Here is a 262,243-nt window from a genome sequence, read left to right as displayed (position 1 = left end):
CTCCTACCAGAACATACAGAGGTCGCCCCCCACCCACCCTCAAGTCAGGGTTTCCAGGGAGCCTCCCTATATCCAACTTAGGGAATATAGTATTTATGTAAATGTCATTTATGTCTGTTGATATGTACAATGTGCTATAGAGTCTATTTTTGCAGCTTTCCTGGTATTAGCCCCTCCCTCAAAAGCTGTAGAGAACGAGGCCCCACCCCCACTCCCCGGCTTCCCCACCCCACTCTGCTGCGGAATGAAGAAAACAGGAGTGTGGAACTGTGATGTGGCTGGTTGAGGGGGGGACTCCCCATCCCAGAGGGGCTGACCTCAGCCTGGGAGGAATGTGCACGAGGGAGGGAGGGAGGGAGGGAGGGAAGGCAAGGGTGGAGCCAGGAGGGGGAGAGCCACAGCGAAAAGTCCAAAGCTCCTGGTGGTGGCCCCTCCTGCCACCCCTCCACCTCAGCTCTGACATGGTCCACTGAAGGGAAGGGCAAGAGGCAAGGAGGGGAGGAACTGATCTTTCCAAAAGGTGGGCCCGGGGGTCCCCTGGACCATGGAGACCAGGCTTGGGGTTTGTGGGTGGGGAATGTCCTGACAGACCCTCAACTTTTTCCCAGATCGCCTGGGGGCAGGTGGTATACTGTTGGGGGAAGTCAGGCTTCCTTCCGGGGGCTCCTCGTGGCAGTGCCTTACCATCCCCTGGCACCAAGCTTCAATCCTCAGAGTCTCATGACCTAGTGCCCATGTGGCCAATGGGGGAAGGTTGCAAGGTGGAGCCGCCAGCCTTGATTGCAAAAGCAGGTGTGAGTAGGGAGCCTGCAATCCCACCCAGCCCAGGATACTGGCATGACCCCCAGCCTTCATCAGATGGGTGTTGGGTGTTCTAGGGCAGCCACCATGCTACCACAGGGAGTCCAGGTGTGGTGCAGAGGGGTGGGCTCGATGGTGAGGCGAGGTGGGCAGGCAAGTGCTGTGACTCGGTGCAATGACCCAGTTATTTCCAAAAGGAAAAGGCAAAGCTTTGCTAGGCTGTACCATCATTGGGCAGTCCACAGGGAGAACCCAGGCAGACCTGTGCTAGTGGGTGTCCCCAGAACAGGGGTTCAAGCAGAAGTAGGGACCCCAGCTTCCTCTCTGGGTTTCAGACCCAAACCAAGACTGCCTTACTCCAGAATCTGACTGTAACACCCGATTACTGACACCCCCCTCCCCCAAACCCAGCATGATGAAATCCATGACTAGGGAGCAGAAAAGTGACCTGTGAGGAGCCTGCTGCCCGATTCTCACTCTTCAAGGGAGGAGATACTATAGCCTATGGGAGCAAGTCACCTGGCTAAAGAGGACCAGAGGCAGCTCAGTCCCTTGAGCTGGGAAGTGAGTCTCCCGTTGTCAGGAAGATGGTGGGGGTTCTGGCGCTGTCTCCTGGTGTGAATACCAGGGCTGTGGTGCAGGGCATAAAAGAATAGAGATTGGGTCCCTGAGTCTGGAGAACTGGAGTCAGTCTGGGCAGACCAGGGACACAGCAGGGGTGACCAGGGGCCTCAGCAGCACTTGCTGCTGGGTAGAAATTGTAACAGTCAAAGAATGTTGTTGGCTTGCGTGAGGCTAAGAGAGGCTGCCCAGGTCCTTAGAGAGAGGCAGCCAGCCCAGGAGCAGGGCAGGGCCTCAGCCTAAAAACCCAGGCTCCTTTCTGAACACCCCTGGACCTTCTCCCACAGCAGCTAGACAGGTAGGCCAGGGACATTAGATCCTAAAGCTCCTGGAGAGATAAGTCTCCCCTTATCTCTGTCTGTGTCTCCTTATCTCTGATTGGATGACATCCAGGCAGTATGTAACAAAACTGCACAGTTGAAGTGCCACAGCACCGTGGCACACAACCATACAAGGCTGGAGGCCCTCTGACCCCTGAGGTCAGTCTTGGAGAGATTGATGCAACATCCAGCCTTTTAAAGTGCTCCCAAGAGTTCAAATGGGGAGTGGTTTTCAGGACAAGCTATACAACCAAATCTAAAGTGCTTCCCAACCTGGGCACCAAAATCAAGTGTAGGAGTCTGCCCTGTCTGAAAACTATCTGCTATACATCTGACCCAGCCCCTGAGAAGCAGAGGTAGGTGAAGCAAGAGTTGAAGGCCATCCTTGACTAATGGTAAGTTCGAAGCCAGCCCAAGGTATAGAAGACCCTGGCCTCCAAACAAACAAAAACCACCCTACAAACCTCCCTCAGGTACTAGGCTCTGGGTTTGGTGGACAGGGTAGTCTTGCCAGCTTGGAAGAGAGTGGGAGTCCATGGGCCATCCACCTTCCCAAAGTCTGCCCCAAGCTCCAGGCTGGCTGGGCTCTGAGGATGGGCCCCCACACTCTCAGCAGAGGCATCTCCTGAGCCTCTCCCTCCTCTCCTCCCCCTTTACTGCCTGGCTGTCATTGCAGCCACTGCAGGGCCAGACAGCTGAGGCCCAATTGGTAAGAAGGTGACAGGCTGGGCCCCAGAAGAGAGGAGAGCTCCTTCCCTGACCTCTGACCCACTGTCCCAGCCAGCTCCTGGGAACTGAGCTTGCTGCTGAGTATGCAGTCATCCCTTAACTGTGGAGGGACAGGTAAGGACCCGGAGTGCCTGGCCCACTGCTCCCTCTGCCTGCTGCACAGACTGTCAGGGATGGTCTCGGCTGATTTCTTCCTGCTTTGCCTTAACTTACGGGCCAGGTTTCTGGAACTACCACCGGGGGCACCCTTCACCTTGAGACCCAGCAGGAGAGGGCCATCTCTACCTGCCCAACCCTTGCTCTCATTCTGCTCCTGCGGAGCAACCGTCTCCAGCCAGTCCCAGCTGCCTGTGCCGGTCACCCGATCCACCCTGTAGCCCTGCAAACTTTATGGTATTCTGGGCGGTGGCTGGCCTGGTGGAGGCGGGGGCTTCTACTTAAAGGAGCCGTCAGAGGGTGCCCTGTGGGCCCTAGCCTGCTTCCCTTCCCCAGGACAAGAGGGGTCAAGGTGGGAGAGACACCCTTGCAGAGTTCTTGGTGGAGTGTGGGAAGGCAGCCGTGTCAGCTCTGCCGTGTCAGCCTCAGAGACTTCTAGAACCTGAGAAGAGGCTCAGGCAAGTGGAAGCAGATGATGAAAGGAAAGGGGTGGGGGTAGGGTGTGTGTGTGGGGGAGATACAAGTCCAGGAACTGGTGTGTATGTGGGGAGGGGGGGATAGAGAGTGAAGGGAGGAGAGATTTTCGACCAACCCAGCAGCTGGTTTTCTTCTTTAATTCACATTGGGACCTTGGATCCTGTGCCCAACTTGTCCTGTGCGCTCCTATAAAGGAGTCAGAGCCTGGTTCCACCTGAGTGTGCCAGGCAAGGCGTCTGGTTCAGTGGAGGGGCTCAAAGACAAGGAAACCTAACATCCTGAAATGGCAGGGACTTTGAGGGCAAATCTCGTTGTTCTACCTGGAGCTTCCAGTGAGCCAGAATGGTCCCCTCACACTGGCCTCAGTCCTCTCTAGGGTCTCAAGCCTGGTGGTAGTCTCTGCATGCCTACCTCCTTCTACCCTCAGGCTACAGAGAGGAATCAGTCACAAAACTGGGCCTGCTGGATTTGGCCTGGGTCTGGATCAGGGTCCTGAGAAAAATAGATGGTGCTTGTCAACAGAAGTGATTGATGCAGCTTTTGTGTTCACTTGCATGTCTGCTTCGCATGTACACATACCTGCCCAGGCGCACATGGGATTCATGTACTGAACAGGCATATGTAATGCTGGTACACACAGCACCACGTGTAAGTACACAGATTTGTATACCTCAACTTACATCTACATAGTGTGACACCTGCTTGCTCGTAGATGTTTAAACATACTGACAGGTACACATGCTCATGGTCACATACATAGGTTCATTTATGTGTGTTCACAAAAGGACCCTCAGAATTATATTCATATCACCCACAGCCTTGGATCCAGTCCCAAAAGTGCCCCTGCATTTCCCTGCCAGTCTATGGGTACACAGCCACCTCCAGAGGCCTCACCCCTTCCTCCCCCTCTCCCTTCAGCAGCTGCTTTGCTCTTTGCACTTGGTGCCCTCTGAAATGACCACAGGATCTGACTCTCTGTTGGCCCTTCGCCCTTTACTGCTTGGGACCTTGTCTACATCATCAGTATCATGTCTCTGCCCCAGGCTGGCATGAAGTGGGTGCATAGTGTTTGTGAATTAATGTCTGTGAGTGTGTGTGCAGAGGGGAGGTTACTGAGGAGGGTGACGTGGTGGGGCGGGTGCCTGCCAAAGCAGGGTGACCCTGAGGGTGTGCCCGGTGTGGGTGTGTCTCTGATTGTGGCCAGGCGGGGCACCCTTGGTGGAGAGGAAACGGTATGCGACCCCCCAGCCTCTATCCCTAGGGGCTGTAATCTGATCCCTTGGGACTCCCCCATGCCCTCCTACCCGCCCTTACCCTCTCTGCTTGGCTGCAGACTCTTCTCTTCCAGATCCTGGGGCAGAGTCCAGGGCTGCTGAAGGCTCCTCCACACACGCCCGCTGAACCCTGAGCGCCCTGAGCTGCCGGCATGGGGCGGGCTGAGGCCGCCGCCATGATCCCAGGCCTGGCCCTTCTCTGGGTAGCAGGGTTAGGGGATGCTGCCCCTCACCTTCCCCGCCTTCGCCTCTCCTTTCAAGGTAGGTGCACCTGGCAGATGGAGGGGCCAGCTTGAGGTGAACAGGAAAAGGACCCAGTATGGAAAGACTTGCCGGTGCCAGTATGTGCATCCTCATTACTTCTTGGGTTGCGGGTATTCTTGGGCCATCTCCAGTTAACCCTGTCCTAGCCTCAGCCCCCAACCTCTCTGCCTACATTCTGCTCATGCTTTCCCAAGGAAGACCCCTACTGTCTCCATAGCAACAGTCCCTGCCTCCGTCTCATCCTCCCCCCCCCCCATCCCAAAGCAATCTATGCCTCTTTAGTAGTTAAGTCCAGGTTTGGGGGCTGTCTTACCCACAAGGGTGGTCCCTGGGCACAGAGTGGCATTTGCTGGCCAACTCCGCTGAATCCAAGCTAGTGATAGGGTGACAGGAAAGGAACCCTCAGCCTGACATTTTAGAGATAGATTCTGTCCTGTCAGTTCATCTTCCCTTTGCATTTCCTAGAACCCTGGTGTCCATAAGCTTGGCCTCCCAGCATGCCAGCCCACTTGTCTACACATGTTTTCCTAAACCTGTTTTCTCCTTTCTGGGGCCGCCCACCCTGTTGTACATGCACTTGGGTGGGCCAGTCTTCATATGTGTAAGCGCACATCCACGTAAGTGTACATGTGTATGTCTTGGGTCACACAAGTAACCTTGGTCTGCAGATAGACAACCAGGCAGGGCCTTGAGGTCGTTCCTGTCGCTGTTACCACAGGCACACACTGAGAGGTGTCTCTCCCTGCAGAATTACAGGCACGGCACAGTGTCCGAACCTTCAGGCTGGAGCGGACCTGCTGTTATGAAGCTTTGCTGGTGGATGAGGAGCGTGGACGCCTGTTTGTGGGTGCTGAGAACCATGTGGCTTCCCTCAGCCTGGACAACATCAGCAAGCGGGCCAAGAAGGTACCAGGGACCCCAACCTTACTCTCAGGAAAAAGCCTTAAGATCCCATTCCAGTCTGTCTAGACTCTAGAGAATCTCAAAGGGGTGGGCAACTGAATGGAGAAAGTCACAAAATAAAGAGTGCCCAAGTCCCTAACCTGTGTTCCCTCCCTATAGCTGGCCTGGCCTGCCCCTGTGGAATGGCGTGAAGAATGCAACTGGGCAGGGAAGGACATTGGTGTGAGTGTGGGCTACTCAAAGGGAAATACGTGGAAGAGGATTGGGGCCCCCATCCCAGGGCTGAGAGAGAGGCTAGCCTGTTATGGCTGGGGTAAGGGCAGAGGGGTCAAGGCGGATGAGGTGGTGAGTCAGGGTGAGAGCTCACATGAATCTTCTCGGGGGGCCTCTGAGTCATGGGGGGAGCTGTGCATATCTGTACTTCCGTATGTGGTCGCCTTGTGAAGGCAGGTTGTCCCAAAAGCCACCCGGGTCCTTGTAACTCATGTTAGTACTTCCCTGGGCTGATGCAGAAGAGAGGAAGGGTGGGGATGCCCCTAGTGACCTGCAACTCCTTCCGGCTATCTTTCTGGGGAAAGCCTGACTGCACACCCTCCCCCCCTCCACCAGACCGAGTGCATGAACTTTGTGAAGCTGCTGCACACCTACAACCACACCCACTTGCTGGCCTGTGGCACAGGGGCCTTCCACCCAACCTGTGCATTTGTGGAGGTGGGCCACCGGCTGGAGGTAAGACCAGGACTAGGCAGTGGAGAGGCAGGAAGGGTGATGAAGGAGGACCTGGCATTAACAACTCCCCTGCCCACCAGGAACCCATGCTCCAACTGGACCTGAGGAAACTTGAAGATGGCAAGGGAAAAAGTCCTTATGACCCAAGGCATCGGGCTGCCTCGGTGCTGGTGGGTGAGTCCAAATGCTGGCACCCAATGTAACTCTAGAACCTTCTAGAAGTTCTAGAATTTCACGTGTCCTGGGGTAGCACCCCTCAGATTCCCGTATAGTCTTGACTCCCTGAGCACCCCGTTCCCCCCCCGCCCCAGAACTCCCTACACACTTTAACTCTGAGAGTTCATAGCTGGCTGAGTGCCCCTTTGCCTCTGTCTGCAGGGGAAGAGCTGTATTCCGGGGTGGCGGCGGACCTTATGGGCCGGGACTTTACCATCTTTCGAAGCCTGGGTCAGAATCCGAGTCTCCGAACAGAGCCCCACGATTCCCGTTGGCTCAATGGTGAGATGCTGGTGGGGCCTTGGGAGGAGGGGACTGCCCTCCTCCAATAGGGAAGGAGCCACAGAATGAGAAAGAAAAGTGCAATGGTGAAGTCTCTCCAAGCATCTACTATAATACCTGAGCCAGAGGGCAGGCAAGAGTCATTGAGCCCATGGATCTCAGAGCAAGGACATGATGAGATACAGTCCAGTGGCCGAGAAAGATGAAAGAACAGAAAAGGAAAAAAGGTGTCTGGGTTGAATAAGGGAAGCTATTGTTGGGAGGAACCATGAGTTATTAATAGCTTCCAGAACACAAGAAAGCCAGCCAACAGAATTGGATGAGCACTCTAGGCCCTGAGGTAAGAGCCAGCAAAGATAAGGCCCAAGCAACTAGTGTTCATAGGAAACGCAGACTCTCAAGGGCTGGAGTCCTTTACTGTGGGACCGCAGGAGAAACTGAAGCAGGAAACAGAGAGTATTTGATCTGCTAGGGAGGAAGATTTGTGAATGAAGATGAAAATAGATACCCAATCTCCCTCTTCCCCTGACAAATTAAGGAAGTGTGGCATGGTCAGGAGCCCTGCAAAGGGGAAAGGGGCAGCCCGCTTGAGCGCGTAGCTATGGTCTCTACTGCCCCCTCGTGGCTGCTTCTTGCCTTGCAGATGCCGATCGTAAGGATGGGTCTTGGAGGCTCTGGTTGTGGGAGCCTACAAAGGGGGCCGGGGTGAGGTGGGGTGGGTGGTCCTTGTCGTGGACCAGGACCAGGACCAGGACCAGGACCAGGACCAGGACCAGGACCAGGACCAGGACCAGGACCAGGACCAGGACCAGGACCAGGACCAGGACCAGGACCAGGACCAGGACCAGGACCAGGACCAGGACCAGGACCAGGACCAGGACCAGGACCAGGACCAGGACCCGCTGATACCATGCCTCCTGTTTTGGCTAGAACCCAAGTTTGTCAAGGTCTTTTGGATCCCAGAGAGTGAGAACCCTGATGACGATAAAATCTATTTCTTCTTCCGCGAGTCTGCTGTGGAAGCAGCACCAGCAATGGGGCGAATGACTGTGTCGCGTGTTGGCCAGATTTGCCGGGTAAGGAGACACTTGGCCAATTCATCCCTTGGCTATCTTTGCCCTTGACCCTTGGCCTGCTATGATCTTATTCTCATCCCTTCTGATCCTGTGAGCAGAATGACCTGGGTGGCCAGCGGAGCTTGGTCAATAAATGGACCACATTTCTGAAGGCGCGGCTTGTGTGCTCAGTACCTGGCATTGAGGGTGACACCCACTTTGACCAACTTCGTGAGTGTCTTGAATGCAGGGTAGCATCAGGGGAGGAGTCAGGGCGCAGGGTCCAGGAGCTCGAGGTGTGTGAGTGCTGCCACGCCACCCTTGTCTTTCTCTGCAGAGGATATTTTCCTTTTGTCCTCCCGAGACCGCCAGACTCCTCTTCTCTATGCTGTCTTCTCCACCTCCAGGTGAGAGGCCGGACACAGTTCCCTTGGGCAGTCAGTTGAGCTTGCTGGGGCTCCTCACTTTGCTCTCTTCATTGCCCGCAGTGGCATCTTCCAGGGCTCTGCTGTGTGCGTGTACAGCATGAACGATGTACGCCGAGCCTTCTTGGGACCTTTTGCTCACAAAGAGGGGCCTACACATCAGTGGGTGTCCTACCAGGGTCGTGTCCCCTACCCAAGACCTGGCATGGTGCGTGGCTAGGGACCACTTGCAGTAATCGACTTCAAAGTCTCAAGGGTGAAGGACTTGACTTGGCCTGGGGGGTTTTGCTGGGGGTGGGGTGCAGTGTGATTTCTTCCTTTTAGTATGGATGGGGAAATGTTACCATCATAAAAGATAGAGCCCCCTCAGCCTAAGGTTCACCAGGGAAAGACTCAGATACTCAGGGCCCTTATCCTATCCCACCTTTCACGTTCCCAGAGGCTTTGAATGGAGGGCTGGCCACAAAAGCCCTGTATCTCTGCTTGTTGTGCCTTGCCTTTCCTAGTGCCCCAGCAAGACGTTTGGCACCTTCAGCTCCACCAAGGACTTCCCAGATGATGTTATCCAGTTTGCTCGGAACCACCCTCTCATGTACAACCCAGTCCTGCCCATGGGGGGGCGCCCTCTCTTCCTACAAGTGGGAGCTGGTTACACCTTCACCCAAATCGCTGCAGACCGAGTAGCAGCTGCTGATGGACACTACGATGTTCTCTTCATTGGTACAGGTCAGGGTCTCATCACAATGGCCCATAGGACAGAGCGCCCCCCTCCAGGTTCCTTGTTCCAGAGGTAGAGTTGTCCCTGGTCAGTCTAATATCTACATCTTTGTCTGGGCTGTGGCCCCTCTTTCTGAAGGCTCCCCTCGTTGTTTCAACCCACAGCTGTGACTTCTTCATGACCCAATCATGATGAAGGTGGAGACGGGGCGTTCACACATGTGCTCGCACACCCACACATTTGCGTGAGCGGGGGAGCACACTCACATATACACATTGCTTGTTAGGGAAAACCAATAGTTACTCTTCCTTTTCACTTCTTCAGATGTGGGCACAGTGTTGAAAGTGATCTCAGTCCCCAAGGGCAGCCGACCTAACTCTGAAGGACTTCTCCTGGAAGAGCTGCAGGTGTTTGAGGTGAGGCCTCATCCCTAGACACCCTAGGACACTTCACCTGAAGCCACTAAGCCCTGATCCGATTGCCCTCCCTCCCTTTCAGGACTCTGCCGCTATCACCAGCATGCAAATCTCCTCTAAAAGGGTGAGTGACTCAACTTGGGGAAAAACTGAACTTGTCCCACCAGCACCCCACTTAAGACAAGTGCTTCTCCTTGGTTTTCAAAGCCCAGAGTTCAGGTCTAGCTTCTCTTTGCTAGAAGACAATGAGACTTCAGTGTTCTCACCTGCCCAATGGGGAAAAGGCTATCTGACTGAAGGGAGCCAGGTAAGGGCTGTCCTCCATCAGACTGGAGACTCTTGTGCCCTCTAGCACCAGCTCTATGTAGCATCACCCAGCGGGGTGGCCCAGATTGCTTTGCATCGCTGCACTGCCCTAGGCCGCGCCTGCGCAGAATGCTGCTTGGCCCGCGATCCTTACTGCGCCTGGGATGGATCAGCCTGCACACGCTTCCAGCCTACTGCCAAGAGGTGGGTTGGTTTGGAGTCTGGATTGGGCTACTGGGAAGGGAGTCTCTGCCGCCAGCAGAGAAGGGCTCCTAAGTTTTAATGCCTCCCTCAGGCGGTTCCGGAGACAAGACATAAGGAATGGCGACCCCAGCACCCTGTGCTCTGGGGGTGAGTACCCCATCAGCTCCTACCCTCGGGCCTTGAAATTGCCACATCTAGCCCTGCCTTGTCTGACTTTTTACATTTTTTTGTCTCAAGACTCCTCTCACTCTGTGCTGCTGGAGAGGAAGGTCTTAGGCGTGGAGAGCGGCAGCGCGTTTCTGGAGTGTGAGCCCCGCTCGCTTCAGGCGCATGTGCAGTGGACCTTCCATCGTGCAGGGGAGGCAGCTCACACCCAGGTGTGCCTCGCTCCACCCTTCCTAACCAGGCCCATTTAAGAGAAGCCATGCCCTGCCTAAGGCGGCCTTTGGCCTGTATCTCCTACCTATGTGAAATCCAGTTCAGTCAGATTCCCTTATCATAGGTCTCTTCCTCTTCTGTCCTTAGCTGCATTCCACAACCTAGTGATGCCCCACTGTGCCCAACTAGACTCCTGACCTACCCTCTACCATCTGGAGAAAGCCCTCAACCCATGCATTGAGGTTTCTAGTGTACCCCATCCCCAACTCAAGTGACTTCTCTCACCTAGATTGACTCCTGAAGGCTACCAATTCCTGTGCACATACCCTTTAAAGTAAGTAAGCAGCTATTTTCCTTGTCCACCTTTGGCTTCCAATGACCCTTTGTTTCTGTTTCTGCCCTCACACATAGGTGCTGGCTGAGGAGCGAGTAGAGCGCACTGCGCGGGGGCTGCTGTTGCGTGGTCTGAGGCGCCAGGACTCTGGTGTCTATCTGTGCATCGCAGTTGAACAAGGCTTTTCACAACCACTGCGTCGCCTGGTGCTGCATGTGCTGAGTGCAGCACAGGCTGAACGACTGGCGCGGGCCGAGGAGGCAGCAGCTCCTGCACCACCAGGCCCTAAACTCTGGTACCGGGACTTTCTGCAGTTGGTGGAGCCGGGCGGTGGTGGAGGTGCAAACTCCCTGCGAATGTGCCGCCCGCAGCCTGGGCCCCACTCTGTGGCAGCAGATTCACGTCGTAAGGGTCGCAACAGGCGGATGCATGTCTCTGAGCTGCGTGCGGAGCGTGGACCACGTAGTGCAGCTCACTGGTGACTTGGCTGTCCTCACAATGGGGACCAGGCTGGATATGACACTCCGAAGAGGGGGCAGACAGATGCCAGGAAGACAAATGAGTTGTGGCTGGGGCACACTGGGGTCCTTGAGCCAACGGAGACACCTAACCTATACATAGGCCCTAGCCAAAGGGTAGCTAATTTATTAACAAGATAACCCATGAATGTAGCCCCAGAATAGTGGCCCAAGTTCAATTCAGGATCTAACCTGGAGGGGACAGAGAAGTGGGACTCGAGTGGACCAGGACTAGAGAGTAGTCTTGGGTGACAGCCCTGGGGAAAGCATTCTCTTTCTTGAGCAGTGAGCAGAGAGCTGTGAACAGATAAGATCGTTGGGTGTGGGGTGAGGCGGGCCAGCTGTACTAAAGTAACACAATAAACACATTATCAGCTGACATTGGAATGGCCCCAGCAGACAACAGATAGTCCTAGAACTTGCTGGGGGTCTCAGGCATCGTCCTAGCGGTCTCAAGGCCTGCATTTTTCGCATCCAAGAATGCTGAAGTGAAGATTAAAACGTGTTAGTAGACGGTTATGCTGGTCCCAGTGAGCCTCTGGGGTGCTGGCATGCACAGTGCTTTAGTGGCAGGGCCAAGCTCTCTGAAGTAAAATCAAACAATACTGGATGTTGTGGGCAAAGATGTATTAACTCACTGAATGAGTGAGGTTTGAGCTGAAAGATAAGAAGGAACCAGTCACAGATGCCTGGTGACAGAACATTCCAGGATAGAAGAACCAGTGCGAAGTCTTGGAGCAGGGGACAAACCCTCCAAGTCTGAGGAACACCAAGGAGGCTGATACAGTAGTATGGCACTATGGATTCCGCATGGTTTGGAAGGTAGACAGTCTTGCTTTGCACCACCGAGAAGTAGAACAGTCTACCCACAGACTAAGGCCTGCAAGCCGGACCAGCACCCTTCAAGAGTGAGCAACGCGTCTCCATGTGGCCTGTTAAGCCCTTGTGGAGAGGGAGGACCAAGACCTCTGTGTCTAAGTGCTTTAGTCACGTCTCTGCATTTTTATTCTCAGTACAGTGGGCTAGGAACCCTTGTTCCCGTTTTACAGAAGGAAAAGCAGAGGCCACTCCTAAAGTTCTTTTTACCTAAGGTTATAGTTTAATACTAGAAATAACAGCTTCTAATCTGTCTGTCCACTGGCTAGCATGGGCGCCCACTTGTAGGGCTGCCAGATCCCTGTAGCACTGGGCTCCAATTGTGCCCCACCCCCACTATCTGGTACTAGGTGGTCACACAGTGGTGGGTGGCTATCTCCCATTCGCTGGAAGATAGCCAGTCTGTGGGAAAAGGGTCTATGGGAGTGAGGGATGGCTGAGTGGACCTGTGCAGGGTTCCTTTTCTATCATACTACATGGTGCATGCTAATCTTTGGGATGAAGGCCCCCAAGTCTAGGTGTATATAGAGTTGGTATGGTTTTCTGAGAAGTTCCTTGTGCCCATGTGCTAGCAGAGGCTTGCTCTTGGCTGAGCCCCATCCCCAAGTAGGTAGTCTAGGCCGGCCCGTCTAGGTCACCCTGCCCCTTTTCGTGGTTTGGAGCTGCCCCCTCTAAATATAGTCCAGGGAAAGTGAGCTCAGGCCTATTTTAAGACCAGGCTGGGAGGCAGCCAGGCCTCTCCCAGAGTCTGAAAGGAGCCACTGCTGCCTGTGTCCAGTTCTGCTACTAGGCACTCTCATTGGGCCCTTGACTACCTACCAACTGCCATGCCTGAGGAGACCCAAGAAGGTAGGAGAGGGTAGCCACTGGGGAGGACAGGGATCTAGTCCTATGGCTCACAGAGAGACCTAGCTTCATGGGGAGACCTCTCAGTCTTTTTGTACCTGTTATCCCTGTGCATGGAGAAAGAATGGACCTGTCATACTTAGAACTCCTCCCTACCTAAGGTGCCTCAGGAAGGGATTCAAAACTCTCCACTTAGGAATGGGTCAACTATATGCTGTGCCCAAGTGGATGTGGGCATCTGGGGAACTCCGAAGCAGTTCAGCGCTTCCTTCAGTGAAAAAGCCAGGATTGGGATGAAGACTGGTTCTGGGAAGCATTTTGACATCTGGCCTAGGGAACTATGAAGTAGACGCCTGCCCTAAGTTTCTCAGCCTGGTCAAGACTGACACTTAGCTAGTCAAGTGCCTTTACCTGCTGGGCATCCTGTCCCCCCTCAATATTTTACACTGCAGAGAAAGGGCCTGCCTTCTACTAAGGGAAGATTACCTTTTTGGGGGGAAGAGGGAGAGACTTAACTGTAACATCTACCATGTGTCCTTTTCTGTAGCAAATAAAATATGTTCAAATATGAAGTATGGGAGAAGCACAGTGAGGAGCAGAGGGGATTTAATGTGACCTGCCGCCCACCATCCAGGCTTAAGGACTGAACCTCTTTTTGTTTGAATTGCTTGTGAGCATGGCAAGAGGCAGCTTCAAGCATGTCATAAAGGCTGAGATGGGAGGACCCAGAGGGCCCAAAGCCATCCTTACGCAGTGCTGTGCTACATTGTTCCCTGGGTTCCTGGCAGGCACCTGGAGTTAGGACAAAACAATACAAAACAACATCCAATAAAAGAACTTGGTGGTGCACACTCAGGAGACAGAGGCAGGAGGATCTCTTGAGTTCAAGGCCAGCCTGGTCTATATGCTGAATTCTAGGCAGCCAGGTCTATATAGTGAGTTCCTGTTTCAAAAATAAATAAATATCCAGTCAAATAACACCAGCAGAAGGTACAGTGATAGTTATTTAGAAATCACAAATATTTTGATAGTAGTTGGAAGGCTGAGGCAGAAGGATCACTTGAGTTAACCAGGTACTCAAAACTAGTCTGGGAACTTTCTGAGACTGTCTTAAACAGGGGAGGTGGGGGGAGGGACGAGATGGCACAGTAATTAAGAACACTTGCTGTACAACCAGAAGATCTGAGTTCAGATCCCAGTAACCATGTAACAAGCCAGGTGTGGTCTTGTGTGCCTTATAACCCCAGTGCTGTGTGAATTGGACAGGAAGATAGGAAGGTCACTGGAGCGTGATGGTTGCTATTGTCAAAAACAAGCAAGCAAGCAAGCAAGCCAAGTAAGCAAGCAAGCAAACACCCAGACAAAACCATAAAAACTAACAAAACCCACTGATTCCTAGACTCAGGAAGAGTCCTGTCTCAAAGGAATAAGGCAGAGTAAGAGTTGGGGCACCCAGTCCTCCTCTCCTCTCTACACACATGCACAAGTGTCTAAACACAAGTAGGCATTCACCATACACATCACTAACACATAGCAAAGCTGGGTAGAGATGCACACATTTAATACCAGTAATAGGTAGGCCGAGGCAAGAGAATTCCAAGTTTAAGGCCATCCTAGCTTAGGCTATGCAATGAGTTCCAGGCCAGCACAGTGAGTCACTCCCTCAAAACAAAACAAAATCTGAAATGAATATAACCATAAAGGAACCATAGTCAGTGACTAAATGGGCAGAACCTGTGAATGGCAATTACACACATGTTGGTCAGGCTCCTGAGGCAGCAATCAAGGCAAGCTGTTTCTCATCTCTCAAATTAGCAAAGATATGTAAAGGTGTGTGCATACAGGGTCTGGGGATGGTTTTGTAAAGTTTGTCTAGCAAGATAGAAGACCTGAGTTCATTTCTCCAGGGCCAGAATGTGTGTGAAGCTCACATTATCATGCTCAGAAGCAAATCGAAAATCAGATGCTGTATGTCAGTCTTTATGTCTGGGAAGTGGACTGCAGATCACGGGGCACACACACACACACACACACACACACACACACATTTTCCCACAGTGGGATGCCTAATGATGCAATGCCGTACTTCCAGGCTCTGGACAGGCCTTTTAGAAGACAGTTTTGATGATGGCTTTAAAGAGAAATATCCGTTCTTTGGGCCCTGTGATTTCCACTTCTGAGAACTGTCCTCAGTAACTTTCAGGAAAGTGGGAAAAAACGTTGCATTTAATGATGGATGTCCTGGGGGTTAATTTCCACAGAGAATTGGAAACTACCTAAATGCCCAGATAGCCTCAGAGGGAGGCCAGAGGGAGGAGCCCTTGAAGTTACATGAAACTGTTATGAAAAAAAGTGGACTCCTGCGGTGCTGTTGAGTGCAAACAGCAGGGCTCCTGAAAGAGAGGCTGAATCACTGTCTGTTAAGGCAGAACAGAGGCCAGGAGAATAAGCAGGCAAGGTGGGGAAATGCCCAAATGTGACCACAGGAGCACATCAAGAGCTCCTATGCACAGACTAAGCCTTTGGAACCCTGGACCCAAACTAAGAGTCATTCCTGAAATTATAGGGAATTTGGAACCAAATGCACGGGTGCAGTTCCCATATGTCCCAAGTCCCTGCAGTCTGAGTTTACCTACAAAGTCAGGACTTGCTTGCTCCAACTGTCCCACTGCCCCTGTAGACACCGTGTTGCCAATGCAGAACCAGAGGAACAGGGGAACACTGGCTCCTAACCACGTGCAGGAGGTGCGTCTGCACCGAGTGGAGTCCATCAGTGACCTACACAGCGGAGGTAAGGGAGCTCGAAAAGGGAGTGAGATGGATGCTGGGGGTACCACCTTCCTGATGGACCGTTTTCCCTGCAGGCTTACTACGGCCCTGTCTGGCTGAAGAGACCCAGACCTGGGAGGAGCTTCTGGGTGTCTTACCACCATCACTATGCACCCAAGCTGGCTGCAGCCCCGTGTGTGGCCGTGGGGGGTTCCTTCTGCTACTGGCACTGCTGGTGTTCACCTGCCTGGCACTGGCCATTGTGGCTGTCTACTTAAGTGGTAGGGACAGGCAAAATGGGACTCCAGGGCAACTGGAAATGAAGCAATAAAGGGTGGGGCATGGGTCAGTGGGCAACCCTGATGCAGGGCTGTGTGGGGATCTGGGGAGGCATGCGGTCTGTCTGACAAGGTCCCACAAATGTCTTCCCACCCCCAGTGCTGCAGAGTGAATCCCTGAGGGTGTTGGCACACACGCTACGCACACAAGAGGAGACTCTGCTCAAATTGCGTCTGGCTAGCCTCAGCCAGCTAAGAAGGCTCAACTCCAGTGAGGCTCGGGCACCCAGCTGAGATGCCATCTGTATGTGAGACTATGAGGGGGGATAAAGGTCATCCCACCGAGGGCCTCATCTACACTGTTCCGTGAGATTTTTGTACAAGCCTGATGTAACTCCACAGCTGCCTGTCTCTTTTGACCTCTTCAGGCCAGGCCTGACCAAACCTTCTGGTGCCAAGGCCCTGCTTTGGATAGCCAAAGGTCAGAGGATGGGGCACCAGTCTTTTCCTGGCACCTCCTGTCAGCACCCTCTGGCCACGCCCAGACAGGAGGTTCAGAAGTCTAGAAATAGCTGTCCCAGTTCAGCCACCCACTCGGCCAAGCCTCCTAGTGGGGGGTCCAGTCTCAGCTCCCGGGCAAGCTAGGCTGAGTTGGGGAACTAAGAGTCCTGCCATGGAGGACAAAGGTGAAGCAGAGACCTAGCTGCGGCCAAACCTGGGATGGGAGATGGGAGGGAGGACAGGCAAAAGACTCAGGACAAAGGCCACAGGGGACTGAGTATTGTTTAATTCTCTCTTATCTTTAATAAATCAGCACACACATCCATTCTAGGCAGCTTTGCCTACCCTATGCCATGGTGGCCAGGTGCCAGACCCCCAAAGGAAGCAGCCCCAGGGGGCAAGGTCTAAAAAACAAAGGGGACAGTCCTTTCTCACTGCCCACCCATCACCTGCAGGACCAGCACACATTTGATTTCACCTGAGACAGGACAGGAAGAGGCCACAGCCACAGGGCTGAGGGCACAAAGGGCTTGAGTCTAAGTGTCCTGATCCCTTGACCCTCCCACATTTGTCTATTTTTGGCTTCATCATTAAAAAAATAAAGTGACAATCACTGGCAGGGACCAGTTCTGCACTATCTTCTGTTAAAAATATGGTATGGGTTGGGTAGCCTTCTCGTTGGCCAGTCTGAGTCACAAGATATCTGCCCGCTTGTCCCTTGCACGACTCCGGGCCTTGGTCCGGGCTTTGAAGGCCGCAGCATTGTACAGGTGCTGTCAGAGAGGCAAAGAAGGGGGCATGGTGAACCAAGAAAGCCCACTCACAGCTCTAGGCCTCCGGGTAACAGAAGGCAAGACAAAGGCACCAAGGTGCAAACCTTTTCAAATCGTGAAATCTTGCAGGCCTTCAGGGCAGCAGCATCCAGTACTAGCACAGGGCCCAGGCCAAAGATGTCACGGAGAAGCTCATTGTTCTGAAAACAAGGCAATTAGCTAAGGCCAGTCTGAAGCAGTCAGGCTAGGTGGCCCTCCCTGTGTGTTCCCTCACCTGGAGGTGATAGTGCATGCCGGAGCCCAGCACATCTTTGAAGGCTGTGTAGATGCGGTGGCGAGCCCAGCTGTCTATGTAGAGCACTTCCAGTCCAAAGCGGATTGTCTCCTCCTCACACTCGCCACCCTGTAGAGTAGAGGACCCATGCCTGGGACTGGCTGCCACGCCTGGGACATGTGTTGAGACAGGGTCTGTGTAGCCCTAGCTGCCCTGCAATTTACTAGCACGCCCCTGCCTCCTAAGTGTTGGGGATACAGATGTGGGCCCCATGCCTAACCCTTGGGGACACATTTTTAAGGGACACTCATATCCTCAAACATACCTCGACAAAGTGCAGCACAGCGCGGAAAATGGAGCGCTGGCGTCGACGGTCAATCTTGGCACGGTATTTATTGCTGTCAGTGGCCAGGGTACGCAGAGAGCAGCAGAGAGCCTCCATGTCCTCATACACGAAGTCCTCCTGTGTGGGAATAATGGAAGGGTTGGGGGGAAGCCTGAGCTCTTCTGGAGCGTAGAGAGGTGTTCCCCAAAGCTTTTCTTCCACTCACTTCCTCCTCTACCTGGCTCCTCCTCTCTCAACCCCTCCTCGGCCTCTCCTCAGCAGTCCACCTCTACTCAGGATCCCCACTATAGCAACTAGCATGTGCATAAGAGTTGGGGTCACCTCCCCTGCAAAATGACCCAAGACTGCTGGGTTTTGTTTGTTTGTGGCATGCTTTGCACACAGCCTGGGACGACCAGTGGTGCCAGCGGGCTCTTCCTATTGTCCCTCGCACCTCAAGGTCCCGGGCAAGCTCAAAGAGCAGGGCGATGGCTTCACCAGCAGCAATCCGCAGGTTCACACTTTCACTGGACAAGAGCTGGGGCAGCCGGGGCAGCTGCCTACAGAAAGGGCAAGCTAAGCTTCACGTATGGGATGAGGGTCCCTTCACAAATTCCCTCTCACTCCCAATAGGCAACAGCCCCTACCTGTCAAGGATATGGTTGATGTGGGTACTAGGACAGATGGTGAGCAGCAGTGCCCAGGCCTGCAGGGCAGCACAGAGCAGGCCATGTAGGCTGGCAGGAACCAGAGAAGCAGCAGAGCCACTAGTGCCACAGGAGCAGCTGAAAACACCTTCCAAGCAGGCCAAGCAAGAGACCAGGTCCTAGGAGCACAGGAGACAGACGTGGCTCACAGACAGAGCTACTGAGCAAAGCTGCTCTACCATCTGGGTCCAAAGTCCACTTACCTGGACATCGGTGGCAGCCACATAACAGCCCAAGCCAAGAGCAGAAGCACACTGTTGGAAAGAGGACAAAGCTAGGCCACCATGGGTCAACACCAGGAACATCATATGAGTAGAGAATCTGAAGATAGGTAGAACATGACCCCTTGGCTGGGGATGAGGGACCGACGCCACGGAAATACTCACATGGAGCCGGGCAGTGGGGCTTGCCGAACCGTCACTGAGCACCGAGATTAGCAGGGGCTGCAGGCTATGGAACAGCTCCTCGCCCTTGGGTCCAGGGCCCAACTGCACACAGAGCAGGCCTAGCACAGCAGCAGCCAGGGCCTGTTCTTCACCCTTCCCTACAGGATGCTTTCCAGTTAGCGCATGCAGCAAGCGTCAACACCTGCCTAGCTAGGGTTCCCCAAGTGCCCAGGACTTGACCTTTCTTAAGGCACTTTTCCAGGGCATCCGCCAGAGTGAGGCTGCGCTCCAGCAAAAAGTCCGGAAGTAGGCGGGAGGCCAGGGCCAGGCGCAGGCTCTCCAGAGCTCCTTGCCGGGTCTTGGCACTGGGAGGTGAAAAAGGGTTCATGTGGGTGACAGCGCCCTTGGTTCCATTTGTCATCGGCTGAACAGGGCCCCAAGTGTAGAAGTTGGCCAGCAGCCAGAGGTACCTCTTGTCAGTCAGGCAGTCCACGTAATCCTTCAGCTTTTCCTCCAGGTGTTCCTGCTGGCTCTGTTCATCCACAGCTTCCCCACCTGCAAAGCCAGCCGGTCATCACTGGACCCTGCTCTTGTCCAGTGGAGCCCTCATTGAGCCCCTCTCAAACTTCAACTTGCTCTCACCCAGGCAGTCCTCTGTGGCGGTGCTGAGAAGGCTGGGACATTCACTGGTGGTGCTCCGGGCCTCGCTGGCCGCTTCGTCCTCACTGGAACCAGAGTCAGCTTGAGTACTGCTCCTGGCACCTGGGGAACATAAAATCCCTATCTGACCAGCATCCACTGGTGAGGGATGGCGCAGGGTACCTCATTTAACTTCATGATTGCTATCCCATCTCAGAGATGAGCAAACCAAGGCCTGTGACCTGGGATTTGAATTAGAAAGCAGGAAAAAAAAAAAAGGACGAAAGTTTATCTGCTAGAGAACACAGGAACTAGGCCTACCCAGGGTCAACTTGGCAGACTCAGTAAATGGGGACCACAGGATGGCACAGCCTTTTTTTTCTCTCCTAGATGGCCTTTGCTGTCTTGGAACTAGCTCTGTAGCCCAGGCTGTCCTTGAATTCACAGAGATCCTCCTGCCTCTACCTCTCCAGTGCTAGGATTAAAGATGTGCGCTATCACTGCTTGGTGGTCATGGTCGGCTTTAAAGACAGTAGAAACCATAGTGGCAGAAGGGACTAGGATGAGTCCTAGCGAGACCTGTGGCCCACTCTGGTTTATAGTCTAAGGGTGAAGGTTAATGTAAAAGATAAGGTTAGGGATCAGTTTATAGTTCTAGACAGACTCAGGGGTTTAAACTGAGCCAAGGTCTTGTATTCTCCACTGGGCTATACCATTAGCACCCCTGCCCCTCTTCATTTTAGCCGACGTATAACTGGATCAGTTGCCCAGCCTCTAAAGTATGGAGGACAAAGTTCACCTCTCAGGAGCAGCAGGTAAAGGCAAGTAACCTGCAATGTAACAGAGGCTACAGGTCAGGACACTCACTACGGTATCAACTCTGGGAACAGCCGAGACCCAGGTCCCAGTGGGTCCCAGCTGGGCACTTCATGTTTCAAATATATTGTTTTCTGAGCTTCCTTTGGTCCACTCAGGACCACCAACTTTAGGTATAGACACAATGGTGCCTCTTAGCCTTGGAAGACCAGAAGTCCTTGACCGTGTGAGCATTTGAAAAAGTAAACGTCGGGACTCTCAGTGTCAGAAGGGCAGAATAGACCGTGTGTGAATTCTATCCAGGGCTGAGGACTGGCTTTGAATAGGGTAGCTTCTATGGAAGGTGCCCTGGACAGGTTCTGACCCAGTAGCAGTCCTTACATCTTGCTTATAGAAAAAAGTTCAGCCCACACATTGATTTCTGTTCACCTCTTCTTTTATGATCCTACTTGTCAAAACCGCCCAGACGTTCTCATTTGCTGCACTGTATTGTGGTCCCTCTGGTTGCCAGGGCTTTGCGCAACAGGTTCTCTACACGAGGCTCTTTTACCTTCTTACGACTCATCCAGAAGCTCTCCTCACAGGGCCTGCCATGATTCTGAGACCACTCAGTAAATGCTTTCAGTACTAGTCCTTGTGTAACTGTCACCACCCTATTAAATGTCCCCAGACCCAAGCCACATTAGGGTGGCAGTCAGGTAAAAAAAAAAAAAAAAAAATATATATATATATATATATATATATATATATATATATATATACTCGGCAGGCACTCTTTCTCAGCAGTTACTTGTTTACCACCACAGGGCATGCTTCTGGTTGAGGCTGATAAGAAGTCTCCAAACTACTTCGGGCTCTTGGATATCCACCTGGTCTCCAATTGATAGGGCCTCAATTCTGTATCTTTCCAATCACACTTCCCCGTTTTACAGAACGGACAAGGTCTTTGCTAACTTCCTTGTGCAGCCTACCAAATGCACTAGTATTTGGCAAAAGGGCAGGCTTCACGCTCTTTCTAGTGTGGTTGTCTACCCCAGTGGCGATGGGAAAACCTAGGACCTTAATGTTGGTCAAATCACCGTTGCGGCGCGGGATTTCGAAAAACAGCTGGCAATGAGCTCAAGTGAGGCGCACACGTGGCCAATGCCAGCTGGGGCACGTGCGAGCCTTAGCAGAGTTCTGGGAGGTTACGCTGGGCTGATCTGGGAAGATTCGTCAACTCAGGACCCTCAATGACACCGAAAGGGAACCATAGAACACCCCCGCACTACTGAACTATTCTGCTGGAGCCCCCGGACTCACCTCCTCCACGGCGCTGACCGCCCTTGCGGAGCGCATTGCCCTTACGAGCGCGAGGCATTCCTGGAACCAGAAATTGGGGACACGGGAAGGGGGCGCGGGGTCAGGGACCCGGAGGGCGGGGACTCCAAACCAGCGAAACGCCGGCCCGTGTGCTGAGCTGAGACTGGCGAAGACGACTGGAGCCACACGCCGCGCGCGCCACCATCTTCGTGAGGCGCCCCGCCCTGTCAAATGGGTCGCTGGGAAGGTGAGTTCCCGGCCACCAAGTTCAGATCCACATCCACGCGGCCGAAACTACTAACCCCAGGCGTCAGCGTACACATATTAGCACCGCCCGAGTTGCGCGCAGTGCACGACGGTAGTAGTAGTCCATTCCGGAGACAAATAAGCCGACGCCGCTCCTGCTAAACTATGTACCCACAATGCCCTGCGTACTCACTTTGCCCCTCCTTCCCCTACCCCCGCCCGCGCGGCATCTGGGTTCATAGTTAACTCAGTAGTTTCCTTCCTCGCTAGAAGCATCTGTAGGCCCTGATAACGAAGCACCTGTTTTGAGGTGCCAGGGTTTGACGCTAGGCAGAATAGTGAGGACAGACAAACTTCAAGTAATGAAAGAGTGACTTTAATGGATAAGAATAAAGATAATAGCTTAGCATTTAACAGATCTTAGCTTAATTTTGGGTTGTGTGTTTGTTGGGAGAAGTGTACTGGTTGTCTGCCCCTAGATAGAACTTCTCTATAGATACGCTGGGGAATAGGAATGAAGCCCCGGGCTAGTAACCTTAAATGCCTGGAACTAACCCTACAGCTTCTTTATTGCTTTAAGTCAGATGATCTCAGAGGGCTGAGGCCAGTTTTCTATTAGGCCCTATCTATTCCCCAGGAATTCCTATGGAAGGTTGTGTTGGTGGAAGTAGGATATGTACTTGGGAAAGTTCCATAAGCTAAACAAAGCATAAACAGGAATTCCTCTAGGACTGGGAAAGTGGCAACAGGGTCAAGAAGCAAAGGCTGGAACTCCTCTTATTTTGTTTCCTTGGGCTCAGGTTTAGGCTCCAGGCAGGTAGGACCAGACCAGCCCGAGTAACAACGGCATCTGAAGGACTTCCAAACTCCAAGACTGTCATCGGGCTGCAGATGTAGAAAGGCTTCCATTTGTCCTGGGTCTTTCCGGGCACACCGACCATGGCCATGGCATCGCTGGTGACTGCAGGCCATGACAGCCTTGGTCACATTGATTACATAGGGACCTAAAGTACCCACTAGGTAGTCATGGAGATGCCAGCACTCTTCCTATAGAGAGAAAAAGATAGGTCAGTGCTCCTTTTTTATGACTTGGCTTCTCCCCTATCTTGGGTCTCCAGTATGTGCATGGTGAAGAAGCAGTGCTCACCTCAGAGCTAGAGAAGCTCAGGTCCCCCCAGAGCACCACTCCAGCTGTTCCCAGTGCTGCACTCACACCAATCGTCTGCATCAGGTCGTCCTGCAGGCAGAGAGCTGTTAAGCCAAAGTTCAACTGGCCAGATCCATCAGGGCCCAACTTTACCATGACACCGTGTGGTTTACTGCTATGATTCTGCCTCTAGAGTAGAGGAGTCCTTTTAACAGAGCCTCTAAGTAATTTCTTAGGACTTCCATTCAGAGAATAACTGTCCTTAGACCAGGTACCACTGAGATCTCCCAGCACACAACCATACCTCCCTACTTCAGGACAGGGTCTTTTTGTCGCTTTGATTTTCAAGACAGGGTTTCTCTGTGTAGCCCTAGCTGTCCTGGAACTTGCTCTGTAGACCAGGCTGGCCTCGAACTCACAGAGATCTGCCTGCCTCTGCCTCCCGAGTGCTGGGATTAAAGGTGTGCACCACCACCGCCCGGCTGAGGACAGGGTCTTTTTAAAAACCTCTAGATCATGACGACCTCCAAGTCCCTTTGGAAAAGTTTTCTCCTCAGACCTTTCTAGGGCAGGGCTGTTTCTCTGGACTCAGATCCAGACCTCAGCTTCTACTTACCAGAGACAAGAATTTCCCAGAGCTCCGGTGTGTGAGGCGAGCATAAGCCAGAACAGGTAGAGGATGCACGTGCCCAATAAGGGCTACACGGAAGGCTTCCTCCAGGCGGTGTTGTACAAAGGTCTGACGGTAGGCAGGTGGCAGTCTGGGTGGGAGGTAGATGCTAGGGAAGAGAGCACTGGAGGCAGCCCAGAGCCAATGCAGCTGGGTGTTTCGGGTAATGACAGCTGCGTGGCAGTGGCCTGTGTAGTTGGAAGCCATATTATGCCAGCCATTGCCACAGGCCGGGTATCGATAAAAGCCCCAGAGCCCATGCGGGCGAAGCATCTGGCCCAGCTGCAGTGTGTATTCCATCAGTGCACGGGCAGCCCGCTCAAAGTGAGTGTGAGCTTTGTAGAGCTGTTCCTGAGGGTCCAAGTCAGGGAACATCTGCTGTGCCCAAGCCCAAGAGGCTGCCTGGTAGACTTGTCGATGGGGGCCCCAGTTCCCAGCCCAGAGTGGGTACCATTCTTCCCAGTCCAACACTGCCAAGCCAGCAAAGCTAGATCCTAGGCTGTGGACGATCTGGTGGGCAGCTTGTGCCAAGTGGTGGTCTAGGGACACAGCCTGAGGGATTCCCCCATTGTGGGCTGTGCCTCTAGGTCCAAAGTAAGGATAAAGACCAAACTGGTTCTTGTAGAAGATGGAGATGTTTTGGCCATGAAAATGCTGGCCATGGTTGGCTATGATGCCGAGGGCATCAAGAGGCAGATGCACACCAAAGTGGGCCTTACATCTTGCTGAGGGTACATTCCATAGCACAGAAAAGGGATGCTCAGGGACTTGCAGCAAAGCCTGGCCATGCACCAAGCACAGGGTTAACCCCACCACCAGGGTTAGGCCTAGCTGCATGGTCATGCCACAGAGATGGACACCTGCAGGAAAGAGCGGGTACAGGCTTAGAGTCCATGGCCAAAGACATGCTGCCTTTTGCACAGCAAGAAAAACCATTAAAGCTTCCCTTGTTGCTCTCCTCAGGGAATGGGGCAGAGCTGGGGTGGTGGTGGTGGTAAATATGGCCTCCAAATATTCCATGGGTCTCCCAGAGAACCCATACCCTTAGCATCCTGGGCTGCTCCCCTCCAGGGTCCTCCATCTCTGTCAGGTCACCATCATGTTCTCTGAGGCCTTGCAGACTCATGGCTGTCATAAATCCCCTTTCTTCCCCTGCCCACACTGTCTGTCTCAGGAACACTTGGTTTTTGCCTACTTGCTTCCCTGGCTTAATCCATATTCAGCACTTAGGTCTCTAACATCAGTTCTCTCCCAGATCCCTGAGGGAAGTGAGGGTACCTGGGCTCCTAGCATGAGCCCTGTTATTTTCCTCATCCCTGTCTGTCTACAGATTCCTCATTACCCATGTCCAGTGCAGGACCTGACACAGTGGAAGTGCTCCATGAGTGATAATGAGTGAGGGGAAGGGGAAAGGAGGCACAAAAGACAGTATTACCTCATCAAGGGCTCTTGGGCTAAGTTGGGTAGTAAGGTTTCTGTCAGACACAGGGGATCTGGGATGGGGGTTAACAATAAATTGTCACAGTCATACCTAATGGAAGCCTTTATTTAGCCACACTGACAGCTCCGAGCCAAAGCTCCGGAGCCACCTCCTGGCCCACTGGTACCCAGGAAAGATACACAGGCTAAGGTTGTCCCCAGGGGGTGGAGAATGGCCAGTGGACTGAGGCTGGCTCTGTTCTGGGCAATCCAGTGTCCCAGAGAGACAGGGCCATCAGATGTCTTTTTCCATCCAGAATATAGGGCACCCCTTCAGATCTCGATATCGTGTCTCTAGCGGGTTTTGAGGAAGGGGCTCAGGTGAAGGAGGCGGTGGGGTGGTCAGAGACTGGGGTAGGGGAGGAGGTGGCGGCAATGGGAGTCCCTTAGAGCTCCTTGGGACAACTTGAGCAGCTAGGATAGGCCCTTTGCAGGGTGGCTGGGGGCAGGGTGGCTTAGAGAAGGCACGGAGGACAGTGGTGGGCAGCCGACGGCTGGTGAAGACCAAACCCTGCACAGGCTCACCCAGTTGGTAGCCCAGATGGGCGTAGAAGTATATCTGGTCATGAGTGGTAAGGTGCAGCCGTCTGAAACCCCGGGCTCGGGCAAAGGCCTCCAAGCCCTCCATGAGGCGGCGACCAAAGCCACGGCCCCTCAAAGCCCGGGCTACCACCACTGTCTCCACTAAGAGGCTGTGGGGATGGTCCAGTACCCGTGATAAGCGGGCATGGCCCACCACAATAGGGGCTGCTCCAGGTACGGGCTGAGGACTTAGCAGCATCAGGCAGAGGGGGAAGGCATCTGAGGACTGGCCCAGAGAGTGGAGACGGGAGGCACGGCTGCGGGGCCACTGGTCATTGATGAGGTCGGCACAAGCACTCATGAGCTCAGGTCGGCAGTGTACAGGCTCCAGGGTCAATTCAGCCAGCTTGGGGACTGGGATCTCCTTTGCCTGGTGTTGAGGATCCAGGGTAAGCTCAGCTGGGCCAGGACTGAGGCTCATCTCTGGGTGGCATGTGGAATCCAGGGTCAGCTCAGCTAGCCTGGGACTCAGCGACAGCTCTGGCTGGCGTGCAGGATCCAGGGTTAGCTTGGTCAGGTTGAATCTCAGGGTCAACTCTGGCTGGCATGCAGGATCTAGAGTCAGCTTTGCTGGGCTGGCACTCAGGATCAGCTCCATCCGGTGCACAGGGTCTAAGGTAGGGGTCAGCTCTTGACTACAGGTAGGATCCAGGCTCAGCTGTGTCAGGCAGGAAGCCAAGGTCACTTTCTGTTAGGTTTCAGATGGCTTAGTGCCTGGCTGGAGGGTAAGGCCACAGTCTCCAGGCAGTGGCATCTCCTTATATAAGAGCATAACAGCCATGCTAGACTATGTCAGGAAGACACAGTTGGGGCAGGGAAGGACTGATTAGTGGAGGGGAGACATGCATCCTGGAATTGGGGGACTGTGTGCTTCACCTTGTCCCACATGCACTTGAAAGTACAGGCAAGTATTTGAAAATCTGGAGGAGAGCCAGCCCTACACTTGTGAGGAGGACTCATGGAGACTAGGTGAGTGTCCTGCCCCAACACTGGAGGGAAGGTGGTGGTGATGGGAAGTGCTGAAGGCTGGGCTGGAACCCAGAAGCTCTGACTGCAAATCTCTTATCATTTGCCACACCTTACCATGCCAGGCTAACCAACTTAGCTCACTTGCTTTTTTGAGTTTGCTTAGGCTTATGCACTCCCCCCACCCCCAACCCCCCACCCCCCACCCCCGTATGTAGCCTGTGTTTGCCTCCAAGTAGTGACCTAAGTGCCTCAGCCTCCTAGCAGGCCAGGACTGTAGCTTGCTGGCCTTGGCAGTGCAAAACAGACATCATACCTTTAGCTTGCCCTCACCTGAGTTCTCCTTTTCAGAAGACCCTCCTACAAGCCCCTGTGCCCTACATGTCAGCTGTCCTCCAGCTCTGAGCTTTTTCAGCTATCTGTGCCACACCCACTGGCTGTCAAATGGTTCCTGGGACACCCACACCCACCCCAAACAGGCTCAGCTTCCCCTCCCTCTACTGTCTTTCTTCGTCAGGGCACAGAGCCCATGGCCCTCCGCCCCAATTCTGTCCAAGTCAGGACACTCTGGACTTGGACCCACCTGTCCCTATACATGGGGCTCTGATGCCACCGTCCTGGAGCTTGGCCCATCGCACATAATGTGGCTTTTGCAAGTCTGCTTGCCTCTGGTCTGAATTTCATAGTCACCCTGATAAGGACCATGGCTTCCTTCCTAAATCTACAGGTGTCCAACGGCTACTAGGTTGGGGACCCAGGCCTCCATGCTGAAGCTCCACTGTTTTTTTTGTTTGTTTTTTGAGACAAGGTTTCTATGTGTAACTGACCTGGCTGTCCTGGAACTCACTGTAGGCCACTTGAACTCACAGAGATCCGCCTGCCTCTGCCTCTAGTGCTGGGGTTAAAGGTGTGGGCCTCAATGCACCAGCTATAAACCCCATTGTTTACCTACCTTATTCTAGGATCTGCTGGCAGGCGGGTCTATGTTGGGGAATTTCTTACAGTGGGTGACAGCTGGGTCCCTCTCCTTTACTCAATTACTCTAGAACATTCCTCCTGACTCCCTTTCCCAACTTTCCCTAAGCCTGAGGACAGCCTTCTTCCCCACACCCCACAAACCCCACACACAGGGCTTTAAGCCTCTTACCTGCCTCAGTTGGCTCAGCAGATGCAACACCCCCTCCCCAGCTCCCACACCTTCTAAGTAAGGTCTGGAAGGAGGAACTTCAGGGTCCGCCCCTAGCTCAGAGCACTAGGGTTCCCCAGAAAGGTTTAACCCCTTCATTGCGGACCCCAGCACTGTAGGTGGAGCGAAGCTCCTGGTCTTCAGGGAGGGTCTGCACCTGCCCCTTGTGGGACACGGGCTGTATATCTTTTGAGAGTGGGGTTTTTAAAAAGCCTGATTATGGGTGGGTGTGGCTCGGCAAGCTCTAAGGGAAAGGGCAACACCGGGATGATTTGAGGAGCGACACAGTAACTTGGGGACCACAGGCGCGGGGAGGATAAACGGGCAGCATGTGAGAAGTGAGGGTGATACTGACATGTTAAAGCCGAGTTCCGGGATGCTCTGCGTCCTGCCTGCGCACGGTTGGGTAACTTGCTGTCTCTGGCTCCAACTCCTCCGCTGGTCCCAGCAGTACGGAGTACTCACTGCAGTCTTCGCAGGAGACAGCTCACCTCCTCCTAAGTTCTCAGTGCCCGGAATGTCACTACCTAGACACCCCGCCCCTGGTTCTGAGCGTCACAACAGAACTAGTGTGGGCCCATTCTGACCCTGGCTTCTTCCCTTCCGGTGGCGACTAGGTAGTTTCCTTTCGTTGGCTCCGCCTCCTCTTGGCTCGACCTCCGGCTTCTAGCGCTTGCCTGTGTTCAGCTCCGCCTGCACGTCTCCCAGCTCCAAGCTCAAAGAAATAGGAGTCTCATTTTGTTTCCGCTCTAGTAGCGTCCGTCTCCAGTCCTAGTGGGTCGGTGGAAATGGTCTGATCAGGTGGAACTTTCTCATGGTCATGGGAAGCAGTCGTCTTCAGACAACACAATCGGGTGAAAGTATAGAGACTTTCCGAGACTTTCGAGTGCCTTCTGGGTTTCTGAGACCTGCCTATTTTAGGAGCTAATTAAACAGCTAAGTAATATAGGACAGCTTTGTTTGCTGGGTTGAGTAATGCTAATACTCTGAGCAGATTCAGGGATTCTGTAGAGTGATACTAGTATGTTCCCCCAGCCCTCTTAGGGCACCATCGATATGCAGTAGGTGTGCAAGATTCTATCTTTGGAGCTAGGTAGCCTAGATTTCAATATGCATCTCTCCTGGTTGTTTGGTTTGGTTTGAGACAGCGTCTCTCCATGTATCCTGGAGCTCAATATGTAGACCAGGCTGGCCTTGCCTCCCGTGAGTGCTGGGATCAAAGGTGTGCATCATCAATGCCTGACCTTGCTTGTCACTTCTTTCTGGGCAACATTGGACAGGAAGTACACACCCTCAGTGGCTGGGAATATAGTTTAGTGTTAGAGCACTTGCCTAGTGTTCGTGAGGTCCTAAATTCAATTCCCAGCAGAGCAAAAGAGTAAGTTAATAAAAAGTGCTCCTGCTTCCCTGCATGTCAATTGTAAAGACTGAATGAGTTAGCCCACTTCTAGTGGCAAATGGCAGCTTTTGTGTCTGCAGACTCATAGATTCTGGAGGAACTGCCTATAATCCTGCTTATGATTAGGTCCTTATAGGCACAGAATTGATAGTGCCTGCCCTAAATTCTGATTCACTATATGACTATCCCCGTGACTGTGCCTGTCTGTGTGCATGTGGCCATGACCGTGGTTGAGTGTACTCCTGACTGTGACTTGTGGGCATGTGATTGTATTTGAGGAAGTCATAGGTAGGTCCTGGGTGTGTCAGGTGTTCAGTGTGGTGCAGCTAATCACCATATACCGTGCTTGTCACACCACTTGCCGCTCCATCCACGGTAGCATCGACACTTGAATTTCCTAGCCATCTGCACCCGATCCTTAAGTGAGAGGGTACCCTTGAGGCTTGGGGGCCTGCCATCATGTGTTGGCTCAATGGAGAAACTGGCAGGGTTGAGGGTGAGGAAAACCTCAGGATGACTGGGATGGCGGACACAGCGTCCATGGCCGGAACACAGCGCTTCACTGCACAAAAGAGCTGCACTGGTCACGTTCACGATGAAGGGCCCAAGTGTGGAATCCATATATGCTTTAACAGCCTGGCATGATTCCTGAGTGGGAAGAAGAGCGTAAGCAAGACCACAGCGATGTGCTTGCCTGGTGCTTAGCCAGGACATCAGAGGTAGAGAGAGGAAGCCAGTCTCTCCTCATCCTTACCCTACTCCCAGGCCTCCACTTACCTTGGTACTTGTTTTTTCTGACTGCATCCAGAGCACTGCTCCTGCGGCTCCCTGGGCTGCGCTCTCCCCCAGGGTGTGCTCCAGCTCCTCCTGGGAAGGAGATTGCACAGTTGTATGACGCCTACTGTCCTTCCTCCCTGCAGGAACTGCTGTAACATTCATTACTGGATGGGACAAATAATCTCTAACCTTCACCTGAGGCCGCTCTAGTGTTGGTGGCCAGGGGCAAGCCTGTTCCCTGTTCTGAATCTCTCATGCTTCACACAGAATTTAGCATAAAGTAGTTGTTCTGTGTGTTGGGGAATGAATGGACAAAACACTGGAATATTTAAGTCAGTAGTAAAACAATTTGGACAAAGCCCCAAGAACCTCCCCAACGTTTCCCAAAGATAGTAATACCCTAATACCCTGAAGTTAAGTGGACTCAGTTGTTGGACCTATTACCATATTACCTAACAAGGAAGGTTGTCAAGGTCACAGAGGACTCACCAGGGGCAGAAGATAATCTGTTGTTTCATAGAAGATCTGGACGTAGGGGAATATAGGCACATGGGGGTCTCTGGAAGCCATAGCTACACGGAACGCCTCTTGCACAAGGTGTCGAACATACATCTGTGACTTCCCTGTACCCATCAGTGCTGCAGGCAAGTAAATACTGGGGTAAAGGGCATAGCTCTGGTTCCACAGCCACCCTAGCTGGTCATTCTGGTCACGGATGCTTTGTGAACACTGGCCTGTGTAGTTGGGACTCAGAAAGTCGTAGCTGTAGCAGTCAGGGAAGCGATAGTAGCCCCAGAGGCCACGAGGACGCAGTACCTGCCCCAGTTGGAGGGTGCCTGCCATCCAGGCCTGTGCAGCTTCCTGGAACTGGTCTTGGGCTACTGTCTCCACTAAAGTTTCTGGCCAGTCAGGGTGCTCTGCCCGGACCAGTTCCAGTGAGCGCTGCCGATAAATGTCCTTGCTGTCCCAGTTGAAGGCCCATCGTGGGCGCCAATCCTCCCAATCAATGACTGCCAGTCCCGAGAAGTCAGGTTCAGGTATGGCAGCCTGGATGTCCTGGAATGTGTGAGCAAGGTGGGTAACCAGGCTGGCATTCTGGGGCAGACCACCAAATACGGGTTCCCCGGTGGGGGTATAGTAGGGGTAGGTGCCCAACTCCTTCTTGTAGAAAATAGTCATGTTAGGGCCTTGGAAACTCTGCTCCTTGTTGGCAACCACATCGAAGACAGTGACATCCACATCCACTCCATAATCTTTCAGGCAGGAATGAGTGTCTCCGTTCCAAACAGTGATGAACGGCCGGTTGGATACCATGGAACCTCTGGAGCCTTGGGCCAACTCGAGCAAGGTCAGGAAGAGAGTACAGATGCGAAGCAGGTGGGCTGCGGTGGCAGGGGATGGGTCTGGGGAAACCTGGCCAAAGGAGGCAGAGTTCAAGGCTTATCTCAAACTTTCCGACCCCCACTTGAAGTAGCTGGGTCCAGTCCCTTGGTCATAATTTTGTCCCTGCTGAGACTTCAGTTGGACATTGACCTGCAGGGCCCAGCAAGGTCAGAGAGCAGAACAGAGGCTTAGAAAGGACATTGCCATGAAAGGTACAAGGGAGTTGCCTCTGTGGCCAGGAACCCGCCATCTACTTCCCCCAAGCTTTGCCTTGGCCTGACCTTACCACTTTCCCCGCAAGGGCCAGAGGAACCATTACATCTGTACTGAAAGAGGAGCTGAGAGCTGGGCCCTCAGTCCCAGGCCGACCTGGTGAGGCTTTTCTGTTTCTTCCACCAGAAAAACTGGCAGCCATCGGGAAAAGGGGTGCTCAAGTGACCAAAACCAGCCCAGCCCTGGGAACCCTCCAGACGCCCACTCGTCCCTGCTGACCTCAGGACTGAAGGGCTTCATTCTCCAAACTTTCTGAGCATGCTGTGTAAGCCCAAGCATGGCTCAGCTGGATTCTGTCCCACAAGCTGGTCCTAGTTGCACCAGCTTAGAGAGGCTGCTGCTGCCGCTCAGGGAAATTCCCAGCTTTTGGAGATAGTCACCCCACTCAGCCCATAGGCTGGCCTTGGCATGGGGCGGGGCTCGGGCTGGACTAGCAACAGCCCCTCCTACTCAGACAACACTTGGGGAGGTCTTTGTGTGGACAGCGGCACACTGAACTGGGCAAGCAAATGTGTGGTCCTGCAGTGTGGTCTCTGAGAACTACTTGCTTCTAGAGTACTTTCTCCACATCACTGAGACATTTTAGGCCCTAGGCACTTTTGTTTTTGTGGGACCCCTCCTCATTAGAACAAGTTGGGTTTTTGTTTGTTTTTGCCTTAGGCAGGCAAGAAAGGTCAGAGACACATCTTCATACGTTGTACAAAAATATTACTCCAACAGTTTGTTTTGCTTGTTTATTTTGGACTGGGAACAGGATCGGGGATCTCATGCTTGCTAGCCGAGTGCTCTCTCACAGAGTTCCATCCATAATCCCTTCAAAAAGGCATTTTAAAATATAAGAAGGGCCAGTAAAGGTACCTGCAGCTAAATCTGGTCACTTGAGTTCAATCCCTGGGACACACACGTTACAGCTCTTACGACTGCCACCCAAGCACATGCCCACACGGACATATAAGAAAATGTAAAATGCTACCTTAAAAAAGTGTGGAAAGCAATAAAGAAACACACTGAATTGACCTTTGGCTTTTATGCCACACACACACACACACACACACACACACACACACACACACACACGAGTACACAAGCCAAACCAAAACCAAACCAAACCAAACCAAAAACCTTTTATGGATTTCTAGACAGGACTCTAAGTCCTGTCTGTGCCTAATAGTTAAACTGAGACCTTGCTGTTTGGTGATCTCGAGACCCTGGATATGAGGGGTGTATTAGTGAATACATGCATAAGTAACATGTGTGTTCATGCATTTGTGAGTTACTAGTTCACTGAATCACAGGGTGCTTACTGAGATTTATGCTGGGTGCTCAGGCCTGGACTTGTCTGACAAGTTTGGGAAAGTAGGAGAGGGAGGACATGGCCCTGCCCAGGATAAAATGTTGTCTGGGCCTGCAGCTGTGTCTGATCCTGACTCACTGAACTTAATGACCACTAGGCTCTGGCATTCACAGTGGGGCTACCATATGGGCATGGTCTCTCTGACCATGCATGCTTAGAGCCTTTGATCAACCCCACGTTCTTACCCTGACCCTTCCTCTAGCCCTCAGAGTCTTTGGTGTCATGTGACTTTTTCTTTTTTCTTTTTTTAATGTTTTGTTTGTTTGTTTGTTTGTTTTGTTTTTGTTTTTCGAGACAGGGTTTCTCTGTGTAGCCCTGGCTGTCCTGGAACTCACTCTGTAGACCAGGCTGGCCTCGAACTCAGAAATCCGCCTGCCTCTGCCTCCCAAGTGCTGGGATTAAAGGCGTGCGCCACCACCACCCGGCCATGTGACTTTTTCTAATGAAGTGTGAACAAACTTCTGTTCATTCCAGACAGACTTCTGACAACAGGTGAGAGAATTGATTCTAAGTATAGCTTGGTGAATCAATGAGGTGTTGAGGGGGACACATTACTGGAGGAACATAGGGGGCTACTTATAGAAGCATGGGAGAATCAAAGACAGCTGCATCACCAAAAGGCCTACCTTAGCGCTGGAACAATTCACAAAAACTATAGCCTTGGTATCGCTTGTCAACTTGTAGGTAGCACCTCTTCAGCAATTATTGACTGCTTTTTAGTTTTGGAGAGGGGCCTAGTGAATCTTACATTTTAAAAATAATTTTAGAAAAAAAAAAAATATATATATATATAAAGAGAATTTAGCTGCTCTTCCAGAGGACTAGAGTTCAGTTCTCAGCACCTATGCCAAGTGGTTTACAGTTAGTTCCAGAGTCTCTGACATCTTCTTCTGGCACAGAGGTGACATATATTCACAAATTTATACAAACAGGTCAGTGGAAGGACTGTGAAAGCCAGTCCTCCCCTGTCACCCCGATTCTGGGTCGCTTAGGTCACCAGGCCTCACATGCCTTTACCCTCTGAGCCATTTTGCCCACCCAAGTCTTTAACCGCTTGAGCCTCCGGAGCACTGGAAGTTTCCTTAGCTTCCTGAGGTATTTATTTGTTTGAGACAGGGCTTCTCTGTCCTGGAACTCAGGAACCAGGCTGGCCTCAAACTCAGAGATTCACCAGCCTCTGCTTCCAGGGTCCTGGGATCAAAGGCCTGTGCTGCTGCCACCATCACCACTCAGCATCTTTCTGAGTTTTATGTGCTTTGCTCAGCCTTCTTGGAGGGAATGTTTCAAGTTAGAGGAAGTAGCCACATCCTTTCTTCCCCTGGGGTTTCAGGGAGAGAAATGTGAAGTGGTGGACATGGTTTGCACCAAGAAGGATTTCATAGCTAGGTGGGCACAGGTCACAGCCTTGTGGGACAGATTACAGGCATGGAGAAGGTGCTGATGTTTCTTCTGTCCCCACGTGCCCACTCTTGGGCTAACAGTTGTGTGTATCCATACATGTTGGGGAGTCAAGAGGTCTCCCTAGTCCTTGCCATCCTTTGCTAAACTCCATTGCTTTTGGTCTTCTTCAGATTTTAAATTAAGTCTGGTGTGCACAGGCCTGTAATCCCAGTGCATGGGAAGTAGAGGCAGCTGGATCTCTGAGTTCAAGATCAGATTCATCTACACATAGTGAGTGCTAAGCCAGCTAGGGCTGCATAGTGAGACTCTTGTCTCAAAGTTTTTGTTAGATTTATTTACTTATTTTTCTCAGGACAGGGTTTCTTTGTGTAACAGCCCTGACTGTCCTGGAACTCACTTTAAGGACCAGGCTGGCCTCAAACTCTGAGAGATCTACCTGCCTCTGCCTCCCATGTGCTGGGATCAACCTGGCTTTATTTATGGGTTTGTATGCATGCTCGTGGATGCCACAAGGTGTGTATGGAGACCAGAGGACAATTCTAGGGAGTCAGTTAGCTTTGTTCCTGGGATTAAACTCAGGTCACCAGGCTTGATGGCAAATGCCTTTTACCTATTCTTCCTGTCTCCTGGCTGTTTTTTGTTTGTTTGTTTGTTTTTTTTTTAAGACAGAGACTCATAAAAAGTTCAGGCTGGTCTCCTGGCCAAGGCTGGGTTTGAATTCCTGATCCTCTCTCCCTCCTACACATTACATGGTTGCTGGCTGCCCTCACTCACTTTCTGGTTCCGATGAGTGAATTCAGGACCTAGTGAGAGTACTTACAGAGCCACTAAATTTCCCAAGGGCAGGACTAAGGGAGTCAGACTGACACCCTAGTGGTTCTGAGTGAAGGATGATGAGGTAACACCTGTCAGAGGCAGGCCTGACAAAGCAGCTCAGAGCTGCTCCAAATGCCTCGACTACTGTTTCTTTCCTTTGGAATGCCCATTAGAGACAGACAGAGAGAGAGAGAGAGAGAGAGAGAGAGAGAGAGAGAGAGAGAGAGAGAGAGTGTGTGTGTGTGTCAATCCCAGGCAAGTGCTCTATCACTGGCACATACACACACACACACACACACACACACACACACATTCTGGCTCTAAAGCTGACCTCTGAGGATGACCCTTCTCCCCAGATTTGGATAGTTCCCAACAGCACCACGCACCCACATAGTGACAGACTGAAGCTCAAGATTGACTCTCAATCCCCTGCCAGGCTTCTTACCTGCCAGACCCAAGAGAAGGGTGTGACCCAGACAGGGAGAGGAGGAAGTCTGCTGCCCTTGGGAGCAGGGAACAGAAATGCCTGCTGCAGGAACATCAGGGAAGAGCATGTCCCCTTTCTCTGTGTGGTTGAGACAAGGAAGCTGGCACTGGCCCTGCCTGGGGTACTGGGGCAGGCAGCAGATACATAGCTACTCTATCAGTCATACAATGGTGGCCCGACTCTATTTCTATCAAGATAAACTGGAGTTGGTGTTAGGGTAGAGTATGAATCCTACTCTAGTGAGGCCCTGGCCCAGCACAACTGCACTAGGTAGCTCTTCTTCCCTAGGCCCCAGAGAACACATCCCTGAGAAATTCCAGGATATGCGTTCAGAGTTGAGCTCCCCCTGATGGACAGCCCTGAACTCCCACACACATTTACCCCGAAGCAGAAAAAAACAAGAAGCACAGGAGTTGTTTCATATTTAATTTACAAAAGAGACCCCAAAATTATAAACTATCCAGGAGCAGGGAGTAGAGTCAGGCCTTCCCTGGCCTAGCTGTATTCTCTGTCTTCTCTGGCAAGATGAGGGCATCTCAGGGGATGTTTCTCTCCCCCTTAGAACAGGGGGGTGATAAGTGGTAATGGATGCTCTTGCTAGGCATCCTGGGGGCACTGCCCACTCCAGACTCATTTGTCTAAACCCTAACAGGTTCCTCATGCCAAGGAGATCCTTGCACCAGAGGCCACCTGGAATGATATCCAGGGTGGAGATCCCTTATAAGGTCCAGGTGAGAGCCATAGCTACCAAACCCAGCAGACTGGTGAGGTGGGATCCAGCCCAGGCTTTGCTGGCATTTCCAGCTGCCCGCTTATAGTTCCGTTGGCACTGCTCGCCACCCCAGCCCAGATAGCACTGGCAGCGAAAGTGCGTCTGCAGGTAGTTGAGGTCGGCTTCGCTGAGCTCTCCCTCAGGTCGAAGTTGGGGTTCATTGGGCGTACGGCCAGGCACTAGGCGGAAGCTGCTGGCACTGAGGTGCAGGAAGGTATTGGCGCTGGGGTTGCGGCGCACACAGCGCCCATGGCCATGGCACTGGGTCCAACTGCAATACTGGGTGGCCCAGGACACATTGACTATGTAGGGGACCAGCAGCTGCGTTAGGTAATTCTTGAGGTACTGGCAGGTCTCCTGGAGGAAGAGGCCAAGAAGTGAACATCTGATGTTAGTTGCCTTTGTCCAAAGCCCTGGTAGAAACTGTCTATACTGTGGTGATAGCACCCCTTCCTTTTGGTAGTGGTGGAGTTGGAACCCTAGACTAGGCAACTCTACTGAGGCACATCCCGGCACACTTATTTGTATACACGTGTGAACATCATATACACAGAGTTCCTGAGCCTTTACAGTCCCCTGTCCCTAGTAGAAGCAGGGTTGAGACAGACTGGAGCCCAGCTGTGTAGATGAGGAAGGGTGGAACTCCAGCTGTTCAGGACAGCATTTCCTCTTCCTGGGAACAGGGTGGGGTTGCCCTTCTTTCTTGGGTCCGGCGACAAAGCCTCTATGCTTAGTCAATAAGCTATACTCAGTCTGTATACCTAGTGAGGGCGGAAGCCAAAGTATACATTTCCCAGCAGTTCTGGCAGCCCAGGTGGGTCTCCCTTACCATACTTGAAGCATACACTGAGTCGCCCCAGAAGATGACACCAGCTGAGCCCAGGGCGGCACTCTCACCGATGGTAGAGATGAGGTCCATCTGTGTGGGAAGGGATGATTACTGAGGAAGACTGACACCAGACAGTATCACAGGAGACTCAGAACAAACCTGCTCTAACCTGCTCTGACCTTAGGACAGCTCTATCCTTACCTTGGACCTTAGTCTCCAAAGCCAAGAGCCCACGCATGAGCCCACGCAGGGCTACACATTTTGAATCCAAAGTTAGAACGACTGACTTAGTTTTGTGTACTTTTCATGGACTTTCTAGAGGCCCTTGGCTAATTCTCAGCACCTCTGGGCCTCAGTCTTATCTACAGAATGGGGGTAACATCACCCTTCCACAAGATTAAAACAGACGTAGAATAACACTTTTGGTCCCTGATAACTCAAGCACTCAGTGGCTCCTGGAGGAAGGAAGAACACGTACCTGGCTAAGTCCTGTGAGTCCTCGGGTGTATGTGGGACGTGTGAAGACATACACAGGGAGGGCATGGTTTGCATGGTGGGTGTGAGCCACACGAAGGGCTTCCTGAACACGGAAACTGACAAAGTTTCGGCTGTGTATAGAGGAAGCCAGTGTCTCGTCCAGGTACACAGAGGGAAAGAGAGCTGTGCTCTCAGCCCAGAGCCAGGCCAGCTGGTCGTTCCGGGCCACCTCCACATCGGGACAGCGGCCTGTGTAGGTCTCCCAGTTCTGTACATAATCATGATTGTAGCAGTCAGGAAAGAGGTAGAAGCCCCACAGGTGCTGAGGTCTGACTGCCTTGACGTAACGGAGTGTGTTCAACATGAACTGCCGAGCAGCGAACTCAAACTCATACTGTGCCTGCTTCACTATTCGGTCTGATGGCCAGTCAGGGTGTCGACTGGCCACCAGCTGGCGTGAAAACTGTCGGTACACATCCTTCTCCTGCCAGTTTCGAACCCATACAGGCCGCCATTCCTCCCAGTCAATGACTGCCAGCCCCCCAGGCTCCTGGGTTTGAATGTAGCGTTCCACAGATGCCTTCAGCCTGGGCAGGTGTGCACAGAGACTACCGTTCTGAGGCACACCGCCATGCACAGACATCCCAGCTGCATCAAAACGTGGATACAGGCCTAGCCGGTCGTAGTAGAAGGTGGTGATATTCTGGTTGAAAAACCCCTCATTGGGGGTAGCCTCCACATCGAAGGCACTAAGGTCCAGTGGCACTTTGTGGCGTGGGGCACATTCTTGTGTGGGCACATTCCATGCTACCACAAAGGCTCGGCCAGTGAAGATGGGCGGCGCTGTGGGCTTAAGCTCCGCGGCCCATGCTACCTCCAGCACTAGGGCCAGTGTGATGATGGGACCCAGTCCTGCCCGCATGCTGGGGGCTACAGGAAGTGTCACCTGCCTGGTAGCAGCTCAGGAACTGAAGAAAGTATGGGAGAGAACAATTCAGTCTAGAGAATTCCAGAGACCAAGACTAAGTCCATGTACATTAATCCCACATAAGCTCCTGAAACCCATACTGTGTGGCACACTGTGTTCCTGCTCAGACTTCCAAGGCTATAACCGGTTTGAGAGATAGCAGGATGCTGAAGGGTAGGGAGAGACCTTAGGGACTCTACCAAAACCACAGAGTTCTTTCTAGAGCAGGGAGCTGCCTGTGGTTGGGCAAGGCAATCCTTTAGGGAACAGAGGTACGAGGGAGACACTGAAGCCTACTTTCCATGAAGTCAGGCCCGAAACTTCTTCGAATTGCACTTTATTTGGAGTTGAGTGGGTCCCCCTATGGACAAACGATCCCACCTCCTTTAGGTCTGTATCCCTTTGAAAAAAGGGACCGATTAGGCTACTGACTCACTACTAGAGTCACTTACATGCCTGTATGGTAATACAGTAAATAGTTTTAGAACACCCTGAACCCAAGTTCCACCCTATACTACCCCATGTCCCCCACCCCCATTACGAACTCAGAATTGATTCTGAAAAGGGACAGCATTTGGGAACAACACATACAGAAGCTGGGAAGCTATTAGGAACACTGCAGAGAAATTGGTATCTGTGCAATATGCGCCAAGCAGAAAATGAGACCGTCAGGACTTAGTCTTGGGCGCCGACACTCTCTTAGGCTAGGAGGAGACGCCCGGGGGACAAAGGGGCAGTGGACTTCCCACCGCGGTGCTCGCAGACCGGCCCTTTCAACCACAGTCACCAAGAATCTGTGCGAGCACTCGAGACCGGCCCACACCCTTACCTCCCAGCACAAGGGGTCCGGGGCAGATAGTATTCCACTCCGGTCTTTGTGCGGGACCCCGCCCCCGCCCCGCACGTGGGGCCAGAGTTCAGCCGGGTGGGGGTGGGGTTCCTGGGTCAGTTATGAGGGCGCCCCTAGAGATTCAGAGCCCAGCTCACAGGGGGAGAGTCACCAGGCTTGCAACGCCCGCCCTCACCTCGCACCAGGCGCCACCAGGACCCACGCCAGGGCCGCCGCCATCCTGGTACCAGCCAAGCCCGCTCCGGCCCTTCGCCCAAGCACTGCCCCAGCTCGAGCCTCTGTTGGCTCCGCCCCGAGACCCGCGGGCCCTTTAAGAAGCCTGCCTCAGAGGGAGGACGACAGGGTGGATGGGAGGATTTGCCACCTCGCAGGGAAGGTGTGTTCGCCTTCCTTTCTGCCAGTGCTGCATTTCGAGTTCGAGGACCCTTAGATCTTCTGTAGAGGAACACAGTCATCTATCTGAGATTTAAAACCTCCTGGAATAGGCATCCCCTCTGGTCTTAGCCACGAGAGCTAACCAGCATTACCCCCACAATCTGTCGTCAGTGGAACAATCCACTCTTTGCAGCTGGCCTCTTAAAGGGATAGAATATTGGATGGGGCGGGCGCGCGGAATGAGTGGGTGGCGGTGGTAATGGCATTTGGAATAAAGGCTTATAGCTGAAGTCTTGACTGGAGGTAGCTGCGGATTCAATCCTACCTGTCTGAATATGAACTCCAGCAGTGTGGGCCCTTTGTCTAGTGTAAGAGATTTTGACCCGAGTGGATCCAGAACCTCTTGGAACATTAATGACCCGCCTTCTCTGAGCCCAGGTTCCCTCAGCTAGTCTGCGGTCAGAAGGAAGCCCCGCCCCCTGCCCATCTAGAGGGGGCCTAGTACGGCCACTGAGCACTCCTTTGGCAAAGCAGACGCAGTGGTTGTCCTGGTGACCAGGGGGTGGGTCGCTGCCTTGCCAAAGGGACTAAAAAGTTCAGTCGGGCCAAAGTGAAAAGTGGTCTAGCCACTTTTCACCGGATCCACGCCAGGACATGCCAATCCACTGGATTTTCCCCGGACCAGTCTGCGACGAGGTGAAGGTGGGATGGGGGGACGCACTCAACTCCAAATAACTGCAATTTGCAGACGTTTCAGGCCTGACTTCATGGAAAGTAAGGCTTCAGTGTCTCTCTACTACCTCCACTCCATATTCTGAACCTTTCTGCCTTGCAATCCCCTTCTGCCTTGCAATCCCCCCCCAGTGGGGACTAGGCTTAGAGCTGTACCCTCGCCTCTTAGATCTGTTCTCCAATGCACGATTCAACTCTCCAAAAGCCCGCCCCTAGCCGCCAGCCCCTTTCCCGCCAGCAAACCTGGAAGCTAGAGAGCGCCGCAGGAGTGAGCGCATTTATGGCAGCACGGATTAGCTTTATGCGGTGTACTCTGGGCTCACCTGAGTGGGAGTCCGTCGGCCCCGTAGGTCGGCGGCCTCCCTCCTTTCTGAGAAAAGCCTCTCCAGCCAGGTTCCTTGCGCCAGCTGCTGCCCTCTGGGCAGTCTGCTGGGGATTTGATAAACCCCATTCCTTCCCACCCACTCCCGCCTCCCATCCCTGCCCTTTCTCCTCACTTCCTGCTGCCCTCTGGGCCGGAAAAGGGCCAGGAACGGGGGGGGGGGGGGGGGGGGGGGGGGCGGGAGGAGAGCCCCTTGACCCTGTTTCCCTTGGTGGCTGGCTGTCCTTTGCAACCTTCCTCTGAGTAGGATCTGGTCCCCACGAGTTGTGCCAGGTGATAGGAAGGATATGGACCTAGGAATCAAGGACTCATCTTTCTTGAAGTTTCGAATTGTCCTAGAATCCAGTAGGGTGTGAGGGGGCCCCAGTGGCTGGCCGTATTCATGGGAGTCACAGAAATCTGCTGGTTTCACTAATGGTTCCCTAGAGCAGGTGCCAAAGAAGAAACTATCTTGCGTGAGGGGAAAACCGGTGGGGTGGGGGTGGTGGGTTCTTCCAGTAGCTGAGTCAGTTTTGTTTCCATTGAGAGCGGAAGTATCCGAAGTGTGACAAAGACAATGTGACAATGTGTTGATGCCTGTGGCTGTGTGATATGGGGTCGGGGAGACTGTGTGTCCCTGTGGGAGAGGAAGCTCACAACAGGAATTCCTGGAAGATCTCTTTGGAGGTCCAGGCAAATTTGCCTGCTCTCAAGTCAACCTAAACTGACTACCCCTCACAACCCAAGGGGCTCACCTCCCCAATGCTAGGGAGTCCCTCTGTTGATAGAAACCTGAATGGGAACTGGGTGTATAGCCTAGGCTGTGGCCCTACCCAGGAGCATCCCTGAAATCACTGTGTTTGCTTCACAAGGGACAAAAGTCTAGGAAGCTCCAAGGGTGGGGACTACTGGGAAAACAAAGGCCAGGCGAGACTGTCCAGGGCAGGGACACTTCCTTAGGCTGCCAGCAGGAAGGAAGTGAGCCCAGCCCAGCCGGATGGAGTAGGAAACACTGCCCTGACTCTTCTATTGTTCATAGCTTTGGGCCTAGCTAGGTAGGTTCAGAACAGGGAGTTCCCCAAGTAGGATGGTGGTGGGGAGATAGGATTCTGCCTGATATGAGGAGCCTTGGCTCCTGGATAGGAGGCCCTCAACAGGGGCCTAACTCCTGGCTTATTACAGGGGATGGCAGTTGGTTTACAGAACTGCAAGTCTATGCTGAACAGGATAATCCTACTCAAGACTTTTTTTTTTTTTTTTTTTTTTGGTTTTTCGAGACAGGGTTTCTCTGTATAGCCTTGGCTGTCCTGGAGCTCACTCTATAGACCAGGCTGGCCTCGAACTCAGAAATCTGCCTGCCTCTGCCTCCTAAGTGCTGGGATTAAAGGTGTGTGCCACCACTGCCTGGCCCTACTCAAGACTTGACAAGTTCCAGCTCTGAGCAACTTGAAGGCCGACTGCCCTGACCCTGGTGGATGAACTCCACCTTCCTATTGTAAAGTTTTTTTTTTTGTTGTTGTTTTGTTTCTGTTTTTTTTTTTTTTTAACTTCTTGAGTTTATTATGGTCAAAGGCTAGGCGAGCAGAGAATCCGCCTGTAGCAGACCTTGAGAAATGTAGGCAGGATGTCCACGGGCAGCAGAAAGCTGTGGAAGGGTTGGGCAGAGCCTTACAACAGAAGCTGCAGCAGAAGCCTGAGCTCTCCCTTCTGATGATTGGGAAGTCAGGTGAGTCTGGAAAGAGGCTGAGGACATGGTGGGAAATGTCCAAGTATAGCTGGGCCTTTGAGGTCTATGGGCTTATAGGCTGTAACCTCACTTCAGATAATCTAGTACTGTTGGGACCAGAACCATCCCAAAACTATGTGTGGCTACACTCACCCCTTAGGCAAGGCAGCTAGCTAGGGCAATCTCCAGAAGGATCCCGAGTCCCAATACAGTCCCATATACAGGTGAGTGGCCCTCTGCATCTTGAGAGGGCTGGAGACGGTGTGTGAACACAGCCACCTGTTGGCCGTGGCTGGTATTGCTACAGGCAGTGTTCGGTCTCACTGCCTTCTAGCGGGGGTTTTGCTAGCTTTACCAGATCAGCTCAAGTGGAAGTCTAGAAACTGGATGTTAAAGCCTCACTGGAAGCCACTCTCATGTGCAGGGTCTACAAATAATTTTTATTGAAATTGAACAAATAACACAACAGTCTTCCTATGCTGGGTATTACTCCCCAAGCCATTTCCCACACTCTAGAAGCACAGAGCTTCCACAAATAAGTATTTTTTTTAAAGCCATCTCTGTATAGAAATCAGACTCTGCCCCAACATTATCATAGTCTAGACTATTTACAAGCCTTCACATTTTAATTATGCCTTTTATGTATTTTTCCCCTCCTTTCTAGCCTTACCAAGGAGCTCCAGTACTTTCCCTTAACAGACCCTGAAGGGGTAAAGATACTGTAGGAGAAGGGGGGATGGGCTCCTCATAGCTACTGGTACCAGCCCCAGTTGTTTCATACCACTGGGCGGTGGACCGACTCTCCCCTACAACTGGGGATTTGTGGGACTGGTGCAAAGACAAGGGAGACGACGGAATATGTGATTTGGGGCAAGTCCCCACAGGTACAGGCATCCGTAGCCTGTCCTGACCCCGGCCTGTACCCTCTCAACTTGAGGGCAACTGGTTGAAATCAAGAGAGATCAGTCCAGCCCTGGGTGAAAGGAGAAACCTCCCACACTGGTCCTCATTCTTATTTAACAGACAGCCAAGTGTCCAGCTTAGAGTGGGAGCGCGTGGCAGGTAGGCAGGAAGGATGAGGCTGGCACAGGTCTCCAGGCTGTCCGATACAGGAGGAATCGAGGTAGCAAACGGCTGAAATGCTCTACTAGGGGTGAGGGGAGTGAGGGGAGGAAGTTCCCACTTGGGTAGAGCCCCTACAGCCCAGGGGCTGGAAGAAGGCAGACTCTGCTTGTAAAGTGCTGTAGCTTCTATAAGGGCCGGGCCCTAGGCAAGCTTGGAAGAAAGCAGGTCAGGCAAGTAACTAGGAACCAGGCCTTCCTGACCAGCGTGTGTCCTGCCATGCTTCTTGCTCAAGTGGCTGGGGGAGACAGGCTGGTAATTCTGTTATTAGCCCTCACCAGCCACCAACCACTTATTGTTCAGACATAAACCAATACCAGTTAACACTGAGGGACTGTCCCTCTTACAACAGAAGGTTCTGGGCCAACGGAGTTTAGTTTATTCAGGGTTGTGGCACCAGCCTGGACTCCTGAATGGAAGCTACACCTTGATCCTGGGAGTTTCTTGCTGGGGCAGTGGGTGCTTGTGTCTGCCATGCCACAGGCTCATACTTCATAGAGAATCACAGGGAAATCCACATGGATTCGGGGAGGATCCAGCTTCACGATGCCCTGCCATGGAAACAGAGGCTAGTGAAGATCAGCTCTGGGCCTCTATGCTAAGAGCCTTCCTGTTATTCCCAGCTTTTCCCCAAGAAAGCCCCATCTGTATCTACGATGACATACTGATGTTGGCTTTATGTTCATTGATTGCTCAGCCCCTCACCTGAGGAATCAGATTCTTATGTACCCGCCTCAGCTTGGCTCGCTTCTGCCCATTCTTGGTGACGATCGTCTCCTCATAGAATTCGTGAGCCAGATCCCCATCCTCATCATAGAACATGGAGCTGTGTAGAGAAGGGAACAGGCTGGGTTGGAGCCTTACATCTGGCCCTGGCAATGCCACAGACCACAGGGAAACGTGCTGAACCCCAACAGAAGAGGCATGGTGTCAATGTCTGTGGAAGAACATACACCTGAAGAACTCTCTGCTTGGTGCTTGGAAGGAAGCAGCCAGTTTGGCAATGTCACTGTTGCCCTGTCATGCCAACAGGACATCTTGTCAGAACACCCTGTCTAGGCAACTAAAGCTAGTTCTCATCACTGGTCTGTTCCACAAAGGTAATTTTAGTAGCAGGCCCTTCACCTAGGACTTATAAAGTGAGTGGGGTAGTGGCCTGGGCATACTGGTCTCACTTCTAAAGACACTGCTGGTCCAGGGCCAAAGACCAAGATCATGGATGTCTGAGCCAGGAAGGCTGTACTCTTAAGTCATTCCCAAGTGGCCGGTACTGTCTAATCGACACTGTTGGGTCTCTCTGGTATTCATGGTCAAAATTCCATCACAGGGAGTGCCAGTTCCTAGGAGCCCACTAGGCCCAGGGCATTTTGTGTGAGCACCCGGGAAAAAAAAAAGAGAGTTAGGTTAGTGCTCCAGATCTAGAAAGCCCAACTGGTTGAGGGCCCTTTTTTGTTGTTGTTGTGGCCCCACCTTCAACAACGAAGCCTATCTCTGCTTTTCCAGACACTATTCTTGGAGGTCCAACTTCACAGTGAGGAAGGCAAGACACCTAAACAGGAGGTCATTTTCCCTTAGATTCATCTAAGGCTTAGAAGAACAGAAGGAGCATAAATGCCTTTAATTAGCAGGCTGAGTTGGATGAAACGAAGGTCTTACTTAAGACTCTCAGAGGCCGTCTTAGCTGTATTATGGAGGAGCTACTCCCTAAGAGACAAGCCTCAGCCAATTCTCTAAAAGGACCATCTGGGCGGTCAAGAGCTGAATGCCGCTTGGTTTTGTTTTCCCTTCTCCTTGCTTTGACTGAGATCCCAAATATGACAGTCCTTCTGATTCAAATGCGGGGGGGGCGGGGGGGGCGTTTCTCATTCCCGGATGTCCTCCCAAAGGCAGATACCCATGCCCTTACCCGCGGCGCGTGAATACGAAGGGAGGCACTGCTCGGGCTCGAGACCGCACCAAAGACTGCTCAGCGCCTGCCGCGTCTGGGCCGCCGCCCCCCGTAGTAGAGGCAAAGGGCCAGAGGCCCCGAGCTTTGGAGCCGCTGGCGCCCATGTCAGCGCCGCCGGCGCATGGCGGACCCGGCGGCCGCTCCGCTCTCACAGCGCGGCGGGCGCAACCATGCCCTGCCCCAGCTTCCACTCGCAGGTGCCGCCGCCGCCGCCTTCCGCAGGCTCTGCTGTCTCCACGGAAACCTCACTTCCGCTTCCGCACGCCTTGCACGGTGCCTCCTCTGACTGGCTGAAGGTCTCGTCATTCTGTGGTGTGGAGCCAATGGCCACTCTCAGAGGCTGAACACCCCAGGATGCGCTGCCTCCAGGTCCCAGAAGCCTATGGGTCCCAAGGGTCAGCTGGGACAGCTCCCTCCCAGAAAGGCGGAGGTAGTGTTGTTGTTGACTTTAAGGTCGGACGGGGTATAATTGTTCCAACGTCCCTGACGCCGCCCAAAACTCGGGCCCAGTAGCAATAGTCAATTAGGTCACCCCTCCACCCACAAAGGGACCTTAGGCCTGTCCCAAGCTAAGGTGCATTTAGCTTGTTTTCACAACTGTGTCTTTGTAGTTGTCACACTTGCTCGCAAAGAAATTAAAGAACTTGCTAAGTGTCAGTTATCTTTTGCTTTTTTTTTTTTTTTTTTTGGAGACAGGGTCTCACTAGCCTTAGCTAGCCTGGAACTTGCCATGTATAAAAAGGCTGGCCTCAAACACACATATCTACTTGCCTCTGCCACAGGGGGGCAAGAACTTTTTGGTCAATCTCTTATGACTATATTTGAGGTCTGAAGGAACCTAAATTAAGTGTTGTAAACTCACCAGATACCATACTTCAGGAAAAGAATTGTTATCAGCTCTACCCTTGTAGCATGTCAAGTGTGGTACCCACAAGTAGTTACTTGGTGAAGGGGTTATTGCTATGGTGTCTTGAGTTGGTGTGTGAAAACGTGGTTTCCCTGTGCAGTAACTGTAGCTTATTCTTGTACATGACCCACCATGACCCAAGCCCCCAAGGTTTGAAAGACACCTGAATCCATAGGCATACATTTCCTAAACATATTGGTCCCACTGTGACCTTGGAAAGGATGCTTTCTGGATGTGTCAATCATTGTTGGCAGTCACTCTCATTAGGCGTTACCCTGTGGGCCCACAATTACAGAGTCCAAAACCAGAAATGCTCTTACATCTTTATTCAGCCAATTCCCTCAGGCATCAAGCCCTGATGATGACTGTTGCACCCCCATCCCCTTCCCCACAGGACGCATTCAGTTGAGGCCACAAAACATTACATACATTCATACACTTCCACCAAAATATGACGGAGAATCTGGCTTTGGCAAACAAGAAGAGGGTCTGGTCCAGCAACCTTTCCCTTAGGGGCAGCACTGACCCAATGCAGTTGTACTGGCCAGCCCTCCCTGACCCCAGGGTGTATGTTAAGTCAGAAGGCACCGTAAGAGGGAAACCCAGACTCTACCTTAATTGCTTATATTATTCTGAGCAGCTGCCTTTGGCTCTGATAGGGCTATCCTGAGACCTATTCATGACCCAAAACAATCTTTCTCCATAGGTAAGGGTCCTCACCCGTGAAAACAACCTTGTTCTGTCTGTGGAGTCTTAAGATTATCACAGCTGCGACCCTGATGAAAGACTGGAGCAGCTACCCAGAGTTTGACCCAGTACGTAAGGGCAGAGGAATGCAAATCCATGCCCTGCCGTATCCACTGGTAGAGGGCCAGCTCCTTCTCTGTTCTCTGGGCTCATCCCCATCAGCAGAGGAGGACCTCCATGCACACGCACTCCTCAGACCCCACGGGCCCTGTCACACTCACACGGCACGCTCTTCGCACTGCCTGTTCTCCTCCTGTCACTCAGAGCAACCTAAGGTCACCCCAAAGGACAGGCGTGCAGGGCCTCCTGGATCTTCTGGCGACAACGAGAATACTTCTGCAGGATCTGGCGAAGGTGTTCCTCTTCTTCCCGCTGCAGGATTCGTAAGAAATTGTGCAGTTCAGGCATGCTGAAGGCATCCCACTGAAAAGAGTAGAGGAGAGATACATGGGCTGCAGCAATGTATGGCTAAGTTAGCAGACCCTCCTCAAGAGACTGGTCCATGATGGTCCCATGAGCCGGACTGGGCTCCTGACATTACCTTCCTTTTCATTCCCCTCCTCATTTTGTTACTGATTATCTTATGTATATGGGTCATGCATCACGTGTATGCATGTTTCCACATAGAGGTCAGAAGGAGGTATCAGATCCCCTGGAATTAGAGTTACAGATGGCCGTGAGCTACCATCTGGGTGCTTGGCATCAAACCCATGTCTTCTGTAAGAGCAACATGTACTCTTAACCACTAAGCCAACTCCTTTTTTTGGTTGTTGCTGTTTAAAGGTTTTATAATCTATGTACATTGGTGTTCTGCCTGCATGTATGTCTGTGTGAGGGTATCAGATCCCTTGGAACTAGAATTACAGACAATTATAAGCTGCCATGTGGATACGGGAATTGAACCCCAGGTATTGAACCCAGGTCCTTCGGAAGAGCAGCCAGTACTCTTAACCACTGACCCATCTCCCCAGCCCCGCTAAGTCCCCTAATTTTTTGTTGTTTTTGGAGTCATGGTCTTGTCACATATCAAAGGCTGGCCTTGAACTTGCTATGTAGCCCAAGTTAGTCTCAAACTTGTGATTCTCCTGCTTCTATTTCCTGAATGCTGGGATTACAAGTATTTATCACTATGCTAGGCTCGGTGTTAGGCTCCTGACAAAACAGTCTGTGCTGGGATCCTTATGAGCATTCTGCATAGAAAACAGATCCTACAAAACAGTTGCCTCGTAAAGAGAAATATCTCTATCTGTTGTTAGTTGTTAGGTGCTCTCTCCTGCATATTCTCATTCTCTCATTCCCTCCTTCCTTTCTTCCCTCCCTCCCTCCAATGGGCTATGATTCAAACCTAGGGTCTCATAAATGTTAGCAAGTTACCTTTTACCTTTCCTTTGCCACTAAGCTCCATTTCCAGACAGCCTCCTTTATTCACGCCCCCCCCCCCCTTTTTTTTTTTTTGCTGCCAAGCTTTGTGCTGAGCATCTGTTCTTGCCATTGAGCCACAACTAACCCCCTAGATAAAAAGTCGCCTTTTTCCCCCCTTCATTACTGGGAATTGCACTGTGCTGTCTAGTTTTCGGTTAACTTGACACAAGCTAAAGTTATCTGAAAGTAGGAAATCTTAATTGAAAAGAAAAATGCCTCCAAACGATCTGGCTGTAAGGCATTTTCTTAATTAGTGACTGACAGGGGACGGCCCAGCCCATTGTGTAAGGGGCCATCCCTGGACTGGTGGTCATGGGTTCTATAAGAAAGCAGGCTGAGCAATTCAGTAAGCAGCTCCACCATGGCCTCCACTTCAGCTCCTGCCTTCAGGTTTCTGTCTGGTTTGAGTTCCTGCCCCAACTTCCTTCAATGATGACCTAACTAAGACATGAACCAAGGGCAAAGCACTTACCACTCAACTATAGCCCCAGCCTTTTTACTTTTGAGACTGGCCTTTAAGTCACTCTGTAGCCCAGGAAGTCTTTGAACTAGTGATCCTCCTGCTTCGGCATACCAAGTAGTTGAGATTACAGGACAGTGTCACTAGGCCTTGCTAGGAAGGGTGTTTTGTTTCTGAGATACGATCTTGCTTCTGTAGTCCAGCCTGGTCTTGAACTTTAGGCAGTCCTCCTGCTTTAGCTTCCCAAGGAGATGAGATTACAAGCCTGTGCCACTGGTTCTAGCTGGTAACCTTAATGTTTCAAAGCGGCCTTTTTTCCCAGGTTACACGTGTGAAGGTTTTCTCCTTTTCTTTTCTTCTTCTTCTTCTTTTTTTTTTTTTTTTAAAGATTTGTTTTAGGGGTTCGAGAGATAGTTCAGTGGTTAAGAGCATTAGTTGCTCTTGTAGAGGATCAGAGTTCAATTCCCAGCACCAACATGGTGGGTTCCAATCATCTGTTACTCTGTTCCAGGGGAGCCAACACCTTCTTCTGAATTCTATGGGCATGTGTGCACATATGTACACATATATACATGCAGGCAAAACATTCATACACAAAGTCTTAAAAAAAATCTGTTTTATGTGTATAAGTGTTTTGCCTACAGGTAGGTATGTCCACTGTGTGCATGGTCTGAAATTATGGACAGTTGTAAGCTTCTACATGGGTCTATTAATCAAATCCAGGTCCTCTGCATAAACAATATGTGCTTTTAACCACTGAGCCATCTTTTCTGCCCTATTGTCCTAGTTTTGTGTGTGTGTGTGTGTGTGTGTGTGTGTGTGTGTGTGTCAGAGTGGGGTTACATGCACATAACTACAGGTACCCTCTGAGGCCAGAAGAGGAAGTCAAATCCTTTGGAGCTGGAGTTGCAGGGAGCTACTTGACATGGGTGCTTCAAACAGAACGTGAGTCCTTGGGAAAAGCAGCAAGCACTCTGAACTGTGGAGCCATCTCTGAGCCCACAGTTAGCCCATGCAGTCTGAACCTGTCTTGGCTTGCCATGAGTTAGTCAAGTCTTCAATCTTTGGAGGATTTTTCAACACCAGGAAACAACAAAGCCCTAAGACAATTCTTCCTAGCTTGTGTGGTGTTTTGTTTTTTTATTTTTTATTTTTTTTTTGTAGCCCAGACTGACTTCAAACTCAGAGCAATCCTCCAGTCTCATTCTCCCAAGTACAGTGATTATAACATGAATCACTACATTTAGCTTCCTCCTAGTTTCTTGGTATAGGCTCTAGACCTTGGCTTGAGAATCCTGGAAGCCTAAACTTCCATTGGAGGACCTGCATATTCTTGGAGAGGCTTTGCAGAGCCTGCCCTCTAGCCCAGTTTCTCCTGAAATTCTCACCATAGCTTCACCCCACTAGCTTTGTCTAGTGATAAGAAAATAAGAAAGACTGTGTACTCACATTCACCTCTCCAGAGTCATTCTCCTTCAGAACAAAGCTCAGGGCTTTTTCACTGGGCCCTGCAAGAAGCCGTAGCTTCAAGGGCTGCTCATCATCTGACAGTTTCCGGAAGTATGCTGGCGGTGGGTGGGGAGGGAGAAAATAAACAATTAAGAGACAGACTCAGATGCCTCCGCCCCTGAATGCACAGATACCCCTTACATAGGGAGAGTTGAGAATGGAAACCTACCTTGGCCATGACGTTCAGTTCGTTCAAAGAGTGCAAACTTGCGAGGGTCATCTACTACCATGAATTTGCGAAGCAGGGCCTCAATGACCTCACGAGCCCGTGTTCGTGATAGAACGTGCAGATGCTTAACAGCATCCTTAGGCAAGTAAAAAGAGGTGCGGCGCCTCACAGCTGTGCTCCGCCCGGTGCCCCTCCGGGCATCCTGTAAGGAAGGTGGTTTCTTGCTGGAAGGCACTGAAACAGGGCGTACCAGTTTCAGCTGAACCTTGATGAAGCCTGTGTAGGAGCCATCCTTATTCTAAGAAGAGAGAAAGAAGAACCACAACATGTCAGGAAGTTCTACTGGACATGGAAAAGGTTAGGTTGAGCCTTCCTGGGGCAGGGCAAAGCCAGGTATGCATAGATCGCTGCTTGGGCCCACCCAAGAATACTTGGCTCCGACTCTGGACATCTGGCACAAAGCTGGGCTTCTATTCCATAGACACTCCTGAGCAGCCAACTCACCAAGCTCATGAAGAGGTTGCTGTTGATCTGGCCATTGTAATCCTTGATTTTCTGCTCAGTCTCAGCTTGAGAAAGATCAGGTGTCTCCCGCTCTACAGCCTCATCCTAGAAGACAGGCCAGCATGGATACAAGGCTCTTGAAAAGCCCAAGGCTTTTTTTGTCGGGGGTGGGAGGGGGGGGAGGGGGGTGGGAGGGAAGCCTTCCAGCTTGGAACTTGATTTTGGTCCTGTCACCAAACCCATACATCCTGAAGCCATCACTGCTTCTGGTTTTGCATGCTATAGATGGAGACAACAAAGAAAGGTAGAATCATTTGGCTTTCTGCTGTCTGGGGCCACCTCAGCACTGGTTGTGGCCACTAACAACATTACAGAAACAGACAAATGAAGGCACATGACAAGGGGCCAGGAAAACATGAAGGCGTGAAGAACTATTAGGGAAAAGTCTTGTTTAAAGTAAAACCACTTTGGGGGATAAAGTTTAGCTCAGTAATAGAGTACTTGCCTAGTATGTACAAGGCCCTTCGATCTCTGGTACCCTCTCCCCGACCCCCAAAATTAAAACCACATCTCCACTGCATAGTTGAACCCAGAACACTAGTTGGTCAGTTTGTTCAGGATCAGGAAGCCCACTCTCCCACTCTGTACAGAACAGAATGTGACCCACTACAGGGTCGGAAGTATGTCAGCTGACACAGATCAGCAGTCCAACTATCAATAGACAGGAAGGGAAAGGTCATCCCTATAACATAAGATGCCTTAGTGTGTTTTCTGGGGCTGGCAATATCACATCTCATATAGTGAAGAAATCCTGGGGACATTTACCCCTTGACTCAAGCTATACAAAAGGCATCTTCAAGCCAGGTTCTAATCTGCCAGAGGTATATAGGCAACTTCCTGGCAGAGCCTGTCCTACCAGTAGTAAGCAGGTAAGCTTCTGCTCTTCCCCTTGCTGTCTGAAGATTTAGCCCAGAGACAAAGTTCTTCAGGGACTAGACTTTTGCTTGGAGGGTGGAGTTCGGCTCAGGGCAGCCAGGACTCTGAATTGAGTTTCCTCTACCAAACTCACTTGACCTCACTGCTGAATCTTACTTCCTGTTGGCTTCAGAAAGGCCGTAGCTGGAATGCAATTGGAACAAACACAGCCGAGATCACCACTAGGCAGTGCCTTGTCCCAGGAGAATTCTCATAAGGTCTCTGCTGGGGATTGAACCTGCGGCCTCACACATGCTCAATTGCCTAACCACATTCCCAGCCCTTGTGCTGTTACTTTATTTACTCTTTGGGAATTCTCAGCTCCCTTTTTCTTTTTTCTTCTTCTTTTTTGGGTCCTTAATGGTTGGAAGCCAGGCCATTCATCATGCATGCTAGCTAACTCTACAACTGAGTTAGCCACAAACTTCAGCTGCTTTAAAACAATTCTTTTCTTTATATGCCTTTCAACTGGCCAATATCTTTTGTTGTGGTTTGGTTTTTTTTTTTTTTTTTTTCACCTCTCCATAATAGAAGATGACTCAGGGTGAGTGGTATGGAGACAATCCCAGGGCCCCTGCATTGAATCTAAAGTCTGGACTAAGGTTTTGGAGGTGTCAAGTAGCAGCCCACCTGTAAGAAATTTGTATCAAATCTCACCTACAGTATCACAGACAATTCCATTTTCTTGGCTCAAATAAGGAGTTCTAGTTCACTGCTGCTAAGTTTTCTAACCCTCAGTCTCTGGCTCACTTTCCTGATTCTCTGGCCTCTGTGCTGTTCTGAGGGATTCTGGCTCCAGAACAAGTTATCCAAGCTTGGTGGCCACAACCATGATATTCCCAGAAAAGTCTGATAATTTGGGCACATCTAGACTTTTCGAAGACGTTCAGCTGCCCTGGTACCACACTTTCAGGGCATTTTACAGTCCACCTGCTCCCTATGGGAAAAATGCCCCTAACGCTTAAAGTCTAAAGCAAGGCCCTCTTCCTATAGTCCCCAAACCCCTCTGCACAGTTCCACCCTGGAGGGAAGAAAGATAGGGAAATTGTCTATATTCCAGCAGCTGGTGTCAAGGAGTTGGGGACTTTGCTGGCTGATCCAAGACCGCATACGACATGGACAGAGTCCCCTCCCAAACTAACTTCTCACTTCCCGGTGGACTCCTCCTCCACTTCCTTATTTCCCCCAGGGAGGGAGTGGGAGCGCCCAAATGTGAAAGGAAGACGCCGGTTTGAATTGCGAGGCTGGCTTTAGTCATGGGTGAATAACGCCCGCCTGTGGTCCACCCTTCAAGCTTCAGAGTTGTTTCCCCTGGCTCAACCGGTCTGTGACTGCAAGGGCAGGGTAGCCTGGGTACTCAGTACCATCGCGCTGGAACCCGGCTTCTACTCGGGACAGAGACCCCTACATACGTTTCCCCGTTTTTGTCTATACCCGCCGAGAGGCTCGCGATGGAGAGGCGGGGAGGCTGCCCATCAACTAACTCTCCAGGCCGCAACTTACCGGGGAGGGGCGGGGTTCCAGCGACCGCCCCTCACCCGCCGGCGGCACCCCCGGGCTCCCACCTGGTCCCGGCGCGGCCTGCGGACCAGCGAGGTACGCGCCGTGAAGTACTGCTCGAGCTCCGAGTCCGAGTCCTCTTGGCTGCAGTAGCCACTGCTGGTCGTGCTGCTCCAGGTCATTTCGAAGGAAGGTGTTTCAGCCTCGCCCATCGCCTTGCCCGCCCGATCCCTAGTCCACTGCGTGGAGAGCCTCCAACCACCGCCTCGGGCGCGTGCGTGCGTGCGAGCGTGTCAGTACGCGCTTGCGCCGAGGCCAGCGCCGCGCGGCAACCGTTAGGACTGAAACGTAGACAGCCCAACTCCGGCTTTGGTGTCAAGGGGGGGGGGGGTGGGGACGTCGAGGGGCGGGGACACCACGCTACAGCTCGAGGAATGACCTCATCGCGGAGGCATCTCAACTCGGCTCCGCCCCTGAGGTCCCGCCTCCCAGCGGGCCAAGGCGTGTGCGCATGTGCACCAAGGTTGCCTCAGGGCCGGAAGCGGGGTGTGAGAGGTGCGCGAGCACCCAGCCAGGGCGCGCCTTCGCGGCCAGTGGTTTGTGGGCTGTAGATTTGGCGTGGAGTCGGCGCCTGACAAACTCGCGAGCAAAACTAGCTTTTCCCATGCCGGGAAATCGATAATTGGGATGTTCTCTGTGCACGGCGTCGGGATTAACCCCGAACACCTCCGCTGAGCCCCGGCTTTCCTCCCGGCCCGCCCTCCCCCGACCCCGCGCTCACCACGTTCGTGTCCCGCTCTAGTGCAGAATCCCAGCCCAGGTCCCGGGGCCCGCAGCAGTCCAGGCAGACGAGCGCGCGACAACGGTAATGGCAGGTGAACTTGCAGTCTGCAGAAAGGGCTGGCCGTGAGGCGGGGGAGTTCGGCGAAGTGACTCGCTGACTGAGGTGACTGAAGTCACTGAAGTGACTCTGCCCGACAGATTTTTGGGCTTGACTGGCCTTTCCTCAAGCCGGGTTACCGCCCACTGCTACACCGATCCTAGAGTCCTGGGTTAGGCACCTCTGGACACTTGCTGGAATGCTTCAGGCGGTTAGAGAACCAAGCATGCTTAACCCTTGTGCTTGCCTTCCGCAGAGCTACTACTTAGCTTTGCCATTAACTTGAAAACAAAAGGCATTTAATTTACGACTTCCTGTATTCGTCCTCTGTCCCGGTTGGGTTTCAGACTCGCGACAAACGGCAGAGGTGCCTATGTAACGTATCAAAGCAGACCTGGCCTCCGGATTCTCCTAGCATCCCTTAGTCCATACGTGTTGCAGGATATAGCTAGCATAGGCCGCCCTTTACCCTGAACTTTTCAGCCCAGGGACTGGGCTTCCCCTCCTCCAAAGGCTCTTACCTATATAATCCAGACAAATGTCCTCACTCCCCCCCACCCCCGTCTCTGTCTCTGTCTCTCTCTGTGTGTCTGTCTGTCTGTCTCCGTGTCTTTCTGTCTTTGCATTTCTTTGTCCCTGCGTGCACATTCTCTTTCTCCCCATTCCACCCTGTCTGCATGGCGACTTCCCTAGCCTCCTTCCTTGGGATCGGTGAACCTGCTGCCCACAATAAACCTCCTTTCATACTCTCGATTCTGCTTGAATTGGTCTATTTCTTCGAAAAAAAAACAAAAAAAACAAAAAAAACCAAAAACCCTATTGGTCTCCACTTGTTTACACAAGTCTTTTTTTTTTTTTTTTTTTTTTTTTGAAAGAATCTCATGGAGTTCAGGTTAGCCCCAGATGGTAATCTTGAACTTGGGGATCCTCCTGCCTCCAACAGCTCCAGTGCTAGCTAGGATTATTGGCACTTGCCACAATGTCCAGTGGACAGGTCTAACGTTTTGTATTCTGTTTCCATTATCAGGATTGTTAAGTCCCTCAGTTTCTGCTTGCCCCCGGTGACTCGCAGGGATAGCGCCTTCTGGCCAGCTTCCCTTCTCCCTTCTCTGTGGCTCCTTGCCAGCGGCCCCTTCCTTAGTTCTGTCACGGTTCAGGTCTTGTAGTTGATGTCCAGGTTTCTCACCTGGGTACTGTCCCACTCTGTCTACACTCATCTGATCCAGATCCGAGACAGCACTGGTTCCCCTCAGACCAAACCCTACGTGTAGTGCCGCCACTTTAATGTCTAATGGAGATTTCAGATGAACATGACCAAAATGCCATTTTTTCCCACTTCGCTTCACCCCAGGGTTCCTGTCTCAACAAGTTCTCACGGTAAGCCCAGTTTGAAGCTAAACCCTACATTTATCTTTGATTTCTTATCTCCCAAACCGTCTTGCTACTTAGACAGGAACTTCAGAGCAACTTTCTTTCTGTGTGTCAGTGTTGAAATGTCACAGCCCCTGCTTCCGTGTGGCATTCTGTCACAGACTGCTGTGCTAGCTGAATTTGGGACATACTCATGTAGTGAATGAGATGATCTCGAGGCATGCACAGGGCTATAGGACCATCCTTAGGTTCCTATATAGCCCAAAGCACTGATTCTCAACTTAAAACTATACATCAGAACTTGGGAGGCAGGGGCAGGTGGGTCTCTTGTCACAGCCTGGTCTGCATAGAGCGTTCTAGGCTACCTAGTGAAATTTTGTCTTAAAAACCAACCAACCAAACAAACAAACAAAGTCTCTTGTCACAGCCTGGTCTGCATAGAGCGTTCTAGGCTACCTAGTGAAATTTTGTCTTAAAAACCAACCAACCAACCAACCAACCAAACAAACAAACAAACACAAACAAACAAACCAACAAACCAAACAAACCAACCAACCAACCAACCAACCAACCAAAAAACCAGAATGCCTAAACTCCACTTTCAGCAATGGATTCAACAAGTCTGAGGGGAGAGGTAGGTGCGAGGAGACTGGAAGGTATAAATTGTCCTGGGTTATTCTGTTTGCTGGTAATTCTTAGGACAGAAGGACCACTCACTGTGCGTGTGGCTGTACCCCATGTTTTAGCCTCTGCATCTTTGACCTAAAACAACCTTGACAGAAGTTTCAATAAATTCCTACTTACAAGGAGCCTAGCCAAGGTTCTAACTTTTTCTGGTCCCCTATATGTGGGAGAAGTCACCCAGGAATCTAGAGGGGAACACAGCGAACCAATCATTGGGAAGAGGCGGGCCTCGGAATGTAGGCTCAGAGCACTGTAGGCACAAAGGCTTTTCAAGAACGGCCCAAGCACTTTAAAGACAAACTTGGAACCAACAGCACCTTGTTATTCACAGACAACTAACTCTGCCCTACTGTACACGGACAGAGTGTGACAAGTGATAAACCATTTTCTCAAGCACTCTCCCTGATGGGGCAAGGTAAGCAGATCTGGTCTGCAGGATCGTCACTACTGACCAGCCCTCCACTGCGGCTTGACCCGCAACTATGGTGCTGCCTTTGACCTCCCGTTCGCCGCTACTCACGCGCGCATTGTAGGCCCTTGCGCACGACGCCCCAGATGAAGTCTCCACAGAGGTCGCACCACGTGTGCGTGGTGGGCCCTGCAGGCTGGAAGCGGTGGCCACGACCCGGGACGTGCTGCTGTGACGGATTGCGTGTTGTGCCCGGCGCGATGCGCAGAGCGTTGGCACGCTCCAGCCGGGTACGGCCTGGACCGATGCGCCCGGACGGTGCCAGCTCGCGTAGTTCAATGAGTTCTGGCTCCGCCGACATGGCCCGGTCAGGCCGGTGCTGTAGCGGACTAGCAGCTAGTGAGTACCGAGCGGGCGAGGCCGCGGGGCGGGCCGCGACTTCGGCACCGCCCCCAGGATCAAGGCAGGGCGGCGGGAAAGAGCCGAGGAGGACGCGCTGGAAACCCGGGCGAGCAGACCTTGTGGACTTGTGGGCGGGACACGGCACAAGGGTGGACCCTTTCAAAGAGCCCCTTCCCAGTCTTTCCGTCCAGTCTTTGCCCCATCGCCCCTTCTCCCCCGCCCCCAAGGATGACTGTAAAGCGCCGCACTGATGCGTTTCATGAGTCCTCTTTATTGTGAGAAAGGAAGAGGGTCTCCACATCCGGCCCTTGCTTACCACCGGCGCCCTCCCACCCCCCATTCTGTCTGCCAGTTTGCTGATGCTGTGGCCTGGTCCTCTACGTATTCTCTGGGTGGGGCAGGAAGTGAAGAGCCTTCGCTTGTGTGTAGTGGTTTGCAGCTCTACTTGACTCAGCTGTGCTCCTCACCAGGGAAATTGAGGTCTGACAGGGGCCAGGCAAGAATCCCTGAAGCTCAGAGTCACATTCTGGGTGTGCTCTTCTGACGGCTTTCAGCAGCTACAGCCTTCACTTGGCTCTGTCACCTTGGGCTGCTAGAACACATGTCTTTCCGTGCTTCTCCCAGTGCTTGACTTGACAATCTCTGCAGCGGGGTGGGTTGTATGACAATGACACGGGTTGTGGGAGGACCCAGGGTCGGAGCTTAGGAAGAACTAAGGTCCCGGGATCCCCTCACCTGCAGCAATACCACGCATTCTGGCATCTGGAGCAGCGCTTGGAGGCCTCTGCATTGCAGTAGGCACAGCGAGGCCTCTCCGGAGCTACTGCCTCTAGGACATCCAGCCTGTAGGTTTCAGCCCACCTGGGGGAGGAGTCAAAAAGATCTGAATGGACCTGGCAGGTAAGCGCACAGAAGCACTGGGAGACCTTCCCCTTCTTCGCCCTATGCACGTGACTTCAGCCACTCAGTGGACTTTACCTCTGTGCTTGTTGACGAAGATCCTTCTCGGAGAGGCTGAAGACATGCTGAAGCTGGTGCTTGGCAATAGCCTGCCACTTGCCTCTGTTCTCTCGCTCCAGCCGATCCCAGATTTCCGGGATCTAAAAGAGCGTCATGGAGACAGGGAAGAAGGAACTGGAAAGGTAGACTGGCCCCAAGCATCTAATTTTTTCAGGGCTTACCTGTTCTAACACTAGGTCCTTCTTAGGGGGCTGGGTTTCAACCAGGGACAGGTGGGCCAGGAAACCCTTCAGATCAGCAAGGTTGGGCAGCTGGTCAAGCAGCGTGTCAGTGAGGAAGGCCTGAAGCTGCAAGGTATCCAGGGAAGGCCATTGAGGAACTGTTCCTAGCCGGAGGGCCAAGAGACAGGAAGTCCTCAAGTTGGGCTGAGAGTACTTGGAGGGTTTGCATCTTAGCAGCTCCCCTGAAGCCCAAGTTGTAGAAAACAGACAGGGACAGGCAAAGATGCTATGTGGGGGTGGGGCAGGGTGGGGTGGGGCAGTGCTGATGGGGAGGGTCTTTGAGTTCTCCACCTTAAGCAGCTGTCCCTTGGCAAAGCTTGTAAGGCAGTACCGGGCTCGGGCCTCAGGGCTGAGCAGTAGATTGTACAGGGCGATCCATACTTGCCCATCCAGCTTGTTCAGCTTTTGCTGCTCTGAAGGGGCCACTGTCTGCCATCGGCCACTCTCAAAATGCTGCAGCTTGCCTGGGGAGGAGAACCAGCTTACTGGATGCAGGAGTTGTATTCTCTTTGAGAGTGTGTTGTCCAGAGGACTGTCCACTGCCTAGCAAGGTCAGAAAGCCTGGGCCACCAGACTTGTTGGAACAAGGTTGAGTTTTCAATAAATGACTCACAGGACTTGTCTGCCTCAGAGTTGAAATCTAGTCCCGTCTCCGGTAAGGCACCCCAGTATCCTCAATGTGTACGCTGTACACTTCCATTGATCCTGAAGGATGTTCTAGAAACGGCCAGTTACGTCTTAGGCTAAGTGGGGAGAGCCTTACCTCCTTCTCGCCGTCTCCAGGGACTGTGTTCCAGCAGTTCCACCAGGAGGCAGGGCAAGTTGTGAGTTGTAAGCATTCGGTTCAGTGTGCTCAGGGAAAGGCTAGGGGCAGGATAGAAGGACTGTCAGCAGAGGCTATGGGCCAGGACTCACAGCCCGTTATTGTGTGCCCCAGCCCTGGAGGGTGGCCCACCTATCCACGCAATCTGTGATGTAGCGAAGCACGGAGAGGGCTTTCAGGGAGATCTCAAATTCCATCATCTCTGCCTGCTTCTGCAGCTCCTGATGGTAGGGGTTGGGGGCACAGGCACACAGTATTCACTCTGCCTGTGGAGGCCGGAGAGAGCTCACATCGAGATTTTGCTAAGTCCAGGAAACCTTAGCTTACTTGCATAGGGGTACTGTCCAGGGACCGTTCTTCTTCAGACAGGTCACCACCGCCTTTCCGGGCCACTAGCAGTATCAGCTTGCGGTGGCAATAGTCTACTAGGTCCAAGACCTGGTCATCTGCAGACTCACACACCTCCTGGGGGGGGGGTTCAGGGAGGAAATTTTCTGGGGTTTGATGCCCTCCCTGACAGACATATCTCACCAGGCTCTGGCCTGCAGAGTAGCCTCTTGGAGGGAGAGTGACTCACCTTGTGGAAGAACACCGTCTCTAGGAGATTGATGATGGAAGCCTCATGATGTACCTGTCGAAGAGGACAGAGCTGGGCTGAGAGGGAGAGATGGGTTGTACGATATCTCTCCTGGCTCAGGACGCTGAGGGCCCAGCTCACCACCATGTATATGGGGAAGGTGTTCTGAGGCTTGAAGTCCTCCAGCCGGCACAGCACGGGGAAGACCTTCTGTTTCCACATCTCCACCGCGATCAGCTCCTCCACCAGCGTTGGGATCTGCGAAGGGCAGGGGAGAGCAGGGGTTAAATGGACCTGCCTTGGCCTCCCAGCTCTTGTCCTGGCTTTAGACCAGCTTAAGTCTCCAACTCTCTTGGGTTTCCACTGAATGACCTTCACGGTCCTTTTGCATCGTACCCCACCCTCCATCCAGGTATCTCCTGCTTTAGGGCTGCTCTCCTCTTCCTGTCCAAACTTTCTCTGGTCTTTGTCACTTGGCTTCACTCCTACTGAGGACCTTTACTGTGCCCTGTTCCTAGGCCAACCCCTGCTACCTAGCTCTACTTTTCTCTTGCAGGGGGAACTAGCACTGCCCCTGGCCCATCCTCCAGCCAGGCAGCTAGCTTCCTGGCTTCTACTTTCTCCTCCTTCCCCATTTGGAAAGCCTCACTTCCTTCTTAGGATCTCTTTGGCCTTACAGTCAACTCAGGCTCATGTCAGCACTTGAGCACTTCCCCTGGAGCCTAGGATCCATGATGGTCTCCCTAATTAACCCTTGCATCCACTAAGGGTACAATAGGAAATGTAGCCAGGTACAATGAGGCATGCCTGCAGCCCCGACACTTGGGAGGCAGAAGCAGGAAAATTATGATCCATTAGCCATTAGCCCATAAGATCAACACCTTATCTCAAAATAAAACAAACATATTAGCCGGGCAGTGGTGGTGCACGCCTTTAATCCCAGCACTTGGGAGGCAGAGACAGGCGGATTTCTGAGTTCGAGGCCAGCCTGGTCTACAGAGTGAGTTCCAGGACAGCTATACAGAGAAACCCTGTCTCGAAAAACCAAAAAACAAACAAACAAACATATTTTCTTAGGAATGACAGGTATACCAGGCCAGAAGAAAGAACAGGTGCCCAGTGTCCCCAGGAAGTACAGTAGGAAGGCAGAAATCCCGCCTGGGACCTGGACGTACCTTCCCATGGGTGACCAGCAGTTCCTGGATGGGCTCAGCCTGGCTGACAGTTGCATCAAGGATGGCCTGCATGTTCAGCTTCTCCAGGTTCTCATGCTGTTTATTCCACCTGCCCCCGAAGGGATGTGTGTACACTGGGTGTCCAGATGTGCAACGGGAGTGAGGATGGGGCTGGATCCTACTAGAAGCCTATCATGATCCTGTCCTGGGGCCAGAGGGGCATCGGGTCCACACCCTTATAACTCAGAGAGCTTTGCCTACCCACCTGGAGACCCCTCCACACTAATAACCCCTTCTCCAATGTCAGTTTCAAGCTCCTCCACTAAACAACCAGGTGACTCCCCCTGTTGCAGCTGCCTCACCCTTCAGATCCCATCTCCCGAAGCTGGAAGCTGCACAGTCCCCGCACCAGCACCTCCGCCTCCCCAGGCAGCAGCAACTCCAGGTCACCCATGCCAGGGGCCAAGATTCCTCTGGTTTCAGGAATCAGTCGGAATACGGGAAACTGAAACACTTAGGACCACAGAGTCCACCGGCGGGTACCAAAGTCTTGGGACAGGACAGTTGCTAAGCCGTTGAAGCGTGGGAGTCCTCGTCGCCATGGAAACCAGGGAGCTTGGCGCCTGCGTAGTTTTGTCCCGATGCCACTCTTGCCACGCCCACTTCACCGCCAATAAGCAGCCCCAGACGGGAGACCCGCTGGCCACACCTCCCCAGGGCTTGCACAGCTGTGAATTAACTCGGATCCTCACCAACTCCGGCAGCTGCACTGTCTTAGCCCCTTGATAGGGCAGTTACAGCGGTCTCAGCAGCCGAGTCTTTCATTTTTTTGTTTTACTTTATGACACAGGCTGGCAGGGAACTTCCTATTTATACCAAACTGGCCTTCAAGTCAAAGAGCTCCATCGGCCTCTGCTTTGTCTCTTTAGTGCTGAAATTAAGGCATGCGCTACCATGCTCGGGCCAGCAGCCATGAGTTCTAATGATGTACACCTAACATTCCTCCCTCGAGGATGGCGCTGGCACCCAAAATACTAGACCACAGCCAGCTGCTCTGAAGAACCTACTTCTCACCCTCTCCTACCCCTGTGCTTCAATTTTTGTCCCTCTCTCTTTTATTTTAAAACTATGTTTGTGTGTGAGCCATCTCCCTAGTACCCCCTCCTTTTTCTTTGAAACAGGGTCTCAAAGCCAAGACCAACAAGGAGCTCACTGTAGAGCCAGGGCTGGTTTAAAATTTTCCTTCTTGGTCAGCTTCTCAAGTGTTGGGGATTCAGGCGAGTCCCACCGTACTTATTTTCCACGTTCCAACCTCATGGGCTTTCCCTGAGTTCCTCATACAGGCTTTTTGAGATAGGGTCTGACTATGTCACCCAGGCTGGCTTTAACTCTATATAGTCCAAGCTGTCCTTAAACTTGAAGCAATTCTCTTGTGTCAACCTCCTTAGTGTTAGCATTACAAGCAATGCACCACCACATTGGCCCTCGCCTTATTTCTTCTGGAATAGTCTTATTTCTTCAAGGTTCAGCTCAAGTCACGCAGATCTTCCTTGGCAATCTAATACACAACAATTTTTGCTCTTGTCCCAGTATATTATGTCCATCTTACCTGATTCTAGTTCTTTCAGTTTACAGGCCAGAGCTGTGCTTGTAGCAGAGTACCTGACTGTCTAGCACGCACAACGCCTCCCCAGGACTGCATATGTGGCTGTGGGAACATAAACCTATAATCCTAATACTCAGGAGACCAAGGCAGGAGAATCAGAAGTTCAAGCCAGGAAATTCCAGACCAGTCTGTACTATATAAAAGCCTGCCTCAGTTCCACCCTGTATTCACCACCAATGAGACAAAAAACAAACAAAAAACCATTAAAAAAAATCTAGGTGTGGGGCTGGAGAGATGGCTCAGCGGTTAAGAACACCAACTGCTCTTCCAGAGGTCCTGAGTTCAATTCCCAGCAACCACATGGTGGCTCACAACCATCTGTAATGGGGTCTGGTGCCCTCTTCTGGTGTGTCTGAAGAGAGCAATGGTGGTGTGCTCATATGCATAAAATAAAAAAATAAATCTTAAAAAAAAAAAAAAAATCTAGGTGTGGCTTAATCCCAGCACCTGGATGTAAAGGTAGTCAGCTCTCTGAGTAGGCCAGCCTGGGCTACGATGTAGCGAATCCCAGGACAGCCACAGTTACACAGTACGACCCTGTCTCAAAAAAATCAACTTCCTCCCCCTCCCCCTCCCCCTCCCCCATAAAAACCAAAACAACCCAAACCAAACAAACAAAAAGCCAAAACCCTTGGCTTGTTTAATTGACATTTCTTTCCACTAGATGGCGCTCTGGCCAGCCCTGGCCAGTTGACATGGCTTTCACATTCACTGGTCTCTAGTTGTTGGCTGAGGCAGTACTCAATATTCCAGAGGATGAAACGCATGACTTTTATTTACAAAACTGAGGCCCACCCTCCAGACCATATGTACTAGCCTACTGGTCTAGCCCCCGTGGACTAATGAGGGCTTGCTAGGGGCAAGTAGCCATAGTAACACGCTCCAGTCAGCCGGCCTCACTTCCAGCAGATGATGATGTTGGGGTCATTTTCTAGTCGCTCGTCCAGCTCATGGTAGCTCATGCCTAGGGGGTGTAAGCAAGGCAAGGTCAGCAGCCCTGGCATGGGCAGTCAGCCCTCCTCTCCCCTCCCCTAGCCTGCCCTGCCTGTCCACCTGTCTTGCAGCAGATCTCATCATAGCTGTGGCAGCCTGTGTAAAGCCGGGCAGGGTGGCTCCGCTCCTCCCGAGACACTCGGACTGGATATTTCTGTAGTCTCCGGATGAGGTTCTTCATAAGCCCAAACTGGATCAGCTTCCTGAGTGATTGCGGGGGAGGGAGTAGTGATTGATATTCCAGACGTGCTAACCCTTTGGTGCGTTATGGGCTAGACAGGTCTCCAAACTCCCCATCTGTCCAGACCACATACTTCTACTCTCAGGGAATCCCCTGTTTCCTACTTGACTCGAGACTCTTCCAGAGAGACCCAGGACAGTCCAACCCGCCATGCCTGAGAATGCCTGTCTGACCTTTCATCAACATGTTGTAACTGCTGGGGGTGGCGGCCGATGAGATCTCGCACGGTGGTCCCAGGGCTCAGGCTGCAGTATAGCTGGAACACATCTCGGAGACTGGCCCTTCTGTGCCCTGTAGGTAACAGGGTTAATCCTACGAGGTCCTGTCCTTCCTAGATGAGCCCCCCACCCCCACCCCCAGAGACTGCCATTACCTTGTTTGGTGACGTAGGACAGACATGCCTCCTGCAGGGACTTGTCATCAACTAGGTCCTGGACTTTTGGCGTTGGGCAATACACATTGGAATACTAGAACACAGCAGGGGTCACAAGGGCCTGAGCGATGTGCTTGGGAGTCTGGCTTGATCAGGCCCAGCCATATAGTTCACATTTTACTCAACTGCATCCCAGACTCACCTACCTGGAGGATGGATACCAGTGTCACAACACCATAGTACCTAGGGGGAAAGAGCTCTGCTTAGCTTCCAGACTCCAAGCCTTCCCTCCCTCACTCTCGGTGTCCTTTGGCTCTCCCTGGGCTAGGGGCTCCATAATAGTCATTAGCTGTGTCTTCTTCACTCACAGCAGGTTCTGAATGGCAATGCGCACCAGGTTGAGCTCCACATCTGCCTCAGCGGAGATCTTCTGGACATGGCGAAATCCATCAATGTAGGGCAGGATCTGTACAGAGCAAGGCAGGGTCAGCAAGGGCTGACCCAGGGCTAAGATTGTGGACAGATCAAGGAGGTAATCCCTAAAAGAGGGCTAGTATACCTGCTGTGTGGTGAGGTCCCACTGCGAGCTGAAGAAATCTTCTTTGTCCTTTGTAAAGACAGGCACATCGTACTCCTGTGCGACGGGAGGGTCAGGCCGCTGCTCAATCACCTTCAAGTGGATGGTGTTGGATTCATCTGCAGGGGACCCCACCCGCATCCTCAGTGCCGTCTTTCCCAAAGAACCCTCAATGACTATCTAAATCTCCCAGCATTAACTGAGGTGGATCGTGGATGGATCATTATTCCTCTTTTATGGAGCGAGAAACTGAGGTCCAGAGAGGAGGATGGATGTAGCCAAGAAGCAGAACTGAAAAGTTCTGCTGGCTGCTCCCCCAACCCCAGCAACACTATACCCTGGACCCTCAGATGTCACTGTGTCAACCCATGGCTATTTTTGCCCACCAACTTATTCAAGAATCCTCTCCTCCTCCTGCTCCAGTGGCTGTATTCATCTGACATCCTGGCAGAGGCGGGCATACCGATGGGTAGAGTGCACCGGCCAGAGGCATTTAGTTCTTCCAGTAAGATGGTCATGATGGGCACTAGCTTCTGCTTGCTCTCCTCGGTGGACACAAAGCTGCTTTCAAGCTGGATAGAACATGGACAGCATAGGGAGTGAGGAGACCCCAAGCTACCGGCTGGCAGCACTCTGAGCTAGTTGCTGGAGCCTGGGGATTAGAGACCCAGGAACTCTCTTCCCAACTGTTCCCACCGCGCACCCACCCATGCCCATCTTGCTGCAGACCTCCAGTGTGGTCAAGTAGCCAGCCAGCTTTTTAACAATGGGTTCGAGAGCACAAGTCTTAGCTTGCGCGTCACACACGAAGCCCAGGTTGAAGAGGAGAGCATTGCGGCTGTACTTCTTGTGTTCGATGCACACGGGACAGCCAATCAGCTTCTTCTCCATGGCTGTGCTGGATGGGTAGAACAGAGTCAGCCTGCTCCCCCCCCCCCCCCAAGCCAGGCTGGGACCCCTTTGCTCCCACCCAACTAAGGCCTCACACAGTGATGAGCTTGTTCTGTAGCTCGGGCTTGGTGATGATGTACACTTGGACAGTGTCAAACAGCTCTCGGGAGATGAAGTCCTCGGGGACCTGGAGAAGGCGCGGCGAGAGGTCACTCAGTGGACATTGGGACTGGGTGGTTTTTACATCTCACCCAGGCACAGGTCCCTCTACTGCTTTCTTTTCCTCATCCACCCCGTAGATTATTGTGCACCCAAACACATGCTAGGTTTTGGCAAGCTTCCTTGACTTCTCACTATTCCAACCACCTGGAATACCCTTTCTACACTCACCTGACTTTTACATATCATATGCCTCAGTTCAGTGTTTCTCTTGGGTCATCTAAATCTTCATGAGACCTAGCACCTCCCTGAAACCTAGAGCCCAATTCAGTTGTAGGGACAAAACTCTTCCCCCACACTAGAAACCAGAGACCTGGGTCTGTGTACCCTCAAGGAATCTGTGAATGGGATGGCATGCGTGGATGAACCACAACCCCTCCAGGGGGCCAGCTGAGCTCCAGAGAGCATCCCTCCCCTCGCCTAGTCCCGGGACTGTGGAAAGCACCTGATAGGTAATTTTGGGTCCCAGCGTTGGGTGGAACTCGCTGAAAAATATGCATTCGATGCGGCAGCTGCTGCCCATGGTGCTGTCTGGACCCAAGTCTGTAATCCTTGTTTTTCGTGTGGTGGTCGCCTCCACCCCTTGGAATACCTGTCAAAAAGAGAAAGAGGCCTGGCTAGGTCACACAGGTTTGTGAGCGAAAACCAAAGGAGCCGTCAACTCAACAGCGCCTGCGCAGGGCGACTCGGGGGGCGTGGCTGCCGCTGGATGGGATGGGAGGGGGCTTGTCCCAGGAAGTCTTGGGTGGGTAGACATCGCACCCGGAAGTGAGGCGCCTCCGTAACGGAGCGGTGGCGCGGCCGACGGGCCCGAGGGTCCAGTTTATTTTGGAAGAAGTCACTGCGTCGAACCTAAGAAGCAGGTGAGGAAGGCAAAATTCTACGGTGGAGGTACAGCGTGCCAGGTGCACATGGGGAGGCAATGTGCAAAGAGATTCACGCTTAGGTAGGAAAGCAGCTGGGAAATACAATTCCCGTAGTGCTCCACGCCTTCCGTTCCGGCTAACGATGACGTGCTGCATTCTGGGACTTGTAGTCTTCCTTCCACTTGGAAGGTGCGATCAGTACCACTTCAAATACAGGTGTTTGACAGGTAAACTCTGCTAAAGTTGGGACTGTTGGTGCCGGCATTGCTCTGCTCCTGTCATAACTTCTCCGGGAAAAGGTGCCATTCCTGCCTTGAATTACTGTCCCCAGTGAGAGGCGTGGACAGTGGGCACTCTTGCCAACACCTACGATGCTTTCAGGCTGTGCAGCTATCGGCTGGGCTGACCATGGCCCTTTCTGTGGAGACGGAGTCGCACATCTACCGAGCTTTGCGCACTGCCTCTGGGGCTGCAGCCCACCTTGTGGCGTTAGGCTTTACCATCTTTGTGGCTGTGCTTGCCAGACCTGGCTCCAGTAAGTAGAATTCATAGTCGACTTATGGTAAGGGAAAAGCCACTTCTCTTGGGGAACAGGGGGCAGTAGGAAATGATGGGCGTAACTCCTGGGAACAGGATTGACTGCCTGAGGAATATTCTCTGTTGAAGGTATTTAACGTCCTGGGTAGAGCAGATCAGTGTGGGGACTCTGCCAGCCTGGCCAAACTTTAGAATCCATGGCTTCTCCTTCTTTGACTTGGTACTTCATTCCTGACTTATGGGGAGGCTGGAGGGAACCGCCAGGGGAGTGGCAAAGCATGCTTTCTGTCCCAGGAAGAGATTAGGGGGTGGGTAAGATGAGCTTGTGACAGGAAGAGGCTCCTATTTTGACACTCCCTTAGGTGATGGATGGGCTGTCCATACCCAGCCCATAGAGACCAGTATGCTGGTTTCTTTTTCCCTCAGATCCATGAGGCATCCTCTTCTCATTCCAGGTCTATTCTCCTGGCACCCCGTTCTTATGTCTCTGGCTGTAAGTAGTGGGCCTGGGTTTCTTTTATGGGGAGAACGTGGGCATGGGTGGTGACCCTCAGAATCCTTGAAGGCATTTAGTGCTAGCTTAGAGGAGCTGCATGTTCCCACTACTACTTCTGACGTATTTCCAAGGCTTGAAAACAGTATTCAAGACCCAGGACAAACAGGTGAAGCTCAACCAAGCACAGAACGGAGGCTTCTCACCTCCAGCTAGGAAGCTGAGAAATGGCTTTTGGAGGTAGCTCTGTCCCTAAAAACCTTAATCTATAGTGATGCATCTAATTATCCCTGAAACAGTGCGCTCATGTGGCCAACTCCTGCCAAGAAATTGTATCCTGCCCCGTGGGAGGGAAACAAAGCTTGTGAATCATTTATAACTGCCACGTCTCAAACCTTGTTTGCTGGGTAATGTAGCAGAGGTGACATTTCAGAAAAGCACCTAGGAAGAAGTCTGGAGCGGCAGCTCTTTTGTGCCACACAGGGCCTTCCACTGTCTCACCAAATGCAGGGTGTTGCCCTTGGGGGAAGGGAAGGGAAGAGGGTTGCACCACTATGGAGGGTTAACTGCTTAGAGTTCACTTGAGTTTCTGTCTCCTCAGTTCTCCTTCCTGATGACAGAGGCACTCCTGATGTTCTCTCCTGAGAGTTCTCTGCTGCGCTCCCTCTCACGGAAGGTCCGAGCACGCTGCCACTGGGTACTACAGCTGTTAGCCCTACTCTGTGCCCTGCTGGGTCTAGGTCTTGTTATCCTCCACAAAGAGCAGCTTGGCAAAGCACACCTGACCACTCGACATGGGCAGGCAGGGCTATTAGCTGTGCTGTGGGCAGGTCTGCAGTGTTCAGGGGGCGTGGGGCTGCTCTACCCCAAGTTGCTGCCCCGATGGCCCCTGGCAAAGCTGAAACTCTACCATGCCACTTCTGGGTTGGTGGGCTACCTGCTGGGCAGTGCCAGCCTCCTGTTGGGCATGTGCTCACTCTGGTTCACTGCCACTGTCACTGGTGGTGCCTGGTACCTGGCTGCATTGTGTCCCATCCTTACCAGCTTGGTAATTATGAACCAAGTGAGCAATGCCTACCTGTACCGCAAGAGGATCCAACCGTGAGCACTTGACAGCTGTCAGGAAGCCTGGATTTGTACCTCAGCATAGGACCAGGAGCTGGGAACCTGCTGGACTCTCACGGCTGACTGGGTGAGGGGACATTTCAGGTACTAGGGCACTCAGGGGTAGATCTGTGACATTTTTGCTCCTCACGCTAGAGTGTCTCCCTTTTCTTGCTGTCAACCCAGGGGGAGCATGGATCATGTGTCTGGATGAAGTTGGGGTTACAACAGTCTCCTCAGCAGCCATACAGCTTATATTTGTACTGGTATGTCCAGAAATCATGGAGAAAAAAACAAAGTAAAATAAACAAGCAAACAAACCCCTGAAAACCTGTTGGGAGCAGCGTAGAGTTGGGGATCGCTGTGAGAGAATGTCAGCTGGGTAAGGTGGGGACCCTCTTCATGTGGGAGTCCTCAGAACCTGCCAGAAAACCTCCTCTGATACCCAGTGCATTAGGAGGCTACATGTGGACTGCACAGCTGTTTCCAGCTACCTGTGCTGGAATCTGGAGACTATGGCCAGTGACAGGAGATGGACTGTGTCTACAGGTGTCACATACAGGGCACAACTTAGGAGTCGAGCCATGGTCAGTTGTGATGGCGTGCGGATCTCTGTGAGCTCCAGGCCACAGTAAGACCCCGTCTCAGAAAGGAAAAAGAAGTGGAATCATGAAGAAGAGAAACTTGCTTTCTGTTTTTGAGACAAGCTTTCAAATCTCCCAAGTGGGCTCTGAACTCAGTATGTGGCCAAGGATGATACTCAACTTTAGATGCGATCCTGCTCCACCTCAGTGCTAGGACTTTAGGTGTATGCATGTACCATGTGTGTACATACATACACACACGTGTACATACATGCCATGTGTGTACACACATACACGTGTACATACATGCCATGTGTGTACATACATACACGTGTACATACATGCCATGTGTGTACATAGCTTGAAATGCTAAGCAATGCTCTATCAACCGAGCTACACCTTCAGCCCCTAGGTTTTGTCTTTTTGAGACACAGATTATAAATATGTGCCACCATGCCCTGCCTAAGCCAGCGCCTAATGATGGAGAGGCCTTCAGCTGTCAGGTCCACTGGCTCAGAGTCTTCCTAATAGACAGAGGAGAGGAAAAAGGAGAAAGGGACTAAGGTGATGGCTCAGGCAAGACTACCCAGCAGCAGGCATGTATTAACAGACAGGAGGTACGGGCAGAGGGATTCTTAGCCAGGTGCCATGGAACTGAGCCCTAGGACCCAGAAAACACATTTAACTTTGCATTTGATAAAGATGAGAGGGCTGCACAGATGGCCTGACGGAGCCCAAGAGCCACACCTCAAAGAACTGCTTTATTGATACTGTGAAGCTGGGCTTGGTGGCCCGCTCAGGTGGTCCTGTAGAAAATACCCGGGAGCTGTGGCAGCCCCGGCTAGGCACGGTTGTCACTGCCACAGCAGAAGGGCACAAGAAACCCTGATGTGAATGCAGTCTGGGGGTGGGCAGGGATGTGCAGACCCACACTGGCTGGGTCCCCAGAACTTTTTTGGCAAATACAAATCCTTGCCTTGGCTCAGGGCTGTTGGCAACCAGTGTCAGATGTAAGGGCTGGCCCAGGAGCTGTGGCACCAGTGTCCCTGCAGTCACTTCCTTGGTGAGGAACTGTACCTGCTGAGGTACAATCTTACTGCAAACGGGGGTCTGCACAGGCTGATGCTCGGAGGCCCCGTACCTGGCATTGTGGTTGACTGGAGTCAGAACCAGGTAGCAACAGGGTCCTGTGTTAGTGTTGTAAGACACAGCAGAAGGCCACAGGACCCCCAGTAGACCCTCCTCCCTCTCCTCAGAGCACTCAGTGCTCTGCAGTAGCTGAGACGGATCAGGGAAGGCATGGGAGCAGAAGAACTGCACTCAAGAGTGGTCTAGAGTAGGGGAGCTGCCTCCAAGGTGATGAGACTGGATTCTGAGACAGGCCCCATCCCTGGGGGTGTGGAAGCTTGTTCTGAGGGCAGAGGACTGTCCGTTTTTGCTCCAGCCTCCTCTTCGTCGTCGTCCATGCTGGGCCAGGCTGACTGATCCTCCACCCTCTTCAGCCGCTCATTGAGAGCCTTCAGGGCCAGTTGCCTGGAGCCAGAAGAGAAAAGGCAGATTACACTGGGTTTGGGAAACCAACACACTCTGCAACCTTCTTCAACAAGGCCAAATCCTCCTACCAAAGAGGTTTGCCTCCAAAGTCCCACGTTTCCCATCCCCATGCAAGGTCTAAGAGCCTGGATCAGGATCTGCTTTGGCAGCTGGAATGAGGACCCAAGGCCTCTGCAAACCCAAGGCACCCCCAGACTGAGAAGGCTACCTAGATGTTGGCAGCCTGCCTACCAGGCCAGCCACCATGGCCACTTCTGAGTTTGTGAGCTAAAGACAGGTAGAGGTAGTGCTTCTGGGCAGGACTGGCATGTTTTGGTCCTGTATGAGCACAGGCGTCATTTCCTCAGACAGGGTTATTTGACTTTGTGGCACTAGGGATTAAACCTAAGGCCAGCACTCCACCACAGAGCTGTATTCCCAGCCCTTAAAACACACACTTTTTTTTTTTTTTTTTTTTTTTTGAGGCAGGTCCATACTGGCTTCAAGCTAGCTCTGTAGCGCAGGCAGTCCTTGAATCTCCTGTCTCAGCCTCCTGTGTAGCAGGGATCAGAGGACTTTGTCACCAGGCTCGGCTCAGGAAGAGCTCTTTATGAAGCAGCATCAGCTTGTATCACCCTTCCTATGACAATTTTCCTAGCAGGGTTTCCCAAAGCCACCCAGACCTTAGCAGAGTCTTTGTAGGAGAAACAGCCATGTGGGCAGGCCACAGAGCCGGGTCTGTTGTTTCCACAGGGTAGACTTTTAAAGGCATTATTTTGAGAAAAGGTGGGAAAATACCCTTGGAAATTTTCTTTAGGACACCCAAGAAGTCTCAAGCTGTAGAGCCCAGAATTGGCCTGCAGTGTGCCTTGGGTGCTTTCCCACACCTTGATACCAGCTGGAAACTCCTTCAAGGAAGATGTGCCCTACACGTTGAGCTACCCAGCCTCAGTGGAGAACAAGGTTCTGAGTGTTCAGCACTCTGGCCCACAGAAGGTGAAGTGGCCACTCCAGCCGTTGGTTGTGGGTCCTGACGGCCTCCTTGCTACCACAGGTGGACAAGCTGTCCTGTGGCTTTCCAAGACCTAAAGTTTCTACTATGCCAAGGAAAAGGACAGAAAAGGCAGCAGGGAAACAGGCACTAAAAACCTCAACACACCAGGCCTTCCCTGTCACTCCACAGGCTACTCTTGGAGATGTCCTTGCTAGCAGTGACTATGTCACAGGTAAGAGACCTCTGTGGGATTTTTTTCCTCCTTGTAGCCCTTTGTGTCTGAGAGTGGCACGCAGTTGGATAACAGTTGTCTGGTTATCACCCATCCCATATGGGCTAACAACCATCGGACTGGGCCAGAAACCCACCTCTAGGGCCAATCCCCACTCTTCTTTTTCTGTCCACTTTCTTGATCCTGGAGAGGGGTTTTCTGAATGACCAGTCAACTGTCAAAATTCAAGACTTCTCACTGGGGCAAGGGCAAACTCTGGCCCAGTCCCACCTGAACAGCTCTAAGGACAGCTCTGTCCTTAAAAAACTCAGCCCCCAGCCCATTTCCTCTACTAAGTAAGGTCAAGATGGAGTTGTCTTTAGGACACTTCCCCAAAAACTCAAGCTGTCGGGCCCAGAACTAGGCCTGCAGCATGCCCTGGCTGTGTTCCCACACGTACCAGCAGGTGACTCCTTCCAGGAAGGAGTCTACACTCAGCTATACAGCCTCAGTGGAGAAGAAGCTGAGAGAATTCTTCCATTGGGGTCAGGAACCCCTTTCACAGGTGAACAAAAGCAGGAACTTTTGACAAATGCTAAGGAATAAGGCTGCTGAGAAACTTCCTGAACAGTCTCAGGAATTACAGTGGACACAGAGCTGTGGTTCTCCTGGGAGCTGGGAACACTGTAAAGACTCCATAGGTCTCAGAAAATAAGACCTGAATTAGAAAAGCTTCCTCCTGTCCTGACTAAAGTGTCCAGTGAAAAATGCAGTAAAATTACTGATGCTGTATTTGTAGGTAATGCAAAGGTCCCTGACCTGCCTGCTGTGGTCAGTAGCTATGCTCCTGCAGCGGGTCATACAACCTGTCTCTGTTGGTGACACGCCGGGAAGAGGGGTAAATTTAGTAACACCCCAATCATTCTACATTAAGAAGGGAAAGACTTAAGGACAAAGACATCCTTCCCTGTCTCCCATCACAGGAGAAAAAGGGTCAACAGTTTCTGTCTCTCACAGGACCAGTGCTGAGATGTAAGGCAAGACCAAAGGTAACTGGGCATTCTGTAGACAGGCTAACCGGCCCAAGTTGTGAGATACACATACTAGAGCCCAGAAACCTACATACCGAGTTTCCTCCTCAAGGCCAAAACCTGAATCCTTTTTCTGAAGCTGCCCCCAACATCTGCCTGTAGCTCTCCGGCCTAAGTTGAGTAAACACCTCAATAGTTATGTGACCACACCAATAGTCTAGCTAGCCAAGATTTTGAAAAAGTTCCCAGTACCTTCTGCGCTCCGCATCTTGAGGGTCTGTGCCTGGGAGGCTGATAGTGATGGACGAGGGTGCTCCCACATCATAGCGCTTCACTGTCTTCTGGCATATCTTTACTTTCACCAGGAGGCCATGCACCAAGTTCGCTAGCAGCCCCACTACTGGTTGCAGGATCTCAGGGAAGAAGGTGGCAAAAGCAAAATGATCAGCCATGTCCCCTCGGCCCCGGCTATGGCGCTGATAGAAACGAAGATACACCCAACTTGATAGCAGCCCAAAGCCGTAGGAAGCCAGTGCTGGGCTCTGGAGCACTGTGGCCAACCGGAGCAGTAGCAGCAACGCCAGCAATAGCATGGGAACGACGCTGACGCGGACCTGGGGCACTCGCAGAACCACACAGTCTCCCATAGTTTGCTTGAGGGCTACCAGGACACCACCTAGGAAGCCCAGGGCGCCATGGATACGAATAGTGAACAGGTAGACCAAGTTGAAGGAAGCCATGTAGGTGAGGAGGTAGGCGAAGGCCCCCAGAAGCCCCACTGACACATTCACCACCGAGAAGAAGATGAGCAGCTCCAAGGCTCCCCAGAGGGGCTCCAGTAATCGCCCGGCCACAACCACTGTAGTCAGGCTAATGGCCACGTCCCACAGGTGCTGTTCCATGAGCCCATGGGTGGCCAGGGTCCAGATCCAGAAGTTGGGTGGAAAAAGGTAGCCTGGGGTGACGGCCAAGCAGCCCGTGTCCACAGCGAAGGAAAGCAGATAGAGAAATAGTACCACGGCGCACAGTGCCTTCACCACCACGCTGGCGCTGGCCAGGATGGCCCCCAGATGCTGGCGGGCACCGGGTAGGGCGCGTTGCATCTTCCTGGCGGACGTTGGCTTAAGGGAAGGTGAGGAAGGTGGCCTAGGGGCCTCCCCGGGGCCTCGTCCCTGTTCGGCCCCGACGGGAGGCCCGGACCAGGCTACTTCACTGGCTTCTGTTTCGTGTGAAGGCTCTGGTTCCGGTCTGATCCGGCTGTAGTTCCAAAGCGAAGAGAAAGCCTTCTTTCTGGGGACCTGACGTTAGGCCCTGGGTGGCTTGGGCACGCCTGCCTGCCGGTTCCGTCGGTCCAGCGGACAGGCTAGCGATGATCTCAAGGCTGGGCTTCCGCCATCCACTCTGAGACAATGCGATCTACGGGGACTGGTGTCTTGTCCCGGCCCAAGTCAAGCCCGTTTAGCTCCAGCAAGGTTAGGGTTTGACTTGACGGTACCTCCTCCCCTCTCCGGGGCCGACAAACAGGGGCGCCGCGCCTGCGCGCCCCCGCCGGTGGCCGAGGCAGTAAGCCCTCTGAGCGCTTGCCTTCCGGTTCCTCGGCATGCTGGGATACGGAGTCCTTGAGACCTAGCCGACCAGTTTTTTTTTTTCATAGAACCACAAGTCCCAGAAGCCATGCGCCCGACAGGTCCCGTAGAGTGTAGAGGCTAGGGCGCTTGGGAGTTGTAGTTTTCAGTGCTTACTCCTTCAGTTCTTATGAGTTAGGGAAGTGGAGACCAGTATCCCTGATGTAGGAAAGCAAGGCGTTAAGTGGGCGGGTTCAAGAGGCAGCACCGCCTTGGGCCACACACTTGCTCAATTCTTTGGAGGAGATTGGCTCTATTTATGACTTCTACAGGTACAGCAGTGCTTTTTGGAAGCGGGTACATAAGAATGTGAACGGTTCTGATGTGTTGTACCAAGGCGTGTGAACTAACCAGAAACTGTGGTCTGGCAAATGGAGCCTAAGGCCGTTAGAACCCTTGTTCCGTCATTTGTGGTCAATGTGATATTGACCAAGTTCCCCGGTGCAATTTCATGAACCTTAAAAATGATGATGATGGCAGACTCTTCCTATCTTAATGATAAAAGAAGGCAGCTGCTGTAAACGACTTGCCATCTTGTGTTGGGTGTTTGTTCACATTGCCCTTGTTCCAGCGAACTGTACTTGCTACACGAACTTAGGCTTTTCACATAAGGGGGAATAAGGGTGATGGCTGTGCTACTTCAGTGACTCTTCTCCCACTTGATTCCACTGGACAGAGAAATCTCTCCCTTGTGCTGGAGAGATGGTTTAGCGGTTAAGAGCACTGACTGCTCTTCTAGAGGACCCGGGTTCAATTCCCAGCAACCACATGGCAGCTCATAACTGTAACTCCAGTTCCAGGGTTTCTGACTCCTTCACACAGACACGCATGCAGGGAAAACACCAATGAACATTAAATAAAAAAGATTATATGTAAGTCTCTGTATAAGTGCCAGGTTGGTCTAGGCTCAACTTTACGTTATAGTGGCCATCAGCAGGGTGTTTGAGATTTATTTAAAAGTTATTTTATTTACAGGAGTTGTACGTGTGTCTTTGTATGTATATGCTATTAAGTGTGCAGGCCACAGATGCCACAGAATATCGGGAGCTGGATTTCTGAGCCACCAAATGTGGGTGCTGGGGGTACAGGTTCTCTGTAAGAGAACCATGGAGCCATCTCTCCAACCCTGAGATTTTTGTTGTTGTTGTGTATGTGTGTGTGTATATATATATATATGTGTGTGCATATTTTAAAAATATGATTAATTATATGTCAAGGGACTTTATTATAAAATCCCTTTCAGCTACTGATCTCAGTACAACTGCCTGTGTGTTCAAAACTACCTTTCACCTTTTATTTTTGTCTGGGGTTAGGGTTTCTACTGTATGCCATATACCAGTGTTTGCTAAGTTTGACTTAGCAAATCAAAATACAGAGTCACTATGCAGTAGTGGCTCATGCTTTTCAGGTGGATCTCTGTGAGTTGGAGGCCAGCCTGGTCTACAGAGTTAGTTCTAGGACATCAAAGACTACACAACAAACTCCTCTATCTTAGAAAACAAAACCAAAAACCAAAAACAAGACAAAGTAGAGTCAAATGCTCAGTCAGATTTGATTTTTGAATAAACAATTTTCAGGGTAGGTACATCCCATGCCATATTACACACACACAACGAAACAAAACAACTCATACTGATTGGTCCCTAAAGAAGCAAGAATAAATTTATTCAGAGTACAGTAAAAGCACAGATTATAATGATATACTGTCAATACTAATTGTGGGCCACAGGGGTGATAGTAACTGAGTACCAAAAACTCTATTGTTAAAAAAACAGAATCTGGGGCTGGAAAGACGGTTTAGGGGTCAAGAGCACTGGCTGCTCTTCCAGAGGACCCTGGCTCAATTCCCGGCACCCACATGGTGGCTCACAACTGTTTGTAACTCCAGTTTCCAGGGAATCTAACATTCTCACACAGAAATACATGCAGGCAAAACACCAATGCTCATAAAAATCAACCAACCAACCAACCAACCAACCAATCAACCAACCAATCATTAAAAAATGTATTAGAGTCTGGGTGGTGGTGTGTGCCTATAATCCCAGCACTGGGATGGCTGAGGCAGGAGGATCAAAGCCATTTGTGGTGATACAGTGAGGTTGAAGCCAGGCTGGGCTACATGAGACTCTGTTTCAAAAGAAACAAACAAAGGAACAAACAAAAATAACTACAAATCAGAACTTACTGGACTTTATCTGACAATCTTACTCCAAACCACGGGTGTTGTCCCAAGGCACAGGAGCTGATTGGGGATAGGAGAGTAGTTCTGTGAGTGGCTCTAGGTCAGCCCCTGCAGAGGACCAAGGAAAACTTCTCTATGCCTTATCCTGGAATGTCCTTTGTCTTGTTCAGTATCCAAGTTTTTCCTGAAAGACACACCCACTCTCTGTCTCTGTCTCTCTCGTGTGTGTGTGTGTGTGTGTGTGTGTGTGTGTGTGTGTAGCCATGGCAAGGCCTTACTCTTGGCAAACACTCACCCTTGGCTCTCCTATCTACTATTCTTTTTTCTGCTTACCTTCCATGATTCACTTGTCAGTTCTCAGAACTTCAAACAAGGCCTCTTAGCAACCCACCTTAGTAACCCTTCCTCTTGATCTCTAGATTTAGCCAACATCCTGCTAGATAGATGTTTTCAGAACCCCTGGTAACGGCAAGGCTTTGCAAGAATAACTTAGTTAGACCCCACAGCTGCAGCTAGCTTCCTCCACCTGCAAAGCCCTCTTTCCTTTCCTACCCCTCCCCATATCCTGTTTTCAGAGTATAGAACCTGTGTGAACAATAAAGTCTTTGCCAGCTTGATCAGACTTCTTGACTTGCTGTGCCTCATTTTCTCCCGCATCTCAGTCCTCTCCACAGGGTCTAAGGGTCCCACTTGATTGTCCAGCTGGCCTGGACATGTGTGTGTGTGTGAGCGTGTGGTAGCTGGAGATGAATGTTGTATGCTGTACTCTATCACTTTCTACCCTGTAAGGTCTCATCATGCAGCCATGGTGGCCTGGAACTCACTATGTAGACCAGGCTGGTCTCAAACCAACAGATCTACCTGCTTTAGCTTCCTCGGTGCTGGAATTAAAGGAACAGCACCGTTTCCCACCTTATATTTTGAGAAGGGACTCTCCTCACTGAGCCTGGAGCTCATGGGTCCAGTTAGGCTCTTGATGAACTCTGGGGTTCTGCCTATCCCCACTCCTCAGGCCTCCAAACCAGTGCAGCGCTGACAGAGCATTGCAGCGAGCTTTTTGCATGCCTGCTGAGAACCTGAACTGAAGTCTTCATGTTTGCAGAGCAGGCCCTTTCCCGACTGAGACATCTTCTAAGCCCTGCCACTTAAGACTTTGGCTGAACTAATTTTTATTTTATTTTTCAATTTTGAAGAGTCTCATGTAGCCCAGGCTGCCTTAGAACTCCCCATACAGCTAAGGATGGCCGTGAACTCCTGATCCCCCTGCCTCCACTTCCCTCGTGTGGATTATAGGGCAGGCACCACTGCACCCAGCATTCACTGATTTTCTTTAACTCCTCTCACCTGGTGAGATAGAGGCATTTTTCTTCCCCGGCTGCTCATCTGTTCTATGTGAATATACTGGTAACTGTACTTAAGATGATTGTGAGAACTTAGCTGGATAATTTCCAGGATACAGAGTGAATGACTCTCTTGCCTCAAGAGAGTGGAAGAGAGTGAGTATCCAATTCAGGGTTGTCTAATGATGTGGTTTTCTTCCCACGGAGAGAATGCAGGGGTCAGGCTGATGAGATGCCCATTGGGTACAGGCATTGGTAGCCAAGTCTGACTATTGTAAGAACACAGTGGGAGGTAAGAATGCCTGCAGGCTCTCAGTTTTCCTCTGACCCTTATGCTTGTGCTGTGGCACCTCCTGGCAACCAGGCCAGCCTGGCCTATGTAGGAAGACCTAGTCTCCCTTCTCCACAGCTTGATTTATGCAGGGACACACACACACACACACACAGAGAGAGAGAGAGAGAGAGAGAGAGAGAGAGAGAGAGAGAGAGAGAGAGAGAGAGAGAGAGAGAGAGAGATTGTCTGTCAAAAGATTAGCAGGAACTGTCCTGGCCTCTGACCTCCCTGAATCATGATAGAGTCCACACTTGCTGGTGGATGGCCTGATCCTGGCATCCTTGGGTATTTGAGCACTACCACCTGCTGTGTTGCTCCAGGGGAAGAATCTGGTTGTCTGGTCCTGGTCTGATCACAGGGATGGATTTCAGCTTGACTGAGCATCTCTCATTGGTCTTTCTTTTAGAGTCCTGGCCTCGCCTTAGGGCTCTGGGTGGTGGGGTTTTACCCCCCTGACAGCTTCTTTCTTAGAGGCTTATGACTTGATACGAAATAAAGTGCTTCAAGGGCAGGAGCCTCTGAGGAACAGAACTTTGTGGCTTTTCCTCCTAGCAGAGCAGGAGGGTGCCCGGAGGTCAAGGCCACCTGTGGTCATTACTACCCAGTCCTAAACCCAAGGCCCACACAGTAGATGGAAACTGGTTTGAAGTGAAAATATGAACATTATTTAATAACTGATCTTCTGTAATAAACCATTTGAAAATATTTTACAAGGAATCACACACACGGTATTTTACAAAGTTTCTTGACTTTTTTTTTTTGTCGCTGTTGTTTTCCCAACTTGTCTGTACAAAATAGAATAACAACCAAAAGAAAAGAAAAAGGGCAAAGGAAATGGCCCCCAAGTCCCCCAGCCCACAGTGAGGGGACAGCTAGGTCAGGTGGCTGATGAGAGGATTGAACCCAGCTGGGGGTTGGACAACTACCTGATGGGAATTCTTTTGTCTGGTTTAGTTTGTTTTTAAACTTAAAATATATTATTTATTTTTCTGTATATGTTTGTTTCTTTTTTTTGTTTATATTCTCCGATGAGCACCTGACTACACTACAGTTACACACGCGCCCCCACAGGACACAGCTGACATCCAGGCTGGGCACACATCATGGACACCCACCCTGTCAGCAGCACTGGGCATGGACCATACACACACTGAGAAAGCAACAAGCAACATGACATTAGTTAACGAAGCCGTTAATTAATGTATCACCCTCCCCCCTCCTCCCAGTCTGTCTGAGCCTCATGGCTACAACCCTCCCCCCTGCCCTCAGTCCCCTCCTGGCCCCCAGGTTACAATGCCTTTGGGAGAAATGACAGACTAAATGGTATGAAGAGATGTATCCCAGGCCCAGCCTCTGTGTGTGCATGTGTGCAGTATGGTTGGTTAGACACGTGCATGGTACAAGTGTGTGTTCAGCAAGGGAGAGGCAATTTGGTCTCCTAGGGCCAGTGTGTGTGAGTATGAGTGTGTGTGTGAGTGTGTGTATGTGTGTGTGTGTGTGTACACAGAGGGAATTAGGCCCGAGAATGTAAGAACCAGATCGGGGATGGGATGGCCCAGCCAGGAGAGATCAAGTCACCCCTACTAAGGCCAACTACAATGTCTGGCGGGGTTCTTCTGCCAAAGGGGTTCAGGCAGTGATGTGTGGTCCTACTAGGGGCCTGACACTGGTGAGTGATGGTTACAATGAGCACCTGGCAGGGTGAGGGGCACTTGGGGACACTGGTGGCTAGGGGTGAAACAGAGAGGCCTTCCCCCAGCATTTGGCACGGTTTGACATTCAGTTTTAGAGATGGGAGGACCAGCCAGGCTGCATCTCAAGAGTAGAGGCAGAGGTGAGCAGAGATGGATCACACAGGCCAACCCCTTCACTGACCTCTGGCCCTGTCTAAGGCTTTGTGGGTCCCCCATGGTGCGTGTCTGTATGTTCCCTCTCGGGTATGTCTAGTGAGAGTCCGGTTTCCGCTCTCAGAGGTCCAGGTGTATATAGGGTGTGTCTAAACTGAACACCTGCAGGGCTGGGGGTTTGTAGCCTGAAAGGGCCAGAAGCCTATGGGGGGGGAGGTGCCCCCAGAATTTATCTCTCACCACTACCATTTTTCCTTCTACTATTTTTTCCCCAGAGAAGGTAAGTTTGGGTTTGGGTGGGGCCAAAGGGTCAGTTAGAGGTGCCCAGCAGTGGCAGGGTTGCCTACGTAGAGGAAATCTCCAGGCAGGTGGGTCGGTGGAGGCCTGGTTTGGCATCGGTACTAAGTGGCCTCCTGTCCCACCCCACGGGGATGAGTCCAGGGACTGCGGGCACTTGGACAGTTCAAGGGTGAGCTAAATCTTGTGTGCCAAACACCATGGCACCTTACTTTGGGGCTCCCCTGCCCCAAGGCACAGGCTCCGGGGGAAGGGGCCCAGGTCCTTCAGGAGAGAGTGGCCAAGGCTCTAGATCGGGAAACGTGGAATGGGAGGGTGAGCGAAAAGGCTAGGAGGCCAAGGCGGGGGGTATGATGTGTGTGTGTGGGTCGCTCAGAGGCGGCGAGAGGCAGCGAAGGAGTGAACTTGAGGCTGCGGCCGAGGTGGCAGGCCCAGGAGGAGCAACAGCTGCAGGGAAACCAAGACGCCCAGAGACGGAGGGAAGGAGGCTCCGCGGCCACAGTCTGAGGTATCTTCCTGCGGGGAAGGAAGACAAGGAAGCGGTCGGTACCCAGCCGGCGCAGGCTCGCAGATATCACCAGCGTCGCTCCCCGACTCACCGTTGCGTTGTAGTCAAAACAGATGTGCGGACCTCTTCGGTATCGCGGTCTCTGCACCAGCTCACACTGCTCCGGGCCGTCCGCTGGGCATGGGTGGGGAGTCAAGGAGGCGGCGGCAGAGAAGTGGGGGAGGGGGAAGCGAGGGGCAGGAGGGGAGCCAGCGGCGGGGAGGGCAGGGACAGGATACAGTGTGTCTCCTTCTGCAGCAGCCGGCCCGCCTCACACTGGCTGCACAGTGGCTTCTCGGCCACCACGAACAGAAGGTTGGTGTTGGTCAGTCTCTGCGCGTGGAACAGCCTAGAGGGACGATCGGAGGGCGGAACCTTGGATGTTCGCCCCGCCTTGGAGCCATCGCCCCGCCCATGCCCTCTACAGATCACGCCTCTCTAACACGCCCCGCCCCTCGCTCTGCAAGTACCTGCTGCAGTTTCCGCAGTCGATGATGGCGTTATAGGACGCGTTCACCGAGCCGAAGTAGTACTGGGTCTGTTTCATGACGCAGCTGCTCTCGCGCGTCTCGGGGCTGCCCTCGGCTTCTGCCGGGTCTGCGGGGCCCAGACGCCTCAGCCCCGCCCACAGACAATGACACGTCCTCCGCCTCAGCTTGGTGCAGCTCTAAGCTCCACCCTCCCTGTGATGCGAGTGTCTGTTTCCACCCTGGGCTCAGATTTGGGGCTGAGTCTCCCAAGCCCTACTTACCTGCCTGGAACCAGCTGTGATAGATGAGACCATAGAGTAGCTGCTGGAATAAGGACCTGTAGAGCACGGGGCACCGAGTACGGGCGGTCAGCCCGTGACCAGTGCCTTAACTGGCCTCCTTTACCAACCTCTCATCCAGGACTCACCAGGCGGCAGCAGAGGTCCACCAGGCCAAATTAAGGAAATCTGCAATGGTGGGCTGCAGTGGAGAAAGGAGCACGGTCGCCTCTGGTTCTACGCCAACCCCAGCCCTCTCAAATGTTAGAGGTGTGTGTGTGTGTGTGTGTGTGTGTGTGTGTGTGTGTGTGTGTGTGTATACGCGCGCACGTGATTGTAAGTGAGTCTCCTAATGTGGGATCTTACCACAAAGACACCCCGGGGTGCAGCACCCAGGTTGCCAGGAGGTTGAGGGGCACAGGCTGCCTGATAGTCATAGGATTCCTTTCGGGTGTAGAAGGAGTTATTGTACAGTGCCAGCATCAGGTTGGCATCCACCTCACTGAAGAATCTGCCAACCTGGGGATGTAGGGGGAAAGCCATCGTCACAGGGCTGGCAGTGGCATGCTCTAGAAGGCTCTGACCTCCACTGTCCTTCCACTTTCTTCCTGACCCTTACCTGGTCCCACTGGTGGTTCTGGTTTGACAGCACCAGGAATCCTCCATCATCAATTAGGACACAGAGTAGGTCCTAAGTGGTAGGGAAGGGAGACAAAAATGGTGAGGGGACCCACACCAGACTCTTTCAGGTTCTGGCAGTCCAATGGTTCAGAGCAAAGGGCACCACTCCTCTAGGTCTGGTAAGAAGAGGAAGTCAGGGTAGGGGTGTCAAGATTGAAAGGCTAAGGGGCAGGCTAGGAGTCACAGTTGAGACCAAGGAGTCTGGGGATGAGGGAAACTAGCTAGGGTCCAGAGTAGAATCAAAGTGCACGCACCTCGTTGTTAACCTCGCAGTCCATCTCACAGTGGCTGCTGGGGCCGCACTGCTGGGCAGAGAATGGGGGATGTAAGGTGCCTACCACTTTTCCTCATGTATGTTACCCCTCATATGCTGGTTCCCAGGCCATCTGTAGCACCCACTGCCTTCCCATAGGTACTGGAGCCAGTCTGAGTGGCAGGCTTGTTAGGGGTCCTTGGAGACTCCAGAGAGGGCTTACTCCCCTTCCCCTGCCCGAATACCTTCTGAGGTTGGTCCTGACGGGTGCGGTTGCTGGCAAGCACCTTGAACTTTTCAGCCCAAGCCTCTAGGTCCAGTTTGACACCCACCACTGTGGGAGAGAGCAATGGCTATCTGTGCTACCAGCCTGGTCAGTGTCCTGACTATTGCCCCAGACCCACCTCAGTCTTAGCATTCACCTGCTGGCCTCAGTGTGCGACGACCTAGACTGAGCTCCACAGCTGTGCTGACGAGGACGCCTACTGTGTCATTCTCCAGCTCCAGTGGTCTTAACAGGGCTGGGGTGGATGGGTGGAGCAAGCAGTCAGGAGTGACCATATTAGCCACTCCAAAACTGGACCCTACCAAACCAGGGCTGGACCCAGCTTAAGCCTATAGCACCCCATATAGTGCTTGGCATAGCCTTTCTCTTTACATGTCCCTGGTCTCAGTTAAGGCCTCCCACCTGCTGCTGGGCTTTATGGACAGACACTCACAGTCCTGGTGTGGGGGCTTGAAGATATAACCATGGTTATCCAGGCTGCGTCGGTAGAAGCTGGCATTGAAGGGTTCAGGGTTTTCGGTCCAGTCTTCGGCTGCCCTAGAGCACCCAAGACAGGCAGAGCTCAGTGAGCACACAGCCACACACCCATAAGGCAGCTTGTGGCATACAATGGTCTTGGCAGTGCTGAGGCTTCTGGGTAGTGAAATCATGGCAAAGTCCCAGACGGGGAGAGTTGTTGCTGCGTGGGGCTGGTCACTTACTTGTTCGGGAAGACACGCGTGATGCCGCCATCAGTGGCAGCAAATACAGCCAGCAAGCTGTACCTGGGGGCAACAGGAAGAAAGGGTCACAGGCCTGCCTTCTACTGTGCAAGGCCAGGGCCTCTGGGACAACCCCAGCCTCCTGCCACACATAGCCATAGCCTGGGCGGTGGTGCGTACGTGTTGAGATCTTGGTCCCGCCACACACGCTCCACTAACTGCTGAGTAATGCCCGTGTCCAAAATCAAGTTATGCAGAAGGAAGTTATTACCTGGAATGGGACAAGATGGAAAAGTGTCTTATTGTTGCTCCATGGTATCCCTGCTTCTAATCTCCAGGGCTCTGCTGCAAGTCTTCTCTATACCCTTGGTCCAGGCCCTGTCTGTCTCCAGACCCTTCTGTGTGCTGGCCTCCCTCCCTCTCTGTGTCCTGACGCGAGACCCTGCCTACATCCAGATGCCCGGCCATTTACTCACACTGCTTGGAGTCCGGCGTCACTTTCTCCATGAGCTCGATGAAGTTTTTCAGGAACTCGGTGTTGTTGTCTGAGGCATTCAAGTCCTTGCAATACTCTCTGGGGGTGGGGAGGGGCAAGAAGAGCGGGCTTGGGGAGCTGCACAGGGCAGAGGGATCCAGGCTTCCCGACGGGTTGCCTGGACATTGGCTGAGAAGTCCAGGTTGCAGGGAGGGGCATGAATGTTCTCACAGGCTGTGGTCACCATGAGTTTGAAGGCTGCTGGGGCTTAGTTAGGGTAGGTAGAGTAGGCAGGAGGAGGGACTGCTTCCTCCACCCTGGTGGCTTTTCTCTTTCCTGGTCTTGGCCCTGCCATCTCTTGTGTATAGTTGGACCCAGGTGGCACACCCAGGTGGCCCCAGGAAATGCAAATGCCAGTGGCTGGCTCCTCCACCTGTATGTCCTACAAGGTTCCTATGGGCATGAGGTGGGGTTGAGTATCAGTACTTGCTATTGTCAGTGTCTAGGACCCCATTCTGCCTCTTCCTGGCCTTGTGCCTTTGAGCAATGCATTCTGGTTTCCCGGGGCCCCCTTTTTTCATCGTGCCACAGTTGGGGTGTCAGTAGGAGTGTGTGGGTCCTTGGACAGGCTGTTCCTCAAGGTGGGCAGACCCTCACCAGGCTCAGGGTCCAGAAAACATGGGTATGGCAGAACCTCGAGTAGGGTTCTTGGAGAACAAGGACTCTCTGCTGGATGGAGCCATCTCTCCCTTAGTCACTCCCCTGCCACCAGGAATCTCTCCAGTGGCCTAGATGACAGCAACTCTGTGGACCCTTTTAAAAAATGAGCAACTTCCCCAGGCTGTAGGAGGACCAAAAGTTTCGTGTGGGCACCTGGGACTGGATTCATAGCCACAGTGATCCACTGGCCCCCAGTGTCTTTGTAAATTGTACCATTTGTGTGGACACGCCCAGTGACAGCCACACAACTGTGCATAAGATATACCACACACATGAAATATATGTTCACGTCTGTAGGGCACTTCATTCACTCACACACACTTATTCAGTGGTCCCAAAGCAGTCATAAAAATGACATCTCTTCCCTCAGCTGCTTCAGGATTACGCCCCCAGACCATTTCCGATCACTGATGCACACAGGCCACCCCACATGGACACTTGGCCTCTTGCACACGTACACAATGACTCACAGGTACAAACATCTACAGAGAGTCAGAAATTTGTGGGTGCATGCACGCAACGTGCCTACACACAGAGGTTAGGAGTGTCCAGAGCCCCGTGTGGTGCCAGAGAGTGCTCTTATTCAGATCCCAGGTCACGAGAGAGGGCATCAGCACCAGGGGCTATGGCCTCCTCAGATGGTAGGGGCCATGGCCTCCTCAGATGTAGTTCAAGGCAGACTGTGTGCACACTAGGCTGCATGTGTTCACACTGAGTGTGCACTCCTGGGATGGCTCTGGGTCCTGATCCCTCACTTGCCAGAGCAGTTCCTCGACTTCTTGCCCCCTCTCCCATTTCTCCCCCATGCTCAGTTGAGCCACCACACCTAGGATGAGCAGCACTGGCAGTGACCACAGGGGCTCTGGCTGGCTCAGCCCTCAGACCCACACAAACACTGACTGACGCAGGACAACAATGGGGGACGGGTCAGGTATGGGCAGGATGCCACAGACCAGAGCAGCAGCTGCCCAGGGAGGGTGTGCTGGGGGACAGCCAGCCCAAGGTGGAAAAGGCTCCTCCTTCCTGGTTGCCTGGGAGGGCACAGAAGGTAGCAGAGAATCCAAAGCCCACCTGCCCCAGGCCTGGTGGGAGATCGCCTGTGGGCTACTGGCTACTGCTGCCTGGTGCGGCTACATGGCCTGGGTATGTACACAACCGCACATACCGGGCTATGTATTGGGACTGGGAATAACACTGCACAGGACATAGACACACAGAGCTCCAGGCAGCAGTGCAGGAGGTAGGGCCAGGACGGTCAGGGTAGGGGGGGACACCTCAGCAAAGCCACACGCAAGCTACCTGGGAGCAATGAAAACATGTCCTTCAGACTCAAAGCTGCTGGGGAGCAGGAACTCAAAATCTGCAACAGAAACGGGGGGGTTATCCGGCGGGGGCTGGGGAGGCGGGAGGCCAGGGGGCTCAGAGCTGATGGGGCTGGGGGGATAGGTAGGGACAAGGCAGCTTGAGGGAGGGGGGGAGACACTGGCAAAGAGGCAACCCGCCACTTCCGCGATCAGGTTTGAGCCAGAGAGAAGGGAGGGCGAGAAGGGTGTGGGGCCTGTGGAGACTACGGCATCGCAGGAGAAGGGCAGTTATAGCCAATATGTTGCCCGGGCCTGGTCCTCTGTCGGCAGTGAGTCCCTTGGCGTGGCTGTATATGCTTCCATACTTCTGTATAGCACATATACACGGACACACACACACACACATATATATATACACACACTGCTATATATATGTATGGTCTGGGGGAGGCGCCGGTCTTGCTCTTATCACATCCATGATGGAAAAACCGCATGCTGAGCTTCCTTTGCCTCCAAAGAGACTTTGAGGAAGGGAATTGGCTTTTGGCTGCGGGATTTTTTTTAATTTTATTTTTTATTTTTTAAATCTCTCTTTGCCACAGCTGTTTGCATTTTGGTAGGTCTTGCTTTTGTTCTGTGTCAGGCATCAACATGGCCAAACCGGAAGGGTTTCTCACGGGCACTGACAGTCCAACCAGAGACGGGTGTGAGCAGCTGCTGGTGGTGGAGGTATTGCAGTGCATTGTGGAGGTCTGGGGGTGAGGTGTCTTTCCTGGAACAGGATGCTGGGTGATGAGAAACCCACAGGGGACAGGAACTGTTCTGTAGTGTGATGAGACAGGGCTGTTGCTGGGCTCTGCACACTTGCTTCCCTGGCTGGGAGGAGCAGGGGACCCAGGGAAGGTCTAGTGTCCTCGCTTCCAAGGAGTAGACAGGGGAGAATGCCAGGAGTGTCTGGGTGGATGGTCTAACAGCTGGGTCTGTGCCTCAGGCTTATGAGCTACGCATGTGTGTGGAGTGGATACATAAGTGTGTGTACATGTTTGTCTTTGTATGGGTGTGTGCTCACAGACCTGAGAATGTGGCTGCAGGGCTCACTCACTATGGCCCCTCTTTCTGCCCATTTGGACTGGATTACCCTGCTGTGTGCATATTTTATTCTTTTGAGATTAGGTCTGCAGTCTGTATTGGCCTAGGACTCCCTTATACAGCTGAGGATGACTTTGAACTTCTGATTCTCTTGCATACACCTTCAGAATGCTGGGACATGGGCATGCACCATCACACCTGGCTTATGTGATGCTGGAGATTGAACCTGGGACCTTGTAAATGCCAGGTAATGACAAGCACTGTTTTAACTGAGCTGTACCCCCAGCTGTTATGTGCATCTGTCAGGGCCCTTGGCTTGTGTAATTCTGGCAGTCCACCTCCATTTGTTTTAAAAAAAGATGGTCTTGGTTGCCTTGACTAGCCTCCAATTCTTGCCTGAAACTTCTGAGTGCTGGGGTTTTAGGCCTGCACCATACTTGGCCTTCCCTCCTCTAGCCTCACCAACATCCCAAACTCTCTTTTACCACAGAGCTTTAGTCATCCCAAAAGAGGGGTTTTCACTGTTCCCACATACTCCCATGATGCACTGCAAAGTTCTGAACATGGGAAACTAGGGCTGCTTTGAAGCGCTGGGCAGTCACTGGTTGGACTGTTCCTTTCTGATAGGACTATGAGGCAGGATTTGGACACAAGCCAAAGGGGAAGGAATAGGGTGGGAAGAGGGGGAGGAGGAGAAAGAAAAGAAAGGGAGGAGGGAGAAGGAGGGAGAAGGAGGGAGACTATACTCTGTTTGTCATATGACCAAGGCCTTGGAGTTCTAGGGTCAGAGGGTAGGGGGTGGGAGATGGCAAAAAAGACAACTCAAGCCAGTGGGATTGGGGTATGCACCCGACCCTGACCTGTGCTGGCAGGGGTAGCTTATTCCCTTTGTTGGACTAGGCTAGGCAGGGCCCTTGGGTTTCTTGGGGACTTCTCTGCTTCCAGATTGGGGGACAGCCTCATGTAGTTCACCATGACTCACATGGTCAACTGTTCCCTGGAAAGGCAGCAGTCTGCGTATCAAAGGCCTCATCATGTGCCACCCGCTCTAACTCTCACTGTTCTCTGACGAGGCCTGGTGGCTCACTATCCACTGTTCTGGGAATTAACTTGGGGGCCCTTTGCTTTGTCACTAGGCTATTTTTCTCTAGAGTTAGCCCAAGGGTCCTTAGGAAGGCCCCAGGAGCAGCAGGAGCAGCGGCACACACGTTACCTGGGATAGTGGGACAACCTTGTCCTCCTGTGGCCAGGCTGCCTGCTCTTTGTGACTCCCACTAAGGCTTCTGAGCCTTGCCACCTCTCTTCTAGTAAGGCTGTGAGCTCTGGGGCCACACCAGAACCCAGAGGCCTAGGAGCCTTTTAGAGGATGCCTGCTGGGACTTTCCTACCCACAGCTAGAACTTCCTGCCCTGCTGGGTGGCTGGTGGTGAAGCATCCAGCTCTGTTCTCACTGTTGAGTTGTCTTGGAGGGCCAGAGAAATTGGTGAGGCAGGGGGCTTCCCATGGGGTCCCACAAGGACTGCGGAATGGGAGGAAGGAGTCTGGGCCCACACGACCCATTGGAGAACTCTCTGCAGACAGCCCCGGAAGTGGGCTACTGGCTCTAAGAGGGGTGTCAGGATCAGAGGAGAGGCAAGAACTGAGGAGCCAAGGGATGGTGGAAGGGAGCCCCGGAGGGCAGGGGTGTGGCTGGTCCTGGGCAGGAAGGGGGGCAAGCAGGGATGTGGGGTGGGGTGGGAGGGGAGGAGGGAGCACTGGTTCTGAATATACTTGCCCTTCAGTTTGCTGATTGGCACTGGGACAGTCCACCAAGAGAGAAAGCGAGGAAAACAAAAACACAAACACAAAAACAAACAAAAAGGGGGAGGGGAAGGGGAAGGGCACAAACAATATTTTATTCAATGGCTGTTTGAATGAAAATATTGTGTCTCATCATCATACCGAAAGGAAACTTCTTGCAAAAAAAAAAAAAAAAAAAAAAAAAAAAAAACGACATGAGAGAGAAAAGAGAGAGCAAGAAACTCAAAGGAGATGAGCCCCAGTCGGCCAGGCAGGTGGGGGGGCGCCCGGTGGGGCCGGAGCCCCAGCCTCCCTCCCAGTGACCTCTGGCATTGGGCACGCAGGGCCAGGCCTGAGATCCAGGCCTTTCCAGAGAGGCCCATGGTGAGCAGGCATGCACAGGGAGCCACAGGCAGAGGAGTGGGAGAGCTGGAGGAGGGAGGAGAGAGAGAGAGAGAAAGAGAGAGAGAGAGAGAGAGAGAGAGAGAGAGAGAGAAGAAGAAGAAGAAGGAGGAGGAGGAGGAGGAAGAGGAGGAAGAGGAAGAGGAGGAGGAGGAGGAGGAGGAGGAGGAGGAGGAGGAGGAGGAGGAGGAGAGAGAAGGGGTGAAGGAGGGAGGAGCCAAGGGGAGGAAGGAGAAGGGTGTAAAACAAGAGCCAGGGAACAAAGAAGGAGGGAGGAGAGAGGGAAGAATACTGACAAAAGAAAGACTAGAGGAAGGCAGGCAGGGGCTCTAGGTTAGGCAGAAGGGATGGAGGGACTGAGCAGAAGGATGAGGCAAGAGAGAGGGGGTTAGGGTGAAGAAAAGGAGAAAAGAGGAAGAGGAAGAGAGAAATGAGAGGAAGATGGAGGGAGAATGTGACCTGAAGGGGAAGGAGGGAAGAAGAAGGGGAAGGAGGGAAGGAGGAGGGGGAGGAGGAAGAGGAGGAGGAAGAGGAGGACAAAGGACAAGAGACCTTGGGACAGAGGTGGAACCACAGAGGGAGGACCAGGGCAAGGGGAGTAGAAGAGTAGGCTGGGAAGGGGTGTCTTCCAGGAATGTAGCCCCCAGGAGTGTTCAGGGCAGGCAGGCTAAGGAGGGAAGACACGGGATAGGAAAAACCAAAAACAATCCTCAACGGAAACTATGAGAGAATGGTCTAGAACCAAATCTGAGAAAAGGCAAGCATGCAGATTTCCACAGACTTTCGAAGGCTGGTTCCCCAGCCTGTGGGCGCGCCTGAGGCTGGGCAGACTGGGCAGGAGGGGCTGCCTTGCCCACAAGCTCGGCTGGCTATGCTGCCTGGGGCCGGCCAAGGGTGCAGGGGCAGAGGCAGGGGTGCAGGAGGCAGGCAGGGGCCAGGCCACTTACACTTGACCTGCAGGATCTGGTCGCTGAGGTTGGCTTGGAGGTAGTAGGTGCTGTAGGGTGGGAGCACTAGCCCCAGGCTGGGGAAGAGGGGAAGGGAGAGCACAGGTCACTGATGAGGAGAGGTATACCACACTCACCCTTCCTGTCTAGGGCCTCGGAACCAAAGAGGCTCAACTGTAGGGCTGAAACTCCCTTGTAAAACTGTGTATCCTAGGAATTAACACCCTGGAGTCACCAGGGCCCTAAGCCTCTTCTCCCCAACCATCCTGGAGGCTTCCAAACTACTAGTCTCAAAGGGACTCCCCACTGTTCTGTCCACTTCAGCACCCACCTGCCCTGCTATCTCCTGGCTAACAGGAAGCTTTTGAGGGGCAGAACATGAACCCTATGAGAGCCAGGAAACAGTATGGGCTGGTCCTGGGGTGTGACAATGTTCCTGGCGTTTCAGAATGGACCGAGGAGCAGCTGTATAGGACACATTGAAGGCAGTCTTATGTTGAGAGGGTCAAGACTGGCACAGAGGCTGCGGTGCTGATAGTGAGCAGGCCGGGTGTGGTACCCAGGAGACCCTCCCGGTGGGAGGATGTTAGGTGTACTGTCCTGTTCTCAGTCCTGTTCTTCCAGGACCTGCTGCTTGTCACACAGGGGCCAGGGGAGGCCCTGGAGAACCAAACATCTCAGGGTAAATAAACAATAAGGACGAGGGTGCAAGAGGAGAGAGAAGCAACCAGGTTCAAACGTCAGGGTCACTTTCTCCCTTCGTTGTCTGTCCAGCTTTGGCCCACTCACCTGTAGTTGGTACTCCTTATAGGCACCCAGGTGTAGTTCCGAGTCACTTCATCTATGTACCTCTGGGAGAGGAGGCTGCATCAGGTTCTCGGGTGAGCAGGCAGGGGTGGGTGGGTGGGTAGGGATGGGTGCCCACTCTGATGCCCTTGACCCCTGGCCTGTGCCTTCATACCTCATCCAGGGATTTGACCAAGGTTCTGATCTGCTTGTGTCCTTTGTCACCATCAATCATGCTGCGGCGGATCTGCAAGGGCCAAAGGTGTGAACCCCCTGCTCCTGCGCCAGCCATTTTCTCCCTCCTCCCGGCTTTCAGCTCACCTCCTCCTTGTTCTCATCTTCCAGCTCTGCATCCAGGAAGTCCAAGGTCACAGGCTCCCGGAAGTTGGTAGTCTACAGGAAGCCAGATAGAAAATCAGGAGTCCTCGCCTTGGAGGGGTTCCCAGCCCTTGGGGGCCGGGTACTCACTTGTCTCACCTGGGGCTTGAGATTGGGATGTAGCAACACATAGCCGTTCAGGTCGATGGCGAACACGTAGCCATTGGCGCCAAGCTGCAGAGTATAGATTGGGGTCTCAGAGGGCTGTGCAGGGATTTCTTAGACTCCGAGCTGCCCTCCATTCTGTTTCCCATACTGCTTGCCTTTATAGGCTGGGTGTCCCTCATACAGCAGTCCGCACCAAGGTTGACTAGCCCTGTAGGTAGGTGGGCATTCTCCATTTCCCATGGAGGAGCCAGCCCGCCCAGCCTGTGTACCTGCATGAGGCCCACTGCTGGTTGTCCCTATTGCCTGGCTCTCAAATTATGCTTTCCTGTCCCCATTTTAGTGGTGGTGTACAGGAAGGAGAGATTCTTAGGATCCCACAGGCCCTGTGGAAGGCAAGCAGGAAGGAGTGGTATCCAGGGACAAGCCTTTGCCTCTGAGAGTTTCTTATTGTATGTGGGACCTCTCAGGCCAAGTAAAGGTTTCCCAAGGTTTAGGCTTGAAGTTGTCGCACACGTTTAGCACTTGCTCTTGCTTTCATAGCTGAGACCCAAGTTCTCTAACCATAGGCTCTGAGTAGCCAAACAGCCATCCCATCCGTCCTTTCCCTGGCTCCAGTTTCTACCTTCCATTTTCAGGCTCTCATTTGGAAGAGTTCCTTCTGCCTCTGCCCCATCCCCACACCCACCCCCTTCCAGCACACTACTGGGCAGGGCTGAATTTGGCCTGCCACCTGTTGCTATAATTTGTCTGTGAGCCTAAAATGGGTTTTATGGCTTTATTTATGGAGACAGGATCTCTCTGTGTAACCCTGTTTGTCCTGGAATTCCCTCTGTAGATCAAGCTGGCCTCAAACTCAGAGATCCATGTGCCTCTCGGTCTCTTGAGTGCTGGGATTAAAGGAGTGCATCACGACTGCCCAATATGTTTTAAGTTTTGTTTTTTAAATCAAAATAGGGAATTGGAGAAGTGGCTTCGGTTAAGAGAACTAACTGCTCTTCCAGAGTACTGGATTTGATCCTCAGCACCCACACAATAACAGCTCATGAATGTCTGTAACTCTAGTTCCAGGGATCCACTGTCTTCTGGACTCCATAGGTACCAGGCACAGAAAGACATCCAGGCAAAATATCCATACACATTGAATTTTTTAAAAAGTCAAAATAATTATTTTATGATATGAAAATAATATGGAATTCAAATATCAAATAAAACTTTATGGGCCGCTAGGCATGGTGGCACATACCTAAAATTCCAGTACCTGTGAGGCAGAAATACGCAGATCACTGTGAGTTTGAGGCCAGCCTGGTCTATGTAGTGAGTTCCAGGATAGCCAGAACTATATATAGAGACTCTATCTCAAAAAACCAACCAACAAAAATGAAACAAATCTGCATGGGCCATATGTCTATGATTTGTCTGCAGTTGCTCTCACAGTATAGTATCAGTGTGGAAAATGATGTTTAGATCAGCAAGGCCTGAAACAGTCGCAGACTAGTCCTTCACATGAAGTTTGCTGTCCCCAGCTTTGGACCAATCTCCTTGGGAAGTCTTTCTTGATTCTTTGAGTCAAAGGCTTCTGTGAGGGTCTTTCAATTCCCATGTTTCTCCTGCTGAGTCTGGCTTGTGTCACTATAGACAGCAAACCAGGGCAGTGGGGCAGGTGGACACTTACTGTGTAGTTGGGAGTCAGCCTTTTGATGTCATTCAGGGCCACATCAATGCCCATGACACCCAGGATTAGCTGGTTCTGGGCACAAAGGAATGGGACAATACATTACAATGAGTCAAGTCTACAGTGGAACCCCCCGGGGCTAAGGAGTGCATCCTAAGGGCTAAGCTGTTGACACAGATAGCTGCTCTGCCAAGTCTGAGCATGCCCTATCCCTCCTCCATCTCCAGACCTGCTACAGGCATGCCAACCCTCCCCAGATAACCCACTGGGCAATTTACCTTCTTTTCTCCAGGGCCATCCTGTGTCAGGTTGAAAACAGGGAGAGTCCCTGTTACCACCAACCCCAGCCCCTGAAGGGAGAGGAGGATGGGGTCTTCTGTGACCAGCCCTGTCTCCACTCTGAGTGTTCAGAGAAGGGGCTCAGGCACAGGCCACCTGTCATTTTCTTTTACTTGGTCAACACCAATAAAGGACCCCTCAAAGGTCTTGACCATGTGGGTACATCCCTGAGGGAAGGCCACCAGTCCCCTTTCTCTGCCCAGAGGCCTTACCAGCGCATCTTCATACACGTTTGTCCATTGCACTTGCTTGGCGTCCTTGCCTGCCAGTACCATGGGCCTACCCAGCACATCCAAGTATTCCTGGAAGAGGAGAGGTAATAAATGTCCTTCCCAACTCACTTTTCTCTCATCTGCTGCCATGTGCAAAAGCAGCCACCAGGGGTCGCTATTGGCCCATAGCTGGAAAGCACACAGCCACAACCAGAGGGAAGCCAAGGCCTGGGGGTGGGGTGGGAGGGAGGGGTCTCCTCCACAACCTCACCTGTGTGTTGATGCGGATGGCGCCGATGGAAGGGATCTCAAAATAGTAACCTGCGAAGGGCGGAGATGTGGGTTTGACTGACACAGCAAGGCCCGCAGCACAGGGGGTAATGTCTCTTGGGGTACACCTGCAGCTCCCTGTGTATTGTGACTCTCCCCCAACTCCTTTATGTTCCCTGCCTCTGCCCCAGCACAGTGACCAATACTACAGGAGAGGATAGGTTGCAGGGGTCTAAAGAAGCAGCAGAGGTGGGAGTGGTAACACAGATGGGGTGGAGGAAGGCGCCTCACTGGAGGATTTCAGTAACATGAGTTTACCGGAATGCACAGGGAGATGGATTGATCAGCAAATAGACAGAGGAGCAGAAAGGCTGGGAGACAGACAGACAGCGGACATGCAGCCAGATGGGCAGAAAGACGCTTTGTCAGATGGATAGGCAAGACAGCCCACCAAACAGACAAAGCAATGGACAATGGGTATGTATGGAAGGACAGACAGACAGATAGCTGGACATATGGACGGACAGTTGGCAGAAGGATGTAGCAGGTAGATGCCCCGGCAGTGAAGTCCAGTGGTACCTTTGTTAGTACAGGCCATCCACTGCAGGGGTGTGACGTCATAGTTATGCTGTCCCACGGAGAACGTGAACACGCGTACCTGTCGGGGCGACGAGGTTATCGCAGTGGCCACCTGAGGACAGCCCTCTCCTGTCCTGGACCCAGCTCCGGGCAGCCACCCACCAGGGCTGAGCCTCACCGTCCGATTGGGCCAATTATACTTTTCAAAGACATCCTGCACTCGGTCCTCACCCCCATCCGTGAACATCATGATCATCTTATTGCAGTTGGCCCTCGTGATGTTGGACTAGTGAAGGAAGAACACAGAGTCAGGCAGTCCTTGGTCTCTCCCAGGGCCAGGGTGGGGCCTCCTCCCTCACAGCAGATGGTACTGTCTGTTTAAGCTGCCTGTTTACTATTAACAGGGCTATCCATCTTTATCTTCCCATGTCACTAAGCCTGGTCCCTCACCCACCCTTGGCTACCCATTTGCCTGCCCGTGGGGCTCACATTCTGTAGCTGGTCAAAGGCATACTCAAAGCCGGCCTTGTAGCCTGTGGTGCCCTTGGCCACCATGCCCTGCACAGCTTCCTTGAACACCTTCTTGTTACGCACATTGGCCTGCACCAGGTGTGTGAAGCAAGACACAGGCTGCGCCTTCTCGTTGAACTGTGGGGAACAGTGGGGTGGTGAGTGGCCTCAGGCTGGCCACAATGGACAGCTGTTTTACAGGGCTGATGGTTGTCATGGGAGCAGGTTGGATGGGGGGGGAGGGTGAGTGGTACCCAGCCTGCCTGCCACTCACTGAGGCCACGTTCACATAGTCATCATCGGAGAGTGTGTCTAACATCTCACAGACGGATGTCTTCATCAGCTTCAGCGTCAGGCCACTCACACTGCCGCTCCTGGAAACCAGGCAGGGAGGGGGCGCGTACGTGTGGGCTCTCAGGTTTCCCTACCCTTCCTTCATAAGGTTCCCAGGCAGCAGAATCCAGTCCTCGCCCCATCCCACCAGCCTGCAAGGCTCACTCACACATCCACAATAATGACCATGTCCTTGGGTGATGAAGCCCCCTGTATATACCTGTCAGTGAGAAGACTCAGTTAAGGATGGCACTTACGGGACCTGCAGGCTCTTCCTTCTTCCACCCACTTACTGATTCATCTGTTTCTACTGACCACGCCCTATATGGGTTGGAATGGGTCTGGGCACTGGGGAGACCATGCTTAATAAAAAAGACAGTTTTTTCCTTGTGGTGTAAGTGATCTGGCTCCCTCATTAAGTAAACAAAAGGTGGGGGGGGGCAGGTGATCCACAGGGGCAGAAGGCTTCAGTGGATTGTGTCCTCTGTCTTAGAGAGACCCCAGAGAGTCTAGCTGTGTATGAATGGGGACGGGGAGATCATGGAGTAGTGAGAGAGGCAGAGCAGAGGGTCGGGGTGTCTCGGGATCAAATGAGTAGGTGGAGCCGGCCGACCTGACAGGGGCTCTAGCTACCCTTGGAAGCACCCTCACAGGTCTGATCTCTCAGTTCTGAGTGGGTGTGGGGGGACTGGGTAGTGGACGGTATGCGTGGGGGCAGAGGCAGCTGGGCGGCTTGCCTGGGTGATGGGATCCATTTTCCAGTGGCAGCGATGTGTGAAATGAAAATTGGATAGAGCTGGCTGCGCCCTGCTCGGAGGTCTGGATATTGGGAGGGAGGGGAGCAGGCACAAGAGACGGGGAGCTGAGGGGGTATCTCTCCTCGACCCTTCCTCGCTCACTCACCAGGGTCGTCTTCTGACATCGTATAGGTCAATCTTCTTGGGGGCTCTCCATGGTGTGGCTATGGAAAGAGGGTGAAAGGCCTGGAGGAAGGGTCTGACCGGAGCAGACGGGAGTTACGGGGATTGGCTTGCTTCACTGTGCCTCATGCATCTCAGGATGGAGCAAGGGTGCTGGATGGGCCAGGGAGACAGTGGTGCCTACCTGGGTAATAGCGGGTGACTCCCGTGGCACTGCCGAAGACTTGCCACAACAATGTAGGGTCTTGCCTTCGGTTCTCAATGAAGACATTCTCCAGGGCCTCTGTCCAGTTAAGCTCATTGAGGATGACGGTAGCTGGGGGGCAGGGCAGAAAGCTGGGGTGGGGAGGTCGGGGTAGCCCCCGCTAAACCCATCTCCATGACCTTGATGCCCAAGCCTCATATCTCAATGGCCTCCCCTGCTCTCTGCCTGCCCAGGCTTTCTTTGATTTTCCAGTCTTTCACGTGGGGCCATACCAGCTCTCCCAGGAAGATTTTCTTGCTCTCCCTCCTCTAAATCATCAAAGGAATGTCTCAGCCTACCCCTCTGACCAGGCCTCAGTGAGCAAGCAGGGCTGATGTGGTTTGTGGCCTGTGGAGAAGGCCTGCCTGGGTGGCAGGGAACTGTGAGCTGGGCCCCCATCTGGCATGCTGCCTGGAGCCTGCAGCTGGTCCCCAGGGAGCTCACCCACTCAGCATGCACTCCAGGCCGCAGCCACAAGAAAGCAATTAAGGGCCCGCTGATGGGGCTGGAATTATTCAGCTATTAAGGTACCTGATAAGCTGGAAGCCACTCAGCTTCATGATTAATCAACTGGGGCCAGGATCAGGCAGGGGCAGAAGTGGGGGCTGTAGAGGGGAAGGGGTGGGGCCAGGATCCTAGTCTGACACAGACACATGTTCTTGCACACACATGTGCATGTACATTCAGCCTGTACCTTTGGTAGCTATTCCTGCTTCTAATCTCTGTGCTTCCAGCCAAACGTAGGAGCCCCAGCCCCCTACTCCCAAACCCACCTACCTTAGCAACACAATTGCTACCCTGGGCAAGAGGTGCACAGGGGCTCTCCTATGCTACCAGCAGTTACCCATCCTCCCTAACCCCTGTAGTTGTACGTGGGTGACCCCTCCTTTCTGCCAGGCCTACCCCTCTACACACACAGACCAAGGCTGATCTCTACCCTGTTGACCAACCTGGATGGCATTCTTGTCCCATGACTCAGGGTGCCCTGAAGTCTACCTGATGTGTGCGGGCCTATGTTTTTAATCTATACACTGTACCAGGCCACTGTACCCTCTGTGATTCCTATCAGAGATCTCAAGTGACAGCCAGAGAAGGTTCTCTCAGGCCTTTGATTCCCTGAGAACAGATGAGCTGGACCTGATAGCCTCTCAGGCTCTGCCAGTGCCCTGGGGGCCTGACCACCCTCGCCCACCCCCTGCCTTTCCTTTGTGTGCGGGCTCTGCTCTCTCTCTCTCTCTCTCTCTCTCTCTCTCTCTCTCTCTCTCTCTGCTATCTTGCTCCTTATGCTTGGCTTTCATCTCTCTCTGTCTCTGTGGTTCTCCTTAACTGACCACAATATGAACACGAAACCTATTTCTGCCATTGGCTCTGCCTATTGAACAGTGTGTTATGGTCCTGTTTCTGATTTAGAAGCCTAGTGAGTTGAACACTTTCTATTTTTCTTTTTAAGGAAAAATGAAGCGTGGCCCCCAAATGTTTCGTACAATACCATTTGTCCTTGAGTCTGCATGGCATGCCTGCCTATCCCTGGACCTCAGTCTTCCTGTCTGAGAAACTTGGAAGTCCCTCAGGCTGCCAGCAGAGGGGTGACTCTTGCTGCAGGTGGATTGTCCCTGCAGATATCTGTGACCACAAGGACATACCTGCATGACACATTGAAGCAATACCCCCCCACACGCACACACCCCTCACCCACACCACACCCATGCACGCACACTCTCAGATCACACTGAGTTGGGAAATGGGGACCATGCCCCCTCAGGCAGGCGATTACAGATTTAATTAAAAGTGACACAGTAAATAAAAAACATATAAAATGTAATTTGTGTGGGTAGCGAGGGGTGACTGGGGAGGGTGGTGTGGCTCCTGTTTTAATTAGCGTGCCTGACTGTGATAGTGCCTCTCGACTGGCTCAAGCAGGTGGTCTTCAGGAGGCCTGTTGGGGGGTGGTGGCTGACATTGAGGATGGCAGGGGCTTCCTGGAAGACCCTAGGATTCCCCCTTTTCCTGGAGCCTATACAGTAGCTCTGCACCTCTGCCCGGTTTCCCCAGCATCTCGTCACACCTGCCCCAGCTCCACCAAACCCAGCAGATTCTGAGGCTGTCCTATGTGAGGGAGGTGCTCACATGGTTATGTCAGAACCAGGGCCTTCAATCTACTGCTGCTGGAGGAACTTCCTAAGGAATCGGAGCAGTATATGGTGAAGATGCCCAGAGCCAAAAACCAGATGAGGGGCCCAGCAGTAGACTGAAGGTATGATGACTCGTTTCCCCACTGTGCAAAGCTGCCCCGCCCCTGGGACTTGGAATCTCAACCACATTTTCCTGGTCCCACTTCACCACACTCTTGACTATTTCAGGTTAGAAACCATTTCCCACACTTTCAGCTCTGTGCCATTGAGAGGAGTGGGTTAGTCAGGCCTGTGTCTGTTGTCTATGGCAGCTGTCTTGCTACCCTTAATCTCTGTGTCCACCTTATGCTGGCGTTTCCCAGCCCCTCCTAATAAAGTCAGAGAAGGCCAGGGTTGGCAAGAGGCTGTTCTGGGGTTATTCAGCCCAGCAGTGAGAAGCAAGGCATGTATGTATGCATGTATGTATGCATATATGTGTGGGATATGTGTACACACAGGCTTGGGACCATACCAGCAAAGAGGCTGTGTTTCAAGCTCTTCTGAGCGTGGAAGCCTGTATGTGGGTAGGTCAGAGAAATGAACGTGTATGACCTTGGGTGCAGGGGACTGGCTAGAGGTCGGTGGCATTAGCTTTCCGTCTCAGGGAAGTGGGCCCTGCCCAGATGTGGGTGGGAAGGGCTCGTCCCGCCCCCTTACACTTACAGCCTTTGTAGATGTCTGTGGGGATCTGCACAGCCGTGTATGAATAGTTGACTTTGTTCTTGAAGTTTGGGTCCTCGATGAAGTCCAGCCTTAAGGCACTGGTCTTGGATCCCCTCTCCATATCTTCACTCTCAGGGTCATCCTGCAGAAAGCACCCCCACCCGAGTCAGGGCTGGAAAATGGCGAGTGAGTTGGTTAGGCTTGCAGGTGAGGACAGGGAGGGCCAGAGTCCAGGAGACAGGGTCATCTTAAAGGCAGAGGTTATTGCCGGGACAAGAGACAGATGGAGAGACACGGGAGAACATGGGTACAGCATATGGACCCCTCACCAAGAAGGCTTTCCTGGGTGAATTTGCCTGCCTTTGTCCACTGCATCCACCATCCATTTGCCAAACCCCAGCTAAAACCAAAACCAAAATGATCCCATCTCTACATCCTTGAAAGGCAACTGTCAGTGAAGGAGGCAAACAGGAGAGCCAGGTAGGAGTGGGCTGCAGACTTCTGCTTCCAAGGACATGCCTTGTGCAATTGCAGCAAAGCCTTGGCAGCTTTGCACCCCCATCCTCCCCGCCGAGTCCCACTCTTCCCTTGTATACCTAAGGCTCCTTTGGTACCAGACAGTCCCAGCCCCATATGGGGAACCATCTCCCATAGCAGGGTAGAGAAGAATGGGGGCTAGCACAGAGACCAAGCGACCTACAGAAGGAGGGTCCACCATGCCTGCTAGCAGCAGGACTGTAAAAGCCCCCGTTGATTTTCTAAAACAAGCTGCAGCCGCCTGACAGGTGCCAATTACGGTATCTCTCGGCCAGGCAGGCTGGGCATGCGCTGTGCAACCCCACCCCACCCCCAGCCGCCTACTACCACGGGCTGGCAGGAGTGGAGCTGTGGCTACAGAGGCAATGCAGCAGCCCATGGGGGAACAGGCTCCAGTGCAGGTGTGCAAGCAAGGAAGGAAGCTGCTGGAGAAAGTACAGGGGAAGAAGAAAAAGCCAGACAGGGAGGCAAGGGAGACATGTGGAATGCCCCACACACTCTTACACCCTGTTTTCCCACCTCCACCCACAACCCTTTTGACTAAGCTCAACTCAGGCTCCATTCATTCTCTTCCCAATGGGTCTCTGGGATTGCTCCTCTGCTGCTCCATGATGCCCAGACATCTCCCTCCTAGTGTATTTCAACCTCTTGGTCACTGTCCAGGCCATCTCCACCAGGCCACATCCTAGGACACAGCTCTAAAGTGACCCGAGTCTATCCCCCATCGGTCTTCCAAGGGATAGTTTTGGGCAACAGAATTCAAACTGTCTATTGTCCTTCATGCCCTTCACTGGGCACACCCAGCTCCTGCCGGCTTTGGGAGGCTCCTGGAATACCCTTAGATGCTGGGTAAAGCCAGAGTAGGCAGCTGCTGAGCATATGGGCTGGAGTAGGGAACCAGTGGTCTGGGAGGCGTAAGAGGGAGAGGCGTGGGAGAAGAAAGCCCCCCCAAATGTCAGCGGCAGATGAAGGGCACTGAATAAAAATTTAATCTTCCAACTTTCCCAACTAATGTGACATTTGGATTCCATTCTGATAAGCCTTCAGCCCGAGAACTTTCTCCTTCTCTTCCCCCACCCCCACCTTCTGGCTGGCAATTTAAAAGTAAATGGTCTAGAAAGATCTCTAACTGTACCTCTGGCAAAGATTAAAACCAAACAAAACAAAACAACATAACACACCAAGCAGGGGACTTGGTGTGTGTGCGCGCGATGTTATTTATATCAGGCTTGGAGCTTCTGGCCTCACTGACCCTAGCCCAGGCCTGCCTAGAGCAATGCTTCCCTACTGGATAGTTCCAATACCCCTGCAGGGGCTGGGAGGCAGAGCGGTTGGAGCCAGGGTTGGGGTCCTGGATAGAGTTGGGGGCTGCTGGAAGCAGGGAGCAGTGTCTTGGTCAGGATTTGGGTACAAGGCTGTCCAGGGGGGCTCTCAGTGCTAGTCGAACCCAGGAGTTCAGTGCAGTGGGCAACTGTAGTCTCCTGGTTTATATTTAATGTACTGATTGCTAAAATTACAGCCCGCTGCCGAGGGGGGTAAGGAATTAGATTCAGGGTCTAATTAAAGGTTCGCTCTTCATTTGAATTTCAGATTCCAGCTTTAATTTTAGCAACTTCTCCGGGAGCCACAGAGCTCAGCCAAGGGGAAATGCACCTGCTTGAGCCCACCCCCTCCTTCTCGGGGCCCCCCCGCCCCCGCCCTCCCTAAGGCTTCCTAGGCTAACCTAGCACAGTGGCCTCCCGCACAGGTATTCTTTCCAGCCTTCCCACCTCCTGGTGTCACAGACTACCTCTGCTTAGGCCAGGAAAGCCTCCAGGCCTCCAGGCCAGAAAAGGAAATGCTGGACCTTGGGTTTTCTATATCCGCAAGCACAGATCAGTAACACTGCACCAACACTGTTTACAGTTAGGTTCAGCCGCTGCGCTTTGGAGTCAGACACTGGCAAGTTCACGGGACATAAGCTACCCCCAAGTGCTTAAACTCAAGGACACTGTTGGTGTTCTCTGTGGCTCTTTGTCACCCCATAGTCCTTCTTGCTTAGCCTTCTCATGATAGGGACCTCACCACCTTCCAAGCTAACCCAAGCAGACCTGGGGTCATGGGGTATGGAAACAGAATGGTTTAGGTCCAGTGTTGACAATTCTGGGAGATTACCATGGTTGAGCTGAGCCCCATCTGAAAACAGATGTTGGAACTGTGCTGCCTCTGTGTCCGAGGTCACCAAGTGAGGCAGGGGCAAGCAATGATGGTGAAGCCAGGCCTTAGGTCCTCTACACAGCTTGATGCTAAGTTCCCCAAATCACAGGGAAGGGAGCCTCTACTGTCCCAGGGCGGGGCTTAGATGTCACCATGTCTCACTCCCATGTATCCACCCCCAGGAGGCCCTGGGGACTATTCCCCTCTACTCCCATGGTGCTCAGAGAGCCCCTCAAACTGGCACTGAACTGCCTTGATATCCAACACTTTACCACCCTGCCCAGAGAGGGAGATATGGCTTGCTCCACATTGTGATGAAGACACAGCCCTGGAGGGCCAAGGACCTCTAGGGAGTTGTGGGTAATGAGAGGCTGACCAAGTACAACGCAGAATGGCTGAGTTCAGAAAGATAAGCATGGATCCGTAAACACCCACTATACAGCTGAGACTGTTGTGGCCCAGAAGGCCAGGCATGGCTATGGCTGCTCCCTGTCCTCTACAGCAAAGGTGGGGACACTTACCAGTTCGGCGTCAGCCTTGGCGTCATAGTACGTGATGTCTTCCTCCTGGTGACGAGAGAAAAGCTTGAGTGCTCGTAGCTCAGGGGCTCCCAAGATACAACCTAGACTCTGAGGTCCCCAAGCCCTAGAACAGCTCTTTGGATTCCTCTAAGACTGATTCTCTACCCAAAGCCACCCCCCAGGGAAAGTGGGGTGAGTCAGTGCTGCTGGTACCCTTCCCCCACCGCCCCAAGGCCTACTAGCCTCAGGTCCTTCCCACTCTCTGGAAGGATGTTGCGCTCCAGGTTCCCCTGACACAGAGTACCAGGGCCTTGCCCTGCATGCCAGTTGAGGGCAGGGTCAGAGACAGCCTGGCTGAGACAGGAGCAGGGAGTGAGGAAGATAGGAAATCAGGGCAGAGCCTGGGCGACAGCGAAATAATGACTTCACACTGCATCTTCCAATTTCTTCTATTAAAAAGCCTACTCATTACGAGCATGTACTTATTAATTATCTGTGATTTGTTGTGAAATGCAAAGGGGTTTACACAACAGGAGCGGGAATAAACAAAGCTGGGCCCGTATGCCTGCCTGTGGCCCTCACTCACATGTGCCTGCCTGCCTGTCCTGGCCGGTGCCTGCCAGCCTGCCGCCTGGGTTCTTGGCCATCTGCACGTCTAATCACCCGTCGCCCCGGGGACCCGTAACACAAACGGGCTAATTTCATGTTTAATGATCTTTAATCAGAACCGAGTGCGGCTGATAGAGGCCGCCAGAAGGTGAGCCTAGTGTCAGCAAGTGTCACCCGCCCAGAAGGGGCCGTCCCACTTTGCCCTGGTGGGCTCTAGGGCCAGGGCCACTGTCCAAGTCACTCCCCAGGTGCTCCTCAGCCGTTTTTATACTACAAGATCCTTCAGTGTGTTGCCTCAGGGTTTCCTTACACAGCTGGGGCTTTTCTTTGTGGCCTGATCTGTTCCCTAGGACCTGCCTGCAAAGCAGCCTACATAGAGCTAACATTCATTCCATGAGGGGTGGAAGTCACATATGTTACCCTGCCCAACCAAGGCTTAGCTAGAGCATACTGTGTGACATTAGGGTTGCGCTACACTCTCTCTGGGCTTCCCTATGCCTCCAGGGGAGGGTTTGGCCAGATGCTAGGTCTGTGACCAACGATTTTAGTTGGTCAGTATTTGAGAATGTTTAAGGTGACAGTCTCTGGCTGTCTTTTTCAGGGGTTCTGGGGTTACAGACAGGCTGTTGGATGGACACAGTGACTTAACCCAACCATTCTGGATCAGTGACTGAATGCCTGGCACAATGCTGATATCTCAAGAGGTGTCTACTATGTGTGGCATTTCTGGTGACTCAAATGTACAGAGACAGGAGGGCAGGGACAAAGAAGAAGGCTTTGTACCCAGGATTTGACCTGCCCTCCCAATTCATCTCCAAGCCTCATCCAGACTTGCCACCCACCCACCCACCCATCTAGGAAGACAGGCCTGGGTAGGGGGCTGGGGCAGAGCCCAGGCTCCAGGGGGCTCAGCTTTTCCCTATGCCTGGCTCACACAGAAGCACGTAATGAAAGCTGACATTACATCAAACACAATAAGGAGTTTCGGTTGATGAAGATCATTCCTGAACACACAAACCCATTAAACTGAGGGGAAAAAAATATCAATTCAACACACTCGCAGGCGAAAAGAAAATGTGATTTGTTATCTAAAAGGGGGGTTATAAACACGGCTCTGATGCTCTTTCCCGCCGTAATGAAAACAGGCGGGCGCAGTGGGAGGACTGCAGATTACGACCTGGGGCTTCACTTGCCAACTTTTGAGGCAAAGCTTCTGCAAAGACAGGAAAGGGTGTGGGTGGGGGGGTGGCCATTCTCAGGCTGTGAAAGGGGGTCCATCTGTACCCTAGTCATCCTTGGGGTGCCTTGATGCTCACTTGGCCCATCTTTTCAGCAGTTCCAACAATTCTGTTTATTTTTTTTTTCCTGCTGTTTCACAGTCTCAGTGGAAGATACAATGTTGGCAGCATAAAAGCTAAAGTGAAATAGCATCCAGGATTGTCAGGTTCCTGTAGACTATGGGTGGGGCCCAGGTATCTGCAGTCTTTCTGTCCCTTGCTTTGGCAAGGTCACATGTGAAAACACACAGTACACACAGCTGTGATTTCTATTTGTGATGTGATGTGGAGCTGAGAGTGGCAGGTTGAACCATCACAGTGTGTGTGTGTGTGGGGGGGGGGGCAGGTCTTGGGGAAGGAAGGCTTGCATCTGCTTTTACCTGAGCAGCACCAGAGTGTTGGCTTTCATGACTCATGTCCTGAATTAAACAAGGAGGTAGATTATATAGTGAGTGAGCACAGGGGCTACCTGAAGAAGGGTCTGTGATTCAAGTTTTGATCAGCACCTATCAGGGAGTAAATACAGGCTGAGGAAGCTAGGCGTGGTGGCCCTGCACTTGGGAGGCAGAGGCAGGTGGCTGTCTGTGAATTTGAGGCCATCCTGGTCTACATAATGAGTTCTGTGATAGCCAGAGTTACATAGTGAGACCCTGTCTCAAGATAAAATAAAAACGAAGCCATAAAACCGAAGGCACCAGCCAGATAGAGTTGCCCCAGTAGGCCCATGATGATTTTTCAGGATCCACCCCCATGTTCTTGATAAGGCAAGGTAGGATCACGCAGCCTCAATGAGCTTTGCATCCCGATGTCCATTACCCACCATAAAATTTAGAATCAGAAAGAGGACAGAGGACATCAGAGCTGGAGGCCAACCCCACAGCCCACACAAAGGTCTGAGTATGGAAAGGACCCTTGGATGATATGGTAGAGGTGATATCAGTGTTGAAAGCATGTCCTGAAGACTTTATCTGTTCCCTCCTTTAGGGTTTTTTTTTTTTTTTTTTTTTTTTCCTCAAGCTTGGCATAAGGTGGATAAATTGCCTCCCTAACTCCCACACATGACCCCCACCAGGAACCTGCAAACGTAAGTGGCTGGTGAGGAGTAGGGCTCAAATGTATGAGAGTGCATGGCAGAGCCTGAGAGGACATGAAACATGTTTGAAGCTGTGGGGCAGGAGGGTGAGGAAGAGTCTGGGATGTGTGGGATGGGGGCCTGCCATCTAGATTTGGTGTTTTGCAAGGCAGCTGCCAAGGCTGCCCAGACATGACTGTCACCTGCCCACCAGCCCCCTGTGCAGAGCCCAGGCAGCCACCCAACCACCCCGGTGAGGTCGGGTGGCCTTCCTTCCAGGACTTACTGCCAGCTCAGCTCGACCAAAACAAATTTTTTTCCTGAGAGCCGTCTGTTGCTGGCTTGACAGAGACAGGTGGTGAGCTCTATGGCTGGGTTGGACCCTCGGGCCAGGGGGGCCACCTGTCTTGTCCAGCTGGCTCTTCAGGCCTCAGTCCTGGCTTCACAGGTCTCCCTCTAAATTCTGTAGCTAGGGTTACCTCCCCTATCAGACAGGAAGGGCCACTACCTCCACCAGACTCCAAGGCCTCCTATTGTAGGTTGAGACCGAGGGTTTGTCTTCTCCCCCCTCTTTTCCCAACCCATGTCCTGGCCCAGATCCTCCCTGGTGGCGGGTTAGGTGGCAAACAATGTTGGCTCAGTGTGATGTTGGCACCGGGCATAGTCCAGCAGGTGGCCCATCTTCATCTACTGCTAAGTGTTATGGGTACCAGACCACCTGCTGCCCGTCTGTGTAGAGCCATGGGAGGTACTGTCTGTAAATCAGGGCCATGGTCTCTCTAGTATTCCCAAGTCTAAGCTGTGGCTACTGGTTCCTTGACCCCCACTAGGATCAAATGAGTATGATCATGGCCTAGAATTAGAGAGTGTTTTATTCCCCACCTGCCATTCATTGGCCCCTTGATGGTATCTCAGCTCTGATCCTAAGGATTTAAGGATTCCCTAAGTCCCTGCCTAGTGTCGTAGGTATGTATGTGTGTGTGTGTATACAAGTATACCCCAATTATCTGTTCCCTGCTCTGTATTGTCCACACTGGGTGATCCACGCCTTACTAACTATGCAGTGAATTCCTGTCTAGTTCCACAGAGACCAGAACTCTGTGCCCACAACTTCTGGATAACATGTCCTCCATTCAGAAGTAAGAAGACCATTCCTGGTCACTTTGCCACCAGAACACTGGACTGGGCCTAAGGTCAGGTGATAGATGGTACCGACACAGGTTTGGCTGCCCCGAATCTGAAGGAATCATGAGTGAGGCAGACAAACGGGACACTTGCCTAGGTATGTCTATGATAAAAAGGTCCACAAGAAGGCGCTGTGAGCAGTGGGGGAAACAGCCCTCAGGTGGGGCCCCCGAAAAGGGAACCCTGGGCTTTGCCTTATGAATTAGGGGACAAGAATGTTCCTGGGAGAAGGCTGGGCCTGGGAAAGGACCTGAGCTTGAGCTGAGATTGCAACATGGGTTGGCTGTCTCTCCTGAGTGTGGAGGCCGAATGTGAGTCCTTGTTGTTCTTCTCAAGGTCACTGGATTTCAGGGTGGGTTTTATGCTTGCAAGGGACAAACCACATCTTTTCCCCAGCCACGGCTGCTGCATGGCCTGTCATGAACAGCTCTGTTGGTCAGCTCTGCCAGCTCTCCCTAGCAGTGCTGGCTGGCAGGTGGGCTAATGGGCCACCATTAGCAGTAATGCCTTTCAGCCTGGCAGTCACAGCAGCAGCGAATCTTCATGGGAGCAGCAGTGACCTTGCAGTCTGGAAGAAACAGGTGACCACAGGCCCTACACCTGGGGATCCCAGGCATGCGCACCGATGGACTGATCAGCACAGGAAAGAGGACACTGGGCAAACGAAGCCCTGTTCTCTCTGTGGCCAGTGCAGCCTATGGTCACAACCACATCTGTAGCAGCTCAGGTTAAGCAGGACAGTGGTTAGCCAGAACCCATTTCTGCTTCAGCCCAGGGCAGTTACAAGCAAGGCAGGCACGGGAAGAGATGTTCCATAAATCCCTGGCTTGGGACCCATGCAAGCCTGGTGAACACCACCTGGAGGCCATGCTAAGCTGATAGGTAGCACCAAAATCAGCCAGCCAATGGGGAAAAGGGAGCCCCTGCTTGTATCCCGCAAAACTGTGATCCAGTGATATAGAAGTGGGTCCTTGAGCAGTATCTCTCAGTGCCCTTGCATCCCTCTAAGCTCTAGCACTCTTTCAATCATCCCTAGTGCTCCTCCCCGCTTCCTCCGGCCCAGAATAAGTGGGACTGTTGAGATCCATGGACCAGGGGCCTGGGATGACAGCACTGGGAAACACAGGTTGGTTGGTTTTTTTGTTTTTTTGTTTGTTTGTTTTGTTTTTTAACTTTTAAAATGTATTATTTATTTATTTTTTATTTATTTTAGAACCTGGATGAGGAACAGCTGTGGTGGCCTCTTTGTATCCCTCTCTGGGGCTTGGACTGGGAGAGAAGGAAAACCAAATGGAGGGCGGGGTCTGGGTTTATTTCTCAACTCCTGCCTGGTTTAACAGGCCTGCTCATGGGAGAAAACAAGATGATGGTCAGAGGAAAAAATGAGGAAACTGGGGAGAAGCTGAGAGGACAGAGCGAATGACGGGCTAAGAAGAGATCATAGCTGGGGGTGAGCATGCGAGGGGGGGTGAAGGGGATTCCAGGCGGAGATCAGGAGAAACCAAGGCCCAGGGACAGGAAGGAGCCTTGGGACAGGCCTCGGGGTGGTGGAGCATGAGAGGAGGAGCTGAGAGACAAGGCCACGGAAGGATGCAGGAGTGGGCAGATGGGTGGCCTGAGTGTATGAGGAATGCAGAGCTGTGAAGTGGGATAGTCTGGGTGTGACAGCATGGTCTGAGTATCAAGGAAGAACCCCTATCTACCTATCAACTTGTCTGTCTACCTACCTACCTGTCTACCTGTCTATCTGTCTGTCTGTCTATATACCTACCTGCCTATCTACCTTTCCCTCTCTTTTTTGTTTTTGTTCTTTGAAACAGGGTTTCTCTGTGTAGCACTGGATGTCTTGGAACTCACTCTGTAGACCAGGCTGGACTTGAACTCAGAGATCTGCCTGCTTCTGCCTCCCCAGTGCTGGGATTAAAGGTGTGCACCACCCCTACCTGGCATCTTCTTTCTTTCAAGATTTATTTATTTATTTACTATGTGCAAATAAGCATTCTGTCTGCTGGGCGGTGGTGGTGCACGCCTTTAATCCCAGCACTTGGGAGGCAGAGGCAGGTGGATTTCTGAGTTCGAGGCCAGCCTAGTCTACAGAGTGAGTTCCAGGACAGCCAGGGCTATACAGAGAAACCTTGTCTGGGGGGGTGGGGTGGGGTGGGGGAAGCATTCTGTCTGCATGTATGCCTGCAGGCTGAAGGGGGCACCAGATTCCACTGTGAGCCACTGTGTGGTTGCTGAGAATTGAACTCAGGACCTCTGGAAGAGCAGCCAGTGCTCTTAACCTCTGAGCCATCTCTCTAACCCCCGTCTCTTTTTAATTTTTAATTTCAAATGTATGAGTGTTTTGCTTGCATGTATGCCTATATACCACATGCATGCCCGAGGCCCATAGAGGCCAGAAGACGGCACTGGCTCTTCTAGAACTGGAGTTACAGACAGTTGTTGGCTGCCGTGTTCTGAGAATTGAACCTAGATCCTCTGGAAGAGTAACCAGAGCTCTATTAGAGTGCATGCGCACGTGTGCATGTGTGTTTATGTGTATTTATTTGTGTTTGCACTTGTATGTTTCTGTGTTTGTGTGTGTGTAGTACTCCTGCTCTGAGGCAGGTTTAGAGGCCAGAGGACATCCGTGTGGAGTCAGCTCTCCCTTCCTACTTTAATGTGGGCTCTTGGTATCACAGAGGTTTTACCCATGGAGGCATCTCTCTACCCACCCATTGCCATTTTTGAGACAAGGGTCTCATGTAGCCCAGGCTGGCCTTGAACTTGCTATGTAGCTGAGGCTGGCTCGTTATCCTCCTGCTTCCATTTCCTGAGAGCTGTCACTACAGGCTTCCACAATTATGGCTGAGGAGGGACAGGACTGTGATGGAGTTGGGTAAGAAAACGGTTTCTCCTGGTCCTGGGGAGTCCAGCTGGTTTAGGGGGTGGGAGTCAGTAACTCTTTTATTTGTTCATTGAAAATATCATCTTGAGCTAGGGGTACAGCTCATTCATAAAGGGTTTGTCCAGCATGCTCAAGATGCTGGTTTCTGTGAAACAGTGAAATAGAGAAGGAAAGAGAAACGAATTAGCTGTTGTTCCCAATGCCATGCACCCAACCTGTAGTGAAAGAAGCTACAATGAAGGCAAGGCAAAGAGAGGGGAGGGCAGTCTAGGGAGACAGAGCAGGAGGAGCAGGTTTAGGGGCTGGGCCATGGATATGAATACTTGGGAACTGATAGCAGCTGTAAATCTTTATTGCCAATGGGTGATCTCAGCAAGTAGGTGTCACTACCCCACCGGCTTTCTGGAGCACATGGGTCTAGACTAGCTTGGTTTAGAGCCAGAAGGAGGCAAGGTACATCTCACCTCCATCCTACATATTAGTCCCTAGATCCTGGGGCAGCTCTTGGTGCCTCCCTCTGCCTCTCCTCCAGCAAGGAGACTATTGGGAACCACGGCCCAGACCCATGGAGCCTGTTCATTGGTCTGGTTACTGAGGGCACCATGGCCCCTGGTTCCAGGGCTTCCCTGAGTCTGGAAACAGCCTTGTGTTAGTCTACCACTAGCCCAGCAGGAGGGGTCAGGAGTGTACAGCTCCAGCCAGGAATTGGCTGGTATGGCTGCTCTGTTTTGCCCGGCCCTCTGGGCCCTATACCCTGTCCCCTGCACTTGACTCTAAGGTATTTGAGCCTTCAGAATTTTCATTGCTAAAGGAAAGGCTTTGTGACTTTGGCAAGCCAGTCCCTGGGGCCCAGCTAGAGGACATCCTAGGAAGACAGACTGATGTTCACAGTCAGGGAGGACACAGACAATGCTCTGTCTCAGCGCCTCTCTTAGGCAGGACATTCATATCTCAGATGAGTCCTGGTGTCAAGAGGCACCTATGACCCTGGGGCTCTCTAAGGCTCATGGTATCTTCTTGGGAAATGGTCATTTTAGCAAAGCCTTTACTCATCAGCCACCCCAAGACTACTCTGAGCTTATATCTGCATTGCATTCTCCAACACTGAGGGAGAGCAGGATTTTTTTACTGAGGGCTGGACAATAAATTCTGTACTCCATCAGTGCCTCCAGAGTGTGCAGCACACACTGCTTCCTCTGCACGCCATCCTAGCTGAGCTGTCATGCCTTGGGTGCTTGGAGGGTGGGAATGTGGTTCTTTTTTTTTTTTTTTTTTAAATTATATTTGCTTGTTTGTTTGCTGTGTGTGTCTATATGTACATATGCCATAGTTCATGTATGGAGGTCAGAGGGTGGTTGTGGATAGCCCAGGTCTTGTATTTTGATGTTAATTCCACTTTCCAGGGAGGGGCTGCAGAGGAGGAGTGAATCAGTACACAGGTGACTTCTTGTGAACTTTCTGCCCACCTTAATTTGTAAAATAAAGGCTAGAGCCAGTGATTGGACAGAGAAGGGAAGGTGGAGGGAAAAGGTTTGGGGGAGGGGAGAGAGAGAGGAAGACTATGGAAGAGGAAAAGGTGGAAGGACTATGGAGGAGAAGTACATGGCCTGGAAAAACCAAAAGTTATAAGAATCTCATAACTGGGGAATAGAGTAGTGCAATGGTAAATCTGCCCATCTGGGTGTGCGGTTTGTACTCATACTTATTAAGTTGTGTTTTCTTTGAGCAGTTTTATTTGGGTTGGAGATTTACCACAACTGAGGGCCACATGTGGGAGTCAGTCCTCTCCTCCTACCAAGTAGGTCCTGGATCTTGATGTTACTAGGCTAGAAGCAAGCCCCTTTATCCACTGAGCCATCTTGCTGGTCCAACATACGCTGTGGCCCTTACCTTGATGTTGTCCTGCCACCGGTGGGCTTTCTGGAAATTCTCTGCAGCATCAGCCAGTCTCTAAGGGACAAAGCACATGGAAGTCAGAGGCTGAGGCAGGCTGCTTGCCCCCATGTCCACCCCAAATCCTTCTCCATGCCCCATCTTCCCCAGGACCAGTCCGACACAGGACCTCCCTCTTCCTCATGTCATCAGAGCCTCAAAAATCCTAGATAGTACTCAGCTTGTAGGAGGGACACCTCTCCTGGGTCCCCACAGGAGACAGGAGGGCTGCCTGATTGACAGTCTAAGAGGCTTTTCCACAGGACCCCCAGCATTGACCTTGCAGGCCTTCCAGAAGGTGGCATAGACATCCCTCTTGGTCAAGCTCCAGGGCCACCCTCTACCCTCTGTAAGCTACTGGCATCCTTCCCAGGGAGTGTGAAGCCTACAAGTTATTGTCTCATCATGCAACTGTGCCTTGACCACGCTCAGCAGGACGTGTCTACAGTCCACTTCCATTCATTCAGTCTCACTGTCCTCTCCCAGGCTTTCCATAACGCTCCCAGACCTCCACCCACAGGAGCCTTTCCTAACCTTTAATGGTACTTTCAGTGGCCTTTGACAATGAATTCCAGTCCTGAGGGCAGAGTACCCCTGAAAGCATAGCTCTGTGCTTGTCCATACCACACCTGTCACTAAGCAAGCTCAGTGCCAGATTCTTCAGAGATGTAGGCATGTGACAGACCCAGCAGCCTGCTTCTTACAGTGGGGAGAGGTAATGTAATATATATAACCAGGGAGCAACACCAGGGCAGGAGTAGCTGAGGCTCAGTACTGTTGGTATTAGGAACATCACAAAGGCTTATGGTGAAGGCCCTTGGACACCCTCTGGGCTTAAACCTGAAACTCCCATAGATTCTATGCTTCAAGAAGGGCTGAGGTTCCAAGGATGAAACCTTCTTGAAGAACAGAATTCAGTGATGTCTTGAGAACTGCAGTGTGAGGTGGTTTGTATATGCTCAGCCCAGAGAATGGCACTACTTGAAGGTGTAGCCCTATTGCAGTAGGTGTGTCACTGTGGGCGTGGTCCTCATCCTAGCTACCTGGAAGCCAGTATTCTGCTAGCAGCCTTCAGATGAAGATGTAGAACTCTCAACTCCTCCTGCACCATGCCTGCCTGGATGCTGCCATGTTCCCACCTTGATGATAATGGACTAGACCCCTGAACCTGTAAGCCAGCCCAGATTAAATGTTATCCTTATAAAAGTTGCCTTGGGCCGGGCGGTGGTGGTGCACGCCTTTAATCCCAGCACTTGGGAGGCAGAGGCAGGAGGATTTCTGAGTTCGAGGCCAGCCTGGTCTACAGAGTTCCAGGACAGCCCGGGCTATACAGAGAAACCCTGTCTCGAAAAACCAAAAAAAAATAAAATAAAATAAAATAAAATAAAATAAAAAAGTTGCCTTGGTCATGGTGTCTGTTTACAGCAATAAAACCCTAACTAAGACACGGTGATAACCACCATCAGGAACTTGAATCCAGCTTGTCCAGTTTGTGGGTGGACACTGCATGCCAAGCCTTTCCTCTGGCCAGTGATACATGTGGACCCTTTACTGCTTATGTATGCTAACACTGCGAATTCTCTAACAAGAATGTCCTAGGCTTGGGATAGTGATCAACTTGCTTAGGGTACACTGTGAGCCTGGGTTAATCTGTAGCCCACCCCAACTATCACATTCACCTCGCTTAGCCCATGAGGTCCAAAGACCACTTCTTCCTAGAACTCCCTATAGCTGGTGTTCCTCATTTTGGCCCCACTCATCCTATGTCCTGACTCTAGGTTTCTGAGTTGAATCAGAGGACCCCAGTGTCTTGGGTATTCAGGACATCTCATCCCTGTCCTTCAGGCCTGTATGTAGGCCCTAGAGAAGAGGGTCTATTAAAGCCTAACAGAGAGAGGCCCATTTCCCTGGGATGGCCTTCAACCTACCCGAGTTGCCAGATGTCCTCCGGTAACAGGTTCTCTTTTTGTTGCACGGAGGTGTATGTACATGGAATATATGTGCATGAATGTAACTTTAATAAGGCAGGGTTTCTTGCTGATCACAGGGCTGGTTGATTCGATGGGCCTTGCTAGCCAGCTTGTCCAGGGATCCCATCCTCACCTCCTGAGCACTGGGAGCACTGGGAGGCTGCCACACCCACCTAGCTTTTATGTGGGTACTGGGAATTGAACTCTGTTCCTTACATTGTGTGGCAAGTATTTATCCACTAAGCCATCTCTTCAGTCCTGGTATAAACCTTCTCTTGAGACTTCTACTGCTGGCCTTCCACATTGTCATCACTCAAATGACTACTATCCACTGCCCTAATCTGTTGGCCCTGCCCCACAAATTGAGTCTTTCTGAATCTACTTCACACTCAAGACCTGGAGCCTTATCTCAGGGTGTAGATCTGATCATGTAAATACCACGAGCCCTCAAGATCTTCATTTATAAGACATCTGAGGCTTTGCCAGACTCCTGCCTCTTTTTTTTTTTTCTTTTCCCAAATCCTGGATCCTCCTTTTGGCTTGAACCCCTAGGATGGATGCGATCTCCAAATTCATAATCCTGCAGTACCTTTCTGTAAAGGTATGTGTGACATTTTAAGTGGGTATCACATTACACCAGGTGTAAAGCTCTATACTTGGGCTAAAAGATTCACTAAGTCCAGGGAGGTAGCCCCTGAAGGTACACCTCAAAGCAGGAGCCTTGGTAACCATTGCATCTCCCTTCTCTTATCTTCCCTGGGATCCCAGACGTACCTCAGAGTGGGACTTGAAGCTACTTGGGGGCTCTGTAAAGGCCATTGCCTTTCATAGGTGCCATGTCTAAGGCAACATGGGAACCAGATTAGGGTCTCTTAGTACAGAGAAGATGGAGAGTGAACGGGGCTGCAGACCCCAACTGAACCATGGCTCTAAAGAGTCTGCTCCCTTATGCTTCTACTTATGTTCTTCTTTTACCTCTGGCTAGAGTGTGTGTGTACGTGCATGGGTGCGCATGTGCGCGCATGTGCGTGCGTGCGTGTGTGCGTGCGTGTGTGTGCATGCGTGTGTGTGTGTGTGTGTGTGTGTGCACGTGTGCATGCGTGTGTGTGTGTGTGCGCGCGCGCGCGTGTGCGCGTGTGCTTGTCCTTTCACACTCTCAGCACACAGCTTTGACCCTGGGATTCATGGGTCCCAAGAATACGGGGATCCTCAGGCTTCATAAGCTAGCAGACAAGGTAAGGGAGCACCCAGGAGGGAGGGTTCAGTCCTTGGTCTCCTTAAGCTCATGGAGTCTCCTGGGCTCAAAGGCTCGGGTCAGCCTGCTGACTCGTGAATAACAGAGTTGCAGTAGCCACGGCAGAAGGATTACTTTTAATCCTCAGTAACGATCAAGCCATTATTATTTTTTCAGTGTTACAGATCAATCAGTCCATCCCTGGGCGCTGGACGTGTGGAAACTGCTAAATAGGCAGGTCTAGTGGTGTGGGAAGGAAGGGCCAGGCAGTGGGACAGGGTGAAGTGGGCAGGCCCCTGCTGCTCAAGGTCCTATCAGGCCTGAGAGCCAGGGGGTGAGGGGTAGAGGGACCACCCCTGAAGCCCTGGCCTGCATTCAATATGGTTTCCTCAAGCAGTGGTTTTACCTCTCTGGCCCTCCAGATCTTTCTGTGAGCTGTAGGTAGTAACTGATCCACCTGGAGGGTGAGCAGGCTCTCACAGCCCCATTTCTCCAACCTAGCAGCTCTCGTAGGTATCCTGTCCAGTGGAGTTTTTCTTGCAGGCTCTTGTCCACTTGAGGGGTTTCCTCTCTTACCAGTTTCTCTGCCTGATTAGCTACCTTCTCTGGAAGTTTCCTTTAGTCCTTGCCCAGCCTGTGGGCTTCCTGTTATCTCTACCAGGCAGGGCATACATATCCTTGTGTGTATATGGGGGCTATACGCTTAGCACCTTCTGCCTTTGTCCTCAGTCTTTACAAAGCCCACAGCAGTCAGGCCTGCTTTGGGGTAGCCAAAGCAGGGCCTCCCCCTTCTCCAAGACTTACCTTCCTCCCACCTCTCTAGTGCCCTTGGGATGGACCAGGGGCAGGCAGGTTACTCTGGGTCAAGCTGGAGTCTCAGTTTGGTCCTGTCTCCAGGGTGTCTGCTGTATATGGGAAATACATTCTGTTCTTAGCCTGGGCCCTGAGTGATAGTCCCCTGGAAGTGACTCCCTGTTCAGACTCTGGGCTATGCTCTTGATTGTTCCTTAGTCCTGCTACCAGGGCCCTGCTGTTCCCACTCCATGCACTTCTGACTAGATTCCTGTAGCCTGGTTCACCCCCTCCCACGTGACAAATCCCTACTCCTTCTGGGCACCAGAAGATGTTCCCTTATGACACCCAGGGAACCTTCCTTGTGCCTGTCATCTTGATCTCTGAGTTCAGTGAGGGACAGTGCCTGGTTGTTATTAAATTTAGGATAACTCGGATCCTAGCATATAGTGGGCATATAGTAAACATTTGTTGAACCAAGGCCAGATGATCTCTGGACCTGTATAGAGGTCTGGGTGTGAGCTTTGCCTCGTCCAGTCAGGGCTGTGATTCCAGGTCTGTGGTTTGGTCTCTCGGGACCTCTTTTCCTTACCACACCCTGCAGGGTATGGGGTGCCTAGGGGCGTGCTGCTGCTGGGAAGTTGCTGATGGTGTCTTGCTTGGCCTGTGGTGTCCCCATCATGGTCAGCACTGGAGGGAACCATAGTGGGATTCTGAGGAGGGCTCTGTTCACAGCCAAGTCCATCATGATAACAGCAGGCATTTTAGAGGCAATTATCAGAGAGTTTCACTTAACAATCAATTTCCCTCAGCTCTGGGAGCCGTTCTTACAAGAAAAGGCAAGAAAGAAGGGGACAGGCTGTGCGCTGGGCTGGGGACAATACTCTCCTGGTGAGCAGTGGGCCACCAGTCCCTTCAAATTTCAGTAAGTTAAACGCCTTTAGCTTAGGGGGACTGGGAAAGACAATGGTGTGAGATAAATGACCCAGGCCATGGACAACACCTGAAGGGTAGGAGTCTCTTCATCCTGGGCTGGTCTGGTCTTGGGTGTAGTGAGGAGACAAGAGCACTCAGGTAGGCCACCCTCTTAAAAACCCTGCACTCTCCCACAGCACCCCACTTCTTGCCTTTTCTATCCTCTCTCACCCAGGAGCCCCTTAACCCAGAGCTGGTGGCAGAAGGCCCTGGAAGCAACTGCCCATCAAACAGGACTTATTCAATTGTGTAGCCCAGAGGGAAAGGTTTTAGAGAGTTTTGGGTTTTAATTAGTTCTAGCTACTGCTGCTTCCAAGAGGATATGAGAGGCTTAGAGTGAAAGGCCCTGAACTTGTGATGAGCCAGATGTTGGGCTCTGAGATCCAGGGAGAGGCTGGGATGAGCTAGGTGGGAGCTGGGATGGAGAGAGGAGCTCTGAGGTAGAGGCCAGGGCCAGTAAGTCCAGAGCAGAGTGGTAGCACCAGATAGATGCTCTGAGAAACCACAGGAGGGCTGTCAGAATGTTTACAGTCACAGCCTAGCCAGCATGAGACATGCCCAGCACCTACCTAGGCCAAAGTGTCACAGACTAATGCAGTTTAAATGCCAGATGGAAGATTGCGGGGTGCCTAAGACGAGATTCTTTTGTAGCTGAGGGGACTGAGGCAGAGTATCAGTGCCACTGCCACAGCCCGCTGATCAGGGAGTGGTGCATAATGCATCTTCAGGTCTACCTAATACTACAGCCCAGGAGGGTTGGCCTATAAGCCCCTCAGGTCAGGGGCTGATCAGGCCAGGTGGGCCTGGCTGGATAGGCTTACCTGCTGTTCCCTAAGTAGTTCCTTTGTCCTTTACCCAAGAGGAGAGACCAGTAAAGTGGTCCCTCAAAAGTGTCCAGAGCTTACCTGGTGTCACCGGGTCCTGTCCTGATGAGGGTGTGCCCAGCAGTCCCACCAAGTAGCCATGCCCAGCCCAGCCCTCTCCGTTGTCTCCTTCCCCGAGGCCCCCACACTAGATCCATATTGTGCTAGATTCTAAATACAGATTTCCAATTTCCAGAGCTGTTATGGTCTAATGAGTAAATAATATACATATTTAAAACTGTCTAAAAACATATCTGCATAATTAAAATATCTGCATAATAACGAAGCAAGACGCAGCTCAGCACAGAGGGAGTTGGAGACCCAAGGCTGACAATAGGAACAGAAGTGGAGGTTGAGTTGGGGGTCCTGGTTCTGTGTACTTCTCCTCCCTGCCACCCTGGCCTTGAATAAGCAACTGTGTGTCCATTTAAGCACCCCAGCAAGGGAGCAGAAGAAACTCCAGCTCAGACCCATCTCTGCACCTCTTGTGGTCTGAGATTGGGCAAGCACAAATGGACGTACGTGGGCTGTTGGTGCCTTCCTGGCTCAGACCTCTTACTGCAGCACTGAATGAGCTCAGAGCTTTGCACGCACAAGCTCACTGACCATGACCTTCTGAGGGAAGCTCTTGTCCCAATCTTCTACTTTATAGAATCCCAAGGGATGAAGAAAAATGTGCCAGTTTGGACAGAGCAGGCCAGCCAGACCCATAGCTTACATGTGGTGTCCTGTGATGGGGACACATCAGTCTCTCCCTTCATCCATCCAACTCTGCTTCCAACATAAAGATAAAATTGCCACCAGAACAATGGAAAACAAACCCTAAACCTCTCACCCTAATTCCAGCAACCAAAACAGCCAAATAGCAAACACCCTCGGGGAAGGCCAGTGCTGCAGGAAAGGGGCTTGCGGTTGTTGACAGCGACAGCTTTCCTAACCTTTTCCCTCACAGGCCACTCACATACACGGCATGAGTTGCTAAAAATATATAAAGTAGTAAAGTGGATTTGTTTTCTGATAAAAAGGTCAGAACACATGTAACACAGAAAAACTCATCAGAGTGCTTGGTGGTCTCTGCAGGTGTGAAGCTGCTTCTCTACCTCTGGCCTAGGCCCCCAAGGTCCCTGTGGGCCACGTCAGCTTGGTTATCGATGCTCAAACTTCTATGTGGCATCTGGGAGAGACAATATATGTTTCAATTTTCCAGGACAAACGGGAAGATATATAGTGTGGTCTGGGATGGAGATGGGGGCGGGGGTGAAGGCAAGACCATGGCCCTATCTGGTGTCCCCAAGGGGTGAATTTTGGAACACACAAATTTCCCCAGAAAATTACTGGGTCCTTAAAGACTGGGTCCCTAGGGAAGACACATATGTTGCAAAATACATTGTCCTGTAATACGTATGTTGAAAGAAAGAGAGGGAGAGGGAGAGGGAGAAGGGGAGGGAGGGGGAATGGTGCATTTTAACACTAAGAAGAGGAAAGTTATTAGCTCGAAGACGCTTCTTCCGAGGGAGCAGAGGAGGCATGTGTACCCACAGGTGGCCATCAGTTCCACTGGTTTGATTGCTTTAGCTTTAACGGACAATCTGGTCAGCACAGAAAGAGAGGGTTGTGTCACTGGATGGCAGCCAAATGCATCCTCAGGATGAGGAAAGGGAAGTCTGTGGCTTAGCACATATTGTTGGGATTAGCTTGAGTTTCCAAGGCAGGTTCCAGGACCCAGGGGAGAGTAGACCCTCTGAAGAGTTACACACGGCAATGGGCTACCTTAGGAGGGCTGGGGATAGACCTAGACAACCACACAGGGCTCTTGACGGTGTGTGTGTGTGTGTGTGCGCACGCGTGTATGTATGTGTGTGTGTGGTGTATGTGTGGTGTGTGTGGTGTCTCACAGGTCCTTGACCACCTGATCATTATACTATCTCTAAGTATTCTAACCTTAACCCCTAACCTTAACCCCTAATTCTCTAACCCTGACCTAACCCTAACCTTACCCTAACCCTAACCCTAACTTCTAACCCTGCCTAGAGAGTGCCTAGTAAGAAATAAACCACTACATCCAATAAGCAGCCTTAGGTTGGAGTTTGGGTACCAACTTCTGACTTCAGATCCCCGCTGTAGATAAGCATTTTCCACCAAGCAGCACTGAGATTGCATCTCATGCACCCCAAGACTGAAGGGGCTCAGTTCGAGAGGATGTCTATCCCTGCCTAACCCTTTAAGGGTGCCAACGAATGAGAAGCCCTAACGTTGTACTCCCCACCCTGCCTGAACCCCAGCATGGCACCTGTATATCTCTACAGGTGAATTAGTCCATGGTGAGCAGATTTGCTTCCTTTGAGTTCTGACATAGTGTATTCATCCATACTTCTCAACCTTTACCAAGCCACACAGACAGCATCAGGGAGGGCTATCATGGAAGCATGGCATCATCTGAGTTGCCCATGGAGCACACTGGTGCCGTTTGCCCTCTCATCAGGCTACATTTTGAGACAGACAATGCAGGCCTCTCTCTCTCTCTCTCTCTCTCTCTCTCTCTCTCTCTCTCTCTCTCTCTCTCTGTGTGTGTGTGTGTCTGTGTGTGTACACGTGCTTGTGGGTGACAATATTATCTCCCCTTCTCACCCCCAACCCCCACCCTGGAGGCCTGTGTTCCTGAGGCTGCAATTGCTGTCACTTCTCTGGTCTGTTTCTCACCTGTATAACTGGAACCAGAGTCCTTCAAAGTTGTGGGGACATGGACAGAGTGGGTCTAGAAAGAACACCAGATATGGTTTCATTTTGGACACAATCCCCAGGTTCTGGTTTTCCCTTTCCCTTGTCTCTGATGACCGTTCCCTCCATACTCCTCAGTGTACTTGACAGTCTAACCTTGGCCTGATCTGACTTCTGCACCTTGTGCCAATGGGCTGTCCCTCTCTTTGGTACCATCTTCTCTGAGAGCTGTTTATTATCCCCAACACACTGGCCTGATCTCTGACCTGCTGCTGCCATATAAGGAACCCAGAAAAATGTCACCATCTAAGCCTACCAAGCTGTACCATCTCTTCTGATGGCCATCCCAATGATGACCCCTTTTCATCTTGATAAGACTTCCAGAACCCCTAAACCCAACCTCAGACCCCCATAACTAAAGTGTCTGGCATAAATGCATCCATCTCTACAGGCCTATGCCACATTGGCCCCTATGTCTATACCAGTGTTTTCTGAATGATCTGATCACCCTTCCTCCCTGTTGCATTTTTAATTAATTAATTTGTAGTCTCTGAGATAGTGTCTTGCTATGTGGCCCTGGCTAGCTGAAATTCATCACATAAACCAGGCAATCTTCCTGCCTCTGCTCCCTGGGTTGAGATTATGGGCAGGTATATCATCATATTTAGATCCTGTTGTCATTTTTTTTTTCCTCCAACTGAGGGTTTTCCTGTATAGCCCTGGCTGTCCTGGAACTCACTTTGTAGGCCAGGCTGGCCTCAAACTCACAGATCCACCTGGCTCTGTTGTCATTTTTAATAGGGATGTCACTCTTCCACTGTGACTTGAACACTACCCTCCTTCACTTACATTCTACACGCTTGTTTTCTTGGTCCCTGAGCCTGGACTGCCTGTTGTATTTCTTTTAGAATTGGTGTTTACCAATGCCCTTCAGCAAGCCTGGTTCTCTGCGAGGCTAGGCTCCAGATCCTTCTGGGTTCACATCACTGTATATCATGTCTGATTCTATCCCAGATGTTATCCTCTGAGTAGGGACTTGATTCATGAATTTATGTAGTCTCCATACTAGACATGGGTCAGCTCAGCCAAAAGTACTGTGTGACCTCAGGCTTCTATGGTGGTCAGTGGGGTCAGAGATAGACTGGGAGGTTTCCTAAGAGGGCTGTTGACTCAGAGACTCTGGGTTTCTCTGGAACAAAGATGGCAGAGATCAAGTCACAGTGGCACTGATGACAGAACAGAGATCCAAGATGACAGAGAAGGGGCAATAGGCTGAGTCTAAGCACAGTGTCACCTAGCACCATGCAGACAGGATTGCTGATCCTGTCTCTCAGGGAGCCAACCCCTATCTAGACACAACAGGGTCACTTGCTCCTGTCAAGTCAGTGATGAAACAGGGAGGAGAGCCACTGGAATCTGTTGGAATCTGAAGCTGAGTGTGTTTGTCACACATGCCTCATCAGTTCAGGAGTTCAGTCCTTGGGAACCATGGAATCCCTAGGAAGCAGACATCCCATGCCCTGGGTCAGACCACTATATTCTCCTAACACATCCATGATACCCCCCAATGTCTACTCAGATGTCTCTAACAGTCACTGGGGCTCAAGGAAGTGAATGAGAGATCACTGGGTGGGTTAAAGGTGAAGGGTGGTGGCTCCTGAGGAAAGGCACTAATGTGGCTCTCTGCTCTCTTGTCACTAAATGTTTACTGAGCACTTCCTGTATGCTTGGCCTGTGCTAGGCATGTGTAGGCCAGTGACCACAGCTCTGCTGTTGTGTGGTACATCACCAGTAAGTTTTTCATTGCATTCCGCCTAACTTCTCCCAACTGGACTGAACACAGAACTTGCCAGAGGACTCTTACAGTAAGAACTGCCTGAGCTTGAAAACTCACTGGCAGAATTTAGGGTGCTAGGCAGACCTCGTGCTATGGAAAGTATTCCTATCAAGAAGCTGCGCCTGGGCCACCAACTCTAGCTAAAGCCCTCACCCAGCCACTGTGCTCTCTTCTCACGATGTTATTTTTATACTTTTCCCTGAAACCTAGCCTGAGCAGGCCCTTCTCAACTCTATTAACATTAGAAATCTAATCAGTAATCAGGCAGCTCATAATTTTCTGATTAGCTCTGATTAGGCCCAACCTTAGGAGAAGGAGTGGGACAGTGAAGAGGGAGGCGGGGCTGGACAGGCATTGGGATGTGCCTAGGGGGCTCAGGCTGGGCTGAGGGCAGAGGGCAGAGGGCAAAGGACAAGAGCCCCAGTCCCATTCTGCCTGTTAGAGCAGAAGGGGCATGGCATGAAGTCAGGGTCTATGCTGGATCAGAGGGACTGCAGGCTCAGAGAGTAAGGGCCCCAGGGACCTAAGGCTGGTTTGGAGAAAACTTTCAGGACCCTGGATAGAGACATGAAGGCGGGCATGTGGACAGTAGGGTTCAGTTAGATATTGATTGACCTGACACTCACTGTACCTAAGTCCTTCTGAGTTCACAATCCAAGCAAACAGCAGGCAGAGCCTTGAGTGACAGTGACACAGTGTTCAGAGAGCTGCAACATGTAATATGGACCTACGTCACTTTTGCCAAGCACACCACAGAGAAGGCCTTACTAGGTGATCATCATTTTTAATGTGGAGGCCATGAAGTTGGGGCCTACTGGCTCCACAGCACACTGGAGGAGCCAAGGCCTGGAAGGACTGCAAGCCACCATGCCACTGAGGGACAGAAGCTGGGTTTATACTGAGGCATGCTAGACCAGGGCCAGTTTTCTCTTCTACCTCTGCCACCTCTGTTTGCCTCAGGATTAGATGGACATGTAGTATTGACCAAAGCAAACCTCTAGATTTAGCCCTTGTGAGACTTCTCCTTGGCTGGCCATGAAGCCCCTTAATTCACTGTATTTTCCCACAGCCCCAGACCCTTTGGAACTACATACTGGAGCCCTGCTTTAGCTTAGGGTCAGGGTGGCCCTGCACTGGTCCTGTGGTCTGGGATCATGGCCTCTCATAGACTGTAACCATACAGGTGACCTCTGATAAAGTGCACAAACTTCTATTGGCAGAGATGTGTACAGCTAATGCCATGCAAATTGGCACGAAGGCAATCAGTCTGACTCTAAAGGCTGCCCCACCGGCCGCAGGCTGGCTCATTGTCTTTTCTGTCAATTTGCATCTCATTACCCACAAGGCTGTGCTCACAGGAGGTTAAGAAAAGAAAAGAACCAGGCAAGCCCCACCGTGTTCTGCCTTCATCTGGAGCACGACCCATCAATGGGTCAAGGCTGCTCAATACTCTCCCCAGGTAGCCCTGCCACCTCTCCGGTGTCACTGCCATTCCACCAACCCTCCGCTTCTGTCTTCACAGTTGTTACCCGTTACTACCACCACCACCACCACCACCACCACCACCACCACCACCACCACCACCACCATGTTCACAGGCAACATTACCTTTGTTACTGCCACCACCTTTTCTTATTACAGTGTCTTTATTGGTATCTTTCCCATTGCCACCAGCGTCCTCATCACTAACTTCGTCCCTATCTGTCACCGTTATCATCCACCGCAATCGACACTACAACCATCGTCATCATTGCCACCTTTACTGCCAGTGTCACCTCTACCACAGCCACCACTACAACTCTGTGGCGGCCTTCACTTTCACTTCAAGTCTCCTGGTGAGCTGCATCACAGTTACTGACCCCAATGATCCAGTGACCAGACACCTCATCCTCAACCCAAACTGGGCCTGAATACTATATATGAATGCTTATATTTGGTGCCTCAGGAAGGGAGCACTCAAGGCTACAGCTCAGGTCAGGTGTTCATCCACTCAAGTAGAGGCCCTGGGGAGAAGGGACTTAGTTTACACCATGGTTCCAGCAGAACCTGGGGTTCCATTTATTAAAGTGACCAGGATGCAGGATGCTCACCCATGGCATGGAGGGCTGGTGCTGCTGAGTCTGAATTACCTCACCTCTAACATGGAGCTTCTATAAGTTTGATGCAAGACTGAATGAAGGTAAGCCCCAAGGGGGAGCCCCAAGGGGGAGGATGTGATTAGTCTAAGCCAGGATGGCTTTAGGAAGGAGGGTAGCAAATGAAACCCGATGGTCAAGGTGTGGGGGGGGGGTCCAAAGCGGGAGCCTCTGCAGGGACAGAGGTGTGATGTGGAGATGCATGGGAACACAGCAGGGTGAGCAGCTTAGCTAGACCTAGACCTTTGTTCTTCCCTAGGATTAAGGCCCAGGGTGCTAAACCACATGGCCACGCCTCTTCCACAGAGCTGCTCATTTTCATCCACGCCTCGCTCCGCTGGGGCCCAATCCTTCCTCTCAGCTCTATGAACCCAGCTAGTATTCTCGTTCTACAGACAAGGGGACCAAGACTCAGAGAGCGTGAGCCACTTGCCCAAGACTACCCAGCGATGGAATGGCAGAGTCCTAACCAGAGTATGCCTTTCTTTATCCATGCCAGCACCAGCCTCTGACCTCTCTGCCTCCCTGGCAACAAGACTAAGGGATGAAGCTGGACCAAGGTGAAGCCGGGGCTCCCCACAGAGGTCATCCGGAAGAGTGGGAATTGAAGCCATATATTTCCACCCAGGATGTGGCTTTGAGTGGATTCCTGAGACTGCCCACTAGCTTTGGTGGTTACAATGTGGGTACTACCCTGGACATACGGCTGGGCACCAGCTGCCCAGGGGTCATGTTGAGCGCCTTGGCAAAAGTGACAACCAGACAAAGGCCTGGAGGTGGAAGGCAGGGTGGGCACAGCCTGGTTGCCAGGTGGAAACGCCCAGCGTAAAAGCTGCTCTGAATACTGGCTGCGCCCCGCTGCTGCAATCAGCCTCGACACTTGGTTATTATAAGGAGTAAAGGCGGCCGGCGGGACAGCTGGAGCCGTGGCGACAACATTTAAGGCGTTTGTCAGAGCTGTGGGACACGGACTGCCAGGCGCTAATGGCTTCTGTGTGCTGCTGCCAAGTGAGAGGAGGGCGGGCAGGCGGAGGCGGCCTTGCTCCTGCCTGGGCCTCGTGCCTACCTCATGCTGCGTGGCCGCTCTATGACAGGTAGGCCCCACCTGGGCCCTACAGATGCCTAGCAACCGCCACATAGCTCTGGTACCAGCTGGAGAGGGTGGGGTGGTAACCGTGCTGCATATACCTGCCTATTTAGGGCATCTATACCATCTCAACTTCCATTCAGACTTCAGCTCCCCCACCCACTGGCACAAGGGTCCAAGAGTCAGTTCTCCACTATGCCATGCCTAAGGAAGGGACTCCTAAATCCAGGCTGGCTCAGCCTCTGTTTTCTCAGCCCTTTGGGTTGGACTTTGTGTGAGAAATATCCTCCAGGTGAAGACCCCACACTGCATTCACATCCATCCTAACAGAGAGATTTCAGCTTTTCAAGACTCAATTTTCCTTCCCTGTAAAATGGGAAAATAGAAGTATCTATTTTTGATTATATTGCCAAAACAAACAAAAACAAAACAAAACAAAACCCACAAAGGAGCTGGGTGTCAAGCCACATGCCAATAATCCCAGTGCTTAGAGTTTATAGTGAGGGATCTGTGGGGCTGGGAGTGGCCTCAGGAATTCCTGCACCTGGAAGAAAATCTATCAGACTCAGCGCCGGCACTGTGGGCTGCAACAGGTGATGACATCACCGAACCTCAGTGCTGCTCACTAACACCCCAAAGCATATCCATCCTCACCCCATTGTACAGATGAAGCTGAGGCTCAGAAGCACTCAGTTTCCAGTCACAGCTCATTGTGGGCAGAGCAGGGGTTCTCCCAGGGGCTGTGCGGGCATGTCCCTCACCCTCACTGATTAGCTAAAGAGAAACTCTGAAGCTCCTCAGAGGAAGACGGGATCTTCAGCTGGCCATGGGTCAGTAACACGAATAGGGGAACACCGTGGATCCGGGAAGAGACCCAAGGGGCAGGAGATCTTGGTGACCCACGCTCTTTCCTAGGATAGACCAACGCCAGAGGTGGCAAGAGGACCCTGAAGGCCAAGTGTAGAGGCACATGTCTGTAACCCCAGCACTTGGGAGGCAGAGGTAGGAGGAACTCTGAGTTCAAGGCCAGCCTAGTCTACATAGTGAGTTCCAGGACAGTTAGAGCTACATACTGAGAGCGTGTGTTTATAAAAAACAGGAGGAGGGAGCTCTAAAGAAGGTACATAAAGCTTTGTGTTCTATCCATGGTCAGCCAGAAGACCTCTTTCAAGAGTGCTCTGTTGATAGGCACCGCTTGGGACCCTTGTGGCACAAGGGACCGGGACTGGGGTGCACTGCTACAGTTCGGTTGTTGGTCATTGGCCTTGTGGAAGCAGCTGCAATGGTTTGGTCTTTTTACATTTTTATTTTCTGTGTCTGCATGTTTTGTTTGCATCTATGTCTGTGTATCACATGGGTGCAGAACCCACCGGAGCAAGAGAGTGCCTTAGATTTCCTGAAACTGGAGTTACAGACCGCTGTTAGCAGTCATGTGACTGAGAACTGAACCCAGGTCTGGAAGAGCAACAAATGCTCTTATGCACTGAGCCATCTCTCCAGCCCCCAGCAGCTCTGTCTTGATAGAGGCCACCGCCTGCCAGGGCCTTCCCACTGAAGGGACACAGTGGAGTCATGGGCTGGCTTGGGCAGCATAGACCATCTGCGCACATCTATAAAGGGTTTACAGAAAATGCTGTCCTCATCTCACTTCAGAGGAGAAACCAAGGCAAAGGGGGAGCAGTAAGGCTTGCCTGGGACATGCTCATTCTTAGGGTCTGCTTTGCTTCTTTGAACCCACAGAGCTAGGAGCTCTACATGTCAACTCAGCCTCAGCCCGTGTAGAGGCCTCCAGGTCACCTCATTCAGAGCCCACTGCTTTGCCCAGACCACTCCTGGGGTAAGGTCTTTTCCAACTCTCTGGCGCTCTATGTTGCTACCTTACTTCCAAGGCCACCTCCATAGGAAAGGGGGTGACTATGGTCTCTTGGCTCTCCATTGAGGGATGCAAGGGGATGCTGGGTTTGTGGCTAGCTGAGAGTGAGCGAGGGGTTTCATCCTGACTTTGTGGCCCTCGGATTTGCCATCCTGGGGGTGATAGGTTTTGAGTCAGAGAAAGAGGTAGTGTGCACATATGAACATATGTGAATGTGTGCAGACTTGGGGATATGTGCACAGGTGAGCGCGGGAGAGCATACAGCCATGTACATATGCCTGCATGGTATCTGGGTCTTAACATTTGGCCAAACAACTACCATTGTGTGCTTGACTGTTTCTAAGGTGCTGGGGATGGAGGTGAAGGGGTTACTGAGCGCTGGCTCCTAGACACACAGGTCTCAGCCCTTGCCACTGAGGCCCAGCCAAGTGGGCTTTCCTGGCTAGGGCCTGCTTGGTTCTTACCCAGGGGTTCTCTTCTTCAATGCCACCTCAATCTGTCCACCACTTGTCCTCTTCTCTGGCCTTCATCCTAGCCTCTAACCATGTTGTTTTGTGTTATCTTGCTGCAACAAAAGCTACAATGAGGGATATACGAAAAGGTGACCCCGAAGGCTCCTCTTCTTACTGCTAACGGCCAACACCATTTGTGGTGTGTGTTGGGTGCTGGAGACACAGAAAGGGTAAGTGGGATCTGGACCCAACCTCACAGAATTCACAGAACAGGGGAGGAGTTTTCACTTGTCTCCATATCACTCCATCACCATCCCATGAGACCCAAACACCACCCGGGCAAGTTAGACTAGGCTCCCAAGAGAATTGACCTAAATGTCCTCTGGTTAAAATACAAAACCCTGGATATCTCTTTTTTCCCCTTAGCTTTCAGGTGGCCTGTCTGCTCAGTTAGGCCAGGTGCCTGATTCTGGCCCCAGCATCTTATCTCGTCCTTTTTGCCCTGTCTTTATTATTCATATTGTATATGAAAAACCACTCAACGTACTGCCAAATGATCTGAGGAATAGGCCCAATTAAAGCATCTTCCCTCCACCAGTCAGGCAGGCAGCAGAGGCAGCGAGGTGAGGTTGGACTGACTGTAGGGCCCTGTGCCGAGCCACCACCCCGACTAGACAGGCAGGCCAGCATCTGGCAGGCGCAGCCGTCTCCCTGGAAAACGAGAAGCTTCTTATTGAGATAACGAATCGCTCCATTTAGATCCAAATTAACCTCCCCCATTCTCCACTGCGTTTCAGCAGATCGAAACCCCCTCTGCCCGCACAGCTGAGTGCCCAGCCCTCCGCAAGGCCAGGTCACGTGCCTCCCAAAGTCAGGACGGCCTGGGCCAGCCAGGCCAGCAGGCACCCTTCCCACAATGGGTCACGTTTTCCTTCCTTCCTTCCTTTCTTTCTTTCTTTCTGTTTTTTTTTTTTGGGGGGGGGAGGTGGGGTGGGGGTGGAAAGCTTGATGCAGCTGCTGCTCTGAGGAGTGGGAATTTTTATTTTATTTTTTTTAGCTCGTTCTTTGAAATAAGGATGCAATATGGGATCAATTTTTGATGACAGTGAAGTAAGAGAGGAAAATAGTAGCAATTTTCTCTTCTGAACATGCCCTATTTAATGGAAGGATGTCAAGGTGGAGTTTTATACAGAGGAGAGACCGAGTGTTCCCAGGGACACATGGTCAATCAGAAATGCCTGGCACAATCTTGGCTTGAGGGTGGCTGGGAACCCCTCCCTGTTCCTTAGTGTCTTCCATTTAGGGCTACCAGGGGCCCAGAAGTGGGGTAGGGGAAGCCTGCCTTTCTGTCCCTGCTTACCTGGCTCCACAATGGACCCTCCTTGCTTTGTGCTCTGCAGGTCTCATTTTGCATCAGGATTCTAGAGCTGAGACCCCAGGGAATCTTGTGTTAATTAGGGTTATAAAATCCTGCCCAGCTGCTGTTGCCTTTATGTTAAACCTAGGGAGCTGAGCTTTAGCTGGCCTGAGCTTCAGAGTAGGGGGTGGGAAGATGGTAAGGTTCTGGTGGGGACTGAGCTGGCTCGGGATGGGGGTTGGGGGAGGGGCCAAGGAAGAGGCTGTTTACAGAGGCCACTGAAGGTAACTGCCATGCCCCCATTCCTAGTGTCAGGAGAGAACTGCCACCATCAATCCCCCCCGACCCCCCGACCCCCATCCACCAGTGTAAGAGACAATTCGGTGGATTCAGACCACGGCCGTGTGCAGTCACACTGAGGCTCAGGCCCAGATTAGAAATGGACCAGAGGTCAGGGTTTCTACCTCAAAACCCACCTCTTAATTCAATTTCCCTCATTGGAATCTGGGGTTCTCTGAAGCATCTGAATGGTGCCATGGCCGGTACTGGCCTATTCCTCCTGAGGTCTAGTCCGCTATGGCCATGTATCTTCCAAGGCTTCCTTCGCCTTCCAATAGCAGCCCAAGTATACCTGGAGGCCCATGCCCCACAAATATATATCAGATTCACAAAGCCACACCAGGCTATGTGACTTGAAATAGCGCACGGGTATACTAAATCCCGCAGACCTACACGTAGCCGTGGATCCAAAGATATGTACACCCTTCAACCCCCGCCTGCCACCCGTGGACCCACTTGACACAAGCAATTCGTAACCCAAATGTGACCTTCTAGAGATTTTACCATAAGGTCAAAGCAGTGCGGGTACAAAAGGCCTTGCTTCTCCTCCAGAGTACCACACAGAACAGAAACCAAGGGGTGGACAGGCAGGGCAAATCCAAAATGTCTGCAGATTCAAGGAGGGCCCCCAGGGGCCTCTTGTCTCAGCACCTGCCCATCAACAGACTCCGCCCAAAGCCACGCCTCCCACCTCCTTTCCTTCTTTGGCTGTGGCCGGGCCTCTGAAATAATTAGCAATTCTGCTCGACAAAACGCAAGCCCGATGGGATAATAAACTCCAACATCTGTCAGAAGAGCGAGCTCCTATGGAATTGCCAAGAGAAACATTTTTCTCCTCATTCAATTCACATTTAAATCGAAAACAACCCCTGCAAGTCTGCGCCAGGCCTGCGGCGTGGGGCTCCGGGAGCCCACAAGCTGTTCCTGGGCCTGCAAAGAGGCTTGGACGAGTGGCGATCACTCACTCAAATTAACAAATCATTTTATTTAGAAATGAAGAGAATTTGTAAGTGACGGATGGCCTCAGGGCCACTGAGAAGGAGGGAAAGCCAGCCATTGGTCCACCACACAAGGTAGGCAAGCTCTATGCCCCCCGAACAGAAAGGTCTTCTGGGTAGCGTAGGGCATAGGAGCCAGCAGTCTCCACTTTCAGAGCTATAGTATGACAGACAAGCTACGAATCATGTTGCCACTCTATGGGGGTACATGGAGGGCCAGTGGATGCCCTGCGTCCCCAGTTGAGGGTATCTAGCCAGGGCTGGCTCTGCCCCAAAACAAGCCTCTCAGGTCTGCAATTCAAACTTTGGGCTGTAGTAAGTGCTTTGCAGAGAGGCAGGAGCCTCTTCAAGGTTGAATTTGGATATGGAAAAGCATCCCCAATAGGATTATACTCCTGTTACAGGAGCGCCAGAGACTTGAGCCCCAGGCCCAGGGCTGCAGTTCTGCCATTTTTATAATGAAGGGTATACACTTGGATTGTCAGGGGCCTTCCCATGAACAAGAATCTCTGAAAGTGGGCTACCAAATACCAAATAAGGACACACTGATGGAAACAGGGCCCAGACCTTGCTAGCTCCTCCTTCGGGCTCTAACATGCCTCCATCACACCTCCCCTCAGGGCTTGTGAAGTGCCTGCATGTTAGTGAGCTCACAGGACCTAACTCTTCTGTTCTGCCATCTTTCCAACAGGCTCAACAGCCTTCTGTGAGGAGCAGGGGTATTTTTTTTCCCCTTTCGATCACAATGGTCTCAGGGACCAGTAACTATTTCTTCTTAAAATAAACAAATGAATGGATGGGTAGAAGGGCCTTGCCTGCCTAGACAGGCATGAGACAGGGGACACTGAATGTCTGTATCTTGTGATACATTTTCATATCCTTATCTTTTTGCATGGACCGTTCCTTCTGTCCAGAACACTGTTCCTCTCCATCTCATACCTGGGCCTCTTCAGCTCAGTCACCCTTGTTTTGCACCCTTGCTTGCTGTGGCTACAGCCCACTCTGAACAGTCCCCCCACCCCACCCCAGTGCTGGAGACTGAATACAGGACCTCACGCACACTAGACAATCCCTTTGCCACTGTGCTGCAACCCAGGCTCAGACCAGATTTTCTCAAGTCAGCTGGGACCGGGTTCCTCTCTGTTCTCTCATAGGGCCATGGTTGGGCCTCTTGAGATTGAGGGTGTGACCTACCTCTGAATGCTTCCTGGCCAGAAACATCATGTGCTATTAAAACAAATCTGGAAACACCCCTGGAAGGTGGAGGGGTTTGGGGGGGGTGGGGATAAGAAGATGTGGCTGAAGAGGTGCACCATGGGAGGCAAGGTTAGGTCTAGGAAGGCAGAAGGGTTGCTGGAGCCGGTGGTGGGGTCTGGAGGCTCCTGGAAATGGAGCCTATAGGCATTGGTTTTATCTATGTGTGTGTGGTGCCAAACCAGGTTCACCTGGGAACTTGTACAATGCCGGGGTGCTACAGCAGGAACCTTGGAGGGGCTGGACAGTGCTTTTGCTTGGCCCTCCCAGCTCTCTAGACTTTTCTAGCATACTTTGAGAATAAATAAATGAGTGGAGCTTGTCATAATGGGGTTTAGGGAAGACTGAAATCTGCAACAGGGGGAGGAAGAACACTGCCATCCTTGAATTAATGGGCCCCCACAGAAGAGCCAGAAGACGGCAGTATTGCAAGAGGCAAGGCCATATCTTTGCTCCCACTGGCCAGAAAGAGGGACACATAGGCTCCTTTCCTATGACTCTACATCCCTAGAACCACAGAATACCTGTAGAGCAAGCAGGTACTGCCTGGGGCTCAGCAGGACTGGATGGCCTTCATGGGCACACAGTAGGTACTCACCAAGTCTTTAAGAGTGATCTTGGCCTTTCCAAAGAAGCTGCCAGGATTCCAATGCCTGGACTCAATCCCAAGTCTGACATTCAGGGCTCCAATATCCTCTGTCATCTTGCCCTGTGCAACCTCTATAATCCCCTACTGTGTGCCCCTCCCTACCCTTCTGGTTTGTTTTCTTTTCTGGTGTTTGTGGGTGTGTGTGTGTGAGGGCACACCTGTCTTCCTCAACCCTTCGCTGCCTTATTTTTTGAGGTAAGATCTCTTATTGGACCTGAAGCCCGCCAATTGGCTACACTGCTTGGCCAGCAAGCTTCAGGGATCCTCCTGTCTCCCCCTTCCTACTGCCGGGATTACAGATGTGTGCCACCTTGCTTGGCTTTTGACATGGGTGCCAGGGTTCTGAACATAGGTGCTCATGCTTACACAGCAAGCATTTTACCAACTGAACTGTCTCCCTAGCTCCTGTTCATTTATTTATTAGTAATAAATAGCTCAGGCTAGCCTCAGATTCACCAAATAGTTGAGGATGTCTTTAAAAAAAAAAGATATATATATATATATATATACATATATATATATATGTGTGTGTGTGTGTGTGTGTATGTATATATATATACACATATATATATACACACACACATATCTATACATATATACGTATGTACATATATACATGTATACATATATATACATATGTATGTATGTATATAGTATATATTATATATACATATATACATATAATGTATACACTGTAGCTGTCTTCAGACACACCAGAAGAGGGTATCAGATCCCATTACAGATGGTTATGAGCCACCATGTGGTTGCTGGGACTTGAACTCAGGACCTTTGGAAGAGCAGTCAATGCTCTTAACCACTGAGCCATCTCTCCAAACCTGACTTTGAACTTCTAATTGTTTTGCTTCAACATTTCAAGTCCTGGTGTGGCAGGCATTTGCTGCCATACTTGCTTTCTGCCTTTCCTAAATGATCCCCAAGTTTCTTTAACTCCCTATTCCTGTAGAGATATCCCCTTTAGCATTCACTCACAGGCTAGCTGGGGTATTCTCAGGGATCTACTAAGCAGGAGGCACACAGTGTGTCTCGGGAGGGATGTCAAGGGCAGCATAGAAGGCAAGTGAGTGTGCACATGCACACAAGTGTTTGTGTGTGTGTGTGTGTGTGTGATTCTAGCTCCACGGGGCTGACACTTCCATCTCAGACCCTTTTCTGGGACCTCCTGGACTATTGCCATTGCTTCAGATGGGAGTAAGAGAGGGAGGTGGGGGGAGGGTCCTCTAAAGACATTCGATACATTGGTAATGCCTCTGTCCTCTCGTGGCTGGGGCCTGCCTGGCTTGTATTTGGAGTTTCTAGACATCTAGGGACTTATATGGGAGGCCCTCTGCCTTGAGGGCAAAGAGATAAATAACCTATTGGGAGCATCTCAGGGTAATACTTGGATATCCCTGGGTAAATATGTGAGTTTGTGACCCACTCAAACTGCAGAGATGTGGAGAAGTACTAGGAATATGAGTGGAGACTCAATTCCATTTCCTGGGCTAGGGTGAGCTTTTGGGAGAGAGTGCCTACTAAAATTCTCTAGCGATGGGGACAAGGAACCACTTAGGGTTCAGCAAGTACAATCATGGTTTGACCCAAGGATGAGCTTTTAAACAATTCTAATTGTGGAGCAGGGACCTGGAGACATGGTGGCATCTCCCTCTAGAGTCAGCATAGACTAATAGGTCACTTGCCTGGAGAAAGAGCCGGACTATCCCCCTCCAGTCTTGTGATTAAAGATTCTGTTTTGGTTCCCTGATGTCACGAACATGAATCTTCAGCATCCCCGGGGCCTTGATCTTGTGAGCCAAGATCTGACAACGTGCCCCTGAGCTCTAACTTGGGAATTTGACATGTGATGCTTTGGTGACCTCACTGGTGACCTTGAGACTCCTGGTATCAGCCCTGGGCTGTAACTTGCTTGGTGGGTACTCCCTTAGTTTGCAACCCATGGACTCACATATGACCCTGAGGCCACCACAGCTAACAGCACCTTCATGGAGAAGCAGGAGGCTGCTTTACTCAGGGAAGTCCTGGCCAGTTTGATGGGCACATGCTGTGCCTCTGAATGACTATGCAGGATGGAGTGGTGGCACACACAGGCCCCAGAAGCTCCACATTGAACATGGCTAGAAATTATTCCCCTGGCAGAGTTGAGAAGCTATGGCGATGGGCGGGGCAGCCTCCTTGGGGCTAGGGCCTGGTTCCTAGGATCTACCACTGGAGACCCAGACAGTCCTGACCTCCACTCCTTGCCTTCCCCCATCCTGTCTTCTAAGAGGAAAATCACGGGGAAGTAAACCTTGAAGGGAGAAAAGAGAATGTTTTTAATTAAAAGTTTAAAAGGATTCACATCCCGAGGGAATCACAGCAAGAAAAGGCGGGGAGACAAGGGGGGGCAGGGAGCAGAAAAGTAGGCCATGCCAGCTAAGGCTCCAACCAGTTCTTCCAGTTGCCTTGTACACTGCACAGTATCAGTGGGCTTGGACCCTGTGCAGCCTCAGTAGGGGAATGGGTACACAGGGCTCTCAGCTCTGGTGGCTGGCCTGAGACAGTTCTGATTAAAAGCTTAAAGCTGGGCATGATGGCACATTAATACTACTAACACTCAGGAGGCTGAAGCAGAGAGATCACCAACTGGAAGCCAGCCTGAGTTACCTAGGAAGCCCCCGTTTTAAAACAATATCAACATAAAACTAACCAACAACCAATCAGCTTAAACTGAGGTCTTAAACTGTTCCCTCTGCCTAACCCCAGACATTTCTGATTCCCAGGACAATGAAGCTGGTCTGGAGATATCCTGTTTGGCTAAGGGCCTAGGCACAGATTACCCACTGTGGAGTTCTACATGTAGTATCCTGTCCATCGTGGATGGCTCCAAGCATCCTCTAGCTGGGGGCTCATCCACCACCTCTGCCTACTTCCATCCACCTTGCCCTACCACACCCTTATCTATCACATACTGCATTTTGGGCGAACACCACCATGTATTTTACTAGTCTGAGCCCTGCAAGTTGGGCAGTGCCTGGGTAGAAAGGGACTTGGTGAGGTCTGTGTGGTCCCTTTTTCTGGCATGAGATGAGCCCTGATGTCTTCAGACCCCATCCACTGACTTCCACTTACTTAGCAGGCTGGGGGGGGGGTCACTGCTTGTAGGGGGAGCAAAGCTGACCTATGAGATGTCTCCATACCCAGAAGTCTCTCTCTATCCTAATCCTTTCTACCCTTCCCTGGGAGAGAAAAAGGTGAACGGAAAACATGACAGATGTAATAGTTTGCGAAATGAACTAACTACATGGTTGTCACCCAGAGAGATGAGATTAGCAGAGGAAACTTGGATAAAAGGAAGCCCAGGTGTGCAGGTCAGTGGCAGGGAAAGGTCAGTGTCACTGGGACATTGTGGAACTTGGTATTCCTGCCTGAGGCTCAGAGAACGGGGGCAGTGGTCCCCTGAATTAGATCATAGTCACAAATCTGGGGTGCCACTACTGTCCATAGATGGGACACTTACCTCCTGGCTCCAACTCTCCCAAGTGGCTAGGACCCTGAAGCCTATCTAAAAACTGGCTAGAAGCAGAACCCTGAGGTCCCCAGCTCTAGGAGCCAGTAGGGCTGCCAGCCCTGTGACTAGCAGGCAAGACTGTGTGCATTCACTGAAAGTTACGCAAGACACTGGGATTTGAGAGAGTCTATGCTCTCACCACCCCTTGCCCATGAGCATCTGACTGCTACACCCCATAAGCTCTAGGCTTGCCTCTTGGCGAGGAGGCCAGCAAGTATTTGAGGAAGGTGGTTAGGAGAAAGGCAGTTAGTGGCCACTTCCTGACAATGCCTTTGAGTTCTTGAGGGTTTGGTGTCACCATGTAGCCTACCCTTATCTGATATCTCCTACCTTTTATACGTCAGCACCAGGAAGTGTCCCAGACTCCTATCTCTCTACCCTACTGCAGCCAATCCATCGTGCTGCCCCACTTGATTCTAAGATTCTTCCACTATTCCACATAAGGATGTAGGCCTTTAACACCTCTCTTGACACCTGTGATGGTCTTTCCTTTCCCTTGAGTACCCTCATTTCCTGTGAGTCCCTAACTTCTTGTGTTTCAGACTAACCACCTACTTACTTCAGAGCTCAGGCACCTTGCTCTGCTCATCTCTTCCAATGAAGCCATCTTAGACTCAGCTGGGTCGTCTACCATTCTGAGGCTCTTTCTTCTTTCAGAACCGTTTTCCCTGTTCTCTGAGGGGCAAATATAATACCCTAAGTTAACCTATAAGCCCCACCTGCCCAAGGATCAGGTAACCTCCTGGGATGCTGGGAGTTGTAGGTTTTTTTTTTTTTTTTTGGAACATAACAGCAGCTTCATGGGAAAGTACAATGGCCTATGGGTTTGTGTTCATAACCCCTGCAGCACGTGGCTTGGGGCCACTCAGCTGGGAAATTCCAGGAAGTGGTCTTGACCAAAGTCCATCTCTTGGTCAATATTTAATATTTAAAAAGGCTTGCTTCAAATCTGGCTCAGAAATGTGCAATTTTTTTTTCCCTGATGAATCTTAGGATTAATATTTGGAGGTCCCACAAACTGCCTTCTTTTCTCTAGCCTTGGGCTCAGTGCCACCTTTCTGTGCTGCCAAGCAATTGGGATGCCTTTACAGAGAATCTCAAAGTGAAGTGAGGAGACCTCCCTCATCAGGCCCCCAAATGCAAGTTCAGAAAATCCCAAGTCTCTCCTTCCAGGCATCTCCACAGGCACAATTCTGTGGAGTCTCAATCAGAGGGGATGAGTCAGAAAACCCACCTGGTGGCCTCTTCACACCCATCTCACAGGTAAGGAAACCAAGCAGAGAAACAAACCAACTAGAATTCCCTGATGCTGATATGGGTAGGATGCTGATGTGACCTCACCTGCCTCTTTACCCAGGTACCTGGTCCTGCCTCAGAGGACTGTTCCCAGTGAGTCATCTCCAAGACACTTCTGGAAAACCTATCCCTTCGTTGCTCTCTGGTCTTCTGTTCCCATCTCTTTCTGAAACAAGCCTCGGCACTCTCCCTGGGGCAGTGGTTCATTCTCACTGGGCTAGGTCTATATAGTTCCTGTATGGACATCAGCTTCCCTGGCTCATGGCCTCCTGGAGTCCTGGAGCCTCTGCTCCTCATCTTGTTTCTGCCTTACTACCCGTCTGTTCTTCTGGTCACTTGCCTGCTGCTTAGGCCTTTTTTAGGCTGCTGGACCTGGTGACTAGGGGCACACTCAGAAGGAAGGAAGGATCTTGAGGTTATGGGAGGTCAGTGGGACCCTGCACAAAGGGCTGGGGAAACCTGTACTTAGCTTCACAGCCTTGAATACTACATATGCTTAGAAGTCCCAGGTTGTGTACAGGGGAGCCTGCCTTCCCCGTCTCCACCTCATTACACTTAGCATTCCTGTGGACCTGCATGGGTTGTGTGTGAGAAGACATCCATTAACTCACTGACCCTGATCCTGCCAGGTAAAGGCCAGAGCCCTGGTCCCTGGGCGGTGGGAGGATGCAGCCTCATGTCTTCAGCTATCTCCATAGCTGGACTCCAGCTGGTGTTGACACAGCAAGCACAGGGAAACTCCCATCCGCTGAGAAACAGAGTGAGGAAACACAGGGAGGCTGCTACAAAGGGCCAGCGGCTGTGACCAGCCTCCCAAACACCAGTCAGAGGCCTGTGCCAGGAAGGAAGCACTGCAGAGCCTGGACATTGGGAGCCATGGAGATGCAAGTTGGGAATAGGGGTTCCTTATCAAGATCCCAGAAGAGTGAGGGTGAATTGGGTGGGCTGAAGGTCGACTTCTGGTCCCTGAACTTCTGTGCTCCTTTCCCCCTCTCCTTCCCTCTCCCCTGGCTAAATCTTCCTCTTCCTGGGTCCCTTAGGCTTAGCCCCACGTTCCATACTTTGTGACATGCATCACAACACTGTCACTGTCAGCAGATTGTACTCCAGTGTCCCTGGTGACTTAGGACTGGGCCTGCAACAGGTCAAGTTCTCAGTACTCAGTAAATAGAAGCTGAACAAGGTGCCTGCAACACTGGGTATCCTGTGACTTGATGCCACAGTCCCCTGTCCTTCTCACTGCCCCTGTGTCTACCACCCCCAGGGCAGTGACACCAACTTTAGTACCAGCGCTTTCTCCCAAGGGCAGCCACTGTCACCAAGGAGGTGCTGGCTATTGCACAGCTTGAAGCTTAGAAAACAGGGTGAGACTGCTCCCAGAGCATGCTGGGAAAGCAGACCATGCTTAAGGACGCACATGAAGCACTTCAGACATTAGACAGTGAGTCCTGTCCCTAGCTTCACCTCTGCCACATTGCCTCTCCCCTGCAGTGGAAACTGAGGCACAGGCTGCACCCTCTGCTCATGCTCCTTACTGGGCCAGTGCTGGACTAGGCATTGCCGGGATATTCTTTCTTTTTGCCTTTGACAATCCCACCTGTCCTCTAAGGCTCAGTTTAAATTGCCACCTTCTCCAGGCTGTCCTCTTAGACTTCTCAGGCCCATGGTAGCAAATCTGCACACTGACACCCAAAGGTTACTGTCTATCTCCTTGAAATCTGGGGCCCAGAGGGCCAGGATCAGTCTGGCTGGCACACTGCTACCCTCCCCAGCCCTTACACACAATGATTTCAGAACAAAGGGCCACATGCTATTAAAAATCAATTAAATTTCTCAGTTCTGAGATCCTAAATTAGTCTGGCTTGTCCCTGTGGCACCTGTAGGTCCTTTCCCTCTACCTCCTAGGATCTGTCCGTTTGCCAGCTAGGACTCCCTACCCCCATCAGTCCCAGAGGAGTGGGCCCCATAGACAGGAGTCTCCCCCTGAGCTTAGGCCTTGTCTGAGGAGTGGAATAGAGCATCCAGTGTCATTTTCTCCATTTTGCCTTGTTTCTGAGTCAGGGCAATGTTGTTTCCAGACATCCCATACATACAAGCCATCAGCCACTTCTGATAACCCTTTGCCAGGAGAACTCAGCTACAGGGTGTGTGTTTCACCTTTTAGACCTTAGAGGTGCACCCCAACCATCAATCCCTTCCTTTGATTGGCAGATGCTGAAGGATGGCAGTGGCCCTCGTCTTGGCAAGTCCCAGGTAAGCAGAGTGCTGCACAAAGGCCACTTGAGCCTGAGAGGACCAGATCCAAGCAGACAACCTGGCATTTCCAGAGGCCGGATAGGTCTGAGTTAGTTGGGCAGGTAAAGGCCAATGAATGAAGAGACCCTGGAGGAGCCTTGCCTATGCTCCAGCTGTACTATATACCTGCACGGGCCTTCTAACAACCCTGGGGAGACTAGCTCTTGGCTCCACCAGGGTAGCATGGAGTCTTGAAGGATCTCAGGATCTCCTGGCCATCCAACCTGGATGTAAGTAGGGAGGAGGGCTCCATTCTCACATCCACTGGGAATGTCTTTCTCTTGCTCATTCTGACTGACTCCAAGGACAAGGACGCTTGGGTGTGTGTGGAGTGGCCATCAGCTTCTACACACATTCTACTCCTCTGAGGGCCCTTCTCTGACCTCTATCCCTAAATGGTGGTTTAGAAGAAACCTCATTGCCACCTGGGCTCCTGCTACCAGCATTCCTGCCCCACCCTTCTCCCTTCCAGCCACACATATGACAGACATTCCAGAGATGCCCATTTGCTAATCCAGTCCTTCCCTGTCCCCAGGGGCCCCCAGCCGGCTCCTCTGGGTGGCACCTTGCCAGGAAGCGGCACTGTTTGGGTGAGGGGAGAATAATCAGCTGTAAACGCCGCAATCAGGGAGAAAAGGCTGCTCAGGCCCTTGGCGCCCACGCGAGTGCCTAATTGGCTCCACGTGTCTGCAGCTCCTTTCAAGAGCGGGAAAGTGGAAGGGTCAAGATCTCTTAATGTTCATAATGGAAGGGAGGCAGAAGCCACTGCCAGCCCCACATAAACACCTTTTAATTGCTCGGAGAAGGGTGGGCGGAGGCAGCGGGTGCTACAGACTCCCTCGCCTGTCAGCCCGCCATTACTGTGCCTGTTTCAGCTTCCCGGAACTGGAGTCGAACCCCAGAAGCTGTGCTCCAGCAGAACCCAGAAATACATATCTGTTCCACAAATGTTTGCAAAGCTCCCACTAGAGGCCAGGCCTTGGTGGATGACTCTTGGCCTGGATTTCCCAGGAGCAACCTATGTGTTGTCGTCAAGGAATGCACCACTGGGTCTAGCTGAACTGGCCTCTAGCTGCCTCAGTACCCAACCATCATCCCCTTGCTGCCTCTTCCAGGCAGTCTTCCCTATTGCCCCTTTAGAAGAAAGGAAATCTTCCTCTTGCTGAAGCTGCCCTATGGCATCTGCACATTTCTCAGGTCCCTGCTGCCCACTGTCTGTGGGACTTCTGTTCATCACTGTCACATTGCTTGTGTCACCTGACCATGAAAAAGCAGACTATACTTGAAGACACAACTGTTAGAGCGGTGTGCTACTGGCATCTAGTGGGTAGAGGGCAAGGATGCTATCAACCCCCGTCCTCCCCCCAGGGCTTGGAGCAGGCCCCCGCAGCAAGGACTGATCCAGTTCAAGATGCGTCTGGTGCTGGGAGACTCTGCTTTAGGCAAAGCTTTGGAAAGGAAGCAGCAACTGAGTCAAAACTGGGCGGAACCTTCTCTTCCTGACAGAGAGAGTAACCTATCCCTGAGCCCTTGGCCTTTATCTCCTGCCTTTGAACAGCCAGCTCAGAGCTCCATTCCTGAACAGACCCGGCCACACTGCCAACATGCGTCAGCTTAATTGGGTTAAGTGGCCATTAGCGGCAAAAGCAGGGCGACTGTGCACAGAAGAGTTTTTAATTTTACTCTTTAAATGACGCTAATTCTCCTGAGGCCAGTGATGGCGGGGTGCTGCCCACCGGAACCCTCAGATCCAAGGGCTGCACTTCCCTCTGTTCCACCCTTTGTGAACCTTGTAGGGGACTTTGGGAGAAACACTCATTGTCTATGAAAGAAAGTGAGGGGGATGGTGATTTGTCCAGGGTCACTAGGTCATCACAAGTCAAGGCCTTGTCAGAGGAAGCCAATGCCCCCTCTTCTTCCTCAGTACTGGTCTTCTGTAGATGGCTAATGCTACATGGTCATAAAATGGTGACACAAATGAAGGAATTGCCAGTTTGTATGGTCTGAGTTTCTAGGTTCAGGAGTCCCAGCAAGGTCCCTGCCCCAGCTTGTCTGAATTGGAAGGCAAAGGCAAAAGGCTTCCTGGAGCAGGCTGCCGATTTCCACTCTGGTATGCACAGTAACACCTTTGACCTGGGTGCCATGGCCCGAGTGCTCTGGTCCTTCCCATTCTCTGAGAATCAGTGAGCCACAGTCCCTTAGCTTTCTCTATGGGCTTGTCTCTCACTTCATCCAAACCCTTTCCTCTGAGGGTTTGCCACATAGCAAAGGTGCCAAGAATGGGTGGTAAGTAACATAGCACTCAAGGACACGCAATGTCCTTTGTGAACCACAGCCCCTGGAGTTGGGAAACCAGAGGTCCTGGGAAGGAAGGGGCCTCAAGCTCTTACAAGGCCTTGGTTTAATTTATGTTTCTGAGACATGGCCTCTTGATGTTGACAAGTAGTTCTGTACTCTGGGACTCAAGCAATCCTCTTACCGTAGCCTCCTGAGCAACACGCACAACTGGCACAGAGAAGGGAGCTGAAATGCAAAGGTGTGGGCACATGAGGGCAGGAACATGTCCTTTCCTACCGTGCCTTCAGCACCCGCACAGAGATTACCACATAATTGGCCACGTTGATGACAATAGTGGGCGGAAGGGGGCGGGGGACACTAATGAATAAACGACCTTTCCAAGAAAGAGGCTGTGTGCCAAGTCCTCAGTTGAGAGGATGGGGACCTAATAATTATACTTCAACTCTGCCCAAGTTCTTGTGGCATGTCATAGGAACTCGGGCACCTTCTTGTGCCTTCTGGGACCCAAGACCCTAGAAAGCCCTGACACAAAGGCCTCATCTCCTTGGGTAGTTGAAGTTTCAAGACAGGGTTTCCAGAGCAGAAAGATTAGCACTGTTCCTGAACCTGGGGCCACTGCTCGCCTGTGTTTGTTCGTAAGGCCCTGATCTGGCCTGTTTCTAGCTGACTCTTGACTTCAGGTCAAGAGTCATCTGCTTGATGCTGATTGGACCATACTTGACTCTGCTTGATGCTGATTGGACAATACTTGTGGCTAGCATTGCTCAGTTCTCTCTTTGCAAGCCCCAAATTAAGATTCAAGACCGGATCAAGGGATTTTTAAATTGGATTACTGGATGGGGTCCAGGGAGGGAGGAACAATGGAATAGGGGATGAGGGTCAAGACCCCCCCCCCCCAAACTCCTCCTCTCATTTGTGCTCAGGCTGCATACAAATGTGGGAAAGAAGACAAGGATCAGAACTTGATTAAAAGCAAATTTAAAACATAATCAAGTTCAAAGCTGGCTTTGAACAATTAGAACCAAAGGAATAGGCAGTCCTTCTGTCCTCTGGGGAGATATGGAAGCCTGGAATCAGGCTGTAGCAGGAAGATACTGGCCCGGACAAGGCTGGGACAGCTAGGGTTTGTAGCCTTAGTGCAGGCCTCAGGAATGTGGGGGAGCCATTCCTCATGTCCCCTTCTCTAAGATGGAGTAGCATAGGCTTCCTATGGGAGGTGCCATGAGAATGGCTCATGATAGGCTGACCAAGATGGGCGCCTGTTCCCATGATGCTTCTGTTAAAAATCATTCTGTATTTGTCATTGAGTGTGTACCATGGGCTGGCTGGTGTTGCAGCCTTAGAGGAGAGAAGGCATGTATCTGTCCTGTCTCTCAGCCAGGGATGAGTATGTGGGGTACAGGATGAAAGTTGGACCAAGACTCCAGGTCCCTGGCCATCCCCTCTGTAGTTAGAGTTGGCTGTTCCTGTAGTATTGGGGTCAGGGAGACCTCTAGTTGGGCTGACAAGCCGGGTATGGTAATATATGCTAGTCATCTCAGCCCATGAGGCACGAGCAGGAAGACTGGGAGTTTGGGACTAGCCTGAGCTACATACTAAAAACTTATTTAAAATAGAAGTTTGAATAAGGCAACCATGTTCCATAACTTGGAGAGGGGCAGGAAACCTAGGAGGCAGTGTGCAAACTCAGGGGCTGGAATGAGTAAGGGGTAAGGAGACAGAACAAGATGAAAGGGGTCCTATTTGGGAGAGGGAGTGGGATGAGTATGGTGTGCTGGCTGGGTAGACTTGACATGGCTTGGCACTCGTAGGTAGAGACCTTTGACCCCTTCTGTGACAGCCTGTATTCCAACTGACTCCCCATAACTGTGACCAGGAGATTCCCCCAAATCAGATGAGACTAGGCTTTCTAGGCACAGCTACAGGTTTGCTGGGTTCATAATCATAGGGAGATCTTTAGGAACCATTTCCCCTAGACTCAGAGGCTAGCCCCACTACTCTCTTCCATGCACATAGGTCACTTAAGACAAAGGAACTGTGAGGGACAGCAGGGTTCAGCTGCTGGAAAAGGAGACTCATTCTCTATTGGGTCTAAATATGGAGGATCTAGGTTAGCTGTCTTGACTTGACCCTGGCCATAGTTGTGGATGGATGTACTAATTTTTTTTAAAAATTGCTTTATTGAGATTTAATTGACAGCAAATCCAGTCACATTAAACATGCCTTTCAGTGGTTCTTAGTATAATTAGAGTCATGCAACTACCACCATAATCTAAATTTGGAAACTTTCATTACCATCAAAAGAAACCCTGTATTCACCAGCCCTATCCCCTCCCCACTAGCCCATGGCAATCAGTAAGCTAGTTTTCCATTTCTGTGCCTTTGCTGGATATATCATAGGAATGGGATCACACACATGGCCTTTGTCACTGGCTTCTTTCACTTGGTGAGATTCACTTGAGTTTATCCATGCTGTAGGGCACATTAAAACTTTTCCTTCCTTCCTTCTTTCCTTCCTTCCTTCCTTCCTTCCTTCCTTCCTTCCTTCCTTCCTTCTTTCCTTCCTTCCTTCCTTCTTTCCTTCCTTCCTTCCTTCTTTCCTTCCAACCAGATGTTGCTACCTACTACATGGGCTGGGGGCAGCTACAATGGTGCTTCTGATCGAGGGGCAGAATGGATGCCTCTTGCCCATTTATGAATGTCTCTGTAGCTCGTGAGGGGCCCTCCCCACCTGCTGTCCTTGGAGTGAGCAGGGGTCTGATTGCTTTATCAGGCTAGCCTGGCAGGTTTTACTTACCACACATGGAAACCCAGCGTCTGAGAGCTGCTACCTTTCTTAGTGTAAGTGGGAAGATGGAGGCCCGGAACAGGCAGAGAAATATTTAAGATTTGGGCAGAGCAGGAACTCCAGCCTTCCCTGTCTGCAGCTGACTCTGTGCTGTATCCTCATCCTCCCCCCCCCCCCCAGATCCTGCAGCCCACCTAGTGGCAGACTCTACCAACAAACCACTGTTCTGACCTGGTACTCACTCCACCGTCCACAGACAAGCAGGGGACCAAGAGGAATGAGAAAATTCCAGGCGCTGCAGGAGGGAGAGGCAGGACAGCCTAGGTCTGCCAGGTCACTTTGCATGCAGCCAAACCCAATTACAACTGTCACGGCTGCCCACAGCCCCACAGCACAGCCTGCTACTGATTTTCCTGCTGGAATTCAGGGATTCAAGTGCTCTGGTGAGAGAGAGGGTTGGAACACTGCCTTCAGGCAAGAACACTCCACCTTGACTTCCCTTAATGTTCTCAGGCTCCCAACACAGTGGCCTACCTTCAGGGCCTGGACCTTCCTGTCCAGCAGGCTCTCAATGTCCCCTGCCACCTTCTCCACCAATTTCTGTGGTTCATTCTCCTGCACTTCAAACAGGTTCCGATTGTCCTTGTAGATCTAGAAGGAAGCAGAGGTTAAGGGTGAGGCCAGAACGGTCTATCACTCCCATGCCATGGCCTCATCTGCTCCCTGCGTGCATATCTCAGTCCAGCCCTTACCCCTGTAGGACACTGGTTTTGGCCCCAACAAGCACAGAGTCCAGGGTCTTCATGATCCCAGGGGAGGGAACGCAGGCCTGGGCTCTATAGCTTACATCTGGGCTGAGGGTCCAGTGTAGGCTAGTTGGTGGCCAGTGTTGGTGGTTGATGGGAAGTTTGCCTTGTCTGGGCCTCAGGGGCCATGACTTGCACCCACTGTGTGCTATGAGCAGCAGCAGGGAAGGGCAGGCCGGATGCGAGGCAGAAGGCAGGGTGTATGGTGATCGAGGTGGAGCTGAAAAACATATATCATAAACCACATCCCAACATGAGGATGTTCTCACACTCACACCTGTACATATATGTACATATATGTACATATCCACGAACGTATCTCTTATGTGTGCACACTCACAGCTCTCCCCCACATAGCCTCAGGCAGCTGTGCCCCTCTTGTGGGTGCTGCCCTAGGCCATTTGCAGAAACTATGGAGAATTCTAGAAGCCCCTGGGGCTCCTCTGCCATTCAAGGCACAGAATATTGATGGAGATCGAGTAGGGAGAATTAATCTACCCATCTCCTTCCTTAAGAGGCACAGTCTCAGTACACATGCATGTGTTCGTGTAAATTGATGGCTAGTATGTGACATGGCCTGACACTGCCACCTGTGTGCACATGCCAGCGTGTGGGCTTTGGGGTGAGTGAGGCTGGGTCCTCTAGATGCAGCCTGGGAGCATATATGTGAATCCCAGAGGCAGAGTTCTGCAGGCATCTTTGTTCATGCTTGGGGTCTTGGGTATGTGCATCCATATATATGCATTTTACACCTGAGGGTATCTCCAAGCCTGATCTGGTCCGTGCCCCTATTTAAACAATCCCAGGAAGTCTGTACCCCAAGTTGGCTCCTTCACCACTAAAGGTCATAGACCCAGCTACTATGACAGAGCCTTGCCACCAGGCTATGCAGAGGTGGGGACAATGTGGAAACAGGAAGAATTGGTGGTGATGGGCAATAAGGAGGTGACGGAGGCAGGCAGGCAGGGAGTGATAAGGTCGAGAGTGACAGAAGACATGCAGAGATAAGGACTCTGCCATCTGACAAGAGGAGGGGCTGGGGGTTGGAGGCTGCCAGAGCCTCAGCTCTGCTGACTGCCTAGTGCCTGGCAATGCAAGGGTTAAAGCAACACAGAAAGCAGACTCAGGCAATCTTCTCCTCCCGCCATCCCCATCCCTCTCTGCTTCTCTTTTCTTTTTGTCCTTCTCTTAGAACAAAATAATTTGTGATGAAGTCGCTCCTTCCTACAGAGCTGTGGCAATTAGGGAGGTGAGTGGCAGGGCCTGGTTGTACAGCCAGAGAGGACTGAGGCTCTGGGTGGACACCTGGGCAGGTTGTTCCATAGGCCCCATGCTCAGCCTCTGGACCAAGGTCCTCAGATGGTCCTCTGTGACGGAGGCAGAGGAAAGGCAAGTAGAGAGCCAGTACCCTACGTTAGGGAAACGGAGAATCAGACAAAAGAACACAGTTCTGGACAAAGGAAGGAGTAACAAAGCCACATGCGCTATATTCCCTGACATATTTGCCTCAGGTTTGGAGGTTTAAAACACCCCCATTCCCTGCTTTGGAACATAGTCTGGTTGTATTGCAGTCAGGTCTCTACACAGCTGAAACAGCAGCCAGCTTATTTGTGCCAGCAGGGGGCGCAGCTGCCTGGCTTCATCAGGGCCAAGGGATGAAGTTCCAACACATTAGATTCGATTGTCAAGGTCATTCCTAGGCTTTGAGGCTGGTCTGCGCTGGCTTCCTGAAGATTGTGCGTGTCTTTTTGAAAAGCCTGGGAACCCCTTTTTCCGGCTTAGGATAGATACACTTTGACGTGTATCTACATGGCTACTGGGTTGGGGCCAGCAGTGGGAAGAGATCTGGTGTCAGGGCCACACTCCAAGGTCCCAACAGGTGACATGAAGCTGGGAGGCTGAGGTTCTTCTAAAAGTCACTGTTTCTGAATCCCCCGAGTTTGATATATCTGTGAGAATGGGAGTCCTTACAAGCCAACGAACAGCAGCACAGTTTATGTCTTTGGAACCTTGTACCCTTGCCACCACCACTGCTGTTTACTAACCAGGGCTGAGGGAGTAGTTTCAGTCCCCCACCCTGCCCCCACTCTTCTGCTAGATATGCCCGCTGAGAGCTGTTAAAAGACATCAGCTCTCATTCCCGGCTAGCCAACTTCTTTCTCCTGAGTTTTACCCAAATCCTGCCCCACACCCTCAACTCTCTCCCTCAGGCACCCTGTCCTTTTCCCTAACACTTCACTCTCCACCCTGAAGGAGATAACACAGGAGCCCAGACACCAGGGAGCCACTGATAGCACACAGAGACAGCTAGCTCTTTTGCTGTCCCCTCAAGCACCATGTCTGTGTGCAGAGGACACTCAACAAAGGCAGATGCCGGATGCCATGCTTTGGGACATGGGTTTCATCCCTCCGGCTTTGCTTGCAGATTTGTGAGCTTGCAGAGCCCTGCATGCCTCTGCCAGGCTTTCCTCCTATTCTACTTCTATCCAAGGACCTATCACGGGGTCCTTTTGCTGCCTGCTCTGGTGCCTGCATTTGAGGCCTGCATTTGAGGCCTCTTTGGACTATTGCTAGCAGGCCTCAGAAGCCATGCTGTCCCGGCTGTTCTGTCTTCCCATGAGCTCTAAATCCTGTCTAGAGTGAGGAAACGGATTGTAAGGGGTTTCTGGTGTAATGAAGACAGAATCCTAGTGGCTGTGCGAGCTGCCAGCCCAGCCGGTTCCCATTCCCAAATGAACCCTTGGTACGTAGCAACTCCTGAATGGCAGGCCCCTGGTGTCTTATACTTTCAACATTCCTTTGGGCCTGTTCCAGCTGCTTTGTTCCATGGAAGGGCTCTGAGCTCAGTCCTGAGCCCAAGGGAGAACTGAATGAGGTTCAGCAGGTGCTCCTCCTCAGCAGATAGGTCATCTTCACATTGATGTGGTCCAGGGAGCTGATTTCCAGCATGCACCCAGGAGGGAGCCCAGGGAAAGTGCAGTGCTTGGACTGTGCTAGTTAGCTTCCCATCAACACCAGCCCCTAGTCTTGGGACCAGCTGGGACATGGCAGAAAGGCCAGGGCACAGGGTGGAAGGCCTCAGCCACAGCAAGACCATATGACTGTTGGTTTCCTTGTCCCAGAGAATAATTTGGGGAAAAAAAATGCAATAGTTCCCATGGCAACACTGCCTCAGTGGTCCTCACCTTTATCTGAATAGCTGGTTTGATTTGAACAAAGGAGCCAATGGGTACCCGGGCTGCTGCAACTCTAAGCCATCCGTGTTAAGGCTTCATCCCACAGGGGATGGAAGGAAGGTGCTAGGACAGGGAGGCAGACAAAGCCATGTAGACACATGGGGGGAGAGAAGGAGATAGTGGCAGAGGGCCTGAGGAACAGCAGGGATGGTTAAGGCAGGAGGGACAATTTATGGGGTTGTATGGAGTCCCTTATATCATGTGCCTCTACCATCCTCTACCATGCTCTTCCAATCACTATTTTTAAAAATGTGTAAGTGTGTGTGTGCATGTGGAGGCCAGAGGCCAACATCATGTGGCATTTTCAATGGTTTTCCATCTTATTTGGAGGTGTGAGATATCTCTCACTGAACCTGGAACTCAGTGATTTGACTAGACTGGCTAGTCAGCTAGTCCCAGGGATCCTCTAGTCTCTACAAGTGTCCCTAGTGTTAACAAAGGTGCTAGAGTTTAACCTCAGATCCTTGTGCTTATGAGACATCTTCTCAGTCCCTACTTATAGTTGTGACTTGGTGGGGGTACCTTCTTCCCTTTAGGGTATTCTTTGGTCCTTCTGGGGATTTCAAACTTTCTGCCCAACCTCTTGCTTCCCAGGGCAGCTACATAAATGAGAAGTGAGCTTGCAGACCCTTGGATGGGAAACTTGAACACCTGTAGGATGGGAAGAGTCAGCCTCATCCCCAAACGCCAGGAACATTCAAAAAGCTGTCATAGGGGACGAAAGACCTCAGGACAAGTGGCATGGACAGACCCCATCAGGGGTACTTTATAAAGTCTCAGAAAGGTGGCAACAATGGGGCCCTGACCTGAGCCAGCTACTAACCTGCCCAGAGTGAGAAGGTTGAGCAGGAAGAGGGAGGAGGGAAAGAGATGATGGGGCAGGTGCTTTGCATACTTGAACTCACTGATTCACGATGGCCGCCGGAAGACAGTTCATTCTTGTCATCCCCATTCAACAGCCAAAGAGAGGAAAAGCCCCATGGCAGAGCTAGAAACTGAACAGGGCCAGTCTGATCCAAAGCCCTCGCCTTAGGGTACATCACAGTTCTGTCCTCTGCATCAGTCTCTAAATTTGAAGGTAAGACTTTTGAGAAAGGGGGGCATAAGGGTTTGAAGGGATGAACTGGGAGTTTGACCAACCAGAAAGGAGTTTGGGGCAGATGCAATGATACTGAAATGCTGGGGGCAGGTGGGAAGCCAGCCACTCCAGAAGGGAGGGGGGCAGAGGACTGGCAGCCTTAGCTGGATCCTCTAACCAACCACATAACCCTGGGAGTGAAAACAGGCACACTCTTGAGGCTTCTCCGCAGTGAAGGTGAACGGGCCCTAATCTCTGGAAAATTAAATCAGAGAAAAAAATGGAACAAGAAAGATTTGATGCAGGCTTGCCTCGCTTCTGTTTGTCTCCTCAAAGGCCCAGGCTCAGCGTGGGGCCCAGCTAGGTGCTCCAGCATCCCAGCCCCCATTCTGAGCCTGCTCACCTCCCCCCCACCCCCCCTCCGGGTGAGCAGCTGCTCCCTAAACCATTTCTTACCACATCTCTTAGTGTCTGATATAAAACAGCCAAGGTGGGTGTTTTAACTACCCAGCACTTCATGTGTCCATGATCCTAATGGGGAGGACCAGAAGTGGACTGCAAATGGCAGACCAGAATGCCTATGGAAGAGGCTCCTGGAGTCTGCCACAAAGGATCGGTGTTGACTGCCAGACTGGGCTGTGCTAGACATTAGGAAAGCCATGAGTGAAGGTCGTAGATAGCCCAAGACCAGCAAGGAGGCTAGAAGAGTGGAGAGCAGGCAGTGACCAGTTCAGGACCCCTAAGCCAAGCACTCAGAGCCAGAGTGAAGCCTCTGGCCTCACCCCTAGTATGCTGCTTAACCAGGCTGCTATCTTCATCAAGAGTCAGGACATCCCACTAATCACTGTTGAATGGGAAGAGCGATGCATGGCCACGCACCTGGAGTTCTTTCCCACGTAAGCACCTAAGACAGATCTGGTACAGGCCCCACCTTATTGGGACTAAGAGGGTGCCCCACATTAGGTACATGAAAACCCTAACGCAGGGTGTTCTGTGACTGAGAACTCCCCAGGCAGCTTTAGTTGCCAGGAACAGAACTTACAGTTGGACAAGGGCAAGGGGCCACTGGAGCCCTCAGAACACAGTCAGTGCCTGGGCAGGAGCGTGCACCACTCACTAGGCTTTCTCACTTGCTCACAGACTGCCACCATTCCATGATGGGTTGGTTTCATGGTGGGTCATATATGGTGTATTGTCACAATCAGGGCTTGTATACTGTGACATTGGTTGTCACACTGCTAACAAGTGGGTAGAGATTGCTGGGGGAACACTGTCTAGAGGGTAATCAGAGACAGATGTAGCCAGGCCATTACAATCCAGTCTTGCATACAGGGGAGGACTTTCTGCTATAGGTGATACCTTTCTTGTCCCTGCCCTACCTGCGCAGCCCACATTCCTGAGGGGGCATGCCATATTGGTGACATACTCTGCGTGAGCCTGGGCAGGGGAGAAGGGCCCAGTGGCTCTCTGGTTTGGGCCCTAAGAGGCGGCTGCTAAGAGCTTTCATAGGCAAGCTCACCCATCCCCTTCACAAAACTCAAGGAGGGGGGATAAAGTCCCTCCAACCACCCCCAGCAACGCCTCCCTGTTTTTAAAGTTAAAGTTTAGTTGACTGTCATCCATTACTGCAATTAGTACATTATGTCTAATTATGCAATTAGTGTAAAAAGTGCACTTGCCGCTGAGAATGGGAAATTACGCTGCCTCGTTACGCGTAAAATCCATGTCATAAAAAGGCTCAATCTCTTGTTTTTCAAAAGACACAAAACCCAACACAAAACAATAAACCAAAAAATAAAAAAAATCATCCCAGCTCGACTGGGGCCAGTCTAAGAAAATGTCCCTAAGGTGGTTCTAGGGAGGTTCCTCTCCCTGTATGTCCTACCCTACACAGGGATAGAGGAAGCAGAGCCCATTTCTGGGCGTGGCACTGTCTTTGCTTCTCTGAAACAAATGTGGATTTCTAAAGGGGTTTGTTTTCAGTTTGTTTCTTTTTTGAGACAGGATCCTTGCTACTTTGTAGCACAGGCTACGATCTAACTCCTGGTCTTGTTACTTTGGCCTCCTAAGTACTGTGTTTGTAGGCATTTACCAGCCCTTCAATCCTACTCTGACTTTAAAGTCTTGGTAAACCTGATTGTTTACTGAGTCCTGTGTCTCATGTGGAAAAGTCTTGGCTTCCACCACCAACTTCTAACATGAGAAGTCCTTTCTGCAGCGTTCCTAGGGTTACTGTGAACAGAGAAACCTTTCTCACCCCAGGAAAATTAAAGGAACTTTCTTATATCCAAGATTCCCCAATTCCTGGAAGAATCCATTGCTTAGTGAGTAACAAGTTCCTTGTCACAGGAACTAATGCAAGCAAGCCCAGCTGTCAAGGAGGCCAAGGGATCACACAGAGTCACCCCACACGGTGGCTTGGCTCCAGGATACTATAATTAGACAACATATTCCCATGGCCATATGCCTACGTGATACTCAAGTGTGTGGCTAAATTTTACCTACATTCTGGCTCTCTTTGAACTGAGGAGATGTTCTGGGACAGGCAAAAAAGATTAATCTTTGTTTTATGTGTACAGTGTTTTACTTACATGTATGTCTGTGCATCGTGTGTGTGTCTGGTGCCCAGAAGCCAGAAGAGAGTGATCCCCTGGAACTAGAGTTGCAGATGATTGTAAACTGTCATGTGGGCGCTAGGAATTGAACCCAGGTCCTCTGAAAGAGCAAGAAGTCCTCTTAACTACCTAGCCATCTAACTCTTCAGCACTGAGAGAGGTTATGGCTCTCCCTGCCCCACCCCAAATGGCCCAGTCCATGAGGAATGGAGAGAGAGTAGACCTTAGTGTATTTCAATACCAATTTTTTTTCTGGATTTTTTTTGGTTGTTTTTTTTTTGGGGGGGGGTGTTGAGACAGGGTTTCTCTGTGTATTCCTGGCTGTCCTGGAACTCACTCTGTAGACCAGGCTGGCCTCAAATTCAGAAATCCACCTGCCTCTGCCTCCCAAGTGCTGGGATTAAAGGTGTGCACCACCACCGCCCGGCCTCTGGATTTTTCAAGATAGGGTTTCTTTGTGTAGCCTTAGCTATTTGCTCTTATAGACCAGGTTGGCCTCAAACTCAAAGAGATCCGCCTACTTCTGCCTCCTGTGTGCTAGGATTAAAGGAAGGAGCCATCACTGCCCAGCTTCAATATCAAATTCTAATTGGCCAAAGCCACTCATGACCCATATCCAAGGTCACAAGCAATAGCTCCAGTATGGGCCACTTCATGCCTGCTAAGGAGGTCCTGGGTAGCATCCCTGAGTCCTTACCTCCAAGTTCCCACCACTCTTTGACTCAAAATTCTCCACTGGGCTTGGAGGTACATGATGCAGTGATATGGGGACACCATCATGATGAATATTTGCCCAACCTCAAGGGTTGAGCAGATATGTCCTTCTGCTGCTACCACTGCCTAGATGATGTGCACAGAGCAGAGAGCTTGAGACATACTTCAGCATCCCCAGGACACGGGCCCAACAACAGAGCCCATGCAGCTGCACCTACTGCAGTGTGTACCTTTCTGTTTGGAGTGTGCTGAGATGCCAAGAAGGTAGCTGGGGTATAGAAGGAGTGGATTCGGACCCCACTGGAGCAATGCCTATTCTTTAAACTCAATACAGGGGTTCCTTGAAGCCCCAGATGGAGCTTTAATAGCCAGAAAACCAGTCCTGACCCAGCACAGTCATATGACCAGCTGCCAAAGAGACTCTGCAACACCCTGTCTCCCACATTTGGCTTGGGAAAATATCAGCAATTCAAGTCTGAGGTGAACCAAACTTTAGGCAAGATCCAGGGGCTCCTGCTCACACTCCCCTCCCTGAGCTGGGAGCTGCCGGCTGTTGAGGCAGCTGGGAGTGAAGCTGTGCCCAGCATACCAGCTGGCACGGGGGAGTGCGAGTAAACACACCCGCACTTTCCCAACTCATAGAAGTCGCGGGTGACGGCCGGCTGGTGTGGGTGCCCATGTTTATGAGAAACAGATTGTTTGTGTCGGCATCTGTGGCCCCTTGCCACCCACCCTGGCTGCACTTTCTCACATTGCCTTCCCATCCAGTTGGCTCGTATTTTCTTCCCATGGGAATCATATCAGCCACAGAAGGACAATGACAGTGGTGACAAGGTCCTCTGTGTAGCCCCACGGGGCTTGGTGTATAACCCTAAGTCCCTTTAACAATTCCAGGGTTACTACTCCCATTTTACAGTTGAGAAAACCAAGGATCTGGGAGCCAGATATATTGTCCGGAAACTCCAAAGGATGCCCCCATGGCAGGGGGCTTCTCTGAACCATCATCATTGCTAGCCCCTGGGTACATTGCTATTCTCTCGGCTGCCAGATGAGCCAAGTCTGCTCTGTACATCCTCATTCACTTGCATGATCCTGCCTCAGCTTGTCTCTGCATGAGGACCTTGCCCTCAGAGGAAGGAATGAGCTTTCTTTCACTGACAGCCCTAGCAGAGAGACCAGGCCCCATGGCTGCCTTGCTGCCTTGTCTCTTTAACTCTTTCTCTTCTCTGCCTCATTCTTGAGGGGTCTATAAAATGGACTGAAGTGAGGCCTCTCTATGACCTCTTAGGAGCAGAATGCTGGGCAGGGTCTAAGATCTGGGGTGGGCAGATGCTCAATGCGCCTTTGGTGGGCTGGGGAGGGAGGCTTCTAATTATTTCATAGATCCAAGATGTGACCTCATTTAAACTGACAGCTTTGAGAAGGCCCTTAGCTATACAGATCTCATGGGAGACGTCCATTTCTCATCCCCTAAAGTGAGCAGAAATTCACCCTATAAACTCTTGCATGAGATGGGTTGGAGTTTTGGCCTGAAGCATGGTTCTAAAAGCCAGAGAGCAAAGGACAGATCCTGCTTCCTCAGCCTGCATGGCCTCCATGTCACTGGGATGATCCAGCAGAGAGGGCTTAGTGGCACAGGGTCTGGGACAGGTCCCTCAGAGACACCAGAGTGGTTAGAAACAAACCTTGCTCAGAGGGAGTCCCCTAGTTAGGCTTCCTTGTTCATATGCCATCATAACTGGTGACAAGGCTGGCTGCTTTGTTGTCCCAAAGATGAAGAAATTGAAGTGCCACAGGGGTCAGAGTCTGTCCAAAGGTAAAAAAATCTCCCCATCCCTTGTACCTTTGCCCTATGATTTGAATTCCAGCCCTGCTCCCTCGGTGTCACCCAACAGTGACTACATCTGCTACAGCCTTTGTCACGAGAGAGGCTGCCAGGGCTGTGGAGCTGGCTGACTTTGTGAAAACATGAGATCTTCACGTGGTACCAGTGGGCATAAAGGCAGAGATGGCGGTAAGCCCCGGTCGTGGTCCTGTCTCCCTACGCTGCGTCAGGAGGTCCCTCTGGAGTAAGGCCGTCCCCGTGTTCTTGTCTCACACCTGTCTCTACAGACAGCTTCAAACATGCCTGCTGGGGATGGAGAGATTGCTAAGCATTTGCTGCTCTGACTCGGGTTCAATTCCTAGCACTCCTGTGGAAGCTTTAACTATCTGTAACTCCAATTCCAGGAGATCTGCTAGCCTCTTTTGGCCCCCACAGGCACAAGGCATTCACATGGCATACCAATATAAATGCAGACAAAACACCTGTACATATAAAACAATGATTAAAAATTAAGAGAAGAAAAGCACACACGCCAGAGACTATGTCACACTGTTGGCTTTACCTCCTCTCTCAAACCCAGCACCCAGGGAGCCATTTACAGATCCCGCTTCTATCTTGTGTTTACACTCATAGAGGACGCCTGTCGTTGATGGCCCCAGGCCTGTGTAAGGCTCTGTGGGTCTTCCATCCATACCTCAAGAGGTGTTCTGAAGCCACCTTAAAACATGGGCAGTGCTTTAAGCAGTAGAGTTTTGCAGCTTCCAGAGGCCCAGGGCTACCCAAAGGTCACAGCCCTGACTCCTCCCGTGGAACACACCACTGCAGAGGCTCCTAATGATGTGGGGGATCTGACAAGAATAAAGACACGGCATCGTCAACAGTGGCCTCTGAGCTGGGTCCTAGCAGCTTGCCCCCCAAGTCCTCAATGCAGTTGATCACATGGCTCGAGTCTGAGGTAGCAATAAGGCAGTGGGGGTACCAGAGCCAAGCTGGTGCTGCCCATGCAAAGGGTGCTAATGAGTGCACGAGGAGCACCTACATATGATACAGGGAGCACTCACACCTGATAAAAGGAGCATCCACACCTGAGCCACAGTGCTTACTTCCTCTGACAGTAACTCACAGCTCCGTTTTTCACTTTTCTTCCTTTCCTACTCTCAGCTTATAGCTCTTCTTGAGTTTTATGTATCCTTGTAAGTGCCTTTACATCTTCCGCGGAACAAGTTGAAAGCATAAAGAAACCAACAGGACCCAGACACCGGGGCCTTTTGCACATACCAAAGATATGACGAGGACAGGTACACTTGGGGATATGAGTGCACTCAGGACACACACACACACACACACACACCACACCACACACATCACACACCACACACACACACACACACACACACACACCACACCACACACATCACACACCACACACACACACACACACACACACTGGGGGCACAAACCCAGAGGGGACGCACGCACACACTCTCTCTCATCATTCATAGCTTTCCTAAGCCTTCACAGAAAGCTCCCTACTCTGATTCAGAAAAATGCTGGTGCCCATCACTCAAAGATTTCCTGAGCTGGGGCCAGTGAGCTGCAGACCTGCAACTGATGGGTGTTCTCAGCAGGCTCTGCTTCTTCTCCCTTTATTTCACTGCTGGGGGAGAGGGAGGATACCTGACACCTGCGGCTCCAGCTTCTTTCTCTATGAATGTGAGAACTCCAGCAACCGCAGGAGTCAGCATTACCTTCTGTGGGCCTGAGCAGTGTTTGCCATGCAAACCAACTGTGCAAACAGGACTGATAGCCTGGCAGCTGGCAAACACTGGCAGGCCCTCAACCTGAATGGTCATGAACTTCTAAATAAGTGTGCGGTACTCAGGAGAACAGATGCTATGCATGGGCCCCCATTCTATGTGGGCCACCTCCTCGCCCAGCTTTGGGGACAGCTGAAAGGTGTTGATGATTACTGCAGGAATATTGGCAGGGCCAAAGCAAACCTCCATTCTAGCCACTCACTGTGTCACATCCACACAAGCCCCTGTTGCTGTCCCTGCTTTGTAGATGGGACAACTGACACACAGAGAGTAATCGCCTCAATGACCATGAGGTCTAACCATGCATATAGAAAGAGACCCTGGCCCAGACTCAGCCCCATGTCCCCACCAACTAGTCTTCAGGAAACCACTCACCTGCCCCCTCAACCATAGATCTTGGGCCACTTGTCTCAGGCTATGAAAGTCATGACCGCTGTGTCCTGGGTTTGCAAGTCCATCCCGTTTTAAACATCCTGTAGAGAACTGTTCCTCAGAGAGAGCTGAATGAATGATCAACAGAAAGCCAACCTCCTCACATCAAAGAGTCCTTGTTCATCTGCCTGAGGTTGCCCATTTAGATTTACTCAGGATTTCCACTGAAGACTTGGTCTGCTCAGTGGCTCCTCCTATGGGCAGCAGGGGAATTCTGCATAATTTCTAGGCTGAGACCCAGGGGGAGTGACTCTTGAAGTTCTGTTTTTTTTTTCAGAGTGATTGTGGGAAAATCCAACCTCAGACAAGGCCAAGTGTCAGCTTCTGGAGGCGGGTTCAGGGTAGGGAGGGACATTTGTGTCTCCTACCCCTTGCTGAGACCTGGCATGAGGGTGTCTGCCAGTGCAGATTCTCTGGGGACATAATGGGTTACCAGGCAGACTTGGGGCTACAGGCCTGAGTGTCCACATATGCTGTGACTTAGCCCCTTCCATTTTCTCATGGCCTAGACATCTGGCAGATCTCCACAGTGACAGAACCTATGGCTCCCACACCCTCTGTTCAGCAACCCCCAGCCAGAGGGAGGGAGGCCTGAGCTTTTCGCTCAATCAAGGACTCCCTGAGCAAGGAGGTGGTGATGGCCATGATGCCAGGAGGACAAGAGTGGAACAAATTGCCACAATTATGTAAGGCAGCCCCATTTCCTCCTTAGCAGGCACAGGAGAAGAGACAGCCGTGTCCTCCCTTACCTCATTCCCACTGGGCGTTCTGGGAGACCCCCTAAAGTACCCACTAAGAGATGTGCTAAGCAGGGTCTGTGACCTGATCTTCCCAGGAGTGTCAGGGAAGGCTCGTGAGCTAGGCTCAATCAATCACTTGGTTTTCCTGCCTGTACTCTGGGCTGGGCTGTACCCTACACTCTTGCCTCTGCCACCAGAGGACCCTAAGTTCCTCCATTTTGTAGCTGTAGTCTGACCTGTCACACCCACAACTAGAGGTCTGCCCAGGACTATTCCCAGGACTCCCCCGGTTCTGTCCCTAGAGCCAGGGTAAGAGATAGACCATCTGTGTCCTCTGCATGGCCTATAGACTGTTCTGCCCCCAGCCTAAGCTACAGTTACCACTTCCCATCCTAGGACTAGAGATGTCCCAAGCTGGAGTCCCAAGGTGGTGACCACAGACAGCTCTGACTCTTTACTCCTCCCCAGCATAACCTAGGCAGTCCCTGCATAGGACCCTCTGCCGGTTAGACCTGGTATATTCTGCCCTGGAGGATGTCATGCAAAGCAGGCTGAGAAACCCTTCCTGTACAGTGCATTCTCAGCAAGGCTCAATGGAGCCCAGGCTATCTGCTCTTTATGGTTATACTCCTGGCATGTTTAAGGCTGCTAAACTGCAAATTTATTTCCACCATAAACCCAGATAATGGAGGAGCCAGTGTGTGTGTGTGTGTGTTCCCTCCCATGCCTGTGCACTTGCACATAAGCATGGCTATTACACATATGTTGAATGCACACCATGTGGGTGGTACCTAGCAGTATGTACACACTTTTGTGTACATTAGGAGAGTGATGATGTTCCAATGGGTAGCGCATGTCAAACAAATGTCCCAGTGAATGTGTGTCTTCAAGTGCTTGGAAGAACCATTATGCATGTCTCTAGATACACATGTGTGTGTGTGTGGGTCTGTATCCAGGGTCATATGTACATGCTGGGAAAAACGTCTGTGACTGACAGGGGAGGAATCCTTCCTTCCGTGGACAAAGCCTCATGTCCTGGAGTCTTTCTGCTCAAACCCAGGTCTCTTTCCCTTTCTCCCTTTGTCTTAGAGACTAGAGCTCTTCCTTTGCCACATGTTCAGGCCCAGGCAACCCATAATCTCCCACTAAGGATCCAGGCTGCAAAAGAGCCTTATCACAGAAACTCAAGGGCAGGACACAATAAAGAATCTGTTAGCATCCTTCCTACCACCCCCCGTTTCCAGCAAGAGTATCTAGAAACATCATGGAAATGGTTGACTGCTTGCTGGTGGTGGGCTAGAGAAAACCACCTTTCTCTGAACACTACAATTAAGGACTGTTTCCCCCAAAGCAGGGCCCTCTCTAGTCCACAGCTTAGAAGGGGCTCTGTCTCAACTGCAGATGTCACTGAACTTCATGTGTAGGCTTGTTGAACTTTAGAGTGTACTTTTAAAGGCTCCGATGCCCCACTGAGGGGCTTCGCCGAGTCTGATTAAGATAAAGCCTCCACTAACTCATGACAAGCCTGCAATGCAATGAGCCCTGATGACGACATCCGAGACAAGCAGGTAGACACACAGGCAAGTAGGCAGGCAGGAGAGGGGCAGCAGGAATCAGGTCCATATGCTGCTAGTGCCCAGCTAATGGGCTAACAAATTAACAGGTCTCCCCTCTGATGAATGAGCAGCAGGCCAGGAGAGCTGGGGGATGGGCCACCTCCCTTACAGCAAGCCTTAGGCTCAGCCTTGTCTAGTATCTCTGGGTACCCCAGTTCTGACATGCTGAGAGGGATATGAGTTTTGGGTAGAGGCTGAATATAGTCTGTGGGCAAGTGGAAGGCAGAGAGGGCAGCCCACTCCAGGATGTGGACCTGCAGAATTGAAGGAAGGCTCTGTCTGCGGTCCTGCTGTCTGAAAAGCACCTTTAAGACGGAGGGGTAAGGAGAGACACAGACCTCTTCAGACCCTCTTTGCATTGCTTCCAACACACACTGTGGCCTCTTGGCCTTGAAGGAGAAACCGAGCAAGTGGGAGCCCAGTCCCAAGTCATGCTCTCCACACTTGCTACATGGCACCTTGGACTTGGGAACTGGAGGACATAGGGAGAGCCTTCCTTCTGGGTCCTGTGGGTCTGCTCATGCCCTGGAGCTGCTTCTCTTATACAATGACAGGGCTGTAGCCTCTCAAGTGCATGGGCCACAAAGGAATCATGGAGTCGGAGGCACAGGCTGCATGCAGGGGAAAGAACGACTTCCAGAGATATTAAGTCTACATGCAGAAGGTGGTTCAGCAGAAGCAGACCCTCTGGTCTTATCTGGTCTTCTTTGACTGACAGTTGGGCTGAATGGTCCCTTCTAACTTGAGGGCCTTGTGTCTTCCTTTATGCACCTGAAATGGGTGGGACATATTCTGTGATAGGAGACAATATAGGTCCTTTTGAGAGCCTCTGGCCAAGGAAGGGAACCTCAACCCAGGACCCAGGCTGTCCATGGGCTCCTTGTGCAAACAGCCCCAAGCCCCTGCCTGCACCCTCACCTCCTGCCTGCCTGCCTGCCCGCCGCCCTCTGCACTCCCCGTGTAAACAGAACCCGCCCGCACTCTCTCCCAGGGGCTGCTAATTCCTCGCCAGAACTGCTCGGACGTGAAATTGGAGTGAGACAATGTGTGTTTAAGGAAATGAATCTCGAATCTTAAGAGGCTCGGGGAGCCCGCCCTGCACCCCCATCACTTCACCCACCCACCCACCCAGAGCTGGAAAAGGCATACTTGGCATCCTGGAAGAGAAAGGCGGAGGTGACATCCAGTGCCAAATTAACAGCCGCCACAGCCAAATATTGTACTTGCTTCCAATTTTCTTTTATTTTTTGAAAGAAAAGGCTTTTACAAAGTGAGAGAGGCTGTTGGAACACTAAGGCTGATGACGGGTTTTAACTGGCATGCCACCCTGCGCATGCCCGGCTCAGAGCCTTCCTTTTCTCTAGCACATCAAGGTTTCCCTTTGCATGGCCACACCCATAAGGCACGAGTCCTTCTGTTCCCACCCCTCTACACCAGCCATAGGCTGATGCTGCAGGAATACTCAGCCAGTGCACCAAACATGGACATGGGATGTACCTATGAGCCATCTTCAGGCCTGCACAGGGCTCTTTCAAACAAGGAATGTGCCCGGGGTGCTTGGATCTGCCTTGTTCACAAGGCGTCAACCAAAGGAACCCATCTATGGCCTTGGCAAGGGCTCTTTGACCAATCTGGGGTAGCCTTCAGTGTCTTTACCATGGACAGTCACCTGTCTGAGGTGGCCTCGTCACGATTGTTCTTCTCCTTACCAGGGGCTCTTTCTAAGCATAGCTCCCCAGCTGCCTAATGATCTTTTACTCTTTGGTCACTTTGTTGAATAAATGTCACTAGTGCCAGTCCAGCCTGCCCCCATCAGCCATTAATTAATTAACCCACTGAGAACAGGCTTCACAGATTTCTCCACTTGCCCAGTACACAACACTATTTCTTTCCCAGACTCCTTGCCTGAAGACTCAGAACACTTTTTTTCTTTGAGTCAGGGTCTTTCTTCATAGCCCAGGCCCTCAGGAACTCACCACTCTATCTGCCTCCTACTTAATGAGATTACAGGGGCCCCAGACAACTTTGGCTTTATTGGCAAGGCAGACTTGACTCATGTCTCCCATTTCCTCAGACCCAGATTGCCCTTGGTGTTGGTTTACCTGTATGACAAGACTCCCACCTAGACAGCCAACAAAGCTCCGCCCTGACCCATGTGTGTGCAGCCCAGAGCTCACAACATGCTCCACTACCACTCTCAGGTCTCACTGCATCCTGGGAACTGGAGGTGTGGCAGTGCCCTGCTGAAATGTGTGCCACTGCCTGAGAGGACCCTATGGGCTTGCCTGAAGGCTCAGAGCTGGTGAGCAACAATCCAGAATGTGGGGCGGAGTTACATGTCAGGTCAAGTTCTTCTTGTCCGCCCTCTCGGCCCCCAGCTATGCCAGGGGCACTGATGCTGAGCGATTTCCTTTGAGTCCATGCCCACGTAGAAGGGAGCAGCTCCCTTGAGCTCTGGGTAATATCAGAAAGGACAAAGGCTTGGTCCTCCGGCCTCAGCTGGGGACATCTCTGAGGGCTCAGTCCATTCTAGGTGGAACCAGTTCAGGCTTTGGTCAAGAGTACATCACAGTCAAACCTCTTCAGCTGCCCAATCAACCCTGCTTCATTTGCCAAGTAAGTAATCTGTGCAGACCAGCTCCACCTCAGGTTCTAACTCCAGGGAACTGGCCCATCATAGCTGGTGGCAGAAGGCAGATCCAATAGCGGGCACTGTCTAACTGTCAAAGAGAACCTCACTGTGGAGGTAGGTAGGGCACTAACAATTCTGGCATGTGACAGGGACAACTGATCAAATGCTCACCCATCGTGAACAGAGGTGGGACACTTACGAATGGGAGCGATATTTCAGGTGGCTGAGGCGCTCAGGGGAGTGTAATTATAAGGACTGTGGAATGGGATGCTGTTGCTGTAGGCTATTGCTACTTTGGAGAGACAATCAAAGACTGAGTGCGATTAATCATGAATTTAAGGTGAAATGTGAAAGTCAGAAGCCCCTTTGGCAGGATATAAAAAGACTCTCTCATCTCTTGCAGCCAAAGGCAGAGGAGCTGAGGGTCAGGCACGAGGCTTAATTATAAGAGTCAAGGATCCTGAGGGGGTCACCGTCACAATCCCACCAGGTTGGTGACACAACAGCCAGGACCCTGATTAGAGTCCTGAGTCGTGGAATGGGGGCATCTGAGTCACTGCACTTAGGAACCTTGAGGTCCCATAAACTCTGCACCTATAGAAGAGACACCCTACCATTCCACAAAAAGCTGAGATTTCCCATGACGGACTTGGAAAGGCCTATATTCTTGTCTAGGAGTTAATTTCCAAGGAATATGTCCCAAACAAAGGCTTTTCTCTCTTCCTTTGATCCTTCTACACATCACTTCGTACCCAATGCACGCTCTCTCCCATCCTCACTATCATGCTTCTCACCAGAAGTATTCTTCTCTCTGCCCTAGCTGTCTCCAGAGCCTTCCTAACAGCCTAATAGTCTGTCTATCCCACCAGGTCCTTTTAACCTCTCTGTGACATATACATGTATATGCCTGCATGCACACACGTGCACACGCACAGGGTCTATAGTGTGTTACATGCTTTGGTCTCTTGACATTCAAATATCACCTGAATCGGGCAGAGACTTGGACTGCCAAACCCTTGGCCAGTCAACAGAGGCTGGAGAACTGTGGGCTGTGGGACCTCCGCATCCCTTCCCTAAGCCAGTGTTTCATATCTCCCAGCCCCAAACCAAGGTCACACACCCTTCAGAGAGGTTTGATTACGAGGCCTTTGTCCAGGCAAAATAAAATAAAATAAAATAAAATAAAATAAAACTCTAAGAATTTTATGATAGGAATTCACCAGTCCACGGTCTCAGGGAAGAGGATTGAAAATCCATCTGATTCTGATGATGACGACGATGATGATAATTCTTCCTTTTCTCCTCTTTCTGTGATGAAGATTGACCCCATGCCCTTGTGCATGGGAGACAAGGGCCCTACCACTGAGCCATACAGTCTTAGTTCTCTCTTTACTTTGTTTTTCCTCAAAGACAGGGTTACTCTGTGTTGCCCTTATTGCCCTGGAACTCACTCCATAGACCAGGCTGGCCTTGAACCTGGTCTTGTGCACTACCAGGTACGTGTACCACCACACCCACCCCTTCCCTTTACTTTTTGGGACTCAGTCTCATTAAGTTGCCCAGGCTGGCCTTGAACTTGTGATTCTCTCATCTCAGCCTCCCAAGTAACTGGGATTGTAGGCCTGAGCCACCAGGTATAACTATCTTTCTGGTTGCTGTACCCATGCTTTCTGTAACTGCTGGTTGAACAAGCCAGAGGGCTGTCAAGGGGCTCTGGCACCTTAGAGGAACTAGCTTACACCGGGTTAGATGGATTTCATGGAGCAAGTCTTGAGTTTAGACATGCAGAGGTACATGGAAAGATGTTGCAGAAAGAGGGAATTGTGAGGTGGGGGTGGATAAGAAGCCCTGGTTTGGGGTGATGAGTCAGGCAAGAGGGGTGTGACCTGTGTGAAGGTCGTGGTGGACACAGCCAGGTTCAGGTCCTGCGTCTGTTTCAGAGCCTCCCCCTTTACTGAGTCCCATATCCATCCCCCCACCCCACCCTCAGGTTCCGGTGCCTGCGCTGAATGGCCAATGAGGCCATCTGATTGGCTCATCAAGGGCAAATAATAGCTTTTGCTGAATTCAGCTGCAGCCAATCAGAGGCAATCAAGCACACAAGAGGCCTGATGGGCCATACGGGCGGGCGCACCCACAGGCACCAGAGCTGGCCCCTCCGCCTGGCTGTGGAACCCTCCCCCAATCCTCACGTGTTTGAGAACTAGGGTGGGGGGTGGGAGGTACAGTGTCCAGGAGGAAAAAAAGAAAGAAAGAAAGAAAGAAAGAAAGAAAGAAAGAAAGAAAGAAAGAAAGAAAGAAAGAAAAAGAGGAAGGGGCCCAGCTGGACTCCGGAGCATGATCTTGGCACCTGCTGTGCCTGAGAACTGGAAAAACTGTTAGCTGCTGTGGTAACTTGGGAAGAAGACACTTTCCAGCCCAGCACAAGGCAGCCTGACTTTCAGGCCCCACAGCAGCCTCCCAGTGTCACAGTGACTCCCTCGGTGTCAGTACAGAGTCCTTGCCTCTTCCCTAAGGAGAGCGGAGCCTCCAATCAGGCCCCAGGAAAGCAATTTTTCAATCTTCAACTGCAAACACTAATACCGCTGAAGCTAATTTTACAGATTTCCACTTCCAGGCCTTGCCTTTGTCCCAGAATCCCTTAGCCTGGGAGATTAGCAGTTTAGAGACTGGAAAAAAAAAAAAAAAAAAAAAAAAAAAAAAAAAAAAAAAAGTATTTTAAAATTCAGCATAAAACTCTCTCTTACACTCAGTGAGCTAAAAAAAAAATTCTTTTTTTTTTAATTGGAAAGGAGCCTGTTAGTGAGGGGAGGAGCCAGGTCCAGTTCCTGCTGGCAATGGACTACCAGCAGGAGGAGGAGGGATGCTTTCGGAACCCTTGGACCAGACCCTACGCTCAAACCAGCAGCTGTAGATAAGGAGAAAGAGTTGGAAGACCTGCTTGTGGAAAGCCTTTCTGGCAGCACTCTGAGGCCCTCAGCTTGAGCTGTGCATGTGCCCCCTCTGAAGTCTCCCAGGATCTCCCTGATCCCAATCCAGAAGCCTTTCCAGCTGTAAAAATGGGCTTCTGGCATCAGGGCTAAGACAGGCCAGTGGCCCGCTGCCCATTTTACCAATAAAAGTTGATTTCACTCCAAAGCAGACCCTTTCTGGGCCTCAGTTTCCCCAATAAATCGAAGTTCAATGCCCCTGACCATGTCCATCCAGTGCACATGAAGTTCATTAATGTATACTGAAAGCCCCACACCCGGGCCAATGCCAACACAGACAGGCACAGGATGCTCTTAGCAGAGCTCATTCTGTGAGTACCCCTCTATTGCATCTCTTGCAGATGAACAGCGTAATCACTCCACTCTCCGGGGGCCACAAGCTCAGAAACGTCCTAATGAAAAATAAATGTATTTACAGGGAGACGTCAAAGCCGCCAGGACCAGTCAAAGTAATATGCCTGCGACTGGCGCGTGGACTTTTATTTCTTCCCCCTCCACGCTCCAGAGCTGCTCCTGCGGCGTGGAGAGATAAATATTTTAAATAGCGACACTTTGGCAATGTATGGTTATGCAAGACAAGGAATAATTAGAAAATAAATTACTTTTTTTAAACACAGTGTTACAAACATCGGGCGCATCAGATTACTGCTTTATGCAGGCTGAGGCAGCGTGGTTTGAGGAGGCCAGCGCAGCAAGGACCCCAGGGAAGATCTTAGCCTGTCCCTGAAGCCCCCAGATGGAAACGCTCCTCCCTCCCCGCTCTGGGAGGCTCCCAGAATTGAGCTGAAGACCACACTTGGCAGCTTCCAGAAAATCTCGGCAATGGAAAGGCTTCCTCCGGCGTCTCACCAGCAGTAGGCACAGACTAAAAATAGTTTAATCTCCTTGAAAGCAAAAGGAGCAATCAGCAAAACAGACACTCGGGCCTGCATGCCCACTCCTCCTTGTGCTCCGCTCCATCCAGCCCAGCCTGTCCCCAGAGCCAAGCATTGTCAACTTTTGACAGATTCCAACAGGGCAGGGTTTCAAAGCCCATTCACCCTCCCACCAGTGCTGTCGTGGAGGAGTACCACCGACCAGTACCTCCTCTTGTCATCAGCCCAGAACATTATGTGTTGTTTAAAATTCGAGACACCCTAGGAAAGAATCAGGGCATGTACTGTTAACCTGGCTTTCTAGGTGAAGAAACTGAGGCATGGAGGGATGCACTCACCAGAGAAGGTCCTGTGCAAAGGCGAAGGGCTTGGCAGACAGGAGGTGGTGGCTTTTAATAAGCACTGAACCAAAGTCTCCATGCTTAGTTCCCATAAAGCAGAGGGCAAGAAAAGGCAAGGACTTACTGGGCGGGGGAGAGGAGAAGTTCACAGGATGGACCAGCTCTCTTCACGGCTGAGTGCATCTGTCACACAGATGTATCTCACCTACAGCAACTTAGCACAGCAGTTTGACTACATCATTTTCACCCATTGACCTGGGATGCGATCTGGATCTAGTGTTCTGGCCCCAGCTTGCTGTGTGACTGAGAGCCTGTCTTGACCCTCTCTGGACCCCAATTCCCCAGAAGGACAGTTCCCCAATGTCGTGACAGGATTCATCAGGACTCTTGCTGTCCTCCTAGGCCCACTCTTACATTTGTCTCTCCTCACATAGTCCCACCTATTTTGACTCTGTCCACCTGTCCTTCCTTCACAGCTGAACACCCCGTACCAGAGGCATGGAGCACAGCAGTGGCTTCTACATCACTACCCAATTTTGCAGGAGAAAAACCAAAAACAGGGAGAGACTGTTCAAATACCCCCAATCTATCAAGAAGAGGTCAGAATAGGCGCAGCACAGTAGAGCCTGGCCTCTCATTGCTGGGCTGGGGAAGTCACTCAGTGCTGGAGCACTTGTGTAGCACAGATGAGGCTCTGGGTTTTATTCCCAGTCACACACACACACACACACACACACACACACACACACACACACACATACACCCTCAACAAACAACACTCAGCCCTGCCTCTTTAGAGGTCTAAAATGCTTCTGTCCCTTCTTCCATCTTTTACAGAATAAAGCTAGGACAAAAAGCAATAAAGTTTGCTCTGGCAGGTGGTCCAGCCAGCCTAGCCTCTGGAAATGCCATCAGAGAAATTGGAAGTGAAGGCTCTTTTCCTTCTAAACATCTTTCCTTGTAACCAGCAGTTGCCTGCAAAAACTCATTTCATTATCTTAGCTCTGAGCTTTTCAAGAACAGCCTGCGGCTCCACCTAGCCGGCCCAGCCCTCTGGGTGAGAGTGAGGAGTGTCTCCCTTCGGTTCCTGGAACCCTTTACCTTGCTCCCACTTGCCCTTGGGTGGTGGGTGCTCCAGTTTAGCTGTATCTTCAGCTCTTGCCTCTGTAGCTCCATGCCTCTCTGGACTGCCTCTACACACTTGTAGCTTAGTTCTCTTACCTGAGACAACATCACTTCCTTCCTTGTCTCATCATGGTTCCAAGGGCTGAGACAACCTTCCCTTTTACAGATGAGGGAACTGAGGCTTGTGTCATCACCTGATCTGAGTGGCTGATGTTGGTTGGACCGCCCTTAAGACCCTACCTAACCTCAATTCTTCAGCTTCCAGGTGAGCTCAGTATCAACAGGCAGAGCTGGCAATGGGGAAGGCTCCCGGAAGGCAGAACTGTTCAGATAAGGGATGGCTCTGGGTGGGGTTCAGAGAATCAGGGTGCACTGGAAAAAAGAATCCGTCCTGGGTCGCTCAGAACCAGCTGAGGCTTTGGGAAGTGCCTCAAAGGGTAATGGCCTCCTGGCTGTGGAAGCCTTATTTGCTAGATTATAGTTACAAAGGTGTTGGGCACTTGGGGCTTCCCAAGAATAGCTGATGACTTGCCATTCAAGGCAGAAAGTGCTCTTTCAGGAAAGCCCCACCCACTGAGTGCATGAACCAGGCCTGTCAGGGCTCTCTCTGCAAGTAGGGAACTTAGACTCAGGGTGCTGGACCACAGGTAGGGAGAAAAGCAAGTAGTCCAAATGTCTCTCTGAAGCTGGCACTGCCGTGCGCCTCTCTTTGTCCTCTCTAACCAACTTTGATCTCGGAAGCTTCAGTTCTGCCAGAACTGGGGGAATCCCAGTACTGGGGAACTCTGAGGCCCAAGTGGGATATTGTAAGAATCTTCTCTGGGACAGGGATGGGGGGACCTGCAGCCCAGGATGGCAATTTGACCAGATTTCACTCAATGAACAAGTCCCTCCACCACACCCAGAGCTCCTGCACACAGCATTTGGTGGTACTTTGACTTGGCATCTCTAGGGTTGTGTCAGTGCCATAATCCTATATCATGTGATCTCCCATGTCTGCTTAAAGATATACAGAGCAAGGGACACCCCAACATGGAGCAGAGGGAACATGCGCCTCAGAACCAGAGACCAATGAAGCACAGGGAGAGTATGCAAGATATGCTATAAAGTATGAACACTGGGGCTGGACTAACAAGTGTGTGTTTGTGCATGAGAATTGGGTTCCTGCTGATGGAGAAAGAATTCTCTAGAAGGAAAGAAAGAAGAATTCAATTAGCCTCTGGGTTGCTATACTGGAACCAGTCCATTGTGGCTTCACATTCAAAGATGCACTGAAGGACAGATACAGGTGTAATTATTGATGTTGTGCCAACTTGGGTGAATGTATATATGTATGTATGTGTATGTATGTATGTATGTATGTATGTATGTGTGTATGTATGTATGTGTATATATGTGTGTATGTATGTGTATGTGTGTATGTATGTATATGTATGTGTATATGTATGTATGTATGTATATGTATGTGTATATATGTGTATGTATGTGTGTATGTATGTATGTGTATGTGTGTGTGTATGTATGTATGTGTGTGTATGTATGTGTATGTATGTGTGTATGTATGTATGTGTATGTATGTGTGTATGTATGTGTATGTATGTGTGTATGTATGTATGTGTGTATATATGTATATGTATGTGTGTATGAATGTATGTGTGTATGTATGTGTATGTATGTATGTGTATGTGTGTATGTATGTGTATGTATGTATGTGTGTATGTATGTATGTGTATGTATGTATGTGTATGTATGTATGTGTATGTATGTATGTGTGTATGTATGTGTGTATGTATGTGTATGTGTCTATGAATGTATGTGTATGTGTGTGTATGTATGTATGTGTATGTATGTATGTGTGTATGTATGTGTATGTGTGTGTATGTATGTGTATGTATGTATGTGTATGTGTGTATGTATGTGTATGTATGTATGTGTGTGTGTATGTATGTGTATGTATGTATGTGTATGTATGTATGTGTGTATGTATGTATGTGTATGTGTGTGTATGTATGTGTATGTATGTATGTGTGTGTGTATGTATGTGTATGTATGTATGTGTGTGTGTATGTATGTGTATGTATGTATGTGTGTGTGTATGTATGTGTATGTATGTATGTGTATGTATGTATGTGTGTATGTATGTATGTGTATGTGTGTGTATGTATGTGTATGTATGTATGTGTATGTATGTATGTGTGTATGTATGTGTGTATGTATGTGTGTATGTATGTGTATGTGTCTATGAATGTATGTGTATGTGTGTGTATGTATGTATGTGTATGTATGTATGTGTGTATGTATGTGTATGTGTGTATGTATGTGTGTATGTATGTATGTGTGTATGTGTATGTATATGTGTATATGTCTGTGTATGTCTGTGTGTATATATGTATGTATGTGTATGTATGTGTGTATGTATGTATGTATGTATGTATAATTTCCTACTCCTGATCACAAAGGGCCTAGAGGCAGTAGTAACACACAATAGCAGTAAGCACACACAGTACCCAGATCTTAATGTCTAAATATTCTCCAATAAATGGTGTAGTGCAGAGTCCAAGTTTGGGACAGAATAAACACAAGATGTGCGTTGATCATCTTGTGATAACAGAAATTAAAATAAGGGCTTGTGCAAGGATAAGGGCACTCCCAAAGAGCACAGGAGTCAACCTAAAAGAGCTCCAAAGTGAGAGCAATCTGCACAATAAAACTATTAACAAAGCTGAGCAATAATGGCACTGGTGTGTGCCTTTAAGGCAGGCAGGTCTCTGAGTTTGAGGCCAGCCTGGTCTACAGAGTATGTACCGGGACAGCCAGGGCTACACAGAGAAACCTTGTCTCAAGAAACAAACAAACACCAAAACCAAAACCTAATACCGATACTATTGAGTCATATCTATAGACTCCAAAGAGCATCCAGGAGTCCACACTGAAATAAATAACTGAGAAAATAAACAGAGGAAAGGAGACAGCTCTTCCTTACAGAAGAATCCCGGCTAATACATGCAGAAGGAATGAGAGACGTAGAGACGCGCCATCTGAGCACTCCAGTAATAACCGCTTCAGGCAAGCCGCAGCAATGGGACGCTAAAGCTGACAGGCGGAAGTTTGAGAGAAATGGGATATTTGCACAGCCTCAAAGTATGTCCTCCAAGAAAGGTTTTTTAAATTATAAATGAAAAAATAGCAAGCTTGCTATGGAGGAAGCACACATATACCCCCTCCCCCATAACCAAGAGACCAGGCCTAACACCACCAGTACCAAGGCAGCCAGACACACGCAGCCCTAGGACAGCATGCTGAAAGGACATACATCTTGGGTCTTCTTTAAAATGTAATTCCTCGGTCTAATTATGACAAATCTTCAGAGGTAAAAATGGGGGCGGGGGGACTAAATCAAATGACTGAGGAATAGGTGTTTGTTTTGTTTTGTTTTTTTTCTTAGATGACGATAATATCATTGAATAATAACCAATGATAGGTTTTGCTATGTACCCTAGGTTGGCCTCCAAGTCCCCATCCTCCTGCCTCAGCCTATCAAATGTGGGGATTGCAGGTGTGAGTTACCACACCTAGCTTAGGCTAGTACTTTTTTTTTTTTTTTTTTAAGTGTTAAAACAGGGGCTAGGGCTAGAGAGGTGGCTCAGTGGTTAAGGCCTCTTCAGAGGACTTGGGTTCAGTTCCCAACACCTGCATGGTGGCTCACAACCATTCATTCAGTTCTAGGGGGTCCCATGCTCTCCTCTGATCGCCACAGGTACCAAGAACACACGAAGTGCACATACATACATGCAGGTAAAAACCTCCAGACACACAATGTTTTTTTTTAAATAGTAAGATAAGGAAAGATAGGCTGGAGAGATGGCTCAGTGGTTAAGAGCACTGGCTGCTCTTCCAGAAGTCCTGAGTTCAATTCCCAGCAGCCACATGGCAGCTCACATCTATCCACAACTCTAGTACCAGGGCACCTGACGTACCTCACATGGACATACATGCAGGCAAGACACCAGTGCACTTGAAGTAAAAATAAAGTAAAAAAAATAAGGAAGGTGAAGTAAAGACGTAGAATCTTCTACAGATTAGAAGAGATTAAAGAAACACAACAGCTAAATATAATGGGCTGTCTTAAATTTGGTCCTGGAAGAGAAAAAGACGATGATAAAACCTAGTAAAGCTGTCCAGCAGGCCCTCACTGCGGCAGCGGCCCTGCCTCAGCGGTCAGCGTCGGGTTGCGGTTTGTGCCGTGGATCTTCAAGGCAACTGGAAAAACTGGGGAAACCATCAGAGCGTTTTTTGCACTATCTCTCCAACTCCTCCGGTAAGTATTTCTTTTCTTTCTTTTCTTTCTTTCTTTCTTTTTTTTTTTCAAAATAAAAAGGTTTTCTAAAAAAAGGGACACTACTGGGAGTTGGCAGACACAGCAGCAACAACGAAACAAGAACAAGAGGTTATTTTTTAAAAGGTGCAAAAAGCCTTCCGAGAAACTTAAACCACGGTGGTAAGAGGTAAAGCGTGATAGCAAGATTAGAACACACAACTGAGAAATCGCCAGACAAAGGTACAGACACAGAAAATCAGAGAGGAGGAGGAGGAAGAGGAGAGGAGTGGAGTAAAGAATGGAGGAGGGGGAGGGGGAGGGGAAAGGGAGGGGAGGAGAGGAGGGAAAGGGAGAAAGAGAAGAGGGAGAAGGGAGACAAGGGAGGGAGAGGGAAGGGGGAGAGGAAGAGAAGGGAGGAGAGGTGGGGGGAGAAAAGAGGAGGGGAAGGGAGGAGGGGAGGGGAACCTCAGAGGGAGAGAAGTGTCTGAGTTAAAGAGTCTCAAAAAACAAAATAATTAAAGTACAAAGAAAAGGAATGAAAGAAAAGAGTAAAAGAAACCATTTTTAAAAACCTCAAAAAACCCAGAGTTGGGATGCAGGCCTTTAATCTTAGCACTCAGGAGACCAACCAAGGCAGGTGGATCTCCAAGTTCAAGGCCAGCCTGGTCTACAGAGTGAGTTCTAAGACAGCCAGGGCTACACAGAGAAACTCTGTATTGAAAAACCAAAAACAAACAAAAGAAAAAAAAAAAAAAAACCCACTTCCCCAAGGCGAAGGACATGAGTATGCAGTTTGTAAGTGTAAGAATGAAAGAAAATACCATTAAGGTGAGTGTGGAATTGTTTGAAGACCCTATAGAGGGGACATTTTATCTTTCTGGTTAAAGAAACAAAACAGGTCAGGACTCTGAATGCTTTGAGACTTGGTCTCAGGAGGCTGGAAGGAACTGCCTGAATACATTGGAGGTGAAGGGCTTCCAGCTGGACTCTAACCCACCTCTGACTCCTGTGCTGGGTACAGGGGCAGGAAGGCTGAGATGGGCAAGCCAAGAGCCAGGTTCCTTTGAACCTTTCTCAGGAAAGCAATGAAAACATTCTCTGCCAGATAAAGAAAAGAAAAAAAAAAAAAATCAAGAAATCAAGGAAGAAGAGAGAAGTCACAGGACCCAGTAAAAAGTGAACTAGAGAAGTCAAGAAAATCCCAGGGACCAAGGCCTATGAACAGTGTTGAGAGTTGCCAGCTTGGAAAACAGCCATTCTTCATTGGAGTAAGCTGGAAGGCCTCAGACAAGACCTTCTTGTTCACAGAAGACTAAGCACATAAGAAATAAACCCCCAACAGTTGTCACCTTTAGAAACAACTAAAAAATTGTATGTGCTATGATGTACAGTTCTGGACAGCATTTGAGAGGTCAGGACAAGGTCAGCAGTGAGTTTGAATCTAACTGTTTCATACGGTAACACTGGAGGGCCAGGACTGGGAGTGGGGCAAGTTCTCATCTTCCACAGTGGGGTGCCTGTGGTAATATCTAAAACTGAACAACTATACAGGAGCCGTGTAAGTATGTCATTCTGGGATATGGAGCTAGGAGAGTAGAAGTGTAAGCCTCTGGGGAGTTGAAAATGCAGAGGGGCTGCAGTGCTAACACAGCTTGTCTGTGTAACTGCTGCATTACACCAGGTGCCTTGTAATGCAGACTTAAAAACCTTAAATTTTGAAATCCATCTAGAAATGTCAGGGGGGTGGAGAAGGCAGAGAAGTGAAGGAAAGAAGACGGCAAATAATACAGGTAGAAGGATGAGAGATAGGAAATTACTTTGACCTTAGTTCTGGCCTCAGGACAGGGGCTACAAAAGGGGAGGAGCCAACCATTTTCCTCAGTCTGAAAGTGAAGGCAACTTGACGTTTTAATTCTCTCATCCACAGACATAGACTAGGCTCTGCAGTCCAAAAGATCAATTTGGTGTTTGTCACCTCTGTTCTGGGGGTTCCTTGCCTACTTTTCTTCAATGTTGGAAGTAGTCAGAAAGGGATAGCAGCCACAGGAGTGATCTGGCAGATAACGCCACCCATCTCAAGGGGCTGAGGACACCCCAGGTCTCTCACAATTGTTGGAGCTTATACCAAAGTCAAGCGGTTGATCTCATCTGGACTCCTAGGCAATCCTGCCTGGGAAGGGCTGGGGAAGGACAGTGGCTATCTGGGAAGCAGGACTGAGTTTGTTAACCCCCACAGCACTTGCGGGATGCAAATTCTATGTTTCTATACGTGTAACGTATAGGAAATGGACAAATTCACCACCCCTCAACTTCATGACCTCTTATTCAGAGGACAGAGTAGACGCTCAGGTCCTGGGACAAGAGGACCAGTATTCGGCCTGTACTGGTAGGGCCTTAGGCTAAGTTCAGGCTCAGATGAGCAGTTAGGAAAAAACTAGGAGCACTGAGTTCTTCAGACACTGACATGTTGGGTGGGCTCAATTCTCCCAACAGACCATGTTTCAAAGGAACAGGAATTGTGGCTACTCCAGAGCCCTGTCATTGTCCTAGCCTTTATGAGGCCTGGACTCTTCCATGCCCTTATATGTGTTAGTGGCACCACAGCTGCTTCATGGACCCTGCACAGCTGCTGATGCCCCAGGATGTTGGCATTGTCCCAAATAGTAACCTTTTCACATCACATGGTCGCTGGTGGTTCATAAGGGGCTCAAGGGAAGAGGAACTCCCCTGAGTCAGCTCCTTGGCTAGATATGACCTCTAAAAATCTTTATTACTATCATTATTATTATTATGCATTATTATTATGAATTATTATCACAACTATTATTATTGTATGTATTGATTCATGTATGAGAGTACAAGTACATGTATGTCATGACATATGTATGAAAGTAAGAGGACAACCCCAGGCACTAGACCTCACTTTCCATCTTGCTCAAGCTGTAGTCTCTTTGTTCTTCATTGCTGGGTATGCCAGGCTAGCTGGCCAGCCATCCCCCAGGATTCTCCCATTTCTGCATCCAATCTCACTGAGATTACACATCTACTCTACTGTACCCGGCTTTACATGGTGTCTGAGAATTCAAACTCAGCTCTTGGTGCTTGTTTTTACCCACTGAGCTATCTTCCCAGCTCTGATCCTTTCATGGCTCCGTGATGAGTTTCTATAGAGGCCTTGTGGGTGGATATGGGAGATGTGTCCTACCCAAGATGCTAGTCTGAGGTGGGAAATCACATCTAGTGAGGCAGCTCATTCAGCTTCCTGAGAACCCCTAGTTTGCACCCCCAAAAGCTAAAGCCTGAGGAGTAAACAGTGTACAGGCTCCTGGGGGGTCTTAATCAGAAATAGAAGTTGCCAAACCCTCCTTTGATGCAAAGCAGTGAGTTTTCAGGGCCCAATTTCCCATCCACCCCCAGAGTAGACTTCAGACCCCACCACCTCCTTCCCCCAGAGCATCTCCCCCTCCTCTCAGCAATGGAGACAATTTACATAATGCATGGCATGGCGTGTGAGCACAATAATGGCTGGAAAGCAGGGTGCCCTAGAGTGGCTCCCCTAGTGGCACCTAGGGAGGGAAAATACCTGCTCCCACACCACTGCCTCCTCCCTCCAGGAGCTGGCCTGCGAGGCTGCTGAGAAGCAGGACTCAGTGCTCAGCAGCTGCCAAGAAAGGATGTACCCAGCCCGAGACAGGGACCGAAGCAACCTCAGGACAAAGCTGCACACTGGAGGAAATTTCCAAAGTACTCCAGTTTGGAACACAAATCCACCCAGCCATGCTCCTGGAGTCCACGCCCCTGCTGGGTTCAGGCCCTGCGTGCTGATCCTTCCTGGAAGAGGCCACTCCTCCAGGCAGGAAGCTTTAGCTAGGCTGCCATGGAACCAGGCTGCAGCTGCCCAGGAGGCGGTCACGTTCAAACACAAAGGCATCGATGGAAGGGGGAGAATACATAAAAATTACTGGCATGGTAATTGCTTTTTATATAAATGTTCCTTTTAAAAGTTTTCCCCAGTGGTAAAGTCCCTCTTTAAAAAAGAATAAATTCACTGCACACCAATTTATTCCACGCCTATAGATGGAGCATAATGAAAGCTCTTCTGTCAACACCTGATCAAGAGGCAAGTGGTTGCCTCTTGACCCAGCTACCCAGTCTGACTACGCAATGATGCGCTGGAATACTGGGGTGGGGTTGGGGGATCTTTGAGGAGTGAGGGCAGGAGTTAGCATTGAGCCCAGACTGTAGGACTCTGGTACAGGGTTCACCAGTGTCTCAGGAGCTGTGCTCGAATGGGAGGTGCAAAGCAGAGCAGCTACAACCATAGGAATAAGGGTGGGGCTACGGTTGATGGGAAATGTAAGGGCCCTCCTTTTGCAGGGACAGGATAGCACAGGCATCAACACAGGGAAAGCATGATAGGCTGGTACAGCCGACTGAAGAATTGCCCAGCAATGCCTGCCGACTAAAGGGCCCTCTACACACAGAACCTGAGAGAGGCACAGAATTGAGAGGCACAGAACCTGTCCCCTCTGACCAGCCACAGTTCCATGGGGACAAGGTCCAGCCTTTGTACTGGATCAAGGACATCAAACACTACCCCACACCAAGTCCCTGATCTCCACTGTGGGGTCATTTTATCCTGGGCACAGACAACTGATGCCATCCTGTCCCACTGCAAGGAAGATGCACATAGTATCAGGGAATGACTGGGTTGGGGTGAGGGGCGGGAAGCATGTGTGTAATGTGTGTTCCTCAGCCACAGCTGAGACTTCTCAGCTTGGATAACGAATCAGCTAAGTAGTTCTCACCTGCTTAGGTGACAGAACTCTTGGCATCTGCCTCCTCCAGTCCCACCCTGCCCTGTGTTATGCCTGCACACACTTCCACAGGCAGCTCTCAGAGCCACACATTGATCCATATGCACCCTCTTGCCTGGTCACACTTGCCGTGTGGGATACACGCAGGCATGGCCACTCCCTTCTATGGATACACAAACACTCCTTTGTTCATGCTTCCCATGTAGCACTCACATACAGGTGTCTGTTCAATATGAACATGCATGCACGCTCACATTCCTGCTCCTCAGCAGCCTGCATATTTTATCCTCTCTTCCATACACAGGGGTTAACCCAGGTGCCACTTCACGCTGGTTTCAGCATGAAGGCACTGTTTCTCAGAGAGTCACCAGGGCTCATGGCCTTCCCAGTTGTTCGGGTGGATTCTGGAAGGCTTAGGCATAACCCTACCCTCTCACCATGGTTTCTTTATTCCATATGATGAAATCACAAGACTGGGCCTTCCAGAGGCGCCTGGCAGCCTGTGTACATTAAAGATGCAAAAGCTGATGGGAGTGGGAAGTCTTAAGCAGCGTGGGCTTTGGCACTGATCTAGAGGGCTTCCTGGAAGAGGAGAGCTGTGATCTGTGTTTAAATCAGCAGAGAGGTAGAGTTGGTGAATGAGGAAGGATAGCAAGTAGATTTGGGAGAGAGTCCAGTGAGGTTAGGGGCAGGCACAGGGCAGCTGGGAGGCCCGAAGGCCTAAGCAAAGCTTTCTGCTACCTCTACATGGAGCTTCCTTAACTAAGACTGCACACCACTCCATGCTCCCTCGCTTCAGACAGATGCCAGCACCCCTGTGCAGCCAGCTCTTCTCCAGCATGCCTCTCCCAGCTGGTGTCCATTTCCCCATAGAAAGCACTCAGGGGCTCCCATATGTAGATTTGGTTCTGGCAGCCCCATACAAGCCTGCCTCTCCCAGGGCAGCTAGCACTGACTTTGCTTCCCTCATGTAGGGTCTACATGGTGTGCAAGGCCTTGTGGGACATTCAGAGCCCAGATGTCTCCTCAGTCTTTAGATGTCTCCTTTTGCTTATCCATCCACAGAATAGTCAGTCGATCATCTGTTCTCACAGCTACATGGTACCTGCATGCATAGCATATACGGTAGTCATGTATGAACATAGCCTGTTTCTCATCCTGCTGTGTACCCGGAAGCTAGGCACCCAAGCCTAAGTGCCAGTCATGTGGTTATCTGGCTTATGAAAAGCCAAGGATAGACAAGGACAGAGCCTTAGGGGTCTACTCAGGATCCAGCTATTTCAGTCTCCTTCCTTTGTGTGAAATAATAGGTCAGCCAGCCTTCAGAATCTCCAGGTCCCAAGGCCAGAGAGACATGTAGGGAAGACCACATCTGTGGCAACCCCTTCTCCAAACATGATATCTCTATACATACAAAGAGGACAGCTGTACTCGGGAGAGGTGGAGAGAGGACACCTCCATTTTCAGCCGGGTAGTGGGCAACGTTGCCTGTGCTACCCCTGGGGCCGGCTGTGGTTTGTCAAAACCAATTACTTCTCTGCTTCTGCCAAGTGCTTGAGGCTCCATGAATCTGAGTCAAGTGTCCCCATGGCTGCCACTGATCCAGCAATGGATAAGAAAGGAATGGGGAGGAATATAGACTGGGCCAACTGTCCCCCATGGCCCAAGATGGAAATCCATAGGCCTTCTATTGCATCTTCCATCTCCCACCCCAGATCCCCAAGATCAGCCCCCAGCTCTAGACTCAGCAGCCCAGTCACTCTTCAAAGATGAGTGCGGAAGCTGGGGGAGGGGTGAAGAGCAGAGTCCCTGGCTACTTTCCAGAGTACAAGCTACAAGGACGGGCCCGTCATAGAAGCTGAGCCTTGTTGTCCTGTCACAAAGCCAGCCTCTCTGGGGATCTCTGAAGGGAGCCTGTGTGTTCACCAGAACATTTACCCCATGTATGTGTGTGTTGAGAGGTGTCTTGCTTTATAGATAGGCATTGGGTAGGCATTCCTTATCAGTAGGCATCTCCAGAATTCCCGAGACAACAGAACTGAGGGGTTTTCATTTCAGGGAAATGCTGTCTACCTGGAAAGGTTTTGCTCATGTCTTTCAAGACTACCTCTTTCTTAAGATGAGGGACCCCAGCCAGGAGTCCCTGAGATCCCTAGAGAGTCTGCCTAAAGAACCCCTGATCCTAGCTGTGGCCTGATCAACCTCCCCATTCCTGGGGACTATGCCAGAGCCTGGTGGCTGTGTACTGTTCCCAGTCTATGCCAGGCAAGCTGCCATACTCTCTTATAGGGTGTGGGAGGCAAGTGGGTGACTTGTTGGCTAACTGGATAAATCAAGTCAGCGTCTTCTGGGATGTAAGGGTCCCTCCCCTTAACTGCTGCTATCTCCTCCCCATGGTGTCTCTATACTTGGCTCCTAGGCTTCTGGCCAAGAACACCACTACCCTTCATTTGCTCATAGATGCTATTTATTCCGGCCCTACCCAAGTTTGGTGGCCGTATGCCTTTCTCAGTAAAACGTTTCCAAAATATGTCATGATCAGCTGGGATGAGAAAACCAATTTTCAAAAGCAGAGAGGACATTTTGATATCCGATTAAAAAAAAAAAAAAACAAAATGCTGTGACCAACTCTTGGGACTGCAATCAATTTGTTCTGGACATACAGAAGGAAGACACCCCTTTTTTCAGGGCTCCCTCATACCTTTCCTGGCTCTGCTCCCTCAGGCTCCTAATATCCCATGAAGATAGACTGGATCTTCATTTCCCAGGGGGAAGTAGAAGCGCACAGTCCAGTCCTGTCACCAGCCCACATTACCCTTCAGTTGCTGCTCGTGGCATAGACCCTAGGTTCGATTCTAAACTCTGCCTGTGTGATCCCAGGACAGGGTCTGCCTTCAGAAGACACTAACCACCTAACATGTCTCTTTTACTCCAAGCTATTCCTCGTGCCCTAGAACTGACCTTGGATGTGCTCCACAGCAACCTCTTGTCAAAAGCTAGAAGCCAGAGGCCCCTCTCCCTAAGCATGTATCACTGACTGATCCCTTCTAAGAATGTTCTTCACAACCCTTCAGTGTCTATGGGCTCCCCACAACCTGGGCAGTACCTTCCTGCAGACATGTCCAGAATCCTAGATGCCATCTAGCAGGCTCCCTGCCTCTGCCTTTCCTTGTTGAGACTCCAGGGGTAAAGAGCAGGTACATGTTTGTGCCCAGGCCCCTTCTGGGTTTTCCTATCACTGAATCTTCCACCTGTCAAGACAGTTCTGACATGGCGCCCTCATGATCCCAGAAGAAGGAAGAGGAGGAAGGGAAGGAAGGAGAAAGGTATAGTGCCAGTCCAGCCTTGGCAGACTTTCAAGAGCTGCCAGGGTCTCAGGAACTTAGGTTGATGGCGCTTGAGGCAGAGGTTAACAACACAGAAATCCTACCTAGGGCAGGTGTCCTGGGGCACCCTGCAGCTTACTTCATGCCCTCTCTAGTGTGTTGGTTGAAAGGGTAGGTAGATTGGCTTGGCTGGCCCATAGGCTGCAATCGATGAGACAGCTTTTAGAAAAAATTTTCAAATCTGGGAACGTTTTCCATTAAGTCTCGTTGGAGAGTATGCATTTCAGGGTGGAGCAGAAGAGAAGCTATCCAACACTGTGCATTCCCCACTCAGGAAAGCATGCTCGACTTCATGATGTCGGAGGTGGGAGTGGGGAGGGGGAGAGTTGCTACACCAAAGGTAGGAAACGGAAAGGAAGAGGTAGGGAAAAGGCCAGGTCCAGACAGGGCTTGGCCAGGCTCTGATGCACCCGCCTCTCTGTAACCAATTACACTCGAGCAGCGGCCTCATCACGTTTCAGACGCCCTCCCAGGAGCCCCCCCTCAGCCCCATGCATCCCCGCTGGGTGCCGAGCAAGAGGACCATATGGAGGGAATAATAAGACAATTAACTTTCCATTAAAGAATAATATATGTGGGTTTTTAGGGAGGCAAGCGACAGCAATCCCTACCCAGCGGCATACTTCACACCCGAGCCCCTTACCACCTCCCATAACTACGACGCGCCTCACATCATCATCATCTGTGCTCCGAGACAGGAGGGTGTCACAGGGCCCCAACGGGAGGCAGGCGGCTCAATGGAGGGGTGGGGTCTGCGTTATAAGCAAGTGTAGAGTCACTAGGATGATGATTCTTTGGGGGAGGTGGCAGCTAGTGAGGATATGGAAGGGGATGTGTGGGGTTCCCTCATCACCCCCCCTGCAGTAGACTCTCAGTATATGGCACATCTAAGGAGCTGCTTGCTGCCACCCTTTCAAAGGCACATACAAATCAGTGTCCTGATGGAAGGACCCACTGTGGGGCCAGGGGTCACAACCTCTGCCTTTGCCTGCCCTTCTGAGACTTTGTCAAGCCCCTGGTACCTCCCCTCACTGAAGCTTTTTCTTCCTCTTCTGATCCCACCCTCTGTGATTCTGAGGTCCTATGTCACCTCAGGGCACTGCTAACCTTGCCTTGGGTACCCAGTGTGCATGCTCCTCACACAGGGACAGACCACCTCTTCAGTAAATGCTAAAGCCAGTGTGTGAGTTTGCAGAGGTACCAGCTGGGGAGGAGGTGGGGAGGGGACAGAGTGAGATTTCTCAGCAGCATCTACAGAGGACCCTGGATGGTTCCAGACTTTGGTCCCTGCTGATAGCCAGCTCCAGATGTGGCACTCTGCAAATATTAATTACACATTCCTGGGAGCTCTGAGCTGATGAGCAGGCGGAATAGCCAGGGGCGGACAAGACGGAACAGGATGGTGCCACTGCCACTGGTTTAGGAATGCTATTTTTGGTTCTTATAAGAGGTCGACACCACAGACACCAGAATCAGCCGGTTTGAAGGATGTTAATCAGGGGTGGGGGGAATCCAGAAGGAGACTGGGATTAGGGCTTTCCAAACCCGGGGTCCTGCTCTTTGTGGACGAAGGCTTCACAGTTTGGGGAGTTGCTGTCTAAGCTGGTTCATTTGCCTTGTCACTTGCCCTCCAGCACTCATGCTAGCCTGTCTGAACTCCAGGACAGGACTGGCTGCTAGAGATGATTGACAGGACCTTGGTTTTCCCTCCTTAATGATATGCCTATGATGATAACCTGTAAGCATGCGCCTGGGCTAAGATCATGAAGGTGAAGGCAGTTTGAGCTATAGGCAGGGCCATAGGCATGTCTGCCCTGATCAGCCAATGAGGTATGTGGAGTTTAACATGGGCAGTATGTTCAAAAGATATGCTGTAGTCCCCCTGACGTGGCCATCTCAGGCCCCTGCTCCAAGGCAGCTCTGTCAACAGTTTTTCCTCACTTCTAGTCTAAGCAAAGGGTCTTCTCTCCTGCAAGGGAGTATCTCATCAGGTCAGAAACTTATACCAGGGCTGGTGAACCTGATGATTGTCCCATGCCTGATGACAACTCTCCTGCTTTGCTTTTCACAAGGACTCTAGAGTTGCCCTCCTTATGCCCTGGACATCCATTCAGCAGTGTGAATGTCCCTGACCTAGGCTTCAAAGAGGAGAGGCTCCGTCCTTCTCCTCATCCTCCCCTTGCAACCCCCCAGGCACCTGATGAATTATTCATTTGATATCCTCATTATGCAAATGAGTTCTGAGCCCAAGCATATGTTCTCTGCTCTCCCCCTAGGATGGGGACAATATGGTGCTGATGGGGGAGGGTGAAGAAGGGGCTCAGGGGACCTCACTCAGTCCCATGGGCTGTGGAGGGGATAGACAGCTTAGAGACCCTGCTTTCATGGACTGTACAAGGCAAGTGTGGTCACGGGCTAGGGTGGCGCTACAGTGCCCAAGAGAGCATAGCTCAGGGGTGTCTGGCTAAATTAAGGAAACAGAGAGAGCAGACTAGGTGGCCTAGGGTCAGATGAGGAAATGAAATGGGGTCTTCACAGGCAGCTTCCTTACCCTGTGGTATGCCATGGTTTCTAACCTATAAATGGGCCACAGTCTGCCCCCAGCCATGCCCCCATGGGGTTGTGATAAGGTCGGGAGGAGGAAAATGCCAAGGCAAGGAAAACTCTTCCCAAATGCCACTGTCTGCAGTTTCTGCTCTCTTGCAGCTGCCAGCCCTTGAGGCTCCAAGCTACTGGGGGTGGGGCAGCCTCTAGGAGTAGGGCAGGCAAGGAGTGGAGCCATGGAGGAGGCTCTTATCACCCCAGTGGCAGGACTTTGGGGAGCTCAGAAACCTGAGGAGGGGCAGCTCCAGTGGGGGCCTTACTATGCAGCACCAGTAAGAGGGTCTGTGATAGCATTGGCAGCTGGGTCACAGCTCTGCCATCAACCATCCTGCTGACCTGTCAGAGCCCAACACAGGAGGGTACAGCAGCCCTCACCAGGCCTTGGGAGAAGAGGAAAGGTGTGAGGGTCCCAGTCAGATTTGAGCTATGGAGCTTTGCTCCCACCACGTTGCTCCTTTCCTCTAGAGCTGTGCACCTGTCCCCTCCCCCACAGACACATCTTGGCAGAATATTCTGTGCCAAGAAGCAGTCCCAGAGCTGTCAGCAGGAAGAGGCTGAGGAAGCAGGTGAGAGAAACTGGAGCAGGACAGAGGCCCCCAGAGCTGGCAGCCATGAGCAGCAGAGGGGTTGCCAAGAGAAAGGGACGCTGGGTCAGCACTTCTTTGCCTACCTGCCATCCCAAACACATCCCTGCCCAGGTCCCCACAGCACTAGGCATCCCTTGTGCATCTAGAGGATGAGCTGGGGCAGGAGTCAGGAGCCCCAGCTCCGCCATAAGCCAGCTGTGGCAGCCCGTTCACTTCTGGGCTGATGAGAGTCAGAGATGGCATGCTCTCACTCCATCCAAAGGGAGAGAAATTGTCCTAGGAGAGAAAATGACCAATGAAGAGAACTCTGGTGATTTCTAAGGGGGTGGGGAGGTGTAATTGGCTTGTCAGCTGCCATTGTCACTACCTCAACTTCCAGGCAAACCTCCCAGTGGAGAAGGAGGCTCACATGGATCCAGGTCTCTCAAAGGTGCGTATGACAGGTTTGCCAAGTCAGACTCATGTGTGGTCCTCACCAACCAGGAAGCTCACTCTTCCACACAGGTCCACAGCTCATGCATGGAGTGTATGTTATTTTTTTCATAAACAAATGCTCTGAGTTGCTCATAAATGGGAGATTCTGGAGGGCTCTTAACTGGTACATCTAATGCCCCATAGGAAACTTGGGAAAGCACACACCACACATTCCAGGGACCCACCACTCCTCCATTATCCTACACCATTGCACTTGGCAGTGCCCGCTTATAGCCTGGTTAGTGCGGAATGCTATTCCTGAGCCTAAATTGACTCCTGTTCCGGAACAGCTTTTCCTACAGTGCTTTCTCTGGAAGCTCTGGCGGCTTCCAAGTGCAGCTGAGTCATTGAGAGTTCACAGGAAGAGTAGGATGGGGCTACTGCTGTTCAAGCCCAGCACCAGGAAAGGGAGGTACAGAGGCCTGAGTGATCTCAGGAGGAGCAATGAGCAAGCTAGTAGCTCAGACCTTCAGGGCTGGGTGCCCCTCCTCACCACGCAGCCCACTAATTAGCAGTCTCCGATCAGTATCACTCATGCCAGGGGTCCCACATCATAAGCAATGCCAATATATTCACTCCAAGTTACCACTTCCTGGGCACCTAGAAGCTAAGCCTGACAAGCTGAGGGTGATCCTTGCCTGCCCCGCGAGGTTACATCTCCTGACCCTGGCACTGGCCAAGGGGATGTTATAAACAATAATTACTGAACCCTGGGCCTAGACCCTTACATGAACTCCCAATAGTAACTGTCGTTTCTGCTGTTCTCAGGCCAACTACTGGAAGGAGAATTCCATTAATTCTTCTGTTGATCCTGGCCAGGATCTCCCTTACAGACCCCAGCAGAGATGCCGTCCTATTAGAGTCTTACATGACTGGAAGAGCTTGGCTCTCTGAGCCTCCACATTCCTCATAAAGAGCTCCAGCCTGTAGCCTGACAGCAACACATTTTGCAGCCTTCTGGGGGTGACGAATGGCCCACTCTTCACATCGCTATTTCAAACATTAACATAATCTCCCAGGATGAATGTGGTCGCTGGCATCTAATCAATCACCCCTCCTGCACCTTGATCCCTCATTCCGACACTTAACAGAGATAGACTTGCCACTTCATGGAGACTACAGTGCCTGGAATACCAGCCTCCCACCCTGTTTCCTGGGTCTTGCTTGGTTTGGCCATACTATGAACTTGCTGATGAGAATTTTGGGCTTCTGTGCACCCTGTAGCTATGGCCCGTCAAGGGTCTGGGTTCCCACTCAAGACACTGCCTCAAATACAGAGCTCACCAACCTTAAAACCTGAAAAGTCCCCAAACCCTTTCAGGGACAAGGTTCATGACAATGGGCCACCATTCCAACAGGTATCAGAAGGTCAGACTGAGACCCTAAGGATCATTACTTGAGATCCGGTAGTACCTCACTATGCCAGGACTTCAATAATGTCACCTCCTCCTTACTCCCTCATTATATACCCCTTCCTTATTCCTGCTGGGAAGAAGGTCTCCACGGGAAAGCAAGCGTACCAGGCTTACCTCTCTGAGCTGCTGCACGCCTCCAAAAATCCGCATCACACCGTCAATCTCCTGCTCCAGGCGCCGGGCCCAGTGCTGCATCCTGCAATCCAGGAGAGACAAAGAGATGTCAGGAGGGCCTGCTGGAGCTGCAGTGGCAACAACCAATTCCTGGCCACCCAGGGGGACCAGGACAGCTACTCACTCAACTCAATTTTCACCAGAGAAGGAACAGACACAGGAACCAGGATGAGCCTGTGATTTTTCCCTTTGAAGTCCTGGCCTGGTGGCCTAGGTTTTCCTCACATCAACTGGCAGCCAGGGAGAAGAGGAAAGGGCATTGTGGATTAGCCAGAGGGAGTTAAGCAGGTTGGAAGAAGCCTGCAGGAGACTATTGTTCACTATAAAGACAGATCCTTGATGTGGCAGTTCTGAAAGGGAACTTCCAGACACCAGAGAGGACAGAGACAAGGCAGGTAAAGTCTGAGGAAAGGGAGGGGTGCTGCTGTCACCTCCAACCCTTATGTAAACAGGAGGAGGTAGAGGTACCTGCCTCCCTAGGCCTCACCTGAGCAGAAGACACAGAGTTCTTCCAACTCAGATGGTCCTTGCCCTTCTAGTCTCCTGGAAGCAGATACTCATCAGAGATCCAAGGCTGGATGTCTACCATGATCCCACCCAGGGTTTCAGAACAAATCATGCAGTCCCTTTCTGGAGGTCTGGCAAGCAGAGGCTCTGAACTGCAAGCCTGGACAGGCCATCTGTCCGCTGGTACCACCACAGGATCATTTAAAACCATCTCTGTCTCTCTTAGCTTCCTCTTGTGGAATGTGGAGACAATTTGAAGCCACCTTTTAGAGTGGCACAAGAAAACATAAGAAGACTACGGGAACCAAAGACGCTGTGAGGAATTTCTGTAAGTGGACAAGATGAACAGGTGTCTGTATGATGTCTGCCTTGCATCCATTTTATCATGCTGAAGCCACATAAGGGACCCACTACATAGATGTAAAGAAACCATGGGGTCACAGGGCACAGTGGACTAGAATAATATCAGAAAAGTTGCAACTGTCCCCAACACCCTTCTCAGGACCAACAACATGCCCTAAGGTCACTTAGGGCCAGGACTCTCTTCTGGTTCCTTGTCCCACACTCCTCCTCAGGCCTGTGCTGGGGGGGGGGGGGGGTTGGGCTCATGCCATTGTGTGTGCCCCGGTCGGTTGGCATGGGAACTCAGAGCAGGAGGCGGGCAGATCACTAATTGCAATTTGCCAAGCTGAATGTCAGGACTGTGATGGGAAAAAAAATCAACATCAAAAGAAAGAGGTATTAGCTTCGGCTTGTTGTGGGTTGAGCCACAGCCTGACTCCCCAACTCTGTTCCCCACCATAGAAGAAAATCTAACCTCACATTGTGTAGAAGACAGGCTGAAAGCTCAGCTGCCAGCCTGGAGAGGAAAAGGTACAAGAGAGCAGCACCATCTTGGCCCGACTCCCATCCACCAGCACTGATGTTCTGGCCCTAATGGCCCTTGGACAATGTGGCAGGTGGCTCTTTTGTAATCCTGAGACTTGGGGGTTGATAGGGAAACAGAGTCTCACACAGTCCTATATCTGGACAGAATGGGCAGGGTCAAGGACCCATCTTCAAAAAGATCCATTAGCTCTCCCCTGACCCTAAACCTGGCCTCGTCTATTCACTGGCTTAGGGGACATAATCCTTTCTGCATGAATCTAGAGAAGGATACCCACTAAGTACAAAGTACAGTACCAGCATGTCCTGTGCTCCCTGACTTCCATCATCACAGAGGCAAACAGATGAGGAAGCTGAGACACTACCCCAAGGTCATTCATCCAGGAAGGAGTGGACACAGGGGTTATTACAGAAGTGTTATGGAGTCGCAGGAACTGACAGGTGAGAGCCAACCATGTGCAGCTCTGTCCAGTTCAGCACATCACCTTCAGGGCTTGAAATCAGCCACAGTGGAGGTGCTTACACCACATGAATAGGCAAAGGCCAGAAATCACAGCCCCATTCCTATCCCAGCAGCTGAGACACAGCCTAAAATTCTTTGAGAATGTCTTACAATGTATTCTAGTCATATTTACCCCTCCACCTCCTTCTATATCTATCCCTACCTTATGACATTTGTTTATTTGTTTGCTTGATTGCTTGCTTAATTTTAGACAGGGTCTTGCTATGTAGCTCTAGCCAGCCTTGAAACTTTCTATGTAGACCAGACTGGATCTGACTCACCTGCTTCTATTTCCTGAGTAGAGAGAGTAAAGTTGTGTTCCACCAGCCTGGCTTCTCTTCTCTCTCTCTCTCTCTCTCTCTCTCTCTCTCTCTCTCTCTCTCTCTCTCTCTCATCCACTTATTTATAAACAACCTACTGAGTCTCATTTGTGCTGTCTATATACTCATGGGTATGGGGCCGTCCCCCGAAGTGTGGTCCACCTACCTGGGATCATACCTTTCAAGAAAACCAATTCTCCCTTCCCCCAAAGCCATCCATTGCTAATGGCTTTTCTCAAACTGACCACATTTACCAATTCACCAATGATTCCACCTGGGTATGGACTCTTTGCTAGTATGCAGATGGGTCTTTGTTTCTGGAATCTCACAGATAAGTAAAAGACAATTAATTGGAAGACCAGGCATGGGTGCCAAGTTTTTACTTTGCTTACACAACACATCATTAATATAATCACCATCATTTAGTGTAAAATGGCTATTTCAACACTAAAATAATTTTTAGAAGAACCAAATCTTAGGACAAAATCAAATTCTCCCCTAAGACATACATATGTACTCCCTCTCTCTGATTCTCTCTCACCTCACTCTCGGGGGTTCAGGAGTAGCTCTGGTCCTTAGTGTGGTATGGTATCCTGGGCCTCACAGACAGACTGCAGGCCCTAGCGTCCTGCCTATCAGTGCAATGCTATGGAAAGCAAGTTACTCTGATTTTCACCCAAACCAAGCCAAATTAGGAAGGCAATATCTGTGCCCTGGAGCTAAAAGGGACTTGACAGATAATCCATCTCATTGTCACAGAGATATGACTTTGTGGGTTCTAGGGTTTGGCCAGTGGCCAGTGTTAGGCGGGAGGGAGGCTTATATACAACACCGAGGAGCCTGATGAAGTGAGCATGTCTCAAGCATTCCTGTCCTGAGGCCAGAAAAACCACACACTAAGCCAAGTTCAACTCTGACAGAGGCGTAGCTGGGCTTAATCCCACAGAAAGGTGTGGGGGCATTGGGAGAACTGAGAGATTCATGAGACTCCATTGTCTCACTCACTCAAAGGTAATTGGATCAAATCCTACTGGTGTTCCTGTGAACTTGGACCCATGAGTCCATGCCATTGTCCCCTGGCCAGATAGGGCTGCACACAGGTCATGGCTCCAACAAAGAGGTCCCACTTGTTAGCACCCCAGATCCTGGGGATTTTCCATCCTCTTTGCTGAAATGACACTGCTTATCTCTAAGAGCTTGTAAGTGCCAAATTAGCAAGCTGGTGAGTCTGAGGGAGGAGGCTGAGGCCGTCAGTCGGGCTGCAGCACTTCATGTCCAGTGTGAGCCAGAGAGGATGGGGACTATTAGGCACTGCAGCCCTACTTCATGGATAAGAAAACCAAAAAGACACCTGGTGAGATGGGTATAGGGACATGCACTTAAAAATAAAGCCAGCTCCATTGGGTCTACTTGCCCTTCCTTCCAGGACAAGGCAGCTCCTAAGGAGCCTCAGGGGAGAGGCTGATACTGCCAGCTGTGTAGTCTTGGAGAGCTCTGTACCCTTGGAACCTCAGCCTTCCCACTTGTCAACAAGGATAACAATAATTGTCTAAATATTGTAATAGGGGGGGCCTGGGGATAGAATTCAGTTGGTCGATTATTTGTCTAGCTTCATATCAACCGGGTGTGGTGGAGCATGCTTGCAGTTGCAGAACTCAGGAGGCAGAAGCAGGAGGATCAGAGGTTCAAGACCAGGCTAGAGCATAGCCATGGGGCAACTTGATAATTGGTAATCATACAGGACAGTCTCCTAAGGGACAGACACCCATACAGTATGACCTTTATTCTCAAGATCTAAGGGTCCACTTAGGGCAGGGTGGAGCGCAAAAGGGAGAGTGTGGTGTGGTAGGTAGGTTGACTCAGCTCATTAGGAAAGAAGCTGCTACTTGGAGCTGTGGACCTCAGGCCTCAGTGTTTAGAACCAAGGGGAGGGGGGAGGAGGGGGAAGAGAAGGAAGAGAGGGAGGAGTCCCCATCAGGCAAGAGAGCAAAGTCAACCCTATGTGAGGTGAAGAGCTGGAGCTGAGGAGCCTTTTAGTAAATAGAACCATCCAGAAGCCCTCTAGAAGGCTGGGAGGTTCTAGTTTCAACCTCAGGTGGAGGCATCCAGCTCAGGGGCCAGCTGCAAATGCTCACCCCAGGAGAGGGGAGGAGAGAGGAGGGCACGGAGGAGGAGAGGAGGCAGGGAAGGGACAGGAGCAAAAGAGAAAGAGCCCGTGTGTAGATGCAGCAGCATAGATTAAACTGTTGCTGGTTGTTAATTTTATATGTGAAGTTGTTGATCAGAATGTGATTTAATTGTACAGTATAATCCAGGCTTTTGGAATAAATTATGCAGAAAACTCATCTATAATTAAACAAATCAAAAAACCAGAGACAGGTGACACTGCAGGTTCACCCTCAGAGGGCATGGACAGCGTGGGCAGCTTGGACCCCGCAGAGGGACCAGAAAGGACGGGAGGGAGGGGACTTTGCTCAAGAGAAGACACAGGCCCAGAAGAGGCCAAAGCCTGCTGAGAGTAAGGGACTCAGACTCCTGAGTTTGCCTCTGCAAGCCTTTCTCACTACACTTGGAGGTATTTTTTTTCCCATCAAAACCCTGCTGCCTCTGCCAGGCAGCCTGTTTCACCAGGGGCTTCAACTGGGCAGAACAGCCATCATTCGTAGGGGTGAGTGGTGTGTGCTGTGGGTGGAGCAGCCTATGGAGCAGTGAAGCAGGAAGGCAGGTGCTAGGACCGGGCTCAGCTGGAGCAGGCGACGGTGTGAGGGAGTAGGCACAGCTGAAGCTTCTGGCTGCCAAGGGCACAGTGAACCAAGCTTGGCACTGGTAAAGGCCCCAGGTCTCTTGCTTCTCTCGTGACAGGCTGGCCAATTATTCTCCCAGCTTTGGGGGAGGCAACAATTTAAAATAAAGTGCTATTCAATTATTCTGATTATATTTCAATTGGCCTGCCACCTCCACCTCATCTCCTTCACAGGCTTCTGAAAGAGAGAAAGACAGGGCAAGCCCGAGAGTAGGAGATGGGAAAACAGACCAAAGATTCCTGAAGAGCCCCAGCCGGGCTAATCTGGCCTGGGGAAGATAAGCTGGTGGCATTCAGGGAGTCTATTACTCCGTACTGGCCATGAGGGATATGCTTTCCTCAGTGGCATTCAGAGCTCTAATAGCAGCTACGAGCAACCTCCCCTCTCCCAGGCTGCACCCCTACTACAGGTGGCAGAGATCTCAAGGCTGTCCTCAAGAATCATGGCACCCTCAGGGTTACCTCCCCAGGGCATCCTTTCATACCACGTGTGCAGATGTTTAGCTGTAGCCGAATGCCTAGGTCCAGCCCGTGCTATTCCTAACTCTTCAGCCAGATGTGTGCTCTCAGGTTTCTCATCTGGAAAATGAAGATTAACTCAACTATCCTGGCCCTCCCAGGGCCAAAGACAAGGCAAATGGAAGTTGGCCTCATGCAAGGCGTTCTAACAAGGACAGCTATCCCTCTCTCCCTCTCTCTCTCTCTCTCTCTCTCTCTCTCTCTCACACACACACACACACACACACACACACACACACACACACACACACGCCTGGCTTTCTGGCTGCAGGGCCATCTTCCCACTTTCTAGTCGCCCTCAGATGGGCCACCAGGAAGGCTACCCGCTTCCTGTGTCCTGTTTCTGAAAGCCTCAGGGAAGAGAAGGTACTGCTGGGCCCACTGCACACCCTTCTTTCTACTGGGCTCCTGCACTTTTCAAAGGTCAGCACTGGAAGGGGTCCCACCCCAATTTGGTCAGTCTCTCATAGACAACAAAGCTGGCAGAGGGCGACAGGCTAGTCAAAGTGGCTAGTTCTCCAGAAGCCAGGTGGGCAAAGCTGCCAAAGATGGTTAAGACCAGAGATGTGGCACTGGCTTCACACAGCGCGTGCCACGGTGGGAACGAGGCCAGAGCAAGATGGGAGCATGCATGCTGGGCTGATCGCGGTAGTATAAGACTTCCTGTCTTACACCCTCACCCTTGCTCCAAATTCACAAGCAGATAAACTGAGGTACAGGGCTCAAAGGGGGACTAGGCACCATCAACCTACTTGTGACTCAAGGGGACCTTCAGAGTAAGAAACACGAGCTCCCCAGGGCCCTCCCCTCGCCGGTGCAGCCCATTTGTCACTGGAGATTCACAGATCCTGGGAAGTTGGCAGAGGCTAGCGCTGCTGATGCTTGAATTAGTACAAATCCACCGCCTGGTCTACTCATCTACGTGTGTCTTGGGACCCTGCCCAAATACTGCTCCTTAATGAGGTTATTAATTATGGGGCTGTCCCTTCCTTTTCTTTGCTGAAAAAGAACTTTTCCTTCTAATTGGTGCTTGGCTGGGAGGTAGCAAACTTGTACCCTGGCCCTACCCCCAACCCTTCCCCAGACTAACAATCTTTTGGTTTTAATTAGGGCACTGGGTCCACCCAATATTTACTCATCACAGCCTGCTGGGGGTTGGTGGGAGGGGCAAAAGAACAAGGGCTGGAGCCAGGGAGTCTCCTCTTTCAGGGCCAGGAGAGTCTAGGTGGCCCACTTAACCCAGAGAGACATGGAGGAGAGCCAGGGTCACAGAGCAAATGACCACAACTCCTTTTCTCACCACCAATAGAAAGGAAGCTAGCCCACAAGCACAAAGAAGCGTGAAAGTTGGGTAAGGCTTTAGTTAGGGACGGGGGGGGGGGGGAGGTGAGGGGGGGGGCTGAGAAAGATTTCCCAGTGGCTGAGAGGGATGTGTTGAAGGTCTAGTTAGGGAAGGTGTTGACGGTCTATCTGAGGCTCACTTCTGCTTCCCAGGTGTAGGTCTAATCTTCTCTTTCAGGTCTCCATGGAGTTTTCTAGTAACACTGAGAGACCTCTAAGGTGGATTGCTCTAGCATCCAGGGGAGCAAATTCTACACAGTAGCTGAGACACTCATGGGAGAGGGGCTGGAAGAAGCAGATGGCACAGGGGAGAAGGAAGATTTGCAGCAGGGAAGAAACCAGGGGTGCGAGAGAGTGAGGAAGCACTGGTTAGGGCCTCTGGCCCTGAGAGAGGGCAGGCCAAGGGGATAGCCTGGTGGGTAGAAAACCAGTGGCTATCTTTCTTCCAACCTTCTCCACATACCAGGCTATTCTCTATGAACCACATGCAAATCTGTTTTCCTAGTCAAACAGGGGTGCCCCCAAGGTCCCCCAGACCACTTGAGGATTCATGTTTCAAGAGGTGTGATGCAGTTCTTTCTATCAGGGGTCTCCTGGGGACTATGTTGCATTATCTTAATTAACCTCCACAGCAGCTGGACCCCTGTCCCCAATCCTCAGAGGGGGACAGGACACCAGTCTTCAATGTCCAGCTGCTGGTGTGATATGACCACTTGGGCATCTAGCAGGTTTCTGAATGTGTATGAAGCTGAGACCCTGACCTTGCCTCTGGGGCCACTCCCCACTCCTCAACTTCTTACTTCTGCTGATGGTCACCCCCTCTGTTTAGGCTAAAGTTTTTGGGGTGACTGGGAACCTATTTTCTCTCACACCCGCATCTAACCTGTTGTGCAAGCCTCTCCCCTCACAGTGTGGCCTTCCTGTCTCCACTGAACATCCTCCTGCCTCCACCTCCAGTTCCCACCTCCAGCCTGTCCTGGGTGACCATCATCTTCCCTGGACTGGCACTGGCAGCAGCTAGCTCTCCGGTTGCCAGCTTTTGCCTTGGCATTTCATCTCCCCAGTTTCTTGGTCACACATAACCAGGGTATCCTTTTAGAATGGTGTTCCTCCTGCCTGTAGCAAGCTTGGTTCCTGGCCCTGGAGGAGAAGCCAAAGCTCACCAGCAGCCATATATGCCCCTCAAGGCAGGACACAGCCTTGAGCTCACAGTGCACGTCTTAGAGCACACCGTTCCCTCAGCCTGGAAGAGTCTCCTCAGTAGCATACAGTCCTCTCCCCATCTCCAGACCTCCATATACACACTACCAGCTCAGTGAAGCCCACCTTAATTCCATCTTAAAATGCAATTTCTCCCCTAGCAGCAACTGGTCTCCATTCCTCCTGGAAGGTCAGTGCTTTAACTAGCCATTTTTTCTTCTGCAAATGCTTCTGCCTTGGGCTGTGATCCCTGAGGGTAGACGGTCCAGATCTCTGGCCTGGAGAAACAGGTCCTTGACTGAGCAAATACTTCCCCTGAGACCAGCTGACCTCCCAGCTGACCTGCTCCAGCCTGTGAGAGGCCAGTTCTATACACTCACAAATGAAGGCTGCCCCAGAACTAGCCCAGGAGGCCCTCCCTTCCCTAGCTCCTCTCTGTATGAATTATTAAGGCTCATTTATGATGGGCCTGCCCAGGCCTGTGGCTTCCCTGCATAATTCATGGCTCTCTCAGAAGGGTGGTGCTCAGGCATGGACACTTCTTCCAGGAAGCAAGAAGAAAAGTGCAGAGGACTGGCTCAGATAGGGACTGTCCTGCACCATGACCCCACCCCCAGTGAAGGGCTTTCAGTGCCTTCACTGACCCTATGGCCCGAGGTGCTCTCATGTCCACTTGGATCCTGGTGCCCTAAGTCAAAATATATTGGCTTTGTGCAAGCATACATACTCTCCTGTCTGTGTCTCAGTTTCCCATTTGTAGACTGATAAATTTGGGCCACATCAGTGGTTTTCAACAGCCCTGGCAGTGGGACCTTTTATTTTTCAGCTGAATTCTATGTGGAGCCCCAGAGTCTTGTTTAGAGGTGTGTGTACTTTAGGTTTCCTTCACTCTGCTCAGAAGTCCTGATCTCTGTGTGATTTATAGCTCATTGCAGAAGGGTAGGGTCCGGAATCCTTTCCTGAGGTCCTAGGAAAAGCCAGACACCTCCCTGGTAGCTGTGGCTCACGACTGCCAGCACCCAGGTGTCATTATTTGTGAAGTTCCCAATCCCAAGCTGAGACTCAACAGCAAGTAGGAACAACTTAGAGAGAAACTGAGGCCTCAGGATATACAGCAAAGGGTTCCAGTCATGGTTACTGGGGGTAGGCTATCTGTCACAGGCTTCCTAGGCCCGCAGCAACCTGTGCCAGGCACTGAAATCTCTCTGCTGGTGCGTTCCCTACAGTCAGGCCCCACCCAGACCCATTTCACAATCTGGTAAGCTGAGGTCCCTCAAATTGGCTCCTAGGAGGTAACCATATGGCCACCATCCTGTGTGCCTAGCCAGGTGCTGTGATGGGGTAGCCTAGCTAGTCTCAGAAGGTACAGAACAAGTCCAAGACACCTGTAGAGGTCACCAGATAAGCCAGGGACAACGAACACATGTTTGACACTATCTCATTCTTGCCCCACCCAGGAGCTCAAGCCTCCCCAGGGGTGTCAGGAGAGACCCCATTCACACTTCAGCAGCCACTCTGGTCAGATTCTGTGATTCACCCATCCCCATCTCCCCTCCTGCATGGTCCTCCCTTCCCCCAGTATGAGTCAATTCCTCACTGAGCTACAAATAGCTGTCCTCTGTTTGTCCTCAGTGTGGTTTCATGTCTTGAGGAAGACAGAGACCCCCATCAAGATCCTTTATTTCTCCTCAGGTCCTAGACCCCCTGAAGGCCTACAAGTACAGAGGGGAACCCAGGCCAGGGCTTCAGAGGCCGACCTATCAAGGAGAGCTCTTTTCTCTAGCTTTGTGCCTCCTCTATCGGGCCAGTCACCTCTGCCAGGAAACCCTCCTGGATTTTCCTGACACACTCACTGCAGCCTGGGTCCATAACTGTCCTTCTTGTAGAGCATAGTTTAGAACTTAGCAAAAAAGTCTTGTGGAAACATCTGGGAACAGATGTCTTCCTAAACTGGTACCAGGTCTGACACCCCTCCCCTCTGCAGTGGGGGAGAGACTTCACCCTCAGCAAACACCCAGCCACCCAGGAAATGGGTGTAAAGCACCCACTGTGTGCTAGGTATTCTCTGTAATTGCTACCAACGTAAACAGGTGCAAACCAATTCATGCCCACGTCACAGATGTAGACTCTGAGCCTGAAGAGGTGGGACAACTCACCCAAGAATGTACAGCCAGTTGGTACAACCAGATTTGAACCTGGTAAAGTAAAGTCTGGCCTCAGAATCCTGGCCTTGTCCTGAGACTACAGACCTCTCTTTGCCTTCAAGGTGGATTTCAATAGCCAGAATCAGGGAAGAGGGGAGCAGCAAAAGGGTGTTCTTCCTTGATTACCTTTTCCACCCCTACACCAGAGGCTTTCATCTCCTCAGGCTGAGCCAAAGCTGAGCACAACAAAGATGCTGTTCCTCAGATCCCAGCGGATGTATGGGGTTATGGAGGGCGTGTTGTCTGTGCAGGGTACAGCTTGCCCTACAGCATCACCAAATCTACAGTAGGAGCCCAATGCAGGTAGGAGCAAAAGACCCATTTCCTCTGGATTTGCTTCCTTATAGACTGGCTTCTCTAAGTGAGCCAAGCTACCGGTAGTGTGAGCACACACCTGCCTTGCTGCGTACCACTGGCTAGTTAGTGACTTGGAAGCTCAGTGTGATCCTCCCTCTGAGACCTGCATCAATGATGCAGACCCACAAGGAGGAAGGGGCTTTACCCTCCTCCTCTGGCATCCCTAGAGGAGTGACCCGGCACAGAGGAATCACTTTGCTTGGTGAACCCATACTGTCCCTCAGGGTTGACTCAAGGACAGACAAGCAGGTGAGCCAGAACTCAAAACCATCAGAATACTCTGCAGGTATCTCCAACCTTCTGCTAAGTTCTAACTCGAAGTCTCACACTTCATTCACCATTAATCCACGCATCCGGAATGGTTGGTGAGCACCTGCTATGGGAGCAAGGGGGAGACTCTGGTTAGCAATGCAGGCCTGCCCTTGGGAGCTTGGGAGTCAAGCAAGGCAGAAAGACTTCTGATGGGGTGGCCCTGATGAGTGAAGGGAAGAGGAGACCTGAAAGCCCTGGGGGACGAGGTAATTGCTTAGGAGTCTGACTTTGGCCTGGGTCAGGTTGTTCCACTGAGCTGGAGGGCGGTGCACACATAGAGCGTGGTCTTGCAGAGCTGGGAGTGAGCTCTGCACAGTAATGCTCCATTGGTACCCACCCACCATTCGTGGCACCAAAGCAGGCTGCTCCCACACAGAAGCCTAAGAGGCCCAACCCTCAAGTACATGCTGGCTGAGGAGTGTTGCAGGCTCCCAACAATGAAGTATTAGGAAAATGGACAGAAGCAGAGGGTAGTAAACTCAGGAGTCATGGAGAAGGACCCTACTCAATTCCTAGTACCCAACATAGACAGGTAATAGCTGAGCCAGGACCTCTCTCCAGAAACATTCAGTACACACTATACCATGAGGCTAGGTCCTCTGAGTTGGGAGGGAAGAACGGGCTGGCAGGTAAGGACACCATGTTTCAGGAGTGGACTCCATTTCTTTTTTCAATCACTCCACAGAACACAAACCCATGCCCATCACAGCTGGGCCCCACTGTTGGGCCAGTTGGCCCGTGCATTTCAACATTGCAGCGTATCCTCTATAACTAGGAACCTTATTCCTGAGGGTGGGGGCTGTAGGTACTGAGACTTGGTCCAGGTGGTAGAGGCTGGGTTCAAATCTCATACATACTTGAAGATGACCTTGAAATTCAGAGCCTCCTGTCTCTACATCCGGAGTGCTGGGGTTACAAGCCTGTGCCTCTAAGCCCAGTTTGCATGGTGCTGGGACTCAAACTCAGGACCTTGTGCATACTAGACAAGCACTCTACCCACTGAGCTACATCCCAAGCCTAAGGCTAGACAGAGGATATTATCCTTTACAATCCTTACCCTGCTGCCCCTCTTACTGACAGAAGGCATTTTCTGGTATTTTTTTTTCTTACTTTCTGGTACTCTATGAGAACCCCCTTTGTAGACTTCTAGGGATCCAGAGGTATATCAAGAAGAGGTTTCATGGGCCATGCAGAGGCTCCGCTTCCTATGGCGCCTCCAGAGTGGTGGCCAGGCAGACAGGAGTTGCACGTCATTAAAACCTCAGCTTTTGCAAACAAGGTTAAATGTCTTGACAAAAAAAAAAAAATTCAATCCCCTTTTAAAGATGATACAACTAAGGCACTGACTGAACAACTGGGACTCCATAACTGACTTTGTGATTCCTTAGCTCTTTTCTGCCCCAGACCTTGTCCCTGGTTTAGATTTTCTAGCACATAGTAGGTATACACACCAAAGAAAACAAAAATCAAAGCTACAGGTCCCTCCAGATGGGCACGTGGAATCTCCACCCTTCTTCAGTTTAGAGTAATGGCCTCATCCGTACGCCACCAATCTGGAAATCACCTGTGAAATATATTTCTCCCGGCACTAGCTCAGGAGCCATGTAAATCACTTGATTTAATGGCCTCTGGGATTGTTCCCTGCCACCCACTTCCCAGAAGCTCGGTGCTAAGAAACCGGGACTGTGGGACAGCAGGCTGGCTGGCCCCAGTCATATGGTCTGGCTTCTAGGAACTGCCCAAGGGGCAGCAGTATCTAAGAGCAAGGAACGAGAAACAGATCAGCCTGTCAGGGGCTTCAGCACCTCAGGCTGGAGCCATGCACAAGGTACACCTCTCTCAGATTCTACTCTTGCTTTCTGCCTGCCCCACAACAAATCTTCAAGGGAAGGAGAGTCCATGTGATTTTCCAGAGGCTCCATAACCTCAGCTGAGGAAGGTCCAGGGCCACTGGAAAGACCAGGGACAATAGATGCCCTGGAGTGTGATGCTTCCACCATCCCTGCATAGTCTACGATGCACTAGCCATTCAGGGGTACCCCTTGTTCAGCTACGCTTACATGTCTTCTTCACTGTCCATCTTCCCCACAGACTATAAGCTCCAGAGAGCAGGGACCCAGTTAGCTCAACACACAGTGAAGGGCTTAAGTAGGGAAGGCAGTTAGGAGGTGGAACTAGAAAGACAGGCAGTCCGTGAAGTGGTCATCAGGGCAGATGAAGCTTAGGCAAGCATCGCTGCAGAGGATCAAAATAAAGGTAGTGGGGTGGCCTTCTCATTAGGCCAGAACTCCCCCCCCCCAGGAAATGTGGAGAGATTTGGGGACAGCATGACCTTAGGGAAACTCCTTGGAGCCAGTTCACCAACCCCCTCACCCTTGTCAAGCAGAACAGGCATCTGCTTTCCTATTTCTCCTCTAGGCCACGGCTCTTTGCCTTGACTCACCTGAAGGGCTCTAGAAAAATCCTGGTTCTCCTTTGACAAGGTAGCTCAGTTGGCAGGGCATTTGCCTAGCATGCATGAGGCCCTGTGTTCAGTCTCCAGCACCACAGAAGCCTGGTGTCCTGGTGCAGGCTTGTAATTCCAGCACTTGTAGATAGAAGCAGGAGAACCTGAAGTTCAAGGTCATTCTTAGCTACATAGTGAACCCGAAGCCTGCAGACAGCCCGGGCTGCCTTGTCTCTAAGTAAACAAAAAGGCACTACAGTCCCTTTTCACCCTCTGAGCAGCCACTGCAACATCACTAAAAGACAGGACTCAGGGCAGGAATCGTACTACCATCAGCCAAACCAGGCCCACAGGAGGCCCGATCCCAAACCATAGATAAACCTGCTCCAGTTTCCACAGACATGACTAGTTTCCCCCTGGGACCACCCATGCAGATCATGAGCTACTTGCTTTGCAAATATTTACTGAGCACTTGAGAGGCCGGATGCAGGAGCTGAAGGCAGTGGCCCTGGGCACACAACCTTAATGATCACATATGGGAAGAAGAGAATTCTGAAGTATCCCAGACTGTCATGACCCTCATAGGGAGATATGGGAGGCTTCAGAAGACAATGATTCTTTGCCAAGCACTAAGAAACAAGAAGATATTAGCTGACCCACAGGTGATTGGACCCTCTGAAGTATTTTCAACTGTTGCCATCTTTATAGTAGGTGAAAGGTGTTATCTGGTACCCTAGTGGGCAAAGACTCTCTCCTATGTTACCCCTGGACCATCTCTGTGTCTTCCAGAAGCAGACTCCTGGACTGTAGGCACCCTGAACATCAGCTTACGGGGCAGGATACAGATGACAGACATGCAGATGAAGAGTATCTTCACCTGCTGCAGGATTATTGCTTTGGAAATTATGAGACCCCTGGGGCTTGGGGGAGGAAGCTAGGAGGCTTGCACAGACGGCCAGAGTCAGCTGGGCAAGGCTGAGGCTAAAGTGGTCCAGGAGAAAAGGGGTAGAGGGGATTCCTGAGATACTCCTACACAAGTCCTTGGGGTTTCTAGGCCCACCTGACCAGGGTCTGGTTTAAGTAATTGGGTGTGCTACCTCACACCCTGCAAGTCTCCCTGCCTGCCTGATGCTGGGTGTAGCCTGGAGCAGAGAGACTAGAGTGGGTATTTAGGAGTGAGCCTTGACGGCTCTTCCCCTCCACTCTACATGCACACAGTGATAGCAACTTCCAGCAGGTGTCAGAAATAGGTGTGGATCACAGGAGGCCTATAGTTGACAGGATTCATGGCCGTGCCCAACAGAGGTCAGGTCCTTCCCTTTCTGGACCCCAAGCAGCTCTGGAGGGTCATACCCTCCTCATGTGACAGGAGGGGAGCACTAACCCAAATGGCACACAAACCCAGGAGCCAGAAAGAAGCCAAGGATTAGTGCAATGAAAAGCCTAGAGAGAAATGGGGAAGCAGGCATCAGCCCATGGGAACACAGCTTGTCAGAGTGTGTATTATTCATCGGGAGAGCCAACCAGGCACAAATACAGTCTCAGAATAGACACAGGTATAGCCCAGCCTGCAGCTGCCCTCCCTCTAAAATGAGAAAGAAGTTTCATAGACAGTACCCAGTGAAGTCTGGGTCTTCCCTGTGGTCATGGCCATGTGATACGTATGGCAGCTCATATAGGCAGGCCAGCTGCTCGGCTCTACGGCAGCAGCATATGCCCCTCTGCCGTGATAATATCCAGTAGCTTCCTGCTGCCTAGAATGGCCTGTCCCTGCCTTGACAGAGAAACAAAGATGGCCTGAATGACCTCCTCCAGGCCATGACTGGCTAACATCAACTGGCACAACATAGCATCTTGATGAGTTAAGAGTCTAGGCTATTATGCCTCAACTGCTAGAAGGTTCAAGCATCGTCTCTTTGTAAGGCTCAGTTTCTTCATCTATACCAAATAGGAGTTAAGTGGACAAGCTAGCACAACAAGTACCGCCGACCCATGGCTATACTGCAGGTGAAGGCAGGGTTGTCCTACTGGGTCCTTGAATTTCTGAGATGCCTCCATATCCAGGGCTGCTACAGACCCAGAGAGAAAGCCAGAGGCCCCCATGATAAACCTTCCCAGGCTTTCATTAGAGAGGGTCAGCCCTTGCAGATGGCCATGCATGATGACACAACATGGGTGTTATGGTGACACCCCAAAGGTCATGCGTCTTATGGCTGCCTGGAGCGTCTGAGTGCTTGGGTCCTGAGTGCAGAGTAGGAACCCCGACCCACCACTTGCTATCTGTGAGACAGTAGCGTCACTTAGCCTTGCTGAGAATCCCGTTCTCGTGTGTGAAACAGGGTGTACGTGAACTGGCCTCATTGGACAGCATGTATGAAACACACTACGAGGGCCCAGCTCTCAGAAACTGACGCTGTGGCTAAAATAACCACTTTCTTGCTTTCTTGACTACGTCCTTTCTTCTCGTCTTCTCTCCACCTCCCTGCACCTCTCACCGAAGCCCGTAGCAGACACGGTCTTCCTATCTTCCATCAAGCCAGACTCCTTGCTAACAGAACCCAAGTCTGTCTGCAGAATCTCCTCCTCCAGCCCCAAGGTGACCCCATCCTCAGCTCAAGGGTAAATCCTGATTAGCCTGAACCAATCACAGCATGCCTTCTCCATCGCCAGTGATTGGTTTAGAATGAGCATGTGACCCAGTGCTAGCCAATGAAGTGTAAGGGAAAGTAGGCTGGGGGCTTCCAGGCAAGGTTTCTTCTCTTAAGAGAAACTCCGAGGAAATAGCTCCTGTTCTATACATAAGGTCTGGGTCTGATATGATGCCTGGAGCTGTGGCAGCCATCTTGTTGTCATTAGGGAAGTTGACCAAAGATAGCCAGCCATAGCCAAAGGCCAGACAGGCGAGCACAAGGGGGAGGGACTTGGTTCTCATTGACAGCCTGTACTTAGCAACCTTGTCAGAGGAGGAAAGGCGTAGCCACAGGAGAAAACCTCATCTAGGGGTTGCCAAGGTGAACACAGATGTAGCCTTGTTTCCTTATCCCATCGCCAAATACGTTCCTCGGACTCAGTGTCCAAGGTGGTGACAGTCAGTACAATCCCCCCCCCCACACACACACACACACACTTCCACGGGTCCCATAAAGTAGACTACTGCTGGCACACTGCTGGTATAGGATTATAGGGGAAACACACAAGGTATGAGGAGCAGAAGGGCATCATTCAGGAAGGGGCCTCACCCCAGCACTGACATCCAGAAGACCGATGGCCATGGTTACAGAAACCTCATAAGTAGATATGTCTGGGTCCAAGGCCAGGAGTCAGGGGGACCAGAGAGCCTACTAGAACCTGCAAGTGGCTCTACCTTGCTGGAGAACAGACATTCCCAAGGCTTAGTGGCAGCCTAGGCAAGGACGTGAATTCCAGACTGAGCAGCAGACTTCTGGAGTGTAGGTCACTACTAACCCTCATGTGAAGACACTGCAGCATGGGGAGGAGGGGGTCCCAGGAAAGAAGGGGAGCCCACTCAGCCCCTGCTCACAGAGAAGACAGGGGAAGGACCTCTGTGAAGGCTCTGCCAGCTCCTTCACATTTCTAATAACTGAAGTTGGGGGCAGGGCGGGAGTGGGGTGCCTGGTTGTTTGTTTGTTGGAGCTGATGGCAGCACCGAGCCTGACCTTTAAGGCTTCAAATGCAACATTTCAGGCAGCGCCAGCGGGAGAACGCGGCTGTGGAAGGAAGTTATCAAGACTGAAATGCCACATCAGGCTGGAAACTCAGGCAGAGCAGGGGCTTCTACCTGTCTGCGGCGCACACCTGCCCCTCAGTGCCCACCCTCCTGCCTAGTGGCAAAGATGTCCTTCCCAAGGAGACCCAGAAAGCTTAGGTGACCCTGAAACAACACAGGGACATTGGCATCAAGTCCTGCCTCCCCACCCTCCCCAACCAAACACAAAGGCCCTCTACTGAAGTGCACCCAAGGAGACCTGCTTGGTTCTAACTGCTCCCTCACCCCAGGCCGCAGATGTGGCTATTTAAGACAAATGATTGCATGTCCCAGCATGCAGGTGACCACATGGGGGATCTTCCTTCAAGCGCTATGCACCGAGCCTGAGCCCACACATAAACATGTGTCTGAAGGCTCACTTCTCTCTCCTTGGGCCTCAGTTTCCCTGCACAGGAGACCGGGGCAACTGGCTCTTATGCAGCTTTGGTGGCTGTGACCCTCCTAAGTTCAGGACACACACAAGGCCCATAGTGCCCAGGCAGTTTCACCCAGGTTCCTTGCCCCTTCAGAAACAACCCCTGCCTTATAGGCTCCTTGGTCAGTTATAGGCACCTCTGCCTTTCCTTACAGAAACCCCTTCTCAAATTGTACAGAACCTTGGGCCATCCCACCTCCCAACATACTGACTTTGAGAACACTAATAAAGTTAAATGTAGAGTTCTTTCAGACATCAGGACCATCGGGACAGGACCTGGATAGCCCCAAAAGGCCAGGCCAGTGCCCTAACGCAGGGTACCAGGACAGCCAATTTCACAAAGATTCAGCACATTAAAAAAAAATGCATCCTTGAATCTCACTAGAGATACTCTGAATAGAGCACAGTGGGTCAACAGGTTCAAGTTTAGATTCTGAATGGTGACTGCTGACTGCCTGGACATCTTGCATTGGGCAGAGACCCTAAACCTGCTATAAATGCCCCTTGCCTTTCAGTGTGCAAATGAGAAGTGTGCAGAGAGGGAAACCCACCAGCCTAAGGTCACACAGCAAAGGGTCTTCCAAAGTGCCAGGACCTTGCCCTTCTCCATGTGACCCCTACAGACTTTCTCCATACAAGGGCAAAGACACTTCACTTCTCAAAGGCCGCATAGAGCTCCTCCTGAGTTCCGAGCCCTCCAGTGAATCTGAATACCATTCAGTTTGCAGAAATTTGAATTACAAGGACATAGCCTCTGTGTGTTTTCTTTGCAGACTGTCATCCTGCCAGTTGGTAGATGATCAAACTTTCTAGCTCAGCCTTAACTCAGGCTGTTCCTGACATAAAAGTTTGCAAAACATGGGTCTTCACAAGCAGGAGGCTTTGTTTCTCACTGCCAGCGTTCGCCCACCAAGTTCTGGCAATCACATCAAAGGCAGGTACAGAAGGTGGGCACGGCAAGCACATTCTGGCTGCAGAGATAAACTGTCATGTGCCTGCACTACGCACACACATAGAGGCATGAGCACATTTGAGTTCATATGTGCCTGCATGCATATAGCTGTACCTGTGTGTGTGTGTAAACAAGTAAGCATATATACACCTACACATGTGCATACAAACACCATGCTAGCACAAATACATCTGAGCACACAGCTACTCACAGGCACACAAGTAGTCACGTAAACAAGCATGATGTATATCTAATTCATTTGCAAAGGCATACATGAACACAGAGATATAGACAATCTTACCTATAAGCATACATATGCACTCAGGCCAAGATAAGGCCCCTGTACAACAGGAAAGCCCCAGAAACCATAACTGGGCCCAGGTCCTTATAAGACCTGACTGAATACTGGATGCCACAGGTAAGGGGACAGGTGCACTGAGGGCTGACACAGCTGTATTTGAGTACCCTCCTAGATCCAGGGCCTAGAAGTAGGTCTTTCCCTCATGATCCATGGTATCCCTACTCTAGGAGGTAGCACAGAGACCTCAAAACCCAGAGAAGCCTAGTATGTACCCAAGGTCATGAGCTACTGGAAGGGGTACTCCCAAGGGCACACGGAGAGGGCATTGCTCAGAAAGAACTGGCCATCTATCTGGAAAGAAGTAACCCAGTAACGGGGGCCCAGGATCTAAGGAAACGGAAGGGAGACTGGTTGGAGTGGGGATGTCTCCTTCCCTGTTCCCTTTGTCTGTGAGCATCATTTTTAGGGTTGGGAGATATTGTTAATGACCAACAGGAAAGATTTCCTCTCCTCCTCTTTCTTTGCTAAACAATTAGGCTAATCTAACCCAAAGTGGGTCAGTCAGAAGCAAAGAGATTTCAAGGTACCCAAGGTACCAGGCCCAGACAACCTCATGTACACACAAAGAGCAGGCCAGATTGGGGTGGGTCACACTTCATCCTTGCTAAAAATGGAAGTGTGGAGAGGAGATGGAAGACAGAACCCCACACTTGTCTTCTTAGAGTGCTGAAATGTTAGATGTGAAAGATTTGAGGAGAAAGGAAACTGAGGCCCAGGAAGGAAGGACCTCGGCCTGGGGGAAGCCACCTCGATGAGAAGGCTGGGCTGAGTTTGCTGGGTTTGCTCTTGACAGCTGAACCCAACCAAAGTAAAGAGTCCCCTCCCAAACACACAGCTAAGCAAGGTCTCCCAGTAAGCCCCATTCCCACCAGGCTCAGTCACTAAAACCAACAGTAGCTGGAGACAAACAAACAAATCGATAGATAAGGGTGTCTGTGGGGCCAGAGGGAAAAGCAGGGCCAGGATAGGGGACAGGATCAAGGGTGGAGACAACCGCAGGCACCCAATGAGTCTCAAAGGGGCAGGTCAGGACTTGTTTGCATAAGGTCAGGCTCAAGCTGTGTGGTGCAAAGGGCAGAACTCATGATTCCTTAAGGAAGTCCCACAAAACCTTCTGTAGGGCCTCCAGAAGCACTTGTGGGCATTTCAGTCTCAGTGGTCCTCTTCACTGACACCCTCCCCACCCCTGAGGTCCTTAGTGACGCTAATGTGGTTCTTGAGGTTGCAAAGAACGAGAGAAAAAAAGGAAGATTAAAAAAAATTTAAAAAGAAAAAAAAAAAAAACAAGTACAAACCACATACACACTTCCCTCCGGGGATACGAATATTGATTCTGTAGCTTCTTGTTTAGATAGTGGGCACCAGGAAAAACAAACCTGTCATGAAGAGAATCTCCTCAGTGAGTTGTAGGCCTGCATCTGTGATGGGAAAGCCATCACTATTACCTTAGAGACCTTAGGCAGCAATGCCCCTCCCACATCTAGGACCCAATCACCGGAAGACACAGATCAAGGGTTCCCAGGCCATTTTGGAATGGGTTGAAGACTGCAAGAAAGGATGTTTTCTAGAGAGAGACCATTCTCATCCCATACATAATGCTACCCTGCAGGGCCTGCCTGCTTTGACCCCTAAAGCTGCAGGTAACCTCTAAATATCAATGGGTCCTTAAGAACCTCAGACCTTCTACCCCAACCCCACCTGTTGTGTACAGACAGCACATTCTCAAGCACCTAGAGGGTCGGAGTCTTCTGAAGTCTTGTGGGCCTGGCAAAATAGCTGAAAGGCTCCAATTTCATATATGCATTAAAAACCAGGTCCTATCAGCCCCCTGACCTTTCTTTCTAGAATCATAATAGAATCTGGAAATGGAGTCACACTACACACGTACACACACACACACACACACACACACACACACACACTGCGGCTGAGTACCCTGCTTGCTCGGCAGGCTTTGCCACAGTTAAAGTACTAGGACAAGGACAATTCTGGGCCCCAGGGACATTCCATGATGACCAGCATGCACACAAAGAAGGTGGCATGTACAGTAGAGCTGGTAGGGTAGCCTTGGCCAAAGATGGCCCCTCAGGCTTGCAGGACACCCAGAGGAGAAAGAGGGACAAAACAGGCAAGGTCACAGAGGCTGGCTGTTGCAGAGGTGGGAGGGGGGGAGGGGAGGGGGAAGGGTCCACCCACCTCCCACATGCTCCTCCTTTTCATTTTTCTCCTAAAACACTTGGGTCTTTAGTTGCTCTCTCCACCTCCTGGGCTCCCATCCTGATGTCCCCTTGGGGTTGACAGAACATCCTCTCTTAGTCCTTTTAGGAAATGTAGGCTTTGGGCAGTCCTTTTCTCTTTGTGTCTCAGTACCCCAGTCTGGGGATTTTGAGGACAAGCTGGCAATACAGGTGAGCAAGCCATCTTGGGCTCAGTGAGGGGAGTCCACCATGAGCCTCATAACATCCCCACCGCCATTCACCAGTGACGTTTGGATATGGGTTGAGGGCGGTGGTGACAAGTAGAGACAGGAAGGAAGTCAGAATCAGGCATGGTGGCACACATTTTAGTCCCAGTACTCAAAGGTCTATATATGTACTGGTGTATATAGTGGGGCCTTGTCTCAAGAAAGAAAGGAAGAAAGAAAGAAAGTTAATTAAAAAAAAAAAAAGTTAACCCAGGGGGGCACTGTAATGGCAGAGAGCTGAGGTTCCACAGCCTTGGCTGGTGAACTTGATGCAGATATGAACAGTCGCTGCCTTGCTGCCCAAGAGAATTGTAGCTGCCCACTTGAGGCTGCCCTTCCCCCAACTGGCTCTCCCTACTAGCCTCTCTAGATTGTATTATTTCAGTAGGGAAAATCAAGGCAAGGTCATCTCAAAAGGGAGGCCCAGCTCCAGAGGCCAAAACGGAGCATGCAAGGCTTATCCTTGACACCCAGCATGCCTTCAAACTGTGTCCTCCCAGCTGGTAGCATCTATTTCCATTCAAGTAGAGTGGAGAAGGAGACACTGACTGCTGAAGGGCTCACTTGATCTACTTGTGGTGCTCACTTTACTTTGGGGTCAATGTATCCCCAGAGACATGTGTGTGTGTGGTGAGAAATCTGAAGGAAGATTCCTCAGACTATGGAGATACCCATTTTAAAGTGGGCCTCTTCCCTTTTCAGGAGGTTAGCCCGACATTTCTAGCCAGGAGGAACCTGATAACAGCACACTGTGGAGGGCAGAAAGACTAAAGGTCTCCCCCAAATTCTCAAGCCCAGGAGGGGTGCAGACACCTGGAAGCGGTGCATTTTACTGACAACGGCAGCAGGCCTGGAAGCTTCACCCCTCCCTCCTGAGAAAGCTGCAGCAGGTTGTTGGAAAGATGGGGGGACCCACACTTGTAATATTGCCTCCTACCAACAGGGAGAGCCACAGAGAGGTGGAGACTTATTCCGCAGCCCAGACAGACACGCGTCACCCACCATTAACCGTAGCTAGACTGACGCATGCCCTGTCACGGTGCTGCTCCTTGTTTGCCCACCCAGAAGAGAAGCACTTATGTACTCTGACAGACATTCATTTGTGGGGTGTGTGAGCCTCTCAGGGCCCCCTCGCTGCTTCCCGACCATGCCAGAGGAAGGGAGGCACCAAACCTACCCCATTGCTAGAGCAGAGCTAGGTTAAGAGGTGCAGCCAGGTGGGGACTGTATTCAGCACTTAACCATTACTCCACTAAGCAGGGGACAGAGGACCCAGGGATAACACAGGATTGGGTACAGGAACCCAACAGAAAGGACAAAAAGGCAAGCAGGCCAGGTTAGGCACAGAGTGATGAGAGGAGGTAAGATGAGAGAAGGGGGGACCCCAAAGCTGGAGTGTGGGGCAACAAGGAGAGACAGGATACATCAGGGCCATTAGCATCAAGAACTGCCTCTCAGCCAGCAACACTGGCTGGCCTGACCACTGAGGTGGGTGTAAATGGGAACAGAATGAAGCAAGTAAAAGGGCGCTGTGCTAGGACTCCATCCTCTGAGACATGGGAATATACACATCCATGCATGACACATGGATCTGAAACCCCGATGCAGATTCAGGTAGGGTGAGAGAGGCCCCTCTTCCTCAAACCAAAGTCCCCGTCCTCCCTCCAGTGCTAACTCCTCTGCCCTTTGCAATCTAATGGCTTGGTTCATTTCACCCGATGGCAGACAGCCACGCTGCCAGAGCGATCACGGGGATAACGGCCACCAGATCCTAAACCTGCATTTGATTAAAACCGAGCAGTTTGAGAAGCTGAGCCCCCTTCCCACAGCACCACACCTAGGAGGGTATTCTTGATCATTGAGAGCCCTCCCCATGGAAGGCTTGTTACCCCAGGACCATGAGGCTGATAGTCCTACTTTCCATCTTGAAAATCCACCTGTATTAGTGTCCTCCTAGCCTGGCCACTCTGATCCAAGGAAAGGTTAAGGGATGCCACTGACCCCTGAGCAGCCCATAGAGCACTGTGGCCCCAGCAGCAGCTCCAGCCTTTTATGTCAGTTTAACAAAAGCCCTAACTCAGAATCAGCGCAGTCACTGGGGGTGGGGGGGGTGTTACAAGAGTCCCCTTCCTCTCTCTAAGGATCAATAGATGACCATGGGACCAGGGCAACTGAAGGGCGCTGCCTGTCATGGCAAATCCTCCTGGATGTCACACATTCATCACCTCTCCCTAGACCCAAGAGCCTCAGTCCCTCTCTCATCCCCTAATTATGGATTGCAAGACATGTCCCAAACCCTCGAATTAACTCCAACTACATCAACAAGGGAAGATGTCCAGCTGAAAATGTGCGGCTGTAGTCACGCCCTCCTAACATCTTCTGGCTGAGAGCAGAGGTGTACACTGTGGACAGGGTCTTATATTGTCCTAAGGGAGACCCAGCAGCTGTGTAAGGCGGTGCATGCGCAGGGAAGGGGAGAGAGGTCAAAAAAGATAGAAAGAGACAACTACTTAAATCTTCACTGAAGGAGCTGGGAAATGGCTAGAAAGAAAAAAATGGCTTGGCTTTGAGGAGAAAAAAAAAGAACAATAAAAAACATGCTTTTGCTCTTTTTAAACACCGTAGTTTCGATCCAGTCTCGTCGCAGTAAATGAAAGACAATACCACAACCCACCAACCCTTGAACTTCCTTGTACTCCCCCATCCACTCGTGAAAAATCCAGACAGCTGACAGAGGACACGTCCGTGCGGCACCTGTAATTTGCCGACTGATCACCCTCCTGAACACAGCTGGGCTGTGTGAGGAGATCGATGATAAGGAAGAGGACAGGGAGACAGACTCCTAGCCCTGCTTCATCTGAGTTTGGTTTTTCCTCATCTGGGAGAACCTACCAGCTGAAGTAGTCAAGCTCTGTGGCAGAACTGGGGTCTCCTACCCAAGGGCAGGAGACTGTTATGACGCAGACTAGTCAGGCTCTTTTCTGGGACCAGACCCTTCCCTCTCATGCCCAAACCTAGGCCAGGACATTCGTGAAGGAGTTTGGGGACAGGTGGCTCCTCAAAGCCGAGGACAGACAACAGAAGCACGGCGGTTGCCATGCCCCAAACGGTGTCTGGACACTGGCATATGGCTGAGGCATGGTGTCAAGAAACAGATGTTGTCCTAAAGGCCACATGCAGAATACCGACTCCTTATCCAGACACATCTGCCCGACTTTGCCAGCTCTTGGGGAAGGTGAGGAGGCTCAAACTGACCATAACCACTAGCAAAAGCTGGCAGAACCTGGAAATGCTATTACCCAGTTGGTAGCAGGAGGAAACAGTGTCAGCATCAGGGGCAGGCAGGGGTCCTCCCCATCATTCACCTTCTGACCCAACCCAGCACCTTCACCTCCTCATTGAGCTCTCCGGGGACGTCCCCTCAGGTGGGCAACCATGAACAGGTGACATTGACCAAAACAAGAAGGTGCAGGCACCCTCTGCATCCAATATCTCCCCCACCCCCGAAGGAAAAGGCCCAAGAAGACAGGTGTGGATGTAAGCCCACGTCTGACTCTAAAGCGCCAGGTTCCCACCAGGGATCAAAGACAGGGCAGATGTGTGGCTCCAAGTCTACCGGGCAGGGGTCGCTGGCCATTCTCTCGATCAACCCCAGGTTCCTCTATCACCGGACAGTGGCAGGAGTATCAGCCGGCAGACTCGACCCCCGCCCCATCCCTAAGCTTGAAGATGTTTTGCTCTGTCCCGTTGCGGGGGGGCTGGGGGCGGTCTATGGGAAGCAGGGGCACCGCAAGGAAGTTTCGCGACGCAGCCAGAAGCTCCGGGACCCTGGCTGCCAGCCCAGGGGGGTTTGTAGCCTCCATTCTCACTTACAGCATGCCATGGGAACTAGAGCCCCCGCCCCGACACCCGGCGTGGAGGGGTAGATGAGGGCTGAGGGGCGCAAGGGAGCGCGGGGCTCCGCGGGGTCCCGCGGCCGAGGCCACTTACGTGTGCTGCTGGGGGAAGCTGTAGGCAGAGGCGCCGGGGGCGGTGAGCAGCGGTAAAAGCAGCAGAGGCGGCAGCAATAGCAAGAGCGGGCGTGCGGGCCCGGACGCTGGGCCCCGGGGGTCAGGGCAGGGCTGGGGGCCGCGACCCGGCCAGGGCCGAGCGGTCCGCACCGGGCCGGGCCAAGAAGCGCCGCAGGTCCGAGCCGGCACCGCCATGTTTCCATTCAAGATGCGGCGCCGCGGGGAGGGAGGGGGGACGGCGGCGGCGGCGGGATGGATGGGGGGGGGGGCGCGGGCGGCGGGCTGCGGGCGGCAAGCCGGCCTCTTCTCCACCGTCTCCGCGCGGGGCCTCCGGGGCTGCACTGGCTGCAGCGCCTCTGCGGGCTACGCGCAACGATCTCCCCGCCGCGCTGGCTCCAAGCGCTTTGAGCGCCTGGCCCGGGACCGGCGCTCAAATAGCGGCCGCCGCCAACCTGCCGGCGCCGCCCTCCCCTGTCGCTCCCTCCCTCCCTCCCTCTCCTTGGCCGGCCCGCCTCCGCGCGCCCCCGCCGCGGCCACGCGCCCGCCTGTGCCCGCGCGCCCCTCGTCCCCGTTCACCCCGGAGCCTGCCCTACTGGCTCGCGCAACCGATCCGAGTCCAAGCTCGCGAGTCCTGAGCCCCAGCCGTGGTCCCAGCGCCTAGAGCACGTCCCTGCCCCCACACCTCAGACCCGGGAACTCCTCTCGGCCCTGTGAGTGGGAACACTCCTAGACAGTCGCACACATGACCCTTCTGGGGCTCGACCTTCAACAGGCTTAAGGCCTGGAGTCACAGGTTTAATGGTGGAATGGCAGGCTTTTGCAGACTACAAAGGAGGATGGCAGTACTGTCACATCCACAGTAGCTCCAGCTACCTTAAGATTTCCTCTTGTGGGGATCGGGGTGAAGGGGGGACGCGGGGGACAGCCCTTGGCAGAAAAACGGATCTTGGTTCTTTGGTTCTCCTAGTCCTTGGGAGGGAATCTGAGCCCACAAATGTGGGGGCCGAGGGAAGCAAGATACCCCAGCTCTTGCTTTGCTCCACTTTATTACCCAGACAACACTTGCTGGGGAGCCCAGGCCTCAGCTCCCTGGACTTGCACAGCCTCTGGTCAGACTAGTTTAGAGGCAGGAAGCTCAGCCTGGCATAAACCACTTATTCTTGTCCTAGTGGGCCCTGGCACATCCCTGCTGGAGTCACAGCGATGAGGTGTGTGTGACATTCAGCTCCTCAGAGTGTGTGCCACCTTCTCAGAGCCCGCCTTTTTCTTATGAATATGCCTGTAGGGCCGCAGTGCCATTTCCAGATGCAATGAGAAAGGGGTGAATGTCTGGTAGCAGAAGCAGTCACAGTTGTGAAGAGCATCCCGAGGAACTGCTCAAGTTGGCCCTTGAGACCCACTCTGTCCCCCCCAACCCCGACCCACACTGATGAGGATGCTCCCAGTCAGCCTGACACAGGACCCCCTTAACAGTGGCTCCCCACAGACTCTGCTTATTAACTGCTGGCTGGCTCTGTTCAGAGATGCCCAGGGACTCTCATCTCATGCCTGGATAGGTCACCCATCATCTACTCATAGCAGACTTTTCAGAGAGAGGAGAGAACAGTGAGTGGCCTCTGGACTGAGGGGTAGAGATGTGGTATAGGCTCAGGACAACTTTTACTTGATTTTCAGCCCTGCTGGGGGCTTCCCATCTTTGCCCCATTCCTATAAGTTAAGGCTTGACAAGAGCACATCTTCGTCTTCTCTTAATTTGAGTGAAGTTTCTGGTGCCAGGTTCAATATATTATACTAAACGCCACGAGGCTCCATCAACAATATCAAAGAGGGCCCTAGGTTCTGGGCTCCAAATAGTTTCTGGGACTTGATGGTCAGGAAGGGCCTAGAGAAGTATGGGAGGCTGCATCAGGCCTGTTCTACAGGGAGGCAAGCAGGGGTGTCACTGAGCCAGATGTGTGACTATGTCGAATACCCACCACTCCTTGTCCCCAGCTCTGGACAGAGCAGTTCATCACCAGGACGGATAAAGAGAATGCCCTGCACTGGAAAGTCAGTAAGCTTGGGCTGAGCCGTCCCCTCCTGTCCTTCCGACACCTGTCTCTAACTCTACATTCCTCACGTACAGGCAGGACCGGCCTGAGATGTCTGCAACTCCTTCTGGGTGGGTATTTTCCCAAGGCAGACTGCAATGTCCTGACACATGTCAGAGACAGGCTGGCTGACCTTTGATACAAAGATGCCAGTGCTATCCTTGGAGAACACCTAGGCCATCAAGCACCTGGGGACAGTCAGTTCGGCAGTGAGCGCTTGAGGTTGGGCATCTCAGGCTCAGCCTCCGCAGATGTGCACCTAATTGAGGCCGCTGGCACAGAGGGAAAGGCGGGAGATTTTGGTTGACAGGCCGTTAAAGGAAGACAAATAAGGAGGGGAGGTAATTAAGAATAAATGGGTAGTAAGAACTTACACATTCCAACTTTGGAGGCTCACAACATCCTTAGCCTCCTGGCAGCTGGCTCCAGCCGTAGGTTAAGATCTAGGGAGGGGAAATTGTGGCTTACCAGAGAATAAGATGTCCACAGCAGGCAGCTGGGCTCAGCAGGAAATGGCTAATACCACCCACCTGCCCAAGGTGCCTATCCTGAGTGATGTGGAGTGGCAGGGGCATGTAACATTGCAGTCAGCAGAAAGAAACCCATCCTTGTCAGGGACCAGGCAAGAGCCATCTCCATGTGCAAACCTACAGGATGTCAGCTCAGTATCCAGAGAGGCTGACAGAGCTTTATGGAGAACCTACTATGTGCCAAGAAGGTCCTAGGTTCAGCCATACTACCCGAGGGAAGAAGAAGCCTATCAGAACGTTTATCATGCCAGGGCAGCAAGATTCCCACCCTAACCTGCCCTACCTCCAACCTCCCTTATCCCTCAAGCCTAAGGGCCAGACTGCAACTTGTTCAGTGAAAACCCTTCTGCTATGGCCTTACTCCTGCAGTGTCTTCTCCCTGGGACATGCTCCTTCTTCTCTACCATTTGGACCCAGGATATTCATGAGCCCATCAAGCTACTTATGCCGAGAAGTACTAGAACAGCCTCTCCACAATTGATAGGCCTCCCTGCCTCTTCTGCTCTCTTTACAGTCATGCAAACCTACAGTGGCTTCTGCCCTGGGGTCAGAAACACACCTATAGTCCCTACTCAGGTCCTATATAGGATAGGGTATGGCCCATTTAGGATGGCAAAGACATTTTGGGATAACGAATCAAACAGGTAGCAGTCTAAGGAGCCTGAGAGCTATGCCCAGTATCTGACCTGGGAATGGGATGGATCAACTTCGGCAACAGGCATTACGGGTTAGAGTCTACTTTGTCTCTGAGCCTGTGTCTTCATCTACCTAATGCCAAACATGAGCCTTATCTGGCAGAAGGAGTCTCAAAACCCAAAGCATGTAATACCCTGAGGGCAAGACTCAGCATTTAGCAAGTGCTTAATGAAGGAAGACTCAGGTTTCACACATCCCCTAGGAAGGGCAGGCTCTACACTGAGGCAAGTAGATGCTTCCTGGGAACTGAGGAGAGATTCCAGCTCAGCCTTGCAAGGTGAGCAGGGATATGCTCCCCAAAATGCCTTAGTCTAAGCATGGGGCAGATGAACTGTAACCTCCATATGTAACCAGAAGAGGGCCCCACCTCTGAATGGAGAATGCCGGTTAATTAGGTAGAGCCTAGGCTTGATTCCTCCTGGTTCCTGGAAATTCCCTACTTAGTAGGGGAACACAATACTCAGGGAAGACATGACAAACACCTCAAACATGCACGATGAGTTTTAAAACATGCACACGATCAAACAGGATGTATGATTGATTATTCAGCACTGTGAGGCCTGGGCAGCCAGGAGAGACTTCCTAAAGGAGAGGACCCCTAACAAGGCACAAAAGGGCAAGAAAGAACATGGGTGGCTATGCGCTAGGAGGAAATCAAAAGAGCATGCACAGAGCCTGGAGGAGGAGTGAGCTGGACTGTCTCTACAGGGAAAGTATGTGTAAGTCTCCAAGACTAAGCCCCTAGCAGAGACAGGGATATGGACAGTGTGATCTCATGGACAGCATGATGTGAATATGATGTCAGGGCAGGCAGTCTACCATCCTACTCAGGGCTCCAGGACTCTGGGTAGCCTCATCTGTAAGGAAGGAAAGCAAAATATGTCAATCATTGTGCCCTATCTACACTGCTTGTAACTGGGTTCATCCCAGCTCAGGTTCCGTATAGACAGACTTGGTTACACAGCCAGGGTGCTCCTGTCTTGGCTACATGTGGAGTCCTACTGCAGGCATTCCTCAGTGAGATCTGGACCAATCTGCTCATATTATACATGTGAAAACTGAGGCTTAAGCAAAGGTGGCCTCATCCAAGGGTTCAGTAAACACAAAGATCCAAGGCCCAGACTGGCTGTGGGTGTGGCTCAGTGATACAATGTTTCTCTCAGTGATACAATGTTTCTTTGCCGGTTATACAGCAATGCCTTAAATTCAATCTCGCCACCACCTCCACCTCCACACCCGTCCCCCACCCCCCCCCACAGAGAGAGAGAGAGAGAGAGAGAGAGAGAGAGAGAGAGAGAGAGAGAGAGAGAACATATGATCCCCATCCCAGGTTTGGGTTCTATCTTCTAGGCCCCCTCCCTTGAAGGCTACTGGAGCCTTTTGAGTTTGAGTCCTTAGGAGGACATTGAACAAAATGTCTGCCCAGTATGGAAGGGGCCCTTGGCACCATCGCTGAGTCCCACTGCTATGGCAGAAGTGCCCAGATACTGGTCTTGCTCACTTTCCTTTGACCCTCATCCCACTCTGGCAAGAGAAAATGAGGACAAATAAAAGAGAGAAATTGTCCCCTCAGCAGAGCATTAGGTGTCTGAACGGTTTTCAAATAAATAAAAGTCTCCTCAGGGCCCCCTGGCCAGGGCTGACAGCAGCTCTAACTCTCTGCAAGATGTGGTTTTTCTGCCTCTAGGTGGAAGTGAAGGGTGTCCATGGTAGGCTAAGTCAGGCTCTGACAGAAGCAGCGTTTTATCACGGCCTAATGTCCCATCAGTGCCTTCGCCCAGTGGCCACAGCAAATTGCCCCCTCCACACCAGCTGCCCTTCCATGCCAGTTAGAAGAGAATGAGGGGCAGGTACTGTCCCCATCAAGGATAAGAAGGTTCATTCTGGTCAGGACTGTGTCCTCACAGGGTTGCTAGCACCCAGTCAGTAATTTTGGAAATGGTTTGTTCCCAGTGTGCTCATTTTGCAAGTACAGAAATCAAGGCAAAGAGGACCTTGTGATCAGTGAAGCCAACAAGAGAGGGATGTGTCACCTGAGTGAGCCACCTCTGCACAGTGCAGCAGGAGTGTGGGACACACATCCTAAAAAGGTCCTCTCCTGGACAGAACCACACCCCCACACCAACCACCCTCCTCTTGGCATGGAGGATGGCACCTCAGTATGGAGCAAGATGATGGCCTGCCTTTAACTCCAAGACTTGGGAGGTAGAGCTCTATGAGTTTAAAGCCAGCCTGGTCTGGTGAGTTCCAGGCCTGCCAGGGCTACATAAGAATTTGCGGGGGTGGGGGGGAATAGAAGGAAAAAAAAGGTATGGTCCACATACTTCCTCAAGTATGAGGAAGTACAACCCCTAGTAATAGGGGGAGGATGTGCCCTGGGAAAATTCCTGAAACTGTCTGCTTCCTCTGCTTGACATGTCTGCTGGACGTGTGTGCTGGCCTTTGCTTGTCAGTCCCTTAGTGAATCGACCTCTGACTTCTGATAGCCAGTTAAGGAGACAGCAGGACTCACTTCCATTTTTATTTTATTTAATTGATGATATGAGAGAGGCTGGTAGAATTTTATTTGTTGAGCATTGGAGATGGGTGGGGCTAGAGGCTTCTGTTTTGACTCTGGAGGGAAAATTGAGGCTGTTCAAGATGGCAGCATGGCTTGTAGGAGTGGTGTGATGTGGAAGGTTGTAGCCAGCACTGTCCCCATTTCATGAGGTCTCTACTTCTTGGGGTTGGTACTGGCTTCTTTTGTTTGTTTATTTGATTTTGTTTTGTTTTTTGAGGCAGAGCTTCTCTGTGTAGCCCTGGCTATCCTGAAACTTGATTTATAGATCAAGCTGCATTTGAACTCAGAGACCCACCTGCCTCTGCTGGGATTGAAGGCCTGTGCCACCACTGCCCAGCTAGGTACTGGCTCTTTAAACCCTGGTCAAAGCAAAGAAGGTACATTCTCAGCTCATAACTGTTCATGCTTTTGTACTAAGGTCAGGTGGAGCTTTGCACTGCGGGGGTCTCAGTCCCATTTGCAGACCTCACATCTATCCCTGGGACAGGCTACAGATGACACAGGGACGACATAGGCATGTGACTCCTCCTGAGGGGTTGGAACGCCCTCTTAGTCTGGTGTATTGTCTCAGAGCCAGAACACCAACTTCACGCATACTTCAAGTGAATTTAGGATTCTTATGATCTAGCACTTCCTCAAGCCCCCTTAAGAAGAGAGTGTTTACTAGCCCCAGCTCCCATGAAATATATTTTGTTCTTGTTGCTGTTTGGCACTGGGGATTAAACAAGAGCTTCATGCATATTAGACAATTTTCTTCTGTTGAGCTATGTCCCCCAGCCAACCATGAATTCTTCAGTGATGCTGGTCCAAGAAGGGCATGCAGAGGAAGATCATGCTACACTGGGGCTACTCTGTTACCTTGAGCAACACCTAAGAGAAATGGGCTGTCAGGGCAGATGACCGGGCCAGGAGCTCTGATTCTATAGGCTATATACACAAAGGGGCAAACCCAACAGGGCTGTGGCTTCCCAGTCCCTCTGGAAACACACTTCCCACCCCCTCTGCTGGAGGGAAGTGGCGCCTAGTTGGGCAAATGGAACATCTCATGTAGCATGTGTGGCAGGAAACAGAAGGGATGAGAGCAGCCAAATTAAAATGGCGGAAAGGTCAGGACCTTAGCTCAGCATTTTCCCCAGGGGAAGCTAGCTGTCAGAAGGGCCTTGATGCCTGGGAAGGCATGATGTGGGGAAGAGGAGACCGTCAGGGCACAAGCCCAGAAATAATCATGGCTTGCAAGAATTCTAGGTCCCATCTTCCCTGTGTCCTGAATGTGGGCAGATAGGAAACACTTGGACCACTCTAGAGATTACCATGTCTCAGAATTCCTTTCAAAGAAGAGCAGTGCTGTTGTAGACTCTCATTCCTTCCCATAACAGGCCAAACCGGGCCTCAGGGACTCTGTAGATGGTACCTTAAATTACACACTAAACAGTGGCATCTCTAAGACCACTCCTATGCCACAGATAGTGACTTGGGGCTAACCATGGCCTTACCTGATGGTTGGAGACGGCCATGTCTTCATGCTAAGTAAGGCCTAAGTAAGATTTCTGTAGCTCCAGGAAGGTAGAAGGTAGAATGGCTGATTGGGAGGCCTTATTAAGGAGGGAGATGGAAGCAAAGAGAATAAGAAGGTTTCTTCTACCTATTGATCCTCACTAGCTTGTTGGGAAGTTCTCTCTGGCCCTGTCTGGCAGCCCAGCATTATCTTGCTGAGGGCATGACTACTAAATGAGAAAGGAGAGTTAGGGAGGCACAGGTGAAGAGATAAACTTTCTGAAAGAGAGGCTTCAGGGAGGAGGACCAGGATATGAACTCAGAAGACTGCAACAAGCTACTGAGGTCTTACTTGAAGAACCAAGCCAGCTGCCATAGAGTGGCTGAGAGAAGACCCTAGTGGGGTTCATTGGCAGTGATTTAGACAGAAGACAAGTAAGGGGCAGGGACTCCACCCAAGAAACAGTAGGTAATGCCCAGGCCCTTCAGAGAGTAGGGCATTAGCAAGGGTGGATGAACGAATAAAAAACTGAGATAATACATTACCTCTTGCGTGCTACTACTTAGAGGCAGTCCTGGTAGTCCCGATCACATCCCGAGGAGTGAGACTGGACACTGTATGACTACCTCCTCTGGATCTGCTCTCAGCAGATCTTGAGACCTTACCTCCACCTCAGTGAGGTTAAAAGTAGAAGAGCCAGAGAGGATGGAGGATGCCAAGGAAACAAGACCTTGTATATCAACAGGATCTACACACATATGAACTCACAGAGACTGAGGCAGCATGCACAGGGCCTGCATGGGTCTGCACCAGATGGAGTCATAGATCTGAAAGGTGAAGTGGACACATACCCCCATCTCTAACCTAGAAACTATTTCCAATTGATAATCACTTGCAGATGAAAATTTAGTTTTCTCCAAGGAAGTCTCACTGGGGAGACTATCTTAAATGCAGGCTGTATACCCAGCAGTAGATGATCAACAGAAAACAAGTTCAGTGACGTCTTCGGAGGCTCCTGGTCACACAGGCATATTTTTCCATTAACTTATTTATGTATTTACTTTACATCCAATCACATCTCCCCCTCCACAGGCATATTTTTAAATGAATCTTAGATGTTTCTTTCATATTTTTAACTACCAAGAATGAACCAGAAGATTTCCAGTTCTCAAAAGAGCCTTCTGAATAGATAGCATTAGCTCAACTGGGCAGATCAGTAAACTGAGGCTCCAGCAGTTCTGAGCTGGTCGGGAGGCAGTAGATGGGCTGGCTCTTGGTTCAGCTCCTCCTTCATTAATGCAAGAGGAGCATGCTGTAATCTTTTTTTTTTTTTTTTTTTTTTTAATAAGCCCATCTTATCTCAATATGCAAAACTATGCACATAGCATGCAAATTAGCATTTCCTGCCTGCTCCTAGGGTGGCAGTGCAGCCTTTGGGTTTTACCAACGATCTGACAGTCTGCCCTCCCCACAACCCCTGCAGCTAAGCTTCTCTGCTCAAGATACCTATAGGCTGGACTTTGCAGAAGAAAGTTGGGGATTTGATGTCGTATGATTGGTGAACAGGTCTTAGCTCTCAGGAATGAGTCAAGAGCCCTCTGAACATACTACCCCTGCCATCCCTGGACCACAGCACAGCAGAACTGAATGTCTGCACCCTGAGGAACATGTGCAAAGGATCCCTGCTTTGGCTTTCTGGAAGTAGAAGAAAGGACAGTTCAGGGGATGAGAACCTTGGACAGCTCGTTAAAGGTATGGAGGGAAGATTTGCCCCAGAGAAAGCCAGTGAAACATTTCGAGGCTTCTCGGTTGTGAGGAGTGAAGCTTCCCTGTGATAAAGGAGCCTGCTGCATTGGACTTTGCCAGCCGGGAGGCTGGAAGGCGAGTGGCTGCATCCAAGCTGTAGCCACAAATCATGGGAGAAATGTCCCATGAGCACAGGGTGGAAAGGACAGTCATCCTAGTGTTTTGATCTGATTCATAGCCTGGGAAGTGCCTTACTGGGGCCCAAGTAACCTTGAGCTTGTTGCCTAACAGCACTGTACCCCAGTCTTCCTGGAGGGAAAGTGGGTTCAACAAGCATCTCATCTTCCTCTCAGAGCTGCTGATAGATTGCTGGGGGTTGACCCACTGCTAGATTTGGAAGCCCTCATGGGAAGCTCATCCTCGTGATATGTTCCAGGGTCATGATGGCATGAACACAGTCCCCAGCCCTGCACACACTGCACACATGTGCTGAGCCATGCATGGCACATGCCAGACAATGTGGAGCTGAGCCCCAAGGCAAGACTTGGAGCAGGACCGGGGTAAGCTGTTCAGTGACTGTTCAGTGAAGGGGAAGCTGTGGGCAGAAGCTTGTGAGCTGCCGAGGCATACAGGGGAAGGAAGCTGGAACAAAAAGTTTCTCACAGAGAAATAGACTAGGAACAGGAGGTGGGGTCCAGGTTCGTCCTGAACATTATGTTGGCAAGGCCCCAGGAGAGTCTCTGGGTATATTTGCCCCTGGGAACATGGCAACAGCCAAGCTGTAAGGGAATCTACAGGAATCAACTCTGCCTCTTCAAAGAGCCAGCTTTTAAGAGACAGGAAAGTTCTTTTAGAATTAAACTTGATCGAGACCCCAATATATGACAGACCGAAATGGGGTTGCTCTGATGGAAGAATTGAAGGCATCTCAAGGTTCCCAGAACAAAGTCAAGCTGAACATCCTGTACCAGACTGAGGTACAAGGAAAGGCTGGTGCTGGGCAGGCCTCAGTCATTTTCACCTTTTCACAGTGACCTTGGGGTAACCTTTGTGCAGCTGCAGGCTTCACACTCCCATCTGAAGAATGGAGAGGGGGCTCTTGATCCCCTGAGCCTGCTTGTCTCTCAGTTGCTGGAACTGATGTTGGGGCTGCACCCCATCACGTAGCAGAGGCTGTTTATTCGTCTTCCAGAGCTAAGGCTCTGACGAGCTCATCTGCTTCCTGGCTCAGCTAATTGGAATCACTTTTCCCCCCTTTTCCTTCTGACTCTCAGTAAATTATTCGAATTCTCCCAGTCAGAGGCCTGGGTGATGGACAGCCCTGTCACAGCAGCCTAAGTGTTTAGAGAGCAATTGTTCTGTGGAGAACTGCCATTCCTCAAGCTTACACTGTGCAAGGTGCCATTGGGAGAGTCTGCCAGGTCCTGTCCTTGCCCTGCCCCCGTCCCGCCCCGCCCCCGCCCCGCCCCGCCCCCGCCCCTGCCCCTGCCCCGTCCCTGCTCCACACTAGCCCAGCTACCAGAGCCCGCTTGGCCTAGCCTGCCAAGTGCAGGCTTCCGGTATGTGATCTTTGTCATAACAATCAGAGCAGCCGAGAGGTATTGCTCTTAAACCCTCAACACACATTTTTATAACCTTTCTGTTTAATAAGAAAGAGACAGCTCCAATTAGCTGGGAATATTCCGCAGAAATGGGATTATTTTAAAAGCTCCGGCAATATTATAAAATAGCTTCAGTAAGTGAACAGCTGTTGCTGGCCCCGCCCGCCATGAGCACTGCGCCTCCCGCACCCTGACACCAGGGCTGGGGCCTCATGGCTCCCCAGGCACTCTATCCCCAAAGCTGAGAGCAGTGCTCCTCTGGCTGGTAGTCCAGGGCTATTTCTTCAAATAAGGACATGTGAGTCATGGTATGTGGAGTACAGAGACCCCCTTGTCCCACACAGATGAGGGGGGACAATTTATAGGCTTTCCTGAGGTTGGGTTATAACCTTGCTGGAGTCCTATTTTTCCAGAAAAGTCCACATGAAGACCCCATACACTCTTTAAGGAGCCTCCAGGGGCTGAGATGTAGGTCAGTGATAGAGGCCTTGCCTAGCATCTGTAAGACATTAGTAACTCTCTGTTCTGAGAGTTGAAAGTGGGGTGAAGCCCTACTCTGATAAAGTGCAGGCAAAGGCTGGGGTACTTGGTAGGCAGAGAGGACTCCTGTAGATCTCTGTGACAGAACCAAGTCAACAATCCAGCCAGTTGGAGGTCTTTGGGGTCCTCAGAGACCCCACTTACCTATCCTGCCAGTTATCCCCGAGGCCTGGTAGGTCATCCTCAAGGCTGGGGGTGGAGGCAGCTGCCTCATGGCCTAGAAATAACTATATGGTGAGTTCCTCTTGGAGCTGGGGTCGTCACCTTGCTAGGTGTAGGTCTTAGGCACCTTGTCTGGGGAATGGGGACAATTTCAGGACGTTCTTGGGGAGAGACTGCAACCCAGGAACTGCAGCGGGAGGCAAACACACCATGTGCTAAATGGGGAAAATGAATTTTACACCCAGACAAAGTGACTTTTATCATGTTAACGACCATGGTTTGCTCATCGTGTCTGGTGCAGTGAAATGGGGCCCGTGGATGTTTTTCTTTTAGTTCTGCTTTTAAATGGAGGCATCATTCTCCCACTCCCTCAGAGCAGACAAACCAAGCCCCTCAAATAGAGACGACAGAAATGCCAATTCAGCAAAAATAGAATGTACACTTTTGTTTTGTTTTGTTTTTGTCTTTCCCTCCTACCCCCTAATTTTCATCTGTATCTTCCAACAAAAATTAGAATGAAGTACTCGGGTGTGGTGTGAGGAGTCCTGACTGGGAGGCGGAACACAGCTCTGGTCTAGCTCTTTCCTGTGTGGCCTGGTGTCTGCATCATCCATTTCTGACCCTAGTTTGCCCATCAGTATCAGGGAAGTAGGCTGGAGATGGAAATAGAGCCAAAGACCTACTCTGTCCTGGCCCTCCCTCAGATAACCATGTCAAATGCATCACTCTGGGTGTGTCTGGTCCAGAACTTCCTCCTCTAGAAGCCAGAGGGTCCTAGATAACAAGTCAGGGCAATCGTTCCTGAATCTGAGGTGCCCCCAGAACTAATGAGAGATCCTGAGTGGAAAGGACAACGGTTCTGATGGAGCCAAGGCTGTTTCCCTGTGCTCTGTAAACAGCTCTGTAAGTAGCTCTGCTGGCCACCCCCTAGCCATCCCACCCCCGCTTCTTTAGTCTGCACACAGAGCACACCATTGGCACATGGCAACTCCATATTGTACCCATCAGCTTTTAAGAAAACACCATCTGATGCCTTGTATAGTTGCCCAGGCAGATAGCACCCAGCTCCGCAGGAAAAGCCTGCCCTGGGCTCACTGGGACAGGCTTATCTAAGGCAAATAAAGAGGTCTTGGGTCTGGCATTTCTGAAAACCTCTGCCCTGACACCATGCAATTCTGCTCTGGAAGGCTTGCCACGACCAGACAGGCCGGGCACCTGAACAGCAGAGATCAGTGGACAATTAGCCAGTCCAGTGGAGGTAATTAATCAATGTTCCAGGCCTTCCCGTCCATCCAAGGCTATATGTGCATCTTGTCCTCTTTGCCAGCACAAACAGTATCACTAATGCTACTACTAACAGCTCAGAGCTTCTGTTATTGTCATAGTTAGTGTGACCATCATTACATTGTGTCACCGTCACAGTGGCAACAACACCTCCCAACCAGGGTCACTAATTCACTTCCACCTTCCCCATCTATACCGTGTTCACTCTTCCATGACTCAAGGACTTCACACTGTTCCCTTATCTGATTTTCCCCACAGTCCCAAAAGACAGACAGTCATTGGTAGGTAGGGAAGCCATAGGGAAGTATGCCCATTAAAGCACGGTGAAGATAAGCTCACTCAGAGAGGAGGGCCTACCTTCCCTCTTATGTCATCCAGGATGGACTCTGTTAGGCTGCAATAACAGTCACTGAAATCATAGTGACTTAAAATAATGAAGGTTTATTTCTTTTCCTTGCTCCATGTCCTTCATGGGTCAGCTGAGACTCTGCTCCATGCCATCTTCACATGGAGAGCAGGCTGACCAAACCACTAATCCTTGAAGATTGACTGTTGTCATGGTAGATGAAGACAGGGCCTCTAAAGGACTCACACCAGCTGATGAATTCCTTGGCCTGCTTAGAAATAGGACAGGTTTTTGTTTACCGCTCTCATTGGCTAGGTGGCTAGAGCCAGACGTGCAGCCCCACCTGACCACCAGGGGGCAGAAAGGTGCACTCCTACTTTTAGCTGGATATCCGCGTTCTCCAGCCCACTGGTCCAGCAGGATCCTGAGGGTTGAGATGAGATGTCCTTAATCTTCCTGTGTGAGCCTTTTGCTCTCTTCTGGCTCCCAGATGTAAAAGGCACTCAGGTAGACAGACAGGGAGGTTCAGGGATTCCTAGAGCAGAGGTCTCTCTGGGGAGAGGCTTATGGGAGAACAGCACTTGAGCACACTTGAGTACCTGTCCTGTTCCCAAGAAGCCTCCTGGAAATGGAACTGGCAAAGGTGTGGTCTCATCGGGCCTCAGGCAGTACATTTGGCCAAGAATGTGGTGGAGGTCACCTACCATGGGAGAGGCTGAGACAGAAACCAGCTGGGAGAGTGTCTAGAATCCAAGAGGGAAGTTCACGAACCTTGCAGTCTGCAGGCATTTGTAACACACCTTCTGGGATACCTTGGTCACACACTGCTCCTCCAGACCTCTAACTTGGATAAGGATCCCCTGAAGTGTGAGCTGTAGGGAGAAATCCGAGGCTAGACAGTGTGGAGAAGGAGGGGATTGGGTTGCAGATCTGACATGGCAGAGCTCAGCCTCGGGGCTCCATTATCATAGAGCAGGGAGAAGTGAGGTGGCAAAACGAGAAGAGGACCAAGAAAAACCATCTCTTGTTCTCCTCGTATGAAGGGTGCCTGAGCCGAGAGGGTGTGTCTCCTCTCACATCATCCATCACTGAGCCACAGAAGAGTGGCCATGATCAATAAAACAAACAATTATCCTGTCATTACTGATTGCAGGCCTGCGGCCTGTCGGCAGCAAAGGGGGGGAGGGCAGGAGGGCTATAATCCAGAGTCTGATGGAAACAGTGGGAACAGTGCACACTTTGGGTGTTGGAGCAGGATTGGGGTGCAGGGGATGAAGACTAAAGACTTGGGCTGCCAGGCAGGGCTGCCCCAGAGTGGGAGTAAGGTCCAGGAAGACTGAACTCTATCTGGTAAAGCCACCTGTAGAGAAGTGGGTGTAAGCCATTCCTCATACAGCTCTTAGTGGGATGGGATGGGTCCATCCTCTACCCCTCCCTTCTCTTAACATCTCTCTTCTTTCTGCAACAGCTCACGCTGAGGGCCATGTTAGTTAGATATTATGAGCAATCTCAGCTGTGAATTATATAACCTCCTCTGCCCTCCCTACCTCACCTTCCTCGTCTCAGGATTCCTAAACACTCCACCAAAATAATAATTTTTCACTACTGCCTTCTCAAGGCCCTGTATCCAGGCTGCCTAGACAAGAGATGTCCAAAGCAGTCTGCATGGGCTAGACAGACAGGCAGGAGTTGCTATCTTCCTAAAATCTCCTGAAAAAAAAAATGCTTGGGGTCTGGCCTGAGAATAAAGAAGCTGTGCCCTGTGACCCCAAAAAAGTAGAGCCAACATCTGCCCAGTTGGTGGAGAGGAGCTGGGGCCACACAACTATGGCCACCTCATCCCCACCAACCCTGTTCCTGCTGTATCCTCAGCCCCACAGAGGGGAAATCTCTCTCCATCAGAAGGAAGGGACGAGAGAAGTGATTTATTATTCTATTCCATTATGCCTGTTTCCAGAGAAACTAATTATGGTGCATTGTTGTATTAGATACTTTCAGAAAGATTACATTTTCTTACTTTGGCCGATAAAAAAATTAAATCCATCAGTTTTCCTAAACACATTACAGTAAAGACAGACTCGCTCCTCGTAATTATTAATCAGTCGGATTTGGGGACGCAAAGCATTTGACTTAAGCTCAATACGGTCACGAACAATGTCCCAGGATCGCATCTGGTATTGAAACAATTTTTCAATTTATTAAAAAGTCATTAGCGAGGTTGGCACGGTAGGCAGAGGGGGAGAGCTAGGCTAAGACATCGGGTCAGAGTTCTGTATAGGGAAAGAAACCCCAGGTATGGTTTCCCCCTAAGCTTGCTTTAGTTCAAGGAGCTAATTCAAGTTAAGAATGGACCTGGAGACGTCATCCCCCTGCCCCCAGCCCAGATGACCCACTAAACCTGTCTGTCCAGACTCTGCCCTCTAGACAGTCTGATGGCAGGAACAGGTTACTCATAGGGAAGTTTGCCCAACTGAACCTTGAGCCCACTGTTCCATAGTTCTGCACAGAGCACTGAGTCAGTTTGACTCCAACTGTGGTGGGAAGACAGGCCCTCCTACAGCACAAGCTCTTGGAGCCCCCACGTGGGGACATGTGGCTATTTGGAAGGACACCTGGTGTGGCCAGGCGCCTCGTTCCAGTCACTGGCCCTGCTCATTCAATCATTTAATTACTCCTCTGACACTTCCTACTCCCAGGAGGGATTTGCAAGGGTTTCAGAGGCTGGCAAGCCACAAGCCTGAGTTTAGTCTGAATCCTGGCTCGAGTCAGAGCTGAAAAATGGCAATGGGACTTGGGCGTATGTCACAGCTCAGCCACTCAAATACTGTTGACCTTGGAAAAGTCACTCAATCCTACGAACCTCAGTTTCCACTTGTGGAGGAAGAGGGTGCTTCTGTCTCCTCACATGAGACAAGAAAAGGTCACAAGATTGGTGTTTAGCCTTCCTCAGCTAGAGTTCTGTCATGCTTCCCCTAAGTCTCATAAACTCCGATTCCTTGAAGGGACAGCTTCATTTATGCTGTTCTCTCTGGCTAAAACACCTACCCTCCCACATGTCCTTCTAGAAAACTCCACCTATTCTTCCTTTAGACCTCTGTTTGTGTTTATTTGTTTGTTTGGGGTTTTTTGGTTTTGTATTTTTTTGTTTTTCTGGTTTTTGATCTCCCTTAAATCTGGGGCAGGAATCTCAGTGCTAACGAAAGCTTCATCTTTCCCTATTAAACTTAGGTCCCAGAAAGGTCAAGTTTTGCTCCTGATGCCCTTCAAGCAGTGCAGGGACTGCTCCCCCTCCATTGGAGACCTGCCCACTCCCACTCAGACCTTCCCAAATGGAGCAGCCTGGTCTTTCTGCAGATGCATTGCACTTATATTGTCTGGTCTACTAGTTTAAGTATCTTAAAACTAGAAGACCAAGCTAGGAGAAGCTAGAAGACCAATCTCAGAACTCGGAAGGCAAAGGTAGGTGGATCTCTGTGAGTTCAAGGCCAGCCTAGTCTACACAGTGAGTCCCTGGACAGCCCTGGGCTATACAGAGAAGAGGGGAAAAAAAGCAAACCAAACCAGATCAAACAGTGTTGGGCCTTGAAAGCCTCTGTAAAAACTGGGTTTTCTGCCTCTGTACTCCACCCTCAGCCCAGGGCCAGAGAGGAAGCCAGGAAGAGAAGACAGCTTTATTCTCAAGATGTCTATCCCCTGACAACCTCAGCAAGCCGTACCTTTGTACACCTTAGTATCTCAATATAGATACAGTTTCCCCAATTTCTGAACAAAGATGGAGGTGGGGGGGGATGAATGATCTGAGTAATGGTAAAGACCCCAGAGAAGGGAAGAGGGCCCAGGAGGGTTGTGTTTAAACACTGGTAGCATTTGGGGGTGACTGGGCCTGAGAGCAGATGAGTTCCAGTCCCATCCTGTTCCCTGCTGTTCATAGACTGCAGAGAGGGACCCCCAGGTGCCAGTCTCCTGTCCCCTCCTGTCTCCTCCACTCCCCTCTCCCCTGTGTGCAGGTGGAACAGCACAGGTTCCAGGTTCTAGACACTCTGTTTCCTCCGTATTTATAGAGGTTTTTATTTTCTCTCTTTGATCCCTGGTGAGGGAAAAGAGAGAGCATGCTTAGCTCCCTCCCCTCCAGAGGAGCAAGTAATAGCAGCCCGACCACCCTCAAGCTTGGAAAATACTGTCTGAACCCCACCTAGCAAACCCTGCTTCCCCCCATGGGGCCTTGTCAGGGCCCGGTGGATATGGGGAGGAGATGGCAGCCATTTAAGCTGTCACCAGCTCCATCAGAGGATTTAAATCACTGACACAGAGTAACTGCGCCGTAGATTACAGTGCGGGAGCCACGAGGGCTCAGCACCACAGCACAGCAGAGGCAGAGGAGGGATAGGAGGGGATTAAGGAGATACAGGCCAGAGTTATTGCCCTGGTACCTGAGTGGTGAGTTCTTTGCAGCTAAAGCCAGCCCAGTAGGGGAATCTGAGAACCCCACCTGTCTCTCCGCCAAGATCATATGCCCACAGGAACCCATAGACCACTGAGCTTCCCCAGGGCCCTCCCCACTTTCTGAATCTTCCAGGTAAGAGTTGAGGGCTTAGCTTGAGTTTCCCCCTGGCTACCTGTGGACCTTGCACCCAGAGGTCTTACAGCTATAGGTACCCCCAAGATGGGGTAGGGGCAACTGGCAGGGAGCCTGTCTGCTCCTGCTCATGGGCGCCTAGCCATTGTCTCTGATTGCATGGTATTAGTCGTAAATTACAGCCTTTGGGAGGCCGCATGTAAAAATAAAATAAAATAAGTGTCAAAAGACAGAGAAAATATTGATTCTCCAGGAAGAAGAAAGGATGGTTTGGTTAAATTAAAACTTTGAGAGGAAATAGAGTATAGGAAGACAGACCCTAAGATCCAAGAGCAGCCTGGGGCATGGTGGAGGTATTCTGAGGAAATCACCATTCAATACACACATGAGACTTGAGATCAATCCAGCAGAGTGAGGAGGGAGGCCTTATCTCTTGGTGGGACAGCGGTTTGGAGACTGACCAGAAGTAGGCACTGGCTCACAAGCAGAAGGGTGTGGTTGGGCTCTGAGGTGGATCACACTGGCTCTGGAGCTCTCCGTGGTGCTGATGGACATTTCCCAAGTGAGAAGCCCATCTGGCTTCTTTCTCTCCATCTCCACTTCACACCCAGAGACTCTGTCCCCTTTTCTCTACCTGAGTCTGTGTTCCAGACTGAGGTCCCCATCGTAACCACTCTACCTTGCCCAGGGACCTTCTACAACTATTCCTCTTAGTTCTTCTCCATCCCCGTGGTCTCCTCTCCCACTGAAAGATGTGGATTCTGTACAGGGCATGGTGGCATAAAGAACAAAGAGACAAGCTAATAAACTGAAGAACTAACCACAGGGCAGACAGATTGTGTCTTTTGTAGGAGGCATTTCCCATTAGGAAATACTATTCTCAGACCCACGGCCCCTTAAGGCCAAGGCCAGGTACTGAGCAGCCATATATTCCTGGCTTGAGAGCATGAGAGTATTACATTCAATGAGATAAATAAAGTCCCTGGATGAGTTTCTTTGATAACAAAGAGAACAGCAGAAAACATCTCTATAATCACACACAGCCTGGGCTCCCCTTGGAGGAACCAGGCAATTTGGGGGCTTTTGTCTTTCTAAAGGAGTGGTTCTCAACCTTCCTAACATTGTGACCCTTTGATAAGGTTCTTCCTGTTGTGACGACCCTTCAACCATAAAACATCTTCATTGCTACTCCATAGCTGTAAGCTTGCTACTGTTATGCATCGTAATATTTGGGGAGATAGAGATTTGCCAAAGGGGTGATGGCCCACAGGTTGAGAGCCTGCAGCCCCTTGCCTGCCTCACATAGCAGCTCTCACCTCCACAGGTTGCTGCCCGGTCCTCACTGACTATAAACCACGGCAGATGAGTCACTGAGATCGGCTTGTTAGATGACCCTGGTCTGGCTCAGCCTTTGACACCTGCTTACCCATCAGCAAGTAGGTTTAGGAGTGCTGTGGCCTGATCCCCTTGCCTGGGTGCACCTCATCTGCTGACGGTGCCTACACTGGAGTGAGGAACAGCCTCTGGTGCCAGGAATCCCCACCCCTTTCATGCTTAGTAGCCCTGTGGCTGGTCCTGTTTGAGTCTTCATAAGCATTGCATTTAGTGGAGGCTTTGCCCTGGTTTCCTCTCAGCATGTGTGCTTTCTTGACCATGCAGCATGCTTACCTTCCCTGGGTATCCATTCTAGATGACAATTTGGGAACCTTGGAGTTTCTTAGGGTGGATGATTCCTCAAGGGTCCCACAGGCACTGAGCAAGACCCCTCCCCCATAACTTCACACTCTCTTATATATCCATACATCTCTTGAGCTGTCAGTGGTTTGACTCCCAGGGTGACCTTTCCCTCTGTCCTCTCTCCTTGGGATCCCTCAGCCCAATCTACTCCTCATAACCTGCTCTGGCTCTGAGCACATCCCCCAAGCCCAGACCCCATGCTGCTGGCTCTCACCTTGAAGCTCCTTCATCATCTCCATCTCTACTTGCCCTAATTGAGGGAAAGTGCTTTCCTTTGTACCCACTCCAAGCAGATGAGCCAGGATGCATTCCCATGTGCTATGGAGGGTGGACATTTAAGGCCTGAAGCTCATGGACCTTCTCTAACCCATTCACATTCTATTATATTGGGTGCTAGGCACAGCATGGCACTGCCCCAATAGACGGCTCATGCCTACACTTACTCTACCATCTTGGTCTTGCCCAACCTAGCAGATCCCTGAGATACTTCACCTACCTTACCCAGTGTGGACAGGTGCTCTCCACCCCATTGGCTCAGGCTTTAGATCCAACACTTTGCTCTCATGGACTCAATTGACCTCCTCAAAAATTCCATGTACCCACAAACCCATTCACATTGCCCAGAGACGCCCAGAAGTCTACCACTGTTTTGTAACCCAGAGTAGATGTCTTGTTGTGCAGATGAAGACCAGAGGCCCACAGACGTGAAATGCAAGCAGTTTCCTTGGTGAGAGATGGGTTGCAAAGACCTGGAGAGAGCTAGGAGTCTCTTGCTGCTTTCAAGACAAACATCCTACCTAGATCACTTGTCTTATTCCCAATCCCTCTTCAGCCTTTTTTTTGTTTAATAGCCCTGGCTGTCCTGGAACTATTTATGTAGACCAGCGTGGCTTCAGACTCATAGATACCCACCTGCCTCTGTTTCCCAAGTGCTGGGATTAAAGGCATGTGCCACCACCACAGGACTCTTTCTTGCCCAGAGCAAATAAGATCTCAAAAGTCTGTCTTGGGAAGTACCAGTCTCTTCCTCAGTGATTCCTCAGTCTCTTCCCTGCCCTCCTCAATTACCTTCCCTCAATTACCTTACTTTCTTACTTCTAGCTCTCTCCTCTGCTTTCTTCTCCCTCTTCCAACCATCTTCCCATAGGAAAATCATTTCCTGATCCAGCTTTGCTCCAGTCTCTTGCTCTGTGACCTCAGCCGAGTCACCTTACCTCTCTGGATCTCCATTTCCTTGGGAAATTGGATGACAACAGACCTGATCATACACAGCGCCCTAAGCGGGCTCACCTGGAAGGGACTTAGTTCGGAGAGTGGTCCTGTGACAATATGGCAGTAGCAGCAATATGAATAGCAAAATGGCTGCCCTTCCCTAAATCCTCCTTTTTATTCTCCACCCATGAGGGTATTTTCTTTATCAAATCTCTTGCAAAAGCTGCCGACATTCTCACTGCTTCTTCTTATCTGAGTTCCTATCCCTAAGCACTTGTGTCTTCCAGTGGGAGAATGCCCCTCACCAGAGTAGACCTGACGCCCATACCCCCACGTGGCATATACACACACAAATGGTAAACAAAATATAATTCATTTGTAAAGGAGACTCTAGTCGTGCCATCCATCTTAAGCTAAAATTCAATACTTCTCGGCGCAGCCTGCTGTGCCTTGATGAATGGAGAGGACAAAGGCTCTGTCTCAAGCTTGCTGCTGAGCCTCTCTCTCTAGAGCAAGGGAATGCCAGCCACAAGATCCAGTGGGGATGGAAGGAGCAGAGTCCCAGCCATCGCAGGAGGTCAACACCCATCCTATCCTAAGAGGCTCCAACAGGACAAGCTCAGGCTTCACCCTCATCCACAGCCTCCCTTAGGCACACATCACGCTATGCTTCCCTGAGCACTTCCGGAGTTATTGAAGCCAAGTGTGGGCTGAGGTACCTCCGACTACCAAGATGCCAGCTCCCACTTTAATTCATTTCTCCAATCTGAGCCTCTCTCTAGCAACACCTCTCCAACCCTGCCCAGACATATCCCCTTACAGCCTGTGATCACTTTCCCAAGAACCCTCGGCCTTTGTATAGGACATTGCTTCACTGGAGGTCCCCATCCCTCCCCTTCTTAACTTGAAGAACGCTGCAGGAGTAAGGTCCAGCTTTAAACTCCTTTCTGGAAAACAGTCTTGACCCTTCTGAGCACTGCCGAGTTCAGGTCAGGATGGCTAGAGTTTTTGAGGTGAGGCTGGTGAAGGAGGGCCAGGGCAATGTGTTGCTAGAGGGGACACATAGTGAGCAATGGTGGAACATGAAAGGGATTTAGGGGCAAGCTGTGCAGTACACAAGAGGTGCCAAGGTAGGGCTTTGCAATGACAAGCCAGGCCCTTTCCTCCATCTCTGCCTAGAGGAGGAGTCCTGGGAGTCTAGTGTCACGGCTCCCGGGTTAGCCAGCGCTGCACCCTGCCCGGCCTCGCTAAGTGAACATTCCTCCGCTCGGGGGAGTTTTATGGCTCGCCGTGCTTCCTCCGCAATGGCCTGTGCTGTTTACGAACCTCTCTCCGGCTTGGAAATAGACTGTCTTTCCTGAACGATTTTCTCTTTTCCCATTTACTAAACATTGATTTCCCCCCTCCTGCGCCTCTAATAGAGCAGAAACCAATACGTCTTTGTTTGCTTTGCTCGTGCGTTCCGTGCATAGGCGGCGGGGGGCACGGGCTGCTGCGGCAGGGCCAGGCGTCTGCTCCGCGCATGTGCGTCGGTCCAGGTGGTGCTGCCCTCCGCAGCAGCCAGCTCCAGTAGCCCAGTAGCGCTGCCCGCTGCCCGCAGGGGGTCAAAGTCTGGGACGCCGGCATGGTGGGGACGCACATCCTTGGGTTAACAGAGCGGTAGAATCGGGGCCTCCAAGTCGTCTAGGACTGTTGTGCGAGCCGAGCCGTACCAGGTATACTAGGAAGGCAACGCTACCAGTAGTCTCTGAATTCTTCAGTTCTGCCTGCCTATTAAGTGGTGCCTCGCCTCTTCCAGCGCAGCCTTTGAAGTCCAACGGTTTAGGATGAAGAGTGCACGAACACCGGGATGCTTTTAGCAGAGGCCAAGTTGAGGCCAGATGCTCATCTCTTCCCTCTTTGATGCAATCAGCAAACTGTCAAACTACCTACTCCAAACTGGGAGCCCTATCTCTCACCTTGGGGCTTGGCATGGAGGAGAGCTAGCATGACAAGCGATGTCTCTGCTCCACAGGTCTCTTGTAGCTTTCTTCTCACAAAGGGTTGAGGTGGAGATGACTCTGGCTGGAGCACATACTACAGTCCTTAGCTGGGGAGGAATGGTTCTGGCACGTACCAGGGGAGCCTGGGATTATCAGGAGTGGGGTCAAGGTTGCTCAGTGCTCCTAGTTGAGCCTGAATCCGCTCCTCTGAAACAAGGTGTCTTTAAACGTGGCCTCGCCTGTGCTCAGTAAAAGTGCCTTTATAAGCTGAGCATGGTGGCTTACTCCTCCAAAGCCAGTACTCAGGAAGCTGAGGCAGGAGGATTGCTTCAGGCTTGAGGCCAGCCTTGGCTACAGTATGAGATTCTGTCTCAAAGCAAACAAATAAAACCAACCAATGAAACACTAATAAAATACCTTTCCATTCTGCCCCTTCCTGTCTCTCTGTAGCTGCACAGACCAAACAAGGTGAGTCGGACCTCAGTCACCTATGGTTACAGCCATTCCTCTTTCCTATACTGGCCACTGGTACATCCTGGTTCATCTCCCCAACAGTAAGGAGGCCTCATAGAGAATCCTTATTAGATCAGAAGTCACCCTCATTCTTTGGACCTCAGAATCCCCATTGAGAAAATGACTTCAGGGTCTGGGTAAAATGCTGACATTTTGGACCAATGTTGGGGTTGCTTATCCCAACCCCCAGGAGCACCCATATTCTCTAGCATCCACTGAACAACCCCAAAAAGGCTGCCACAATCCTGGATTCAGTCTACCCTGCCTTTCTTAGCAATGGGTTCTGGGCTCATCCCATCTCTTTTGGGGGCTAGTGGATAGTCCCTGTTTTCTGAGTGTACAGGGACCCATCAGCATGTGAGAATTCAGCATCTACTGCCCAGTAAGGCCACCACTAGGGGAAAGGACTGAACTTTGCCAGGCCCTTGGCTCCAGAACATTTGCAATTAGATGAGATACAGAAGAGTCCTCCACAGAGTTGTGCTTTGTGGTGGAGGAAAACCAGAAGACCAGGGAAGATGTCTGTGGAAGGGCAGGTTAGAGCAGAAGCACAAAGTGTTTGGGCAAACTAAGAGGGAAAAAAAAATCAGGGTAGGAGGCCAGATATAGATCATCCAGAGGAAAGCTGAGAACAACTCTCGGGTTGGAGACAGAGGGCATGGTTACAGTCGTATTACTGTAAGTCTTAGAGGCCCAAGGCCCCAGGAAAGCAGGGTTAAGGTGGCAGGTGGATAGGATATGGCTGTGTCTCCAGGGCCTCCCCCAAAGAGAACAAAAGCAGTTCTCACTGCACCCTGTACCCCGTGGACCCCCCTCACTGCCTCTTAGGAGCCCCCAGATCATTTTTAGGACGGAATTCTGGGTGCCCAGTGTATGTTTAGAGGACAGAGTAGGCTAAAGTTCTATCACTATATCAGGAGGCAGGTGTGTCGTGACCAGTAAGGACAGATACTGGTGGTAGTAGGTCCTAGCCATTGAAAAGGAGCTGGCTATAGTTACAGGCAGAGAGCATTACCAGGGGGAGGTCTGGACCAACCAAGGAGAAAAGAGGGGTAGCAATAATTAAAAATTAAAAGCCAACACGACAGCAGTTTAAAAATGGAAAGAACAAGTAAAAACAATTAGCAGAGACGAGCAACCGGGCAAGCGCGATACAAATGGAACCAATCACAAAGCACTAATGATACCAGGAAACCCAATTTTTACAGTGTCAGGCTTGTGTGATTGAAGTACCAAGCCTACTTCTCTGAAACAAGCTGCGTGCTTGTCTGAGGGTGGCAGGGTTCTGTCTCCTCCCCGGAACTCAGAGAGACCTGAGTTGAGAGGCCATGAGGCAGAGGGCAGCAGCTGGTGGGCGGGGCTTGTAGGCAGGGAGTCCTGGTGATGGTGTTAGGGGCTGGAAAAAAATAGGTTGGGAAACTGAGCAAGGGGCAAAGTGGGGTATATATGCCCACCCCCAGTGTCCCCACCAGCAACAGCAGTGGTAGCAGTGCCACAGTCACGCAGTCACACACACTTGGTTGCCGCGGAGACAAGGGGACCCTCCTGGCAGAGGGAGGCTGAGGCAGTTTGAGTAATGGCGGAGAACGCTGCCGCTGATGGGGAAAAATACATCTTCATAACAGGGTGAACCTTTTGGAAAATGGAATAAGTAAAATAATTGAGAGAAAGAAAATTGAGTTTTTATTGCTTTTTAAGTGTTTAAGTGGAGGTTTCATTTAAGGAAATTATTGTTGCTTTTATTTTTAGCCACTGGTAGGGTGGGGAGGGGTTGACTTAGGGTGGGGCCCTCCTGTTTCTTGCACCTCTTCCTGGTAGCCATAGGGTACCCCCATTTCACAGACCGGAGGAGAGCCCCAGTTGAGTATCTGAAACAGGTTGCAGGCCTATGCGGACGCCATTAAGTCTTCTGGATCCTCAGCAGCCGGCTGACTCCCAAGTTTCCTCTGGTCTGTCCGTCCCCTTGCTCAGTCCCAGTCCCGTTCTAGCCCGGTTCTTAACCTTTGGCCTCTGTCTCTCCAGCCCTTGTTATGTTATAAAGCGATCCTTGCTGCCTGTCTTGGATGAGCTCCATCTCTCCTTCAGCTGCTCATTTGACCCTCCCCGAATTTCCTGTCTCCTCCTACCTGCTCGCACATCTCCTTTCCTTACCCTGCATGCAGATTAGGGAGGAGCTCGGCAAACACTTGTTGAGAGACCCCCTTCCTTCACTGGGTAGTGGGGGAATGGCTGATTGCTCTCAGACTATGTACTTGATGCTGAGTGAGCGCCACAGCGCCTCCTGCCAACCTGGGTTTCTGCCTGGCTTGGCTTTGTCCTCTCTGCAGCCCAGAAATTGCTCAGGTCCTAAAGACCACACTTGGAAGATCACACAACTGGACAAGGTTTGCCCCTCCAGACTCCACAGTTCTTCCCTGTGCAGCGTTTGGCAACACTCAGGACCATTTATGGACCCATTCTTGTATCCCTTTGTCTTACTTAAAGTTAGCGCCAACAGCTGTTCCTGAACACTCCCTCCTTTATCCGACCCCCTTGCTCCGTTTAACCCACCCGAATCCCTTTACTCCACAGATCACTCGTGGCTCTCCACAGCCCGTGGTCTAGGGCACCCCGTCCCCTTCTCCGCAGCTTCTTTCCTGCACAGCTTCACATTCTGTCCGTCCACATGCGCTCGCTTTTCGAATCCCCTCTGCTCAACTTAACCAAGCCTATGGTAAAGTTCACCCTTCAGAAGATGAGACTCAAGGCAAGACTCTGAGAGTTATTTCCGTTAAAAGTGGAATTTAGCCGGGCAGTGGTGGCGCACGCCTTTAATCCCAGCACTTGGGAGGCAGAGACAGGCGGATTTCTGAGTGCAAGGCCAGCCTGGTCCACAAAGTGAGTTCCAGGACAGCCAGGGCTACACAGAGAAACCCTGTCTCGGAAAAAAAAAAAAGTGGAATTTATTGAAACAAGTAACTGAAAACAAAATCCAGATCTATGAATTTCAGACATTGCTGGATACAGGTGTTATGGCAATGTCTGAGCGCCTGTATCCAGATTGCCACAATTCACTCAACCTTTTACTTCTCTTATTCCCCCTTTTTATCTATTTTTTTCTTTAAAGATTTATCTTTATTTGTGTGTGTGTAAAACAGAAGTTTCTGATTGCCCTGGAACTGAAGTTACAGAAAGTTGGGAACTGCCCAGTATAGGTCCTGCATGTCGTTTTAACTACTGAGTCATCTCTCCAGCCTGTGTTTGTTTGTTTAAAGGCTTTGTTTTTGTTTGCTCAACATAGGCTTTTGCAGTGAAGCCCAAGCTATCTCAAACTTGTGAACCTCCTGCCTCAGCCTTTCTAGTTCTGAGATCACAGTCGTGTCCCATTACTTTCTGTTAGCCTCTCTGCTAATACATTTACTAGAGTGTAAACTTCATGGCTACCTTTGCCTGTGGCCTCACACTTATCCCTGGGTCCTGATGCACACACATATTGTTTTCTCAGGGCCCTGGGCCTGTCTCCATTCTCCCCGTGGGGTACTTACTTACCCTGAATGTGCCTGAATGCATGGAGACCAGCAGGCACATGACCCAGCAGCTCCGGTTCTGTCCTCAGAGCCGCCTTCAATGCTCCTGGCTCCCTGTTGTTTCTAGGACCAATCCAACAGGCTTTCCCCACCCTGCTCTGCTGACAAGTCCATCTCCAATCACATGCCCTGGCCTTAGCCTCTAACTAAGCATGGGCAAGGTTCTCTTCAGCCCTGTGTTGTGGTCCAGCTGTCCTTAGTACCTGAGTGGCTTCTCTCTCCAAACTCTCCTCCAGTTAATTCCCTTATTCAAGTTGTAGCTCAGAGACTACCACCATCTGTAGTGGTGAAGTATTCAGTGGACCCTTCACCTGGCCTGCCTCCATGCCTTCCCTCCGCCACAGAAGACTTGTCTGTGTGAGATATTTCTCTAGTAGCACACAGCCCTCTCAGGACAACATATGTAGGGCTGCTCGAGTCATCTGACTGTATGCACCTCTGAGCCTGATACCCAGTGTCTTACAGTGAGTGATGGCGTTTCAGGGCCAGCAAGTCCTCTTATGTATGTCATGGGGCATGACCAATTAAAAAGACTTCCCAGGACTCCCCCTCCTCCACAGAGCCAACAGGACAGACTCATACGTGCTGAAAGAACCAATTGTAAGCCATTCTAGGAAAAAGCTGGGTACTGCACCTCATCCTGCCTCATACAATAGGAGAGGCCTCAACAAGCTGAGAAGACTGAGCCCCTCCTCCTGCTGACTGCATCCTTCTCACTCCGTCCACACACACAGTCCTACCCTGGTCCCCTGGTCACAATACCTTTCCTCTCTGGAGTGCTTCTGTAGTGTGGCATCTTAGTCAATCGCCATTTTCCCTACACTCCTTCCCCCCACCCCCAAGGGCTTCCCTGCTTCCATCTCAGCCCCTCACACTCCAGTCTCCACTGTCCACAGGGTACAGCTGCTTTCCTCCAAGAAGCTAAGTTGACTCAATCTGCTGTGTCATTACCCTGTGTGCACATTGCTCGTGCAGCCTTCCAGCAGAGGTGGGTAAGGCCGTGGGCAGAAGGTCAGCTAGGATGCCTTAGTATCTAAGTGAGTCCTTACCTGTTTACACAGGAGTGCAGCACAGCAGAGGGATCTCTCAGAGGGGGTGGAAGTGTGTGTACCTCCAGTCATGCATGCACAATCATGCAGGAACACACACAACCACACATCTCCTTGTGTTTCCATAGTACAGCACTTGTACAGTCACATCACACATAGTTAGCCATGCATGTTCCTAGGTTCCACACACACACACACATACACATGCACCCACACACATTGTCTGCCACGAGGTCCCGCCCACATCCATACCTGCTGATATGTTCCCAGCTGCAGCTGGCAGCTATTATTAGCCATCAGAGTCCTAGGCCTAGCATTAGAGGCCTCTATAATCAGATTTCAACAGACCCTTTCAGCCACTCTGTTTGAGGGATCCCTTGACTCAGGAGACATGGGAGTAAGGCTGAGGCTGGAGGTGGGGAGTCAAGGGCTGGACAGAGACAGGAGGAGGTTCTTGTTTCTGTCTACCAGTCTATCTGTGGGTGGGGGAAATATGTTGGCTGCTTTGGGGGATTCCCTAGAGCAGATTCTCAAGAGTTCCTCTCTTTAGCATCTCTGAATCTTCGAGGGTGTACAGAGCAGAGAGGCTTTCCACTTGGACATCACTGCCCCTTGTCTGTTGCCCTGAATTAGGCGGTACCTGGACTCTGACCCAGGCTGAGCTGATAAAAGGCAGCAGAGAAGGGGAGTGCAGAGAGAACATGTCCTGGAGAAGGCGAACTCAGAGGAAAGTGACCCCTTCCTGAGTGGCTGCTGGTCACTGGACCCTCACTGTTGCCCTAGGCTCTTCCCATAATACTTCCAACAGTCCTTACCTGCTCTCCCTTCCCCCATTGTCCTCTTAGAGATAAGGAGTCAGCTCCTCAGGACAGCCACACTCCTCGATTAGGCGGAAGGTCCCTCTTCAGTGTACTCTGGTTGTTTCTCAAAGGTGGGTGGTGCATCTGAGGCCACTCTTTTGGAGAAGGGACTCATTGTAATCCTCCAGTTGTGATACTTGATGGTCTTGCCTCCTACGGACCCTCTAGGTAACTGCCAGGGTCCTTGCCTGCTCTGTGGCAGAACCACACCTCATATAAGGAAAGTTAAGACTTGGGGAGTTGTAATGACTTGTAATGACTTATTGGAAACATGGAGGCAAGACTTGACCTTGAGGTAGGTCACCAGCTGAGCGGGGCTGACACCCTATTCCCTCCATTGTTGTCCTTGGAAGCCTAAGATAAAAAAAGTGCCTGGTGGCCCCAAGTACAGTCACACAGAATCCTTTGGGTGTGGGATGCATGGCATTCAAAGCTATTGTCAGGGAAAGACATCCCCAAATATGGCACCTTGGAGGTCATTGTGACCTCCTAAGGCCTACTTTCTTCTGCTTCCATCTTTCTCCTCTGAGAAGGGTTGTAAACCAATCTCCTGTTTTCCCAAAGCTGGTCATAAAACCTAGAGAGGCCACTCTGATCGATCCTCCTTTCCCTTAAAGACTCTCGTGTGACAGGTGTCTTGCCCCTTAATTGGAAGGGCTGAGAGCAAAGCTTTCACACAGAGGCTGGGGAAGGCAACAGCCAGCCCCTCTAGTTTACTACCACGAGGTCACACCCCTTCCTTTCCATTTGTATTTCTCCACAGCTGTGCACAATGCATAAATAAACAAACAAATAGAAAAAATTTTAATTAGCATAGAAATTCTGTCTTTCCTAGTCTCTGAGCCCTTCCCAAGACTCCCGTGGCATGTAATACTGGCTAAAGAAAGTCCTGCTTTACTCTGGTTAATCCATCTTTTGTTAGAGGGATATGGGCTACAACCCTAGCGATAGGTAAAGAAATCATAGGACATTTTCTCTCCTCGCTATTCTTTCTGGAACTGCGTGACAAGGCTGCTGCCAGAAGATTTCCTGAAGATTACTGTCTGTGCGGTGGGATACAAACACTTCTAGGTCAGTCCAGCTCACGTTTGCAATGGGTAAGTGTGCCCACCCCCCACCCAGTGCTTGCCTTTCTTATCTCCATAAAAAAAATAGCCCCAGGTCCTCTCTTTGTCGGGTGTCATTAGCTGCTCTTCCCTCACTTGGCCAGATTAGATTGGGGCTTGTTAAGGAACTGGCCCAGGGGTCTTTGTCAGCTGGTGATGTTAAGACTGACCTTGGACAGGGGGAGTGTAGTGGCTGCTAGCCAGGGTCCCCTCAACTTGCCTAGATCCCTAAGGCGGGGTGGGGGCTGGGGGAATGAAGGAAGGGGGGAAGAGGAGGAGGAAGGGGGTGGGGAGTGAGAAAGAAGGGAAGAGGGAGGGAAGACAGGAAGGTGGGAGGGAGAGACTGACAGGAGGGAGAGGGTAGAAGAGAAGGAGGAAGATGGTGAAGGGAGGAGGGGGAAAGGGAGGAGGAAAGACACAACTGGCTGACCTACAGGGGCTGGAGGGAGGGGGAGGCTGGGCCGCAGGGGAGTCAACCGTGGCTGCAGGAGACAGATAAGGTTGGGGAGAAAGACTCCTAGTCACAGAGCAGCTGATGGGAGCGTGGGGATTAGGGGCTCCAAGGGCTTGTCTTATGAGTGGAAACCCAGGAAGAGGAAGGCTGGAGGAAAGAAGAGAAAGCCCCTATTTAAGGGAACCCTTCTGCCCTTGGGAAGAATAAGAAAGCCCCCCCACCCCGCCACCAGCCCCATCCGTGCAGCTTAGTGGACTAGAAGCAGGGACTGTCTAAGCAAACCCAAGTGGCCGGACCCAAGCAGGCTTCAGAGGAGTAGGGTGTGGAAGAGTCCCTGTGTGGAAGGATGTTTCCCAGCCAAAGAAATGCCATAAATGTGGCCATCCTGACAGGTCTGGCAGCCCAAACCAGCCACTGGAACTGTCCCTGCCCCATGGGGCTTAGCTACCCTTGCATATCTGTTTCCTATCTGGCTGTGTCCTACAGGCCCCCAGTCACACTCTTCAGTGGCCTGCCTTAGCCTGGTGCCTGTGGTGCCTTCTTACCTGCCACAGGTAGGTAAAGTTGGACCCCAACCATCTGGGGTTTGGCTGGGTACCTGGTGAGGGAGAGCCCAGTGCTGCCTGATTTGTATTGGTTGGTTTTGTATGTCAGTGTGACACAAGCCAGAGTCATGGGAGAGGAGCCTCAGTTGAGGAAATGCCTCCATGAGATCCAGCCATAAGGCGTTTTCTCAATTAGTGATCAATGGGGGAGGGCCCAGCCCATTGTGGGTGGAGCCATCTCTGGGCTGACAGTCCTGGGTTCTACAAGAAAGTGGGCTGAGGAAACTAGAGGAAGCAAGCCAGTAAGCAGCGTCCCTCCATGGCCACTGCATCAGCTCCTGCCTCCAGGTTTCTCCTCTGCTTGAGTTCCTGTCCTGACTTCCTTTGCTGATGAACAAATGTGGACATGTAAGCTGAATAAACTCTCTCCTCCCCACCTTGCATTTTGGTCATGGTGTTTCATCATAGCAGTAGAAACCCTAACTAAGACAGCATTCTTAGGACCAGATTTTGAATACTCACACCTCCTCACTTTCTAAGACAGGAGGTGCTCCTGTCCAAGTCTCCAGGACCACGGACACTGGGCCTCAGGTTATAAGCCTAGCCTGAGACTCCAGAGCCTGCCTTGTTCAAAGGGTTGTGCCTAAGAAACCTAGTCCTTTCTGACCACACCATTAACACACTGTGTGGATGGGGTAGGACCCTGGATTTACTTTTTAACTCTTCTTGATACCAGCATGGAAGGCAGGCAGTGCTAAGATGTTAGAAGCTGGGGCCCTTGAAGCTTAGTGGGTGGGACCTCTTCTCTAGGTTTCTAGGAACTGAGCAAGGAGCCTGCCTGCTGTAGTGTCCTCCTGAGGGAGTCCAGCCAGTGAGTTGAGAGTCAGGAAGGGCTGCCTGCATCAGGAGATAGGACCTGTTGGCTGAGTGTCTGGCTCCTGAGAACAGCTGATGGAGATAAATGGCCCTTGTCCCAGGTAGGGGTCAGGGCTGGGTAAGGCAGTATTGGGCCTGATGGATGACTCAGGGCTGGGCCAGGAAGAAAGGGAGACGTACTGGAGCAAATCTGCCTGGGTTGGAGGGACCCAGTATCCACAGCTTTAGGATGAGAGCTAAGCTTTTGCAAAAACACCTGGTCGCAGGCCCTGTTTGTTCACACACCCACACATCTGTTCTCATGTCTGCCCCTGCTGGCCTGCCTGCCTGCTATGCCCTTTCTCCATTGCAAAGTCTGGGTCATCCATGTCCCCTTGCCCTGTCACCTTCATGTACCTCCTATCACGGTGGCCTCCTGACCGTTTCTCTAAGAAGCCTCTGGACCTTTGCTTTTGCCATCTTCAACCTAGTCTAGAACCTTCCCTTGTAATGTCCTCTTGGGGTTAGATTTTGACCATCTGGCTGGTACGAGAGGTGGCCTCCTTCCCCCCCCCACCCCCCCCCCACATCAGTCTTCCCATCTTGGAAACATACATATAGGCCTTGTTCGTTTCCTTTCAGAACCTGAAAGTATCTTATCTTTTTAGTTCATCAGTTTATCACTTGTCTCGACCAGGAATTGGGGAGCCTCAAAGAGAATCCTTCCCTAAAATGTGAGCTCCTAGCTCTTTCCCCCCCCCCCCCGACAAGGTCCCCAGGGCATTCAAGTCAGGGCAGAGCAAGCTCAACCCATGGACCAGTAATTCGAGCATTGTTGTCCATTTCTGAGGGACCCTACAGAGGCTTATGGCTTTGAGATCCAGGCTCTAGGCGGAGCTGTCTATATGATCAGGATTATAAGAATACTGAACAGCCAGAAAATAGATTCCTGGAGCTCTGCCTGGGCTAGACCCCATGACCAGAGCCCAGAAGGGATGTTGACATAAAGTCAGGGCATCTCCACCCCCAACATGATGGTGACAAATGAGAGGTGTCTGAATCTTTAATAAATGACAGGAAGGCTGGAGTAGCCTGAATGATGCAGGGTTTTGTGAGGTGGCCAAGGTGAGGTGCACAAAGGGGTTTGGGGGTGATTAGGAGGAGGGGACACGGGGACAGAACATATGACAAGATACTGCAAGAATCCATAAACCCTTCAAAGCACTGTCCTTGATGGAGAGGGGGGGGATGGCAGTCCTCATGGCAAACAATGATGTAAGTAAGTCTAGGGCCCAGCTCAGCCTCAGCCATGGAGGGGCCACATCAGAGTCCTCAGTGTCACCCTGGTGCTGGCAGGGGACAGTAGAGAAACCTTATCCACTATTCCTGGCTCCCATCCCATTCTACACTATGCTCTTCTCTCTCCTTCTGCCCTTCTAACCTCCTTGATCTCCAGGAAATGTCCTTTCTGGTTCACTGAAGGTATCAGCAGGCCTCGTAGATGTGGGCATCTCATGTAGCCAAGCCACTGAGACCCACCTCAGAACATCACTGCACTTCCTCCAGCCCAGATTCTTCTTTTATTCTTTGCTTTAGAGTATAGACCTCATCTTTTATCAACTCTTTTTTGGTCCAGAACCATCAGAGACACCCCACATACACACCCAACCCCCAATCTCTTAGGAGGAGGTCAAGTCCACAGAGCCAAAGGGATCAAACAAGACAGACTTCGCTGCTGCCACCTGCTGGTTGAAAGAGGTAATACATGTTAAACCACCACCACTGACAACAATAAACCATGCTGTTTCAATTCCAGGAAACGAGGTGGGTGGAAGAAATTGCATAGGCCTGAAGTAGAGACATGGAGAGGCAGAGAATAGTATTACAATGACTCTTCTAGGCTAGTATCCTGGACCTATACTTTGCTTGATCTGGGTGTGACCAGAACCTTGCAGAAAGCTATAAAAAGTGACTTGACCAGGATCAGAGATGGCTTGTCCTGCCTATACTCTATTGAGCTCCAGTGACACTGAGGACCACACCCTGTACATCCTGGTGATAGAGAAGAAAGGCAAGAATGGGACCAAGAAGAGAAGAGGCAGGAAGAGCCACTTCTTCTTACATCCCTTCTTCCTCACCAAGTCTCTCATCCCATTCCTCTCTCTGAAGGATCTAGAGTGAGCACCACAGGCCCCGGTCAGCACCTGGCTGTTACCCATTTGTATCATTACAGTATTGTACATGATTGTTTTTCCTTGTTGCTGTGACCAAAGACCCGACAAGAGTAACTTAAGAGTGCTTTTGGCTCATGGGTTTAAAAGGATACGGTCCATCATGATGGGCAGGAGAATGGCATTGCCGGTCACATTATATCTGTAGCCAGGAGGCAGATGAATGTTGTCTTCTGTCTGCTTTTTTCTTTGTATCTGGTTCAGTCCCCCAGCCCATGGAATGGCATCATGCAGATTGGGGGTGATCCCTCTTATCTCAGACAAGACGCTGTCTGGAGTATCACAGACACTCCAGAAGCTTCCCTCCCAGGGGATTCTAGATCTCTTCAAGCTGACAGTGAAGATGAATTATCCTGAGCCAGGAAACTGCTCAGTCTGAAAAACACCTGCCACACAAGCACAAGGAGCTGAGTTCGGATTCCCAGCACCTGCAGAAAAAGCCTGGCCCAGCGGCAGGTGTTTGTAACTCCCCGAAGAGAACGTGGGGATAGATCCCTGAAATGCATTGGTCAGCCAGCCACGCTGAACCAATAAGCTCAAAGTTTAGTGAGAGAGCCTATCTAAGAAAAGAAGGTGGCTTTCTCAGTCACTGTTGTCTTACTGTGAAGAGACACCATGACCACAGCTGCTCTAATATAAAGAAACCTTTAATTAAATGGGGATGGCTTACAGTTTCAGAAGTTTAGTCTATTATCCTCGTGGTGGGAAGTCTGGCAGCCCTCGGGCAGACATGGTAGATAAGAGTTCTACATCCAGACCCAATGGCAACAGGAAGAGAGAGAAAGCGCCCGGTTTGGGCCTTTGGAAACCCCAAAGCCCACCCCCAGTAACTCACTTCCTCCAACAAGGCCACACCTCCTAATCCACTCTGTAATGAGCAAACGTTTACATATGTGAGACAATGGGGGCCTTTCCTATTCAAACCACCACAGCTCTTTTCATTTTGGTTTCTCCAGGCTTAGTCCTTCCTGACCTGGAGCCCCTCCCCCAATCCTGCCTCCATTCCCTGAGAACTCAGGGTCCCCCTCAGGTCCTTTCAGCCTTCCCTTCTAGCCATTTGCATCCCTTTGTGTCAGCTGACCCTCAGCAACACTCTATTAGGGACCCCAGTGGGCACACTCTGCTGACTGCAGACCAGGGACTACTCAGCCCACACCAGAGAAGCTTCTTACAGTAGAGGGAGGCTCACACAGAAAACGACACTGGACAACTGAAGAGAGTGAGAGACTTGGGAGTGCTCTGTCCTGAATGGAATGTCTCTGTCAGAGCCCTCCCTCCCCTCAGAGCTTAGAGATCTACTCAGAATAGGAGTAAGAAAGATTACAAGAGCAACTTCAAAACACAACAGGTTTGATGCACTCATGAACTCGCAAAGACTGTGGCAGGATGCGGCAGGCAGACCTGCTCTGGCCCCAGCTAGATGTGCCCAGCACTGAGATAGAGAAGTGGACATGGGTCCCATGCCTACTCAAAGAAGCTCTCTGCAACAGATACCCATACCCACTGGCAAAGATAAAATCCGTTTTCTCCAATAAGTGTCACTGGTATATCAACCATACCCAAGGGCAGACCCCATGGCCAGAAGTCATTGACCAACACCAAACCTTCTCAGTGGCATTTCTGTGGGCTTTTTGTTTTGTTTTGTTTTGACTTTTTTTTCTTGTCTTTTTGGTCTTTTGCTTCTTTGTTTTGATTTTTATTTTTGTGGGTTTTTAAAAAAATGTTTCCTGTTCTTTTGGGTTTTTGTATTTGTTTGTTTGTTTGTTTTAGAGAGGGAAAGAACATAAAGATGGTCATGAGATGGAGAGGAGTTAGAAGAAGGGAAACATGATCAAAATATATTGTATAGATTTTTTTAATAAAAATAAATTTTAGGGGGCTGGAGAGATGACTCGGTGGTTAAGAGCACTGACTGCTCTTCCAGAGGTCCTGAGTTCAATTCCCAGCAACCACATGGTGGCTCACGACCATCTGTAATGAGATCTGATGCCCTCTTCTGGTGCATCTGAAGTCAGTGTACAGTATACTCACATACATAAAATAAATAAATCATATATATATATATATATATTAAAAAGTAGAAAATAATCTTAGAAGACACTAGCAACCAATCCATAAGCACACGCATACACACACACATGGGCACATGTACACACACACATGGACACATGCACACACACACACATGGGCACACACACACATGGACACATGCACTCGTATGTTTATAGGAACAGACACCTAAATGAACACATATATATAAAACACACATATCAGTTACAATAATACACTCCATCCCAGCTTCTTTTTGAATTTTTTCTTAGAATACAGTTTCTGAACCTTCCATTATGCAACCCTCCTATGCAAGATCACCTGGTGGCCTACACAGAGAATTAGGCTACAGAGATGGTGCTTCAAAAAGAAACACCAAGAAAAAAAGGAAGAAAAATATGGGAGGAGATGAATAAATAGTTTGTGTCAAAGGAAACCCAAAGACATACCCTTGAAGACTGCAGTTTAAACAGGCAAAGCTGGAAGCAGTTGTGTCCCTGCTGACCAAGGTGTGGGAAGCAGAAATTAAAGCCATTTCTTGGGAGGAAATCGTTCAACTTCCCTGAAAGCAATTTCACAATGTCTGTCAAAACTTAAAATGCACAACCCCCTTGACCCAGCACTACCCATTTCTAGGAAACAGCCTTCAGATGAACTCACACACGTGTGAAATTATGCCCAAGGGTGTTCACTAGGTAGTGTTTGGAAGAGGAGTTGGAAATAGCTAGCCTGGGGAGCATGGCTGGGTAAACAGGGAGCCGTATCTTCATGTATATTTTGCAGCTTCTAAAATGGATGAAGGCTGGTGACTGCATGCCGCGACAGAAACACAAGGTGTCCTGAACCTCTAGGACATTAACCTGTTTTTCTGTTTTGTTTCGTCTGTTTTTAAGAAGCCAGTGGAGCCTGGGGAGATGGTCCCCTGGGTAAGTGTGCTTGCTGTGCAGGAATGAGGTTCTTATCCAGTCTTCATATAAAAAGGTTCACACACACCTGTGACCATCTCTGGAAGGCTGAGGGGGGCGGTTGCTGGCCCTACCACCATGGCCACCAACCCAGCTGAAAAACGCTCAACTCCAGGTTCAGGGAGAGACCCCATCTCAAGGGACTAAGGTAGACATGTTCAGCATCTTCCTGTGAATTGCAACTGCACACAAACATGTATACACATACATACAAGACGTGCACACACATAAATAAGAAAAAAACAACAAAAAAAAAAAACAAAAAAACGACAGCACATCACTTACCAGTGTCCTCTAGGCTTCTCCATCTCTATCCCTACTGTCCTGCTCCAAAAAAGTTAACTGTGTCTAGTTCTACTGTCTAGTGGCCAGTACCCAGGAGTTTAGCAGGTAAGATACAGGCCACATTTATCATCTTGGGCTCCTACACTCCTTCCTCCACTTGTTTTCTAGTCTCTTCTCTCCTCTTCTCTCTTCTCCTATCCTCTCTCCCCCCACCCCGTGTGTGTGCCTGTGCGTGTGCTTGTGTGTGTGTTCAAAACATTGTGGTTCCCCATTGCCCTTTGGATGGTGGTCAGAGCTCTATAAGGCGTCCAATGGTTTATTCCAGTCAGCATCCCATCCTCTAGACTCTATAGGAGTGGTTCTCAACCTTCCTAATGCTGCAATACTTAATCCAGTTCCTCACGTTGTGGTGACCCCCCCACACACACACCATAAAATTATTTCGTTGCTACTTTATAACTGCCATTTTGCTACTGTTATGACTCTTAATGTAAATATTTGACATGCAGAATATCTGATATGTGACCCCCATGGGGTTGTGGCCCACAAGGACCTCTTCGTCCTCCTCTGGCTTCTGTCCTCCTGCCCTTCCTATGTCAATCAATCACCAGTCTAATGCCTGCTTCCAATCTGGGCTCTGCCTGGTAACCAAAAGCAGGAAGTGCACCCACCTGGACTCCAGTGCTCCTGCAGTGCAAAGTCAGCTAAATGGACAGAAGTTGCAGGACTCCCCATCCTTGTGGCCCTCCAGATGGCACCATGTTGCAGCAGCCAGCTCTGCTTGACCCATCTTGGGAGGCCAGATGTAAAGAAGCCAAGGGGACCTAGGGACTGGCACCTGGCCCACCTGAGATCAAGGCTCTGGTGTCTGGCAGGAAGACCCAGTGGTTGAAGCAAGGTGGAAAAGCTTGCGTGTGTAATCATCAAGATACCATGTTTTTCAAAATGACTCTGCTGCCAGTGATGGTGAAACAATGTACTAAATATGAGAAATAAATCTCGTTACCATGTAATGAGCTGCCTTATTAATGTGTTAAACTTGTAAGAAATACTTAAGTGTTTAATTGGCACCTAATGAGGGTGCCAATTAAGGATCATTATGTATTTCTTTAAAAATCATAATTGGCAGGGGGGCATTTCAATCAATGCCACAGGGCTGGCTCCACAGGGACCCCATCTTGGCAGTACATCTGGTGGCTATAAGTGCAGGCCACCATCTGGTGGCTAGCCCCGTAAGAGCTCACAGCAAGGTCAGGGCCACCTAGGTTGGACCTAGCTCCCACACCCCACCACACACCAATACTCTCTTTCTCCCCTACCCCCAAGTCCTGGTATTGATCAAAGCTAATCTGAAATGGCCTCTCTACCATTTTTCCTGGGAGGTAGGTCTCCTCAGAAGGATGAGCACCCACTGAGGACCAGGCTCATAGTTCTCGTCAGTGACTGGCTCTTCTAGGATCCTGAAAGAAGTTTCTAGGAGGCTATGTGGAGGCTGGGCAGGAGGGAGGACAAGTGCTTTAAAAGCAGTAACTGCTCACGCCTGGATTCAGGCTGAGAAACAGCTGAACTATAACTTGGAGCTCCCTCAGGGCTTCTGGAGGTGGGACTGGGTCTTTCTCCCTGCTATATCAAATTCTGAATGTTTTTACAGGAGCTGTTGTAACCTACGGTTGCTTAGGAGAATTCAGAATAGACCAGCCCCCCTACTCAAGTGTTCACCCCCCCCCCATTCCCAGGAAAGCAGAGCTAAACAGATCTATATTCCAGGCCAGGCTAGTGAAGAAGAGTGTCTTGAGAAGCTAGACCATGATTAATTACTAAATTAATTGCCAGATTAATCACCCAGGTAATTGCCAGAGAACTGGGTGGAGGGCAGGGAAGAAGGCCACTGCCCACCAGGGGCAAGGCTGGGCCAGGGGCAGGGTGAGAAGTGACCACAGCTCAGGCAGAGGGTAAGAGGGCGGAAAGCAGAGTGCGCGAGCTCTAGGCACAGTGAGAGGCAGCGTATGTGGAGGACCTTGGTGGTCAGACCTGGGTCTTCCTGAACTGACTTGAAGCCTCTTGGGTGGAGACTGCGGAAAGGCAGGGTATGGAGGGAACATGGTAGGGGGTGCTGGGAGGCTCAGGGAAGAGTGAGCAGTTGGTCACACAGCTGCTTATAAGACTCAGGGGAGAGAGTGACTGGCCTTTAGGGATGGTGTCTGACTTGGGCACTGGGGAGGGAGTGGGTGTTCTAAGTAAAAGCTGGGGCAAAGTGCCCCTTTGGTGACTGTTAGGTTGGGATTGCTCTCAGAAACAGCTGAATAGCTCCTGCCATTTGCCAGTTTTTATGAATCTCAAGGAACCTCATCCTTATTTGTGCAAAAATATTCCAATGGTCTTATGACCCAAGGCTGCTGCTTGAAGCCAGGTAAGAGGATTCCCTGGCCCCGGAGCTCAAGCCCTACCCAAGAGTTCCTAGGCTGGATCCAAGAACTACCAGTTCAGTCTGGGTTTGAAGCAGGGGACTTCCTTGCCAGACTTTGAGGAACTTGGGGGGAATCCACGTTTTCTGTTAGTCAGAGGTCATTTTACTTTTTATAGCGCCAGGGATCAAAATCGGGGCTTTGTGCATGGCAGAGATTGTCATAGTTTGGGTTTTACTGCTGTGAACAGACACCATGACCAAGGCAAGTCTTATAAAGGACAACATTTAATTGAAGCTAGATTTCAGGTTCAGAGGTTCAGTCCATTATCAACAAGGCAGGAAGCATGGTGCTGGAAGAGCTGAGAGTTCTACATCTTGTTCCAAAGGCAAACAGGAGACTGTCCTCAGGCAGCTAGGAGGAGGGTCTCAAAGCCCACCCCCACAGTGGCACACTTCCTCCAACAAGGCCATGCCTCCTGATAGTGCCGCTCCCTGGGCCAAGCGTATTCAAACCACCACAGGGAAGCACTCTACCCCGACATGTAGCCTACGTCTCCTTCTCCACTTTAAAGACCAGGTCTCACTCAGAAGCTCAGGCTAGCCTGCCTCAGTCTCCTAGATGCTGGTGGTAGGAAGCCACTTTAAAACTTGAACCACTTGAGAGAGTCAGAACAGAGGCTGAGTCTGGAGTGTGGCCTAGAACTAAGGGAACTTGTTCCTGCAGGATTTTTCAAATACTAAGCCTGAGTGTGGCCCAGCGGTCTCACCCCTGCAAAAGCCCCAGGATCCCCTGGGCCACCCTTTGGACACCTAGAATGTTATTTATTTACTAAATATTTATCTAATGTTCCTCTGTGGCAGGTTCCATCCAAGCTCCCTACAAATATGAGGTCTTTTTAACCCCATCAAGCATGGAGAACCTGCCCCCTTTTGCAGATGGGAAGACTGAGGTAAGCGTCTAGTTACTTAGTTTGGGATTTTGTGGTAGTAAGCTAGAATTCAAACCAGATTGTTAATACAGAAAGACACACCCAGGAAAACTCAGTTGTCACAGACAAGTGCCTCTGGGATACCTGGCTTTGACATCCAAGGAGGATAGATGAGCCAGTTCTTAAGACTCAGAGGACCTCAGCCCATCTTAGGTTCTTTGGTGACAGGCTGCCTACTGCCTGCTGCCTGTGGCATCACTTTGACTGAGCTGTTGCTATTGCTGTCTGCCTCACAGTAGGTGATATACAGGGAGAGGTGACACTGTTTCTGCCCTACTTGGACATACAGCTCAGCAGGGACATGGGTGCGGTCTCAGAGCAGTGTTACAGATCTATACTGTCTTAGGGTTTCTATTGCTGTGACAAGACATCATGGCCAAAAAGCAAGTTGGGGAGGAAAGAGTTTATTTGCCTCTTACTTCTACATCAACCCATCACTGGAGGAAGTCAGGACAGGACCTCAACCAGGGCTGGGGCTTGGAGGCAGGAGCTGATGCAGAGGTCATGGGGGGTCTGCTTACTGGCTTGTTTCCCCTGGCTTGCTCAACCTGTTCACTTATAGCACCCACAATGGCCCGGGCCCTTACCCATTGATTAGTAATTGAGAAAATGCCTTACAGCTGGATCTCATGGAGGCATTTCCTTAACTGAGGTTCCTCTTTTCTCTCTGATGACGCTAATTTGTGTGTCAAGTTGACACAACAAAACCAGCCAGTACATGGATTTACCCGCACTGGTCCCAGGCAGAGGGATTTAGGAAAGGAGACAGTGGGTATATCATGTGGTACAGGCCCAGCACAGTGAGGTCTCCACATTTGCAGAGGTCACTGCTGAGATCCTTGGCCTGCTTCTGAAGAAGTTCCTCGTCCCTCATAACTTGCCATTTGTCTTTCTGGAAAGGGCAACCCCTTGGCCTTATCTGAAACCTAATTCACAATAGTGCAAGGTCAGCAAATGCCTGTGCCTTTCCTGTTCACTTGTGGGGATGCTGGAAAAGAAAGGGAAGACCTCTGATAGGCTGGGACCCCTCTCAGCACAGGCTAAGAAGGACCCACACTGAAGGATGTATAGATAAAACCACAGGAGTCCAGAAGAATTGAGTCTAGATTCCCCCATGACTTTGGACACATCATTCAGCTTCACTGAAAGTTGGCTCCAGATGGGATAGCTGATGAACTTCAGGGCTCAGTAGAAAGTGGGGAGACACAGATGTTTATTATCATGCTGAGTGGGGTTCCAGCAATACTCTGATCCCCTGAGCCCAGAACCTTCTCAAGCTCGGTCTTTGCACTAGAAAAAGCCATCCTCCATAATAAAAGAACAGTAGCTGCATGCATTTAGTGAAGGCTCTCTGCTTGCTTGAAATATACTAACCCATCTAGTTCCTATGAGGCAAGAACCACTTATCCAACACTCCACTCAATAAAAAGCTCTAAGCACTTACTCGGTACCCGACTCTACTCTGGAGGCTTGGACTTCAACGACAGCCAAACATCCTGACCAGCCCCAGTCCAGACCTGCTCCTGGCAGACAATGCAGGCAGCTTTTGTACATCAGCTGCCAGGACCTCTGAAATGCTTTCCAAAAATCCCCAGGCTAAATTTCAAAGAACTCCTCTCCCAATTCCAACCCCATTCCCACTCATCACCCCTATGCCACCGTTCAACCCAATAATCAGAACATGTACTGCCACCTGGTGGTCAGAGTGGGAATGACTGCAAACCCTGTCGCTGCCTCCTTCAGCCAAGGGAACTTGATTATCTCTCACTCGCCACTTAGAAGGTAGGAGCTGGAGACATGGGTGTGGTCTCAAAGCAATGTCCAATAGATTCCTCTCTACCAGAACTAGTTCCAGGCAGGGTGATTTAGAAAAGAAAGCAGAATGGGTATGTTATGTGGTGTGAGCCTCCAATAGTAAGGTGCTCCATGTTTGCAAGGGAGATCACCATTGTTAGTAGCCTGCCTCTGAGAAAGCTTGTTATCCATTATTACTTGTTGTCTGTCCAGTTGATATACCACTATGGCTTTATATCAAATCCTTGCCCCATCCAGAAGTGATGGGTCACCCCTATTCATCTCCTGTATCTTTCCTCATTTCCTCAATGAGGAATGTTGTCATTGCTGCCTCCACTCTCCCAACAGATGGAATTCTTCCAAGGCCAGCCCCATCTGTGCCCACCAGCACCACAGCACACCAGCACAGAGGACCCTGTGTGGACAAGTTGAAAGTGTCCAAAGAGAATGGATAGGCTTCTGAGAATGTTCTTTCCTTCTTTGGGAATTTTAGCAGAGAGCTCTGGGGTTAACCTGCCTGTATGCTAGGCATGCCTATTGTTTTGTACCTTTGTCGGCCCCCCCCCCCCCCCGGAATCTGAGCACACAAAGGATGCTCACTGGGTTACTGGGAGATCTGATGGCTCTGGTTCTGCCTGTGAGTATCCAGGAGGCTCCCACACTCTTACCCTGCAGGATCTCTCCATACCCAGGCTTCAGAGTGGCATTTTATCGACATATTATTGAGCTGATGGTAAATCTCTCAAATGTCTCAAAATCTTGTGTCCTTGGCATCCTTCAGTGAATGAGTCTTTCAGTGAAAGCCAAGCAGGGAGGCTTTGGCCCATTTTGTGTCTCTCTAGGTCCTGCAGTCTGCTGGCAGGAAAGTGGAGTGGGGCCTGCTGGGCCCTGACCAAGAGACGGTGTGGCAGCATGAGTAGGGGGATGTGAGAGGGGCATCCAGGGCATAGAGGTAAGGGGCTTATGCTTTAGTTGGTGGGGGTGCAATGCCAGCTCATGAGGGTGAATGGTCGGGGTTGAGGAGAGGAGGGAAGGTGATGGGGGGAGGGAAAGGGAGGAGACAGAGGAGGGGAGGTGAGAGGAGGGGAGAGGAGAAGAGAGGAGGGAGATAAGAGAATGGGATTAAAGGATGGTACAAGAAGACAACTCTTAGGCCAACCAAAAGGACTTGTCTGATGCCGTCAGTGCCTGGAGCTGCCAGCAGGTGGCATCATAGTTGCTATGAGAAGCTATAAAGTAGATTGGGATTTGCGGCCCTGCTGGGGACCTGTCAGGCTTCAGAACCCCCACTTCTAAACCTTATCTGTTTGTCTTATCTGTAAGGTCTATATTTCCCAGCCCAGCTGGAAGACTGACACTCCCAGTCTGTGGTCAGGATCTCCTGTGCAGTGCAGGTGACCCTTTGCCTTCCAGAGAGGACAAACATTCACAATCACGACAATTAAGTGTGCCTGGGGCCAGAGTGACCAGCTGAAGCCATTGCCAATACCTACCCCATGCACTTGAGTTGAGGGGCGCAATGGATATTTGTGGGGTTCACTATTGTAGTGAACATAAGCGAGGCTTCTCCTCTGAGCCAACTTTCCAGGTGTAAACTCCGCCTCTATTCTGACCTGGTGCTCAATGTCTTTGTGTGCTCATCTGGGCCAGGGGGAGCCAGCTATTTCTTTGATGGGGGGGGTTATCAGTCTGATCAGAAAATGTCCTGGGGGATTAAGAAGCCAGCAGCCTTCCTGGGTATCAGCTCTACCAAGAGCCAGGGATGTTCCCAAGCTGTCCCCCTGCCATCCCGCTTCCAGGCTGTGTGGCCCTGGATTAGTCCTCATGCCTCTCTGAACATACCTGTGCTTTCTCTGACAAAGGAGCTGGAGGACAGGATGGCTGGACATGCATGGCATGCAGTGGGTACTATGCATGGGGCTGGAGGTTGGGTGCGGGGCATGAGAAGGTGCTCTCCAGTACTATGCTTGGCTCCTTTTTCTTCTCTCTTTCCCTCCTCAATTTTGTCTTCCTCCTTGTTTTGGTTTTAGATAGGCTTTTCCTACGATGGAGCCCAGCTGGGTCTCGAACTCACAATCTTACTGTCTGTACCTCTAGGATGCTGGGGTTGCAGATAGACACACCATGCTCAGCTTCCCTTTGCCCTGTTGTAGGCAAAAGAGAGAACCTATTGGCTGGGTCAAAGATGAAAAGCCAGGTGAGTCTGGAAGAGGGTTGAGGATTCTGGAAAGGTTGGAAAGGTTGAGGGTCCTGAGGGGTCAAAAAGGACAGCCAGGTGAGGGATGACCATGGTCCCTAGGAAGGTGATCTGTACCAGGATTGTGTGTTCTCCTTGCCTCCCCTTCCAGATCACAAGGCAGCTCCCTGAATTGTGACATCCAGCAGGAAGTATTTCAGATTCTAGCCCCACCAGTGCAGGCAGCTGGACTCTGGGCCTTCATTCAACCTCTAGCCTTTGCCTAAGCATGTCTGTCATCATGGGTCATGTCACATGGGTGCCTGGGTACGAAGCAGGCAGGTTTCCATCTATTCACCATCTTCCCCACCCCGCCTGCCCCCAGGCTCATAGGTGCCAGGCCTCTAAGATGATTTTAGCTAAGTCCCCTCCCTTGGACAGCTTCTGAGGGGTAAGCTCTCATCTCCAGCTTTAGATCCAGGGGTCTCCAGGACCCCCCAAAAAAGCTTTAATTTGTATGACTACAGAAGTTTGTTCCCAGGATGTGGATGAGGGACTTACTGTGCTGGGCTTCAGTTGCAGCTCAGAGATGAGAAGCCTGTGTAGCCAACACAAGGGAATCTGCCTGGACTGTGACATCTTCTGGATATCACTGTGCTTACTGGGAGACAGAGCTAACTTCTACAGGATTTCTTGGGGAAAGTCATAGGTGGAGTCCTGGCTAGAGACATTTCTACATCCTGGCCAACAAGGAGAAAGAGAAAGTGACTGGACATGTTTCCATGGCTTCCTTCTCTAGACTAAAATTTTGGGAGCAGCTCTGGTTAGTATCCTTTCTCTAAGCCAGCAGAGTAAGTCCTGAAAGGCAGGTTGCCCCTCACATGTCAGACACACAGAAAATGTGTTCTCTGAGTAAGGTCTGGGAGGCCCAAGGAAGAAAGGATGCCACATGTCAATGACTCTTGTGTCAGGATAAGAGCCCCACCCACCCCACCCCCACCTCCCTCCAACCACCACTGCATCCCACTGCACTATAAACATGCTGGCTGCAGAGGTGCTTGTAGGAGCACCCCGATATACTGAAGGAAGTGTGGAGTGGAGGGGGTGGAGGGTGGGGGTGGGGGAAGAGTGTGAGTAGTCTCACCAAATGGAATCTAACCCAAATCTCAGCCTCTGGGACAGGAAAGGTGGGTGGTAAGAGGGATGGCTGGTGTGATGTCAGACCTGAACTCTCAGAGGGATCTTGAGGCCTTGCAGTCATCAGATGGAGCAATGCACCAATGGGTGCCTGGCCTTCTTGTCTTTCTCTGGGCCAGGCCAAGCCTCAGATGAGGAAGTCTAAGCTGGAGATCACGTGGCAATGTGCCTGGGAGCCTCGAGAAACATCTCCCAGAGACAAAGGACCTGGTAACCATTCTTCTCAGCTGGGTGTTCAAGGAGGTAGGAGAGAGAAGAGAATCACAGCCTCTCTCCAAGCTCACTACCTAGCAGGCAGATTCTCAGCCTCTGACAAACCCTCCACAGCCTTAGAACTGGCCTGTTTACATTTCTGGCCACTTTGGGCAATGTTTGCTGTTGTCACCTTCTAGGCCACTGTAAGGATCCATGTCACCCCTACGTGGGTCCACTAGGAAACAGTATTTGGAAGGTTCATTTGTCCGGCGGAACTCAGAATCCAGAGGCTGGTGGGTTCTTGGACTCACTAGTGACGTCAGCTGCATCCTGGAATACTGCCCTTCTAGCCCTCTGCACATTGGACACTAGGAAGGGCGTCCTCCTGTGATTGATTCTCTCTGCTGCCAGGCTAGTAGGAGTTCAAGCTGTCTGGAGCTTGCCTCCAGATATGAGGTCTGAGCTATGCTGGGTAGTTTTATGTTAACTTGATACAAGCTAGTCATTTAGAAAGAAAGGACCTCAACTGAGAAAGCCCTCATACCGGCTTTGGCTGGTAGACAAGCCTGTGGTGCAGTTTCTTGATTGATGGTTGATTTGGGAGGGCCCAGGTCACTGTGGGTAGTGCCACTCCTGGGCAGGTGGTCCTGGGATGTATAAGAAAGCCATTGAGTAAGCCATGAGGAGCAAGTCAGTAAGCAGCACCCCATATGATGCCTCTGTACCAGCTCCTGCATCCAAGCTCCTGCCATGACTTCTCTCAATGATGGACTACAATGTGGAACCGTAAACTGAAATCAGCCCTTTCCTTGCCAAGTTGTTTATGGTTGCAGTGTTTCACCACATCAACAGAAACCCTAAGACACTAGCCCAGGCAGTAACTTACTGATCAGAGCTAGCCTGAGCCATCAGAGATAGAATCTCTGGCCTTGGAGAAAGACTACTTCTCCCAGCTCCCCCTGCCTGCAGGTTCCAGCTTCTCAATGCCAGGTATAGAAACCCTGACTTCCGGAGGACCTTAAAGGGGTCTACCTTCCTACCTCCTAGTGACCCATTTGTCATACAGGGATCTCAGGTCTGCTGTTCAGGGGTCCAACCAAATTCCAAGGATGTCACCTTCCTAGATGTACCATGAGAACTAGGAAGTGCAAACTGGGATAATCTGAAAAGCAAACTTTTTTAAATGCACACTCCTATACTCAGGGCGGGGGCTAGGGAAGGAAACTGTCTTCTTAGGTAAGTCTCAGCCTTTGACTCCTCTACCCACTTTGTAGTGTCTCTCTTGAATAAAGACTCTAGCATTGGGCTTTGCTCTGGGATTCTTGGGATTCCTTACCGAAAGAAAGAAAGAAAGAAAGAAAGAAAGAAAGAAAGAAAGAAAGAAAGAAAGAAAGAAAGAATTTGTTCTTTGTAAAATTATCTGTATGCATAGGGTTGTGCACACACATTAGTGAACATGCCTCTGGAGGCAAGAAGAACAGTCCTCTGGAGCTGGAGGTACAGGGGGGTGTGGGCCACCTGACATCGATACTGGGAACAGAACTCAGGTCTTCTGCCAGAGTAGTACATGCTTTAACCACTGAGCAATCCCTCCAGTCCTTCTCGAAGATTCTTATTCTTACCCTGCATGTTTGATTCCCTTCTCCTTGGGACTTGCAGAAGGGGGGTTATCCAGATGTCCTTAAGGAATCCTGTCCTCTACCCTTCTGCCTCTGCAGGATTCAAGCTAAAGAGTACGTAAGGGCACTGCCAAGTAGCTCTGAGGGTGAAGAGAGGTGGCATGCCAAGACAGCCCTAGCCCCAGGTGGGATCACATCTGCTTTTATCACCCTTGGTCATGCCTAAGGGGCCCCATGCTTTCCCCTATCCTCTTCCTCTCCCTGCACCGCATGCTCACATAAGCTTTGCTCCTTTCTCAGTGTTTATGGCCTCTCATGAGTGTCCTCTGGGAAACTGTAGCTTTCTCACCTGTAGCTGTCCCCCAAGTCCTGAGTCCTCAGAGGCCAGGATGCCCTGGGGTTTCCCTCAGGCACTCTTTGAGAAGTCCTACCACCAACACACCACACACACACACTCACACCACACACACACTCACACACCACACACTCACACACTCACACCTCACACACACATACTCACACACACTCACATTCTCTCACACACACTCACACACACACATACTCACACACACTCACACACCACACACACTCACATACACACACACTCACATACACACACACACCACACACACACTCACACACACACACCACACACTCACATACACACTCAAACATAGCACACACACACCACACACACACACTCACACATATATACTCACAAACACCACACACACTCACACACACCACACACACTCACACATACCACACACACACCACACACACACCACACATACACCACACACATACCACACACACACCACACATACACTCACACACACCACACACACACACACACACACCATACACACACCACACACACACACTCACATACCACACACACTCACACACACACCATCCATATACACTCACACACACACCACACACACCACTCACACACACACTCACACACACACACCACACACACAAACACACTCTCACATACACATACCATACATACACACTCACACACACACCACACACACACTCACACACACCACACACACACCACACACACAAACACACCACACACTCACACACACACTCTCACATACACATACCACACATACACACACACAAACACACCACACACACACACTCACACACACATACCACACACACACACCACACACACTCACACACACATACCACACACACACACCACACACACTCACACACACATACACACACCACACACACACCACACACACAAACACACCACACACATACACACTCTCACATACACACACCACACATACACACTCACACACACACACTCATACACACACACACCACACATACACACTCATACACACACACTCACATACACACACACCACACACACACACACCACACACACACACACACACACACACATACACACACACACACACACACACGCCTGCCAAAGGAGCACTGCCTGAGCTTTCAGTCACCCTGTGCATTCATTCCCTGGCTTAACCTTGGCCCTTTCTTTCTATTTAGCTGTAAATATAAAGATGTGGACATGGGGGGGGGGGGTGATGGGGAAAAAGGATGGCATCTGAAGTGTAAATAAAATATCCAATAAAAAATGAAAAAAAAAAGATGTGGACACGTAGGACCCTCGCTCATAACACTTCTCATTTTTCTCCCACTTGGCATCTTTCTCTTCCACACAGAATGAAGCACAGTGTGTGTGGGTTCACTGATAGGATGCTGGACTAGAGGGAAATGTTTCTAGAAGTCTACAGAAGGAAGGTCAGACAGCACTGCAGGAGTCTCTGAGCTTCCTCCCCCGCAAAAGTGTCCCTTTACATTCTGAAGGCATCCCCACTGTCTGCCTGCAGCCAGGCAATGGGATTACTTTATTCACTCTGACTCCAAGGTGACACTTCACTGTATTAAACAAGAGAAGGCCTCTTTTGAAGGCACCCATCCACAACCACCCTGATACCACCCACTACTGCTGCTTCTGACCCGAAGCTCTGGTTGCTATTCACAGAAAGAGATTTCATGCATGGGGGGTGGGGGGGGTGGGAGGAGAGAGACAGAGAGACAGAGAGACAGAGACAGAGAGTGAGAAAGACAGAGACAGAGACAGAGACAGAGAGAGGTTGATTGTTGAGAGTAGGTCTTCTTCAGAGGGACCCAATTGCCAATTTTAGAAGCAGCAAATGGGGGGCAATTCTCTTACCCCATTCACCACTGAGGATAGCTAAGAAAGTCCCCTTAGGCTTGATTCCTCAAGGAGAATAGAACCACCAGAAACTTCACCTCAATATGTATCAATCCTACACATGGGAATTTGCGAATCTGGATTTTCCTCAGAGAATAGGAAAAAGAGCAAGAAAACAGGCCAGTGTAGGTAAAAGGGATGAGTTGCTGTGAGGGCAGTCTATGAGAGGTGGCCCGTGTATGATATAGCAGCCTATGTCCACCACTTAGCCAGACCCACTCCTCAGGAAAAGGCCTGGATCATGTAGCAGAAGCAGTAGGGCTTCTGCTACATCCCTCATTGTCTCTGGTCCCTGAGTGTTACCCTTTCTCCCCAGGCACTTTCTTCAGGATCCCAAGAGGTCTGTGGCACCCACATTCTTGAACCCAGGGGTTGACTAACAATGTGGAAACACACAGCCCACTTGCTCACCTGTGCCCCTTAGAAGTCCTGCCAATCTTCTGAGAGTCCTTCCTAAGAGCAAATCTGTCACTGACAGGTCCAGCTGTAACCTGCTTGGGTGGCCCATGGGGTACTCGGTCCTCAGTCTTGCCTGTAGTCCTACCTCACAGCCCCCATCTTCAGCCCAGCCCTTTATCGTGGAACCTAGAGGCTAAGCCCCTCCATGTTTCCATCATGCTAGTCTGAGGGTCAGCTTGCTCTCATGGAGCCTCAGCATGGACGCTGGGGTGTTCCTGGGCACATTAGTCACCTTACTGTCATTCTCCTATAAATCTTTCTGAGCCTGACAGGTGGGTCCCACACATAACTTTATTAACCCCCACTTCTGTTCCATGCACCCTGTACTTGGTGCTCCATGGAAACCGT

The 262,243-nt window shown here is 51.1% G+C and overlaps 14 protein-coding genes and 2 long non-coding RNA genes across 46 annotated transcripts; 5 read left to right on the top strand and 11 right to left on the bottom strand.

Annotated features, from left to right (window-relative positions):
• The first annotated feature begins 381 nt into the window (after positions 1-381).
• Sema3b (semaphorin 3B) lies at positions 382-13,420 on the top strand. Of its 7 annotated transcripts, none has more exons than XM_034483808.2 (23): positions 382-520; positions 2,419-2,585; positions 2,692-2,864; positions 2,964-3,085; positions 3,692-3,752; positions 4,026-4,158; positions 4,438-4,639; positions 5,391-5,548; positions 5,705-5,767; positions 6,155-6,274; positions 6,355-6,448; positions 6,653-6,772; positions 7,703-7,848; positions 7,947-8,058; positions 8,165-8,234; positions 8,316-8,460; positions 8,759-8,978; positions 9,295-9,386; positions 9,469-9,510; positions 9,739-9,896; positions 9,988-10,043; positions 10,134-10,273; positions 10,686-13,420. In XM_034483808.2, the coding sequence occupies exons 7-23, from the start codon at positions 4,531-4,533 to the stop codon at positions 11,088-11,090; spliced, it is 2,250 nt and encodes a 749-aa protein (XP_034339699.1). In that variant the 5' UTR covers positions 382-520; positions 2,419-2,585; positions 2,692-2,864; positions 2,964-3,085; positions 3,692-3,752; positions 4,026-4,158; positions 4,438-4,530; the 3' UTR covers positions 11,091-13,420. The 7 variants fall into 7 exon arrangements, with proteins under 7 accessions (XP_034339699.1, XP_034339698.1, XP_076773705.1 ...); XM_034483807.2 differs by having other exon boundaries at positions 4,023-4,158; XM_076917592.1 differs by having other exon boundaries at positions 399-520; positions 2,523-2,585; positions 4,023-4,158.
• On the top strand, positions 12,762-16,978 carry Lsmem2 (leucine rich single-pass membrane protein 2). The gene is made up of 4 exons (XM_034483819.2): positions 12,762-12,851; positions 15,529-15,639; positions 15,713-15,898; positions 16,056-16,978. Exons 1-4 carry the CDS (start codon positions 12,830-12,832, stop codon positions 16,187-16,189), a joined length of 453 nt encoding a protein of 150 aa, XP_034339710.1. The 5' UTR covers positions 12,762-12,829; the 3' UTR covers positions 16,190-16,978.
• On the bottom strand, positions 16,661-21,954 carry Ifrd2 (interferon related developmental regulator 2). Its single transcript, XM_034483815.2, has 12 exons — positions 21,619-21,954; positions 19,504-19,623; positions 19,332-19,416; positions 19,102-19,226; positions 18,862-19,019; positions 18,679-18,729; positions 18,416-18,594; positions 18,223-18,328; positions 17,769-17,906; positions 17,444-17,572; positions 17,274-17,369; positions 16,661-17,169 (listed from the first exon to the last, which is right to left on the bottom strand). Exons 1-12 carry the CDS (start codon positions 21,674-21,676, stop codon positions 17,089-17,091), a joined length of 1,326 nt encoding a protein of 441 aa, XP_034339706.1. The 5' UTR covers positions 21,677-21,954; the 3' UTR covers positions 16,661-17,088.
• A 264-nt stretch (positions 21,955-22,218) lies between these two features.
• On the bottom strand, positions 22,219-28,392 carry Hyal3 (hyaluronidase 3). Its single transcript, XM_034483816.2, has 4 exons — positions 28,250-28,392; positions 23,628-24,541; positions 23,012-23,101; positions 22,219-22,911 (listed from the first exon to the last, which is right to left on the bottom strand). Exons 2-4 carry the CDS (start codon positions 24,522-24,524, stop codon positions 22,642-22,644), a joined length of 1,257 nt encoding a protein of 418 aa, XP_034339707.1. The 5' UTR covers positions 24,525-24,541; positions 28,250-28,392; the 3' UTR covers positions 22,219-22,641.
• Naa80 (N-alpha-acetyltransferase 80, NatH catalytic subunit) lies at positions 25,210-26,340 on the bottom strand. The gene has a single exon (XM_076917942.1). It carries the CDS (start codon positions 26,338-26,340, stop codon positions 25,396-25,398), a length of 945 nt encoding a protein of 314 aa, XP_076774057.1. The 3' UTR covers positions 25,210-25,395.
• On the bottom strand, positions 25,210-32,108 carry Hyal1 (hyaluronidase 1). Of its 2 annotated transcripts, XR_013105717.1 has the most exons (5): positions 31,946-32,068; positions 30,560-31,483; positions 30,071-30,160; positions 28,250-29,941; positions 25,210-26,400 (listed from the first exon to the last, which is right to left on the bottom strand). XR_013105717.1 is itself a non-coding variant. In XM_076917941.1 (4 exons), the coding sequence occupies exons 1-4, from the start codon at positions 32,003-32,005 to the stop codon at positions 29,624-29,626; spliced, it is 1,392 nt and encodes a 463-aa protein (XP_076774056.1). In that variant the 5' UTR covers positions 32,006-32,108; the 3' UTR covers positions 27,518-29,623. The 2 variants fall into 2 exon arrangements, 1 of the variants encoding a protein (XP_076774056.1); XM_076917941.1 differs by lacking the exon at positions 25,210-26,400 and having other exon boundaries at positions 27,518-29,941; positions 31,946-32,108.
• A 4,088-nt stretch (positions 32,109-36,196) lies between these two features.
• On the bottom strand, positions 36,197-41,265 carry Hyal2 (hyaluronidase 2). Of its 5 annotated transcripts, none has more exons than XM_034484592.2 (4): positions 41,110-41,265; positions 37,864-38,830; positions 37,386-37,475; positions 36,197-36,913 (listed from the first exon to the last, which is right to left on the bottom strand). In XM_034484592.2, exons 2-4 carry the CDS (start codon positions 38,782-38,784, stop codon positions 36,503-36,505), a joined length of 1,422 nt encoding a protein of 473 aa, XP_034340483.1. In that variant the 5' UTR covers positions 38,785-38,830; positions 41,110-41,265; the 3' UTR covers positions 36,197-36,502. The 5 variants fall into 5 exon arrangements, with proteins under 5 accessions (XP_034340483.1, XP_076774053.1, XP_076774055.1 ...); XM_076917938.1 differs by lacking the exon at positions 41,110-41,265 and adding an exon at positions 41,030-41,054; XM_076917940.1 differs by lacking the exon at positions 41,110-41,265 and adding an exon at positions 40,380-40,991.
• A 2,027-nt stretch (positions 41,266-43,292) lies between these two features.
• Positions 43,293-46,173, bottom strand: Tusc2 (tumor suppressor 2, mitochondrial calcium regulator). The gene is made up of 3 exons (XM_034484567.2): positions 45,902-46,173; positions 44,701-44,821; positions 43,293-44,546 (listed from the first exon to the last, which is right to left on the bottom strand). Exons 1-3 carry the CDS (start codon positions 46,045-46,047, stop codon positions 44,481-44,483), a joined length of 333 nt encoding a protein of 110 aa, XP_034340458.1. The 5' UTR covers positions 46,048-46,173; the 3' UTR covers positions 43,293-44,480.
• LOC143435418 (uncharacterized) lies at positions 44,821-46,600 on the top strand. The gene is made up of 2 exons (XR_013105718.1): positions 44,821-45,095; positions 45,882-46,600. It is a non-coding gene; the product is annotated as an uncharacterized LOC143435418 (long non-coding RNA).
• Positions 46,601-47,161: 561 nt separating this feature from the next.
• On the bottom strand, positions 47,162-57,894 carry Rassf1 (Ras association domain family member 1). 3 transcript variants are annotated; one of them, XM_034484210.2, is made up of 6 exons: positions 57,592-57,894; positions 54,918-55,024; positions 51,662-51,766; positions 51,158-51,455; positions 50,929-51,044; positions 47,162-48,020 (listed from the first exon to the last, which is right to left on the bottom strand). In XM_034484210.2, the coding sequence occupies exons 1-6, from the start codon at positions 57,839-57,841 to the stop codon at positions 47,874-47,876; spliced, it is 1,023 nt and encodes a 340-aa protein (XP_034340101.1). In that variant the 5' UTR covers positions 57,842-57,894; the 3' UTR covers positions 47,162-47,873. The 3 variants fall into 3 exon arrangements, with proteins under 3 accessions (XP_034340101.1, XP_034340102.1, XP_076773906.1); XM_034484211.2 differs by lacking the exons at positions 54,918-55,024; positions 57,592-57,894 and adding an exon at positions 54,202-54,843; XM_076917791.1 differs by lacking the exons at positions 54,918-55,024; positions 57,592-57,894 and adding an exon at positions 52,578-54,181.
• A 239-nt stretch (positions 57,895-58,133) lies between these two features.
• Zmynd10 (zinc finger MYND-type containing 10) lies at positions 58,134-62,530 on the bottom strand. 5 transcript variants are annotated; one of them, XM_076917792.1, is made up of 12 exons: positions 62,061-62,530; positions 61,699-61,807; positions 60,665-60,781; positions 60,524-60,577; positions 60,274-60,411; positions 60,079-60,167; positions 59,887-59,987; positions 59,505-59,587; positions 59,064-59,189; positions 58,861-58,982; positions 58,618-58,743; positions 58,134-58,524 (listed from the first exon to the last, which is right to left on the bottom strand). In XM_076917792.1, the coding sequence occupies exons 1-12, from the start codon at positions 62,150-62,152 to the stop codon at positions 58,449-58,451; spliced, it is 1,233 nt and encodes a 410-aa protein (XP_076773907.1). In that variant the 5' UTR covers positions 62,153-62,530; the 3' UTR covers positions 58,134-58,448. The 5 variants fall into 5 exon arrangements, with proteins under 5 accessions (XP_076773907.1, XP_034340019.1, XP_076773908.1 ...); XM_034484128.2 differs by having other exon boundaries at positions 59,415-59,587; positions 62,061-62,522; XM_076917793.1 differs by having other exon boundaries at positions 59,415-59,587; positions 61,699-61,832; positions 62,061-62,519.
• Positions 62,531-64,111: 1,581 nt separating this feature from the next.
• Nprl2 (NPR2 like, GATOR1 complex subunit) lies at positions 64,112-67,336 on the bottom strand. Its single transcript, XM_034484648.2, has 11 exons — positions 67,104-67,336; positions 66,535-66,626; positions 66,278-66,446; positions 66,012-66,120; positions 65,531-65,667; positions 65,340-65,437; positions 65,178-65,214; positions 64,972-65,065; positions 64,772-64,889; positions 64,418-64,560; positions 64,112-64,328 (listed from the first exon to the last, which is right to left on the bottom strand). Exons 1-11 carry the CDS (start codon positions 67,179-67,181, stop codon positions 64,261-64,263), a joined length of 1,143 nt encoding a protein of 380 aa, XP_034340539.1. The 5' UTR covers positions 67,182-67,336; the 3' UTR covers positions 64,112-64,260.
• Positions 67,337-67,369: 33 nt separating this feature from the next.
• Positions 67,370-69,988, top strand: Cyb561d2 (cytochrome b561 family member D2). 4 transcript variants are annotated; one of them, XM_034484084.2, is made up of 4 exons: positions 67,370-67,521; positions 67,906-68,059; positions 68,517-68,554; positions 69,156-69,988. In XM_034484084.2, exons 2-4 carry the CDS (start codon positions 67,933-67,935, stop codon positions 69,657-69,659), a joined length of 669 nt encoding a protein of 222 aa, XP_034339975.1. In that variant the 5' UTR covers positions 67,370-67,521; positions 67,906-67,932; the 3' UTR covers positions 69,660-69,988. The 4 variants fall into 4 exon arrangements, with proteins under 4 accessions (XP_034339975.1, XP_034339977.2, XP_076774233.1 ...); XM_034484086.2 differs by lacking the exon at positions 67,370-67,521 and adding an exon at positions 67,532-67,751 and having other exon boundaries at positions 68,488-68,554; XM_076918118.1 differs by lacking the exon at positions 67,370-67,521 and adding an exon at positions 67,698-67,751.
• A 996-nt stretch (positions 69,989-70,984) lies between these two features.
• On the bottom strand, positions 70,985-75,603 carry Tmem115 (transmembrane protein 115). The gene is made up of 2 exons (XM_034484466.2): positions 74,264-75,603; positions 70,985-71,775 (listed from the first exon to the last, which is right to left on the bottom strand). The coding sequence occupies exons 1-2, from the start codon at positions 75,112-75,114 to the stop codon at positions 71,574-71,576; spliced, it is 1,053 nt and encodes a 350-aa protein (XP_034340357.1). The 5' UTR covers positions 75,115-75,603; the 3' UTR covers positions 70,985-71,573.
• Positions 75,604-80,134: 4,531 nt separating this feature from the next.
• Positions 80,135-212,188, bottom strand: Cacna2d2 (calcium voltage-gated channel auxiliary subunit alpha2delta 2). 8 transcript variants are annotated; one of them, XM_076918112.1, is made up of 39 exons: positions 211,730-212,188; positions 186,305-186,386; positions 146,282-146,398; positions 112,931-112,990; positions 104,008-104,052; positions 100,754-100,895; positions 97,860-97,991; positions 97,659-97,716; positions 96,925-96,975; positions 96,697-96,796; positions 96,402-96,560; positions 96,091-96,198; positions 95,913-95,991; positions 95,335-95,384; positions 95,064-95,153; positions 94,791-94,862; positions 94,513-94,587; positions 92,823-92,906; positions 92,676-92,747; positions 92,530-92,601; positions 92,358-92,419; positions 91,569-91,645; positions 90,215-90,235; positions 87,347-87,407; positions 85,329-85,426; positions 85,033-85,123; positions 84,853-84,915; positions 84,585-84,688; positions 84,288-84,386; positions 84,111-84,199; positions 83,867-83,917; positions 83,551-83,622; positions 83,298-83,450; positions 83,081-83,133; positions 82,935-82,990; positions 82,654-82,780; positions 82,424-82,532; positions 82,236-82,325; positions 80,135-82,152 (listed from the first exon to the last, which is right to left on the bottom strand). In XM_076918112.1, exons 1-39 carry the CDS (start codon positions 211,942-211,944, stop codon positions 82,009-82,011), a joined length of 3,483 nt encoding a protein of 1,160 aa, XP_076774227.1. In that variant the 5' UTR covers positions 211,945-212,188; the 3' UTR covers positions 80,135-82,008. The 8 variants fall into 8 exon arrangements, with proteins under 8 accessions (XP_076774227.1, XP_076774228.1, XP_076774229.1 ...); XM_076918113.1 differs by having other exon boundaries at positions 92,832-92,906; XM_076918114.1 differs by having other exon boundaries at positions 83,867-83,914; positions 92,832-92,906; positions 211,730-212,187.
• Positions 138,044-176,914, top strand: LOC143435435 (uncharacterized). Of its 4 annotated transcripts, XR_013105745.1 has the most exons (6): positions 156,047-156,210; positions 163,662-163,748; positions 164,669-164,754; positions 168,756-168,854; positions 172,734-172,907; positions 176,522-176,914. It is a non-coding gene; the product is annotated as an uncharacterized LOC143435435 (long non-coding RNA). The 4 variants fall into 4 exon arrangements; XR_013105746.1 differs by lacking the exons at positions 156,047-156,210; positions 163,662-163,748; positions 164,669-164,754 and adding exons at positions 138,044-138,333; positions 140,578-140,619; XR_013105747.1 differs by lacking the exon at positions 163,662-163,748 and having other exon boundaries at positions 156,049-156,210.
• Positions 212,189-262,243: the final 50,055 nt, after the last annotated feature.

The sequence above is a fragment of the Arvicanthis niloticus genome, chromosome 21 (assembly GCF_011762505.2).
Source record: "Arvicanthis niloticus isolate mArvNil1 chromosome 21, mArvNil1.pat.X, whole genome shotgun sequence".
NCBI lineage: Eukaryota > Metazoa > Chordata > Mammalia > Rodentia > Muridae > Arvicanthis > Arvicanthis niloticus.
The sequence above is the reverse complement of the archived record's forward strand: the minus strand, read 5'-3'. Positions and strand labels throughout refer to the sequence as shown.

Excerpts from the sequence above, each read along its gene's own strand:
- Hyal2 (XM_034484592.2), bottom strand. The coding sequence starts at position 38,784 with ATGCGGGCAGGACTGGGTCCCATCATCACACTGGCCCTAGTGCTGGAG. Across the intron at positions 37,476-37,863 it reads GACTCACAGGACTTAGCCAG|ATGGACCTCATCTCTACCAT; the intron begins GTACGTGTTCTT and ends CTTCCCACACAG. Across the intron at positions 36,914-37,385 it reads CAGTGTATGCTTCAAGTATG|GAGACCTGCCAGTACCTCAA; the intron begins GTAAGGGAGACC and ends CTCTTCCTCCAG.
- Cyb561d2 (XM_034484086.2), top strand. The coding sequence starts at position 67,667 with ATGACGTGCTGCATTCTGGGACTTGTAGTCTTCCTTCCACTTGGAAGG. Across the intron at positions 68,060-68,487 it reads GCTTGCCAGACCTGGCTCCA|ATCCATGAGGCATCCTCTTC; the intron begins GTAAGTAGAATT and ends TTTTTCCCTCAG. Across the intron at positions 68,555-69,155 it reads CCGTTCTTATGTCTCTGGCT|TTCTCCTTCCTGATGACAGA; the intron begins GTAAGTAGTGGG and ends CTGTCTCCTCAG.
- Rassf1 (XM_034484210.2), bottom strand. The coding sequence starts at position 57,841 with ATGTCGGCGGAGCCAGAACTCATTGAACTACGCGAGCTGGCACCGTCC. Across the intron at positions 51,456-51,661 it reads GCAACCTCTTCATGAGCTTG|AATAAGGATGGCTCCTACAC; the intron begins GTGAGTTGGCTG and ends CTCTCTTCTTAG. Across the intron at positions 48,021-50,928 it reads ATGACTCTGGAGAGGTGAAT|TGGGATGCCTTCAGCATGCC; the intron begins GTGAGTACACAG and ends TACTCTTTTCAG.
- Tmem115 (XM_034484466.2), bottom strand. The coding sequence starts at position 75,114 with ATGCAACGCGCCCTACCCGGTGCCCGCCAGCATCTGGGGGCCATCCTG. Across the intron at positions 71,776-74,263 it reads CAAGATGCGGAGCGCAGAAG|GCAACTGGCCCTGAAGGCTC; the intron begins GTACTGGGAACT and ends TTCTGGCTCCAG.
- Ifrd2 (XM_034483815.2), bottom strand. The coding sequence starts at position 21,676 with ATGCCTCGCGCTCGTAAGGGCAATGCGCTCCGCAAGGGCGGTCAGCGC. Across the intron at positions 19,624-21,618 it reads CGGTCAGCGCCGTGGAGGAG|GTGCCAGGAGCAGTACTCAA; the intron begins GTGAGTCCGGGG and ends TATGTTCCCCAG. Across the intron at positions 18,595-18,678 it reads TGGCTGCCACCGATGTCCAG|GACCTGGTCTCTTGCTTGGC; the intron begins GTAAGTGGACTT and ends CTGTGCTCCTAG.
- Cacna2d2 (XM_076918112.1), bottom strand. The coding sequence starts at position 211,944 with ATGGCGGTGCCGGCTCGGACCTGCGGCGCTTCTTGGCCCGGCCCGGTG. Across the intron at positions 97,992-100,753 it reads CACAGACATCTACAAAGGCT|CTACCGTCATCCTCAATGAG; the intron begins GTAAGTGTAAGG and ends CCTGCCCCCCAG. Across the intron at positions 97,717-97,859 it reads AGTCACCCGCTATTACCCAG|CCACACCATGGAGAGCCCCC; the intron begins GTAGGCACCACT and ends CTCTTTCCATAG.
- Zmynd10 (XM_034484128.2), bottom strand. The coding sequence starts at position 62,152 with ATGGGTGACCTGGAGTTGCTGCTGCCTGGGGAGGCGGAGGTGCTGGTG. Across the intron at positions 61,808-62,060 it reads CGGGAGATGGGATCTGAAGG|GTGGAATAAACAGCATGAGA; the intron begins GTGAGGCAGCTG and ends CTTCGGGGGCAG. Across the intron at positions 59,988-60,078 it reads ATCACAGATTGCGTGGATAG|CCTTTCCCTGAGCACACTGA; the intron begins GTGGGCCACCCT and ends TCCTGCCCCTAG.
- Naa80 (XM_076917942.1), bottom strand. The coding sequence starts at position 26,340 with ATGGAGCTGATCCTGAGTGCCAGCCCAGCAAAGCTGACTCTAGATCCT.
- Hyal1 (XM_076917941.1), bottom strand. The coding sequence starts at position 32,005 with ATGCTTGGGCTTACACAGCATGCTCAGAAAGTTTGGAGAATGAAGCCC. Across the intron at positions 30,161-30,559 it reads CAGATTATCTTCTGCCCCTG|GAGGAGCTGGAGCACACCCT; the intron begins GTGAGTCCTCTG and ends TCTCCTTCCCAG. Across the intron at positions 29,942-30,070 it reads CAGAAAAAACAAGTACCAAG|GAATCATGCCAGGCTGTTAA; the intron begins GTAAGTGGAGGC and ends CTTCCCACTCAG.
- Hyal3 (XM_034483816.2), bottom strand. The coding sequence starts at position 24,524 with ATGACCATGCAGCTAGGCCTAACCCTGGTGGTGGGGTTAACCCTGTGC. Across the intron at positions 23,102-23,627 it reads CTGGGAAATTCTTGTCTCTG|GACGACCTGATGCAGACGAT; the intron begins GTAAGTAGAAGC and ends CTCTGCCTGCAG. Across the intron at positions 22,912-23,011 it reads TGAGCTTCTCTAGCTCTGAG|GAAGAGTGCTGGCATCTCCA; the intron begins GTGAGCACTGCT and ends TTCTCTCTATAG.
- Lsmem2 (XM_034483819.2), top strand. The coding sequence starts at position 12,830 with ATGCCTGAGGAGACCCAAGAAG. Across the intron at positions 12,852-15,528 it reads GCCTGAGGAGACCCAAGAAG|ACACCGTGTTGCCAATGCAG; the intron begins GTAGGAGAGGGT and ends CTGCCCCTGTAG. Across the intron at positions 15,640-15,712 it reads CAGTGACCTACACAGCGGAG|GCTTACTACGGCCCTGTCTG; the intron begins GTAAGGGAGCTC and ends TTTTCCCTGCAG.
- Nprl2 (XM_034484648.2), bottom strand. The coding sequence starts at position 67,181 with ATGGGCAGCAGCTGCCGCATCGAATGCATATTTTTCAGCGAGTTCCAC. Across the intron at positions 66,447-66,534 it reads CAGAACAAGCTCATCACTGT|CACAGCCATGGAGAAGAAGC; the intron begins GTGAGGCCTTAG and ends CTACCCATCCAG. Across the intron at positions 64,329-64,417 it reads TGAGATCTGCTGCAAGACAG|GCATGAGCTACCATGAGCTG; the intron begins GTGGACAGGCAG and ends TACACCCCCTAG.
- Sema3b (XM_076917591.1), top strand. The coding sequence starts at position 4,531 with ATGGGGCGGGCTGAGGCCGCCGCCATGATCCCAGGCCTGGCCCTTCTC. Across the intron at positions 5,768-6,154 it reads GGGCAGGGAAGGACATTGGT|ACCGAGTGCATGAACTTTGT; the intron begins GTGAGTGTGGGC and ends CCCCTCCACCAG. Across the intron at positions 8,235-8,315 it reads GCTGTCTTCTCCACCTCCAG|TGGCATCTTCCAGGGCTCTG; the intron begins GTGAGAGGCCGG and ends CATTGCCCGCAG.
- Tusc2 (XM_034484567.2), bottom strand. The coding sequence starts at position 46,047 with ATGGGCGCCAGCGGCTCCAAAGCTCGGGGCCTCTGGCCCTTTGCCTCT. Across the intron at positions 44,822-45,901 it reads TTCGTATTCACGCGCCGCGG|CTCCATGTTCTATGATGAGG; the intron begins GTAAGGGCATGG and ends TTCTCTACACAG. Across the intron at positions 44,547-44,700 it reads ATAAGAATCTGATTCCTCAG|GGCATCGTGAAGCTGGATCC; the intron begins GTGAGGGGCTGA and ends TTTCCATGGCAG.